The sequence below is a fragment of the Colossoma macropomum genome, unplaced genomic scaffold (genome assembly GCF_904425465.1).
Source record: "Colossoma macropomum unplaced genomic scaffold, Colossoma_macropomum, whole genome shotgun sequence".
NCBI classification, from domain to species: Eukaryota; Metazoa; Chordata; class Actinopteri; order Characiformes; family Serrasalmidae; genus Colossoma; species Colossoma macropomum.
This window is the reverse complement of record NW_023494798.1, coordinates 15,557,508-15,824,778: the sequence shown is the minus strand read 5'-3', so window position 1 is coordinate 15,824,778 and position 267,271 is coordinate 15,557,508. Positions and strand designations below refer to the sequence as shown.

At 38.7% G+C, this 267,271-nt stretch overlaps 3 protein-coding genes across 4 annotated transcripts in view; 2 read left to right on the top strand and 1 right to left on the bottom strand.

Annotated features, from left to right (window-relative positions):
* Nucleotides 1–1,230, top strand: part of nts (neurotensin) — a 7,162-nt gene extending 5,932 nt beyond the window's left edge. For both annotated transcript variants that reach the window (XM_036585287.1, XM_036585288.1), the window contains exon 4: nt 797–1,230. In XM_036585287.1, the coding sequence (XP_036441180.1) occupies nt 797–940 (144 nt within the window). In that variant the 3' untranslated portion in view covers nt 941–1,230. The remainder of the gene's footprint in view (nt 1–796) is intronic.
* Nucleotides 1,231–24,127: 22,897 nt separating this feature from the next.
* mgat4c (mgat4 family member C) lies at nt 24,128–186,862 on the bottom strand. The gene is given in 7 exon segments (XM_036585672.1): nt 24,128–24,600; nt 24,602–25,536; nt 26,663–26,810; nt 30,989–31,140; nt 111,225–111,320; nt 127,352–127,428; nt 186,618–186,862. Coding segments are annotated over 4 exon segments (1,434 nt in total). The 5' UTR covers nt 31,118–31,140; nt 111,225–111,320; nt 127,352–127,428; nt 186,618–186,862; the 3' UTR covers nt 24,128–24,378.
* eps8b (epidermal growth factor receptor pathway substrate 8b) lies at nt 60,480–68,407 on the top strand. Its single transcript, XM_036585673.1, has 7 exons — nt 60,480–60,547; nt 62,717–62,810; nt 64,048–64,182; nt 64,365–64,455; nt 66,141–66,318; nt 68,019–68,151; nt 68,302–68,407. Exons 1-7 carry the CDS (start codon nt 60,537–60,539, stop codon nt 68,377–68,379), a joined length of 720 nt encoding a protein of 239 aa, XP_036441566.1. The 5' UTR covers nt 60,480–60,536; the 3' UTR covers nt 68,380–68,407.
* Nucleotides 186,863–267,271: the final 80,409 nt, after the last annotated feature.

Genomic DNA, 267,271 nt, shown 5'->3' with positions numbered 1-267,271 from the left:
TCATGACCTCATTCCTATGTAGTATGATTCATCATATCATATAATTTAAAAGATAAAATGTTTATTTTCTTGTAATATTGGATCAAAATGTAATGAATTTTGCCACCTCTAAATGTTTTTGGCTATGTCACCATGCACCAGTCAGTGGGGAAAAATAATAATATCATGTTTGACCCCCCTTATCATTGAGTGAAATGCTCAGCTCAGAAACTCCCCCTAATTTCACTCAGAAGTACAGAATGAAAATACAATATAATTTCCTATTCATGTTGACTTTAATGCATGTTAATGTATTTGAGTAATACTGACTCATTCCTATTGGTCTACTCCTCATGAAATGATCACACAATGTAAAGGACGGCTGGCATTCTCAAAAAAATATATTTTTGATATATCATTTTATATATCATATCTCATTTTCATATTTTCCAATATCTTAAAATTTTTGACCTAAATACACACGTACACACTGATCCTTCCCACTCTGGTGATGTACTCTTTACAGACATTTTAACAGCATCGCACACCAGGCAGGACAGACCCCCGCTAATTCTAACCCGAATCCTCAGCCTGTTCAATAAGTACACACTCTGCCACGCGCACAGCCCACTCAAGAGCTCTTCAGAGCAGCTCTGAGCTGATGAGCAATCAGAACATGCCACACTGCATTAACTGCATCCACCTTTACACACCTGCCTTGTTACCACACACACCAAGCACTCGCACATCTCACTGACGTTTATGAAGGAGAAGGCTGTTATTTCACTCTTCCTTTCCACTCTGTGTCTTCTTTCAGCTCCACTTTGATGAAGAATACCTCGAACTGGACCAGAACAGCGAGAACCCCCTGAAAAGAAAATCTCCATACATTCTAAAGAGGCAGCTGCACACCAACAAAGCAAGAAGACCATATATTCTGAAACGAAGCTCATTTTACTGATCCCTGTATCCACCACCAAAAAAGACGGTTTACATTCTGTGAATATGTGGCGATTTTCTCAGTAGATCTAGATCTGAACAGTAATGGGTCATTTCTGTTTTCTTTTGGTTTGCTTTAGCACTTTGTCCCTCCACATATCTGTCCCATGTTATCTTTTGCCGAGGGACAGTCCATGTAAATAAAATCAGCAAGCAAATACTGTATGTTTCTTTGAAAGATTATTATATTTGTCCAATGTATATTTATTTTTCTTCTGATGGAATTAAATGACACATCTTTCAACTATTTAAGACATGCACATCATTATTTGGAAGTAATCGTTTTATATATTATAATAATTCTGTTCTCACATTTTTTTCTTGAGGGTCACAGATAATGAAACCCATTCTAAACTTTAGTTAGTGTGTACCGATGGATTATTTCTTATCTGTGTAATAAAGTTTAGTGGTGAGGTCCGCTCAGGCACCAGAAGACTGTTTACTACTTAACACAGCGCATTAAGATAATTTAAGCTTCTTTAAGACCAAAAACATCTGCAAGCTCTGGAGTGGAGCATCCTAACACTCAATATTTATACTCCAGAAATGCTTGCAAGTCCAAGATGCAACACAATATTCTTAAAGAGCATGAAATATTAATATGAATGTCAAATAATATGAAAGATTAATCTGATTTTTGACTCAGAGTAAGTTGCCAAATGCCTCAGGTTGATTAATGTACACACTTAAAAAAGATGGTTCTTCAATGGTTCTTTAGTGAAGAAAATGGTTCCATATGGAACCATGAAGACTCATAGAACCCTTTGCATGATTAAAGGGTTCTTTGCATGATGAAAGTTTTCTTCAGATTGATGGAGAATACATTTTATATGGTTCTATAAAGAACGTTTTTGAAAAAAAATTGCATCAAAAAGGGTTCTTCTATTGTTACAGGCTTGACATCAACCTGTAGAACAATTTCACCAAGCAAAGAACTCATTAATCATGCAAAGGGTTCTCTGAGTGTTCATGGTCCTATATAGAACCATCTTCTTTACTAAAGAACCCTTGAAGAGTGACTAAAGATGCCAAAATTCTGAGCTTTTGTAAAAAATAAAAACACTGATAGGTTCTTTAGGGAAGCAGAAGTATAGGAAGGTCCATTAAATGTCAAAAAGGTGTTTTGTACTCTCATTATGTGAAGGTTCTATACCAATTAAAGATATTTTCAAGAAGCTTTTATACAAATAAGCAAAGCAAGCAAGCAAAGTTTATTTATATAGCGCTTTTTACAATAGGTGTTGTCACAAAGCAGCTTTACAGAAAAATTAGCATTAAAGAAAGAAATCTGGGTCCAAACCCCCATGAGCAAGCCAGTGGCGACAGTGGCAAGGAAAAACTCCCTAAGAGCAAGAGGAAGAAACCTTGCGAGGAACCAAGACTCAGAAAGGGAACCCATCCTCCTCTGGTTGACATCGGATAGCAAAACATTGTTAGTATAAGGTATTGTAGTACACAACGGGGAAAACAGGTGGAGCAATGGTTAAATTGATTAGTTTAGTTTAAGCAGCAGCATCATTGGGAGGGTCAGTTCGTGAGGGTGAGGTTTGCACAGCGTTGTTCAGCATGAAGCTTGGTGGTGGTCAAGCCGGTCTAGAGGGCTGGCGAGCAGTGGGCACCAGGAGGCAACAGCATCAGACGCACAGGATGGGCAGCTGTTCAACTCAGCAAAGAAAGGAAAAACACACAAAGAGTCAGTTCTGTAATGAGTGACTGATCACAGATTACAGTATAAACAGAGCAGCAGAGACTCCATCAGGTCTGGATCTGACAGGGAAAACTAATTACCAAAAGGCTTGACTATACAAGTAGGTTTTTAGCCTAGACTTAAACACTGAGGCTGTGTCTGAGTCCCAAACATTAAGGGAGGATATTTAACAGGAAGAATATTCCAAAGTTGGAGGGTTTTGTATGAGAAAGCTCTCCCCCCTGATGTAACTTTATTAATTCTAGGTACTAGTAGTAAGCCAGCAGCTTGTGATCTAAGTAGGCGTGATGGTTCATAGTGGGAGAGAAGTTCACTCAGGTACTGAGGGGTGAGTCCATTTAGAGCTTTATAGGTCAGTAATAGAATTATAATCAATGCGAAATTTAACTGGTAACCAGTGTAGGGTTGATAGAACTGGGCTGATATGGTCAGACTTTCTGGTTCTTGTGAGGACTCTGGCTGCAGTGTTCTGGACTAGTTGAAGCTTGTTAAGGCTTTTGCTGGGACATCCAGACAGCAGGGCAGTACAGTAATCTAGCCTTGAAGTAATAAATGCATGAACTAGCTTTTCTGCATCCTGTAGAGATAATGCATTTCTCAATTTAGCAATATTGTGGAGATGCAGGAAGGCTGTTCTAGTAATATTAGTTATATGTGCGTCGAAGGACAGATTTTTTTTACAGGTGAGCTTGATGCTACTGAGAAATTGTTAAGTTTAAGTGTAAAATTAGACAGTTTGCTTCTAGCTGCTTTTGGACCAAGAAGCAGAGCCTCTGTTTTATCTGAGTTAAGAAGGAGAAAGTTACATCCAGTCTTTTATGTCAAACCAAGAACTATTCAGTATTCATTTTAAATGAAGGTTAAACAACACTCACTCACTTTCCTCTTGATTACTAACCTTTATCAGACCTGCTTCTTCAGCTCTGTCAGTCTACTTCAGCTTCTTCTCTCCCTCTCCTTGCCTGTTTAGTAACATGTTATTTTTTATTAAACTCAGATATACAAGAACTCCAAGATCAATGAGTTCATTTTATTAGTTTGAACTGACAAAAATCTTCCCACTTGACTGGCCTTCAACAAAGCTGAAACCTCTTCATTTCCATCTACAGATTGAGGAATATAGACCTGCATTTCTATCAACACAACACTCAGCAGTAGCAATGACCTGTATTAATTAGTAAAAACATTATATAGCAGATATACAGTGGTGGATTTGAGCAACAGGAGCTCCTCCCCCAGTTCATGCCCTGCTATCACTGTATATTGCAAATTTAGAGACACAGTGGTACAGTTGAATAATGAGGAATAAATGAAAAATACTGTTAATGATTTAAACTAATAATGTACATTTGTTTTGAAGCTAAAGCGCCCTCAAACTGGCCTAGTGATGCCTGAAAAATGAAAACTGTCCCCATCAAATGAAACAGCTTTTATCTTTGAGCTCAGCTCTTGCTTCAAATCAGTTTCTGTTCATTCTTCCCCTGTGAGAAGATAACTCAGCACTGTGGGTCTGTGCGCCATCATCTAAGTCTCTCTCCCCATCACTCAGTGCGATGCTTACTAATTTGGGTGTTTGTTAGCTGATATATATCTATATACCATCTCCTGATGCTGAAAAATGAATTAATTGTACTTAACTGCCATTTTGGCTTGAAATTAAAAAAATAAAGGGTGGTCTCTGACTTTTGTCAAGTAATATGTCACATATAGTGGTTTCATTGATTCACAACTGATTTTAGAATGAGTCTTGAGTCTTCCTGATTTAAATACTCCTTAGTTGAGGCTCCTAAAAGGCACTCTAACTTAAAGCAGCGATTACTGTCAGAATAATTAGTAAGTGCAGAATATCAATTTTGTTGACTGACAAAAGAAAATCTCATTTAGGACTGAATTTCAATCCACATCATATGAAGCTTTTCACTGTAATTATAACATCTCTAAATGTGACACAGATCATTAGCTATTTACACTGATAATCAAAAGCTATCAATATGTTTGATGATCAGTAATCGGACACACTCTGCCGACTGTTTGTGCCGAACATCCTCTAATTACTGTAATGGGTCAGATAGAGCACTCTTTTCATTTCTTTAATGAACTACTGCTAACTGCACATAGCAATGTGAATTAGAATGGAGAAGAAAAACACCTAAAATATAATTAATTCACTCATCAGACCACAGGCATTTAAAAGTATAGGCCTATAACAAGATTAACATCAAATGCACATTCATCCTTAACTTTGATTCAGCAAACAAAGCATTTCTGAAACACATCTAAGAAATAAAGTTTGTTTGCTCTTGCAGGCCAGGAGATGGCAATAGAGAAACACAAGAGGAGGAGAACTAGAACAGTACTGTAAGATGTGGACTCCCACACAGAGATGATACGGCTCTTTTTCACACAGTTTAATTTTGCAAGATGGATGCAACCATAATAGTAGGTGTAGCTTATATGAATATCTACACACAGTACACTGTTAGAAATAAAGGTGCCAGAAAGGGCTGTTTGTGTGATGCCATAGAAGAACCACTTTGGTTTTCTCAGATCCTTTCGATGGTTCTTTGAGGACCATTTTTGTAAACAAAACATGTGAAAACCATTTTAAAGTTCAGAACCTTTACACTGAGGGAAAGTTCTTTAAACCCTTTAGTGGTTCTTCACAATCAAATTTATTTTTTCAAAAATGGTTCTTTAAAGAACCAAAATTGGTTCTTCTACAGCACCATTCAAAGAACCCTTTTCTTTAAAGATTGCAACAAAGACTACATGTACACTGTCCCAGCTAACACCAAACAAATCTTCTAGTTTTTATTTTTATTATGATGTATTTATATTTAGAACTGCCACCACTGATTATCAGAACTGAATACTTTACTGGAAAAATGTTATCATTATATTTCCAGTCAAAACAGCCATTAAGCACAATTTGTTCAATTTTTAGCATCAGGGAAAAAGCAGAAAACAAAGTAATTACAAGCCTCAACAAATACATATTTTTTCAGTGTTTATTGTGTCCACTCTTTGTCTTTGTTACAGCTTCCATTCTTTTCAGAAGACTTACTTTCAGTGTTTCAAAGAAATCTGCAGGGATATTTTTCCACACCTCCAAAGTTCAGTCCTAGACATTTGATGCATTTTCTGCTTCTCACAATCCAAATAATCTAAAACACATTGAGTGATGTTGAGGTCTGGACTCTGGGGTGGTCAGCCCATTGTTCTGAGAACACCAGCAACTTCTTTGTTTTTTAAAAAATTGTCGTATTTCCTTTTCTCAGTAACAGCTTCTTGACAGCTACACCACCTTTCAGCCTCACAGGGTTGTCCTCTCACAGTGGACAGGTGGACAGGACCACATGGATTTTTTCAGATCTGAAACAAGAGTGGAACTCAAAGATAAGCATGTCTTGCACGATTGTTAGAAGTCCTATTTTCTCAGTATCTTCCTTTTTGCAACTCCTGTTTTTTCTCTTATTTTCCTTTGGCTTCCTTTTTTTATTATGGAAGTAAATTATCTTGTATCTAATTTCCTCAGAAATGTCTCCTGAAAAAAAAAGATGAATTTAATGGCTGTTTGATGTGGACTGGAGATTAAATAAATGAAGGATGATCTCTGAGTTTTGTACAGCACAGTGTATAGAAACACTTTGTAGCCCAAAAAAAAAAAAAATCGCATCTGTTAGAGACCAGAAGGACATTTAAAATCTGCATTATGATTAAGCAAACTGCCAACTAAGCCCTGCCGATTCATTGAGAACAGAACATTTTATAAAGTGATTTTTTTTTACTTGAGCTTAATTGATGAATTGTGACAGCCTTACTTATCTTAAAAGTATTTGGGTTTAGCCATGTTCCTGGCTGCTTAGACTGTTCATTCTATCAGTGAGGCTTAGTTAATGTAACATTTCCCAGTTTTTTCTCAGTAATGGCTCCTATTTTGCACTTGCAAAAAGTTTTTTTTTCCCCTTCATATTATGTCTCATTAAATTTACATTACTCTCCCTTCAGACTATAATTTTCTCAGTTGCTCTCCTGCAAGAGTCCTCGCATGGCTCACATATAATAAAAATATAATATATTATATTTATATTATATAATTTAATAAAAAAAGTCAACTGTTTCCCATGAAAAAGGACATGGACGAGTGCCAGGGAAATGTAGTCCTCCCCAGCATCATCTGTTGTGTCCATGCTAGCGCTCCATAATTGTTTTGGCCACGATCCAGTGCTGAGACCTCTCTTTAATTTAGCTCAAATTTTCGGATGCCGCTACAGATTGACAGTTTAAGTTAGGTACTAAATGAAAGTCATCGCCTTCATCTTGGGCAGGGCAGTGTATCTTCCAGCAGCCGGTCAGATCAAGATAATTGCTTGTGAAGGAATGAGATTAGTTCTCTTTGTAAGAAATCTGATTGTATGAATTGGATGATGGTATAACAAGCGTGACCTTGTCCTATGACAGCACAGTAAATAATTAGGGCCTGTGTATGGGCAGCAGTGGCCGACCAGAGAGGGGAGGGAGGCGATGAAGTGACATCCGCTCACAGGATAGTGATCTAATCCAACCTACTGTCTGCTCTCAATGAAGCAAATTACACAGACCTTCCCCACAGCAAAGATATGCACTCTTGTAGCACAAATGTCTTTCTCTCTCTCTCTCTTTCTCTCTCTTTCTCACACACACAACCTACAGTGTAACTGTAAGGAAGCAGACACCTCTTTATGCTAATCACAGACTGGTTAGACATCTCTTTATCCTAATCACACATTGCTCACTCTCCTGTAGACAGATATCCTCCCAGGTGAGTTAACTGCATGAGATAAACAAAACACACGCTTTACGGACACGCAGATGCACGTCTAAATAATCATGCAAAAATTCATTCATCAGCTCTGAACACCTGACGCACATCTGCCACAGTGCCATGTGAATTACACATTTACAGAGACGTCCTGTACAAATATAATGCCTTAAGTGTGGAGTGTTTAGAGTTTCAATGAGCAAAATCATCGCACAAGCAGATAGACACATGGTTGTATCAGTAAACAGCTAGTTTGTATTGCTACAGCAGGAACATCAAATGTACCTTACAGTCGCATGCAAAAGTTTGAATAGGCCTGGTCAAATTGCAAGTTTTGTTGATTTTCTGAGGGAAAATAAGTTAAAACATCTTCTACAGTGAAGAAGCTTGAATATGGTATTTTTCTGCATGTTATGCAAAATTTTTAGTTTAACATACTTGAAACAAATAAAATATAAAATATACAATGCCCCCCCCCATACGTGTATTAAAATGTACAGAAATGTGCCCATATAGGGGTGCAGTCTCACTTCCTGCTCTAAAAAAACGTAGGGCGGCATTTTTTGAAGACAGTTTTTGATTTGAAGCATTAAACTCATGATAAATCAAAATCATTCACTTTCAATTTAAAACAAATCAAGTTCTCTTAAAAACAACCTTAAAAGATACAAAACAAAGTGTAGGTATTATTTTCAGAAGTTAAAATTTAGGAGTTAGGATTTCGGGTGGCCACCTCCCAATAGAAAGCACCCTATAAATTTGATGTACTACTTTCATTTGTAGTAATCATACCAACCTTAAACTTTTGTTATATGTAAACTTGATTTGATTGGCTGGCCAATTTAGACGAGTTGAAGTGTTTGTGTAATTTTCCCTAAATTATCCCAAATAGCTCAAAATGAAACATCATTGCATTCTGAGGTATAAAAAGCTATGCTGCTCTACATTACATGGAAAATAAAATATTAAAGGAATAGTTTGGCAAAAAATCTAACTTTCACAACATTCCACCTGCCCCAAATGTAGTTTGGAGTCCAAATTTTGCTCTTTTAGTTTAGAACTGGAGCAGTAAGGCTAACATTGCTAACAGATTGAACTGAATATATCAATAATATTGAACTGAATGGTCATATTTTTGTAAAAATGCATCACATTTTTAACCCACTCAAGCCACTGCAGGCAGCCACTATAGACAACATGGTCTGCATTCACAAACCACCTCTAGAGTGCAATTGTGATGACCTTAGTGAAGATCTAGATGTGGGTTGAGGGAAGTTTTGGGATGTATTTTTACAGAAACCATTTGAGCAGTTTGGGAGACTATTGAGTTCTAGTGTTTGTTAGCAACATTAGTCTCATAGCTCCAGTTCTAACCTAAAGGAGTAAAATTTGGGCTCCAAACATCCTCAGTATGTTATGTCTAAAATACAAGCCAGGTTCATGTGCTGCCTTTCATCTAAAAAGCAAAGAAATATTCACACCACACTCAACAGCATGGAAGCTGTAGACAGCATGTAATCAGGGCAGCTGGAAACTGGAAAGAGAATAATTTCAGAAATGTCTGACCCTGCCTCTCTTCTTCTCCACAGCCTTCCCAGCGGCTGTCCCTGGAAAGAGAAAGGCTGGAGGAGAGGAGGAGAGGGCTAATATGGGTACCAGCTCTGAGCCAGGCCGTTACAGGAGCTGCTGAAGACGATGGGTTTAATTGTCACTTGGGAGAGGAGGAGAGAGGCGGCCGCAGCGGAGGGGCCTTAAACGAGTTGATTGTGTCTTTTTGCAAGCCATAATTGAAATGACTCCCCCCTTCCTGCGCACACACACACACCCCATCGCTTTCCCCCTCCATTCTCACAGTTTTCTGTGCGCTTCCTGCATGTCTCAAGGCCAGGGTTGCTTTGTTCTCCACGCTACTGCCACTCTCTCTCTCTGTCTTTCTCCAGCGCTCTTGGCGACGAGGCGCTTTTAAAGAAGAGCCCAGGGAGAGGAGTTATCTCCACTCTTCACACAGGGAAAATCCCGCCATTAATCTTTAATTAAGGCCAATGTTACAATGGAGAGAGGAGCGCTGCAGTAGTTTCAGAGGGAAAGAGTGAGAGAGAGAGAGAGGTCCAAGGCTTGATGTGACATCAGAAAACTCAGATACAGACTGCTACAGTGCAGGAGAGCAATAGAATGAGCTACTGTTTTCTCTTAAAACCACACTTATCTAGCTCAACATCATCTACCCAGCACTACCAGTGTGGTAAGACATTAAAGTGATAGCCAAAAATCAAATTTACTCCATTTTCCCCTGACATCAAATATAATCAATCATCCAAGAATTATTTAGTGTCCAAAGTTTGCTTCTTTAGTTTGTTTCATTGCATTGGAGTAATAAGTATGATGTAAGACTGAACAATTAATTTTTATATTGAAATCACAAGATGCAATTTTAATTATAGCCTAAATTGTTCAAAGTTGTCTTGAAAAATTTAAACCCCAGACTGCCAGACTGCTCACAAACAGGGAGTCTGGCATAATACATTCAGCATTCAAGCCTTAAGCTTGAAAAAATGGATGTGCTCGTCTCCTTGGAGACAAAATGTCTGAAGCTGAATTTATAGAAAATAATCACATTTAACATTATTGCATTGCAATTGCAATATTGCTCAAAAAAAAAGTGTCATTAGATATTTCCCAGAAATTCCCTAGGCTAATGTAGCTAACAAGCACTAGAATCTTATAGCCTCCAGTTAGCATTATGCAAGCTTTATTCCTAAATTATCACACACTTGTCCTAAACCATGTGGAGCTGTTAAACAATCTGAAATACCCTTACCTAATCTGTTTTCTGAGACTGTATGATTTACTGTTACCTATGAAATGGACAAAATGCAGTGCGCAGCTAAGAGCAGTAGGAGCAGCCAGCTTGAGGCCTGGATTTTCTCTGTGCTTTTGTTTCATTTTTATAGATAAGAAAGCCTGTTTGAGTTTGCTTAAATAGGCCTTCTCATTCTAGCCTAAAACTAGCATGTAATATGTTTTCTGTGGTAGTGCAGGACTGTATCCCTCAGGCTCAGTGATTTCACAGAAGTCACATTTCATATCGTTTTCATGCTTCCATTCATCAATGTGCTCTCACTACAGCTCCCAGCATACATTATGCAAATACATCATACAACCTTTGGGGATCCCTGTGGTGTCAGCCAATCCTGCCTGTTAGCTACCAAGCTATTATCTAATAAATACAACCAAGCTAGCATTATTGTAATTCCTACCTCAAAGACAATTATAAGAAAACAGTGATTTTATCTGTGTAATATCTATATTAGGCAGAAAGTGGATGTCAAAACCATTTTTTACTCTTAGATACTGTGATAACTTTAGGTTTTAGTTTGTTGTCATTCCTAGCAATGTTAGCTCTCTGATAAAAAAAGCCCACTCCCCAGAAATTCTCCCCAAAGCAGCTGTAGTTTTTCAAAAGCTCCTTCCACTTTTAATATACATCATCAGAAGGGTATTCTCTAGCCTTTAAAATGGAAAATCTCACTCTAGAGACGGCACTAATGAAGGATGAGAATACAAATGTTTACAACTGATGTAGCAATAGTAACATTTTTCATTTTGACTGGAATGTCCCTTTAACCCCTTAAAATCACAAGGTTATTACATTCTAAGGCTTATTATTCTGTAACTACAGGGACTTCAATGCAAACTGGCTGAGCTGTTCATATGTTATAGAAGTGTCTAAACTTTAGGCCTGCTGGCAGGCCTTGGCCATTTAAGGGGTTACAAACCTTATGTGGATGCAAAATGCTAATTAGTGGAGTATTAGCATCCATTACTTGTTAGCTACATTAGCCTTAATGCAGAAATAGAAACAAACTTTGGTAACACTTTTATATAACATTGATATAACCATAATGATATGCCAGAAACATGCTATGGAAGGTGTCATATGCTGTCATATTTTGCCATGACAGATTTCATTCAGTGATAAAGGGGCATTGTACTGGTAATGACAACATGACATTGTTATATTACTTGACATAATCTGTCATGGCAACTCACAACAGTTTATGACATCTCTCATGACATGCTTATGGCACGTAACGATGTTGCAGGGTTCAATTAAAGTGTTACCCAGACTTTGTACCTCAAACATCTTGGTTGACTGAGCACATTTGGGGCAAGTGCAAAACTATAGATTCAATTGTAGGCTGAATCATTGCTTCAGGCTAGTTGAAAGGCATGGTACATGGGCTTACACTGCAGAAACTGTACTGCACTGTCAGTGTCAGAATGTGATCGATATGTAGGAAATGTTGGATGAGATCAGAGACCGTCTGCCTTATGCATGTCATATTGTTTATGCACGCTCCACATGCTCTCGCTGAGAACAAATGAACAAACAGCTTGCTCGCATGCTTACTGAATGCAAATCTCCAAATCTTTCAGGCTGTTATGTCTGAAAATATTAATGATTAAAAAAAATAACACATAAGCCTCCCATCTCCAGTTCATCCATTCAGGCTGAATGTGGCATACTACAGAGATTATTTTGTCTTTAGCTGATTCCAGAAATTATGTTCTGTGGTTACCTGTCCAATTTCTTTTTCTTAATCATACTGTTTTTGCATGCGTACAAACAAAAAGCTCCATTGCTATTTATTTCTTTTTTTTACTTTTGTCATATTAAGCAAGTCTGCAATTATAATACTGTTCTATAGTCCTGTCTGTGTTATCTTTCTTCAGTGCGCAGGACAGACAGACGTGCAGGAAGTGGAGGATTCAGCATTCTGGAGTAATGAGGACCCATCCGCTTTAGGGAGCCGTCCCATTGAGAGCGAGTGTCATCAGACAGTAGTTAATGCTTATGAAACTTTAATGCTTTACTGATGAAAGCTGCGGTGTGGGGATGGTGCGGCGCACTCTGAGGGGAGAGACAGGATAAATGGGACTAATTATCAGATGAAGGTGGATCCGGCTGTAGTGCCTGCAGCGTGATGTGTGACAGCAGCCGAGGAGAGGCAGATGTAGGTCTTTACCTAGCGTGCTGCAGTGATGGGGGATTAACCCAGCCCTGCTCTGGGGAGAGTGGCCACAGCCGGCCACGAGCCACCACAGCACCTGCAGCGCTACCGATAAAAACCTGCTTATCAGCTTCACAATCTGTGCTAAATGCTAAATAACTGCCATGAGACATTCTTTATACCCTTCATACAGTAATGATCACATGCCTGGCCTGGCCTTGATGCTCTTTGTTCTCATTTGTTTCTGTTCTTATATGAAATGTCTCTTTCCTGCTGTTCAGTTTTCTACTTGGACACTATCACACATTATGCTAAATAATGCATCACTGGAGAATCAATTTTCAATCAACTCAGAGTTAATGATATTAGCATGCACAAGAATCAGACTATCCTGTAAATATGCTGTACCTTCTGATTGGGAACACTTTATTTCCACAGTTCGACCCCGAGCTCCCAGTTTATTGGTTACCTTCTACCTACAAACCTACCTACCTTGTCTCTATATAGAGGTGCATATAGGTCCACTTTGCATGTTTACAATTACTAACTGTAGCCCATCTGTTACTATGGAAAATAGAAAACATTGTCAGCAACTGTCCACTGTGTCCGTCAATGGAAAGCAGTGGAGAACTGTGAGTATTAGTGCTAGGCCTTCAGTAGAGTTCACAAATGTCTAAACTTCAAAACACGTCAAAAATCAGGAAAAAACACCTCTATGGCAAAAATTTCTGCTTGTACCCCTATGATATTCGAGCAGTATGTTAGCACCAAGCTAACAACAATTCACATTCACAATATTTTTATCACAACATTTCACATCTTATTTGATGCTTGTAAAAGACACGTTACTGTATATTTTACCTTGTATGTAGCATTTTTATATGACTGCTTCAGTGGCTGCCAACACTGTTCCATCACTGAAACCTGGTGAGACTATCAATGGTATTCACAGTCAGTGACGCATCAGCGATGATTTTTTTCCCACAAAATTGGTCCCAGCCATTGGAAATCAAGGTGTGATTGATTGATTCCTCTGTCAGTGCCTTATTATGTTAGAGCTTAATCTAACACATAAGGCCTTCAGACCAGCTCCTGAAGTCCCGACTAATGGGAAAGCCCTTCTGGCTGTATCTACACAGATACCACATTGCAAAAGAATTCTATTGATTCTATTAAATAAAAATGAACTAAGATTACAGACATTTATTTTTTATTTCACGGAAATCATCTGGAAGTCCCTAAGAGTTCCCCTCTGGTGGAAAGCACCCACTTGAAGACCACAGCTGACCAGGAATTATTTGGATTGACCTCGGTCAGGACAGCATCGACACCAACATGGTAGCATTACTGGGGTTTTTCATACACCTCTGTGTCACTGCTGTGTTAAGAATAGTCCATCAGCCCAAAGCATCAAGTATTTTGAACCAGAAGAGTATTTATAAACTCAGTTACTGTCAGCATTGGCAAGAAGACTTGTCGAAGTGAATGTCATTGTAGTAACATTAGAATAAAATATTTTCTCGATTTACAACATCGTTGTGAAGCATCAGTCATCAATCAGTGGAACCTAAGACAGAGGCCTAGTTAAAAATATTAGATATCAGTCTATTAAAAAAGGTTTTGAGGTCCTCAAACTAAAAATGTTCATACATGTTTTCATGTATATATGGGAAAAGATGTATAGCTATTGTTCTTCAACAGCACACCAGAAAGGTAGATCAACAAAGTATTTGTGTCTAATAAAGTGGACAGTAAGTGTTTACAGTGTTCAGAAACGAACACTGCAGTATCTGATACACCTATACCAGCGCAACACACACTGATATGCCACTAGCATGTTGGTGTCACTGCTGAGAATGATCCACAACCCAAATATCATCTTGTTAGAGGTGGTTATTAGTGGTCCCTGTCCATTAATAATATAGAGCATGGCTGATAAATTGTGTAGCAACAGATGGACTACAGTCAGTAATTGTAAGCCTAAAGTACACTTATATGGTCAGATGTGGTCATTATTGATGACGGTTTTGGCAGTTTCTGGTGAACTCTGCTCCTGAACAGCCATTGTGACATGGCTGTACATTGTGTTAGCTGTTTGAACAGCACTGATATAGTCCTTAGTCTGTGCTGCTGTCTGTTTGCTAGTGAGACACCCCACCCTCATACACATCAGCACACAGATCACACCCCTGTCAACACCGGTGCTGGGGAAACGCGCGAGCGTCTAATCGCAGAGGGACCTTAGATCAGCGGCCGTCAGACAGTCGCCAGCTTATTACAAGCCATTCATCACCCACATCTCTGTTTTGAGCCGCTCGCCTCCTCAGGGAGATGCTTTTCTACAGCCTGCTGTTTACCCATCAATCTGCCTGCGCTTTTCTTCTCCTCTCTTCATCAGGTCTTATCCCGCCATCCATATTACTGAGCTTTCAGCCCATTCGGAGGCTTTCTTTTATGAAAAGGGACCAATAAGTGGCCCGCTGTGAGTTTAGGGCCTTGTTCAGAAAATGCTAAAATGCAATACCATCAGTGGGCTGATTTTTTCACTGAGCTAAAATATTAGTGAATATGGGACCGCTTTTATAGTCTTAACATCAGAGACTAATGGGCTCCAGCTGTGTCCTGTAAACACTCCAGCTAGTCAATGTACTTACAGCTAATAAACAAGCAGAAAATCTTCAAAATATTAGAAGATGAAAGATAGGACTTCAGGGCCTGATTTTAGCAGGCAAACAAACTTTTCTGACACCAATTTCTGATGTGTGTTAATGTTTAGAAAGCTTTAAAAACATATTGAAGCCTGTTAATCATATTTTAATTTATTTCCTTTTGCAGTGAAACCCATTTAGAGATGGTGCAGCACCATAAGTCCAATGTTATTCACAGAAAGTGATTTACTGAAAGCATGGCTCTCAAGTTACAGATAGGAATAGTAGGACAACAATCAGATTCATGCTATACTCTTGAAAATAGTTTCCTAAGTGGTTATTGTCTATGTTCAATGTTTTTTTAAACAATACTGGAGTATTTATGAACAGCTTATGTCAGTATTTGTAGGATGAAAAAACATGTATTATGAAGTAAATTGTATTAAATTGACATAAGAGCCCTTATACTAAAGTGGTGGATATTTGTTCTATTTATGATACAGTTATGAAGTATTATTAACAAATAATGAAACTTTTAAGGAAGTTAAAGCTGCACTACGTAAGATATTTTGCTAAAATTGAAAGAAGTAGCATTACTGAGTCTGGAGAAAAGCAAACATGCTAAAACATGGTGTCTCTGTGCTGGAGTCACCCTAAAATCATCATTTTAAAGTCAGAGGTGTCACGTTTGGCTTGATGTTTAGGTCTCTAATGCAAAATCAACATTATACTGATGAAGGTATGATGACAATAATAGATAATTCACTTACATCTTCGGAAGACGCGTCCTTCTCCAATTTTTGACTCCTATTTTCAACATACTTGCAATGATCAGATTCATCCATTCAGTGAAGGGGTCCAAAGCATGACATTACCACCAGAGAGGTTTCCAAAACGTACATAGTGTGGTTTGAAGAACACCATATATCAGTTCTGTTAAAAAAAAAAATTGCTATTGTCCTCAAACTGACATGATACCTACCATACATATTTTCCTGTATGTATATATCAGTGGTGTATTATGATTCTGCTGTGCGTTCTGATTGTGTTTTGATCTCCTCATACAATGGCTGCTGGAATCCTTCAAATCAGGCTATGTTGGAGGAAATGTGCCCTATGCTTGACAAGTTTAGTCTGACAGTGATGCCTAAAGGTTTAATAAGCTCTCTAAGACATTCATGTTCCGGAGGCTAAGTTTACCTTCAGTTTAGCTTTAGCTTTAAAAGAAATTTATATGGAACATGCTGACACCTTCACAACACAGTAGGCCTATTAGCGAGAAATGGCATGTATATTTTCACTGTAGTGCTGGAGGGTTTAATCATTTTGGACCATGGAGTCTTCTAAATGGAACGGTGTTCTTATGAGCTGCAGTGAACTTTTCAGAGTGAAAGAACAATCGATTGTTTCCCAATCCTTATTATCTGTTCCCTAGTCCTCTCAGCGTATTAACATCCATAATGATTATTCGGAGGTGTGAGGCAGTGAGACAGAGACATTGGCAGTGTGGCTGATCAGTGGGGAATAGGCATGGGGATGCAAACTCCACCTCAGGTTCCCTCTTCATCTGATTGTGCGCTCCACTCCTCTATTTACGCAGCGCTGCTGCCATGGTAACACAGAATCGATTGGGCGGTGTTCCATGCATGGCTTCATCCAGGAGTTATTACGGAGTATTGGTTTTTTGTGGACCATTCTGACACCTCTTAAAATGCACATTAGCTATGGTTTCCACATATCACGCCTGCCATATGGACTCACCTCTGCGTTAGTTCCACTCCACTTTGAAGGGCAGCATAGCCACAGCTTCAGCTCCTGCTGAGAAAAGGAGTGCACCGTCTCAGATAAAACCGCATTCACACACAGCTGCTTTGCCTAATGAATGGATGGGTTATGCTAAGTTACACCAGTGAAGATATGCAAAAGTTGCTTTTCGCACTCTTATGAGTGGTAACAGCTAATCAATATTATGGATTGCACCAATAAAGTGCAATCATACACAAGGCACACACAGTTCAATTGCTTCAATACAGGTAGGATATAGTCCGGGACAAATATGTTGGCACAGTAATTTTCTTCATATTATAGTAACTGAAAGTAACTGAAACAAGGCAAATTTGGCCTTCTCTTAATTGCTAGTCTGAACTAGATTAATAAAAGCATTTATGTGGTATATTTGGTAAATCTTGCTTGGAGAGAATAAACAGCCCCATTTCTTACTATAGAGAATCCATGCTGCACATTCTTAGCTGAGTAACAGTAATTTATTCTTAACAAATGTTTGCTGCAACTCAGAATTACTTCCTGGGTGCCAGTAAATTTGCTCATGTCTCTTACTGAATTACTAACAAAAAAGCAACTGTTTTGCTTTTTCTTAAAAGTGTTGGGCCCAACAAAAGCCTTGATTATTTCTGTTGTTTTCTGAGGATACAATATGTGGTCCAATAAAATTGAGAGACTGTGCTTTACGTCAATCAGCATCATGAGGAAAGACATTGATTCAAGCAACTTTGTGTCTCAGAACTGTAACATTTTTGGTTATTTTTCCACTAATGTCAGGAATATTCTGGCCACGTCATTAGCATTGTAGCTACACTGCATGGTCAAAAGTATGTGGCCAACCATTTGCAGGAGAATGGGTTGTACTGAAGAGCCAAAGAACTTTCAGTGTGACACTGACATAGGATGCCATCTTTCCAAACAGCTGTCCCAGTCGGGCACGGTAAAGGCGTTTTATAGTGAACACATTTAGGAGCAACAGTTCAGCTGTGAAGCAGTAGACCACAACAAGCTCACAAAATGAGACCCTCAAGCGCTAATGTGAGTACTGTCTGTTCTCAATTGCAACCCTCACTTCTGAATTCCAAACTGCTGGTCTTTGTGAGCTTAATTATGGGTTTGGCAGATACCAGGAGAATGTCACCTGCCTGGACATGTAGATCCAATTGTAAAGTTTGGCGAATGAGAATTAATTGTCTGGGGCTGTTTATCATGGTTTAGACTGGGCCTCTTGATAATGTTAATGCTACAGAACCCAATTCTACAACTTTCTGGCAACAGTTTGAGGAAGACCCTTTCCTCTTTCAGCATGACAAAACAAGATCCATAAGGACATGGTTAGCTTGTTTGGTGTGGAGGAACTTAACTGGCGCCATCAAACACCTTTGGGATGAACTGGAATGTCCACTGTAAGCCAGGCCTTTTCTCCCAACATTAGTTCCTGACCTATCTGATACTCTTGTGGGTGAATGAAGGCAAATCCCTGTAGCCATGTTCCAATATCTAGTGGAAAACCTTCCCAGAAAAGTGGATTAAAAGTTATAGCAGTAAACAGGGAAAAAATCCATAATAACATGGTTTTGGAAAGAAATGTTTAACAAGCACATATGGTTGTGATGTTTGGGTGTCCACAAACTTTTGACAATGTAGTGTATGTGTAATAAGGCTAGATTTAACAATGCCTGTTCAGACAGAGGCATAACAGAATCAAATATGCAACCCAAACAGAAACTTGTGAAGACCCCTCTGATATGCAGTAACAGTTCCAACCCAACATGTAATTTTAGAAAACTACATTAGACTGATATCAGTGCCTCACGCATTATCCAACTATCTATCAGCTCAGCATCATGTGTGTCACTGTGTGTGTTAAGCTATGTGTTCAGTGGAGCATATGACATGATGGTTATCATAATCTTTCATGATTCTATCGCTTTTAAATATTACATTCCATCTTCTCAGTCTTCGTTGTGCTTCACTTATTCTGCAACTGTAAATGGTGCCATTTCCTGCAAACCACATGTCCAAATGTGCTCTAAGAGGCCTTCAAGCTTTGGTAGAATTCTTCCTTTAACCTCTAGGGTGCTAAAAAGTAGCAATTATTGGAGTGACTGGTATTTCTTTTTGGCCAATGCCTTTATTTTTGTGCTTTAAAAAGCTTACAAGTGGTTTATTTGCAGTGGGAAATCCAAGGTGATTTCCCTTCACAATTACCACTCATTACCATTCTACACTGCAGACTTAAGAGGATTTGACAATTTCAGCCAACCTTTTCAAAAGGCACTGAAAGAACATATCCTCTCTCAGTAGGCTATGGGCTCCAAAATCCCTGCCCTTCTGCAAGGCCATTAACCTCCAGGTGTGCTGTGCCCTGACACCTGTCTCCCCTGTCCCATCTTCACACATATGTGATGGAGGTAATTTTGGGTAAATTGTGGTTAAACCCTAAAGCTGAAGAGCTCTAGGAAGCAAAAGGAGGCCCCAATGCTGTCAGCCTGTTTAGAATAATGTGATCACTGCAAACAAGATTCTGGTAATAGTTTGGACACATTTACATACACTTAACCTGGGAAAAAGCTATGTCTGTCAGTAGAAAAGATCTCTTTCTAAATGCATGAATTATTTTTATTGTGTTTTATGAAATTATACATTCTTCTCTAACTGCATGTTTATGTAAATGTGCAGATGTAGAAATACCAAAGATACCAGATTAACAGAATACATGTGCATTATTAAGCTAAAATCCAGGTGTCTTTATGACAGTGACAATTATTTAATAAAATCATCATGCTTGTATTTAACCTCAGCATGTATTATAGCCGTAACTGTATTTTGTTAAGTTTTGGTCTAAGCAAAAGAGTTAAAACGCCCATCTGAAAATTGTCCAATCAGGTTTTTTTTGCTATGGTGTCTAGGTGGATACAACCAAGCTAGCCCTCCCATTGGATAAGCCTTCAGAAGCTAAAGGCCTTGCCTGTCAGATTAACCAAAAACCTAATTAGGAATTGACAGTGGAATCAGCCAATCACATTTTGATTTAGACTCGGAGGGACTCTTTGCAAGAGGGAAAAAAAGTCTCTCTGGGCCTTCGGAAAGTCTTAGACACACTAATGCCTGTGAACACGAGTGCTGGCCTGATCAAGTTTCAGTCAAATGTAAGATATCAGTTCCATGCAGGACTCTTTAATGAAGGAGTCATAGTTTGACTGTAATGACATAAAATATATGTTAATGTTACAAGCTTAAAATAAAGTATATGAAATGTTTTTGACAAGCTTCACATGCCCATTTTTTTCCTACAACAGGCAAAAAAGTGAATGTGCATCACTGTTAGCTTAGTGCTAACATACTATTAGAAATCTCATAAAGATGCAGGTAAAAATTAGCATTAGTGTAAAAGTGTTTTCCCATTTTTTGATGTTTCGTCATTTGTAGTCTGAACTTAAGGCCTAGCTCTAATAGCCATAGATCGGTACTGCTATGTGATATGTCTTAAAATGATTAGATTTGAGCCTTATGTACATCTCAAATGGCCTAGGTATGACCAATCCGGACAGTCTCTGCCATTGCCATTGTTCAGGATGGCCATTTATGTTTAACAGCTAAACTGTCAACATGTATGTGTGAATCCTGTTTTTAGGATGCTGCTCAAATTTATTAGGCTAATTTTTTAGTTAAAAAAAGACTGAAGAGGTTTTTGCAGTTTTGACGATGATTTTAACAGTTTTTGGAGAGTGGGAGAGAAAATATGAGGAGTCAGAAAGGACTGTTAGGCATTACATTAGATTTTCAGCATTAGCTAATAACTGCCACTTCTCTAAATTGTATTCTATAATTATGTTTATTCTGTATCGAATGTTGCAAACTGAGACAATACACTGTTTCAGGAAAATCTACCCCAAAGAGCCAGCACAGTAAATTCATTATGTATGTATTAAAATGGCACAAAGCATATGAATATAAGGATGAATAATGTATGAGAGGAATTCAGCTTTGGGCTAAGTAGTGATGTGAGCCAATAACATCTGTGATTGCTTCAAAAGTCTAAACCTACTTTATATATCACACTAGTTAATGTTAATTTGGCAGTGATGAAGGGGTTTCTAATAGGATGGCCTGTCTGGAACTTGTAAAGGCTCATATCAAAACAAAAGGAGGTCTAGAAGTGTACAGTACCAGAAAAAGAGTCAGATAAAGATATTTTCTGTTACACACCAACTCACACATGTTACTGATAATCAGCCCTCACCTTATTAGGTCATGTTGCAGGTTCCGCTATTATGAATTGTGTGTGTTTTTGTTTGGTTTTGTTAAAGCGCTGCTGTCAGAACAACACCTCACATCTCCAAAAGGGTCACTTTACAGGAGAAGGAAAAAACCTCTTAACTTTTAATTGAAGTTAATATACAGCTTTTGAAATTGACTGAGTTTAAGAGATTAAGGTTATGTTTATGGTTGGGTTTCGGGTTAGCAAATTCTCATAGGGAAATAAAACATAAACCATATTTGTAACACGTGGAATACACAGTACTGTGTGACCGTTCTAGGAACACTGTTCTGTGTTTTTGCCAATGAAAATATTATATAACATTAAATAAAAATAAATATATCGCTGCTGTTGGAGCAAAACCTTGTATCTCCATTTTTGTTGTTTTTCAGTTTTTGACATAATTTGAAAAAGCCTGTTTCCCTTTACATGATGTGCAAATCTCATGATGAATGGACTGAAGGAAATGACCCAAAATGACTTGGAAAAAATTCTGGTTCCATTGACGTACATTAAAAATAAAGGATTAGGGCCAGGGTTAGGGTTAGGTTTTGGGTAAGGTTGGGTAAGGTAGGTTTTGCATAATGGAAGTAACACATTAACAACACATCTACTTAATGTAAGTAATGTATCAACAGTACATCTTCAAGATATTATCCTCAATGTATTCAGATGCTTCACTACTGATACTACACTGATATGTTGTTGATGTGTTACTGATAATCTGTTAAGAGTTTATTAACCATCTACAAAGGACCACTCCACATAAAGTGTTACCAAGTTATCATTTTGGTTTGTTCCGACAGCAGTGATACATGTACAGTAAAATTTAACAAGATTTCTTCTGCTTTTTTAAAAAATAAGTTAATAATGTGTTCAGAAGAATATAGTTAGAAAAACTAAAATGGAAAAAATGGATTCATTAAATTCCATGACAGCAACTGATTCAATTTAATGAAGAACTAATTAGCTGAAGCAGGTATTGGGTTCCAACTGTAAATATTGGACTTCCTCAAAATGAGCTTTGGAATCTAATGTTATACAGTGTTGTACTGGTTAGTGTTCAGCAATGACCTATCAAATTAAAATAAATGAAAACAGCTATAGGTTAACCCTGTTTTTCTCTGATTTGTATGAAAATGTATTTATATCAAACCAATGCTTACTGCACAGATAAATGGTTTTTTGCATTATTTTCTCAGATATGCTAAGACTTTGGCGCAGCACTGTATATGATTAGACATACATACAGTACAAAATCAAACCTCCGTGTTTGTCTGTTCATGTGTTTTTTGGTCTCAAAACGTTGTACAGTACCAAAAGATAATGTACACACAAAAGAGCAAACAGGAGTTTTTTTTCCCAGATCAAATGGCATTCATTGTTTTGTTTCAACACTTGATTCAATCTGTATTTAGGTACAATATACAAGGCAAACAGTTCTAATGGTACATGTAAAAAAATATATGTCATTTTACAATATACATACAGTACCATGTGACAAACGATGCGGTGAGAGAATACAACATAAATGTACATCATAAGACATTCTCTTCACTTAAAGACCTATGCAGCACACTGACTGAGATGTAAGCTGTCGTAAAGGTAGTGTTTGTACCTAGTATATCAAATTACAAACCAAGTACAGTACAATGCCGCTCGAGTTTAAAGCAGACGGTTTGGAAACAAGTAATCAAACCTAAAAAAAACAAATTACAGGCTTACTGACAATGCGATATTTCTTCCCTGCTTCATGCACTGCTGAGTGATGTGTTTTTATGTGTTACATTATGAAGCCGACCAAAACCTTCCAGTAATCGCAAATTTCAATTTGAAGCCCAACCCGGCAATGCCTCTGGTGTCTGTCTGAAAAAAGGACCTGTGCTTTGCTTCTGAGAAGAAAAAAAAAAAGAGATATTTATAAAAACACTTTTTGTGATAATAACATGCCACGCACTTACACTGAAGAAGCATTCATCCAGAGAAAAAACACCTTCACCTCACATGATCAGGAAATGAGCCATTTGATTCTCACACCTGGGTAACGACGTGGGTGGGGAGACTTACCCCTACCATGCTTACACTACAGCACGCCTAGTTTTCAGTGGAACAGCAATACGTAAATAGAAATGTAAACAATTATCTTGTTATTGCATTGTTAATTTGTCATATCTTTCTTTTTCCATATAGGGATGGCTAATTTGACTGATTATAGCAGACATCAGGCGAGTGAAGCACTGAAGTAGCTCCATCTGGGTGTTAGATAAGAGAGTGCTCTACACTAGGGTGGCTGGTGCTGGTGTAACTTTGGACAGAGAGAGAGAGAGAGAGAGAGCCAAACAAAATCCAATTTACTTGGGTAAAATTGTGCTGAGGCAAAAGAGGGGCAAAAAGAAAGAGAGGAAGGGAGAACAGGTCCACCTCATTCGTCACTGTACCGTTCAATCACGACCCTTCAGAAGATGGGTGAATAGAAACACTGTGTTGTGGTCCATGCCTCTGAAGGAACACACTGACAAATTACACACTGCAATCTCAAAACACTAGTCTAAAGGTGACCCTCCAGGCCCAAGGTTGATTGAATAAATGACATTTCTTCAACCACTCAAGAGGGAGACAATATGAAGTGCTGTCGACTAAATTCATGCCACAATACATTGTATATTCAATGCTATATTGACCATGTGCTTGCTGACAGGAAGGTATGATAAGGAAATGGTTCAGAAAGAGCGTGTAACAAATGAATACATCAAATAACTCCACTTTGATGTTTACAATTTGTAAAGCAGCAGCTTCGGCATATAATGAGCATGTAACTGGACTTCCCAAGGCTATGGTGGAAAATTCCACTGCCAAGCAATAAAACCTGGAGAGTTAAGCTGCTGAGGTTTTCAGCTGAAGAGATATGGAGTAACAACCTGAAGGAAAAAAAAAAACTTGAAAATGTTCTCATTCATGAAGAGTTGCGGTCTAAGTCATCAGAAAAATATGAATCTTAAAGTTCAGTATGTACTTCCTATATATACTTAAAGTCTGAAGCAAAACGAAAGAGTTCTTGGATATAAAAAATGAATAAATAATCTAATAAATAGAAAACTAAATAAATAGATAAATAAACAAAGCAAACTGGACAATTGATTGTTGTGCCTTCATGTGATGATTATTGTAACGATCCACAGCAGTCCTTACTGACTTGGAGGCTGTGTAGTCCACAGGCTGATACTTCTGATGATCAGCCATTCCTTCTGGCTTGCTGTGACCACAATGCGAACACATTCGATATCAAAAGATATCTTATGATCCACATCATGAACCTCAATGTTCCCATTTTTAAACTCTCCTAGTGTGATGTAGGAGGAGCACTGCCTCCCTTTCTTCGTTCCTACCAGTTTCTCGCCAACTTCCAAACGCTCCATGATGCAAAATATCATTCTGTCGATCATCTGTTCCAGTGGTGATCTTAATTTTACTGATTTTCGTGGCCTTGTTGAACACTATGACGTAGAAGTCTCCAGTGGAAGGAGCCTTTCCCCAGAAGTATTCATCCACACTACTGTAAGCTTTGGCAGCGTCGTAGCTCTCAAACACGTTTATGTTCGTATACAGGGTGGCAGGTGGGTTGTCTGGGATATCAAGCGAGTCCTCCTCAAAGTCGTCATCCTTCAGTTTATTCTCAGCCCCCTTGTACGAGGAGTAGTAGCCCATGTGCTGGAAAAGGGACGGCTTGAAACGGATCACGTCCTTCTGAGCCAGAAGGCCTCGGAAATGAATCAGGAGCCAATCGCAAGGCATCTCCTGGTAGAACATGAGGAGGAAGTGTGCAAGCCTGGGAAGATCTCGAGAGTGGTAAAGCTTCCCGATGTAGCCCAGCTTGGAGAACTCCAATGTTACCCAATACGAGCCTTCTCTGGATGTGACCACCTTCTTCAAGGCAGTGAGGAAGTTCCGTGAGCACCGTACGTCATCCTCCAGCATCATGTAGAAGTCGGAGAGGTTGGTGCAAAAGTTCAGGAGGAAAGCGTAGTCTACATTCTGCTTGGAGCGGAACCGAACCCGGTCCTCAGGGTCGTTGTAGTTCCTCTTCAGACCATCAAGAGACGGGTAATACTCCTCAGGAGCGTGGATGACCAGTAGACGCCCTGCAATGATATGATGCCCAAATTTCCTGGAGATCTCCTGAACCAGACTTTCACACCAAGCTAGGTCAAAGTCTGCCAGGTGGACCACTACTACAATCTCTTTGAGTTCCTCATAGCTGGACTGGTCAAAAATGGATTTTATGGTCTCCAAAAGGTAATTTCCTCGTTTTCTTTTCACTGATGACAATCCAATAGTTAGATACTCTGTAATAACAAAAAAAGACAGTAAATAAACACTTCATTTAAACACACCCATCAAACCATTTTGCTGCACTCTTAAATGTTTTTACTAAATTCCCTTTTGTTAATTCAGTTTCTGGTTATTTGTTTTTCAGCATCAGGGAAAAAAGCAGAGATACATATAACAGAAATTACACAAAAAGCTCCAACAGTAAGTTTAAGATCAATCCTATCAGGGTTTAACTATGCACCCTACAGCTACTTTTGCGAACCTTACAGATACTTCAACTTTCCATCCTTCCAAATCTTTCAAACCAAAGAGTGACTGCTGTGCCCTATCAACAAAAGCTGTTTCCAAAGGAGTCACTGCCATTATGTTCCCCTTTAAAGAAACGCTAACATCCACACAAGCAGCTGCCCAAACACACCTAAGCTGCCTTGCTAATTTCTCTCTCATGGGCAACCAAGTTATCTGGAGTCATGAGCCTAAATTAGAGACAGCAGTATGCAAGCTGATGAAGCAATGAAAGACTCTTCAAACTATAGCTATAATAATATAACAAGCATGATGGAGGGTCAGTGCAAATTTGGGGATGTATAACAACATCTGGACTTGGTAATGTTTTTGACTGAAGACAGCATAAATGCTCTTAAGAGCAAACAACTTTTAATACCCTCATAGAAAATATTTGATTTTTGAGAAGAAATAAATTCTCTAGCAAGATAATGACCACAATCCAGACCTCAACATCACTGAATGTGTTTGAGATTACTTGGAATGTGAGAAGCAGAAAACTTCTAAGACTGAACTTTTGGGGGTGTGGAAAAACATCCCTGCTGCAGATTTCTTTGAAAAACTGAAGCATGTCCCCTGAAAAAAAATGGAAGGTGTAATAAAAGCAAAGTGGACACACTAAATACATACATATATTTACATTTACAGCATTTAGCAGACGCTCTTATCCAGAGCGACATATATATATATATATATATATATATATATATATATATATATATATATATATGTTGAGTGGTTGAAGTGTAATTTCCAGTTAAATGTGAGTTTTCTGCATTTTTCCAGAAACTGAAAAATGAACTCTTGCACTTTGAATGTTACATCTTAAAAAAAAAATAATAATAATAATAATACTTTTTCGAGGCAAAGGTGTTCCAGCTAGGTAGCGATAGGTCACATTAATGGTTCCAGAGAAATTAGTGATGTCTTTGAAGGTGTGAACATATCTCTCAGAATTTAGCGGGTGCATTGAGGTCTCCCTCAACTGCCGTTTGTCCTCCTCCTGAAACAGACAAGCACATTGACATATATACATATTAATACATGTGCATGGTATATTATTCTATAATACATTACAGTAAAGAGCTCATTTAAATATTCCAAGCACTGTGTCACCTGATGTAATGGGGTAAATATGCATACTGGACTCATCTCTTCAGCACAACGATCAAATAGGAAAGAAGGTGAAAAAACTAGTGCAAGTCTAGAATAAGGAGACTGAGGCCTTTGTCTTTTTCTCCTGTTATGGGGTTTTCTCTAGACAAACCCAACATACTCTTGAGGGCTTTGTGAGCTTGATAAATAGTTGTTTTTAACTACAACATGAATTCTTAAACAGCAGGCTGCTCCTGGTGACGTATGCAACAGACTGTTCTGTTACTCATGTTTACACATGATAACTTAGCAGATTATGGATTCTGTTTTAGATTCTGCTTGTTTATTTGCAATGGTGTGTGTTCATGTTCACTTTTACATAACCAGACTATGGAGGAAACGGAAAGATTATGATCCCTAATAACATAAAGCTATGAAATGTAGCCCAGGCAATTGCGAGCTGCAACATTTAAATCAGCTGGACACCTATGCAAGATCAATTAGCTCTATAAAAGATCTGCAGGCTAAAAGGAAACATACTGTAATATGTTCAATGTACACAAGTAATTAGTGTGTGTATACTAAATTATAATGGCTTAGAAAACTAAGAAACCCAGTTTGTCAAAAACTGTACACCATTAAATAATTCAAAGGACAAATACACATGACATGTTATGATCACAAAGTTTTGATCATAAACTTGCCTTCATAAATACCAAATGAGCCTCTTGCATTTGGACTGCATCATGAAATTTTAAATATGGTACATTTGGAGCTCTGATAATTAGACGTGGGCAACACATAAACAAAATCAATGCATGTAATTACAATAACTTTTTGTCAGGCCTTAGAAATGTGGGGACAACTTTAAACACTTCATAATTCATGCATGAGCATTGAATTACATATTTACAAAGCAATACTTCAGTATTTATGAACAGCATACAATGGCAAGAAACTGAGACAGGAAAACATTCTTAGCTTTTAAAATAAGTTAATGCAAAGAGTTTTTATTCCATGCAGTATTGTAGCATTTCTATTGGTCCATTCATCATAACATTTTTGGACAGCGACTATATGAACCTGTTAGGATTACCCAGATTTTTCTGTAAGTAATTTGTTGTAAAATGTATACTGTTCTTTATCTAAATGACAAGTATAGACAAACACAATGTGCTTAAGCTAATAACACTTAATAATAATCTCTCCTGTCTTTATTATGCACACCAGTAAAAAGTAAAGAAAAAGTAAGAGAATCTTTGGATGTACTAACTGGTTGGACCTCCTTTGGCAGCAATAACCTCAAGCAAGTGCTTCCAGTAGCTGTGGACAAGACCTGCACAATGTTTAAGAGGAATACTGGACCATTCTCCCTCACAAAACTACTTCAGGTCAGTCATATTATTCAGATGTCTGGTGTGAACAGCTCTCTTGAGAGCATTGCAGAGCATCCTGGGCTCTGATTGGGCCACTCTAAAAGATTTTTTGAAGCCATTCTGTGGTAGAATTACTTTGATGTGTAAGGTCATTGTCCTGCTGCATCACCCAGCTTCTGCTGAGCTTCAGATGGTGGACAGCCTCTCTGAAAATGATCCTGTAGGATTCCTTGATAAACTCTGGAATTTATTTTTCCCTTTGACCAACTGCCATCATTCAGAGGTAGCAAAGCAGTCCCAAATCATGATGCTCCCTCCACCATGCTTCATCGTTAGGATTTTCATGTTGGTATACAGTTACATAGTTTCATTAGTCCACAGAACATTTTCCTTATAGTGTTTTGGAGCGTCAAGGTGATCTTTGGTAAAACCTCCAGTGTGCAGCGATGTCTTGTTTTTGGAAAGCATCAGCGTCCTCCATGCCTATTCAATGTTGAACAGAGATGTTAATCAGTTCCAGTGATTCCTTCAAGCCTTTAGGTGTTACTCTAGGGTTGTGTGGGAGCCTGTTCTAGGGACAGTAGACACAGTACTAAGGTATCCCCATTTATAGACAATTTGTCTGTAGACTGATGAACACCTAAACTCATTATGATTACTTTGCCTTTCCAGCTTTATCTCTCTCTTAGGTCTCCTGAGATCTCTTTTTTGTGTGGCAAGATTCGCAGCAGATGTGTCTTGTAAATAGCAAATTCAAAAAAGTGTTTTTTAGAAGTCAAAGTAGCTTTAGCCCACACCTCTAATCTCATTTTATTGTTTGGATTCCATGTTTGCTAACTCCTGACTCCAATTAGCTTTTGTTAAAGTCATTAGCCTAGGGCAGGGGTTGGCAACACAAATGTTAAGAAAAAAAACATTTTGTCCTTTTAACAAAAATCGAACCACCTTAGGAGTCACATTTTATGTTGATTTTACCATCTTGGCTGTAAATATGTCTCAGTGTGTGCTAATGTGCTAGTATAGACTAAAAAATATAATATAAACAAAAACACAAACTTCTTTGCTCTGCTTTAAGCTTTAGCTCAGCTATAGCTGCTTTTCTCGCATCTCCGGCAGGAAACTTTTCCGCAAAAGTAGAATAGTTTCTTGTAAAATTTCTCTCATTGTTCGACTTTTTACGAGGCTGAAGTCAGCTTCTCATTCTCCAGCTTATCATTTAGGTGGAAAATTCGAATGAGAAGCTGACTTCAGCCTCATGACTCTTTAGTGTTTGACAGTTTCTTGTTGCAGATTAAATGTATTAGGAAACCAGCTGGAGTGCTTATAAATGCAAGTCCACTCATCTGCAAATTATTCATGTTCGTCTTAAATCTTTTAAATCTTTTCGTTAGCTACTAGCTAGGCGAGACTGTTGTCTGCATTGCTGTGTGACCAGCAGTCTGTGCACCAACCTTCAGGGTTAAAGGTTAGTGAATTAGCAGTTATAGATTAACTCCAGCGTTTAAGACCATTTATTGTTAAAACTGTGCTAGAATGATCAGCAGAGCTTTATTTTACTACGAAGGAGGATTATTTCATTTTTACCTACAAATCTAATTCTGCTGTGGAACCGCAACAGGGCAGTAATAGAGCCGCATGTCGCTGACCCCTGGCCTAGGGGGTTACATATTTTTTCAACCTACAATGTGAATATTTGAATAATGCATTCAATATGGACAAGAACGATACATTATTTTTCTGATATTAGTTTAAACAGGTTGTGTCTGTTCTTTACTGTAACTTAGATGAAGACCAGACATAAACACAGATAATTCCAAAGGGCTCAAATATTTTTTCATGCCAGTGTATGTCAGTATTCGCAAGATAACAAGCATTATTTTATAACAGACATCAGTTTGCAAACTGTACATACCAGTGCTATGAATGAATTGGTAAGCATTTACTATTTAAAACACGCTTATTAAAAAACAAAAAACAAACAAACAAAAAAATAAATAAATTAATGAGAAAAAGCAGGCAGTATGTCCAAACATTGTAAGAGAAACAATGGTAACAACTGACTTGAATCTTGCTACATAACACTGACATAACTACGCCATAAACATGTCATAGCAGATGTCACAATGTTATGTAATAATGTTATGAGTTGTCATGACAGATTTTATTGAATCCCATGAATAATGACATAAGCTGTTCATAAATACTGAAGTACTGCTTTTTAAATATGTTATTCAATGCTTATGCAACTGTTATGAACTCTCTATGTATGCAGATAAATGAGGAAATTTGCTGACTGCATTACAGAAATCATATGCAAGCATAGCTGTCAGCTGGAGGGTCTGGACAGTCTTCCTAAAATTCTACTACACATCAATGTGCCTCTGAACACAACACGGATATATTCAGCCTGAGCCAGATCAGTCGATTTTCACACTGCACATTTGTGGTGAATAAAAACATCTTCAAGTCTTTCAGCTCAAACTATTTTGCTGTAGGTTACTGAATCCACCATAATTACACTTGCTTGCCTCAGTCATTTGATAGAACGATCTGATGAACAAGGTTCAGGTTTGTATGGCCCTACTAGAGTTCAATATAATGGCTACGCAGCGGCTGTGAAGGTTATAAATGTCTTCTTTTCAGCTGTGCTCTTCATAGATGTGAACTGTAAATGAACCTACGTTTTTTTAAAAAAGATAAGAGTACTCACCAGTACATAACCATCCTCCATGTAGAGGTTCATGAAGAGGAGGAAGGTGATAAGAACCACCAGAAAAGGGATGGTGGAACGCTTCCGAAAACATCTCATTTTATCCAGGTACTTCAACAGAAGCCTCATGATGGGGACGCTACTGCTCAAATCTGTCAGAGGAACAACACAGAGACAAAGCCACATCAGTACTGAATCGCATCACTGTGGTACTGCTGTTCAACAAAAGAACCTTCAAGATCACCAATTTTAAGACTAAGAAAACACTGCAGATTAGACTGAATGAAAGAGATTTGCCAAATATTCTTTGCACTGGAATAAAACTTCCAACTGCACAACAATGATTAGCTCTGTAAAATCAGGTTCTCAGCTAGAGAATATGGCACCGGTCCAGGAACAGTACTGCCCAGTACTGTGTCAGACTAGAAAGTCCAATGGTCTTAGATGAGAAAGCCTAAGACAGTGCTGGGAAAAGGAGCAGCAAATGCCTTTATGAGATGAGGCTTAGCTCTTTGATGCAGAACGCTTGCACAATCATATCGTCAGAGAATTATCCCCAGGCTCAAACAGCATCTTTACAGAAAACAGAGCAGCATCTATTCATTCGTATGTCAAGACATTGACCAAAAAGTGAGTCAGAACAAAGCAGCTACGTCCAAAGCCTCTGTGTTCAGTAATTAACCTGACACCAACCTCAATGTCACATTTAGTGATGGACCAAAACCATGAATGAATGGCATCTACTTGTTGGATGACATATACAATTTTAGATGCTTAAGAAAACCTATTTTTGTTTTTTTACTATTTCATAATTTAGAAAAAGAACCACGTTTAATAAATAAGAACCATATTTAACAACTAAAGTAAACTTAAAATATTTTTATTGTGCAAAATAATTTAAAAAATTAACTGGACAATATACAGATAAGCCTTGTCGTGCATATGTAAGCAAAAAGGTGATAAATGTTGTACATTTAATTTCTTTTAATGATTTGTCTTATACCTACATCCTATAAACTCATACTTACATCTACAGCTGTCGCTGCTGGAGTTCAGTAAATATTAGTCATTCATGTTGTCAGTAGCAGCTACTGAGCAGCAGATTTGCGGCTTGATATGAAGCCAGGCCCTAGACTACATCACTGTCTGATGCAGCTGACCGGCAGAGGTGCACTGCAAGCGGAGCTAGTGGACACGCTACCCTGGTTAGTGGGCTATGCTAAAGGTTAAATCTAGGCTAAAGGCCATCATTACCAGAAGAAACCAGCGGCTTTTCTTATCTCTCTGATGCCCCCTGCCCCTTGATAACAACTTGGACAATTACCTCACACTGTAACTGACTACACAGCAAAGGAGATGAGGGATTACTTAAAGAAGGCTGATTAGCCATTAAGCTAAAGGGCTACCATTAGCGTGTTCTGCACTGTATGTACATTGCATTGTCTGGCTTATTTGAGGGATAGCTGTGAAACTAATACCTTGGGAAGAATTCCAACCAGTATATCACCCACTACTACTGGCTCCCCACGAAATGCTGGTGTTATAGGTTTTGCTATGAGCATTTTTACTACTGCTTGTCATCCCACATACTGCTGTGCATGCAGTATTGTGCCTGCATCAGAAATTCATGGTATCGCTATTCTCTATTGCTGATACTGACACCATGTATGGTAGTGATATCAGTGCAAACTTAGTCACATTCAGTTTATTAGTGATAGGCATTCCAGCTCTTATCAGCCCAGTTCACCAATAAGAGCAAACTCTGTTAGTTCGCAAATGGCTCCTCATTTAATTTAATTTAATAAGTCAAAAATCCTAAGAACTAGTGAGGCACACTTGGAAACACAGCTAAAATTCATATGAAATCTGACTAGAACAAAACCAGAGGCAAACTAAGAAACGTCTGTGGATAACGAGGGGGCATATGTTCCAAGGAAATCCAGGTGGGGGTCAGCTACAGAGCCATAACATCTACTCATTTGTTTTGTCTAGTAGGTCTAACTTACCCAATGTTCATCTGAGAGTGCCGACTCGTTTGCGAACAACACATCACTGCAGTACATTACTAACCTCAGATGAAGATGCTAAGGCATTAGCAAGCTCAATACTGCATATCTCTCAATCTCTTATTAAAGACCATGTGCAGATTGCACACCCCAAAAAAGAAAACCATTTCAATCCATCTAGGCAATGTAGAAATGGAAAAATAGCACTATGAACCAAGATAGGATATAGAGCCCGCTTACTCCCCCAGCACCATGTGGCCATTTCGATCTCAGCAGACTTCATCAGGAGAAGAGTGGACGCAACAGTTATCATCTTTGTGCTGGAAAAAAAAGCCCAAAGAGCTCTGTTATGTGCATCAAGCAAACGCAGGCCATTCTTTTCAGCCTCAAATTACACTGAGTAAGCCAGGAATAGAGATAAAATGAGTGTTTTTGAAGACCCTCGTGTAAGCATCAGCATGGTCTTTTCTACGACTTCTGCTAACCACCAGGGATCACTAATGGAATACAAAATACCTGCATGCTAGATTTCGTGGCCAGATATGTATCGATCTGGCTGACCGCCAGTCTGCTTCATCAGGGAACAGGGCAGTCAATTGCTGCCTGAACTAACAGCAGTTAACACATTCAGACCAAATATCTGAGTTTTTCAACACCTCTATAAACATCTAAAATTACTGACTGCCAAGCACAAAAACAAATCAGCATTTTTTGCAAATATGTTTGCTCAAATGTCATCAATATAGCTGAAAATTCTCACACACTTAGATATCTGTCCAGGCTGTAAGGCTTTAGCCCATTGGAAGCAGCAGTTTATGATTAGCAATCCACTTGCTAATTAACAAACAGGTGCAATGGCCATATTTTTTATGATGTTACTATGCTGCGTTTTGATCTTATTATACAGTTTTGCAAGGGTGGTGTGAGTGTGGCATTAAATATTCATAAGGTTCTTGGTGTAAGACTGCATGAGGCGAGACATTATGTCATCTGCTACCAAAGCAAACGCATGCTGGGTAGAATAACTGTCGTTATGGGATGACACACAATACACCCGATGTGAAAACAATGCCCTCTAATCGTGTATAATTGATCTAATCCAATGATTTAAAGTCTAAGTAATAACTAAATAAATATTTATTTATAAATGTATTAAGTTTATTAATATTAAACTTGATTTGATTGTAAATAAACATACAAACTAAAATTTAAAGCCAAATAAAACAGTAAAAACAGTAAAGAGACAAGATATTTCATGTTTTACCTGATCAACTTAACTGTTTGGAATGTGAGGTCCAGAGTGTATTCAAAAAAGTTGGGACAGCAGCAAAGTAAGACTATGAAAGTTGTGAAATGTTCAAAAAAAAAGATTTTGAACAAGTGATGCACTCATGCTTGGGTATCATAGGAACATCCAGGAAAAGCCTAGTCCTTCATGAGCAAAGATGGGTCAAGGCTTGCCACTTTGCCAAAAAATACATCGGCGAATACCCAAACAGTTTAAAAACGATGTTCTTCAGTGAGCGATTGCAAGGATTTTAGGCATCTCACTCTCTATGGTGCATAATATAAAAGATTCAGGGGATCCAGAGAAATCTCTGTGCATAAAGGGAAAGGCCAAAAACACAACTGAATGCCCATGATCCCTCTGATCCCACTGCATTACAAATCAGTATGCTTCTGTGATGAATATCACCACAGGGGCTTGTGAATACTTTGACAAACAATTCTCAATAAACACTGTTTGTCTCTGCATCCACAAATGCAAATTAAGACTTATTATACACAGCAGAAGCCATATGTCAACAATGTCTAGAAAAGCTGCTGACTTATCTGGGCTTGAGCTCATCTGAAATGGACTGATGCACAGTGGAATGAGTCAGCCTTTCAGACTGTTTATGGAAATAATGGAAAAAAAGACCATCCAGACTTTTACCAGCGTACAATTCAAAAGCCTGTCATGGTATCAGGGTGTATTAGTGCCCGTGTAATGGGTATTTTGCACCTCTGTGACGGCACCACTAATGCTTATATATATGTTAGGGGTGGGAATCTCTAGGCACCTCACGATTTGATTCGATTATGATTCAGAGGGCTGCGATGCGATTATAAAATGATTATCTTTTTTTCTATACGTGATTTCTATTTTCCTACTGTCTGAGGACTTGGTAGTTTTAAAGCAAAGTATTTGTAATGATCCATAATGCATTTACGTCCAATATCTTTTATTAATAAAACAAATGGAAGTGATGTGGCAGGTGAACTGGAAGGCTCTCATTATTTGCATTTATAAGCAGTGCAGTTGGGTTTCCTGGTACGTTAAATCTGCAAGGAGAGACTGTTGCGAAGATGAAGTCGCTTCTCTTTCTAATTTTCCTCTTCCACCTTAAATGGTGCCACTTTTACATTCGGCGCCTCAGTCAGAATTTAAGGTGGAATGGAAAGTTCATCAAGAAGCTGGCGAGTGAAAAGCGACTTCAGCCTCGTAAAACAGCCGAAAGCTCAGAGACATTTTACAAGAAACTATTCAACTTTTGAGGAAAAGTTTTCCGGCGGAGTTGGAAGGAAAGCGGCTGTAGCTGAAGCTTAAAGCAGAGCAAAGTAAATCTGTGCTCTCGTTTATATTTTTTAGTCTATACTAGTACATTATCACATACTGAGACATACTGGACAGTAAATGTTGCGGCTCCCAAGGTGGTTTGATTTATGTTAAAGGACAAAATGGCTCTTCTTAACATTTGTGTTGTGACTTCTGATCTAACCTGGCTTTTAATGCAGAGGCTGTGGGTCGGATTTCTCGCTCATCCAGTTGTGTTTTTGTTATGTGCCACAGACTGTCCGGGTGCTGCACTTACCCACTTCCAAGTTCCGCCCTTTGCGTTCCGTCAACATTATGTTATAAATTAAATATTTAGAAAACTGATTTTTGACATTTGTGAATCGATTCAGAATCGTCCACGTCCGCATCGCAATGCATCTAAGAATCGATATATATATATATATATATATATATATATATATATATATATATATATATACACATTTTGCGACAACATACGCTGACATCTAGACAACATCTTTTTCAGAGATGTCCATACTTATTTGTACATGAGGCAAAGCCACATTCTGCACGTTACAACAGCATAGCTGTGTAATTAGAGAGTGCGGACACTAAAGTGGCCTGCCTAGAGTCCAGAACTGTCTCTCAATTAATGGCATTAAGAAGCGCAAAATGTGACGATGAAGGCCCCGTACAGTTGTACACTTGAAGATTCCCTTTTTTAAAAGAGATCAGTTAGTGTCTTTATACACTTTAGTGTCCCCAAATGATTATTAGGTGTTGTGAAAAGGAAAGTAACACAGTTCTGATTTCCTTTGCACTTGTACTTAAGCAAAAATGCTGAAATCATAAAGAATAGACTGAAAATGACAGCTGCACTGATACCTACAGTGCTAACCCTTTAACAAGACACAGCGCTTAGTGACTGAAGAGCATGGAGACATTCTCATGTACTATGCTCCTGAGCTTTTCTCGGCTCTCCCTGCACCAATTGAGCAATTGTTAATAAATAGAGAAAAATATAATCTACCCCAGAGAAAAATCACTTTGCCAGACCAGTGGAGGTTTACTGTACAATTACACAAGTGGATGGTTTTTAAATTTTCTAGTTCATGCTGTTTTGCGTTTGACGCAGCACTGAGTTTATGTCATGATAATGCAGATTAATGTAAGTTTGACTCTTTTTAGCGTTCCAGGCTGGTAGGGGGGCACTGGGCTTCACGGGGGGAGGTCACAGCTGGGGAAGCTGCTTCACACTTTGCTGCTGATGCAGTGAGAGGAACTGGGGCAAGACTCCACACACACTGCCGAAGGTGCCTGCTCACACAATAGGACCACATACACATCACAGGCCCAGTAACACAGTGCAACAAACTACTGAATTACACACAGATCCATCATACAGCAGCGTGAGCCTGAAAGAGAGCACCTCAGATTCTCTGACCATGCAGTGCTGGGGATAATGTGGTTCAAAGCAACATAATGTGATTACTTTTTCCTGTAATGAATTAGTATAATGCATTACAGTTTAAATTCCTGTATATTAATTGTGCATTTGATGCATTTAAACTATATTAAACAATACTGGGATATAAAATTCCTGTGCCTGTCCTACGTGCGACAGCTGACCGTGTGACTGTGCATATGACTAGAACAGAGCTGAAAGCGGTGTAAACACGGCAAGCAATCTGTTTAATCATGCAAACCCAAAACTGGTGGATAAAAATCTCTGTGCTAAATAAGAGAGAACCCAACCCTTACCCAAACAGGCCAGCCTCAATTTTTATTCAGAAACAGATCTGTAAGTTATACAGTTTATTCTTAAGGAATTTGGTTTGAGGCTGTTTTTGAACAGTTTCTACTGACTACTTTCTGAGTTTTCAAAGAGCAGTAGTCGTGCATCATTTTCATCAAAAATAACTGGCCGTATGTTCAGAGGCAGGGATAGCGACAAGCCTTTCAAATGATGTTCATTGTGAATGTCTGTTTCTAAGTACTAAACGCACTATTGGGTTTTTTCTTGTACTTTCCAGTTGGTACAGATTTGTTTGTGTATCAGAGGGTATAGCAGAAGTACAGTAATGAGTAGTAATGAGTCATTTGAGTAATTTTGAGTAACTACCCCAAAACTGATAAGCAAAGCACAAACATTACATCTATACTCGTGCAACTGTGTAAGTTAGAGACGCTTTGCAGGCAGATAATAATGTGAAGAAATGGAGGCTGATTAACTGATTCGAAAAAAAATCAATTGTAATCAATGTGATTGCTTGGCATTTTGCAAGATGATAAAACATTTTAAATTCTCCCATTTATGTGCTTCAGCCACATAATGTTTTCACTTACTGGCCTCTTTATTAGGAACATCATTCTAATACAGAGGAAGGATCTTCCATTTACCCTCAGAACATCCAGAAATCTTCATGGCATAAATTCAACAAGGTGTTGGAAACATTCCTTAGAAATTCTGGTCTATGTTGACATGACTGCATCACATAATCGCAGCAGATTTGTCAGCTGCACATTCATATTCATATATCTCCTGTTCTACCAAATCCTGACATCATGCTCATGGAATCAGTCAGAGTTGATGTGTCCTTTGTGACAAGGTGCATTATAATGCTGGATGAACCATTTGATCGGCACTAGGGCCCAATGTGTGTCCCATGTGTGCCCAATGTATGTCAAAATATTCCCCACACCATTACACCACCCCCAGCTTGAACTGTATCCATGGATCCATGGATTCCTGTTGTTCCATCTTCATTTCGCCATAGAAATCAAGCCAGGCAGGGTTTTTAAACTGTCTCCTTTGGTAAGCTTGTGCCTTCCTGTACTTGGCTAACAGTGAAGCCCAATGTGTCTTCTGCTATTGTAGTCCATCCCCCTCAAAGTTCAGCATGCTTTCAAAGATGGTTTTCTGGTCACCACTGTTGTAAAGAGTGATCATTTGAGTTTCTGTAGCCTTCCTGTCAGCTACAACAAGTCTAGCCATTGTCCTCTGACCTCTCTCATCACAAAGTTGTTTCCACCCACAGAACTGCTGCTCACTGTATGTGTTTGTTTTTCACACCATTCAGTGTAAACTCTAGAGACTGCAGTGAGTGAAAAATTTCAGCCTTTTCTGAAAAATTCAAACCACCCCTTCTGGCACCAACAACCATGTTAAAGTCATTTAGATCACACTTTTCTGCATTCTGATATTTGATATGAACATTAACTGAAACTCTTGACCCGTGTCTGCATGATTTTGTGGATTGCGCTGCTGCCACATGATTGGCTGACTGGATAATTGCATGACTAAACAGGTTTATAGGTGTTCCTTATAAAGGCTTTCTAGTTCATCTTTTTCCAGTGCAAAAATGAGCTATGCAATGATTCGTTTTGTTGCGTTAAGTATTTTTTATGGATTAGGCTGTTTTAAAAACGCATCACTTGATTAACTGTATATTCATCAAAGTACAGTCCAAGAAGAAATTACAACTGGACTTCAATGGAATGAAAGACACCCCTTAAACTTGTCCTGAAAGAAAAATCTTTTTAAGAACGCATTTCCAAATACCTTAGAAAATGCTCAGTCCCCTGGCTACGCTTTCCCACCTGCTTAGATCTCCTTGTTAAATGTCCAAACACATTAGACATGCCCTCTGGCTGACTGCAAAATGTCTATTAGAAATGTATTAAGCTGAGCTGATATCACCCTCTTTATCCTTCACAGGTAGAGCTGAACTCTACTTGACTGGTTTGCGTCACATACACAAAAGCGATCATTTTGACCAATCAGATTGTATAAACACAATTTCCCTCCAATTTTGTTTTTCAGCAAGAAAAGCCCAGATGTGGTACTTTTAGCTAATGCTAATCGTAGATTCTTTCTGACACAGGCCAAATTCAGCAAGAGAGCCACAATTACAGGCAGTTTGCCAGCAGCCAAAGATTTCCCTTCTGAAGAGGTTTGATCTGAGGCTGTGCTGATGGGAATGACCCACGTCATTTCTGACATCCTACTGCTCTACAAATCCTCACCCATAGAGACAACACTGCAGTAACAAATGAAGCAGCTCCATTAGAGAACAGAGCAACTAATCCGGACAGAGTTCCTGACTGAAATCCTGATAGTCTCCTTATATATTGGCTAATCTGTGCATTATATTGTGTTTGCTGATGTGCTGAGGCAAGGAACACGAGAAGCCAGCACAAATGTACTGTAGCTACATTTTTATAACAGAAAATCACTGTAGTACTAAGGAAGTTTACCTACTGCAAAAAGAAACTACATTTCATGTGGTTGCACAGATTAGAATGAATCATTAATCTGTGCTATCTACTGGCCCACTCTCCATCGCTTCCCTGTAAGTAAGTACTGTATGTCTCCTTTAGGACCTGAACAATATGTTGTTTGGCAGGTAATATTAACCGATATTAAGGTTACATGGTTTTTGCAGTATTGCTCAAAACATGCACCAATAAATAATAAACAATAAATCATCAATATGTCTTAGGGTCTTGTTTTATACTGTAATGAACAGACAATTATATTTGACTATTCACAGTAGACATCTGAAAATCATATCAGTCAGTCAAGACCAGTTGAACATCATACAGAGAAGTTTATAGGTATGTAGGACAGTTCTGGTAGTGTAGGATGAAGACTATAATTAGCCTGACACTGTGTCGATGCATCTGCACATGTTCTTGTGTGATTAATATTTAAAATTATTTTAGGACTAGCTAGAGTACAGTAGTCCAGCTAGAGTATTTAGTTAAAGGAGCATAGGCAGTTAAAGTAGGCTACCCTTAATCAACTGTGCTCTTTAAAAGTAATATTAAAAATTAATGTTAATAAACACAATAGAGAGATTTTAATCTTTTTCTCAATAACAGACAAAACATTCACACTGATGACAAAAGCTTATTAACAGTATAATCAGCAGTGGAAGACTAGTAAAAAACCACTATGTTCAATGATTATGTCTGAAAATGCCTGGAAAATGCAAGTGCTCAAAATCTGACATTAAATAACATTAACAGATTACACATTATTAAAGATGACATCCATTATATAAATGTAGGTGTGCACCCCCATTTATTTCTATTGTTTCTTCAATGACTCGTCTGGAACCAGGCCTTAATGTGTCTTCATGATCTGCTCTAATAAGAAAAATATTACAACAAAACACAATATTCACAAGATTCTTAACAGGGTTCGAACTGGGTTGTGGGGTCCCAGACCACCCCTAAGAGTAAAAGGACACACATAAATGAGATAAAATTGAGTTGTGTGTTATTTTCACTTTTTATTTTTTTTTAACACATTTGACTCCTCCCTTTGGATCAACTGTACACTCACCGCACCTGAATTTGTACTGTAACTGTAAGTGTAATGCACAGCACACACGTTTCTTAGGTTTAAAACTGGAGAAGACGATCTAAACAATTTTTAATATAAATTTAATATAAATTTAATCATTTATATTGATTCAGATATTAAGTTAAAACTCTTCTGCCTAGCAACTTCACAACCTCACAAACATATATTGTGAAAATATAATATATAAATATATAATATATGAACCATTTTACAGAATTAATTAAAAAATAAAATTTTAAAAAAGTTAAGCATTCAGACAATATATATTTACAAGAATTATGATCCAATTAAACCCAATGCATTGGTTGAGAAAGTAACAGCATAAATATATACAAAATCATCATTTATGGAGTTCTTTAAATTGGGATCTGTCCTAAATTTCAACTTTTTTCAATTTTTTTTTTGGTACTTTTTTGTTTAAATTGCCTTTTGATTTATTTTAAAGTTGAAAGAATTAGATGTATCTTGAGTTTAATTTTTAAATAAAAAATATTCATAAAATGCTGTACCAGAATTTCAAGACTACCGATAAACAAAGAGCTTTATGCAATAGGCAGAGCCTTATTTTAGCCACATCCCTGTATTATAGGGCAGAAAATGAGACTGCATCCCTGTCCCTCATGGCCACATGGTCAGCAGTTAGATCTAATTATTTTAAAACATGTCTCGAAATTTGAAAATCAGTGTGTAACCTTAAAAATTGTCACTACTGAAACAAATATCTTCTGCAATTAAACTTGTTTTAATGAAATTATGATTTTATGTGTACAACTGCTCAAAGCTGTGTTTGCTAGTCATTTGCTGGCAAGCATTTTTAAGTTCTGCTCAAAATTAGCTAAAATTCTCAGTCACTACTGAAATATTTGGTAAAGTTTTGAATGTTCAGTCATTTGGTACAGAGCAAAATTAATTTAGTCTTAAGTCAGTTAAAAGTTCAAAATGTGTTTTCTGACTTTGAACCAATTCAGTACAATGATCCATACAGGTCACCTCATAGCCAGACTTTCCATGACCTCTGTCACAATTCGAACCCTGATTGATACTAAAAATGCTGCACGCAGCAGTAACACCGGAATGGTCACTTGAGACAAACTAACAGTCACAGGGTCACTTTAGCCAGCAAACCATTTCACATTTGTCTTCACAGCCTCTAAAAACACTCACAGTTACTATAGCTTCTCCCTCATTGCAGGAATCATTACAATTTGAGAAACGTAGCCCCCAAAGAAGAAAAGTTCTTGTCAAGGAACTTCTCAAGGATATTACCCAAACTTTCAGATAACACAGCAATCTTGTCCCACACATTTGCTCTCAAATCTAAACAGCTTTATGAAATCCTGTGTCAGCCAGAAAAATTTTGTATTAATTGGGACGCACAGGCCCACCTTGCCTTAATGCGCAAACCTGGATAGAGGAAGAAGAAAAAAAGCCATTCTGACTGAGAAAGAAACAGATTAATAAAGCTGGCAGTAGAAAGCAATTCTCCAACATTTGATCTTGTTATCTGTTTTACATTATTTCCCCTGGGTGTGCTGCACCTCGCTGATACACAGCTCTGCACAAATAATCAATTAAGCCTGCAGATTCTCCAGCGTTCTGCACTCGCTTTGTGTCACAGCTTCAGCCACTTAAATAGGTTTTTCTTCTCAACAAAAGGGCTGAAAAATGGAAGAAAAAACACTACAGGCTACAAACGATAAGAGAGTTGCAGCACAGTTTTGCATCCATTCTGCAGAACAAGATGAAGTTTGTTAATTAAAAATAATGTTAATCAATTTGTGGAATTTTGTGTTGTTCATAAAAATCTGCCTCACAGTTTTTACAGAGAATGAACATTACTGCATGTATAAAACACACCGTCTGGGGCAGGATGCAGAGAGGAAGTGAAAGTGGTCTTTCTGTTCTTCCTGTTCATTGTGGGAGCAACTAAAAGGTTGTAATTTGTGATTAATGTAATAGAGCGCGCTCGTATAAAGGCGCTGATTGATCATTTGCAGTTGCCTGAGGTACTGACTAACAATACCATTAATTATTAATGGTGTAAAATGGTTAAATGGAACAGCAATTAAAAGAAGTAATTGTGCTTCTCTGCATCCTCCTGTTAACCCTTAAACATCGTCAGTCTGCTGCATGTGCATCTCTACAAAGGCTTGAACTTCATTAGTTTTGGTTGCAGTAACAAGTCATCATTTATTCATTCAGCAGATGTTGGGGCTGCACAATATACCGTTTGTTTATTGTTATCACAATATTGGCTTTTGCAATACTGATATTACAGAAGGCTGCAATATACAATTAATCCCTTTAACCTCTTAATCACTGCAATTTCAACTACACAAGGCTTATTATTCAGTAATTACATGGAAAACAATGCAAACTGGCTGAGTTATTATTAAGGTATAGCAGTGAAGAATGCATGTCTGGAAGATTCCACTGAGTTTAAGAGGTTAATAAATCAGCAAAATATCATTGGGTGCTGTTAGCAACCTGAACAACATTAGACATCCCAGGTGAGTTTTTGCCTGTCATCTCGAGGGGCATCTCAGTGAAACAGTCTGAAATCTCTATACACTTTTCAAAAATGTTCCTGTATTTACTTGTGTGTGGATATGTATATTCACATTTCCGTCCACTTGTCAGATTAAAGGGCTCATATTACGGAAAACTTTTTTCTGGACTTTTTTAAAACTTCATGTAGTACATTAACCGTAACATTTCCACCTCTTGCCGTCCAAATCGCTGATCGTTCATCACCTGTGAGCATTTCAGAACTTGAACTGACCTTTGTTTGCACAAGTCAGATGCATTCCCTCTAAAATAAAAAAAATATTTTTTTAATCCCTTTGTCCGTGCAGTCAGTCAGTTTGAGGAAAACTGTATTTGGTCTTTGTGATTACTGTCTATTTGCGGCAAAAATTGCCGCCATTATTCCATTTCTAGTAGGAAATATTAAAAGAACCAAAAAAGGAGTGTACTGTTTCACAGTTGAGATAAAGTGTGTATTATGCTGCTCAATCAGAGCCGGTTTATGAAGAGCCTGGACGTACAGGTGCCTTTTTGAACTCGTAGAACTCGAGTTACTATTGGTAATCGCCACATTGCTTCACTACTTATTTGCATAAATCTAAACTCCACCCACCTCTGCCACATTGCTGACTCCACCCACTTCACGTCACCAACATTCACACTGCCTTCTGTCATTAGATTTTGTCAGCTCTCATTGAAAATAAATGACCTCCAGCCACCTTGTCGCATCGCTGCCAGTGTGAACCCAAGGTCAGGGATATAGAGAGGTTGGAAAATTGTTTCGTATGAATAAATAGTGTTTTTGGTATGTAAAATCTCATGTTATAAGTAAAGCTCAGTGGAAAAAATAAAACACATAAAGAAATATGTAAGATATGACCCTTCAAATTCAAGCACTAAACTAGTTTTCTTTGAAGTATGTATAAAAGAACAAAATGCTATGCATCAAGTATAAAAAAAACTATTTTGAGAAATATGTGAAGAGTCTACAGACAAATGAATTTTTTGGCTATATTTTACACCCTAAGAGCACTTAAGACAGAACACACTGCTAAACATAACGACTCAGGAAATGTCCACTGATCAGTGTTAATTTCTGTTCAACATGTTTCAATATTTTTTTCTTTATTAAGATAAATGCACGTTTTGAATTCTTAATCAATTCATTGCTACCTGCCATCATGGTTTGTAGCTACTGCCAGGCAAAAATGGAAACACTTTCAGTCGTCTGACTCTATTCGGTTTGCACTGTAATTTCATGTACACTCAAGCCAAAGCAAATTTTATTTAATATTTACTTATTTTCTTTATTATCCAATATTCATAAAAATATGTGGATGGAAACCTAGCTTGTGTATGTCCCCAAAACTGTGTGACTGCCATTCATGTGTGCTTGTGCTTGTTCTGAGGTGCTGAAACAGCATCTCCTGACAAGGGCTTATGGGTTTTACTCATTGTCATATTCTCAGACACAAGAATGCTCTCCAGAGCCTCTGGAGAGACACACAGCTCAAGCACGGTGCCTCCACTCAAACACATGTAAACACTGTCGACAACTACCGCTGATGCTGTCAAGCGCACATACACGCTCACACACAAGCGTATTCTCTGTCTAATCTAGACAATGGAATCAAACCCCAGGCATGATTCAAGCCTACAGCACTTGGTCACAGTAATACCTGTCTGCTCTGACTAGTGGAGTTGGTGTAGTATAAGGCATGTATGCCTTCTGTAATGGTTCATTACCTATATGTCACAGCATGAGTTCACCACAGAGACATTGTGACACGGTGCATAGAGGAATCCCAAAGGTAACACTGATAAAGAGCTACATGACACCTTCATAGGCACTATATTTCATGTAGGTAATGACATGACATTGCGTTCGCTTTGGTGGCCTAAAAACATCACTAAGACATTTTGAGTGTCACCTCTATAGTCATTATGTCAGTGACAGAAAGAGGACCAACAAACCTCACTCAAGTAGAATCGGTGTTACTGTAGAAAAAATTGACTTCAGTGGAGGTAAAGCAACCCCCTCCAAAAATCTACTGCATTATGAATTAAGGACTTATTATTATTAATTAATAGGAACCAAATCTGGGCTCACTATGAATAAACTACAGATGGTGCAATACAATTTTTGTTTTTCTGATAACAACACTAAAATATTGTTCATTCATCGAAAATAAATAAACAAATAAAGATTTCTTGTGCGGTCCCACAAGGTTCAAATTTTAGTTACTTCTAAGTAATGTTATTAGTAGTTATGATATCAATTTTCATTTCTCTGCTGATGACATGTAATTATACATGTCCACTGCTTTGGAAAATCACTACTAAAATTGGTACTAAAATTCAGTGAAAGCTGCTTTGTGAGAAGCTGGGCTCTTTTGCTTCATACATCAAGCCTGAAGTACGAAACCTGGGTGTAATCTTAGACTGTTTTATCCCGACTGCAAACACAGTTACTAAAGTAGCTTTTTATCATTTGAAAAATGTCGCTAAAGTTCAGCCTATTCTATCTTGGAGCGAAGCAGAGAAACTTGTTCATGCATTTGTTACAAGCAGAATTGATTATCTCAGTGCTCTTTTTACTGGGCTTCCAAAGAAAATAATCCATCCTCTAGAACTTGAAACGCAGCAGCACAGATTCTAACAAAAAAGAGCTCATATCAGTCCTTTTAGAAACTGCACTGACTGCCTGTATCTTTAGGATAGATTTTCAAGTTCCTAGTTCTTAAAGCTCTAAATAAAGCTCTAAAAGCACCTGCGTACCTCACAGAAAGACTTTTTATGTTCCAACATGTGATCTTAGATATGCAGATACTGGCCTTCTGCAAGTATCTTCCATAAAATACAGAAAACGTGGAGATGCCTTTTGCGGTTACTATATTTCTAAACTCAATTCCAGCTTTTATTAGACAGTCAAGCTCAGCACACACTTTTAAGATTTCTAATCCCGGGGACACAGAAAGTACGGGTCAGAACTGCAACTGCTAAAAACAACAGAAAAATAATGAAAGAACAGAGCTTTGTATTTTAATATTTTAAGCACAGCAAAGACCAGCGTGTGCTTTTTGTAGGGTGGAGTTTGTATTTTGATTTTATTTCATTTATATTTGTTCAGATTTGCAGTAGCTGTGCACTGTTTCAGTTAGTGCCACATTTTAGAGAGAGGTGAACCACCTGTGCACCAACTCTGGGGACACAAGCAGGAGTTTAAGGCTATTTCTGTGCCTCAAAATGGTCTAATATTGTTTCAGTCATAGTAATAATCTCCCGCTAGATGTGCGTGTGTAACTTGGCTATAAACAAACAGTTTCTGCAAATAAGCAATCTGATTGGCCTGTGTTTACCTTATTTGCATAAAGTTTGTCTTGCAAGAGAGAGCAGAGACAGCAGAGTGTGCATCAGTGGTTGCTGTGCTGGGTATGTGTGCATATCACTCACCACAGCAATACAAACCTATGTTTCATGTAAATTATTTAAAAATCTAAAGGGAAAAAAGGCACAATGTCACGGTATATGTGACCTACATGATGCAAAAACTTCAGCACCCCAACTTCTCGCAAACACCTTCTCACATCCCTGTCTGATCCAGCACTTTCTGCTGATGTCGGCCTGAGATTGACACCCATACTGGATACGGTCTGATAGACTGAGCCATGGTCAACTGTTCTAAAATGTTTAAATTACGCACTGCACACGTCAACTGAAATCACCCTTCTTTCTCTCTTTTGTTGCTATGTCCATCAAACTCAGCTCAGGCTACCTGGTAGAATCTGTAAAACTTGTTTTAATAGACTAAAATGTTCAATAGTACAAAGAAAAATGTAGAAGAACACAAAAACAGATTTTAAAACATTTTTGATTCAAAAATAAACTGGCTTAACAAGATGTTCAGTGGAGACATACATATTTGAGAACCGACAAAATATGCATGCAGGCCAATTTAAAGCGAACAAAAGACTGGATTCTGGAAACACTGTTTACTTTAATCAAGCCAGAAAAAGGTTTAGGATAAGGTTTTAGTGGAGGGAGCTGCCCCTTCAGATGAGCCAATGCTAAAGAGCAATGTTAGATGCTGAGGAGGACCAGCCATCTTTTACATGGGGTCTTTCAGCAAAAAGTAATGAAAGAATACAATACAAAGAATGGCATGTATATGAGTGCATTAATATTTATCTTCACACAAAATGATTTGATCACAAAAAAAGCACTGACAGTCCAATTTAATCTGATTTATTAATTAACTGTCAACTGCTAACATGATTGGTATGTTGCTTGGCAACCACAGCCTACTGATAATGAACTTTATTTGGTGAAAGAACTGCATATTGTAAAGATTTCTAATGACATTAAATTATTTATTAAACATTGGTTTATTTTTTCATATTGTCTGTTTTCATTGTGTTATGAAAGCAATAAACCATTCCAGGCTGTGCACTAAAGTGATTTTGCTCTGCTTTTTGTTGTTCCAGCCCCCTCACCCACTTTTATCACTGTAAGTCATGGCCACTTATGGCTTTCATAGACTCTTATACACATATATGAACATGAATAGCTATAAATAGCCATTCAAATTAAGTTCTATGACTCAGCGAGTACCAGTATGAGTGTTTATTTCATTGTGTCTCTCGATCACGGTCTATTTTCAGCTCCAGACCTGAAAGGGCTCTGAGTGGAAGTCCACCTGATGTTGCTGGGTTTTGATGTATGAGCAGCTCCAGTTTGCTGTCAGAGATGTGGGCGCTGTCCAGCCTGAAGCAGGCAGCAGCTGTGCAGGTGGCTGAGCATCAGGTGGAGGCTGCTGCTGTGAAGCACTGCCTTGATGCTGGCTACAAAGCGAGCTTGAAGATGCTCTACAAATGCCTTTCTTAACACAGCAAGAAAGCAGCCGCGAGTGGCCAAATGGGCCTGGACTGAAGGGAGATACTGAACAGCAGCAGCCTAAAAGCTTGAAAGTCTTGAGAAAGCATCTTTTGAGGGGAATTCTGTATATTTCTCTTCAACTTTCTTCAGAGAAAAAAATCTGTAATTCTGTAATATCACACTGACAATACTTGAAAAACAAAGCTTTTAGTCTACTGTAATGAGTCCTGATATATAAAAGAGCAAACGCAGCTCATTAAAATGAAAAGAAAAGCTTTTTAGGCAAAAGAGAAAAAGCAGCAGCCAGAAAGTCTTGACAGAGGTCTATTTCACTCCAAGCCTTTTAAGTCAAAAGCTTTTAAGGGACACATTTTCCAAATAGTAGTTTCTTACTCATCTTATTCACATGTTAATGCCCCATTTGCAGCATATTTGACTAATTCTGAAATGATGCATTACCAGTATTTGAAAAGTCAAGCTATTAGTCCAGCACAGCAATGCCTATTGATAATAAATGAGCAACTGCTGCTTTTTAAAATGACATGGTCTCTTCAAAACAGCCTTTGGAAGCGAGCATAGTAGTGATCTTCCAAAACTGCTGTGCTGAGTGGCTCTCTGTCACTTCCGTGTGGTCGAGAGCAGTGGCTCTACCTTTAAGGGCAGGAGGAGACATGAAAGGCTTTGAAATTCTATCATTGGTGTGCGTAATGAGGATGAGAGGCGTAAGGAATGATTCATGTGCGAGTGAGCCTCTCGCAGGCCCTTCGCACCGGTTAGCACTTTGACCCAGATTACAGCGCCGGCCCCGCCTCTCCGGGGAGGTTTGGAGTCATACAGCCCCTTCTATTCTGCAGTGAAGCGCACACACTAGGGCTGCACAAAACTGCAGACTGTCCTTGAGCTGGAAATCCATTCACTGAACAATGTTTTAAGAGGTCGTCGGAGTTCACCATGTGGGCGATCGTTAATGCCAAATTGTTTGACTGAAAGAATAAGGAGGTCTTTTGGTCCTGAAGCAAACTGGGGATGCCACCAATTTTTCAAAATTACCAACTTACCAACTCAGATTTCTTTATAGTGGCAGTGATAGGAACCTACACATGTCTACTGAGTGTATATAGGTAATGTTGATGAGGTCTACATAGTGGTAAATTTGGGAACTATTTTGGCCTATAACACTCTGTATATACCTCTCTAGCATTAATGTACTTTAGCAACCTGCTACTGGCTGGTGCTGGCTTTGAGAAGACTCTGGAGGAGGGACTATACAGATGACCACATGCAATTTGTGTTGTTTACTGTTGTGGTTTGTTAGTTTAAGTCAGGGTTGTCCAATCTTATCTGCAAAGGGCTGCAGGTTTTTACGCCAAACAAGCTGAAGCACACCTGATTCTACTTGTTTAATCAGTTGGTCTTAGTCTTATATTTATATTTCACCAAGTGACCTCCTGCTTTGCTGGAGAAAAAACCTGCAGCCACACCGCCCCTCTGCAAAAGAAGTGACCTCCCTGCTATTCCAATGGTCTGTATGTGCCTTTCTGCTGGTGTGTTGAATAAAGAGCACTTACCCGCAGCAGAAACATGGCCTCCACTCTGTCTAGCTCGATGGCGACGCTAAAATACTTTAAAAATACATTCACTTCAAAACTTTTTCTTAAAACTATCTCAGGCATCAGGCAGTGTATTCATAATAATTTCACGTAATAACTTTCTGTGAGGTAACTTTTAGAGGCATTAAACACAAACAGGTCTGGTTACTATCACCACCACTGTGAACAATTTCGACTCGGTCAGTTTCTCTACAATGCACCTGCCCCATTAAACCACTCTGAGTTTAACTATGCAGAAATTTTGGAAAAAATGCTGAAATTCCCCTTTAATGAATAGATCTTGAGATGGTTGTGAATGTTTTTTACTGGGGTGCTTTTCTACTGATATTCATGTGATAAATGATGAATGAATGATCTGTCTGTTTTGTATCTGTATTGTTTTTGTAGATGTTATATATTCTTTGTTATGTCCAGTGGGTGGTGGCGTATTTTTCCTCCATCATTTGTTAATTGCTATTGTGACATTAGCCTGACATTAGCTGATTTTGCACTAGGCTACAATATGCAAACACGTGTCTAAACAGTGACAAATTTTTTTACTATGTGCTGTGAGGATCCGTACCAATCACAGCCAATCAGGGTGCTTTTATAAATCAATGTATTCACATATTTCAACAAAAACAAATTATTTTGTTGCATGACAATCCTTAACCATCACAACTGATTCAGGCATGCATTTTTTATATATTACAAATCTTCATTGCAATATCTAGCAATATAATAACAATACGAGTAAATTATCTACATGATGCGGCCCTAACTACGTATGAGGCCTGCTGATTCTTTCTTCTTTCTTCCTGTTATACACTTCTTCTCTTTAGCTCATGCATAAATGCATATATGGCCAGCTAATTCATTTCTCCTGCTAGTTCATGGGTATGAACTCTAAAGCTTCTCCACATACATGAGAGATTGTGTGTGTATGTGCTTTTGTGCACAGCACACAGTGTAATATCACACCACTCTCCATTCAACAGGCTGCTGATAACACCATTCAATATTAACAGTAGCACATTCGCATGTGTTTCCCTGACGCTTTCTTTTCTCTCTCTCTCTCTCTCTCTCTCTCTCTCTCTCTCTCTCTCTCTCTCTCTCTCTGTCCTCAGCCAGACAGCACGCGCACACACACACTACCACCTATAGTGGAGTTTCAATGGGTGCCATGCACTACACAGACAAGCCACTAGAGTAGATAACAAAATATAATTTTACGCTGAAGAAAGGTTAGGAGCTAGCCATTTTTTATCGATTTGCTCTTTGAAAATATGGACAGCAGCTAATGTGCTACTCCTCATTCCACTGCTCTGTGTAGGTGAAATGGATCATTTTCAAGAGCCAGTCAGAATGTGACTTATGTGTAATCAGCAAACAGGCCATAACTAGCTAGCATTTAACTACACTCTTAAATATAAAGTTTGGTAAATGGTTCTTGGCGTGGATATACCGTTTAAAGAAAAATCTTTAATTGGTATTAGGGATCATACAATTACCAATTCTGAAAAATACATACATCAGGAAAAAGTTATTGATAATCTTATACACACACACACACACACATATATATATATATATATATATATATATATATATATATATATAGCACTACTGTGTCTGATCCACTCAGACCAGCACAACACACTCTAACACACCACACCATGTCAGTGTTACTGCAGTGCCATCACCCAAATAGTACCTGCTCTGTGAGGGTACATGAGGGTCCTGACCACTGAAGAACAGGGTAAAAAGGGGGCTAACAAAGTATGCAAACAGATGGACTACAGTCTGTTGTAGAACTACAAAGTGCACCTATATAGTAAGTGGAGCTCATAAAATGGATACACATAAAAATACACATAAAATCAAAGGTACTTTACAGTTACATATTTACAGACAAAAATTAAAAAGTATGTTTTAAAAATGTTACACATTAATACTAACACTGTCTTTAACACCTGACCTTACGGTTGCTCTTGTAGTTTGTTCACTCATTTTAATGCTTGGAGTGTCGAGCTGTTAGCGGAATGGGCTTTTACCCAGTGTCTGTATCTTTGAGTCACACTAGCGAAAAGTAAAATTAGAACTTTGTCTCTGTTACTTTAGAATGATACATTTATTTTCCTGTGCTTCTTCTTCCTGCATTCATATAATGAAAAGCAAGCTCCGCTATATCCAGCTCCAACCACAGCCCACATCACTGCCCAAAATCCTTCTGACCCTCTTTACGTCACTTTCTGAAGGCCACATGCCGTTTCCCTAAAAGCTCTGGGAAAAAAAGCCAAGGTGACTGACGGGTCGCACGTTCCGAAATGAGAAAATGGCTGCGGGGCGAGCGTCCGGTGGCAGATAACATGAGAAAGCACTATCTTCCCTCAACACATTTAGCGTGAAGAGTCCAGTGCTGCAGTAGCAGTCTCAACAAAGCATCTCTTTTCCTCTCTCTCTCTCTGAAATGAAGACTTATGGACAGCTTCCATTTCCCTCGTCCACAATTGATATGCACACGCAAAATGGAAGTAGAAATGAAGTTTCCACAGGGACACCACGACAATGCAATCAGGCTTAAACGTCCTGCATTTCAGCTTTACTGTCATTTGTTTGGAAAAGGATTTAACAAACCAAATTTATCAACTTTTTAATTAAGGCAGGGTGATAAAGCAAATATATTACAATATGTGAAGACATGTTCATAGTACATGATGTGTATAGAGATATTTAATTCCTCTGAAGTTTGTGAACAAAATACACCTGCAAAACAGTAATTTCACATTTAAAAAAGTGCTAGGCAAAAACTATGGGTGCAACAATTTCTCCTTCATTAAACATTTGGAAAAAGAAAACAAGTGGTAAAAATAATAGGCTGACATCCAATCAGCTCATGCTACTATGATGTGCATTGAGATACACAAAATAAAATAATTCTCAGCAATGCAGTGACACTGAGGTGGTGGTGGGGTGTTAGTGTGTGTTGCAATGATATGAGTGGATCAGACACAAAAGCGCTGTCAGAGTTTTTGAGTGGACACAGTGTTTAAAAACTTTAGCAGCACCGCTGTGTTTGATCCACTCGTATCAGCACAACACACACTAACATACCACCACCACGTCAGTGTCACTGCAGTGCTGAGAATGACCCACCACTCAAATAATACCTGCTCTGTGATGGCAAATAAAGTATGCAGAAAAACAGATGGACTACAGTCTGTAATTATAGAACTACAAAGTGCACCAAAATGGTAAGCAGAGCTGATAAAATGGACAAAAAGTGTAAAAAGGAAGTGTTTCTAATAAAGTGCTCGGTAAGTATATATATATACACCGATCAGGTAAAACATGACCACCTCCTTGTTTCTACGCTCAGTGTCCATTTTATCAGCTCCACTTACTATAGAGGTGCACTTTGTAGTTCTACAGTTACAGACTGTTGTCCATCTGTTTCTCTGCGTACTTTTTTAGCCCCCTTTTACCCTGTTCTTCAGTGGTCAGGACCCCCATGTACCCTCACAGGGCAGGTACTATTTGGGTGGTGGATCATTCTCAGCACCACAGTAACACTGACGTGGTGGTGGTGTGTTAGTGTGTGTTGTGCTGGTACAAGTGGATCAGACACAGCAGTGCTGCTGGAGTTTTTAAACACTGTGTCCACTCACTGTCCACTCTATTAGAAACTCTTACCTTGTCAGTCCACCTTGTAGATGTAAAGTCAGAGACGATAGCTCATTCGCTGCTGCACAGTTTGTGTTGGTCATCCTCTAGTCCTTCAGCCGTGGTCACAGCACTGCTGTGTCTGATCCACTCAGACCAGCGCAACACACACTAACACACCACCACCACATCAGTGTTACTGCGGTGCTGAGAATGATCATATTATCCATTCCAAACCTTAATAACGTAATAATGTCTCACAGAAATTGGAGGGAACAAGTTGCACTGCCAATAGACAAGAGACATACAACAGACATCTCTCTGCAAGCTTCAGATCAGAACAGAGCAAATAATTAGACATAAGAGCGAATAAGATGCACTCACCCAACCTTATTAGCTGAGGAACTAGCTCCATGTCTGTGTGTGTTCTGGGCAAACACTGGGCTAGCACATTGTGATCCAGGTAATCCTGGAGAAAAGCCTCGCATCGGCCTTATTTCAGCTCCTCTCAGTTCAGAAACACAGCGGCCAGCTTTCAAATCCCAAAAGCATTCATGATGAATATTTAATGAGGGTTAACATATGGCTTGAGTAATCTATTTCTCCTTTATTACATATACAATATCATCCACTCCCAATGCATTAATCACCCTGAGTGTCTGTTACTCGAAAAACAAGACCATTCTGGAGGATCATTTCCATGTGTCGCTTACTTTTTTGAGTCATTAGCATCTGATGAATTGAATCTCTGCATTGCCAGAGGATACGACTAGATGTAGGTCCAGATTCATCACATTAATTAATTATGAACTGCTCTGAGATTGCCATCCACCCCCCTTCCTACTCCTCCCCACCTCCCTATTAAGTTAATGACGCTTAATCGTGAGCAAGGTTCGCACTGCACTTCACATTAGCGTTAACCAGTAGTACACGGTTTCATTAATAGCTATCTTTTACATTCAAAACTGCACAATGGATGCTCTAAAGTACATGGAAATCGGAAATTGTGAAGCAGACATGACTTTTCCTAGAGCTGATCAGCGCCATTTAGAATAGTTAATGAGAAAATGTTTGAGAACAAAATTATCAGATCTTCAGCAATATTATTGTCCTCGGTCCTGAAGAGAAATGGGGTTTTTTCTCCTTTAGTAAAGCCCGCTTAGAGTGATACTCTGACGGAATTAAATGAGGCTGTAGCCCATTTGTAAAGCAATCAGTGCTTAATTAATGAGCGCTATTCTGTTCACTGACATTTATGCTTGTAGCTATGTGGAATAACTTTCTGCCTTCTACGCAATCATTCTTCCGGCTTCCAATTCCCGTAACGCGCTTTGAAAATGAATAGCAGCATATCGTAAAACTCCATCAACAGTCATTACTCTAGAATACACAAATAATTATAAGTGCGTGCGGAAGAGGAGAACGTGCTGTCAGTGACTGCTGGCTGAGTTCTCGCGTGTTGAACGGCTCACATCCAAAAAAGCATTTAGGGGTAGATCTGCTGCTGCTTATTCCTCAGGCTGCCTGTCTATCCGTTTGCCTTTGAAATGCCTCAGCAAGCCTCAGGTTAAACAAAACATCAAAACTTTTTTGTGTTGCTGTTGTTGTTTATAACAAAGTGAAAACTTTGCATGAAGTTTTCGACTACAGGAAATCTTAAAACTGACATCTTTCAGATGTTATTCTGTTATTCTAAAGCAATCATTTGGTGCTCAGCCCCTGACGTCTCCCCAGCTCTAATAGGAAAAGAGCAGAACAACAGCTTAAGTGCCTGCAACAACACAAAAATCAAAATCAGGTACCAGCACAAACTCCAGTGCGTTTATTATTGATGGCTGCAGAGAGGATTTGGAAGGTGGATTTAAAATTATTTTGTGCTGTGTTGATCTATATTTAGACCTACTCACACACCTAAACCACTAACTCCTCCCCCATAAACCTCTACTGGCTTTCTCTCTCATTCCAAAGTGTGTAACAATTCGCAAAATTATTACAGTTATTAATTTTTAATAAATTATTTTAAAAGAATTCGGGTTGATACAGTACAGTGTTGTTTTGATTGAATACATCTGTAAATACAGTAAAAATAAGGAATGAAAATGTGCATTATGTTAAGATGTTTCTGTTTTCAGTTTATTGGAGCACTCAATTTTTTAAAAGTGCAATATTTAAGTCTTTAGAATGGTATAGTGGAGCTCTGCTTAATCCACTCACATTTCTTAGAGGCATATAAACACTAAATGAAAGTAGTGTTTGAGTAGTTTGAGCATGATGGCCTACTTTAGATGTTTATCTTAGGTGATCAAGATTAAGATTAAGTGACCCTTATTAGTCCCACAACAGGGAAATTTCACCTCTGTGTTTAGCCCTTCCGTGCACATACACACTGCCCAGGGAGTAGTTGGGGGTTAGGTGCCTTGCTCAACGGCACTTCAGTCACATACTGTCGGTTCAGGGGATCAAACCGGCGACCTTCCGGTCACAGGGCTGGTTCCCTAACCTCCAACCCATGACTGCCCCTCAAGTGAAGTAAAATGCTTCAATAAAAAGTGCTGAGATGTGAATATCAGTATCAGAAAAAAAGATGCATCATGCCATCACTATTGATTGTGTAAATAATGTGAAATAGTAATTCTGGGTATTTCATTTACAGATATACACATGCCTGATGGTCTAAACTCCATTAGTCTTAAGAGCAGCTTATGGAGTGTATCTTGGCTGAGCAGTTTTGCATCCCTAGTTGCACATCCAACCCCTTTGAAAATAAAATATCAATAACAAGCCAAAGGGAAAAAAAAATAATAACTGAACACATTCAGTGATGTTGAGGCCAATTATTATTAATTATTATTAGTATTATGATGAAGTGGCCAATTATTTATTTACTGTTTCTGCAGTACACAAAACTGTATATTTATTGTTATATGTTGTCAAAATGTTGCAAAAAAAGTAACCAGAAAGTAAAATATATTGTAATAGATTTTTAATAGATTTCAATATATAATTCTGTGTGGGTCACTAATGAGGGGTGTAAAGTCCTACATTGATTCTGAATATTGATTGTTCTGTATTGATTCTGAATCAGCTAGAAGCAGAGGGAGGTTCATGTATTCAAGACTCTGCAGTCTAGTTCCACCTTTGGCTTATTTCCCGACTACGTCCTAGCTTCTGGAAAATGAATATGCATCACTACTGCAGTGAATCCATTTGCAAGACAGAATGATAATGAAGAGAAAGCGCTCTTAAAAAACGCAATTAATCTTATGTAAAATGTCTGCTCAATGCCTCTAATTAGATGCCATTTTAATAACTGGGTATGTTGTACAACAAAGCTGTTTGGTACACCATTGTTCATTTGTTTGATGACACGCAAGTAAGAATGAACAGATTTTGTTTACTGGAATATAACTAGTCAGTATTCTATCTGTATAGAAAACTTGCCTTTAGAATTGCCTACCTATTCATTTGCGCCATAAAACTAGTAAACAGACTTCTTTTACAGAAGATGCCTCAAATTTACATTTGAACAAACAAAACAGCCTATGATTATACGCTGAGGCTAAGGTCAAGCTGTGCAACCAAACTTTGATTGTTAAGTACATCAATGGATTTTGTAACCATGAATCAGCAAGAGAGAAGCCCTCAAAATCTCAGTGGAGGTATTTTAAAATCCATATTGTAGAACTGGTTTAATATTCAGATTTTTGCATGTCATGTTTATAAACATAGTTTTTTTTTGTCATAAAATTTGTATTTTGGCAGGAAAGGGGTCTCTCTTCTGTTGTAATTATTATGCATGCACTTGCCAGCTCTCCAGGAGGAACTGGTAGGAAGTCTCATTAAAATAAGAGAGTATGATAGGCCCATCGTATTTAGGACAGGCCAGTTGGGATTTCGCCCTTATACTGAAGGGTGCGTCTACAGCTATAATCACCAAAAACTTTGGCACTATTGGCACGCCAATTCAAAACTCACTAACTAAAATACTTTCACTAATTAAATCAGAATTCAACTGAATCTTTCATCTTTTTCCTTCAAAGGAATGGCCTAATGAAGATCTACTTAACTCAGTTTCCCCACTTTCCCCAAAACATAGTCTACTAGACAAAACATGCCTGAAGTTTGCTTCTTTGGTTTTGCAGTAGAGCTACAGGGCTCATAAAACTTATGTCTGTGTTGCTATTCTGGGTTTCACAGACTTCCATTACTTCTTAGCTACATTGGCCTCATAGCTCCAGTGCAAAATGAAGAAACAAACATCAGAACATGATTTTTTCAGTGAATTGCTCCTTTATGGCATGTCTCTCCATATGTCTGGCATACCAAGTGTGGAGCATTAGCAAGAAAATGACACACCGTCTGAGTGAGCCAGTGGGTAGAGTCTAATGCTACAGGTCAAAACGGGATCTCACAGACATGCAGTAAAAGACATTTATGGCTAATAACACCTGCCAATGTCATTATTAACCTGTATGGGTCAATGACTAGGTCAGTGAATGAGAGACATTTGACAGCCCACTGGGACCTCTGCGTAGCCTGTCTATACCGGCTGTATACATGACTGGTTTCAAGTTAACCTGAATGAATGTCATATTAGAGCAATTAGGCTGCCTATAAATAGTGCGAAACTATGTGCACTGTCAGTCAAATGTTTAAGGACACGGTGCTTTCTTTTTAAATTACCTGAGTAATGATTTGATTTCATGAAACATTTTTTGCATAAAGAACCTACAAAGTTGTAAATATTAAACGGCTATTTAGTATTACAGTAGTGTGTAAAAGTTAAAGACCACCCTTCCTTTATTTCATTTATTTCATTTCCAGTCAAAAAATGTTTCTGTACATCCTTCCATTGTGAGAAGACCAATCAATGCTATGAGTCTGAAAGGATATGTCGGTGCCTCAGAACAATGGACTGACCACCCCAGAGTCCAGACCTCAGCATCACTGAATGTGTTTGGGATTATTTGGATTGTGAGAAGCACAAAATGCGACCAACTTCTAAGACTGAACTTTGGAAGCGTGAAAAATACCCCTGCAGATTTCTTAAAAAACTGAAAGCAAGTCTCCCAAAAAGAATGGAAGCTGTAATATAACCCCAATTCCAAAAAGGCTGGGATGCTGTGTAAAATGTAAATAAAAACAGAATGTAATGATTTGCAAATCTCATAATCCCATATTTTATTCACAATAGAACATAGAACACATATCAGATGTTGAAAGTGAGACATTTTACCATTTCATGAAAAACATTAACTTGTTTAGAACTTGATGGCAGCAACACATCTCAAAAAAGTTGGGACAGGGGCAACAAAAGGCTGGAAAAGTAAGTGGAACTGAAAAAAAACAGCTGGAGGAGCAATATGACACTAACTCACATGACTGGGTATAAAAAGAGCATTTTAGAGAGGCAGAGTCTCTCAGAAGCAAAGATGGACAGAGGTTCACCAATCTGCGAAAAACTGCATCTAAAAATTGTGGAACAATTTCAGAAAAATTTTTCTCAACGTAAAATTGCGACGACTTTGGATATCCCACCATCTACAGAACACAATATCATCAAAAGATTCAAAGAATCTGGAGAAACCCCTGTACACAAGGGACAAGGCCGACGGTTACTATTGGATGCCTGTGATCTTCAGGCCTTCAGATGGCACTGCATTGAAAACAGGCATGATTCTCTACTGGAAATCATTGCATGGGCTCAGGAACACTTCCAGAAATCATGTGCAATCCACAAATGCAAGTTAAAGCTGTATCATGCAAAGAAGAATGTCCCAAGGCCCTGTCCCAACTTTGTTGAGATGTGTTGTTGCCATCAAGTTCTAAATGAGTTCATGCTTTTCATGAAATAGTAAAAATGTCTCACTTTCAACATCTGATATGTGTTCTATGTTCTATTGTGAATAATATATGGGTCTATGACATTTGCAAATCATTGCATTCTGTTTGTATTTACATTTACATTAATAATGGAAAAATGAATATTGTATTGGGTTGTTAAGGCTTCTGTGTAATTCTGTTATGTTTTCTGCTTACATTGAGAAATCAGTCTTTTGCACAGAACTGTACATATTTAACAAAATAACATTAAGTTTCATTCTTCCTTGGTATGAAGAGCAGGTTTTGCCTAAATAATGATTTGACAGTTTTCTTTTCCTAACTATTGTTAAAAGTGCATAGTGAAAATCCTTTGGCCCAAAGGTGGTTAAAACAGCTGACCGGCTTTAGAGTTGATAGTGCTGGTGGGAGCTTACATCATAACAAGGAGATCAAAAGTACTATTCACAAGTTAGTACTTTTGTCAGTTGTTTTTTCAGTTTTGCAGTTTTTGCAAAGAAAAATGTTAAGATCTTAAGAGTCTCCTATTTAATCTGTTAACCTAGTGCAAACTGGCAAAAAAAAAGCTCATTTTGAACAGCTATGTGACCCCAAATTCTATATTCATATACATAAACACTCAATATGCTAACCTTCTCCAAGGCGTTCCAGAAAGGACATCTTCGCAAGAGAATGCCACACGCTGACTGATGCTGACTAGGAGCTATTATGAGACAGCTAAAATATTTGAGCATCTGGAGCATGTAAACAAAACTGCAATTGCAGGCGAAAACAAATCTGCTTGTAGTGGAACGGCGTGCTGCTTTCCTGCGTTCATAGCGTTGATTTATTTATGGGGTGAGAAAGAGAGGGCCCTAGCAGAGGCTGGACACCGGACTGCAGAGCTTATCCTCTTCCCCCGCTGCCGGACAAGAAAGAGGGGAGGAGGTGCTCACATTAAAGATGCATGGGGACCAGTGCGTGGAGTTTAAAGTTCTCCACGTTTTATGCAGGCCTGCTAAAATATTCATGACCTACACTGCGTGCGCAAGCTGCAGCACATCGAGTTAATCTCTTTCCACAGAGACAGAGGGTGCAGAGCTCACAGCAAAACAAGCACAGCCTCTTCTGATAAAGGATGCTCGAGTCGTAAGTTGTTTGTTATAATACTTGGAAATCCACTCTCTCATGTAGCATACTTGTACTTTTTTCTTAGAACATTACAATGTCGATTTACAATGCATTACATGCTACTACTGCTGCAACAGAATATGATTTGTAGGCACATGTCTCATTTGTGATAGACTTTAACTTTAGTCTGATGTTTTATTGGGAATCCACAGCTCAAGTTTTTTGTAGTTTCCAGTAAAAAAGTTGAACTTAAAAAGTTAGGAAAACAAAATTAGTCTCACTTTATTTTGAGCCAAATACAAACACTTCAGAATGGCTCTCTACAGAATAACCATATTTGCACAGTTGTGTCAAAGTGAATTTAACCAAACGTCTTATTAGGATTTGAGGATTTGAGTTCCCTAAAGAACTTTTCAATGTATGGTTCTTTAAAAGCACATTTTTTCGTGGATGAAATGTGCTTTTTAAACTTTAAAGAACTACACCAAAAGATTTTTCCGAGAACATCCAAGCCAAGAGCAGTTTAAGAACTTTTATTCTGAATAATGTGAATCTCTTTTTTGCTACTGGTTTTCTAAAAAATATATGAACTTAAAAATTTAAGTGCACAAAGTGAGTCTCACTTTATTTTGAGCCAAAATAACAATTAGAATTGCATTCTATAGAATAACCGTACTTGTAGAGTTTTGTCAAGATGACTTTAAGCAGATGTTTTGATTCCATGCTCTTCGGTTTCCTAAAGAACCTTGAAGTGGATGGTTCTCAATTTGTAAATGAGCTGGGTGAGTATTAAAAGCCTTTTTAAAGTTTAAAGAACTAAAGATTCTTCATTAATTAAAGAAGTTACTTTCCTAGAACTTACATCCAAGCCAAGAGCCGTTGAGGTACCTTTATTTTGAAGAGTGCATATCTCAGTTTCCAGTAAAAGACATAAGCATTAAGTTCAGTAAACAAAGTTAGCCCCATTTTATACAATTTGGAACAATATTCTATAGAATCATCATATTTGTAGAGTTCTGTCAATGTGAATTTAACCAGATGTTATTTTTGGGTTCTACACACCGGTTTCCTAAAGAACCTTTAAGTGGATGGTTCTTTTAAGAAACACTCTTTGGTAAATTAGATTTGCCTTTTTAAATTTTAAAGAACTAAGGGTTTTACACTAATTAAAGATTTTTCCTGGGACTGTATGTCAAAGTCAATAATCGTTTACAAACTTTTATTTTGTAGAGGGCAAAATTCAATTTATCACCTATAAAAGATATTACCTTAAAAAGTTAAGTAAACAATTAAAGTTAGTCTCACTTTATTTTGAGCCAAACACTCACTTAAGACCCTAAAGAACATCCATTTCAGTGGAAGGTTCTCATTTCTTGTAAACAAGATGTACGAGTGTGAAGAACCTTTTTTAAGTGTTTAAAAACCCAAAGATTCTAGAACCCTAGGTCAAAGCCAAGAGCCACAGATGAACCTTTAATTTGAAGACTATGTACCTCATATTTGTTGTAATTTCCATTAAAAGATATGAGCATAAAAAAGGTTGTGTAAACAATGTTAGTCCCATTTTTTATTTATATACACCTTGGAATATATTCTATAGAATTATCATATTTGTAGAGTTTTGTCAAAGTAAATTTAGTCTGTGAATCATTTTAATGAGTTGTTTATCCATGGCTGGCTGCTCGCTTTCTGGGTCGTTTTGTCTGAGACTGACAACACTAAGCACCTGCCCTATTTGGCAGCGGAAAATAGACACACACACACACACGCACACACACAAACAGAACACACACACACACACACACAAACAGAACGCACAAACAGAACACACACACACACATACTCAATGATCAGAAGCAGCTGTTTAACCAGAGGGACTTAGTCTTCAGTTATACCTTCGTTTACATTTTTGGCACATTTTTAGGTCGTGAAACTCACTGAGCAAGCTACAGCTTAAACTGCAGGGAAGATCCACTCTGGTGGAAGTACGCAGAGGTGTTCTAACAGCACAACTCTAGGCAAACTACCCAAAATAATGCAGTGCGTGCTGACTGCGCAGCTGTGGTTAGCTGCTGCAGAACTGATTCAGGCTGTAATCACAAGCACTGCTAAAAGCAAAGCTTTTCCTTATCTGACACTTCTGTTTGAGCGTCCTCCAGCACGTCACGCTGTTTTCCCACTGCGCAGGTCTAACAGCGACGCCAAATATGCCAAGATCCGCTATGACTTTGTGGCCCGAAACGCCAACGAGCTGACAGTCCAGAAGGGTGAGGTGTTGCAGGTATGGCTGAGCGTGGGAGAGGAGGAGAGAAGGAGAGGAGCAGTGTGTGGGCCAAAAGGCTGAGGATCTAGTGTGGGAAACAGGAGTAACAGAACATCTGAGGTCAATCTGCGGTCAGGGTATTGAATGTTCTGTGGGTTGGTGTACTGATCATGAAGGAGCACAGTACTGAAGAAACACTGTAGACTGTCAAAAAACACTAAAATGTTAAAAACAACACAACTGAATCTTAATTAATAGAAATGGCACTGATCCAATACTCAGTACTGGTATCAGGCTGATTCCAGCAGAAAATGCTGGACGGATGATCAAAGGAAAAAAACAACAAATGTGGGCTAATTCTGTCACAAATCTAGCCTTAAATACCACAGAACTGCCTGCAGCACAACACAATGTGAAGTCACATCTTAATAATGGTAGCCACATGTAGCCTAATGCCTACATAGGAAAGAGTAACTTGTTCTGTAAGTAATACAGTGCTGTGCAAAGGACAGAGACCTCCTTTCATTTATTTAATTTTGAGCATCAAGGGAAAATCAGGAAGAAAGCAGAAAACATGTATTTAACAGAAAATTACACAGAGGCCTCCATAATTAAATAGAATTTGATTTTTTCAGTGTTTAGTGTGTCCACTCTTTACCTTCATTACAGCTTTCATTCAGAAGACTTGCTTACAGTTTTTTTAAAAATATGCAGGGATATTTTTGCACACCTTCAAAGTTCAGTCTTAGAAGTTGGTTGCATTTTTACATTCTAACAATCCAAGTAATCGCACACATTCAGTGATATTGCGGTCTGGACTCTGGGGTGGTCAGTCCATTGTTCTGAGAATACCAGCAGCTTCTTTGTGATACTGCAGTGCATTCATCAAGACTGATCAGGATTGCATAAAAATTTTATTTGTGGTTTTTTTTATAGTCATAGTATTATAGTTTGTTATAGTTTGTTATACTTTTTTTGTTAAGGTTTACTTTAAATATTGTTATTGTATTTTAAGGTTATGTTTACAATGTTGTTAAGTGTCGCTGGACTGCATTATTGGTCCTCTGCACCTCTGAGTCTGAGTGCACGTTGCTGCTCTGTGTCACTGTAACATGAAAATAGACAGAGCAGCGCTGAGTCCGAGCTGTGCTGTGGGCTGAGCTGTGCTGCAGGCATGCTGCTGTGCCAGTGTGTTTGACCATGTGTGTGTGAGCTGTGTGTGTGAGTAAGTGGGCGTGCGTGCTGTGGCCTCCAGGTGCTGGAAAGTGAAAAGCAGTGGTGGCTGCTGAGGAACCGCAGCGGTCAGCTGGGCTATGTGCCCTGCAACGTGCTGGAGGAGGTCAAAGCGGGAGAGCCGCAGTATAACCGTGCTGCGCTCTTCAACAGCCAGGTACACTCATTCACCCTAAACCTCGCACATCCTTCTCTCTCCCTCTCTCCTCCAGCACTCTCATTCATTATTAACACTTTGCAAATACAAAGCCACCTCTGTGTGGCAGGTATATAGTCTTTCTTTCTCTCTTTATTTCTCTCTCTCTCTCTCTCTCTCGCTCACACTCTTTCTCTCTGCAGGCAGCGAATCCATACAAAGCTAGCTCTCCCCCTGCTTCGGTAAATCATGGAGAGAGTGTGGAGATGAACAAATCCTCGTGGGACAAAGACAGTGCGTAACTCCTCTTATCTGTGCTGCGTAGAGGTTGTGAGATAGAGGAAGGAGTGTGAGTGAGTGCAGGTGGAGAAACACAGTGAAGTGGTAAAAGCACATGGCGGGAGAGTGCTGCTATATACATAGCTTGCATCCCATTCCAAGAGCTCATCACTCTGCTCTATTGCAATCTGAAGCACTATCTCTGTTTCTCCATCTTCTCTCCGTCTTGCGCTCATTCTGTGTCGTCCTTGTCTCTGTGTCAATTTAAATCAACTGACCTATCATTGCTTGTTTTAGATGGATGGATGGATGGATGGATGGATGGACTTTATTGATCCTCAAGAAGAAATTTGGGTGTACTGCCGCAGGGTTAGACAAGCTTTACAGAACACTGTCAAACATCATATTTTAACCCTCTATTGCACGCATTAAGAGAGCAAAAACATGTATGATTCACTTTTCTTGCATAAAATGAGCCTACATATTAAATGCTTTATACAATTTTAAAAAGAAAAGCAACAAAATACGCAAAATGATTCTAAATTAAAAAAAAAAAGTTCTAGGTAGAGAACTATCTGGTGAGGTAAAGCGTATCATCCACAAGCTGCACAATGCCGAAACCAGGTTCAACAGGCTTAAAAACTCCCACCAGGAGACAGGAGTGTGACCAAATACAAACATTTTTGGTTTCTTCAAACGTTTCCGTTCATTACTAACACTTTCCTAATCTTTAAATATTTATCTTTAATTGCAGAATGAGGAAAAATGGGCTTGCTACCCTCAAGCAACTTTGTGCAAAAGAGGGTTAATGATAAGTTGAAGCACATAACTCATGTAGATGATTCAAACTGGATCACTACAGTGTTTGTTTGGAGTCACTAAATAAAAAGCTACCATGCTGGACTATGTTGTTGTAGCCAACTGAAACTAGACTTAAAAAAAGTGTGCTACAGTTTCTTAATAGGTTGAATGAAACTTTTACCAATGTTCCTTAAAGCTGTCCAACTTAGTGACAGTTTCTACAGAACACCACATTTGTGGGCAGAGGATAGATACATCAATTGGGTAAGCTTTACTGGCATAACCATGCTTAGTTACAGTACTGCCAAAGCAACACTGAAATAATGAGAACTAATGCTGAGAGATTTAAAAGTAAGGTTAAAACTAATGCAGAATTACAAAATTTAAAACTATTATGTATGTTTGTGGAATAATTGTGATAAGGAATTAAGAATGTGTAGCTCACTTTGCAATTTAAAAAAATGTTTAAAAATAAGGTGGTAAGCACTTATAAAACTGAGGAATGATCATTATTATGTATGAAATGTTCTGAAATATTGATTGATTTTCTTTCTGTTTGGATATTACTCTGTATTGTTTAAATGCAGGATTGTGTATGATTTATAAAGGGTAGTCAAAATAAGCTATAGCTTCAGACTACACCTTTTCGGTCAGTACTGGTTTTTGTATTGATTATTATGTCTTATTATGTATATTTTATACCTATATTTTTATTTTTGTATTGCCTATAATTATTTTTATGGGTGTAAACACCTTAATAAACCGAAATAAACTTATTAATTACAAAACTATCATAAGACATATGAACAGCAATTTCGAAAAATCAAAATGGAGCAAGAAAAGAAAAATAACAAAATAACATAAAAGTATTTTACAAACTTTTTTCTAACGCTTGTCAGACCGTACCCAGCAGAAGGAGATGAATGATGAGCTTCTGAAGAGAATTACAGACAGCAGAGCTCAGACTCCTGCTCGCAATTTCCGGGTGGAACATTCTGTCAGAACGGCTCCCATCACCTACCAGTCTCAGCCCTACGAGGTCCATGCCTGGCTCAATGCCAAGGGCTTCTCCAGGCCGTGAGTGTGCTTTCTTGTGCACTTGAGCATGTGTATCTGTATGAATGTAGCGTGCGGAGGTAAAGTATTACAGGCTAAGCTAGCAAAACATTCAAGAGTCTGAGAACAGATGGGTTAAAAATCTACCCAATTGTAAAAAAGTAACCAATTTTTCACTTACTCATTTATAACTGATCAGCAAAGACTCATTTGGAGTCTGAAAATTGCTTATTTAGTATTGCAATGGAGCTATGAGGCAGATGTAGCTAACTAATACGAGAAGCAAAGCTACTAGCTTAGCATTAAACTGCATACCTAAATCATCATACACATGCATCAAACTTGTGCTAAGTTGTTAAGTAACCTCAAACAGACCTTATTTTGTCTGTTTTTTACAGATAACAATGTCAAACCATGTAATCAAGTCTATTTGAGATTACTAACTCACAATGATTTGTGATGCACACTGCTAACTGTTGTACAGAGTCATCAAATTGCCCTGCTGTTTGTATTCAGAATGTAACAATCAATTTGAGGTTGTACAATATAACTGGCCATGTCACACACATTTTCAGTTATATCAGTGCTACAAATGATGAAATGACAGTAAATGACAGAAATATTATTTTTACGAGCATATTCCCAAAATGAACACCAAAGTCTGTAGTGTAAATGACATCGCTAACACACACCACACGAAGCAACACCAACACTGTGCCATGGGTTTTGTAATTCAGTTGTATTTCAATCTTATAAAAATATTGTCATACTCATAGCTGCATGTATGAATGCAAAATAGCTGTTTCATTAATGTTCCAGCTTTAAGTAATTCTTAATCCTTTAATTTTTAAAATGTCCCTGTGGCAAATTCCCTAGCGATTTAAAACTGTTTTGAAAGCAGCCAGCAGATGGCGCAGGTCTGCACTTTCCCCTCTAATGAGCTTCCATTATTTGTTAGCTGTATTAATCTTGTAGCTAAAATACAAAACTACAACACCAAACGTCTTGCATCTTAGCCGACTGATTATATACGGGTAAAGGGTTATTCTCGTGAACTTGACAAATACTGGGTCCCAACTTGGAAAAAAATTTAATAACTAAAATTTAATGTTTTCTCTTTTACTTGGCTATAAAAACAATGAGGCATGGTTGAATAATCAAAAATGAACCTGAATTATTTTATTGAGTTTAAACGGATTTTTAGTAACATTTTTCAAGATAAATGACCAAATTCTCATTGCTGCAACATATTAAGTTTTTAAAGTTATAGTTTTTCATAACTTTTCTTTTTATAATCTGATAATCTGTATGTGGCTGTCAGACTAAGCATTTTGAAGCTGTTTATTTAAACATATGTATTTTGCAGAATATATTGTTTTGCAGTTTTATCTCATAATGTAACACATTTTCAGCCACTCAAGTTTTTCTTTTTATTGTGCCACGTGGCGTTTTGTTGTTTTGGCTCATATCCTTACAGTTTACAGTAAAGAGATTAAGACGGTTAAAAGAAATCCAAACTCATTTTGTATTTATTTTTAAAAAAAGTGATAAATATCTATGATATGAGGCAGTTTTCATGAAAATGGCCCTAAAGTAAATAGTTTAAATTAGATTTTTGCCAAACTATTGCTTTAACACGATCCTTCCATTGTTTAATTCCTGGAGCTATTTAAGTGAAAAAGCTCTTTGAGAACAGAGTGTTATTGTTTCCGCTGCTTCAGGGTGGTGGACTGTCTGGGTATTCTGACTGGAGCACAGCTCTTCTCTCTGAGTAAGGACGAACTTAAGGCAGTGAGTGGTGACGAGGGCTCTCGGGTCTTTAGCCAGATCAGCGTGCAGAAGGCCCAGATAGAGGTCAGTCACTCAGAGGGCCACAAGGACATCAGCTACATTGTTAAAGCTTAATTAACAACACAAATGCTCATGAGAACGCGCATTACAAACGCATGCCTAATCACCGCAGATGCGCTTGGTAAACTTCTCTCTATATTCATTCTCTCTCAGAGCAACAGTGGCGACTCTGAGCTGGAGGAAATCATGAGGCGACGGCAGCAGGAGGTGGACGCTTCTACTTGGGACTGATTGCCTTCAATCTGCCTGTCAATCAAAACCCAGTTCCATCCTGTCCTTTCAGCTTCACTGCTCACCTAACACACCCCTACATTCAGCACAGTGAGAATGAATAACTCAGTGAATGCTGTCACCAGACTCTGTAATATGCCACATCTAATGCTAGCAGTTCAACTGGGCAGCATGGAATGGATTTTAAAGTTTGTTTATGCTAATACTGCATTATTTATTCATATATGTTTGCACTGAATGCGTTCAGAAGATGAAGAGGAGGATTATATGTATATAATGAAGTGTCTATTTACTTTTGTGGCTCTTCCTCCACACTTCTTCTATGAAAATGTGTGGGAATGTTCACGGATGCTCAAAATATCTCTGATATACTGTACCGTATATGACTATCTGGTGCATTATCAGTGTGAAAATACGGGTGCTTGTATGAAACACAATAAAGATTTAAGCAGAATCACTCTCTTCTGCTGGAGTGTGATGATAAACATTTTCAGGTTTGGCCATATAAAATCGAAACAATGTATATGTTGATGTTCTTTTTATGCAGATAAAGTAAAATCAGATCTCATCTGGCCACACTGCAGATCTATTTTAGTGAAAAGTGTAAACAGAATCAGGCCAAAGTTATCCAGATACGATCCGGACATGAAACACATGTTAATGCAAGGTGTAAACAGAGAGTCAGCAATGTCCTACTTAATCTGATAATGAGTTACAGGGAAAGATATTGTACTTGATTATATTCATTTAAAATATCCAACTTAATTTCACTATGAGGCCTGCAGAAAGAGGTTAAAAAGGGAGGATATATCAATGTTTTAATATTGACATTGAAAAAAAAAATGGTTCCGCTGAATCAATATTGCTGATCGGCACAAACTTGGTTGAATCAGTCTGTAAGTATGAAGTTACGACAGCTGCAAGCATGAGTGTGTCAGCTGCCATACATTTGACAAGAGTTCTAAGGGTTTTACCCATTAGGGTCCAAGCACCAAAAGTTAAAAATGTTTCAAAACCTATATAAAGCAGTGCAATGTAAAGACGTCTTGTTTGCTGGAAAACACATGACATTACCTCTTTGATACTCACCTTGAAGCACTGTAAAAGCACAGCAGTGTTGCAAATGTTTCAAAATATTTAGGCCTGATCCCATTTCACCCCTTTCACATAGCCCTTACCCCTCCATTTTGCACGTTCATGTCTAGGGCTAGGGTGTCCCGATTTTTGTTGAGATTGAAGGATTGGGCGAAGTGTTAGGGCTACATGGCCCTCCAAAAGGAGGTTTTTCAGAGGCACACTGCAAACGGAGTCTTACGAGAAAAAAAAGAAAAACTGGCAAGGTGCTGCACAAGCGACCAAAGAGACCCACAAATGTGAGTATTTTCTCAGTTAAAAAATTACGATAACCATTGTATTATCTTAGTTTAATGTTGTTTCAATGTATTATGGTCCTTTCTTTATAACAAGCATGAAAAAATCGCTAGTAGAATGCTGATGCCCTGGCTGCTAGCTAAATTTCCCGTTCCACCTTAAATGGTGCAGCAGTTACATTTTACTGACTTAGACAAAGAATTAGGGGTGGGCGATAATAAATAATTGTCACACCCCCCCCCTTTGAAGGCATATGATGCCCTAAATGTAACTTAAGACCACCACCTCTGCTATCACTGCAGACTGGCAGGGTCGCCTACAGAGCACCGCTAGTAGCCTGTTAGTGAAGTAATGTTCTTCTTCATTTGAGGGTTGTCCCATTTTGTAGAGGAAGATTTCAATCACTACCCCTTGTAACTCAGTTCCAAGGGGCAGGGTAACTCTCAAAAACAAGGGGTAGGGGTAAAAATAAGAAATGTATTGTGACACAGTTAACATTTCAAAACAGAACTTCATATGTTCTTTTTTCAATTTTTCAATATTATACTGAAACTGTTACAGCTTTAGTCTTTTGCATTGCACTGTGGGTTATAACTGGGGACTCATGTTGACTGGAAATAATATGGAGAGTTCAGGCCGAGTTCTAAAAGGACAATTAATGTGATGAAAAAAAAGGCCACTTTCAGCAGATGATGGTGAGTCGGCCTGTGCGTCAGCAGCAAGTTACATAAGCTCAGTGCATCTTCAATCATGATCTGTGTCAGAGAGATGACTAGGTTGCCACGGCCATCATCGCGCAGTTGTTCTTTACAGTCCAGGACGAGGAACCTGCCACTCACCCTCTTTAAGCCATAAAGATGGCATTCAAACCTTACAAAAATCTCCAGACTGGATGTCTTTAGTTCTGACTGACAGCTTCCTCGCTTCCTCTCACAGTGGACATGGAACTGTGGCTTTCACTTTGTCATGTTGCTTTAGTTCTCGCCTAGATGGTGAACGCATCAGTGCGTATTGTCCCGTGTTCAGAATGAGCCAGAGTGATCTCCGCTGCTTCTTTTGTGTGCCCTGTCACCAGGGCTCTCGACCAGAGGAGCCAGAGGAAGTGGTCACATATTGTCACTGCGATTCATGGCAGGAAGCCATGCTTAATGATGGGATTTTCCACAGAGAACATCAAAGCAAGGATAAATATTCAGTTCAGCGGAGTCCGCTGCACAACAGTGAATGTAATGCACATGCAGTGAGCCTGATATTTGGAGGTGCAACAATTCTATATGGTTTGCTTGAAAGGATTGAGCTAATCCACAGACGCAAATACAGTCAGAATATCTCATGCATACACATATACCCAGTCAGTGGAGCTCAAAGAATATAACAATGAAGGGCAAAACACTATCAAAGCAACATAAATATAAAATAGCAAAATATTTTCTGGATTAAGAAACACTGTACACTGTCATGATGTGAGGTCAGGCGTACGGCCCATATGCATTATAGTATGTGTAATATCCAAAAAGAATTTTCAAAGCCGAACCCTCTCAGCCTCAGACCCTCCACCCATAGAGCTGCACGAACTGTCTGATGCCTATCAGAGATTTTCACAAGTGCTTCATGTGAATCTGATTCAAGTCTACATAAAGTAATACATTACAGTAATGTAATTACTTTTACAGTGCAAAAATCAATCTTGTTATGTCAGTACAGTTACTGACTTACTAAGAACTGCATTATTTTACTTTTTTGAGCTTAATAGCAGCTCAATATAGATTCACAACATTTCACACTGTAAGGGCCTGTTTACACCTTGCATTAATATGCATTTTTGGTGATCGGATCACGTTCTCATTTCACTCGACTGCATGAAATCTGGATGTAAACATCCCCAGGACACACTGTGTTCAGATTATGCTCGAATATCACAAGCATAAAGCAACATTAATAATAAAAAATAATAAAAGAATAAAATATTTTCAGCATTAACAAACCCGCATATTTTGACAGTGTCGTGATGTGAGGTTAAGCATATGGCCCATATAAATTATAGCATGTGTAACTACCAATATGCAAAAGCTGTCTGATCCTCGAGTCTACACAAAGTTGTGCATTACAATAATGTAATTACTTTTTCTTTTTAACAAAGCAGTGTAACACATTACAGCTTCAATTCTTGTGATGGCATTACAGTTACTAACTTAGTAAGAATTAAGTTGCTTTTTTGAGTAACTACCCCTAATTGCTCACTAGCAGTTCAATACAGATTCTCTGCAGTTTCCAAGTCATTAGTATAAAAAAATATTTTAGTCTTGTTATTAGCTTTTGCGGTATAAGGTTTTGCATTGTATAAAAGTGCTCCCCACTAAAACCTGTCAGATTTGACATGGAGTCGACTTGGAGTTGAAATCAGGCTAAAACTCATGTAGTGTAGGCCCAGCTTAAGCTGCAAAACGTACCAGAATCTGAAAACAGGCAGAAGTCTGCAATGCCATTTCCATTTCTTTTTGGTTACTGAGGTTAAGTCTCCTTAAACATAACCTCAGTCTTAAACTCAGTAATCTGAAAGAGATTCTTTTAGTCTTTTGTAAAAAGACACGTTACAGAGTCAGAACCATTGTTGGTCCTAACATTGTAGGTAAGCCCAGTTGTCTGATTTTCTTATAAAGCCAGAACATTTGTGAAAATTTATGAAAACACAGCCGTTTAGTATGACCAAGGTAATTACTCTACTCTCTCTCTATTAAGAACATCCCTCACATTTATACTACCAAATGACAGTGATCTAAGACCTAAGTAAAAATGGAACAGATTTAAAATGGTCAATAATAAATCATTTAGGCTCATTCCAAAAGGCTGGCCAATTAGTGAAAAGGTATTAGTGTGCATATGAGATATGGACGATGATAAATGAAAGCTCTTCTCTGTCATGAACCTAATCAAGTTAAAATTTTAAAGAGTAATATTCAAAAATATGTTTAACAATTCTAGCAACACTGTTAGCATGTGTTTGTTTCTGCCACAGTGAGCTAACAAACTGGGGAAAGAAAATCTAAAAGAAAATACCCTTAGTTTGACATTTTACTGTGACAAAGTAAACCGTCGTAACTTGAGATCTGGCATTTTGGAGAACCATCACGGGGGATAGCTGCTGCTGTGTGTATGTGTCTGTGCACGCATACAGCAAAGTTTTTCTTCCTGGACGGACAACTAAATCTGCGTATCACTCACACTTGCTGTCTTCTCTGCAGGAGAGCGACACTGGCAGACTTCTGCTCAGCTCTGTCTGGGCCTCACTCGGTGGGGAGGCACTTAAAATAGAAGACAATAACACGCATGGGGGCACCTCCAGGGGGGAGAATGATCGGCTCTGACGGAGGCCGACGCCCCCGATAACACGCCTCCACCTCCTCCAGCCCCCGCTTTTAAATGCGAGTGTCAGTTTGCACAGCACATCCTATTCATGAGCGGAAATGAAATATTAACGCTTAATCAATAATCTATTCAAAAGCACATGTAACACACACACTCCCCGAGCATCTCCCGGGGTGTGGATTAGCACAACACAATAAAGCTGAATTTAAGCCTGAGATACGGCAAAGTAATGTGCCACTTAGAGCAGAGAGGATAAAACGCATGCATAAGCAGAAAGTGAGCTGACAATATCAACCGGAATTATTGCTGAAATTCCCTTTTCTCTCGCCTCGTGTTTGTTCGTAAGGATTACAGGGCATTCAGTCGTTTGAAACACACTCTGAAATATTTCAGCAATTTTTTATCCAGCGTGAACAGAGGAGGGGGGGAAAAGAACCTCAGATTCGGAGCGAAATTAAAGTACTGAGTCATGTATGATTTAGATTCAGTCTGCAAAGTCTGCTAGCTGAAAGGTGAAAAGAGGCATGTTATCATCCTTTTTATTCCTCAAATGACATTTTTTCTCCCCCCTCATAGACATTTGAGATGTGCTTGCTAATCGCTATTAACTAGAAGAGTGCCCTTTTCTTTTGGCCTGACCTCGCTGGCATTAATAGATCTGATTAGATCAAATGTCATTCCACACTTAGGTAATTGAATTATTTTGCTGTGTTCTCTCCGACATCTGTAGTCATTCATTTTCTTTCTCTCCTTTGTAAATCACCCAAGACTTCAATTTAGATTTGCATCTCCCAGCTTTGGGCAGAGACATTGATCCACTTAGCTCTCTTAGCATTCAAGAGTGCATCGCCGCTCACACATCCACACACACAGATTGATTCAGAGTGTGGAAAGCCTCCTTATGTGTAATCTGTAAAAAATAAACAGTCAGCATGCATACAGTATTGTCCATACATGAAGACAAGACATTCAGAATGCAGGAAGATGGTCAATGGCCGATTTGCTCCAGGCTAATATATAAGGATAGCCATTTAATCCAACTGAGAGGAGACAGATCAACTTAATGCACCCTGTCACATCCTCTCCATCTCAAGACAAGTCAGTTCAATGTAAAAAGCCCCAAAGCAAGTGCAATTCATCTGCTTTAGAGCCTATCAAGGGGCTGCTAGTAGTTTCTCCACAGTGTTCTATTACTTTTGGTCCAGGTGTGACCAGTACACTGTGGGCTGGGGTTACACGAATAAAACAGAGGCTGCCATGTTTCGCCGCCATGTTTCTACAGTAGCCCAGAACTCACAAACCAAACACTGGCTCTAGAGCCCATGTGTCAAACACATGTCCCACAGGACAAATCAAGCCTGTGGCACCATCCTATTTGGCCCCCAAAATTATTTTCATTTTCTATAAATGTTAGCCCATTTCACCATGAGCTGCACTACCGTTCCCAGCATGCACTGCAATGTAATGTAGTGTGTCCCCCCCACATTACATTGCAGAATTGAGTTTCAGTGTTAATTTGTTATTTTTCTTTCTTGTGTTAAAATTCAACATATAGTGATAACACCAAATACATAATTATTTTACATATTATTACATATTGTTGTGCATTTTAACAAATCGTATAGTATAGTAGTTTCCTTGTGGGTATGTATGCATATCACATAGAATACAGCTCTGCTTCTGATAATCTTCTCATTATCATGCAGAGGAGTTTCTCTCCATGGAAATCACTAATGACTTTTTGAGGGAAAAGAATCATAAACATGCTGAGGTTATTTTTTTCGGATTCACAAATACCATCGTGATTTCTATGCAGGATAAATGAAATCAGATTTCAGCTATTGTTTAATATCATTCCTTTTGTGCCGGGACATCATTTCAGCTGAAAAGTGCTATCAACCAGGCGTTGCCAATTCAATCTTGATCTGTTCCATCAACAGATTAGAATGAGAAGCATCATGTGCAAAAACAACTACTGTACTTCAATCTCTCAGAGCAAAACTGAGCTGACCTGAGGAATGCATGAAATAGCATGAGGCCCGTCGAAGCTCAGATCCACACACCAACCCAAGCAGGGCCAGTTGAGTGGCTGTTGTAATTCTCAGAGACATTGTCCCACAATCCTCAGCTTTCCAGGCACAAATCCTGCTCATCTGCTACAGGGAATCCTACGCTACAATCCTCCACTTCTTCAGCTAACACACACACTGAGAACATTCCAGCAAGTTCTACTGCATACAGCAAAACTTCCAAACAGACATGAGAGGAAAAAACTTGCTACTAAGTTGAGGGTTCTCAGTTTCACCTTAACTAACACCAAAAAGATACTTTTAGGATCCATCCTGATTCTGACGAGACCAGAAAAATAGGATTAGACCCTTCATCTCCGCTACATGGATGATGATGTATGTAATACAAAACTCTTCTTCTATATGGAACATTTTATTTCTTCCTTAGCTTCCAGCACTTCTCAGGAAAGCTCCTTAAAAAGGCACTGAGGACACATTTTTAGATAAAAGTGACTATTTCTAAATAAGTAAACCCAAATACTTGTGAAGACGTTTCAAAAGTTTCAGTTATGGGTGCTCAAACAAAATCGGCCACCAATCCTTCTCCTTTAAAGTTATCATTTTGGAGATACATATATCTATAACATAAAAAGTTTAGATTTTCATTTTGTCTCACAGATTACCTTTCTGGACAAGAAAACACAAGAAGGGGAATGTAAGTCACTATCAGTTGTGTTTAAGATTAAAGATCAAACATGAAGTGTTTTATTCTGGCCAACGTGCACATGCCATGACATGTTTAAACACGTTTAAGAGGCCATTGTCGAATCCTTAGAACAAACTGTCAGCCAGCTCAGTCAGATTGGGTTAAAGAGCAATCAAATAATGTTATTGCTGTTACTGCCTTTGTCGCTTTGCAAAAAAAAATAAAAAATTTTAGTTTATGAAAACTGGTTAGACTATACATTGGCTGATTTGGCTGTACAGAAATCAGAATTGACCATAAAAATTTACGATCGGTGCACAGCTAGTTTTAACTGGTTTTGGTCCGTGCAAGCACAACGCAAGCTGCACATCATTCAGAATTATACTAAGCAGGCTAAGGCTGACTCTCTCTCCCACTCTCTCTCTCTCAACCTGTACAGAGTGGGAGATGATGAGAAGTTGGACTGTGTTCACCATGTGCAGATGGTGGTCCATAATGAGTTTCTGGCCAAACAGGACATGGCAAATCCAAACAGCTCAGAGATTCATTCTCTAAGCAACCCAGCTAGCCAGATCATAAAGATGGTGAGTGGGAGCACTCAGCACTCAGTACCAGCATGGAGGAAATTTGCATTTTCACAAAAGCAGTGACTGTGTAAATATTACACATGCAAGAGCTTCACCTCCACCTAGAGCAAACCAAAATGTTTATGCTTCTGATGTGAACATGAGGAACAAATGAATTGTTTTCCTATGACATCTATTGTGTGTTTTGCTTTCATGGAGTTCAAAAGTCTCAGTGTAAACCACTACTGGTCGACTGCGAGTCTAATGATTTTTTATTTCATGCTGTATGTCATTCTCCTCTCCGTCAGGATTTATTGTTCTCTCTTTAAATCCAAATCAAGTCTCTCAATTTGTTCTGGGGAGATTTATTAAAAATGAATGGGCATGAATTATACAGCCAGTTCTTTGTGTCATAAGGCAGGCATTCGTGACAAATGTTCTTGTCTCTCCTGAGTGTGTGATAATTATGACAAACTGACAAAATATCATAACTCACACCACCTCCTCAAATCTCTGCACTAATGCAGTAAGCGATGAAATGTCATCGTGAACCATCGCGGTTGCTGGCAGACACAACAGCGATTGTTCATTAGTCTGATAAAATATCCCTACTTTGAGGCAGCATTAAACTGATTTGGTGGAAAGTACAAAATGGACCTCACATGCCTCATCGCACTGTCATCTTGGCATTACTTACCTAAAATATGATGCGGAATTTAACATCGTTGTGTCTTACCAATGTGTGTTCTCATCTGATTTTATGTAGAAGTCAAACGAAAGATGAGGTTTATTAGCTTCTCTGCTCTTTCTGCTTTATTATTCTGCTGTACCGATGGAGTGCGGAGCAGGATGTGGGGGGCATTTTTCATTTAACGCTCCTATCACCTCCGATGCTAATAGCAAACAAGGAAAGAGGAGGAAATTAAAAGTCACATCAATATGTGAAAGAAGCGTTCCACACAAAATGCATTTCTGCCAACCTTTCAATTAATTCTCTGCTACAGTGCAGAATACATGGCCATACGCTCCTGCAGTTTCTTTGTATTGCTGAAGCATGGGGTAAAGGACTAGTGTGCCACATGTCTTAGACTCTGGTACCATGCAGCTTTAATATTTTCAACTGTAACAGTACAGCTTAACATGGTGATGTATGTGCCGGGTTTTGTTTATTGAATCTCTCCAGAAGTCCAGATCATTAACAAAAGGCAAATCACTGGCTGGAGGCGTACACACAGGGTGATCTATGTTCTCACACAACAAAAAAAGACCTAAGAAAAAATGGTTATATGTACTTTGCACACAAGCATCAACATAAATGCCCTCTAGAAACATTCCAAAGTAACAAGAAACAGGTGAAAGCAATGAACATAAAAAAGCCTGATCCTGTTGTCTCATTAGCAGGAGAGAGAGCATGTCGTAATAGCCTGATAACGTGACGTACGAACAGTGCAAAACACGCTAACGATAGCTTCTTTGGCCAAGTTACTGAGTCAGGACTATTTTGGTCACGTTTCAAATCAACATGGAAACATAGCAGATCATCGATCACCTCCTGCTGACAACTCCGTTGCATCTGAAATGGTCTACTTGAGAAGCCGCCTGACTCTGTCAGTTGCGCGCAACAAGCAGTGGATCAGCAGGCTTATTTGAGTGTTCATGGTTCTATATAGGATCATTTTCTTTACTAAAGATCCCTTGAAGAACCATCTTTTTTAAGTGTGTACAGCAGCTTAGCTCCGCTCATTCATGTTGAAGCAAATTTTCAGGTGTTTTTTGAATGATGCGCAATACAAGACAGCCAATCAGAACAGTGCTCATTTATATTGGTCTTTAAGGCACAGTGGAAAAACAAATTCTAAGGAATAAAGAGAGATAAGAAATGGGTCATGAAAAAAATGGTTCATAAAACCACACCGACGTTATATGTGGACCATAAAAGAAAAATAAAATACAACAAAAATGTAGGATATGGAGCCTTTAAAAAGAACAGGACAGGTTCCTGATGTCAGATGAGTGGCATCACTGTTTGCAACTGTGCATTTCATGACTTCCATCTGTCAAAAACGAATCTGATCGAACTGTGATCTACTGTAGTAAAGTGCCAAAATAAGGACTACTAAAAACAGCAAACTAAGTAAATGAACTGACTTAATTAAGCCATAAAGACAGAAACAGAAAGGCTATTTGTTTTAATCACATTTTCATGATATGAGTGCTGAGACCTCTATGTAATTATTCTCCCATTGGAGAAATACTGCTAAATGTCAAGTAGCTGCGATTTATCGACCAGCAACAGTATGATGAGCAGCAAATGAGCTGAGACCTTTTCAACTTTATGCAAACAGTAAGACTGAATCCAGGAAATTCCTCAGACCAATCATAGATACAGGTTGTTCCTACCAGAAATTTGTGTCCAACTACCACATGAACTTACAACTACAGTTCTGCACATACAGTTGCTATTTTTTAAGTTTTCTTGTCAGAAGCTGGACATCATACATGCCTATATGTGACAAAGAAGAGTGGCCTTGGACACATAAGAAACAAACTTAGGGCAACATCAGCAACTTGTTGCTTCCTAACATGAATGTACAATAAGACAGAGTCAGCACAGGAGTGAAATGAACCTAGGGTGGGCCAGAGCCAGGGTAAGTCAAGAAAAAAGCAAAAATATACAGTCACACCTTTTTGTTGCTAGACAGACACCGCACTGTGATTGTAGACCAATCAATGAATATACATGCTGCTATGCTTCAGCTAATATATTTGGTTTATCACTGCCTCGTAAAATACGAAAAAGCTTTTCGCATGTGTGAAAACACTGAGTTCTCGAGGCTGCAAAAAAGGTATATGTGTATATATATATATATATATATATATATATATATATATATATACACACATATATATACACACACACACACACACACACACACACACACATATATATATATATATATATATATATATATATATATATATATATATATATATAAATACACACACACACCAGAAAGTGCTGTAAAAATCTCTAAGTGAGGCTTCAAGGTGTAGAGCGGAGACGGTATGCACATCCTTTATTCATCCCAACAGCAGGCACATCCATCAATGCAGCACTATTTTTTTCCCTTTTTCATTACAGTTGATGAGAGGAAGAACACAAAACACATTTGGGCCTTCTGCGCTCCATAAAGAATATAATCAATTCTCTATTATTGCATTCGGGAGGCTTGAGGGCTGTCAGGCTGCAGGAAAATGATATTGCTGGAGACTAGCCGAAGACAAATTTATGTGCGCAGCATTTGTGATGGCAAATGGGATTGGGCACCGTCCAGTTTGTGTGAGTCACATTACTGATGATGGATGACCTCTCGGAGATATGTCAACAATGACCCCAGGTACATCACATGTCACTTTTGATGGCCCTCGCATGACAACGTGCAACGGTGATGGCCAGGGACACATATATTCCTCTTACAAGATTACAGATATCAAACAATATGCCCCATCGAATTCCCTTCGGATCTAACTGAGCGCGCATTAAACACAGTTGCCCAGGCATGTTATAAATCTTTCTGACACGTTTATACTCATTTTACAGCCACAACAACCACAATAAAGAATGGCAGCATGGCAGCATCTGAGGCGGTATTTGAGCAGGCCTGCGGATGTTGGTTTGATGATGGTCTCCATGGTGCCCTGCGAGATGCCACCATTAATGAAAGCCAGCTCAGCCACCGGAGCCTGAAACATCAAAAGCTACTGGAGCTCCCACTTCATGTTGGAAAATAATCAACCACTGTCTAGGGACGCGTTCACACTCTTTTCAATAATTCATCACATCCAGCTTTATAATAAATGACAGCTACTCCATTCTCCCTCATCTCCCTCTGATTTTCCGGCAATTTCCTTTTTTTTCCATTTGGGAAGCTACGCGATGGCTCACTGCAAGGAAATCAATACACCAGAAAACAAGGAATGCTGACAATTTTATTGCACGGATAAGCTAATCTAGGACTGAGGGTCCATTCTATTAAACTAGAATATGACTCCTCCAGGGCCCAACTTCTGTCATCAGACCCTAAACAGTAATTGGTTTATCAAAGGTTAATAGCTCAATAGATACCAGGCAGTTGGAGTTTAATTGTGCAATTAAATGCTCACACCAGAGCCCTGGGTTTGGGTAATGGATGTTACCATTTGAATGAAAATATTATTTGGTGGCTGCAGGAATGATAACGCTGCTGAACACCGTGACTACAATGCCCTCACGCTCACTGGCTTCGGCACGAGAAACAATGAGCCGAGGTTCATGCATACACACTTACTGAAAAGAATAATTATATTTGACCAAGGTCTATTAATCTAAATTCAGTTTAAATGACTCATCGTTCACTATGCCAGTCTTTTCTCCACTGTTTGCCTTTTGTGAAAGAAGCTCTGTCTGGTACCAGAGAGAACCGCACTAACAGTCAATGCAATAAAGCACGAATGACAGAAGTACATTAGTTATAAAATGATGCACGAAATGTCAAAAGGAAACAAACAAAAAAAATCACAAAATATACCTTTATGAAAGGGTACTTGAAATGGTTCTCATACAGATAAAACACATAAGGACTAGGTATTTGTGGTAACTCAGAACTACCTGTGTTTGAATAAGGCATGTGTAGCTTGGAATGAAAATATCATCACTGTCCAAAAAAAAACAAGTATCTCCAAAATGGTGACTTTACGGGGAAGGATAAAAACCTTCTTTATAAGCAATTTTGAAGCTTTTCTATTGGTCCATTCATCATGAAACTTTCATGCAATGTAAAGGTCAACTGCTGTGCTCAAATGATATAGAAAACTAAAAACTGCAAATACAGGAGATACTTGGTTTTTTTTGTTGTTTTTTTTTTCCAAGTGCTATTTTGTAATCTTTAAATAACTATGACAGTGACACAGAATCACAAAGAATTTTAGAACATCAGGACACAAGTAGTTGTGTCTCTCCTTATAAGTGAAATGACGACATCAATGTGAAATTACGGTATTTACACCAATCAGGTATAACATGATGACCACCTCCTTGTTTCTACGCTCATTGTCCATTTTATCAGCTCCACTTACTATATAGATGCACTTTGTAGTTCTACAGTTACAGACTGTAGTCCATCTGTTTCCTTGCATACTTTGTTAGCCCCCTTTTACCCTGTTCTTCAGTGGTCAGGACCCCCATGGACCCTCACAGAGCAGGTACTATTTGGGTGGTGGATCATTCTCAGCACCGCAGTAACACTGACGTGGTGGTGGTGTGTTAGTGTGTGTTAGTGTGTGTTGTGCTGGTCTGAGTGGATCAGACACAGCAGTGCTGCTGGAGTTTTTAAACACTTCACTGTCACTGCTGGACTGAGAATAGTCCACCAACCAAAAATATCCAGCCAACAGCATCCTGTGACCACGGCTGAAGGACTAGAGGATGACCAACACAAACTGTGCAGCAGCAGATGAGCTATCGTCTCTGACTTTACATCTACAAGGTGGACTGACAAGGTAGGAGTGTCTAATAGAGTGGACACTGTGTGGACACAGTGTTTAAAACTCCAACAGCACTGCTGTGTCTGATCCACTCGTACCAGCACAACACACTCTAACACACCACCACATCAGTGTTACTGCGGTGCTGAGAATGATCCACCACCCAAATAGTACCTGCTCTGTGAGGGTCCATGGGGGTCCTGACCACTGAAGAACAGGGTAAAAGGGGGCTAACAAAGTATGCAAGGAAACAGATGGACTACAGTCTGTAACTGTAGAACTACAAAGTGCTCCTATACAGTAAGTGGAGCTGATAAAATGGGCAATGAGCATAGAAACAAGCAGGTGGTCATAATGTTATGCCTGACCAGTGTATACTAATATTTAAAACCAAAACATGTTCCATGTATGTTCGAGGTTATCTTCCTACAGGCCAACTAATAGTTTGTTAAATCACACAAGATAAAAATACCTCTTATATTAGGTGCACATAATAAATGATAAAGCTTATTCAAACACTGTTTCACTTAAGGTGGAGACTCAAATAGCAAAATATCAGGGCTCCTAACCAGTTCAGCGAAAAAAAACTAAAACAAAACCAAAAAACGTAATCATCCTTAGCTGTTGCACAACAGAAACGTTCATTTAAATCTGCTTTGAAATCTGAAGGAGATTTTCTCTCACCACTGTGGAGGTTAACATAACTCGTTGCTGGTTGGAAGAACGTTTCTCAGTGTGAAACACCTTTGCGCTCACTGCTATGGAGGTCAGGTCATTACCGGCTGAAAGAAAGTTTCTCAGCACGAAGGAGATTTTCACTCGCCGCTACAGTGGTCAACTAAGCTCATCGCAGGCTGAGACAAAGTTTCATAGTCTGAAGTATCTTCTCACTCGCCGCTTATGGAGGTCAGCTTAATGGCTGGGAGAAAGTTTCTCAATCTGAAGGAGATTTTCACTCACCGCTACAGAGTTAGCTTATTGCTGGATGAGAGAAAGTTTCTTAGTCTAAAGGACATTTTCACTCGCAGTTAGAGAGTTAGCATTACAGAGAAATCTAACACTTATTTCCAAATCAGTAGGATTGATCAAATGAATAAAACACTGCTGGTTCAGTGTCGGCCATAACAGGAATTTGACATAGCGTATTACTTATGCCTTCACAAACTTTCAAACCTCTTAGGATGAGTGGCTAGCGTGCTTGCATTTTCATAGTATGATTTTATGCATGCTATGCAGCATTTTGAGAGCTGACTGTAAACGGCTCAAGATGGCAGCTAACTACATTAGCATCTCCAGCCTTTTTGGCCACTATTATAATTCCAAGATGAATTGAGCTTGGTATAAAAGTTATTCTCAGGTTATTTAGACAGGTGAAAAAGCCTGTTTGTAGTCATAACAACTGCTAGTATATTACATAAAAACTGACGATCATTGCAAGCACAACTAATGGGTCTAACAGTTTCCCAGTCTTACTTGTTAATTATATTTGATCTAAGTTCAGTCTGTAAAAGGAAAGTAAATATCAGCTTTATTATTTTGTTCTAAGTGAGGCTGAAACGCAGGAACAGGTAATATTTGTTCTGCTCGGATGGAATCAATTTGTTTTCATTGCATTTCTGAGTCCTGGTTAAAATGCTTATCCTATTAAGTACTGTAAGCTTTTTTTAATACTCGAGCTACAATATGTCCTTAAATACACATGGCTTTCAGAAAGGTGTGAAACATATTCCGAGGGGTGTGAAACTCCACAGGCACCCGCAAAGGTCTCTGTTGCACTGATGTGATTGTATTCATTTGAGATTAAGATATTAATTTGGTTCACATGATGAAACAGACCTCTTGTTTATCTCTCTCATATTTCACCAGCGGCTCCTGTAATGATCATTAGGTCATCTACAGCATAATCATCTCACATAATTGACCTTGAATTGTTGCTTCAAAACAAACATTCTTATCCATGCTCCATTTATAAGAACATCCATCCCAGTAATTAATCCCAGAGGAGAATTTAGTATGAGGGATTGAACAGTACATTTGATTTGCTCTCCTGCAGTGTGAATATCTGAAGTCTATTGTTAGCCAAATGATAATCAGTAATTCGTCTTTACCATGTGTGGTACTGATCTGAGAATGTGGATCTGAGAAAGATATGTTCTTTACTTTGTTCCACTGCAGGACTATTCTTTAAAGAATGTAATCTAATGCTATTATAACATGAGCTGGTGCTCGTGAAGGGTTTTTTATGGAGCTCAGTTCTGCTTGTTGGCAAAACTGGTCACTGGTCAACTCTGCTATCCACTTCTGATACAAACATGGAATTTTAATACAAAACACCCGGATCAAAAGAACTCCATTTCCAGGAAATGGTGCCCCGTGTGAGGAACCAGCTGTGTTTACTGTGGCAGTGGAGGTGCAGTAAAACGCTTGACAGAGTGTCACAACTAACTGGTGCCACTCCGCCACTGCTGCCACAATCTAATCCTGACCATCGTCAGCACAAAAGAGGTACAAGCGCTTTCCATCTCCTGTGAGCGCGGCGCCTGTCAATCTGCCTATTCAAAGGTCTCCATCTCCCTGGGAGAGCCCATTTCTTTCTCTCAGCACTCACCCCTGCCTATAAGTGTCACTTTAGTTTAGATTTCACCACACACTCGGAACCTCACAAAAGAGCTCCCGCCGAGGGTTCAGCCGGACTGAGGGAACCTGCTGTTTCATTAGCACTCCAGGGAAGACGTGTTTTTAAAAGAGGCTTTACGTCAAACCACAGGTCCCTTCAATCTCATCGGAGCAGTGCTGAGATGATTGCTTGAGCAGATCGAACGAGACTCCAGCAGACCGAGTCTGCCGATTTATGCCAGGGTTGAAAATGTTAATTGACAGATTGGCAATCTGCAGATGTCATATACACAATAAGAGCACTCTTCTTTAAAAGCAGAGTTTATTGTTTTCACACTTTTTGAAGCACAACAAACATAACAAATGATCGCTGAGGAAACAGCCTTGAATTTTAGGTGAAGTAACATCACCTGGATATAAATACAGTGCTGTGAAAAATATATAGAAGAACTTTTTGGAGGACAGGGGAGCAAGACAACAATCCAAAACACAAGAGCAAGTCCACCTTTGAATGGCTCAGAAGAAACAAAATTAAGGTTTTGGAGTAGCCTAGTCAAAGTCCTGACCGCTCGAGATGCTGTAGCAGGACCTTAAACAGGCAGTTCTCTGATCTCTAAAACAACAACTTTTACTTCATTCTCCTTAATAGACTGTATAGTAGGGGGCAAAATTCACCTGGTATACTGGCTGAAATTCATCTTTAGATATGAGTTTACCATTTACGAGTCATTACCGTTATACTGGTAAATGCAACATACATACAATGCAAGACACGTTGATTCCCTCACCTCCCAAGTTGCAGTCTGAGTTAATTTAGTCCTGTTTGTTGTCAAAGGAGTAGACATCCAAAAGTAATGAGTTAAAGCAGGAAAAAGAGTGGAAAAAAGCCGGTCTTTTGGGGTTAGCGGTAAACCAATAGTCTAGCATGGAGACTAGCCAGCTTTCCATGCACACCACCTATGATGCCCCTCACTCGGCCACCTGCTTCAGGCTATGACGCAGTCTTGGGTCTTGTCCTCGCTACAAGCCGAGCATTAGCTCCTCGGTTAATACTGACAGCATTGATGGCTTGTAATATGTGTAATAATTACCAAATTTCAGCAGAGTCTGGTGGTTGTAGATAAAAGCTCAAACGTTAGAGATGCACATATGAGATGAATGACTTTTCAAATTTGGATGTAAAATAGGATTAAGCACAGTTTTTTGCTTGGATTAGAGAAGCCCCTGTGTGCTTATATGTACTCGCCTTTATCTCATTAGGGTTAGAAAGTCATACAGTGCATTTTTGTTTTTACTATTTTATCCACTAAAAATATAGATAATATAGATTATAGATATAATTTACTTCTTAAATATAACTAAAAAATGAAGGGACATCTCAGAATAATACAACTTCATTATTCTACAATAATAGGTTTGCTTAAGCATCCAAAATGGCTTTATTTGAAAAAATATACATAAATCACTATACCTTGATAATTACTGGAACCTTTAGAAATCATAATTACATCGTGATAAATTTCGGCTCCACTGCCTACAGGTGTATTGTAAATCCAAGAAACGTAGCAAGCTAGCAAAGTATATGTGTTAGCTGAAGCCAACGCTTCTCACTATGGGGGCTTGTTTGAGAGATTGACTCTCTGGATCGACGTATCTGCTAAGAAAGCAATAGGAGCCATTGCTCCCAAACAGATACCACTCAATTCCAAGTTCACCTCTCAATTTCAAATTCCTTGTCACCAGTCATCCTGGCAGAATCCAGGTATCTGGTATTGAGACTACTGTGAAAGCCATTGGAATAACATCTAAAGCACTTTTGGGAAATATACCACTTTTTAACCACACAATTGATCTGAATTGTTATACCACCCTGCATTACCTAATTTGGCTCTCGTTTGTTGTAGATATCCACTGTATGGGATGACGGGTTGCCATTTGAGGGAAACATCCTTTGCTAGCTGGAAATTGCAGACGGGGTGAAATTCAATATATTGCTGAGTACAGAATAGATGGATCTGAATCTCACCAACTATAGCCCTGTGTGAGAAAGAAACAATAGATCCAGCAGACACACGCACACGCACACTTTCCCCACCACTGCGGCATTACACATTCATTTCTGACTCCCCCACTTCACACAGCCTCACATTTATTTTTAGGCTTCTGCCTGAGAAGGATATGAACTGTATTATGCCTGAAAATTATGGTACATCTGGTGGTAAAGCCTATTCATCAGTACTGTTAATACCTGCATCATCACATTACTGCAATATCTTTTTTCAGATTATTACTTTCAGTGTTGAGCTGCACAATATATTGCTTGTTAATTGTTATCTGATATTGTAATATCAGAGCAGTCAAAAATAGAAGAACAGCTTCAGATAATTACTCCTGCACTCTCTTTGTAGGAGAAGTAATGTATTTAGATTGTATCAACAATAGGAAGAAATGGCAGAAATAAACGCAGTGTGTCTCAGGAAAAGGTCCTGCCAAGGGTGCTTGAATGTTGAGATTCAGGAAGACTACCAATTGTTTTAATGAAAGGCCTGCACTTGCTTCCTTTAGTGCCCCTGGATCCTGTTGGCCATGCGTCACTGTTAAGAGCGTCAACAAATTTCACCACAAAATGCTAAGCATTGTGCCTCAGACTCTGACTGTGTCAGCACCTTACTGGCTGGTGCGTCACAGTCTAATGGGCAGAGAGGAATCCTCCTGGTAAGAATGTGCCCAGCTGCATTTCCATAAACAATAAAACACTCTTGATACTTTCAATTCTTTATTTAAATAGGCCAACACTATGACGACACTGTATTCTTTCTGTAGTCGAATCGATCTGTGCAAGCTAATCTGACCTAGATGAGCAGAATATGTGACGTTTGAAAAGTTTTGTAGTTACAAAAAAGGCTGAATTTGAAAATGACATATCACATATACACAGACTGTTCTGGAAATACACATAGACTGTCTAAGCACATACACCCAGAATGCATATCTTCCTCCACAGGCCATCAGACTACTCAACTCCCTCTACCAATACACAACAATCTGGCCTATCAAGACTGTTGAACTCCTGAACATACATAGACTGTCTGAACACACTTATTAGAACTCATATCTTCTATCTTAAAAATGCATCTATTTTCTGAGCAATATTTTCAATGTTCTCATCACTTGAGCACTTTATCACTATTCACCAGTGTCAAGTTTATTTCTTGTTACACTGTGCAATAATACCAGCAATGAGAACAACATGCAATATTTTACTTGTGTCACAAACTATCAATTTGAACAAGAAAACACATGAATAGCAATATGTCAGACTTCTGCCATGCGTTACCATTACTCTGAGAACAACAGTAAGCACTTATTGATCTGAATTCTATTTTCAATGGGCTTGCACACTCACTTGCACAAAAAAAAACAAAAAAAACAGTGTATCAAACAACAAGAAATGCAGCCTTGGACATATTTCACACCGTGACAGACAGCACACAGAAAGCTCTGATTCTACACGCTAAACACTGATTTTACTGCTACCAATGGGGATGTGTATGTGATATAATTCCTCTGGTGGCAGATTCAAACCAGCAGCTTGCTTTTATTAGACCTGTTAGTGGGCTTGTCGGGTTCATGTGGTGAAACTGCCACAATTTGAATTTTTTCTGTGTTTCTATCATTGACATTGTTTTTGCCATAGGTACTGAGCTTCGTGCTACTGCATATGGTATTGGCGTCAAACTCAAAATCCTGGTATCGTGACAACCCTCCTTACAACCAGCACATGGCACAGCTGAGATTCAAGCCCTCCACTTCTAAGCAGTGAGCCCGTTTACCAGGTGCACCCTCAAGGGCCTGCCAAAAGCGCCTAAGCAGTTATAGCTCTGACTCAGTAATAGAGAAGCAACCCTTTAGGATCAGAGTAATTTAACATAGCTCTCTATGGGCAGCTAACGCATTTGCCATGGTGCTTGTAGGGATTCACTTGATTGCGTTTTGCTGACTCGGCTGTAAGCAGGCCATCTCCCATGTTCTATTCTCCGCTACTCCTTCTTTAACTGCTACTGCCATTGACTAGTTTTGGCAGCCTAATTCTTTTTCTTCCTCTCACTGCTATCAAGACAGTAGCGGCCTAAGTTTAAGTGTGTATGTTCTAAATGCATAAATGCATGCGACCGTTCTCTCAGGCAATGTTTTAGAATCAGGTCACAGGTTATATATACCTACATACAGCCGTATTATATGTGCTCTCTCAGTGCCATGAAAAGAGGACGTTTTGGGTGAATTACAAGCATTTTTCTAAGTTCCCAAGTCTTTCCTGCTATTAATAACCGTCTTCCTCGCACCTCCAGAAGCAAAACAGACCTATGCAAAAGGCACTTTTAAGTAAATGAAATATGATGAAGTGCGAATCCTGCCTTTCTGCTTAAAACGCCATAAGGGAGACCGAATTATCGCAGAGAGACTCAAATGCATAACAAGCTGAATAACAAATACTACTTAAATAGTCTGCTGAAGACATGACTTAGAAGTACAAAGGCACTTTGTATGCAGTCTAGCACAGGTTTTGCTGGAAAAGAAAAGCCACAATGAGGGTGTGTAAAAATAGTAGTAGGCAGGCATAAACAGAACCCGTTTTTTTTTTCAGTGAAGAGAGGACACACGCACTAATGCAAGGCTTGGATCAGTGGTTTCTTCTCTGCAGACAAACTCTTTATTATAAGGCGCAGGCTCCCTAGGAGTGGCTGTACGTTATCAGCACTCATCAAAGGCACTGTCAAGAAAATGTAAAACTGGGACTTGCAGGGGCTGTCTGAGATGCTCCCCACATTCAAATGAGACAGCCTTATTAATACTTCAAAAGCCAGGCAGCTTCCCTTTTTTCCCCAGACTAATTTTGGCACATTTAAGGACGATAAAAGCTCTGTCAACCTCAAACACACATGCAAATGAATTCAAAGTCCACTTCCGTACGAGCTACTCTTAGCAGCGTTTAGACCTGCAGAATGTGAAGTTGCTTGTCAGTTGACGTAAGTACAAGACAGCCTATTTTAAGCAAAGGAGATCTCAAAATATGATGCCAATAAAGCACATCAAAAGTGATAAGTATGGCATAAAACATAGACAAAGCAAGTGTTTGACATGAACAGGCATTTAGCAAACATCATGAACATTTTATACAAAATAATATACTATTAAGATGGAGGGGTTTAAGCACTGGCCCTATCATCAGGAGACAGTGAGCTCCCTGGCAATGCCACAGCCATCCGTAGCCAGGAGTCCAAGGGAGCATAACTGGCCTTGCACTCTCTGGATGGGTAGGACGGCCCTCCCTCTCCCCCCCCAGTACTCAGTGTAATGCTAGCCAATAAAGGCCTTTGTGAGCTGACAGAACAGAATTGCCACTGATGATGTGTTAGCAGTAAGAGTGTAACAGTGCACCGTTGCATTGTGTTATCATGATGTAAAACTGTCACAGTGTGCATTATGGAGATTTAACAATGCATCATAGACAATGGACATTCTATGAATTATTCTGTTTAATGCAATTAGATGGGATAATCAGGTTAGACATCAAAGTTTGCTAACACTCAGCATCATGCAACAACTCACTCCAGCATTCCTCCTGCTGTCCAGCTCTAGTGTAGTAAGTTGTGTGACAGTTTTTCTTCAGATTTGGCTCAAAACACCATACAAATACCATATTGTGAACTCAGTATTGTGAATTCACCTGAATCATGGGCTAAGAGTATCGTCCCAGACATAGTTAATGGCAGATCGAAAAGATGTGGAGGCTGGCTTCACATGTCTCGGAGAAAGAATGTGTTAGTCTTCACCTTCCCTGCTTGGTAGCGTCATGTGATAAAGGGAGCTGGCCATGACTAAACTGGGGGTGAAAATCAGTAGAGGCCCTATGAGATGATATTATTATGACACTTAAGCCACAAAACAATTTTTATATCATTTTTAAAGATTACTGACATTGTACTGATATAAACAATTAACAATAGTCATATTATATATTGTCATTTAAAAACTATGCTTCCAAACAAAACTTTGTCTGTTTTATATAACAATGTTTGTGCTGTTATTTCACATTTCACATCAGTCTTTCATACTGAATAAAAACAAAATTGTGAAGCAGACAAAGAAATGTTCAAATCTTTTCCCACAAATGTACAAAATTTACCAAAAAAAAGAAAAAGACTTTTCAGTGAAAACTTTTGGACTGAAAAAATAATGTATTTTTTACATACTATTAGTCTAATAACTGCCTTAATAATAAAAAAAAAAAATCCTGGGGCACCATTTATCCCTTTAGTTTGGTTTCAATAGACACAATTAAATATGCTTAAAGAAGCTCCACATAATGTAAAAGTTCTACACCAATTGCAGTATTTTTTCCCTAGAACTGAATGTCCAAGCTACGAGCCATTTAGGAATCATCATTTTTAAAACCCATCTCATCATCCATTAGGAACATTAGCACTGATAAGGCTGAGAGATTGCCACACAGGAGCATGAAGACTCTGTCAAAAAAGATCTGCAATGACATTTATGATAAACATCCACTGTTATTATATACTATTAGTCTAGTAATTTGCTTAAAAATTAAATACAAGCTACCGGGCCATCAATTACTCTCTTTACTCTTTTTTTCATTCAAAATAGCGCAATACTCAGAGGAGTAGCCTAAGTCCATATTCAGATTAAAGTACTGATACTTGGGTAAAATCATGAAACTTGAGTAGAAGTACAAAAGTATTCAGTCAAAAAACTACTGAATAACTTACAGAACTGCAGTGGAACTTGTCAGGGAATTGAGCGTCTGTCAGTACAGGAACTAAAGCTTGTCAGGCTCTATTCTTCTCTTTTTAGGATTTATTTGGTCTAAAATAAGATGCTAAGGCATTAACATCACAGACATCAGCAACCTCAAAGTCAAAGTATTATAATAAAAAAATGTTCAAGAGAATACAAATCCATCAATGTTTTATTTAAGTACATGGATTGAGTTTAAAGAAGCTCCACATAATGTAAAGGTTCTACACAAATTAAAGTTTTTTTCCTGAATGTCCAAGCTAAGAGCCATTTAGGAACCACCATTTTTAAAGAGAGCTGAACCCATCTAATCATCCATTACGAACATTAGCATTGATAAGGCCGAGAGACTGCCACACAGGCGTATGAAGACTCTGTCAGAAAAGATCTGAAATGGCATTTATGAGAAACGGCCATGTTAGAAAGCCAGAGGCCTATGTCAGTTTTGCCCATCTGAACCACATTAACCTGCCAGGATTAGAAAGCAAACACGGGAAATGTCATGTGTGCGTCTCCGCTGCGCTGAGTACAGCTCTGAGATTTGCTCTTGCCTTCACTCTCATTTTCAAAACTATCTGTCATATTAAGACGTGTGTCCTATTAATTTAAATGGAAATGGGCCGTACAGCTGAGGCCTGGGCAAGGGTGGGAGGAGAAAAAAGGAGAAGTGAAAGCGGGTTGGCTTTTAAGGAAGTGACAAAAATGAAAAAATAAGGTGATTAAATTGGAAGAATCTCTTGTTGATACATATGTAAATGGAATTTTCAAGCTGTTTACCATCCATGAAGGACAGAGCGAGTGCGTGTGAAAACGCTGCTGCATATTCATAGTACAGTAGCACTGCTCTCCAGCCTCAAACACTCTTGGGGAAAGAAACAGAGAGAGGTCAAATGAATATGGAGAGCAGCCTGCAGTTGCAACCTCCTTCTGAGAAACTGAAATAAAAAAGAAAAAAAGAAACACTCCTGTCTTCTCCATCCCCCTGCAGGCCACACTGCTGGCTTCAGCGTGAAGCGCTTGTATTACATTGAAACATAGGCGAACACATTTTTTATCCTTTTTTTTTTCATATTCACTCAGCTGCAGCACTGTGGATTTTATGTGGGACATCAAAGCATTCATTATCTTAATTACACGTACTTCAGAATCTATTAGCAGCGGCCACTTTGCACATCTAAGACAGATCCGACGGTGTTTGCGATAAACAGATTTTTAATGCAAAGTTTGGGATTTATAACTGACATATTGATAGATTTCAGCGATGTCGGGATGCGTATCTTATTAGAATTCTCCTCATGGTGTCTCAGGCTGATGCCTAATGAGCAGCTTTTGTTCCATCTCTCTGTAAAATTGAAGAGCTGAAATCTCAAACATAACGTTGCTATTTCTGTCCAACAAGTAATGATGACAATCCATTATCTTTGATGGTCAACAACAACAACAACAAGAACAACAACAACAAAGAGAAAAGCTTTTACAAACCATTAAACCTTGATGAACTCGCCAATTCATGGCTGGGGCTGTAATATCAACATGTTCAATAAATTATTTAGCTTTATGGTTCTCACTCTGGACCTCTATAATGCGCTCTTAGGCCTGTTTCAGAAATACTACCAATATGTGATGTGAGCGATGTGGCAATGTGACTGCTACAGGCTGCATGTGTTGGCCATTCACACAGTGGTGATTGCTTTAAGAGTACATGGGGAGCACGGCTTCCTGTAAAATTTCATCACAAGATGGCACTGAAGGTGCCTGTGTTGCTCATAACTCATTCTGCAATTTAGTAATTATAGCGATTACAAAGTATGAAATATTTACTCTATCACTGTAGTCTGCTGCCACGTCAACATAAGCTGCGACAGTATATGATAGAGAGTATAGTCCACATCAGTGGTTCTCAACTTTTCCCACCTGTTTATAACTAGAAAGCATAACAATTGTTTCTTTTTCTTAGAATTGTTTCTTTTTCTTTAATTTCTCAAGCGCTGACATTGAAAACTTGAGAATTAGGGCCTGAATAATACTTTAAAAGACATGATTGTCCATTGTCCAAAGCATGGCCACTACGCTGAGGGTTTTTAACTTGTGTGGCACTATTTAAAAAAAAAAAAAAGAAATTGTGTGCAGAAAGTCATTTTCTTGCATTGTAAATCTATTGTGAGAAAATTTTTAGCATATAATCCGACCTGCAACATAACTGAATTTACACAGAGTTTGCAAATTCACAATCGTTCAATCACAGATTGTTCAATTTCAGAAACCAAACCAGACTCTGTGAACATGTAAGCCACTGGAAGCACATCCCATAAACCTTACTAAAGCCAGTGTTCTAACGATTTGTCCTACCCATCAAGCGTTCCTACCATACATGCGCACATCATTAATATAACATTCTGACTTAGTTGTTCTAACATTTTATTCTTTTTTTATTGTGCAGCTAATGTTCAGTTAATGTTATCACTGAACCTCTGATAAGGCGATATAGGTTGTTTAAATATCCTATCTGTAGTTTTAATGCTGGTGGCATTTTCTGAATAAAGTTATGCTATCAAAACATTCAACCTGTAGTTTTATCAAGAGTGCTAAATGTAAATATGGACTTATGCTGCCTTAAATATGCACATCAGGACATTTTGACAAGGCAGCAGAATTCCAGGCTTCAGTGCGAGTTAATGGAGATTCAAATACAGTCTGTTTTAGTGGAGCAAAGATTAATGCTTATTAGACAAAAAGCCTTTATAACATTATTTTGGGTACCGCCTGGACGCTGGGCTTCACTAGGAGGATATGAGACTACCAGGAATGCTTTTTGCACATGAAAATCATCTCAATATTTCTGGACTGTAGGCTTTCACAAATGTAATTTTTTGAATGTAACAATTGGTGGAGCTCTCAAAAGCATGGGATCTCGTAAAGTGCCTGTGTGACACTGGCTCAAACTAAAATAGTCTGCCGTTACGTGCTCAGCGATAGGAGCAGGAGAGTCCTTTGAAAACTAGCATTGTCATGCTGGTTCCATAAAACTCAAAAGGCTTTTACAGTCTTTTACAGTTGCCATCTGGAAAGCATTGTGAATAAACTGTAAATACAAACTCTGGGTTTGATCTTTTTCCTGTACTTGGTAAGTTTGAAGGAGTAGGAAACTGAGAATGTGAAAAAACAAGAAAGTCAGTGCTAGAATGATGAACAGAAGCATAGACCCCATAACATCAAGAATGAAAAATGAAGAATGAAGAATTATAATAAACGAATATCTAGAAATCTTGGTGTGTCACAAGTGGTAGTCAAATCTCATGTTCTACAGACATCACTTTTCCAAATATGTGTAGTTGTGAAAAGATGTTAACACATTCTCTACAGAGAACACACTTAAATGACCTTTTTCTGCTAATTTTTGATTTTTGTCCACAATTTCTGTTTATTTGCTGAGATTAATATGAAGTAAAAAACTATATATATATATATATATATATATATATATATATATATATATATGTATATATATATATATATATATATATATATATATATATATATATATATATGGTCTGGGTACATTGATTTACATTAATTATACATATATATTAGGGGTGGGAATCTCTAGGCACCTCACGATTCGATTCGATTACAATTCAGAGGGCTGCGATGCGATTATAAAATGATTATCGATGCATCTCGATGCATCTTTTTTTTTCTATACAGCATTTCTATTTTCTCACTGTGTGAGTTCAAGTTTCAAATTCAAGTTTCAAGTTTATTTGTTATTTGCACAACATGTCAGGACATTTATGCATTGAAATGCTTGTGGTGAGGCTCAGATAATCACTCTACAGAAAGAAAATAAGTAAAAATAAAAATACAAGAAAAACCAACTGAAATATATTAAATATACACAAAATATACATAGAATATACACAGAATATAGAGACAATATACATTTTAAAGTGACTAAGTAACTCAGTGTTATTGTTATTTAAAGTGACTTGGTACTTTTAAACCAAAGTATTTGTAATGATCAATAATGAATTTACTTCCAATATCTTTTTTAATAAAACAAATGGAAGTGATGTGGCAAGTGAACTAGAAGGCTCTCATTCCCTGCTCTTGTTTAGAGCACATGAAATGCTGCTGCTACTCATCTGCGATAAAATGCGCTGTTACGGTGAAATAAGATCCTGTGGTAATGGATGTCCACGCAGCACATGTTACAGCTATTCTACCCGTTTTCTTTAGTGATTTTATAACTTCAGTTTTGGTCTCGTTGTAGAGACGGGGGGAATCACTGTGTCAGTAAAATATCTTCAAGACGGGACGTATGCAACAGAAAAGCGAAACGAAAGCCCTGTTTCTCAACGACTGAGAATTGCCGTGCAGGTCACCTAGCAACGATGCGTTATTCGCATTTATACGCACCGCAGTTGGTTTCCTGGTACGTTAAATCTGCAATGAGAGACTGTCACACACTAAAAAGTTGCGAAGATGAAGTCGCTTCTCTTTCGAATTTTCCCGTTCCACCTTAAATGGTGTCACATTTACATTTGGCGCCTCATTCAGAATTTAAGGTGGAACGGGAAAATGAGAAGCGACTTCAGCCTCGTAAAACAGTCGAACACTAAGAGACATTTTACAATAAGCTGCTCTAGTTTTGAATAAAAGTTTCCTGAGGGAGAGGGGAGGAAAGCAGCTAAAGCTTAAAGCAGAGCAAAGTAAGTGCGCTCTCGTTTATATTGTTTAGCCTATACTAGGACATTATCACATACTGAGACATACTGGACATAAAATGTTTTTTTGGACAAAATGGCTTTTCTTAACATTTGTGTTGTGACTCCTGATCTAACCTGGCTTTAATGCAGAGGGAGCCGGTCGGATTTCTCACTCATCCAGCTGTGTTTTTGTTATGTGCCGCCACAGACTGTCCGGGCGCTGCACTTACCCACTTCCAGTTCCGCCTTTTGCGTTCCGTCAACATTACGTTATAAATTAAATATTTAGAAAATCGATTTTTGACATTTGTTAATCGATTCAGAATCGTTCACATCCGCATCGCGATGCATCTAAGAATCAATTATTTCCCGCACCCCTAATATGTGTATATATATATATATATATATATATATATATATATATATATATATATATAATTAATTTAAATCAATGTACCCAGACCTTTTAGTTTTGTGCCATTTCTTTTCTAAAATGTTTTACAAAAATGTTTAACTAGTATTTCATTTCATTTCATTTTATAACTACCATGAATAGTAGATCTTGTTTTTATTTGGTTTTCTGTTTAGTTTTCTTTGGTTTTAATAGTTTATTTGATGCATATTCTCTATATTTTTCTAAGTAATTTCAGACCTGGTTCTACTGAAATTTTGACAAAGTTTGGTACAGGGCAACTGCTGAGTTCAAAAATAAAAGTTGACAAAAATGAAGGTACAAGTTTTTTGGACAGTGATGATTTATTCTTGACACAAATGTTCTACACTGCTCATTATGTTAAATAAAAACTGAGACTTGTATTAAAAATAAACCTTACTTCATCTTAGCTTCTTTATGATTGGTTAAATTTAAAGTGACGATCCAGTCAATCAAGTTGGTGACACAAATACACATTCTGCATTTGACGCATTTTGCTGCTATTACTGTATTGCTTGTCTGCCATTATTAGATGTGGACCAACATAAAAATGTGCAGTGAACTGACTACAGTTCACCTGTAATCAAACTTAGACCAGTGATTTTCAGCAGTCCATCGTGCAGCTGTTTGGTGCACAACAGAGTGAGGAGTGGGTGGAGTGCTCACACCTGTCAGAACGAACTATACTAAAGAAAAAGTTCAAAACAAGCACAAACAGGGTAGGTGTGAAAGCACCCTTAAAAATAAAAGTTGCTGTCTTGGACATACAGTTCTAGAAACTAGAAAAACTTTTAATTGCCATGAAACCTTTATATTATACAGATAATCTTTAAGCTTCATTTAAAAGTCAAAATGGTTCTTTTATGGTTCTTTAGGCAGCCAAAAGTCGTTGGCAGAGGTATTCAAAACTTATGAAGGTCCAGTTCTTGCTTACAAAAGTCTGGATAAACAAACATAAGTGCACTGCAACAAGAGGTGAGGTGAGAGGTGAGAACTATTTCTGAAAGAAAAAAGTCACCAAAAAGAAAAAAACACAAAAAACACCAAAAAAGGTTCTTCTATTGTTGCAAGGTTGACATTACAACAATAGAAAACCCCCTTTTGGTGCCATTTTCATATACAACACATTCTCCATCAATCTGAAGAACCATTTCACCATGCAAAGAACCCTGAAATGATTCTTTAAAGAACTCACGGTTCTAAATAGAACCATTGCCTTTACTAAAAAACACTTTACGTGTCTAGGTCATTTACATAAATGCATCTGGTTGGATAAACAGCAACACAGGACTCCTACGGAAGCCTCGCTGGTTAATGTTCAGGTATGGAAATAAATACTGTGGTCTGCCAGTTGACGGTCCCTGTTCTATGGCATCACTCCAGATAATCCTCTTTGATGCCTTTTTAAAGAATGCAATACAATACTTTGCCTGACACATTTTCAACAAGGCTCCAAAGACAACACAGAGCTAGTGACTAAAGCTAGGGGCTAAATCTATTTGTTCTATCAGTCAGAGAGTTCCAAAGTCTCAAAGCTTTCCCCTGAGAGCAGCACATTTAAACAATCAATCCCCCCAGACTAGCCCACAGAGAAATGCCACTGTGTTTTTCCACTCAGTGACTCTGGAGTCGCAGGCAGCGCCTGCACTTGGGTGGATAATCTGTTGGACCAGGCCTACAGGGGCAGGGGCAGCCAGCAGCACAGCAGGGTCGGGCACCAGGCCTGGTCAGTTCCCCTGCTCTGGAGGTCAACGTCCAGTCGCTGCCAGAGGACAGAAGAAAGACTGACTCACTGTGACTGAATGGGTCTGGCCAAGTCAGAATGAGCTTGTGCTGCCGAGGCTATGGTCACTGCCTGTGCCTCCTCTGCTGAGAGACGTCTCATAATATGTGTGCCTCGTGAGAGGAATTTGAATTGAAAATGTAAAAAAGGCCGATACGAGCAGGAGTGCATGAGCATGTATACTTGTAGGGAAGCACTAATCATATTAATCAATGCCTATTGTTCTCAATCTTCTGAGGAGGCATCACAATAGAGCGAAATCCATCCTAAGAACCAATCACAAATCAGAACCGTTCATTGTGCTGATTATACAGTCATCATATGTAGAGGGGTTATTTGTTAGATTGCCTTGTATAAAGGGCCCTCTCCTAAATCAAGCATGTCGTTAGCAGGTTTCCTGTTTCTCTCTGAAGTCCTTCATGGCTCTCCTTAAAAGAACCAGGCTGGTTGAAGGACTGGCAAAGTAAAGGAGTGAGTTCTTGGCCTCGTCCCTGAGCGAAACTACTCCACTGAAAATGATAATTGTATCCTCCTTACCCAGAGAGAAGTGTTTATTTTCATGACCTTTATTAGGTATTCGAGTTTCAATCCAGCACACAGCCACCCAGTGGATTGCAGTAATTACTTTTGCAGATAGAGGTGAAAGAGAGTGCAGAAGCATCAGAAAAGGGACCCACACTGGTCAGGTCTCCATATTCCCCAGCATGGAGATTTGAATGTCACTGTAATCTCTGAAGGTTAGTCCTCGCCGTCTGATGTTTCTTTTTTGGAACAATCTTCCGTGCAATTTGTTTTCCCTCCGTTACTCATCACCAGACCCAATTCTCTCTACTTAGTGCTATGACTGTACCACCATGTATACAAGAAGACAGCCATCGCGGTGCACCGAGCTACAACTCAAGCAGCATTGCTGAGAGCCTCAACATGCCCAGAGGAGGACACTAATTACTTGACTTCATCATGCAGCTGTGCAGCTGCCGTGACTGAAATCAGTGCGTTTCTCCACAAAGAAGACAGAGTGCAGTTTCCTCTCCAATGAAAACCTGGCTAGATAGATTCCCAAATGATGCATGACAATGGATGGCACATTGCACAGCTCTGAAGCTTTCGCACTTTCGATTTTTTTCCTTTTTTATTTCTAATAACTGGTTTAAGTTATGACAGTTATAAGGAAAATTTTAACTTGGTAAACTTTGCATTCTGTGTAGGTTCTTTAAACTTTAAAATGGTTCTTCACACTTGCTCAAAAATGTTTCGTTCAAGCTTGGCTGCCAGAACAACAGGCTTGAGCTAGGCTCTGATGTTCTTTGCAGATGTGAGCTAGCAAAGTCAGCTATCTGAGCAGAACTCAGTGAACCCCTCTGAGTCAAAACATTGACAGTGTTCATTAAAAATTTAAAAATAATAAAGGAAGTGTTGGCCCCACCATCAGGTAATCGCAATATCGATCCCTGGTCATGCTACCGCCATTTGTATCTGAGTCTAAGAGTGTACAATTGGCCTCACTCTGTCTGGGTAGATAAGATGGCCAGTCAGATATCCATTTTGGTGACGTTTGTTTGTTTTGTTTTGTTTTTTGTTGCTGCTCCACCATTCTATAGGCATGGCACCACCCCTGTTTTAAACAGCCATGCACTGAAAGGTTCTTTAAGGAACCAAAAGTGGTTCTTTCTATAGCATCACTTCTAGAACCCTTTATTTTTAAGAATGTGAGCCTAGTATAAAGATGAGGCAAGCGTATGTAATGCAAAGTAGGTTGAACTGGAGCAGTGACAGGTCAGAAATAGCAACCTTAACAGTGCAACAGTGAAAAAGCATTCAAACTCCAGTATAAATAAAATACAAACAGCATAAATAAATTACCTCACATTTGAGACAATCTCTAATGTTTCTTTAACAAAAGGTAAACACAGTCCAAAACCTAATGTCATTCTATCCACTACTGAGAGTGAGCATGTTGCCAGGATTTTGAATGTTGTCTATTGAGGCCTGCTGGCAAAAGTTCAATTCAGTTTCCTCTTCAGCACTAGTGCAAGCTGTTTTCCAGCCTTGCCGCAGAGGAGTAGGCCTGCTGTTTCTCTGCTCAGTAACTACTGTCAGTATATGACACTGGCCAAACTTGTGCTAACTCAGAGCTAGGAAATAAATAAACAATATGTTTTGGTCATGTGAGCACAAACACCAAGTGGAAAACCTGTCTGGTGGAGTTTGTTGCAGACAGACAGAGTAACTACTATGGGACACCTACATTTCATGTGGGGCTCTAATAAAAATCTATATAGTGAAGTAAAGCTAGTAAACATTTAGAAGGGTACTACTCATAATACTGATCAACTGTAATCCAGTAATCCTTTGTATGCCTTCGAGTGCATTAAAGAAAAAACAAAACACATACTTAAAGATTTATTACTTGTGCCTATGTGGTGGCTTTCAACCTTTTAAATAATGTAACTGTAATGATGTAACTGGTGCAGTATACTGTATATTATTTTTGGCCAATTTTTGTATGTTATCTTCTGTCATAGACATTACAACAGACAGCTCGCAGAGTTACCTCTAACCATCCATCTCCTACTTTAAAGGACCCATATCATGTAAAACCCTTTTTTTAAAAAAAAATAAAAGCATGTAGTTTGTAAACATTGTTAAAGTTTTAAAACCAGTGCACAACGGGAAACTATGCTGTGAGATTGCTTGTTTTGAATTTCTTGTTTTTGTGATGTCACAAAAACCAACATGTTTACATATACACACAAACAGCCCACAGCAGGTTAGCTATAGCAGTTAAGTGTCTCACTCCCAACTGCTTTTTAAATGTGGCACAATGCAGGGGAGCCAATCAGAACAGACCTCATTTACACATATCAGTCTTAAAACAACAGTAACAAAAACAGCTGTTTAATTTTAAGGGATAAAGAGTGGTTGGAAAATGGTAATGTAAAACTGAATTATGGCTATTTTCAGTACTTAAACCAACTGATATAAGCAGTTAAATTCAGTTCACTTCAACATAGAGCAGTCTCTCTTTCCCATCTAGAAACTGTCAACAACTGAATTTACTGAACTGAAAAAGTCAGCACTATTAATACTGTAGCTTCAGTTCTAGATACAATTTGCACTATGACTTCTACCGAGCACATTTCAGCCATAGTAGGTGATGTTATGAACCACCAGATGAAGGCTGGAATGGTAGAATTGAGCCCCTCCTTATCATAACTCAAGGGTGATTTGATTTGTTAAGAGGCTGAAAATGGGAAGGCTGATTTGCACTGGTTTAGATTGTGCCTAGATGATGCTATCTCCTGGAAACACGATACGCATCATAAGTAATTGTTATGCTTATGATATTTTAAGTTTCAAAAACTTAATATGGAGCCTGCATACCCAACACAACAGCACAGAGACCCCAAATCTATACACCAAACCAGCCTTGGGGTAAAAAAAAAAAATACAGAAGTCTCTCTCTCTCTCTCTCTCAACCGAGTGCATGGAAGAATCCTGAGAGCGTAGCCCCTTATTCCCTCACGTCTCAAAGCATAAGTGTGTCTCATTGTCACATTTCTTTCTCTCTTTCCGCCTTTTATTTTTTCAGGAATGCTAGTACCATTTCAAAGCCTGACTGCCTTGAGAGAGCCTCTAGGCCCCCATCTCTCTTTCTCTCCCTCACTCTTGCTCTCTCTCTTCTTAAAGCCAAAACCCAATGTGAGCATCTCAGGGAAGCTGCCTCTGCGTCAGCTCCTCAACCCAAGTGAAAAAAAAAAACAAGAAGCTCCGGTGAATTCTACAGTGCAGTGTGCCAATGAGATCTTTTGATCAGGTGTCAGGTGATGACAGATGATCTGCATTAATCTCTCCCCCTCTCTACTCCCCCCGCCACTCTCTCTGCCTGCTGAGCACGGGGGATGCAAGCGTAGCTCATCAGTTCGCAAAGCAATGGCGGCACCAAAAGGGATTGCTTTGTTTCACTTCTTATTTTCTCTCCTGCTGGCTCCACACTGCTGCACTCCACGAGGAACCCCGCGTTACATCAGCAGAGGCAAATCAGACTCTGAATCAGGCTGAAAAACAGTGAAGGGAATGAGGTCAGATGGTCCTCATAACGTTGCACACATGGAAGGGTCTACAGTAGGTGGGGGGCCTTAAAAAGCCTCAAAAACCCAAACTACGACACACTGTCACCTTGTCTTCTAAATGCGGGCCTTAAAAAGCCAAACTACAAAACACTGTCACCATGTTTTCTGGTTGTGGGCCTTAAAAAGCATTAAAAACCCGAACTACAAAACACTGTCACCACGTTTTCTGATTACTGGCCGTAAAAAGCCTTTAAAAGCCAAACTACCAAATACTGATACTACGTCTTCTGGTTGCAGGCCTTAAAAAGCCTTAAAAAAACAAACTACAAAACAATGTCACCACGTTTTCTGATTACTGGCCTTAAAAAGTCTTAAAAACCCAAACTACAAAACTATGTCACCATGTTTTCTGATTACTGGCCTTAAAAAGCCTTAAAAACACAAACTACAAAACACTGTCACCACATTTTCTGATGTTCTGACTTTAGGTCTTCATAATTATTTTCAGCATAGAAAGCTGCAAAGCGAACCTGCTTATCAACTTCTGTTCCAGTTTTAATTGTGATAAGAAAGATATCCCGCTGTTTTGCAAATTAACTGAGAAATACGGAGCGCCTCAAACATGCTGTTGAGTTTTAGCCATTGTTTTTTTGGCCTTTGTTTCGTGTCACCTTTAAATGAGTAGCAAAGCTGTCAGGGAGATAGAGTGCACGGGCGTAATTGCAAACAGATAGTCAAACGTGTAGAATGAGACCGCTCTATTCAGGCTTTTTTCCTCTGAGTAATAATGTGTGTATGTTTGTTGCATTAAGCTCAAGTAATCGCTTCCATCAACGTTCCTGCAAGAAAAGCACAGCGACACTGACTAATCTAATTCGTCATTGACGGATTTCACAATAGTGTGACAATAGTTGTCATTCGAGGCACAAACACATACAAACACACGTACGCTTTCAAAGGTAACCTTGGCCAAACCCCTGGGACTCTAATGACGCACATCACTGTGGAGAGACGGAGCGAGTCTGCGCGTCCTCGCTTACTGCTTGAGGGAGGCGACACCTTTGCAGACACTAAGGTTAGGCATTTTAACCACTCTTACTATTGTAATATCAACAATTTTAAAGTCTTCAAATATCTCCATGGGAAAATATTTCATTATGTCTCAACAGTGCTCAGAGCTGCTAAAATGAGAGATGATTCATTCCGTACTGTTCAGCTGATTTGGTGATTTAAAATACTACTAATTAAGCTCCAAAACTCAGACTCGCACATAATACTTGCATGTTTGAAAGACTTTCACACATAGCTCCCCTTAGATTCTGCTTAACACATGACACATCACCTTGTTTCCCAACATTCTGTGCATTTCCAGCTTTAGTTCAATCTTACTATTAGCTGCAGCCATTGTGAAAGAAAAATGCATTTAAGTGTACTTCACAGAAGTGCATTTAAAATGAAATGAACATACTTTTAATGTTTACCCAGTAAACATACTTTAGTACATACTAAATGTATTGTTTTGCAACAACTTTTGACAACTTAAATTGTGATTAAGCTATGATTAAATATCTATGCATTTAGTTGTACTTTTGTGTTTTTTGAACAACTTAAGTTGCACTTTAAGTAGGTTTAAGTACATAATTTGACAACTATTGTTACACTTATTATATTAATATATTATAAATATACTGCTGGCTGTACTTCAGGGATACTTATTGAGTTATACTGCAACTAAAATGCACTTAAATGCATTTTAAATTATATGTCAATATTACTACATACATTCAAATATATTCAACAAATACGACATGCATTTAAGTGTACTTTTCTAAAACATAAATAAGTATACACTTAACATTAGGAATAATTAAGCACAACCTATATGTGCTTAAAATATATTTAACTAATGCTCTGTTCTAAATTGGAATAACATGTTGCAATGACGTTACTTGATGTTAAACTAACTGTAAAGAGAAATTCTACTACACAGGAAATATATTTCAATGGTGTACCAATACCCATATTTGATTGATAGCTAGTTTGAGTTATATTGCAAGTAAACTGCATGCTTTAAAAGTCATTGTTTTTAAATATACTTCTAAATAATGCACTTAAGTTGATGACAGTTAGTTATATTTTTGTGTGCTTCAGTATCCTAAAGCGTCAAAAAACAAAAAACAGAATAGTATATTTTAAGAGTATTTCCATACATACATCATCTAAACCGCTTATCCTTCTGGGTTGCGGTGGGGTGCTGGAGCCTATCCCAGCTGTCATTGGGCGGAAGGCAGGATACACCCTGGACAGGTCACCAGTCCATCGCAGGGCAGACAGACAGACATACACATTCACACACACTCACACCTAGGGGCAATTTTTGCATGTCCAATCAGCCTGACTGCATGTTTTGGACTGTGGGAGGAAACCCACGCAGACACGGGGAGAACATGCAAACTCCACACAGAAATGACCCTGGTCACCCGGCCGGGAATTGAACCCAGGCCATTCTTGCTGTGAGGCGACAGCGCTACCCACTGCGCCAGCGTGCCGCCCGAGCATTTCCATTAAATACAAAAAGTGAAAAAACATTTATTCTCCATACTTCAAGTACACTACTGGTGCATTTGAACATGCTTCTTTTTGGAAAGGAAGTAAATGCCTAATAATATCTGTCAAGTTCGACACAACTCAAGTAAAGAGGCTTTTATTATAGAAAACTTAACCTAAGAACTTGAACTACTTGAACTTGTATAACAACTAAGCCAACCAGCTAGTATAACAGCTAATCCAGCAGAAGCTTTAGTAGGTAAAAGGAATTAAAGGAGTGTGATCTGTAACATACTAAAAATTAAAGTTAGAATAGCCGACAATGAGAAATTGGCTAAACTGGATATTGTATTATCTAAACTTGCTATCCACACTACATGCTAACCAACTATTTTGCCTCTTTCCTTTATATACTTTTACAGCATGTGGAACTTCATTCTTTTAGAAGGCTTCTCTATAATAAAAGGCCTATTATTTGAAGCCGTTTCAAACCTGATGCCACTGCTAGCTCTCAGTGGGTGAGTTGCAAGAGATTTAAGGGCGAGTCCAAGTCGCAAGTCAGGTCAACATGTGACTCAAGTGCGACATAAGTAAGTCTCATCTCTGTTCAAATGGCCATCCTGTAAGTAACACTATGGTGAGTTCAGACATATTTGACTAACTATGCCCATTCACAGCAGACACAAACCTAGCTTTCACACTGCCCCCATCGAGCCTGTGAGCCGTCACTTTAGCAGAAGCATGCCTCTGCCCTCTCTGTCCCCTGCCTCTAATGCCCAGGTGTGAGGGCTGTCGAGAGAAGAGCCACCTGGGCAGGGCCCATCACATTGAATAAGAGCAGCACTCCTGCCTGGACAAGCCAAAGTGGCCCACAGCTCTGGCATTATGCTGATTTCGCCGCACCCTCCCAGCCGCGGCTAACAGCTGCTGATGAACGAGGAGTGACGGCTTGCGATGGTGCTTCTCCATTAGAAAAACATAACCAGCTGTTATTTCTAAAGGGGACGGCAGGGCTTATTACTGTGATTTCCAGCGGGAGCGGCTCCCTGTTCTGCTGATTATTTTGCGTGGCAGCGCTGCTGCAGGGGAGGTGCGAGTTCTTGTGTCTCTGACAGATAACTGCATTTTCCTTTCATCAAGGTCTGAGCGGGAAGGACAAAATATTTATTCTTCATGTTGACTGAAAATCGTTATTGCGGGCGAAATATGAAAGAGGCCTGTGTGTATTTTCACGCCGCCAGGAGTGAATGCATTGCCACGGCTCATGCTCGCTGGTGAATCCTTCACGAGATTTTGCGAGGCACTGTTTGTGTTCTCTAGAGTAAATGGTTGTATTGCGCTGTAAGATCTGCAATATCACTCTCCTTAGAGGGATCAGGACTGTGACAAAAAGAGGAATCGATTTTATACTATAAACACTATATATCTTACACAATAACATAGAATAATTTTTATTATAGTGGAGCTGTTGAGCTGTTACCATTGAGGGAAAGGGGCAGGGGAGGCAGGGCTACCATGCCATTGTGAGCTGGGGTTGAGCGCTTTGATCAAGAGGACAATAGCACTGACGAGGGAAATACAACACAAACCCTGCCAGGCTCTGTCCACAAGTCAGTATCACATGAAACCCCACACAGGATTTGATTCAGCAGTTCTCACTGTGGAATCCGTCTCCATATACAGTGAGATCCATAAATATTTGAGTTGATAAAGTTACTGAAATCTTTACTGTCTACCACAGCATACTGGAGTTGAAATTAAATAATTAACATGAGCTCAAAGTGCTTGCTTTCAGCTTTAATTTGAGGGTATTTATCCAAATTGAGGGGAGGAATCACAACAATTTTCATTTTGGACAGATGAGATGAAGATCAATTTGTACCAGAATGATGAGAAGAGAAGAGTATGGAGAAACGAGGAAACCGCTCATGATTCAATACCACCTCATCTGTGAAGCATGGTGAAGGTAGTGTTATGGAATGGGTACATATGGCTGTCAATGTAACTGGTTCAGCTGTATGCATCGATGATGTGACTGCTGACAAAAACAGCAACATGCTTCACTGGATAGTGCTTCACTTCACAGATGGACAGTGATATGAAGCATACTGCAAAAGCAACCCAAGACTTTTTTAAGGCAAGCAAGTGGAATATTCTGCAAACACCTGACCTCAATCTAATCAAGCATGCATTTCACTTCTTGCAGGCAAAACTAAAGGTGAAATGCCCCAAGAAAAAGAAGGAACTGAAGACAGCTCAACAAAGGCCTGGCAGAGCATCACTAGGGAACTAGCCCAGTGTCTGGTGATGTCTATGGGCTCCAGACTTCAGACAGTCATTGACTTTGCAAGCAAGTATTAAAAATGACAATTTATGATTATGCTAGACTGTCCAACAACTTTTGAGCTCCGAAAATGAAGGACTATGAATACAAACAAATGGCTGTAATTCCTACGCCATTCAACCAATTAGGAAGTAAAAACCCTCAAATTAAAGCATGCACTTTCAGCTCAAATTCATATTCAAAAAAGTAGTAGCTTTTGCATTACAGATAGAGCCATTAAAGTATCACAATATCAGGTTCAGCTCAGCTTTTTAAATATTTGCTAGATTAACTTGAGTGGAATTTTATTCAAGCCAGCATGTAAAGCATTTCGCCGGCCATCTTGACAGATTCTCTTTACACTCTTCAGAATCTGACCAAATGGGCTGCAGGTCAAATATTATTTTATGGACTTTATCTACTGTATTCATTTTCTGTTTTTATACATACTTAAGTCGAAACTTATCAACAGTAACTGGTGCTCAGCAGAATAATATAGTTATTGTGAAATACCAACATGGTTAGAACGCTTCTCAACCAATCAGACCATGCCGTCAGAACTACTGTATAAAAGAAAATTAACTTTTACAATCTGCTGTGGACAGCCCTAGTAAGGGACAACCATCACTGACAACATATTCCATCTGCCAGTCAGTTCTGCGTGAACGCGCCTGTGGTGTTTCTAACAATATACATTTTCACGAAGTTGACGAGAGCTGGGTTGCTTCACAAACAGCAGGAGCGCCGGCGACAAACGTCGGTTCCACTCACTCTCACAAAGTCGAGGCGGATCATTCAGACGGGCACACATCTGCCTCAATACTCCCAGCTCATGTAAAAATTTTACCCCCGCTTCCTGAGCTCCGTCTGATTGGGGAATCGGAGCACATGGCTGTGCGTGATAGCGTCCTGCGCTAGGAACAGCTGTTTGGATGAATCTTTAATGCTCGCTCACATCAGTGTTTTCCCTCTGCCACTGTACAGCTGTACCTCCACTCTGCGCATCATCCATCAGGCCTGCCCTCTTCCCTATTCATTAGAGCATGTGTGACCACCACCAGGCCACTGACGGCTACAATGTCATTACAGGGGAGATGATGGAGCAAAAGAGAATGGTCATTTGAAGTCGGTGCATTGGACCATGTGATTAACATCAATCATTTATTCTGCAATTAAAGCTGCTGAAGTCATAAAGTCTGACCTTCTGCCTATGAATGGTGCGCTGCCCAGCAGTCCTTGAGCATGAAAGGGGGATGCCAGATGACAGGCATTGGCTAGTTGGTGGCATTATAAAAATAATTGCTATATTTTTATAGCCAAGTAGAGCAGAATGACAATACATAGCTGAAAAATATATGTTCCTGGGTTTATATGTATACTTGAACAAAGTGAAAAGCAAAATTGGTTGAAAATGTTTAGAAAAGAATAATTTCTTTTTTTTTATTAATATCATTCACTCCTTAGTCTGTGCGTTCCATAAATAAAAAAGTAAGTTGCAAAAATTGCCCATTTAGAAATCCCTGTTTCTGTGATGTCACAGAAACCAATACATTTACATACTATCACCATCAGAACAAAATTTTGCATCTACATTTTTGCACTTTTCATTTTTTGGCATCATTTAAAAACACTACATGCCCTTTAAATTGAATTAAAATTCCATGACAAATGGATCAACAGAACTGGCCCAAAATAACTTTACATAAAATCACTTTACATTGACTTCCATTAAAAGTTACGAATGGTTTTCCTCATCCTGTATAGTTACCATTTTGGACATGCAAAGTTTTTGTCAGACAGCGACAATTTATCCTCCACCTGTTCAGCCTACAGAAGTTTAGCTCCACCCATTCACACTGAAGTTCTAAGCAGTGTTTCAGCCAATCAGAACAGAGGTCAAACACACTCAGTCTTAAAAGCACAGTAACAAAAACAGCCTGTGTAATTCTAAGGGATAAAGAGAGGTTAGAACGTGGTCATGTAAAAACAAACACCACACCAACATCATAGCTGGACCTCATGTGAAAAAATAAAATACAAATAACTACAGGATATGGCCCCTTTAATACATGAATTTTTGCATTGGTATTACCCACCTCTGTTGAAGGTATGAATACAATAGAAGAGCAAAAATAAGAGATTATTTTAAAAAATGTGCAAATGGCAAGGATGCTGAATTTACAGCAAAGAGCATTTTAAGTGTAAAAGCAAACTGTGAGTATGCATCACAACATCATTTTTGAACAGAAAAAAACAGCATTAACAGGATTATTTGCTCCCTCCCAATCCCCTTGAAAATACAGACTATATCAACAGAGGTGTGATTAAGGTCTTACTGAGTCTACTGAACAGCTTGCTGCTCCTTCCAACCAGTGTGCATTTAGATAAAGCACCCTGTTTTGGAGTAATCCAGTGTTTTTAGAGCAGGAGATGCTAAATCTTAAACCTCTACTTATAGAGGAGTTTCAAAAAGCCATGGACAGGCATGCCTCTGCATACCTTTCGTTTTTTTTCCTTCTCTTTTTGCATATTTTTGGGTCAAACATGTGGCCGTACTATAGGGTTCAAAAAGCATCTGAGACTTTCTACAGGGTTCAATAAGTATCTGAGATTTTGTACACAGCATAGCCTCTATGCTACCTTTTAGCACAACTGCAGCTCCACATTTAAAGCTGACTCACTCAAATAACAGACGGAAGTCATTATGACTTATAAGAAAGCAAGAAAATAGGCAGGTTCAGAATCTCAGTAGGGTTCTGCATGGAGAAAAGCTCATCATGGTTTATATTTGTATATTTACATTATATTTATATTCACCTTCTGTTTTTCATCACATCTATAAGGGTGAGTAATATGGCAAACAATCATCACAGTACTTAAGGACATTTTTCCAATACACAATATGTATCACAATTAGGGCTGTCACAATCATGAATTTTGCAGATTAATTGTCACATCAATAATTGTGATTAATGACTAAATTGTCCTCTTTTCATTATGTGCATTTATTAAAGTACAAGACAAAAGAGGCCAAATTGGCTTATTAGCCATCTTGCTTCCTAGCTATGTTTACTAGATGGCTAACACTGGTAGTGCTGTCAAGTTGGTACACTACACTGTTGAGTGTGCACACATCTCACATACAGAGAATCATGTGTAGTCATGCAAAGCTTATATTTAAAAAAAACCTCTCATTTTGATAGCATGTATGCTAAAAACATTAGAATTAGCTACACAGCTAACAAATAAACCAACATTACATGCATTAAACATATAAGAACTACACCCAAGATGTGTCTCAGTGAATGCATTTACACATTTATTTGTCTCAACCCACTAATATATTACTATTATTAATAATATTTTTGTTAAGTCTAACATGGAAAATGATAGTAGTCAGCTTAAATAATTGTGATGATCTCAAATTATTGTGATAATCTCAAACATATGCGATTAGGTGTAATAACTGTAACAGGCCTAATTATGTTTTTCTTACGTTTATGAGGAACAATGCCACATTTTATAATAGTTATGAAAAACGAATGATACGCATAATGTGTTTTATCAATATTTCTGAAAAGGAACTTTTTAAGAAGGAAAAATGAAAAAAAACTAATAAAATAAGATTATTACAATCAGCTACTTATTACTATGCAGTTTATACTGTTACTAATGTTACTGTTACTGGCTGTTGTTGTTTATAGGCTTTCTTTTTATGATGCCTGCAGTTGTTCTGTGTTATAAAAGTACTGATGATACCCATGATTTACTCCAAAAACCAGACTGTGATGTAATTTATCACTATAATGCAAGCACATCATTTTATTGCCCACCCCCTTACAATTCTATTAAATAAATTAAGTTACATTTAAGATTCATGGAGGCTGGATCTATAAACAAAACAGGAAACTCAGCTGCACCTTTAGGTGCCACATTCATTCCTCAACCTGCACAACAAAGCAAACTGGACTATGAGTAGAGAAATAAGAGAGAGCAGTCTTTACCTGTTTGCAGGGCTCAGATGTGTTTGCAGAAGAGTGCGTGAAGGCTGCAGGAGATGACATGCAGTGCACCCAGAAACAACGGATCATCTGTTACCTCTGAAAGAAAAGGGGAGGAGGAGGGGAGGATTGTTCATTTACACGCACACTCAGGCGCAGAAGTCAAAGCTACAGGAGAAAACGAGCAGGCATGTGAGGAAAGAGCTGCGCACTGTGTGCGTGTCTGCATGTTAGTGTTCGAATCGGCCAAAACAATTGAAAATTCCATTTGCTATTATTTCCACATTGGAGAAGGAAAGAGTGAAAGCCCTAGGGACGTATTTATGTGTGTGTGCTTAGAGGGTTATGGGGACTCTTGCTGGAGATGTCCAGGAATTCTCTGTGCATGGACAGCAGTGTGGCGAGCGATCCCTCAGCACACACAGAGGAGGCGTAATTGGCTCTCGATGAAAGGCCATAACCATACATCACACAGCCAGTGAAGTGCCCTGCCCACAGCCAACTGAACCACTGCTGTCTCTGCCTTTATGGTCCTTAGAGACGCACACAAATACACGCTAGGACTGCACGATATGGACATGAAATGTAAGAGGTTTGTTAAAATTGTTGGATATGGCGATGACGATATGAGAAGCAATATGTTACGATTAAAATTGTGCATCTTATCCTGGGTGCATAATAAATGTAGACTCTTTTTTGCTAGACAATTATACAGAAATCTCGCCTACACTTACAAAAACAGCAATTACTATTGTGCAAAGTGCTAAATGAAAATAATAAAATATTAATAGCTGCAACCATATTTTTTGTACCCTGTAAAGTTGTTAGAAAAACAGTCTGCTTTTTTATCCTGTTTTTGAGCTGAAAGATATGAGGGGAAAAAATACCAGGTTAGCGATGTAAGCTGAGTTAATGTACCATTAGCATTTGTCTGTTTAGCTAAAATACTGACTGTCTTTGTCGAGCCCCATGTCTTCTACTATTTCTTTCTGTGGGCTTATTGTGGCTTTAGTTTAACATAATAACATAACGTAATTGCAAAATGCTGATTGGTGTGCTGAGAAACTGCACAGTGTTTGGAGTTGGTGAGCACTGGAGTGCATTTATCACTGGAGTGAATGTTGTGTGTACCTTCAAAATAATAGTTTTAAATGTTTGGACACTGCGATGCCACACGGTGTATATTCTGTGCTATGGCCTTTATGGTGATGCGGGTTTGTTGTGGAATTAGCCACTACTACTTCACATACAACACTCTGAGTGAGAACAAACACATGTTTATAGGTTAGTTAAGGATAGAGTAGCTTTGAAATGTATATAGCAGAGTGGTTTAGAGAGGTCGAGTTTTAAGACCAGAAGGAGAGATGTCCCAGAAACAGCCAAAGAGGAGACAATCTGAAGAACCAAGACTGAAAAAGAAGTTCTTAGGACAGGCTGAAGAGTCATGTTAACATCAGTGAGGCATTTCAACAGTGGGGAGACCTTTGAGAGTCAACAGTGAGACGTTTGAGCAGTGGAGAGACTTCTGAAAGCTGACAAAGCTGACGTTGGCTTTCTATTCACATTTTCTCATTCCACCTTAAGTTGTGCAGCAGTTTCTCAGCTATGTAGCCTATGTAGGCGGACTGGGAAAATCTGAGCAAGAAGCTGAGGCACTGAATGTATATAACTGTTGCACCATTTAAGGTGGACTGGTAAAATCTGAACAAGAAGCTAGCGACAAAGAAGCTGACTTTAGCTTCATCAAGAGTTAAAATGCATGAAAAGGGATGAAGAGGCTGCTCTGTTTCTGCTTGACAGGTGGGTTAGATTAACTTATTTTTGCTGCTTCTCAGAACCAGTAGGTCAGTATTGTTTTGTTCCGTTTGGTAACATTTGTGATAGCAATTATACTGACAGTTTGCTAACCCACAACCTAGCAAACGTTAGTTACATTACTTACGGTGTGGTTGGTTGCTCTAACGTTCTATCATGGTATTTGTCCGTATGATGTTTGCAAAGGCTTTTATGGCCACGAAGACCTAAAAAAAACAAGTTTGCCAGCACAGTGACTATCACCTTAGCAAAGTACCTTCATGAATTTGGAGGCGGAGCTTCTGAAGGAGCACTGAAGAAAAAGGTGCATTTGTTTTGCTGTTGAGTACAAATATTAACCATCATTCTTCAGAATCATATACTACGCCTTTAACTGAATGTTCATCAAGGACACACATATTGTGATGATAATAAAAATAAAATTCATCACACAGACCTATTACACACCCACTCATGTATGCATACACAGCACATACACACAGCCAGAAATTCACATTAACATGAAACACACGCACTTTGTTTGCCCAGGTGAAGACTGTTCATATTTTTAATCATCAACCTGCCCAGGGACAGCAGATGAAAATGGGCCATTTGGCTTAATCTGGCATCTGGCAAATTTACATTATAAAACAGTGATTAATTGATTGTGTATTGTACCTGTTAAATAAACAAATAATGCAAAATAAAGCACTGAAACCACACATACACTCACACAGACACATACACTTACACGCACAGAAATAGCTGATTGACACCTCTCTGGATGTGAATTCACACTGCCTGCACAGCAGACAGGTCTTCCCGTCATTATCTTACCACTCAGAGCACAGACGTGGAAAAACCACACAATAAGCACAGCCTCGTTCCTCCACTGTATGGGTCTGCTATACCAGTCTTCTATTTCTGTATGCATCCATGCAGTTTTCCTCTGGAAAGCTATACATGTTATTCAAATGCAAAAACTCATACAGACAGTCGTTTTAGGGCTGTAAACTTGATTATCATTAAAAAAAATCATGGGTTGGGTTGCTGGGGGCGGGTGCTGGAGCCTATCCCAGCTGTCATTGGGAGGAAGGCAGTATACACCCTGGACAGGTCGCCAGTCCATTGCAGGGCAGACACATAAACATATACATTCACACTGTGGGAGGAAACCCACACAAACACAGGGAGAACATGCAAACTCCACACAGATAGGACCCTGGTCAGCTGGCCGGGAATCGAACCTAGGACCATTTTGCTGTGAGGCAACAGCCCTACCCACTGCACCACCATGCTGATTACTTGTTGATTAGCCTGATGATAAATTCTCTCAGCTCTCTTACAGTAGAGCTGTCAGGACTACATGAAACCGATCTACTGCTGAACACTGTCGTGAGTATATTTAAAAGGAACTTGGTGTATGTCACAGCACCGCTAGAGGCTCCATGCTGTGGCACAGCAACCATGTAAAACTATATGGACGAATCACAGGCAAAGGGAGGTCTTGGAACAAACAACACTGTGATTAGGGGTTCTGTTCAGCAAGCGGCGCACACCGCATACGCACTTAGTCAACTGCGTCATTTTGGCCAAAAAATAAACTTTTGTTTAGGACTGGGCAATATGACAACATATATGGATCGTGATAAATAAATGTGTAAACATACAACACAATATGCTTTTCTAAATGTATCATGTATATCGTTAGTACTTGTGACTGAATAACTTCATATAAAGTTATAAAAAGACCAAAATTAGTCTGGTTTAACTGGATTTAGTGCAATACAGTAGGCCAAATATTAAATAAAAATCATTGTATTCAGTTTCTGATAGTATTTTTAAAATGCAACATTACTGCTCCTTTTTTCTCAATTGCAGCTGATCAGATCACCCACCTCTAGTTTTGCTTCAAAATGTTATTTCTGTTTTAAGTAAATTGCCTGCCTAAGAATCAGAGCCAGATGGATACTAACACATATCCATTTATAAGCACTTTTTGTAACAGTTTCTTTTTAAAGACTTGTTTAGTGTATATTTTTAAAAAGAATGATTTTAGAATGTATTCAAAGTTTGTTATTGTTTATTTGAGTACATTTTTGTTGATTGACCTTTCAAAAAACTAGATTAATCTTCAAAATAATCAGTAGATTACTCAATTACTTGTCTCAGCCTTAGAAGCTCTCCACACAGAGATACACGGACTGTCTGACAAAGATTGATCACCACAACAGAATTTTGCCAGTTACATTCTCCTCACCTATCCGTGCCTCAATACTGGCTTTAACCAGTGCAATGGGGAACAAACATCTCCACGCAGTGAACCTTCTGGAGCAAGATATAGTTGCCAGAATGAAAAGCGTTGAAGCGTTTTCGTTAAAGCATCCAGTAGCTACTAAATGAGACATCCTCATGTGTTAACTGATGCATATCACTTTATTTCATGCAGGTCTGTTTTTGTTGTAGTGCCAAATTTGAAAACCCCTGCCCCTACCCATCATGCAAACACAAAGGTCTGGTCATTTTGCATGCCAATCAAATAGGCTTTGCCTGTCTAAACAGGAAGTTCCTGGCAAGACAGAAGAAACCCTGGCTTTGGAGGCTTCACAAATATTAATATAAACATTGTAACAGTTTTAAACCATTTGTATGCTTTTTTTGGAGACCTTGCCATTGAATCCAACCCCCAAGGACCTTTCTCAGATACAAATTTAAATCTGGTCAAGGTAAACCTCAAACACATATATGATTCTGCTATCAAACCAGTTCCCTCAAAGTATGAGAACTGCATCAGATAAGTGATGACAGGACTGGCTATAATTTATCTAATTCACGTCTTGGAAAGCCTGACCTTGATAGGAGCAGACAATGTGTGCCTGACCCTGTTTCTCTGCCTCAAGATAGAGAGAGAAAAGAGAGAAAGTCCTCCATCTGGATCTTCGCAGGGGAAGTAGAGTTGCCGCTCATTATTCTGCCCAAGCACTCGAGGCCACAGGAAATAGCTCTCTTCATTTTTCTTGTCAAAATGTGGCTACATTAATGGTGTGTTCTCAGTCAGTGGCGAGATACAAGGCTGGCTTTGGCCTGCTCCAAGCATGAACAGAGTCACGATAAGCAGAAGAGACCCTTTCTAATGACTGTTACCCCCTCCTTGCCTTTCTCCACTCACTTCAGGCCACCTGAACAGTTACTGCTCAGCTGAAAGGCCTGCAGGCCAGTAGGCTTATTCTACTCGTGTTTACACGGTGTAGCCTCTAGAATACAGTGTGCTCTTGCCCTTTTAAAAGCCAGAAAATGCAGTCTTGAGAGAAATGTTCAGCTCCAGTGAAATAAAATACTGTTTTCTCCTTCTTTTGAAGGGGTTTTGCTGGGGGTCTAGTAATACACGTTTTCAGGTTTGATGCGATTTTTGATTATGAGGTCATGATTTGATTCTCGATAACAAAATAAGCCCCGGATTTTATAATTTTCAGAATTCATAAGCGACATAAGCCCAGTCTTTTGTGTCCGTGTGCATAGCTGCATAGCATAAACCCCTCCCCCTTTAATTCCTATTCAAAACTGACAGGTTTACAGATGCCCGGCTTTGATCATCAACTATGGTTTCTACAAAAATGGCAAATGACAGAACCTCGAAAGAGACTGAGGGGCATATCTGCTATAGGGTTTATCATTTTTATATGACATTTGATTTTTCGAGTACTGTGTGGTACTAATAAAATTCAATATTATACTATTTTATAAATATATCATGGTATCTTGCTATTGATGATTTATAAGTGTGCATTAATAAGGTGTACCTATACTTTCTGACAGAGCACTGCTTCCTAAATGCCAGGGCTGTCCTAAGTGGTGCAGTATGATATGGCCTGTCAGAAAGGTGCTCTACCTCCTCACCCAATCAGAGAACAAACATAAGTTAATGCCATATATAACTTAATCAATTATATTCTTGTCTTAAAATGACATTTTAAGTATGTTGTTAATAAAATATAGTGTAATGTTACAAAACATACTCATAAAAACTTAAACATTGAAACCTATGTACTTTCTTTATTTGTATATTGTATTTTTTGCCCACAACAAAACACTGTAATTTAAGCCCCTGAGACAAAAATCGGGGTCTGGGCACTCCTGCTCCATGTTAAAAGAAAGCCTTCCAAACCTGACAGAGCTTATTTTGATTAGACTGTTTTGTTGTTTTTTTCTCTTGAAAGAATAAACTATACAGAATTCACATTTACAGGAAGGACATCTATTGTTTATTTAGTTGTATGTTTTTAAAATGTTCTTTCAAAACAAGATGAAGCACCTAACAAACAGCATACACAAAACTAAAGCAAAGCAGGGACAACAGGGACAGGTTATTTCATGGAACAGAACATTCCATTGGATATAATGCTCAATATTGATCAACGCCTTTAAAACTGAAAATTAAAAAAAATAAAATCATGGTATGTCAGTATCACAGTGTACCAGTACAGATGATATCCAGTCATATGCCAAAGTCTGAATGTGTGTTTCAAATGGTCAAATGATTGTTTGAGCTACTAAGTTGAAAATAACTTAAGGGAACAAACTTAAACGTAGCATTTTTCTGCAGATTTAGTGCACGATTTCTTTTTATTTTCTGAGTTTAACATGTTGTTTAATATGCGTTTCACAACTTTTGCACAGCCCACTTTTTTCACAGTATGTTTATTTTTACTGCAAAATTTTAAATAAACAATAATTGTGCATTAACATGTGTGGAACTGTGTTTTGTGTAACAGCAGCGTTAACTTATTATCTCTAAGAAAACCATCAAAACGTAATTCGACCAGGGGTGCCAAAACTTTCACACACACTTAGCACTACCTTAATTTTTTACCTCTAAATATCCTCTGAAATGTTTTATCATAGCCAGTTGAGGCTAGTAGTTTGAGTGGGATCAGGTGGCCGACCAGCAGAGCTGAAATAGCCATGTATTAACGCTGAGCAAAGCCATCTCATAAACTGATCTGTTTGCTGCAATCTCCTGTTTGCTGTTTGTCTCCTACTTATAAAGAAATTCATGGAGCTAATAAGCAGAGCAGCTGGGGCTCCTCAGTCCTGTTCTGTGTGCTGAAACAGCACAAGACATGATATCATGAAGGACCACACTATATCACCAATATTATGGGATTCTCTTGTGAATGAGACAGAGCATGCTGCCCAAGAGCATAAGACATGCCCTAAAACCCCAGCTGTGTTATGTAACTCTATTGAACTACACATTATTAGATTATACTTCTACAGCAGGGTGGAGGTATGACTCACATATAGGGGTTGTGGAGTGTAGAGGGTCCTAATGCATGGCTGTAGGGCTGACGTGATAACTCAAAGTCAATTACTCCATTAAAAAGTATACTGAATAAAATTTATCCTCCAATTTATGAATTGGCAGTTAAACTTGCATGATAATGCATATTTAACATTCTCTTCCTGGTCTCTCTCACAGTAAAAAACACATCCATGCCACACAGTGTTTTATACATATTGTTTAAAGAAGTCATGATGAATAAATACATAAATAGTTTATGATGGAAACTAAGCTGCAGCAACAACCTATTTAGAATTTGTTGTTTTTCTGATGTCACAAAATGCACAATGTATTTGCACTTTAATGCCTATTGAGCCTCCAGCAGTTCAGCCCATCCATTCATATTATTAATTACAGTTAAGTGTAATAAAGACTGCTTTATTTTATGCAATATGCAATATGCAATACAGCACAGCCAATCAGAACAGGTTCATTTACACATATATCAGTCTTAAAGGCACAGAGAGTGTAAACCAAAGAGACATAGAGAGATTGGAAAATGGTTATATAAAAACTATTTATGACTGTTTTTGCAACAAAAAACACACAAATGTCACAGGTAGAGCTTAGGGAAAAAATTTAAAGCAAAGAAATGTGGAAATCAGACCATTCAATGCTTCCTAGTTTGTATATGAGAAGCTAAGCCCATTTTTATCACTTTAACTAAAATCTCTGACCTCTTAATTAATTATTAGAATAATCATCAGATTACTTGATTGCTAATGTAACTGACAGTGACAGCCCTACGTGGCTGATATCATGGTGTGGTGCAATTTTGCTGAAATTCTCCAGTGCCTTCTCATCATGCACACAGATTCAAAATTACAATAATTGCAATGACAGAGCAACGGGTCGCCTGCTTCTTTCACAACCAAAGCCAGGACTGACGCAAGCAAGTTCAGAGCTGCAGCCACTTGTTAGAGAAGATCCTGTCACTGTGTCTGTCATCCATAGCCTCAGCACACATCGCGTGCTCCACGGCATCTGACACCAAGCATTTCCATCTGCGCAAACGTACAGCCATCCAGCCCCTTCACCCCATTCACAAGTCTAGTCTGTCATTTATCTATACCATTGAAATGGAGTTATTCAAATGCATCATTAATTACATAGCGAGTTATATAGAGAGTTAATTTTCACTGGATTTACATTCTGTATTGACAAGTTAGTGTCTGCAAATCTAACATTCTTGCAGTTATTTTCATGTAATTTTGGGAGATCATAATGATGTATTTTGAATGTGGGAGGAACTTTTGAAAAACTATTTGCTTTTTAAAACTAGGGTGCTTTGGGGTGGATTTTCTGGGGGTGGCATGTTGGCATGCTGAATACCTTATTGCAGTCATATAACTGTGGTATGTCTTCAAATCCTCCTTACAGTGAAGAAAACTGTTCACTTAAATGTCAGAAATTACATCAGCTATAAGCCAAGATAACAAGGTAGGGTACCATTTTAGAATAAGACAACCCTGATAAAGCATTTACGAATTGTTTAAAATTAGTCTGTTAATGCTTACAACTTATTAACTATTATAAACACTTTAAATCATTAACATAGCAGTTATAACACATTAATAAAAAGGGAAAAAGTAGCTGTTCTAGTATTTAGTATCTGACGAATATGAATATGTGATGAAGCTGACAGGTTTAATGCTGACCTATGAAGAAGACAAAGTAAGATCAGTAAATATCAAAATCTGAGGTTTAACAGTATAAATGAATGTAATTTCATTGTTAAGCAAGCAACAGTCACTCCTGCCCTTTTTATTTATGTGTTCTAACTGCCTAATAATGATTATAAGATATTTATGGCCTAATTATAAACCATTAATAAACTCATTTTAAACCATGGGGTAGTCGTATTTTAAAGTGGTACCCAAGGAAGTTATCTGGCCATCTAAATACCTTAACTCAGTTTGGCTTCTTTTCTCTGGTTGAAAAGTTAAAAAACTTCTCTTTGTCATCCAATTTGTTTTGAATAAAGATAGAATCATAATTTCCTTCATGATTTTGTTAGACGACTGAGGTAAACGTCACAGTAACGCCAGTTTGGATGTATTTATTAGTCTATAGATCAGCGATTCCTGATGTATTAGCGTAATGCATGCTGAGTATTGCAGTAACACAACATTGGTGAAAGAAAACATGAAAATAATATAAAATTCTGAATGCTATCAAACTGCCAAGGCTGAGAGACACTATGCTGAGCTAAAGAATGCTGCATAGCATGACAGACAACATATTAAATGCTAGTTTTAGGCCAGAATGTCCCTTTAATGTAAAATTACACCATGCTTTTCATTATCGCCAGCAATAACCATGACTAAGTGTAAAAACACCCACGCCCCTGCGGAACTGGAATTCGCTGTGTGCAACCCTCCCCAGCCTGACCCTGCAAAGAGTAAGTGCATGCTGGCTTATATTATGAAAGGAAAAGAACACAGCATATGTTGCCTTTAATAGAACTGAAGTAGAAATAGTCTTTTGAGGAAGCGCCTGGCAGGGTTAACACTGGCCAGCGCTGTGAGAAACGGGGTCAGCGAGCTGATTCCTGAGAGGCACAGATAACCCTGTGCTCTGTGGTCAGAGGTCCTCATCTAAACTGCGTATTCTTATTGCACTCTGCTCCACACACACACACCAAGCTGAGAACAAGAGGTGAACAGTGCGAGAGAGAAGCAATCAGTACTGCAAACACACAGGAACTACCAGCAACTAAGACTGCTACTGTCTATCATAATACTAATGTAGTAATCTATTGATAATATTGACCATTAACCTAGGAATGAGAGTTTTTTAAATCCTAAGAATAAAAATGGACTAAATACTTTATTAGAAAAAAGATCAACAAGCCCTTCAGAAAGACTTTAAATAAAACAGTGGAAAATGCATATAAATACATGTCTACATTTCTTACTGTAAGACAGACCATTAAGATCATTTTCAATATGCATTATCATCATGTAAGCTGCCAAGTAATCACTGCCAATCACTGAGAATGTAAATTTGTATCTATTTTTTAATCGAATAATGGAGTTTAATCAAGTAGTTGTGACAGCTCTGCAAGCTAAATACATACAGTGCACTTTTTAAAGGTGCCACAAATGGTTCTTTAAGTAATGTCAGAGAAGTCCCCTAAAGAACCATTTTTGTAAACGAGGTGTGAGTGTGAAGAACCTATTGAAAGCATAAAGAACCTTCACATAACCCAAAGGGTCTTTAACAAGGTTCATGCTACAGCATCAGAAAAAAAAGGAAAAAAATATATCAAATAGAAAATTATACAGAACCGTTAACAACTGAATATAATAATAATTTTAGTATTTAGTGTGTCGACCCTTAGCTTTGTTACATCTTCCATTCATTTTGGGAGACTTGCTTTCAGTTTTTCAAAGAAATCTGCGGCAATATTTTGCCACACCTCCAAAGTTGAGTCTTAGAAGTTGGTTACATTTTCTGCTTCTCACAGTCCAAGTAATCCCCAGCACATTCAGTGAAGTTGAGGTCTGGACTCTGGGGTGGACAGTTCATTGTTCTGAGAACACCAGCAGCTTCTTTGTTTAAATTGCAAATGTTCTTTTTTGTCTGTTTCCTTTTCTCAGTAAAAGCTTCTTGACAGCCTTTTCAAAGAGGACGGATGAACAAAAACATCTGGGTACCTAAAAGCTTTAAGTACTGTTTATCTGATGATGACAGTATTGGTGGTCTATCAGGTCTTGCACAATCATTAGAAGCCCCATTTTATTTTTATTTTTAAATATTTTTTTGAACTCCCACTTTGGAAACTCCTGTTTTTTGTCTGTTTTGACTAAAAATCAAGTCAATTTCAGGTGGTCTCTGACCTTTGCACAGTACTGTAACACCATGGACAAACAATGTGCAGTACTGCTGTGTTGACTATAGCATGTTATTTATTACCATAGTATTTTATTCAGATGAATGTTCATTTCTTCCCCCTGAGGGCAGGCAGACTCTGAGAGGGGCGTAATGCTGCTTAGCTCTGTGATAGAGATTCATGGAGCTGTCCATGGTGCTAGTCTATACAGTACACTATGTCACTATGGTTGAAAAATATACGCATACAAAAAGCTGTACTGTGCCTTATGTAAGTCGGTATGAGATGAAAGCTTGGCAGAACAAATGAAAGATTAGACGTATTTTAAAAGCCATTTACTCACTGAAATTTAAAGCGGATTCAAGGAATACATGGAGACTGTAATTACTGCAAAACTTTAGATTAAAGAAAAAAAAGACAAAAAAAGAGAACAAACACCTTCCTCCATTCCTTGCCAACAAGAACCGACCAGCTTCAACAGCAAACGTATGTGTTTTAATAGGAGAACGATCCTGACCTAATTAACTCTCTTTGTTTAATAAAACTCTACCGAGTTTCGTTTACACATGCATCTTCCCCCCAATCTGTTTTTTACACTGCTGACTGATCACAGTTTTAATTAGCTGAGGACCCTGCTGCAGGGGAGACTTGTAAATCCATATTGATATTTGCAGAGTGTGTGGTGAGGGCAACATCTTCACATCTACCCCTGACTGTGGAGCACGAGGGTTCGAGCCACAAATAACACATTTGCAACTACTGCTAGCTCCTTGTTTACGTGCCCCCTGAGGCGATTCTTTATCTGTTTTTTATCTGAAACAGGGAATTAACTATAAACTCAACAAAAATATCAACACTGTTATTGCATTAATTACTGTATTTGTGAAATACATTAAATCCAGGTAAATCAAGGCACTAAGATGATGTAGATGGAAGATTTGACAGTAGGAGGGCAGTTGGAATATTTAATCTCTAGTCTGCTCTGGTTCAAAAAAACTACTTTATGGGAAAAAAAAATACAAGTTCATAATTAAACAACTTCAGTGCTCACAAACTTTTCCCGTCATTAACTTTAGTGCTTTAGCCTCTGCAGTGATAAATATGAAAATTGTCTGTAAAACAATGCAAGTGATTATACATTGATGTGCCAAAAGTCATGGGACAGGAACTAGTATCGTATAGGACCCCATCTAGCCTGGCGAAGGGCAGCAACCCAATGTGGCATCGATTCCACAAGTGGACAGAAGTCGTCTGGAGGGATGTTGAGCCATGCCATCTGGATAGCCTACCACAGCTCTGTGGTATTTGTAGGTGCAGGATGTCGAGTGTGAAGGGCCCTCCACCACATCCCATAAATGCTTGTTGGGGCTTATGTGGAGGCCACACCATTCATCAGAACTCTCCAGAATGCTCCTAGAACCAATTCTGGACAACTTGGGCATGATGCATTACTCTGCTGGAATATCCCATCATTGTGGGGGTACATGAAGTCCATGAAGGGCTGCAAATTGTCACCAAGCAGTGAAATGTAGCGATCACCAGTCTTCATGGGGTCTGCGCCACATACAAACCCTACCATCAGCCCAAAACAATTGGTACCATGACTCATCGGACCACGCTACATGTTACCAGCCCTCTAGAGTCCAGTTAGCAACCTCATGAGCCCAGGTGAAGCACTGTGTCCGGAGTCATGGTGTTAACAGAAGCACTCTGGTGGGTCTTCTGCTGTGTCCCACTGAAGCTAAAGAACGCTGTACTGACCTGCAGGATAAGCGTGTGGGGCCTCCGCCATTGAATGTGAATGTAATTTCTGCCAGAGTTGGCTGTCTGTTTAAATGGATAATTCTAGCCACAGGCTGCTGGTCCCGATCATTAAGCACCCTTGGACGGCCACTGCGCTGTACGCTGTGGGTGGTAATGCCTTCTATGACGTATTCCCAGTGCACACGTGACACTGTGGATCGAGGAACGTTAAATGCCCACACAACTTCAGAAATAGAATGTTCCATCCATCTGGCACCCACTATCATGCCTCGTTCCAGTGAGTTTGTAATTACTTTCAAATTTAGTTAGTTAATTTTGTATTCATGTAAAAGGTAACACTGAAGGGATAGCTTGGGTTGCTCTTGTATGTTCAAGCTAACGTTAGCATTCATCATTGTTATTTCTAACCCATTTAGTTTCATTTAGCTGCAGCAACATAGGCTAGCTCAGTAGCATAACATTACAAACTGGAAACTAAGCATTATGTAGGAAGTGTCCTACAATTAGGTTAAATGTGTTTTTAATCAACATTCTGTAAAGCGTGTCCAATCTCACAGACACTATGAAAGAACACATTTGTGGGCGGAGCATGAATAAATTAATTTCATAATAATACATTATGAACTACTTGTTTATAGTAACAATGATTGTATTGTATGATCTATCAGTATACATTTTCTTTCTGTACACGTCTAATTTCAATTGATGTGTTCCAAAGAGGAGAATGTAGACAAAGATTTATGGATCACAGTGGATGATTGTGGTTATGAAACTACTGCAGTGTGCATTAGTGGTCTAAATAGGGAACAGCATCTCAATACGCCAGAACCTTCCACTGCTCAGCATCGAGTTCAATAAATCCATGATGATACCAGTGCATTCACACTGTAGGTGACAACAGCACTGTATTATGGGGCATGACTCATAGTTTAAGCATGAGGGTTGAACAAAAAAACCCTAATTATTTCTTTATTTCTATCTTTTTAAAAAGACTATTTCTTTATGGCTGCCAACTTTCCTGGTTGGCAACTTTTCCGGCAGACTGGAACACTGAAGCTAATGAAAATGTTTTCCTCCACATTACAGTGTCTTCAGGAACCAGCCTCTTTAAATCTGAGCCATTTTCATCTGTTCTAATGAAGCACAGCAAATGGGTGTTTCACATATGCTTACATTAGACTGAGTCTGGACTCAGTGATCATGACAATAAAAAGCCGGAACGCTCTTTTAACTGGCAAAATATGGCAAATATCACTGTTACTCAAATGAGGTTCCTACAGAAACCACTGTTTGACTCCCAACCTTTATTTGACTCCTCTCCCTCCTTTTCATTTTCTCTCTCTCTCTCTCTCTGTGTGTGTGTGATAGATGCGTGTGTGAGGATGTGAGTTTCTCTCAGTGTGTGTGTGACAGCCCTCTCTTCACCACTGAGGAGACTGAAAGAACTTCCTGAAACTGTCAGACACACACATACACCTTTCTCTTTCTCAAATGTTCACACAAACCTTTTCTATTTCTGCCTCTCTCTCTCTCTCATTCTCTCTCTCTCTCTCTCTTGTACTAAGCCTGCAAGTTTTTGGTATTTGTATTTTGAATATCTATATAATTGCAATGTTGTGCAAAATCAGTGACCAGCCTTCATTTATTTAATTTCCAGTCAAAACTGCCATTAAGTGCAAGTTATTCATTTTCTGATTAGACATAAAATAATAAACTTGCATATGGGGAAAGTAAAAGGAAAATAAGACCTTAGAGAACAACAATACTTTCACTATCAGGTAAACATCACTTAAAGCTTATGTCTACTAGAGAGAGGAGAAAATCAAGCATCACTCTTGCTTTAGATCTGAAAAAATCCACAGGAGTTTCTGTCCATCCTTCCACTGTGAGAAGACAACACAACACTGTGGGTCTGAAAGGATGTGTAGCTGTCAAGAAGATTACTGACAAAAAGGAACGAAGAAAATTTGCAGGTCAAACAGTAAGCTGTTGCTGTTCTCAGAAGAGTCAGAGTCCAGACCTTAAAATCACTGAATGTGTTTGGGATTATTTGGACTGTGAGAAGCGGAAAATGTGACCATGAACTTTGGAGGTGTGGAAAAAAATCCCTGCAGATTTCTTGGAAGAACTGAAAGTAAGCCTTCTGAAAAGAATGGAAGCTGTAATAAAGGCAAAATGTAGACACAATAAATACTGAAAAAATATTGTATTTAGTTGTTGAGGCTTTTTTTCTGACACTGAAAAATGTATAACTTGCTATTTTTACTGTAAATGAAATAAATGAAGAGTGGTCTCAGACTTTTGCACATTACTGCATTTTATATCCTTTTAAGTATTTATACATTTCTCGCTATATTTTATTTTATTGTTCAGCATTAGTTTGTTAGCTCCTTTATGTGTTTTATGTAATTACTGTGCTGCACTGACTTTTTGACTGTTTTTGTGTTATTTTAGTTGCTTATTATTTTATTTCACTGACTTCCTATTTTATTGAATGGCCTTTTATTTTTCTGTATTCTTGATTACAATTCTATCTGTTCTACAATATGTTCGGTCAGCATTTGCTGTTTTTACTGTAAATGTGCTAAATAGACTTGACTAACACACACACAGATACACAGGCAGTTATATTTTGCCATTTATATCATAAATCAGAAAGACCTAAAAAGATACGAAATGAAACCAGCAAAGTAATTTCATTCATTGGCTGCCGTGGTCACTACAAATGCAGCGACTAATGAATTGAAAATGCTTGATTTCCTCATTTGTCAGAGCAAATAAAGATTTCAACAAATTACCACAGCTATACAAACACTAAGTACTGTGTCATTTAGCTCAAGACATGTGACAGCAATACAGTGACTAATATCCATCAAGTGTGATGAAGTATTATTGTGATGGTGTGCAGGTGCATCAGGCTGGATGCACAGACCACAGAGCACAGAGTACATTGTGGGAAGATTTCATGATGAATGGACCAACAGAAATGCTCCAAACCTGCTTGGAATAAGATTAAAAGTAAAGTATGTTTTGCCTTCTCCTGTAAAGTTGCCTTTTTTTTTGGACAGGGATGATTTGTTAAGGCAACATTAACCTCAAAGTCAATCATGCAGCCGTCACAATGAATTAAAGAACATGACTGTAAAGGTCTGTAAAATAAATAATAAATATTGGGTGACCCAGAAGGAAAAGGGGTGAGGATCTAAGCCTTCGTTGTGGGAGTGTCTTGTTTCTTTTTTACGCTTCTGTTAATCAACAGCCTCCCACAGAGACTAAAAGTATAGCGGGTCGATACAGTTTTAAGACATGCAGCCAATAAGCATGCACCACAAAGAGCAGGACAGATAATAAGAGGGGAAAGTCAATACGACTGTAAATACATCCAGCTGCACTTACTTATATTGCTTATCCTATGGGCCATTATTGGTTGAGGCTTTCTCCACAGATCAAACTGCCATGCATTTTCACTGTGGCTGTGGGCAGAAGAAAAGAGAAAAAAACAGAGAAGAAGAAAAACACTGTGGTTAAAATTTACACTGTGAAGAGCCACAAAGAGAGAAAGGGAGGTAGTAAGGGGAGGAGAAGTGAGAGACAAAGATATAGAGAGTGAAAAGGAAAGAGAGAAAGAGAGAGAGAGAGAGTGAGCGAGCTTGCGCAAGGTTGAACCAAGTCATGAAGACAGCCCAGGAGCTGAGAGAGAGACAGAGAACGAGAGAAGGAGAGAAGCCATTGATTTTCCACAGAAGTGCCAGTTCATCATTCTGAGAGACACTTGCGATCGATTCTTCCTTTCGTTTGTTTGTGATTTTGTTAGTTCAAAGCCGGTCGCTATGATAAATCCCTCTTCATGCCACACGTCTGTGAGATGAGGAATGACCAGATCAAAGGATAAGAGCAGATGACCTCATTTTCAAAGGATTTTTATTTTGACTGGGTCGATGTTTAGCCTCAGGCCGACTTAAATGGAAAAGTCACGCTCTTAACGCTGCGCAAAAAATAAAGTACGCAGCGCCCAGCCAAGTGTGACTATGCACGGCCGTCCTCGCCGTTAAGATCAATTTAAGTGGGAGGGAACATCAACTTCCTTTTCTTACTCGAAACCAAAGTGGAACATCTACCTGTTCTGAAAAACCCATCACCCCCTGGGTGAGAAAGCAGAGATTCTGTTGCTTTCAACCAGCCACTTTCATCTCACGCCATCCCTTTAATCATTTCCCAGCATCCTTTGAGGCTGGTGAAGAGTCAGAGAGGGGACCGTGCTCTGGAAACCTCCTCCTTTTCTTCAGCTTCTTCTCCTGCAAAAGCGAGCGAGGGAGAGAGACGAGCTCGTGACCTCGGCCTACCTCTTCAGCTGCTAAAAAAAGAGCCTCCAGTCATCTCGCGTCGAAACTAATGCAGCTTCAAAAGCATGTGCCCTGTTCGGGGCGGGGAGAGAAAAACGCTGCCGGCTGATTGTTACCGCTAATCTCCCTTTGGTTATCTGTCTGAGAGCAACATGCCTGCTGCTCTGTGATTAGTGCGTGTTCACAGGAATCAAACTATACACTGATTTCTGAACTGTAGGTGAACAATGCATGGAGAGCTTTCACCCAAAACCGTGCTGAACATAGCTAGGTTGGACATGAATCGTGCGCTTTGGCATTCTGTTCTGAAAAGCAGTGTCAGGAGGTTAGAGTGTGTACAGTGGGTACAGGTTTAGGGAAGCACTGCGGTTTGGGGGATGCGCGCACATAATGCAGCATTTAAAACTAAAAAAGGATGTATTGATCAGAACTGCAGCGACCTTAAATCTGACTGTGCAAGTTCCCACAAGAGGCTTTCTCACAAAATATAAGAAATATTCTGACAAAAAATCGAATTTACACCCGTCTCAGCATAACCCGAATGCTGAGACAAGTTTGGTGTCCAAAGTTTGCTTCAGATCTGTCCATTTTTATAGATATCAATGTCATACAATGTCATATGGTTAGGGGATACAAGGTTAGTGATGATTTAGGTATGCAGTTTGGACATTGCTTATCTTTCCCCGAGGTCCACTTATAACATGTTGGTTTGTGTACCAAAGTCATAATTCATTATTACGCGACCATTTTCAAACACCTCTTTACCCCCCCCCAGCCTATTTCTAGCCTCAATCCTAGTTCACCTCTGCCACACACCACTGTATCATTGACCTGATCTGTAAGAAATCAACTTTACCTTTTAAAATAGAACATTTCATAGATCTTTAAAAAAATACTTTGGCCAAAACATTAGCAAATACCACAAAAAAACTGAATACTGCAAAACAACATTAACCTGCCAGTTAGGCCTACATCCTCTCATCCAAGTCAGGCAGGACATGTGTTTGGTCAGGTAGGCTGCTCTATCAATTGTATGGTAAAGGTATTACTTTTTAGCTACACTAGCCTTGAGGGTAAAGTATTTCAAAGAAGGTATATGCTGTAGTACCAATATTATTGTTTAGTGCTGCAACAAACGACTAATTTGATAGTCGAATAATATATCGATTACTGAAACGAATAACCGATTATTCAGATTATGAATAACTACATTACCAAACTCTCATGTAGCTATCGACTTTTAAATTTAGCTTGAGGTTGTATTATGCATTTGCTAACTAACAATGAAGATAAAGATGAATAACATTCAAGAATTCACTGTGCAAAGTAGCAGCAATAAAATATAACAAAACTAAATCAGTTTTCCTTTAATCAAGTACCTAAAAAAAACTAAATTCAAATTTTAAACAGTGCAGTCTGTGCTTCGTGCATTCTGCTGTCTGTCTACACTCTGTTGCAACTAAATTCTACAGTCACAGGTCTTTATTGAAATGAAGGAAAGTCAGCATCTCTGCGTGCTGTTGTGAGAGGCTGGCTCTCCTCTGAGAGCAGATACACCCTGCTGCAGGGAAGATGTGCTCTGATGGAGTGGACGGGAAGGCGGCAAACGTTTGTGGCAAACTTCTCTACAAACAGTTAACAGTTAAATATGAACGATTTTGTGTAAACATTTCATTTCAGCAGTAACCCTTTATCCAGCTGCCCTATATGTTCACGGAGATCTACCTCCTAAAACTGTTTGTGAGTGGTGGCCAATGTTAGCAGAAAACAGAAAACTGTTTGCAAACGCTCTCCTGTGTTCGCTGAATTTGTATGGTATGCGATTTGGGATGGGGCGTATCTTACCGAGATGAATCTTCTTCATTCAGTGAGCCGCCGAGTTTCTTCTTCAGATGCTCCAACATGGAGGATGTGCTCCCGTGCCAGCTAAGATCGGCTTTACAAATATCACAACTACAGCCTTCTTTATGATTTTAGCGTGAAATGCTCCCACACATCGCACTTTTGTCAATTCTCCAGTAAGCGGTAATGTCAAAACATTCCCAGTGAGCACAAGAAAGAGGTGTAATGACATCATTAATCAACTATTAAAATAGTTGCCAATTAATTTGGTCATTGATTTTAGTTGACTAAATCAAATAATTGTTGCACCCCTATTATTGTTGAACACACAGAAAGTTCTATAATGTCAAAAAACTCTCTAAGCTAACTGGCTAAAATGTTTGGGGAAGTAGCCAACCCTAACCTTACCTACAGACATTATACATGAGCAGGAGACTCTTCACTTACTGAAATATGAACAGGACAGCTCATAACACTGTATTATGGTAAGCCTCTCCCTTCAATAAAAAGAGCTAATAACCTTCTTGGTAAAAGGCTTAAAGCCCCCAGAACAACCTGGAATTGCATTATTTGAGCCAAATATGCCATTTTTGTCTTAACTGTGATCTTAAATATATTTTTCAATGTCTGCTTGGTTTTCAGTTTCAGGTTTACAGGTCCCCATTCGAGTAGATGGGAGCCGGGTCTTGTACAACTGGAAACAACTGCCTGAGGGCATTGCTAATATAGCTGCTGAATGGATAGCCTTTCCTCTAAGGACTTTGCCTTTACCCGTTTTATTTTGAAGGCTCAATTTACCTGCTTACATGACTGTGGCAGTAGCTAACGCTAACCCTTTATATTTTGAAGAACATTTTTTCACTCTCTAATGTGTTCAGAAAACTGCACCCCTTAACCTTAACCTCTACCATTTGCTTTGCAGGAGTAATTTACATCCACAAAAGCAAGGTCTTCCACCCAGGCCGTGGCTAATCCACTCAGCCTGGAGCTTCACATCATCAGTCTGCTGGGCTGCAGCTACATGCTACTGACTTTATCCAACAAGCAACGCTCAACAGAGCTTGCCTGCATCCAATAACCAACACTTGCCTGTGCCTTCCTCTGCCTCTCCCCAGGTCTTTAAAACACTATTAATGCCTAATGGGCTTCCTCATTAGCTGCCCTCCCAAACATGCTCTGGCCATTATGAGCCCCATTTGCTGTTGGGTCTCATGCCTGCACGCACAGTGTGCATCGTCTGTCTATTTCCTATTTGCCCTGCATGGAGTCAAATGCTAATGCAAGCAACAAATCCAAATCTAGATGAATGTCTGTTTTTTCCCCTTTAAGCAGGGCTGTTTCAACACAGCTGCATATTATATATATATATATATATATATATATATATATATATATATATATATATATATATATATATATATATACATAAGCATGATGTTTCACGGTGTATGAGTTGGCCCAGTAAAGCATTTTACACCTCCTCACTGTGTAGCACACTTAAACACCATGAAATGTGTATGAGAACAAGCAGCACATAGAAGCAAGGGATGAATGGGACTGCACACTGAAAACGCTGTTCCAAGACAAAGCTGCCATAAAAAGACACTAAAGGCCTTATCAGAAAACACCGTGTGTGATGTGCTTTGAATAATTCACAACAGCTGGTTGCATCAATGTCCTCTGAAATGTCCAGATTCTATGCAATGAAATTATCAGTAGCTAGAACCATTTCAATGAGATGGCCAGGTTAGACCCAGTGATTTTATTAGGAGGGCAAACTGTTAGGACAAAAGGTGTGCGGGTACATTATGAGATGACCTAACCTACTATAGCATTCACAGGAACTGTACTGACCTCTGACGAAATCGAGCCTGCATCATCAAACATACTCGGCCATAAAAAGTGTTCAGTATGTGATAAACAATAGATGTTACTGTACGATAATACATGTTATTAGTTACTAATTTCTGATAATTACCCCATCTTACCATCATACAGCCTAAAACATATAATACAGCTCACAGAGCAGCACTGCTTAAGTGTACTGGGCGAGTTGCAGGCAATTGCAGTCGGGGGAGGTCTCAGAACAAACAATGCAGCAATTAGGACCAATCACACTCAGGGGGAAGTCTCACAACAAACAATGCAGTGACTGGGAGTTTTGTAAGGCAAGCAGTGTACACTTCACTGGACAACTCGAACCAAAAAGATGTCATTTTGCCTCAAAAAGTCATTTTCGTTTGAATCCGAAACATCAACAAATCAGAGATTTTCATTTAAAGCTTAATCTTCAATATATTTCAAACGAAAAACACTCCCTGACTGTGACCGCCCCTTGACCTACATTGGTCCTAATTACTTCATCATATGTCCTGAGACCTCCCCACCGACTGGGATTGGTTCAGAGTGAGAAAACTGTTCACCAAGTTCTTTTTAAAGGGGAATTCCAAAATTTTCAAAATTCCTGCTTAATTCAATCATTCAGATGTAAATGTAGTCGTTCAGAGTGATTTGATTCACTGTACAGAAATTTTATTTACTATTCAAACCACTACTGCACTGACACATCCTCTGAGTTTTTCTATGTAATGTTGATGATATTAAAATAGAGGTAAATCTGAAACAAATACGGTTTCCTTGAGGATTATTTTGCCTAATTATGCCCTGTATGCACCTCTCCACCTTGGATTTGCAAAGGCCAAAATCTTTTTCTCTTCTCATAAAACATTCAGTGGAATTCCTATTTAAGTACACCACAGCGTGTTCAGTGGTAGTTCGAGTTCATTTAGTTCTTTTGTCGTTTTAAGTATACTGCCAGCTGTAACATCTCAATATCGGCAGACTTCATAAGCTAACCAATATATTGATCAGACCCTAATTTATACGAAATTTGCCTTTTTACAGAAACAGAGAACATTCTATATTTAACATGCACACCAATAGCATACTATTAGGAATCCTATTCATTCCCTGTAGATAAAGGGTAATGTATCTATAAAGGCAGGAGAGAAGGCTGGCTGAGAAGGACAGAGCTGTGAACCTAACTATTATGTCTTTAAGGAACAAACACAAAAGGATAAATTAGCCATTATCCCTAAGATGGGGGCAGAGGTCATCAGCTTACATTAAGGGCAAGATAGACCTAACGAGGCTTATACACACCCCTATATAAGTGAGACTGTGGCTGAGATAGGTACGACCAAGCGCTGAGTATGACAGTAGCTAAAGCTGCTCACACACAGACTGGCTAACGCTGGTCAATTGCTCTGAGCCATTTAATGACCTTTCCCATAAGCCTCCTTCCCAGAGAAAATAGCAGGCAATTAACATAGCGAGTGGATTACAAGATTGCAATGACTTGTGGATTAATGTGTTCACTTATTCTTAACATCTCCCAGCCACTCTGAATGGAGCTGTCTTCAGCACGCAGCCTTCTCTCCACCAGCTGAAGTGAATGCAGTGGAAAATTGCTGGGTGGTAAAATTGCTAATCATAAAGCTAACTATTAGAGCAGATGAGCCTCTTCCTGGAAGAGCTGTGATTTGGGAGGAGTGAGGATCAATCTCTAATTGACAAACATGTGGATGTGAATGGGGATCTACTGTTAACATATTTATCACTGCAGTTATTTTTAAAATGAAGAAGAGAGGCGCTCCCCTCTTTCACACACACACACACACACACACACACACACACACACACACACACACACTCACTCACTGAGCACTTCATTAGCTTCACCTACCTCATATCTACATTTATTGCCTGTTTTGTCAGCTCCACTTTCCATATAGCTGCCCTTTGTAGTTCTACAATTACAGACTGTAGTCAATCTGTTTCTCTGCATACTTTGTTAGCCCCCTTTTACCCTGTTCTTCAATGGTCAGGACCCCCACAGGACCACCACAGAACAGGTATTATTTGGGTGGTGGATCATCCTCAGCACTGCAGTGACACTGATGTGGTGGTGGTGTGTTAGTGTGTGCTGTGCTGTTATGAGTGGATCAGACTGCTGGAGTTCTTAAACACTGTGTCCACTCACTGTCCACTCTATTAGACACTCCTACCTTGCTGGTCCACCTTGTAGATGTAAAGCCAGAGACTCATCTGTTGCTGCACCGTTTGTGTTAGTCATCCTCTAGTCCTTCATCAGTGGTCACAGGACGCTGCCCACAGGATGCTGTTGGCTGGATATTTTTGGTTGGTGGATTTTGGTTGGTGGACACTGGGGTGTTTAAAAACTCCAGCAGCACTGCTGTGTCTAATCCACTCATATCAGCACAACACACACTAACACACCACCACCACATCTGTGTCACTGGGGTGCTGAGAATGATCCACCCCCCAAATTATAACTGCTCTGTGGAAGTCTTGTGGAGGTCTTGAACATTGATAAATGGGGTAAAGCATGGCAAAATATGCAGAGTATGCAGAGAAACAGATGGTCTACAGTCTGTAATTGCACAACTACAATGTGCGTCTATACGGCAAGTGGAGCTGATAAATTTTTCATTGAGTGTAGATGCAAGGTGTACCTAATAAAGTGACCACTGAGTGTACACACACCAGGGCTAGGCAATATGACAATATATTATTGTGATAAATTATATCAAAATATGTCTTTCTCAGTATGCATCACTACTTTCAGAGAACACAACATCTGTGTGCAATTGACAGATTTAGACCAATTATAGGGAACCTGCGAACAATAAATACAGTAACCGCATAAACTACATAGTGCCAAGTAACTGTCTGGATTCCTGTTTTGGTCCATTATACCATTATTGTATTTCATGCCATTTTACTGAATGTTAGCAGGCCTGTTCTCTTATTTGGGTAACTGTGTGGACAATAACGTTAAACGAGGTTGGGTGGGTTGGGGTTATTTCATACTGTAATTTTTAAATGGTCCCTTACACTAAAACAGACACCAAAGAATAGCATATGAGTTCAGTCCCATTCTTTCCAAATACAAGACCAAAATAAAGCACAGCTCAGTTGTGGGTAAAGTACATTGTCATCTTTAATTTGACCCCAAAACTGTAATCGAGCAAGAAAGAACAGAACTGCAAATGTCACACAAACTTTACTGTCTGAGATTGTTTGTGGCCGCTTAGCTTAGCCGTTTGCCTTATTGATGCCTAATTGTTACTTTTTTTCAATAGTTTATTTTTGCAAACTGAATTAAAAAAGAAGCATAGTTTTCATAGCCTTTTCGTTAAAATAAAAGAAATGTAAAATACTACAGTTCTACAGGTTTGCAAGTACTTTGTGTCTGGTCTGAGTTTGCAAACTTCAGAAAAATGAAATATTGTGATATTTACATATATACATACATGTATCATGTCTTCAATATCTTGTGATATTTACATATATACATACATGTATCAAGTCTTCAATATCTTGTGATATTTACATATATACATACATGTATCATGTCTTCAAATTGTGATGTATTTTCTCCCACCCAGACCACCCAGCAACAAAAAAAACAAAACCAAAAAAACCTATAACATTGAAACAAAAATACAAATTTAAAAAAGTAATAAGAATTTCTCATTTTCAAAACAGTAGCTTTGAGCTGGTTAGAACTACAGAAGTCCGTAGAGGCCATGTGCTGTTGCTATAATTTTCTGGATTGTTATGTTGAGATCACAAGATTACAATTTTGTTATCTGAAGACCACAAGATAGTTAACTTGTTATCTCAGGATAATAGTCCAGAAAATTATAACTACCTTGTGGCCTCTCCAGACTTCCATAAAGAACATAGGTTTAGTTCCAGATTTTTCCTCAGTTCCCCCAACAATCACAAAGATCTGTTCAATTCCACCGTCAGTGCTACTGTTTAACTGAAAAAAATACACTGATTAGCCAAATCTGGTGTGGTTAAAGGACAAGTTCTTTTAGGTCAACACAGTGAACGACACAAAATCACTACTTTTTTATTATATTATTGTTTTGCATTTCTTTTTTTATTCTTGATTTTCTGAGCAAAGAAATGCTTACTGCCCAGATAAATACCTTTTTAAATAGAATTTTGGTGCTCCAGTGGGCCTAAAACTTTTGCACACTACTGTACATACTCTCACACACACACACAGACATCCCCACACAGCAAACACAGCTCCTCTTGGGTGTGTGGGTGGTGTCCTCAATCAGTCATGACACCAGTGTTGGGTCAGCAGAGGGGAAAGAGTGAGACTGAAAGGTTCTGGCTGGCAGTTAGCCTCTGCCTGCTCCTCTGGGACACTGGCTGGCGTTTCATGCTTTCGCTCATGTCTCACATCTCTCTGCCTGTTATGCAGCTATCAGCTTTTTGACATTGCTCAATTATGCCCTGCTCTGAGGTCTTCATAAAGAGTCCAGGCAATTAGCACTTTCAGAATAACTGCAGCAATGATAAGAAAGAAGTAGTCAGCAGTTGTGAAAGAAAAATGGATGTAATTCTCCTTTTAAAAATGCATTTAATATGAAAAGTACATACTTTTATCATTTACCCTTTAAACATACTTTAATACACACTAAATGTATTACTTTGGAACAACTTAATTGTATTTATGTCATGTTGAAATAGATCTTCTTGCTTACAAGTGTCTTTCTGCTCTTTCTGGAACAACTTATGTTGCAATGATGTGAACTTAAGCAATTTAACCCCTTTACAATCTAGGATTATTTCATACAAACGCTTATTAATCAGTAACTACAGAGACTTCAATGCAAACTAACGGAGCTATTCTTAGGTTATAGAAGTGTGCAATAAAACTTTGGCTTGTCATGGGGTTAAAACACAAATTCTACTACCCTTGATGTTTTAAGTGTATCCACTTGGGTGATCGCAGGTTAGTTTGTTATATTAAAATGCAAATAAAGTATACTAAAGCATATTTTAAAAGTCATTGCTTTCAAATGTACATAATACACTTAAGTTGATAACAAGTAAATATACTTTTGTTTAAGCATGCTTCAGTATGTTAAAGAAAAAAAAACATTTATACAAGTGTATTTTCTAACAGTATCCTAAAGTACAATTTAAAAAGTGCTACTTTAAAAATAAACTAGAAAATGAAAAAATGTACCCTCCCATGCAAAAAAAGCCCAACATGGCAAAACAAAGCTTTTAACGGCCTTGACAATTTCACTGGTCTTAACAACAAGCGTCAATATTGTTCCACTCTGTGTTGATGGCTTCAAACAGTTCATGAGTAGTTGAAAAACATTTTCAAGCTAGTTTGTTTTCAATGTGAGACCAAATATTCTCAATAGGGTTTAAAATCTGGACTTTGTCCAGGACAAAACATGACGGCCTTTGTTCTCAAGCCACTTGTTGGTGGTCTTTGCAGTGTGGGCAGGAGCACTGTCTTGTTGAAAACAACTTTAGAACTCCTCTTTAGAAAACGTTTCAAGTGTGGGAAGCAAGCCTTTCTGCAATATTCTCCCAAACTCCAAAGCATTCATTGACTTTTCACAGTGAAGCGGCTCAGCAGTGCAGCAGCTGAAAAGGCTCCCCACACCATGACATTTCTTCCTCCATGCTTAATCATGCTAGGGATGCAGTGACTGTTGCATTTCTCGCCGGGTCTTTGAAGACACCTCTCTGTAGCACCACCTTACAAGTCAAATCATGATTCATCACTCCACACAACTCTGCTGAAGCACTCCGAATCAAGCTTTCCATATTCGGCCAGAAACTTCACTCTGTCCTTGATGTTGTCTTTGCTCAGACAGCAGTGGTTGTTTTAGCACATCTTCCAAACACAAAACCCGCATAAGACAACCTTCTGGTAATTGCTGTTCTTGTTTTCTGAGTCTTGAATTCTTCTCACAGTTTTAGCAGCCATTTTTTCCTTTCTTTGAGAACTGCAGATTTCAGATGGTCTTCCTTCCTCTGTGTTGAGGCTTTAGGCTTTCCAGATTCTTTCTTTCTGCCAACATGTCCTGTTAGTTTAGAGCATTTGTCTATTCTCTTAATAGCTGATATAGACATGGGGTCTTTCTCTGCCTTTAATTGGCCTGGCAAGACTAGCTATGTGATTACCGACAGCAGCCCCTGCATGATATTTTGCTTTTTTGGTGCAGATTTTCTCACTACTTTATTTAGGGACTCACAACATTGTATATTATAGATCTCTTCCCGCTCTATCACTCTTGGTTATATTTATGAGCTTATTACGCAGACTTCATCAGGTGGGCCAGATCACCAAAAAACTTTGTACATCCAGTGTACCATCCAGTTTTTCCCCCAAACTATTCACTGTAGCAAACGTTGACTAGCAAATGGTGGCAGAGAAGATCTAGGGAGTGTATTTGTTTAATTCTTGTTAATTTAGCACAAAGAAGTGTACTTTTAGTTTTCTCCATATACTACTGAGTACACAACTGACATACTTAAGTATGCTTCTTTTTCACAAGGGGGTCTAAAATGAACATATCAATGAAATTCTGTATTAATGTGGCAAGTTATTAAAAATCTGTGTTGTTCATGAAATCATTTTTGACTGTTATGCTGCTTGGCAATCATAGCCTACTGTTAACAAACTATATTGTTTAGAGGAAGAGTTAATTATTGTGGTTTTTATTATTAATAATTATTTACTTACATCAGATTTTGTTTCCATTTTATAAAAGCAATAAGCCTCCAGGGGCTGTGCCTTAAAGTAGGTGGTGTTGTTATGCATGGTGCAGTGTTCTGATGCTTCTATATAACAGCTTTGCAAAGTAAAAAAAGGAAAGCAAAGCAAAGAAGCTTCAGTGATTCAAATGTCATTTTTTAAAATTCTAATGTCTTCCAACAAAAAGTAATTCCAACAAACAACCACTGTTGTCACCTCACTGTTGCTTTTAAGACGTTCAGATTGCGCAGCCTATGGCACAGATTTTAGTGCATTTTGTCACTTAACGTGGCCAAGAACCACCTACTTTAACAGGAAAGGGCCGTTTGACTGACATAAAAATATAACCAACCACAAACTATTGTTTTGTTTTTTCCCAACTTTTCATAATCTGTATGCAGTTGTCAGATTAAGCATTTTAAAGCTAATTATTTAAACATAGACAGATTACAAAATATAAAATTTCACAATTGTATTTCATTAACATAACAGAATAACCTTTTTTTCTTTTGGTTCACTTGCTTAGGGATTACCAGGAAATCATTAAAGTACATAGATTCTACAGTTGAAAGTAATACAAACTCTTACAAACTGAAATATAACTTTTAAAAACATGATGCTGTGAACTGGTGTACATGTGGGCGGAATACCTGATTTTTTTTGGACATAATAAAAGTGAATAACGAAGATTAAAAAAAAGTTTGCTTTTGCTGTTTAGATTCTGTTTTAATTGTTCCTCCAAGCACATCTGTGCGATCACAGAGTTGTTTTAATGATATTTCTGAAGTTCAAAACAATACCAAAACCATCAAACTGTGGTGAAATTTGAGATTTGAATCTTCTGAAGAATGATAATTGAATCACACCGTACCACATAAAGCATCATTTATGCTGTAAATCTCACTGCAATGCTGCGGCACCTGCACTCACTGCTCACCACTCTACATGCGCGTGTTATGGCATTTGAGTTCCTCCCCCACCTAAAACGGAAGTGCGCAGGTAGCTGTGAGTCAGCCATCTTGATCAGGCTCACTCATATCCCCCGCTCTCTTATAAACAGCATCCTGCTCTCCTGCTATCTCCTGTTGCAAAGACTTCATCACGGCTGGCCCATCACTCCTCCAGCGCTGCCACTGCAGCTGCCGCACTGCTCCTGATATGATCTTTAATCCAGCGCAGGCCACCGTACTCTCTACATCTCACACAGCATGGCTCAGAGGAGGCTCTATCTCCACACCTTCATCATCATCACCCAGGCCCAGCACTGCACTCTGATCATGACTTCAGCTCCACCTTGGAGCGTGGGAGCGCACATGAACCACCAGATACATGCAGCACGTGTGTGCAGATTAAACTAGCAGAAGTTCTGCAGATGTGACTCAGTCCAAGAATTTATTGGTAGGCCTTTGATATCGGCCAATATTGCTGATGCACAGTTTTATTAGTATTGGCAAATTTATTGCGGATAATAAGTGGATAATTAGCAATATTTATGATCTCCAAAAGCCAATATGAGAGTCTCTCTATTCAACTATTTAACACACAACACTACCATAGATAGTATTACAAAAACATATCAATTTGTATCCAAACCTACCCCTTACCATTAGAATAATACGTGCAAAAAAATCTTATTTTGTATGAAGAAAACTAGTGAAACAAAACAAAAAGGAAAATAATATAATAATAATAATAATAATAATAATAATAATATTATAAGTAATATACAGAAAATAAAGCCAAAGAGTTATGGGTAGCTCAACCCTGAATGTTACCATTTATTTATGTATTGATTGGTTGAAGACTTTGAGTTTCTGCTGTTTATTTATATAGTTAAAAACTATTGGGGTATAAAAGTAAAATATAAATTACAAACATAAAGTTATATATAAACTCCAGAATTACTGGCGTGTATAAGCTAAAATCGTAATATTAAATCAACCACACAATTACATGATTACTACTCCACGTATCAACAATCTGATTGGTCGCCGTGCAGTTAATTGGCATAGAGTTCGTCTAGAATGAGAAAGCAGGGAGATGATGTGCGTCAGTGATTTTATGCGTCAATTTTCAGCACCCCAACCTAAAACACCTTCCCACGTTCATGCACACCACATGTTTCCAATTGGGTTCAAATAATCACAAAACCTTCCCGCAACCATTTCTGTGTGGATTTTGATGTGTGTTTGGGGTCATTATCTTGTTGAAAGGTCCAGCCGTGGCCAAGTTTCAGCCTTATGGCAGAGGCAGACAGATTTTGGGCTAAAATCTCCTCCTGTTTAGTGGAATTTATTATGCCATTGATTTTAACAAAAGCCCCTGGACCATTAACAGCTAAAGTACCTCAAACGGAGAGAAACACCCGTAAACGAAGAGCAATTTCTCCAAACACTTTTGAAGAACATTTGAATCATTTTATGTGTTATTTATTCCATGTTATAGTCTTTGCCCAATTTTAGAGGGGTACCAATAATTCTGGAGTTGATTGTATATCAGTCAATATTACAGGTAATATTATGTTAATTACTCTTAAAATTAGCACTGATACCAGCCACAAAACGTCTATATTGGTCAAGCCCTACAAAACCTACTGCTAACAGAGTAAAAGACTGATATGATTTTGTGACTGATACAGATACCGATTTTAAGAAGCTAAGAATTTTGAAAACTAATAATATAAAGCAATAAAATTTGATACATTTAAAAATTAAACAGACTCCACTAGTTTTAGTTAAACAGAGCTACACCATACTTTACTAAGTGATATAGAAATAATCAGATATTAACCGTCACATTTTGAACCTCAAATAAGAGGTCTTAAATGATATAAACGTTTTAGCACAGGGGGTGGAGCTTCCCAGAATTCTTAGTGGTTTTGTAGGTTTCTCTGAAATAGTACTTATTTTTACTTATTTTTCCATCAGCTCTCTTCATATACAGCCTGTTTGGTATGATGCATAAAACCAGCCACTAAATATTGATGCTTCAATATTTTTCAATATTTATTTTTCCAGGGATGTTTCCCATGTATACCTCACTGTTGGACAATATTATCAACCAACTAATTGCTCAGGATAGACAACAAATTGCAACCAACAGTTAATTCAAGCTCCTGCTGTTTGCCAGAGAAACCAACACTTGATAGTTGTGCAGTCATAATTACCCTTTACAGCACCATATCTGTGCATTACAGTAATGCAATGTTTTGTTCTTTCTGTGCTCATCTAGGAAACACTGCTACTGCATTTCTGTTCTCTTAACAGCATCAAAAAAGACAAAACTTAAAAAGCCTGTAATGACCTTGTAACAGTTATTTCCCTGTGTGTATGCAAATCGCCAAAGTAAGATGCCAACACAACAAATATCGACTTTATGCCAGATATGGCTGTAATATTCACCCTTTATATGAAATGCTAAACGACTGATATGCTAACTAAGTCTCTGTGGTGGGTTGTAGGTTATAGCGAACATGCCGACTGCCAAACACATGTCAAAGCTCATTCATTTAATCCACAGTCCAGTGGTGTTCTGCAACAGGTCCACAGTGAGAAGGAAACTGCTGCACTGCTGAATACGCGAGGGTAGAGGACAGGAGCAAGTGATTCGAGAAGGTAGTGGAGGCAGCCTCAAACACATAAAAAATGCTCTTTGAAAATCAATAAGGTCTCAGTGGTGCACAGAGCACAAAACAGCATCACCATCACCTTAAATTTATTCATTCAATCTTCTAAGTAACTTTTCCTACGACCTAATGCACTTGGACTTTGTTTCCAGCCCCAAGCAACACAGGCTATAAGATATTCCGATTTCCTCTCTCTTCAAAACTAGTTCTCCTCAAGCAGCTGGGAGAGAAATGCAGCTTTGGCAAAACTGGCTCTGACTGGACTGAATCTGAGGTACGGAGCACAGGCTGCATGGGCTAAATGAAACACACACACACACACACACACATACTCACAGCTTAGTGGCCAGCTCAGCTCATCAGTTTGTGACGTGCCATGTGCACCTGTGTGAGGTGGTGAGTGGGCCACTGCGCACGGCTACTCCATCACACACAACCAGCAGAGCACACAGCAGATGCTACACAGAATCACAATTACGGTCCAGTTCACTCCAGTTCAGCACAATGCTCCTGCCACATGCATCTCTCTCTCACACACACAGTGTCCCACCATATGTAATTACCTACATGTAGTAAGAAGTTTCTAAGCCTAACTCTATACCTAAACCATAAACAAATCGCTGTTGTCGGATCAAAACCTTGTATCTCCGTTTTTGACGCTTTTCAGTTTTTGGCATAATTTGAAAATTCATGATGAATGGACCAAAAGAAATGATCCAAAATGACTTGTAAAAAAGTCTGGTTCCATTGACTTGCATTAAAAGTAAACTATGTTTTTCCTTCTCCTGTAAAGTTATCATTTTGGAGATGGGTCATTCTACAGAAATGTCCTCTTTTCTATCTCTCCATAGGTGTCACTGGTGTTACCAACCCTCACTGGTGTTACACATAAGAAAGGTAACATCAGAGACATATTTAATGAAAAATGCATTTGACAAAATGGCTGCTACAGAGCATCAAATCACATGTTGTGAATCATGGAATATCCACTAAAATATGTCATTTAATCCATTTGTATTCTTTTTTTCCACAACTACCTAAGAATAAAGTAGGTCATACCAGTGACTTCAACTAAAAGCTTCATATGAAATCATGAGCTAAATGAGAAAATTTCTGGAAAGACACAGTGGACTTCCCATGTGCTTTTTTCATAGATCCTCAGAAAATAGGTAAAAGGAAGTTAAGTGATGTGATCAGTGTGATTTTTTTTCAAAAGAAGAGATTTTTTGTTATGCAGTAACACCAGTCTGGACTCCTGGGGACAACAACTTTCATTATATATTTTATAATATTTATTTGGCATTTGTTTTCTTTACGTCCTTTAATTTATATATTCGATAGTCATGTATAGATTATTGTAGTTAAAATTGCAGAAAAATGTGTTTTCTTCTTCAAAATATGGCGCTCGCCCTTTACACATGACTGTGGGGACAAGAACTTCTGTGGTGCTTGGAATTCTATATGATAGATTTAAAAATCAATATTTTTAAATTGATGGCTCAAAAAGGAATAATTGTTAAAATGACATTGTTTTATTTTAAAGAATAAATACATTGTAACCCTAACATGTTTTTGAAGTGTAATATATCTGTAAACGCTAAAGACACAAAAATGGACGTTTCTGTAGAATGACCCAGATACGAGGTTTTGTTCTGACAACAGTGAAATACTCTAATCTGTATCAGCCATTACAAACATCAATTTCTATTTTCCCTGTACTTACAACAAAAAACCCACTGACTGTAAATGCACTCATAAGACTGTGTTCAGACAGCGGAGTGTATGCTGCAAAAAATCTGCACCTAAACCGCGAGGAATTCACAACTTTTTCAAAGCACACAAGGAGCAGAGCTGATGTAATGCTCAAATTCATGTATGAAAGCACATTTTGACCAGTAGAGAAAAAAAGTCAGGTTTCAAGTTCAAACTGTGACAAAATACTTTACGAAGTCAACATACATTTATTACTCATTTAGAAAGTATATTATTATTACATTATTATTTTGAGAAAATAAGATGTCTTGATATAAATTCAAGACATTTGAGATAATCTGTGACTTTGACTTTCTGGTTTGGAAAATGTTCATTTTCAGCTGGTGAAGTGGATGAGCCTCTGTGCCAAAACTGTGTGATATTGAACAAAAAGTCCTTCTTCAATTTCACCAAACACAGATCATTTAGGAATTGATGTATGATTTTGAGTGTAAATTGCTACATACAGTGCATCAAATAAGGGTTACAGCACACACAGAGTGGGCAAGAATTACAAAGTACTAAGCATCTTTAACAAAGCAGATTACAGTATGACAAAGTTAGCAATTATTTGTAAAAGAAAACTGTTTAATAGTTATTTAGGCAAAATCTGCTATTTTGCAATGATGCAAAATGGTAGTAAATCCGCCTGTAAATTTTTCTTCCAAGTGGAAAATGATTTCATGCAATCCCAGCATTTCAAATGTGATTGAAGTAGTCTTCTTTCGTGTAAACATAGGCATGTTATTACGCTTCAAGTCTATTTTCTGCTGTTTAATGTGAACATTGTGTCACCAGAAATATGCACAAAACAAACTCCAGCAACGTTGTTCACTAGCGAGTCACAACTAGTCGTCATAGAAACATTCTGCTTTATCCGCAGCCATGCCGGACGCTGCATCTGTTCAGGTTGTATGTCATTGAAAATGCAAAAATGTTTCACTTTTACTTTAAAGCATCTGATAGCCAAATTTATCAGGGAGGTCAATCAAACTGGATGATAATCAATATTAAATACAATATAAAGGGTAATTTAAAAAAATGCAAAAACCAAAACATATCTGTCCAGAATGTCACATTATGCACATAGTAAAAATGTAATTTAGTAATTTAGTAAACGTAGTACTAATTGACAGTCTATCATATCTTACCTAAACTATGTGGATGAGATCAGATCGGTATTGGTCAAGGTACTTGCATCAGTTTGTAGAGCAAAAGACTGAAACAGGATATCCCTAGTTTGCATTAATGAACTGTATGCTACAGATGCAGCTGACAGAGACTAGGCTGTACTGCTTTAACCCTAGCGAGCAAAAACACAGCTTTTGTTAAAAGCATTTAACTAATCAGAAGCATTCTGTTAATCCTAAAAAAGGTAGATCACCTGTTCTCTTTGTTTTTCCAACCAAGTCATGACATACGTAAGAAAACACACTTAAGGTCGGCATGATCCATTTTTTCCACTCCAGGTCCTTCGTGGCTGATGGTGACACTTGGCCATTTTGTACAGAAAACAATCATTCCATTTGTTGCTGAGGACATTTTCCTGGTAGTGACTGAATTGGCTTTATATGGGGGTATGTGCACTGTGCAAGCAGGTAGACAATTCATACTGGATGGAATCAGACAATGCTTCTGACTCACTGGAAATGAGTGAAAAAGCACAAGGGTGATTTAGCTGATGGAGCTCCCCAAGCTGCAGCTGAGGCCAGAGTGCTATAACTGCACATTCAAGTGTACACACCTACCGCCGGGCATCCACTAAACATGTCACCGCTCATCTAACTAATTACCTTCATTAGCCGTGAACACGGCTACACTCCTGCCTGGCTAACCGAACGCAGCTGTCAACCTCCATTTGGGTATAGAGGGAAAGAACACAATGGTGGTTTGCACACAGTTCTTGAGTTATGCCTAGCTGAAATGTACCATACCATACTGAAATGTACCAGGGAACATAACAATATGACACAGTCATCCAGATAAATTATTTACGATAAGCCTTTCTGAGCATATTGTGGGCACCGTCAGCACCTCCACAATACAGCATTTTTCAGGAAACAGAGGTCGAGGAGAAGTTCCCAAGTGGCACAGCTGTCTAAAATTTGACTCTACACAGTTAGAAATAAAGGTTCTGTGCAGGTATATTTTTCATTCATCTAGGTAGAGCTGGGTGATATGGCTAAAAATGTTATCATGATAAACAAAATTCATATCGTTCGATATCGATACATATTGCGATAAATGTCAAATCATTATTTCTTTCAAGTTTGAAGGCTGATTTTTGATCCTAGGTGGTTAATTGCTGTTTTAAACTATCCTTTATGGTCAGAACATGACAAACACTCACCAAACAGGGGAACAATTCACAAATCTGCCATGGGAGAGTGGGAGAAAGTGTCTGGTGAGCTGTTTTTACCAGCTGGAAAAGCACGGCCGCAATTTTTGTAATGTTCATAATTTAAGAAAGAAAACTGATTATTTTTAGCTGTCTGGTGACGAAACGCTAGACTATCCCATTACAAATGATTTACGCCTAACTAAAACGCCTAGCTGAAATGTACCATATGCTAAACATGGTACATGCTAAACGACTGGATTTCTCTATAGTAATCTGAGGGGTGAAACGCAATATATCAACACCAGACAAACAGAGTCCTTCTTTTAGGTATGTTTAAACTGGTGCTTTTGTGTCGTGTTTGATCTACAGTATCATTAATTCGCTGTGTTGTGCGATTGACGGAGCGCTGCTTCAAGTTAGCCAGCTGCTAAAAACAGCTAGCCCTGTAAGCTAGCGCTCTCCCGCTTTCCAGTGCCTCACAGCTTCCTCAGTTTACTTTCGTTTAAATCAGGGCTGTAACGAACATGAACTCACTTCTTTCTTTCACTTTCGTTGCTTGGGAATGCACTAATGCTAAAATATGACCAACGCCACTGATCTCGTTACTCACACTTGGTCACAGTAGAACGGATCGCCGGTCGCTCCACTCAAACAGGGAACACATAACTCCACATTTCAGACTCATTTTGGCGACTCATTTTACTCGTGGCCCCCTCCCTCTCTAATCATCGAAAAACTCGGAAGTGCGCCCTCTCCTGGCGACAGCAGAGTAGTGTCGCTTCCCTTGCAGTAGAAAACGCCACCACGACTGTCGCTAGAACGTGGAAGTGTGTGAATGGTGTATTATATCGAAAATTTATCGAACATTTCTTATAGTTCTATGGAGGAAAGCGACACTTTTCATTTTACACTTTTCGTTTTATCGCCCAGACCTACATCTAGGTAAAAGCAGTGTAAATGTTCCCTCAAAGGTACAACAGTGGTTTTAAGGTGAACCTTAAGTTAGTTTATCCCAGGTGAAAAGTACATATTTGTATCTTTTCATAATCTAATGTTTTAAAACAGAACAAGAAAAAATAGGAAGCCTGGAGACGAGACGGGGTGTGTGGAGTCAATACAACTTAGAAAGTATAATTTCAGTGGATTATAGTACAATTATGTTCCCTGACTAAAGGTACTACGATGTACCCCTGAGGGTACCACCCCAGTGACAAGAGGGGTACTGCCCCAGTGATACTTTCATACCTTTTTTTTTGAGAATGTATGGCCAGGAGATCACAAGTTAGAATACTAACTTAGCTAGAATACTTGATAACATCGTGTGATGGGGGAGATTTAGCTAACAGGTAAAATTGGACATTACTAAAATTGGGGAAAAAATTAGTCACGGTCATCAGGCTTTCTGTGAAGTAACTTCACCATTTACTTCACCACTTATTCGCAGTAAACACAAAGCAGGAATTAAACCACAGAGTGCTAATTTTTGGTGTTTTGCTGACTCGGCAGCTGTGGCCGTCAGACTGAAGGCTCGACAATCTCTGTAAGCTACAAGAATTTGCATGTTGTTCATCTGATCAGTTGCTTTGAAACTCTTCATTCATTTTATTGTTTTACTGTTACCATTTTATATTGTTTATTTATATTGTAGTGATGATGTAGTTCTACTTTATTCAGGCTTTTCATTAAGTTGCGAGGTTTCTCTTCATGCATGCTTTGTCCCGCTCCCGCCTGCAGTGAGTCTGCTCCCGCGCACAAAACACGCTGCAAGGTATTGTGGTGGATCCGTGGGCCCAGTGGCGATCCTGCGGGAGTGCAGACCTCTACTCTGTAGAGCCTTGCCTACCTATTGTACCAGATTCACACCATCACACCAAAGTTGATATGCTAATCTCTCAAGGCTGACGCTAGCTTCTTATTTGAATTTCCGTCCACCTTGAACAGAGCAGCAGTTACATGCTAGCAAATGTAACCTCTACAACATTTAAGACGGAACAGGAAAGGAGAATAAGTAGCTAATTTCAGCTTTAGCTAATCTCTATCCACTGTACAAGACTCAGTTACAATAAGCAAAACAGAACTGTACCATTTGAGGTGGGGGCCACTGGTTTGACCCCCAAATTAATACTGATATACACTTGGATGTAACAAGTTCTTCTAAGCATCTCTATTATCCATTCCAGCATTGCTAATAAGTCACTTTGTCCACTTTAAGCTTGCACTTTACCAGCTGTATTCAATAAACAAAAAAGAGAACTAAATTGTTAATTGCAATTTTTTATATGCCAAATTTTTTATATCTAGCTATGTCAGCAAAGACTTCATGATTGTGACAGGCCTAGTGTCATCAGAAAATTGAAATATTGTGATGTGTATAATAGAAAAAAGTATTGTGATATTATATTTTCTAAGAAACCCTAACAGGGATCTTCAAAGATAACAGCCGATGTGTCTGATTGGAGCTTTATGATCCAGTGTGGTTTAGTGCTGAAGCACTTAACGTGGGATAGCGTGCAGGTATGTGTGTCGGGAGGGAGTACGTGTGCTTACTTCTGCTGAGGGTTACAGTAAAGGAGAGCTAAATGCGAACAACTCACTCAGCAACTTTAATGCTGGCGCCGCGAACAAAGGGGTCAGAGCTAACTGGAGACTCTGTTCACCACATCAATATTCCACTCCTCCTCCGAGGTGATAAAACACTGTCTACTTTCCAAAAAAAAAAGACACAGCAAAGTGAATTCACAGTGTTACTCCTGAAACACAGCGGTCTTTACCCAATCTGTGTGGAAAGTGAGAACTCCCCGCCTCGTTGTGCTGTTTGTTCGGAATTCACTGATGTCAGCGAGAGTTTGTCTCCACTAATGCACCATCTGTTTCTTAAGAAGAGCCTCATTAAAATGGAAGAGATAAATAAAAATGTCTTTTGTCCTCTCGAATGAACCCGTGTGTAACTGGTCATGCTGGGTGCCAGGGGAGCGTGTGCAGCAGGCTCTTTGTGCTCCCCACTCCATTAGGTTTTCACTATGACCACGGAAACCTGATCTGCTCTAATTAGCTTAGTGCAGCAAAACAGATTTAACCTGCCCGCTATGACAACAAGGGAAATGAAATTAGACTACAAAACGATGTTTTTTTCCATATAGAATGCTCTACAATTAGATACGTTACATGCAGCACTATGTTTGGAATAATGAGGCAAACTGAGACCAGGATGAAATTTAAAAAGGTAATAAAAAGGTAAAATATGCTTCTCTTTTGAAGTCACACGTACAAAGCCCTCCTGAAGGCATTTCATGCATATATGACAGCATATTTCCCTCAGGACACTTAAAAGAATGGAAAATCATTTTGCAATGAGTTCCACAAATCCATCAATAGCCTGACCCCTGATGCAGAGATGCAATGCAATTAGCTGCCTTATGGATTCATTTCCTTTTTCCATATGAAGTCGATACCTCTGACCTCCTGTAACCTTGTAACCTGTAAAGAAAGAACCATGAGAGCAATATTACCAGTGAGAGCGCCTGCAGAACGAATCGATCCAAACCATCCTTTTTAGGGTAATTTAATCTGGCCTCACTGATCTCTCATAAATGAATCATAATTTGTATAAACAATGAAGAGTTTCATTCCAAAATGCTGTGTAACCATTTATAGCAATTTTGAATATAATGTTTTTGAAAAGAATATCAGCTGACTTATAATATTAGACACATTTTTATTTCTCTAATAAAATGGTATTAATCATAACATAGCATTGATTTTTCTTGTATGTGTAAAGCCCACTCCCAACAGCATACATCACAAAAAGAGAACCCTTCACTTACAGTCATATGCTAAAATTTGGCCGCCCCTGATGTGCAGAAAATGTACATGTTTAAGTTTGTTGTCTGTATGAAACGTGTTAACTTATTGTCACTTTGAAAATCAACAAAACATGTAATTTGACTGGGGGGTGTTCAAGCTTTTACATAAGACTGTATTCTTACAGCATGTTCTCCCCGTGTCTGTGTGGGTTTCCTCCAGGTGCTCCAGGTTCCTCCCACAGTCCAAAGACATGCAGTCAGGCCATTTGGACACACTAAATTGCCCCTAGGTGTGAGTGTGTGTGTGTGTGAACGTATATGTATGTGTGTCTGCCCTGTGATGGACTGGTGACCTGTCCAGGGTGTTTCCTGCCTTCTGCCCAGTGACCGCTGGGATAGGCTCCAGCATCCCCCATGACCCAGAAGAATAAGCAGCTTAAATAATGTGTGTGTGTGTGTTATGTGTGTGTGTGTGTGTGTGTGTGTGTGTGTGTGTGTGTGTGTTAGGCAGTTAGGCTCATAGATTTTCAGTAACCTACTCAGTAGGTTATGTCACAGGAGTTTGACTAACCAAATTTACAGCAAGGCACAGGGCACAGAAGTTCCAGTCGCTGAATGACTCTTCTTATAATTAACTTAGTTAAAATGGAATTCCACTAATTTCAAAATTTCTGCCTAATTAAATGAATAAGACATAAGCAATGTCATTTAGAGTTGTTTGATGTGAAACACTCCGTTCTGGAGAAATATAGGAACCAGACGTCTGAAGATTTTAATAGCTCTCAAAGCTCCCTCACAGAAACTTATTCCACAAAATGGATATGAATATGCTGCCTGGTGACTGAGATATTGGACCTCATTCACCAATATCTATTTTCCTTAAATTTGTTCTTGAAAGGTCGTAAAAAAAAGTCATGACGTGTTCTTAAACCGCAGAACTGTTCACACCTTTGTGCTCTCAACTGTGTGCAGATTCTGTTCTTTCCTAAGAACAAATCCCAAATAAGAAAACACTGTTGAATGTCAGAATCTTTGTGAAAACTGCTTAGGTGGGTTTTAAGCAGAAATTTCTTCTCAGGAACAGTTGGGGAATGATCATTTTACAATATTTGTGAGACACAGTTTTGGCCTAAATACATGCCATGTGGGACATTATTAGGAAAAACAGTCCCCACAGAAAACACAGAAAAATAAAACCATGCCATAAACATTTCATGGCAGATGTCATGTGCTGTCAGGACTGATTAGTCTAGTAATACAACAGTGTCATGTTATCACTACCATTAACTGTCATGACAGATGTCATAATGTTTGATGTCATGACAGCTAAATAGACACAGCAAAGATTAGCTTGGTAAACTGTCAAGGCATCAAACATATAGCATCTGTCATGACAATTAACAGTAATGGTAACACGACACTGTTATATTACTGAACAAAACGCCATGACAACTCATGACATCTTTCAACTAAACTAGAGCCATCCTGTTGCAGTCAACCTAGTGATGTTATCAGCTACCATTCTACCTTAATGCATCTGTAGGTGGCTGTACTTCTCATTTTGCCACTTTAAACAGCTGCTTATTGATGCATCATATATCTTTTCAAGTATTCCTCAGCTCTTCAACTCACATAAGCCACTTCCATCATGGGCAATTTATTTACCACCCTATTGGGACTTTTAGTGCTGGAGCTGCGGTGGTGTTTAGAGAGGCATTTGATGCAGCTCAGATTAACAGTGTGTAATCTTATCTCCCTCTGCAACTGCTGAGCTCAGTTGAAGGTCAGTATAAAGACAACAAGGGGTTTTTGTAGCACGTTCAAATGATATATGTAAAAAATACTTAGGTGAAAACAGGCACTATTGAAAACTGTTGGGTGATCAGCACTATGCAGCATGGTGCGGTTTGGGAACATTTAGAGGTTTACTAACAGAAAACTAACAGAACTAGAGAAGACACTTGCCCTCTCCCCCACCGTGTTTCATGACCTTGCATTTTAGCAATGCAATCAATGCGAGTTATCCTCCTGGTAAGCTGAATATTTACAGCTCTTCACATTTAACTCTGCTTTTCTTGGCCAGCTTTGGGTGCTCTTATGGGAAGAGCCTGTGCTACACTGCAGCACTGAAAACACTACAGGCTGTGTAAGAGAGAGCAAGAGAGGCTTAACCTAAACCCCCAGAGGCACCAGTAAAGTCAGCCTCTGCATGCTAGACAAGTCTGACAACCCGCTATACCTATGCTTTTTACTTGCCCCACACTTTTCCACTTTTCCACTTTTTCTTTTTTGCTTCTCTCTCCTCTATTTCGTTACTGGCATTTACAGTTGCAGCTGAAAAGTGGCCTTTCCACAGTCATGATGCAGCCATAACAGTGAACAGCGTACTCTAAAATGGGCACTAATTGCCTATAATTAGAGTGGTGTTTAATTGTTGGAAATTATTATGAACTTGCATTTCACCACTGGTAATTATCAGTAATAGATTAGCAAAAAATGAGTTTCAAATGAGCAACTTTAAAACCATATTTTAGGTCTTTTTCCCAATTTAGTAATAACCAGTTCAGAATGCTGTAGATCCCTATCCTATCAATAAAACTATCAAAAAAACTGTCACTCATCTTCTCAAACTACAGCAGTGAACACAACTTTTTAAAAGTAGAACTTCATGACTTGTCGCATGTTTAGCACAGTGCTGGGTGATACAGCATCCATACCAGTATACCATGATTACTGACTTACCACATGATACTGCTTTTAGTGAGTTTTATTGATATATGTGATATGATAATGATTATTTTATACATTAAAAGTTGGTCTGTGAATCCTCTCGCAATAGGGAAAAGGAACCTACCTTCTCTTCTCTATGGGAACATGGCCAAACGCATCAACTCTGCACTGCTAAAAGGCACAATTATCGGACCCACCATTCGGGGGGGAGGTTGTGTCATACATAACCTGAGGGTGAGCTGAAGCTGTCTGTACATTTCTACATCCATTCATGAGAATTCTTCAATGTAATTCAAGCAACAATGCGCTTTTCCACTGACGACTGCTCTCCCCAAGAGGCGGGCAATATGGTGATGTTTTATCATTATTGCGATAAATTTTATTATCGTGATACACAATATGTTTTTCTGAATAGTACTTAAAGAATACTGAACTACATAGGAACGTCTCCTTCCTTCAACGCCTCTTATGTAAAGTATTATTCCACAGACACATTTTAACTTCATTGTTCTCTTCATCTATACTATTTTTCTGTCTGTTTTATAGCCTGTTAGTCTTCAGCAGGCTTCATTTCTGGTTATTCTGAAGACTAAGAGAGTTTCCATCTCTCTCTGATGACCCTCGTCATTCTGACCTTTGAGAGCTCACTGCATCCCATGTGACCTGCTATGCCTGCAATTATCCCCCCTAATTACAGCATGTCTGCCACTGCAATGACTCCTCACAGAATCACTCTCTCACTCCACTGTGTGAAGAGAGAGAGAGAGAGAGAGACAGAGAGTAGGGAAATGGGGCACCGACAGAGAGAAAAAACGCACTGCTTTGTCGACCCCTCAATGCGACCCACTCCCAGAGGAAAGCAATTTACCGCATGGTTGCATCCAGAACAGTATATCTGAATCACAAAATAACCTTAGATAAATTACAGACAGCTACTTTCTGAGCTCCTTATCTGAAGTCTGCCAATCGGTAGGCGCACCTTGGTGGAGACACTGAACCACATAGCAGGGGGCCCACGGAGCGCTGTCACTAAGCAACGGTGGCCAGATTGGACACGTAGAGAATAGGCGGGAGGGAGGAAGTCAAAGCGCATTCCAACAGAGTGCTGCCTGAAGACGCAACGCATTGAACGGCCCCTTCCACACAACTGGAGATGTGGCTCTGACTGAGGCCCTCTGTGCAGGAACTGAACGCACTGTCACTTTCAACAAATGGGAACACTTCAAACCTCAAAGAGAATTTTGTGAACAGTTTTAGTTCTAAAACAAAATGATCGTACTGTAGAGCTTAGCCAGTCTTTGACCATGTTCTACTGGTTTCACTAACTGCTACATAAAGCCGAGCAGACAAGCAAAACCTTAGCATAATCTGAATGCTGTACCTGCTATGTGCACAGATGTATAGCAAGAAACAGGGCTGAATCTAATGGGTGGCCTCTGTGGTGCTTTCCACCCCACCCACCACCACAATGCTGCAGCCCCTAAAATATAGCACAAAACTGTTTCAAAACGTCTCAAAATGGACAAAAGCTAAAAAGAAAAAGGGAGAAGCATCTACTGTGCAAAAGCCACTTTCCCTTCTTGGAACACACACTGCACAGAGCTGTCATTGGAGGAGAGTAAGAAACAGTAGCCTTTTCTGTATAAAAAAAACAGAGCAGCTACTCCTTACTGAACTGAATCTGAATAAGAATAACAATGCTTTGTTCAGAGCAAAAAGCTATACATATTACCACATGGTTGCACCCAATACATATTGGATGCTGCTGTTTTGCTTTTGTTTGTTTGTTCAGTGGTCAGCAGGTTGCATGGACAGTTTACTCTCTGTACTAAATAGATCAAATAAATATTGACATGTGAATGCAATTTATCTTAAGCCCTATTTGAGGATTAGTTTTACCAAAAGAGAACAGGTAATGTAAGCTGTGCATGATTTGACTGGCCAATTTATACAGGATAAAGGATCTTTGTACTTTCCCCAATTAGCCGGGATTGAAATTTATCGCATGTATGTTGACCTCAGCATCATGCAACAGGCGCCACACTTCCAAACATTAATACTTTGTGAAGCTAAATGTTAAATAATAGTGCCAAAGAAAACACACCACTGGATGAGAGAGGAGACTTTACATCTCTTTGCAGTGTGAGGTGATGCACATTATCAACGGCGATTCCGAATGACGGTGCATTATCATAGCATATGGGAGGAAATATACACCGAATTGTGCTGGATTTCAGTAGTCTTGTCATGAACCTGAGGATTAAGGAACTCGAACCAAGCTCTAGTTTAGTTGTTAGCCTTTAGTTGTGTTCAGGTTGCAAATTAAGATTAAAAAATGGAGGTGCTGTTTTTTATTATCCTGTTTTATTATAACATTACTGTAAGGTCAATTTGAACAGGACTACTATTACTGAGGGAACTCTGAGTTCAGTGAATTATGAAAGGTAATTTGCTCCGGAATCATTCTTTAGTAGACTTGTAAAAACTACATTGCAGATTCGTACAGAATTAAAATCACCGATCTCGCTAGTAATCACTCAAGTTACTGCACCTCCCCAGGTAAAACTAATTCAGGTGAATAGGGCTTTAGACATACACAGTACATGGTACACAGTACTTAGACATGCACAGGACAAAAGTACCCCCCAAACCTGGGCGCCACTTATGCCACTCTGCCGAAACTCCCTGCAAGCCCTAGTAAATCTGTCTAGGTCCACCACTGAGACTGAGCAAAAAAAGATTCTGTGACGGCACAACAACAGTTGTAACATTGGAATGGGAGCTATTAAGAGCAGAGCCCTCTCAAAACATACAAAATATGACCACCTGTTCCAGTATTAACTGTACAACAGTAACAATCTGTCGACACCATTGTTCAACACCATTTCAAGGGGGCTGTATGGGCATATAAATAAGATTTGTGCTACATTATTGGAAGAGAAAACGGTGATGCCCCACAGCTCTCTCTCAAGATCACGGTAATTTATCAGCTATCTGTGAGACAACTCTGTTATGAAAACCAGAGGATAGACCTCTGCACTGAAAAGTATCAAGAGGAATCCTGTTTATATTTTTAAGCAACTTTTCCAACAAGTGATCCTCACTAAATCTCTGCTTATCCCAAACAGTGCAACATGCCAAAAAGAGGTCTCAAGTCTCTATTTGTTGTTTGCGCAAGAGACTAGGCGTCATCTGTTTACCCCTTTTCCACTGCTATGCTTTGGTGAGCTCCCAGAAACATGGAAGAATTCAATTACATGGTGACTGAGGTCCTGACATTGCCTCACGTTTGTTTCAATCATCCCACTGCCAGATATTAAGAGGCTGAGAGGAAGCAGGGCAGCCAGAGTGGGGCACCATGGGTGGAGAGGGCAATGAGGCATGCGGTGGCTCCAACAGGGCCAATGGTGCTACACCTAAGAGATGATACTGATGGTTGAGTGAGAGACAAGCAGCATGCTTGTTACCCTGAGTAGATAAACAAGTGATGTGTATCTTTAAAGCAGGCGGCTTTCTGTGGTCAGCTTCAAGACATCACAAGACTTACCCAAGTCTCACTGCTGGGTAAGCACAAGGTCAGTAAACTGGATTGTATGTAAATTTCATGATGAATGGACTAAAAGAAATGACCCAAAATAACTTGGAAAAAAGTCCACTGACTTACATTAAAAGTAAAGTAGGTTTTTTCCACACACACACATACATACACACACAATTCATATATTTTATATATTTCATATATATATTCCCAAACTGTGATCACTGTCTGTTCAATGGCTGACCTACTAAAACATATTCTGTTAAATGAAGGCATGATGAATATTTATAAAATCTAAAAAAAAATGTGAAAAGCAACAGAAACCCTCCAGGCACTCCCGGACTCCATGCAATTCTTTTTGAAAAGAATCCAATGTTCTGTGTGGTGCGGTAGCAAGCCACTGGCTTAGAAAAAAAAATATCAGAGAGTTTAAAAATGGACATTTTCATGTCATGTGCTGGTTTAAGAGAAAAGCAATGCTAAATTGCCATTATTTATGAAAAAGATATCTGAATTACAGGACTGCTAAATTTAAACATCAGAAAATTAACACAGATGAACAAAAATAATTTACAAAACATTCCATTTCCAAAAGAAGCAGTGCAGAGCACAGTGCATATTTCTGCCTGGAAACAAGTCAAGCTCATGAAAGATATGTCATGGGATGCAGATATGGAAGATGCCCTTCCTCTTTTCCTGGGAGAAGACCTTTGATCAGCCTGGTGAGACTTCAGGACGTTATCTTGTTCTGCACAGGCTGTGAGGCACTCTACTTCTGGTAGTCTGAGCAGCTCCTTGATAAATGGGTGATTAGTAGCTTAGGTGAACACAGCTGGTTGTCAGAATGGAACCTCTTGCTAGCACTGATTCACCAGCTTGGGCTGTCCTACTCCCTGCTGCCTGAGATGCATCAATACTGATGGTTCCTCCTGGCTCTTCCAATGATACCAGCCCTGCTAAATAGACTCTTGGAACATGACATCAGTAGGATGAATTCCCTAGCTCCCATGATGTTGACACCTTATCTGGAGCTGCAACAGACATGCTTTTTAGACTTTTTCCCCAATGCAAAGCCACATGGAGGCCCTTCACTCCAATCTGCACTGCCCAAGTGTGGAGTCCAGACACATAGTTACATACCCTGGTTAAGTCTGTTAAGATTACAGCATGCCAAAGCTCCACCAGTTCCTACGCCATTTAAGATGTTTGTAGGCTCAATTAATTAATTTCTGGTTGTATCTGGTTGGTTATTTGCAAGAAAAGTTCCTCATGACACTGCCCTAAATTAACTCCTTACATTTAAAGAAGGCTTATTTTTTATCATTGCTTATGATCATAGGCAGTTCCTTCTAACTGCCAGCCAAAGTCAGGGGTACCAGATCAAGTTCTGTACTTCATCCTCCCACAAGCCTCGAGGCTATTCACCAGGTGTGAGCAGGTTGCACTGTTCCCACTGAGATAAAAAGGTATGAAAATTCTTCTCTGTCTAGGTAATTTGGCCATATGTGTACACACAAGGAGTGAGACCACAATGGACAGCTCTCCTAGAGCATTAGTCATGTTTGGGGTGGACTATGAATCAGCAGTAGGGTAACTTTATGCTGACTGATTATTCCGCTCAGTCAATTTATGACTAGACTCATATTCCATAATGGCAATATTATTGCAACTGAGACATCTCCTTTCCTATATCAGTTTGGGCAGCCACTGGACAATTCTTGCTGTACAGGAGTCCTCAGTAACTCACATCTGGACCACATAGTTATGAACATACCTGGTAACAACTGCACATCAATGCCATGAACAAGATGGCCTTATCCCCTTTCTGGGACAACTCTGGGGTTGATTTATTTGCACAGGAAAGTGGTCATGACTGGCACATCTATGTGAGGCTCAATGGCAGATTAGCAGCCTAACATTTCAATCAGATGCAGCTACACACTGCTCACCTGACACTGATATTCAGTCTCCAAGGTGGCATAACTTGGATGAGCTCATTCCCACATGGGTGCTTCCCTGCCCACATCCTCGCTGCCGAGCTGCTCACCTACCTGGTCAAAGAAACCAGTTGACTTGACTCACTGCCAAGGCAGAGGTAGACGACTGGTTCAAATGATTCAAGACGGATACAACAGTTGCCACATCAGTGGAACTGTTTCTCAGTGCAAACTCCATGCAGACCTTACTTACACTCCCTCGTGAATCCGCATGCCTGCAGGCGCAACCAAATGGCCAGACCAGTTGCTTTATCTCCGTATTCTGCTTCTCTTGACTAGTGACTCCATAATAGATGTTCGGACCATTGGACCTGTTGTTACTTCTAATTAGGGCTCAATATAACACATATCACTAATGAGGAAGCTCCCTGTTTCAGGCGCCAGTCAGAGTGTGGCACCCACATTCATAATCGCCATTTATAATGATTGTGATGTCACAGCTGACGGCTCTGAGCTGGCAGGTTATCGGCCATGTGAGAACTCATTGGTGTGCAGCTAACAGGTGCTGTCTGGTGCAGTACTCAGTCCCTGTAGTGCTACAGCTCTTATAGGATCTGCTGGATAAAGGTCATTCCCCCATCCATGCCTAAAGTTCACACGACTGTTCAGTTTATGACAAGTGTGGGGATTATACCTCAGTGCACATATGATTGCTGGCACATGGTGCTTTCACCCCCATGATTACACAGACATTTGCTGTGGGATTTGTCTGTGGTAAGCACACCCTGGATTTCACTGAACACTGATACCTGCTGCTTATTACCGCAGTTAAACCTGTAAGAAAGTTATATCCAGTGTCACACTATGACCAGTATGGAAGTTCTCTCCAAGGTCTTATTCTCACAATGTATAAATCAGTGTATGGAGTTGACTTTCTATACTGACGAGCAAGATGCTCAGTGCTTTCTCTTATGCTCAGTTCTGGTTTTGAGCTATTATGTAGGCTTGACTACTGACATTTGTCAGTCAGACCTGTTGTTTGTCTACTTTAGTGGCAGAAAGAACGGGAGTTCTTCGTTGAACAGCAGTTTTTGCTCTGGGTGGCGGTGGAAATGTCATTACCTCACAGTAGCTGGAGCTTAGTTTTGTTCTGGGCAGTTCTTCAAGATGTTTCAGTGGTTGATGTCTGTGCTGCAGGTACTGGGTTATCATCCAGCCCATTTTCCCAGTTCCTTATACAGTGAGCTCAGCAGTTTTATTTGAGGTAATTTGCATTTTTTGCTGCTTAGTTGGTTTTCCATCATCCAGCACGTATTCATCGTTCACTACGTAGAAATGAAATAGGACACTAGTTGCAATGCAACTTCAATCTATCATTTGGTGTCTGCAAGAAGATTGTTGGCAGCCATCATTTGGTGTGATCCAAATTCAGTTACAAAGCACCACAAGTGTGTTAATGTATAGCTTGCATTTTGGCAATTTGCATTTCTGCATTTGTTTGGCTGGAAACTAAAATACTGCCAAACTGGCATGCTGGCACGCATCTTCAGGACAACCTCATCCATTTTACTCTCTACCACCTTTCTTTGCTTCATTCGCATTTACCCCAGCATTTTTTGCCAGACTGAAAATCTGTCATTATCTTTCCAAGTGGTGTTTAAAGTATGTATGTGTGTAGTTAATTAGTTGGTCATGTTCTGTTTGTATAGCCTATAATTAAGTGCAATCATGTACATTTTTGTACTAACCATAGATTGAAATGATTATACAAAGGCGAAATAAAAATCCTACGGTATATGAAAGAGAACAAAAGAATAATAATTTGCATAATTATTCTGATATTCAATACAAAGAGATATCAATTATCAGCCCAAGGCCAGCCAGTCTGTGTATGTAAGTAATGTAAGCTGGGATAAAGCAAAACGTGGGCTGTCTGGGGGGCCCTGAGGACTGGTTTGAGAACCACTGCATTACACAACTGATTTGTGGTCTCATTAGGTAAATGTACATAGAAAGTATAGACCACACGCATTTACCAAGATGAACGGTGTTTCATGAATACATTCAATCTGTGAATCCTGGTTTGACATGAAGATTTCGCAGTCACTATGTTTATATTGTAGACAGTAAACACATGTCCAGTAATGCTGTTATGAACATACAATCCTGCGAATACATGTCTATCAGAGGGTTTACACCAGGGGTGCCTAGCATAGTTTGGTGATTTACCAACTCAAATACACCTGATTACACTTTTCTGTTAATTGACAGGTTTAATGTGTGTTTGAGTAGGGAAGCCTTCAAAATCTGCTGCATACCGGACCTCTAGGACTGGAGTTGTGCACCCCTGGTTTACCCTATATCAAAAATAGCTCAGTGCACTGCCACTGCACTTAATACGTTAATAAATTGCAAATTCAAGGAATATAACACAGGGCTCCCTCTCTTCCTCTCAGTTATTCCGGCTAAGGAAACTGGAGTCTCCACAAATGCAACATTAAGGATGAATCAAAACCTTGAAAAATGATGAAGGCAGAAATGATTCTGCACTTTTTCTTTACAGCAATCACAAAATGCATATTATTTTCACACACTTCAAAGCAATAGGTCGACATAGATAGTTTTCAATACCACGGCTACATTTTGAAGATATCTTCATTGACATTCAAGATGTAATCACTGAACACTTGCATTCTGGACTTGTCTGGACTCTTAGCATGCCTAGTCTGGGATGTCATTTATCTTTGGCTGGTTAAATTTAAGGTTAGAGAGGAGAGGACTGAATAGAGACCTCTCAACAGAGTACTAGCAATGTCAGGCATTCATGTGGACCTCAGCTTAAAAAGAACATCTCAGTCCAAAGTCAAAGTCATGGAGAATGAAACATTTTTTGCATGGTAAATTACAAAGAAAAAACAGATTCTGGATACTCTCTTTGGTACATAGTTTTAGCACATGAACTTCATTTTTAGAGAAATCAATTCAGTCTACCATTCTGCAAATGATGTTATTACTGATGGAGTTAACAGAGGGATTACAACAATCCTTGGCTTTAATGCAAAATGCATCAGACTCCTATGTGTAATTAATGATAATGCTATTACAGTTCTGATGCGAGACCTCCACATCTACCTTAAAAACTGAGCTGATAACATGACAAATGACAAAGAAGAAACTCTGGTAAATGTCAGGTTATAACTTCAGCACAGAGGCCCTACACTGTCAGGAGGAGCTGAAAAAAGGGTGAACTGACTGACAGCAGAATGTATCAAAACAATAATTTATTCAGCACAAGCTACAGAGGGTTAGTGATATCTGCCATATTACAGAAGCAATAACAGACCCAGTTAATGTATTCACTCTCAGGCACTGCCTGGGGACAGTGTTTTCATGTCACCAGCCAAGAGCTGTTGGTGCCACTGTGATTCTGTGCATGAGCAGTTTGTCTAGAGTGGAGAGAGACAGAGACAGGCGAGCTGCGTGGGGCTTTGAAATGTGCATATTCCCTGGTCCAATATCTATCAATATAGCTCTCTGCAGCTTGATGAAGTGTTAAACCATGCAGCACTTGTGTGGACGCTGCATTCTCATGCCGTTCTGCAACAGTCACAACATATTTCTTTACCCCCCTGAGGCTCCACTCTTCTGGATGATTGAACAGCCGTTTGTCCAAGAGGGGACCAGATCATTTAACTGCCGTTCCCTCGGGGGCCACGTGGGAATGTGTCCCCCTAACGTATACACAGCCTTTTCTTCAGCGGTTTATTTAAGTGGCAGCATCACATAGACTTCAGAGTAGGTAAATTGATGATTAACAAATGTTACTTAAATCTAGTCCTAGAGGGTCATAACACTGGACAGCTTAGTAGAGGTTTCATCCATTAATTTTGTATTAATAGGAGAAAATGGCTTAATTCCAGAGCTGTAGCGCTGGCAACTTTTCAACACCACCAAAAGAAACTCAAAAAGGGGGTGGGGGTTGGGGTGGTGGAAGATTAATTTAGTATTTTAATAATGTTAAATTCCTCATATTTGCCATAGGCTAACATAATGAAACTTTGTTTGTTCAATGTGCTTCACTAAACATCAGCAGAACAACATAATTACAGTAGAATTTATAATAAAAGCAATGCTGCATAATGTCAAAGTGGAACATTTCTACACTGATTTTGTTCAAAGTCAGAATTCAAAACATATTTCAGACTTTTAACCTACTTGCACTTTCAAAATCCTTTTGCTTTGAGTGACTCTATACCTTAATTATGTTTATTTTATTAAAACAAATGACTGAACATTTCATTTAGTCACTAACAAACCAATTATAACACTACTAAACAATTTTAGCTCATTTTGAGTAGAACTCAAAAAAGCTAGCCAGCACATGACTAGTAAACACAGCTTTGAACAGCTGTACACACAGAAATTCATATTTTGTATTAAAACACAAAACGCTTATGTAATTCAATAAACTGTGTTTTAGTACTGACAGATCTTAATGTTACACACTGATTCTTAGACTTTGGGACACATTTACAAAACAATGAGATCTAACTGCTCAGGGGTGCATTCTCACTTCCTGCTCTAAAATGCAGGGGTGTGGCTAAAATAAGGCTTCACCTATGGATTAAAACTATGTTTCAGTAGTGACATGAAAATGTGGGACAGCATTTTTTTAAGAACTTTTTTAGAACTATGATACATTTAAATATTCTGACCACAGAAAGATTTTAAAAATGCATGTATTACTTTCACAAGTTGAAATTTAGGGGTTAGGGTTTAGGACAGCCACCTCTCAACACTAAGTACTCATCTATGTGATTTTGCATGTGTTTAGTTTCATACAATCTCCAGTAATGTCTTTGATTTAAATAGATCATAACATAATCCTTTTAAATATCTAAGGTCTGAATACCTAGCTGTTCTTTTTATTTATTTATTTATTCATTTATTTATTTTACTGTGGGTCCTCAGTTTGAACTAATTCAGTAGAATGGTCCATATCACAATGAATACAACATTAAGTTATTTGCAGTTCAGTAACAGTACGTAGTTCTTTTAACTATGTTAATGTTTGGTTACCATTTCCAAAATTCTCCATGTGGCAGCCCTGTATATTGTATATTTTACCCAATACCTGATTTGGCCAATCAATACTTCATTAAAATATATCAAGTGTGCTGTTGATGGATTTCTACGCAGTGGCTGGAGGCAATGAGGAGAAATGTGGAAATTTTTAAGCACAAAATAAAAAAAATAAATAAACCCCACTATATTTTTTTTCCAGACAGTCTGTACCTGTACACTGTGTCCTACTGCACTGTGCAATATTTGGAAAGCATCCAAAAGAGTTTGCTTCTTCCGTCACTGTATGCCTGTCCCTGTCTGTCTGTCTCACCACTACCACCTCCCTCAGTTAATCTTCCCAGCCAGAGATGGGTGCAGACTTCAGCCTGCTATCTCTTCATATCCCACCACACAGCGCCTGGCAGCCTACATACAGACTCCACATCCACACCAGCCTTTCATGCATTCACTGCATGGCTGCATTTCAACCATACCCTCCCATTCTTCTGCTTCCCTTCCATCTATTGTCTCATACTGCCATGGCATGTAACTGCTTCCTCCTGCTCCTTCGCCTTCAGATTTCACAACCACACAATATATAGCTGTTGAAAACGCTGTAAAAAAATATCCAGTTTTGTGCCCAATCCAGATCACACATATTGCATATCTGGTATCAAAAATGGTATTAGCAGATGCTGTTTACTAGTGCTGGCCAGAATAGCATTTTGCAAGCTTTGAATACTTATGGTTTCCAGAGGAGAACTCAAATACTACCTGTAAAATCATGAATGTATATATTTCATAATTAATAATTTAATAAAACATTAAATCATTTAAGTGTGTTTATTCTTTTTTTTAATTAAAAGTCCATTTTTTTTTATTTGTAACAAATAGTTTTACACATACATCCCTTTTTATGATGGATGTCCAAAGATGCCTAGAGACAGATGTTGTATCACAAAAGGAGACTGACTGAATCTCTGAATGGATAGCCAAGTTCATATTCCACTGCTAACTTTGTGGTCCAAGTTCAACTGAATTGCGAGTGAAGTTATCCTTATAGGTGAAAATAAATCTTGCCAGGATTGTGGACTTTGTTTTATACTAAATTCATACATATTTATGGCTGTTTATTTCTTATAGGAATCAGCTAAACTGTTTATCTCTCTGCTATCTATCTGTCTGATAGACTGAATACATAACAAGGAAATACCAACATAAATGACTACTCAAATAAGGGCCAGCCACTCTAATTACATATCTGAAGTTAGCCATTTTTGAGTTATATGTTTTCATATGTATCATCAAAGTTAAAAGTATCAGGCATCTTGCAATCCCTGTGTTGACCCAGCCTGCAGAACCATTAATGTAACACTCTGAAATGCCTTCAAATTTTAATCATCCATGTCATCAATAGTTAATGCAGACTCTCCCCACGCTGCTCTGCAAAAGGGAGCCTCGTGAGGATTCTGTGATGTACCTTTTGTACTCATCGCTTAAATATACAGAGAAAGGCGAAGGACATGTTGCGTTGTCAGAGCAGATGATTGCTGTGCCTGCCACTGAGGAATCTCTGTATTGTCTGTCACTTACCAGACTTCTTAGATGACAGCTCCGAGCTTGATTTCTCTCCCGAGGATATGGAAATAGCTTAGCAGACAGGCTAAGATCTAGCTAAGATGTCCTCATTTTGAGTAATTTGTTTGTGAAACATCATACAGTGGTTTTAAATGCCAGCCTTTCATGCTTGCGTGCTGATATCTCATTACTTGATGGGGTATGAGCACAAAGTTATTCCCCAAAACCACATACTGAAGATGACCAGTTGGAGATCTACGGGAACCAGTTAGAATGAAGGAATATGGCGAAACTGGACAGCTATAGCAAAAAGATATAGACATGATATTTTTACATGCAATGTTTTTTTAAGCCAATGTCTTCAAAATACTGTAATAACAATCAATTAAATCAAAGAAATGAATGATATATAGTTTACAGGTTTACAGGCTCCCTACATTGAGTCTTTTTTATGTCCTACAGTTGCTCAGTTCTGGAAGTACTGATGATTCTCATGATATATCCACAGCAAATCTTGATGCAATTTATCACAGTAACATATCGTCATATTGCCCGTCCCTACATGGATCAACAAAATCTGATTATCTATTCTTAATCCAGGATCCACTCTAAAAAGATACAAGCAAGCCTCATACTTACCGCAGTGTACTATAGTTAGTAATGGTTCATGCAGAGAAGATCATTTTATTTGTTTGGGAACACGGCTGTGAATCTCAGCCAGAGTGTGAAAACAGAGCATAAGAACTTTAGAGATGCTGGGAGCGATAATGAGTTATATTTTAAGAACATGACTTGGCCATGAATATTTAACAAGCACCACTCCACCACCAAAAATAAGGCTGTTATTCATTTAATAGCCAGTGAAGAAGGGTGATATCACTCACCTTCACCAAACTGCCACATTCAATACAGTATACACAACAGTCATCTACAAACTAACATGTCACTGTGCACATGCACACATGAGGATACACCACACATGATCACAAGCTTTCAATCAAATTAGCAATGTAGATGAATATGTGGCTTACTGAGGAAACACATTTGCTCTGTTTTGATCTCAAATACTCATACCACATATTCACACCCAAATACAAATATTCTTTTCCTCATCAGTCGAGCATAAGGAGATGGAAATTACACTGGAATGAGACGCACACACATTATACTGAGTTTATTTTGTTTGGTAGATTTGTCATCTGCACTGTACAGTGTATCATATCTCAAACGTATCACGCAGAGATGAATAGCAATAATCTACATTCATTATATTTTACACAATGACTGTCTTGGCATCTTCCATGCTGGGCTCGAATCAATTAGCAGGGAATTATAAACATTTTTAAATTCTCATTACAGGATACGGCAGAACAAACTGCGAAGGGAAGACTCAATAAATCAAGTAGAAACATGATCTATGCTACAATTATTCACAAATCAGTCCTTAACTCTAAAAAAAAATAGCATGTGTTAATTACTACTGAGTGTGACATGCAATACAGACCTGTGATTAGGCCTGTCACAATTATTACATAATCACCTGATCATTATTTGAGCTGACTGTAATTATTTTCCGCAACTGTTAGTAATAAACACAATGAGAGTTGGGTGCGTTTTCATCCATTGGGTTGAGGCACACACATGTAAATTAAAGAAAGCAGAATAAGAGTTCACTGAGTCATGTCACTGGTCTTTTGACTTTCTGAGGACAGCAGTGAGTAATGATTGCTTCTTTTAGCTTGAGCTGTGTCTGTCATCTGCTGGATTAGGTGGTACCAATGTTTCCCACAGGTTTGAAAAATACCTGTGCTGTGGTATTCAAATGTAGCATCACTGTCAGAACAAAACCCCTTACCTCCAAAAAAGGTAAACTTGTAAGTTAATGGAACAAGATCTTATTCTAGGCCATTTTGGATCATTTCTATTGGTCCATTCATTCTGAAATTTTGACACACTGTAAAGTGCAACTGATATTTTAAAATAATTTTTTAAAAATGAAAAGTACAGAAATGTAGATACAAAGTTTTGTTTTTGATAGTGCTGCGATATGGACATCCATAATATGTCCAAAAGTTGGTGGACAGTCCTTCATATTAGCAAATTCAGCTGCAGGTGCATCCACTGCTGACACAAGAGTTCAAATACACAGCTTGTATAATCTCCACAGAAAAGCACTGACCAATAGAACGGGACACTCTAGAGCAGCCCCACATGAGCCTAAGGTTACCATACCCAATGCCAAGCATGATCTTGAGGAGTACAAAGCCACCAGCAGTCGGCTGGAGTGATGGAACACCAACCAATACCTTTGGAGCTGGAGTGGCGTTTGTGATCCAGGATTAATCATCCAATATCAGGACCTGTTCTTGTGGCCGAATGCAATCAAATCCTCATGGCAATGTTCCAACATCTAGTATAAAGCCTTCTCAGGGGAGTAGTGGCTTTTACTGCAGCAAAAAAGGAAAAAAAAACTCTTTTTTAATACACTGGATGAATAGGTGTCCACAAACTTTTGGTTAAGTACATATGGAATATGTACTTAATTCGGTATTCGACCAAACAACCAAATAAACAGAAGCAGCAGATACTGTTACTCATGTTATGTGAAGTGTGCTCCTCTTTATTCACAATAATATAAATTAATTAGGAAATCGTTAAAATGGGACAAGTATAGTCTCTGTGTGGGAACCCTGAGCTACGAAGGATCAAAAGCTAGGAAGCAAAAAAGCTAAACAGTAGATTTAGATGCTTAAGGCTAACAGTTTAATAGTTGCATATCATGAATTCCATGAACAAAAAGTGAATTATTAATTGCAATCATTCATATGGCAATAAATGGCCAGCTAAAATTTCATGAGCCTACTCATGACGAAGGTAACCCTACAACTCTTTTCATGACCCTATAAAGCCAAGCCACTCTCTGCCTTCTACAGACACTGCAATGTAGATTAAGATTCATTTGAGTTTGTTCATTTGCACTTCATCTATTATTAAAGATGTACATAAACATTTACTATTCATGAGTGGAATTGAAAGTGAGTACGTTTAAATGAAGCTCTGAATACTGCAGTGAGTGCAATCACAATATGCTTTAGGCAAGCATTTTACAAATCTGTTCCCTTTTTTCTCCATTAATCTCCGTTATTTAATGGACTGAGCATCCAGACAGCCCCAGTAAACATCAAAAACCAAAGACTAATTTAGAGAACACAATAAGTTGGATTCATATCCAAAACAAGCCGGTTTAGTGCAACAAGGAAAGACGGGGGGGAAGAGCGCAATTCTGCAGGGAAATAAAACAGTTCTGCCAGTATTTGCTTTGTTATACAGCAGTTATGACTCAAATTAATTACATATTCTACTTTTTTAAATAAATATTGTGCATGCTTTGTGTGGTAAATAAATGACTCAAAGAGGGATTTTCAGTTCACACACCTGAATGCAGTTGCTATGGCTGCAGAGGACCCAGGGCTGTCATTTTTTAGTAATGTGATGCTTTTCTCAGCCAGAAAAAAAAAGCAGAAGTCCTCTAGAACTAGCCAGGACTGAGGTTTATGTAACATTCCAATCTTATACAAACTCCTGCAATGTCTAAATGCTATCAGGGCTTTAGCTTTGGCATCAAAATAACTGGCAAACATATGGGCCTCGTGTGACTGCAGTGAATTTGAAGAGGAAAGCTTTCAGTAATGCAACCCTATGAAACTGGCAGTTAATAAAGGACACATTGTGCCTTTTATTGAGAGCATTACCTTTTCCCCCTCCTCCCCTCCACTTCCTGTGGCGACGGCTGCCTCCCATGAAGCCGTAATGTATGAGATTTGTCAGTGTCAATTTTATAGCTAATCTCTCTGGCCCACCTCAGCCCTCCCATCTACCGCCCATTAATTCTGTACAGCCTTATACACCACATAGAGAGACAGAGAGAGAGACTGAGACCAATATAGGGACACAAAGAGAGAGAGAGAGACTGAGACAACTAGAGAGGGAGAGAGAGAGAGAGAGAGAGAGAAAGACTAATACATAGATAGAGAGAGACTAAACCAATAGAGAGAAAGAGAGACTGAGACCAATATAGAAACACACAGAGAGATTGAAACAACTAGAGAGAGACACAGACAGAGAGAGAGACAGACCGAGAGAGAGAGAGAGAGAGAGAGAGAGAGAGAGAGAGAGAGAGAGAGAGAGAGAGAGAGACTGAGACCAAAAGAGAGAGAGGGAGACTAAGACCAATAGAGAGACAGAGAGACTGAGACCAATAGAGAGAAAGAGAGAGAGAGAGAGAAAAGAGAGAGAGACAGCAATAGAGAGACATAGAGAGAGAGGAAGAGATTATTGTGATTTCCAGAAGTCACATATGCAATGTTTCCAATACGGTGAACCTCGGCCAACATTTCATACATTACTATTAATGTTAAAACTCCACACTGTTTCTCAAACACTCCATGTGTTACAGTTTACAATATACTGTCAGTCAAGATCCTGTTAAAAATGGCTAAGCTGAACAAAAACGTTTCAGAAATGGATCAACATTTGAATTCTGGTCCGATGCTGATATCACATTTTGTGTACGTCTGTCGTTTACTAAATGTACTAATTAGATCCACACAGATTAATATTACAGAAAAATAATTAATCGTAATTAATTGCATTTGTCAAGTTTTTTTTTCCCATTTTAAAAGCAGTGCATTTTGTTGCATTTGTTTGCTCTGAGTTGACAAAATAAGCTTCATCAGAATGTATTTATTACCTTTAATAATTCAAAAACTTTATTATTTTCATTGTGTGAAAGCAGTTTACATCAACCTGAGCATTAAGATTACGTAATTTCCACAGAGTGAATGTACTTTCCAAATTTCATCATCAGCATCCAATGAGAACAACAGAGACTGTATGTTCCAACCAATTTCTGTATACAGAGGGGTCTAAAAGTCTAAAACCAATACTCGAAATGTTTCTATTTTTAATTATTTTATAATTTAATGCTAATGATTTCATTAAAAATTATATTACCATCTTAACAATTTGTGTAAAATCTAGACTTTTTTTTAATTTTCACATGAATTTCAGAATTTCTTAGTATTTGGTATGTCCCCCTTTAGCTTTAATGACAGCACGCACTTGAACTGACATGGACTCCAAAAGTTTGTGCAAAAGCCTCTAATGAATCATTGAAAGGGGTAAGCCAAAAAAATCTGACCTTTGTGTACAAAGGCCTTAACATGGTTAACACCACAAATTTGCATAATTTGAACAGTGACTTTGAGATAGCGTCTTAAATATTTTCCCCTCATTTTATTTGTCAAAACTTTTCTTTGTTCTAAATTTTTCAACATTCTAAAAAACTTTCTTTATTTCCAGGTTTAAATGAAAAAAGCCCAGATTTTGAATGTGGTCACTGATGTTTGGACCTCACTGTCTATCAGTCAAATCTGCAAATCCTCCCCTGTAGCCTCCTGCTCTCATATCACTATGTCAAGTCTTCTTACAAGGGGAATTTGTAGCTTTCCACTTTGCTATTGTTTTTATAAGTGTCCGTCCTGCGAGCACTGTCCAGCGTAGTCTGCTGAATTACTCATATTGCTGGTATCAGCAGAGTGGGTTTCTTATAAATGATACTTCAGACTCAGTGATACTTAACTGATAAGCAAATTCACGATACAGCAGTAGCTGGGATAAACTTTTGTTTTATCAAGAAAGCCATCAATGAAACTTGCTATTTTAAGCTGTATCTGAACAAGAGGGTCTACAGTCACAGAGTCAGTCACAGCAACATACAGCATGTGTGCAGCAGGGCTTCAAGATGGAACTACTGATGGTAAGAAGAGTTAAACTAGTTTAAAAATGTTAACAGGGTTAAAATGAGTGCTCATTTATCCTATTAACACATGAAGAACTTGGTAACTTTGATTTAACTAAGGTATCTTATGCAATAACATGAGTAAAATGCAGTCATTTTAGCATAACAGCACAGCGTCACCTAAACATCTCTCTGTTCCATAACACAATAGATGCATCATTAAACATTCATTTAAATTATCTGCCAAATCTATTCATTGGTCTGAAGCTGATTCATTCTCTTTAAACCATACCAATATGCATACCAATATGATTCCAATCTCATTGATCATGCCTAAAATATACGCTTTTAATCTTATTGTTTTCCGATGGCCATCAGTACAATATCTACACCTGCAGAAATAGAAGCCTATCTCCTGATATTTTACCTAACTATGCTGTCGACCAGGCGTGAATCCTGAAACCCCACCAACCCCAAACAGATCAATACACAAAAATGCTACTTTTTTTTGCCACAAACGGCCACAAAACAAGGATCAATATGTAGCCAGTATAATATTCCACTGCTGAGAACTGTGTGTGTGCTGAGAATTAAACCAGCCAGTTGTTACAGCACCTAGTCAGGCATACTGTACTCAGTACAATCAGATAAAATCCATGTCTATTGACCTGTAAGCTTGCCAGTGAACGCAAAGCATTACAAATACATGATTTAACAATTTCCATCTTGTTTATCTCTCTTACATAAACACACACACACAGATTGTGAACCCACACACGGACACACAAACACATGGACATATGGAGATATGTACACACACACACACACACACACACACTGCAGTGTTTCTGATAACAAAGCAGACAGAGCACGGCTGAGGCAGCAGTGAGGTGGGAGCTACACCGGATTTAACAACAAAGTATATCAGATAAATTCAGCATCTGAATATGAGACTCTGACACATTAACAGCCACAGTAAATCTGAACAGATGTCAAGATAAATATTATACTGACAACATTTTGAATGTCCTGTAAAACAGCAACGGAAAATTAGTGCTGGACAATATATCACGTGTAAATCATTATCATGATGTTGGCCCATGCAGTAGTGACAGTGCAGAAGACTGAAATATAGGCAACTTATGATTCAGTTTGATGAAGTCATGGTGCTAAGATGCAATTATAAAATAATTCCTGATGCATCTTGATTTTGGCTTCTATAGCCTACAAGTTCATTTTTAAATCATAATGTGGGATACAGACATATGATTAATGATTTAATTAAACTCTATAAATAATATAATAACATATAATAACTCAACATTCTTTTGAAAACTGTCGCTCTGACTTTTACATATGCCCCTGAGTTCCAAAGCCACGTCTGCATGCTTTTCATATTAAAAAACACAATGTTTTCCATCATTTTAGTGGAATTGCTTTGGAATTCAGCTACAGATTCCAGGGGGAAACCTTTGCATTAGCCTGTCTGCAGGTAACATCTGCTGAACTGGTTGTTAAAAAACGTTTTCCCACCCCTACGAACCAATCAAAATGTGTTTTTACAGTGTGCTGTGCACATCTTGACAAATCACAGTTTCAGATAAGGGCTCCTATGGGTTTTTCTCTGAACCATTATATATAACGTAGACCAATCTTTAACCATATCACGGTATTTATGCAGTGTGTTTTTAATATACTGCAAGACGTATCACAATCGCAATATTTGAGAGAACGATAAAGACCCATATATTTTCTGCATGATAAGACAGTCATTTCTCTTCAACACACATAAGTTATTTTATTAGATAGATGACATGGTGTGTAGCATTTGTAGCTTTGTTACATTACTAAGCATTAAGCTGTAGGAAATCACACAGCTGCACTGTATGGTGGTTTCTTGTGAACTCTGTGAACCTGACTGACAATTATGTATTCCGAACCCACCAATAAACACATAACAACACCAGAGGGTGAAGCTTATATGCTTTTTAGTAGCCACTGAACTGTACCTAATCCACTAGTAAACAACCAGAGTCAGTGGGGACCAGTAACATTTACATGTTCAGCATTCAGTAGCCACGCACGCTCTTTTCATACAGCAGTTAAATTAACATTCCACTCTGAAAGGTCATTGCTCCTCTCGCTCTCTGCACTGTTTCCACTTTCCAACAAGTCAAATATCAACCACTATTCATGAGCCATCTGAGGATTCCCCACACTGTGAAGAGAGAACACATCACTATAGGTGTTTTCAGTGTGGAACATACACATTTGGTTGGTGCTCATTAGTACATAATGGAGAAAAGGGGGCAGTGGCATACAGCGTGTACCTAAACATGAGACCTTGATTAAGATGGATTTGCAAATCTATGAATTGGAATGAGGTAGAAGTTACCCTGCTAAATATTTGCATTACTGTAGAAGGTCAAAGAACATACTGTTAGAGATACAGCAGGGTAAGCATAATCCACTGAGCAGGCAACAACATCAAACACTGACAATTCTCCTCATTCCTCAGGAATATGGAAAAAAGTTTTTTTGAGACAAATATGAAGAATGTAAATGGAAATCGCCTTGATTTTGTTTATTTCATTTCATTACTCAAGTTAATTAACATTAATTCTGTGTATCCCATTATGAAATACATCAGCAGCTGAATATTACTAATAAAACCAACTTGTGTTTGCCCAAAGGACGACAAGCTGCTGCTAGGCTTAACAATTTCAGTTCTGTAACAAGATGTTTAAATAATTGGGTTGTATTTGACCTGCAGAATATGATTTAGCTGTTCTAATGAGGAACCAAGTCCTCTGGAACGTAAAGCTAGCTGCAGTCCAGACAATGCAGTTAATACTATGACTTTTATTGCCAAATGTGGAGTTTTTACTCCTGAACCCAGATAGTAAAGGACCCATATCAGCTGCAACTCCAATTACCTTGTTCGATGTAGGATGTAGTACATAAACACGGTCAACATCTCTCACAACATGTGTGTGTGTGTGTGTGTGTGTGTGTGTATATATATATGTATATATATATATATATATATATATATATATATATATATATATATATATATATATGACATATTTATATATACGCATTTTCAGTGAAGGAATGTTTCAGCCTGGACTGCTTCTTTGAATAATAAGGCACAATACATGGCAGCCAATTAGAACAGAGATACGTTTACACAAGACAGTAACAGACAGTGAAAAAAACAGCCTGTTTAATTCTACCAGAGAGGTCATGGAAAAATAACCTGTGTGGTACATAAAACCACCTAAATGTCATAAGTGGGCATCAAGGAAAAACAAAATGCAAGAAAAATGTAGGATATGGCCCCTTCGACATCATCAATACTTTACATTACAAGAACTGAAAATGTTATCTATTTTGAGTCATAATTCAGCAAGTGAATTCATAAGAATTTGCCAATCTGATGCACGTGTCCAACTGCATTGCTGTATTTAAAAGGTGAATGAGAGGCTCTTTGCTGTCTGAGCTATATCACCCGAGACTGGAGACTAGACTAGGCATGACACACTCCAGGGAATAGCACACATTCAGCCTGCACCTTCTGCCTGCTGTCCAATTAAGAGAAAAGATCTCCTGCGCTATTCCTCCTCTTCTCTAAAACCCCTATTTCTATTTTCCACTACAGTAACATAGAACTGAAACGTTCCACATTCTGAAAAGCAGTCGAATTTTGATGCCTGTCGTTCTCCCTTTTTCATTTGTTAATTCGTTTGTGCTGTGTTAACTGCGACCTAAGGGAGAATGTTGCTCTCAGTGAGTGGAATAGAGATGTGTGACACGCTCAGGTGATTCTGCAGCGAGCGGAGAAAAGCTGACCTGGCCTGACCCACTTCGCTCTGATTTATGGTTCTGGCTTGCCCTGCAGACAATGCTTTGCTCTGAGGGTCATCAATCTCCAACCCCCCAATAACAGCTATTAGCTGTATTCTGTTCCCCTCCCCGGACCACCACGGTTAGAGCAGCCGACTGGCTGGGTACAGCCCCCGGACCACCCTGCATCCAATGACACATATTCTACACTAAAACAGTTACCCAACCAATGCAGCACAAACATCAGTCATCCTGATACAAATCATAAGTGCTTTTCTCACCCAGCCAACTAAGTCTAATATGTATACACAAACTCTCAGATTTACTTGGTGGTGTCCTAATAGTTCACTATATTCTGTGAATTATACTGTACTGTCTTATTTTCAGTTAAATTTTACTCTTATTGTTCAGTCTCGGTTTTTATCTCTTTGTGTTTTAATGAATTTTATTGCCTTTTACTAAAGACACACTTTCATTTCCTTTGTATGTGATGTTTTTATTCACTTTGTAATGTGTCTTGTGAACCTAAAAACATCTTCAATACAGTGGTAGACATTACCTACTGCCCAGTGCTCCAGGCCACTAAATTTTACAGTTTTGCCATCAAAAATGCAGAACTTGGTCACCTGCTTTGGAGATTTTTATTTGCATTCTCTTTCTCTTTTAACAAGTCCATTTGGTTGGACATGGAACTAACTGCACCAATTTGGATGAATTTTTAACTGTAACCACCGAGATAGCTAATGTGATGGTGTGCGGTGGTGCAGTGGTCCCCCCTGCCGAGCTGGTCCGCATGGCACCATAGCTGCTGGTACCATAGATTGGCTGAAGTTTGCTAATATCACTCTACTTCCTAAATAAGAAGTTGTAAAATAAGCTGACATTACACTGAGAGGCTACCATTTCAGTACATAATGACAACAACAACCTAGACTAGATGCCGTCAGGGCGGGCCAGCTCGGCACGGGGGACCACCACCATCGCCACAACAGCAATGTTCTTATTAACGTGATGTTTTTAAAATGCATTTCCTTTTTCGAGGGAGCAAAGCAGATTGTTTTTTGGCACTCAAGTAGGCTTGTTAATTGTTAATTGTCTATATGATAAACATATTTCTCCTATTCTAGCCAGAAATTCTTCATTTTGGCCACAAGATTCACTGGCTTGGAGTGGCCAGTGCACATTTTTATATCTGTCTACTGGCTCTACACATAACATTTATTATTATTAGACATTGACCCTAACCAAGACAGAGAGAAAGGCTGAGAGAGAAGGTGGAGAGTGAGTAAAAGACCAGAGTTTAGAAAGAGTTACAGAAAAATACATGGATTTTCTTTGAAGAAAAAAAGCTTGGCAGAATCCTACCTATACTATTATACACAACATAGCAGATTTCTACATAGCAGTGTGCAAGCATGCAAGCATGAAAGAAAAACTGACACAGAGAGAGGAGAGAGAGAGAGGGAGAGAGAGAGCACAGACACTCTTACCAGTCTGTGCGCTGTGTCCTCCTCTGCGTGTGCGTGCTTATGCTTGAAGCTCCTCACCTGCCTAAATGATCACCATGATTCACACAGGAGAGATAATTGCCTCTCAAAAAGTGCAGTAAACATTCATCATAATGGCCATCAGCTCCTGAAGCAACACAGCCCTCCTTCTTTCTTTCTCCCTTTCTCTGAGCCCTCTCTCTCAGCTTCTCACCAAAGTGTCTCCAACTCCTCCTGCAAACCTTGCTCCTTATTGGTTTTCATTTTTCTTTCCCTGCCACTTCGCAGCTTTTCTTAAAGGCACAGTCCTCTGATGTTTTGAAATGAAGCCCGACATCCTGACACGAGGTCCAGACACAACTAATCACAATGACCGGTCGCAAGACAGGTATCAAAAATTCACAAGATCAATTCCAGAGGCGCCAAATGAAAATGTGTGTACCAGAGGGGTGGAGGTGGTGAGAAGTCAATTAGGCAGACTGGCTGAGTGACATCAACCCACACAATGCTTATTTCTGGTCTGCTCCAACATTTAGGCCAGCAGCCAAATTGACATGTCAAGCTCCTAAAAGCATGAAATAACAGAGAAAGAGAGAGAGAGAGAGAGAGAGGAAGCGAGACAGAGAAACAGAAAGAGAGCATGGCTGCGCTTGAGATATAAATACACTGAAAAAACACAGTAACACTATTCAACTCAAAACCTGAGACAATGAGACAACGAATGAGCTAAAAAATGAACTGGCGCGGCCCACTTCATGAGACGACACTCAATTACTTTCATTCCTTTCTGTCTGAATGAAGGAGGCATAGAAGAAAGCAGGAGAATCCTTGTCCTTGTTAGGTTGTCTTAACATTGGCACAAACGCCATTACAGGTAGAGATCACTCTGCTGCTCATCTGTCATGTCAACAGCGAAGATGATCATGTGTTTTATTTCCTCGGCATCTGAGTCTGCTGCAGAGCCGCAATCTAAACAGCTGGCGCAGGAGGGGAGGCTGCTTAATAAGTAAGCACTTCCGATACCCCCCCTACCAAACCCCGCCACACGCACACCCCTCCCTGACAAACACACAGTTTTGCCTTTGTTCTTCCTTTCACTCTGATTGATGCATATTTCATGGAGAACTTTTTGCGTGCCTCCTTTTGAGCTGGAGAAACTGCTCAGAGCTGACAGGCTGCCTATTAGCTACTAGACATCGCAGTCTCCATAGTCCTTTTCCCACTCAGCTGGAGCACATCTCCACATTCCCTGCACATCAACTTGTTTTTATTACATTAATGAAACGTCGGTAATGCGTCTGTCTGAAAACTAAGGTCTTCATTTTTTATTCTTTTAACCTAAATAACACCTTCAGTAATTCATCTCTGTCGACTAGTAACAATCTGGAAGCTTCTGAAGGTTAGCTTCGGTTGGTCTCATAAGAGGGTCACGATCCCGGTTGAGCGCGTGCTGATTTTCTCCTGCTGCCTGATTCCTAAAGGCATAGATGTGAGAATGCAGGAGAGTTTGAATAGAGAGAGCTCATCTGAGCATGCTCCCTGTATTTCTTTCATGTAACTGCCAACACCCAAAGCCCCTGAAGGCTGGAGAGTGTAATGCATGGAATTAATGTGCAGCGTAATGGGCTAGCTTTTGTAGTCCGAATACATGAGATCCCTCTTAAAGCAAACAAAAGTACCATGCAGGCTGCATTAAGGAGACTGCTACTAAGTGAGAAATATTTGTAAAATATATGTGAACTGTTCGGATGTCATTTTATATTAGTAATCACAATCTATTATTTTGATGAGTAATCGAGCAATCTTTGTTGTTAAAGGCCTAAGAATAAAAATAGAATTAACTGACAAATAACAAACCATGCAAGGCCTTGTTAAGATTTCAAAATACTGGAAAAAAGGGATTTATGAAAATATATGAGGCAAATTTGAACACTACATGAAAAAAACTGCATATAAATGAAGGTCTACATCAGGCTCTGTCTGTATTACCATCATACAGATTAGGGGTGCGGGAAAAACTCGATTCTTAGATGCATCGCGATGCGGACGTGAACGAATCGATTCATTCAACGTCAAAAATCGATTTTCTAAATATTTAATTTATAACGTAATGTTGACGGAACGCAAAAGGCTGAACTGGAAGTGGGTAAGTGCAGCGCCCGCACAGTCTGTGGCGGCACATAACAAAAACACTACTGGAGGAGCGAGAAATCCGACCAGCTCCCTCTGCATTAAAAGCCAGGTTAGATCAGGAGTCACAACACAAATGTTAATAAGAGCCATTTTGCCTTTCAACGAAGTCAAACCACCTTGGGAGCCACAACATTTAATGCCCAGCTTGTCTCAGTGTGTGCTAATGTCGTAGTATGGGCTAAAAATATAAACGAGAGCGCAGATTTACTTCGCTCTGCTTTAAGCTTTAGCCGATTTCCTTCCATCTCCGCCAGAACACTTTTCTTCCAAACTAGAAGAGTTTCTTGTAAAATGTCTCAGCGTCCGGCTGTTTTACGAGGCTGAAGTCGCTTCTCATTCGCCAGCTTCTCGTTCTAATTTTCCCGTTCCACCTTAAATTCTGCCTTAGGCGCCGAATGTAACTGCTGCACCATTTAAGGTGGAACGGGAAAATACGAAAGAGAAGCGAGTTCATTTTCGCAACTTTTTAGAGAAAGACAGTCTCTCAGCAGATTTAACCAACCGCGCTGCTTATAAATGCGAATAAGTCCTCCAAATGTTCGACTTAATCTGTTTTTTTCGTTCGCTGCTGGCGAGGCCAGACCTCGGGGCTATGTGACCTGCTGTCTGTTGTCTGTTCTCAGTCGTTGAGAACCAGGGCTTTCGCGTTATGCTGCACACTTTGGAGCCGAGATTCAGCGTCCAGTCTCGAAAATACCCCCCCACTCTCTACAACGAGACCAAAAGGGTGGCTGTAACGTACTGCGTGGACACCCATTGCCTCTGGATCTAATTTCAGGGCAACAGCGCATTTTATCGCAGATGAGTGGCAGCAGCGTCTCTGAATGAGAGCCTTCTAGTTCACTTGCCACATCACTTCCATTTGATTTATTAATAAAAGATATTTTAGATAATTAAAGCAAAGTATTTGTAATGATCCATAATGCATTTACATTATGGATCGTTACAAATACTTTGCTTTAAAACTACCAAGTCCTCAGACAGTAGGAAGATAGAAATCATGTATAGAGAAAAAAGATGCATCGAGATGCATCGATAATCGTTTTATAATCGCATCGCAGCCCTCTGAATCGTAATCAAATCGAATCGTGAGGTGCCTAAAGATTCCCACCCCTAATACAAATTCTCAACTATCATAGCTGATTCATCAAAAAGGTACATTTTCATCAATCATTTTAATTGAGTAATGGGGTTTGATCATGATAGCCCAACAGTAACAGGAAAAATGTCTGACAAGAACAATATCATTCATGATATGAGGAATGAGAAATGGAAACCTGGACCTGCCGACAGGTCCTTGGCATTTAAAAGGTTAAAAGCATGTTAGAAAATGTGCAAAGCATGTTACTTAAGATTACAATGCTATACACAGAAAGGCAATCCCAGTGAAAAGTCACAGTCTGTGCATATAAATTGAGTCATATGGAAAAAGGTCTTACTAGTCAACAAATAACAAAAGCCTTTTTTTCCTCTATCAATGAATATACCTCACTTAGTCATCTAGAAATGTCCTTGATGTTTAAGCATGCACATGTGCAACAGTACATTCATAAACTCATATTCAAATGACCTCCATCTGTATCAGCAACCGGAATAACACTGGCTGCACATTTATGTGTGGTGTTATCTGTGAAAAAAAGCAATTGTATCTTCCAATTTAATTGTCGTTTTGGAACTTGTTTGTGAAAGATTATACATTGGCACTGCTACCAGATGGATTTAGGTGAAAGATGATTCACTGGATTGCATTATTATGTGCTTCTGTGGCATCTTGCTGCAAAGTGGAGAGTGCAGTGTTTCCTCTGTTTCAAGATGGTCAGTGTTTACAAAGAACCACTGCCATAAAACAGCCTGCAGGGATGTGAAAATACCTTGCAATACAGGCTCAAAAGTTACAAGTTTCAAAGCTTTTAGGGTAGATAGCAAAATGTACAATGACCAAGGCTACAACTACTCAAGCCTAGGTACTTTGAAGGTTTTCAAAAGGCAGCTTACAAAGTGGAGATAGATTACACAGCAGCACAGTAGGGGGAACTATAATGGTGGAGTCACTGTGTAACAACTGCAATACTTGTCTTTCCTCTATATTCGGAATAACATGGATACATACATACATATCTGTCCTACATAATGACACAGCTCATGATTTTAATTTTTAGAGGGGGTGGAAATCAGGTATAAGCCTGCACATGTAGTGTTTAATAGGGTCTTAAATGCTGATATTGTTATACTGGTCAAGCATATTTTAATATGTCGTGAGTCCTGCAAGGATAAAACTTGCACAAATACTAACAAACAACACAACAATTAATTAAGCACAAACTTCAAGCACATTATCTGATGATGAAGAGGTAGATTTTAGCATTAACAAGATAAACCAGAACAAAATGTTGCTATCAATTATATAAACTTGCACTGTTCCTACTAGCTAGCTATCACAATACAATATAATGTCCTGATACATGAAGACATTTTCATGACATTTTCACACAGCATGGATCACAATATTCAGTTTTTCTGAGATTTGATAAATTGAGAATAGCCAGAATGGACCAGCAGTATCACACTTAAAATTAATACTAAAAACTATGAACACAATGATTTTTATTTAGATATTTACATACCATGTTGCATTAAATTAAATTAAAATTGACTAAGTATGCTCTTTTTGTAACGAAACATGCAGTCAGTCAGTGTTCTTTATGTACTCATGATGTCCAGGTTTAGACAGATAGACAGATACATAGATAGATGTTAAGTATAAGTTAATTGAGTTAAATTAAAATAAAAAATAAATACAAATAAGTAACAATTTGAGCATTCAAATGAAAAAGTATACTGAATCCAAAGAACAATACGAGACTAATGAAATCTGGTGCTTTAATTGCCAATATTTCATTAACCATGACTCAGCTCTATGACTGTATATAGGCCAGCTGAATCAGAAAGAATAGCCTAAATGAATGTCTAAACAAAGCCCCTGAATCATACAAGCTTAATATTCATCTCAACTATTGAAATGTAAAATGTTTTACGAACCACACTAATCACTGAGATGGTTATTTGTTCTTAGGGTAATGTCATTAAAGGTCTAAGGTTAATGGGTATAAAACACCATAGAGAGGAACTGCCTCACAGAAAAGATCAGCATGACTGTGCAAAGCATGAAATATCAACCTAACCCAAGGTCCACACTATGCTAAAACATAAGTGCACTTACTCTATTAAAACAAACGTCATTAGCACATAAGCTTAATTAATTGCTCCCCTTGGAGTCATTCTGTTTCTGGAAACATGATCAATATGAACATTAGTGTGATTATGCCCTATTTTTTAAAAGGCTAAGTATAAACGTATCACATCTCCATGAACGACACTTAGAGACCTCCTCCAACCTCAAGAGCGCGAGAGCCGTTCTGGTGTAGCTAATCACGCAACTAAAACTGCCATACCACTTCATTTTAAATAGAGCTTAGCTTATCCCAGTGAGACACAGTGGAGATTACTTAGATCAAGTATGAACTTTGGTCTTATAGATGAGATGGTGATACAGTGAGTAGAAACATTTCTAGGCCTTATATTAGTCATTCATTTCCCCGTTAAAAAAAGCTGTTTATGCAATTGTATAATGTCGCTGTTTCTGAAAAATATTATTTGCTCAGGCTGACAGATGGTCCATATCACTCCTACCTTCCTCTCCCTCATGACTGCACAGTGAGTCCTGCTCTTCCTCTCGCCATCTCAGCTCACATTCATCAAAACCACCCTGCCAAAAATCGCGCCTCTTTAAACTGCTTCCTCATGCAGAGAAAATTCAATTCACCTACGTTAAGAGCCCTCTGGAAGAGGTAATTTTGCCTTTCACAGAGAGGAAGACAGACACAATTAGTGCTTTCACAAGCATCACACCAGCAGTGCTACAGCAGAACTCCCACGCAACCAGGCAACACCTTGCCCTTGTTAAATCACACCCTTGAATAGAGTGAAGGAAAAATGCTTAAGCAGAGTGCAAGTTTAGACTTCACAAAGTAATAATAACCTGCATCTGTGATATGTATAGGTTAATAGCAACCTAACAGCTCCTCAGGCTGAGCCTTCTTAGCAAAGGAGCGAGAAATCAGCAGCAAAGGCTTTGCCAGCGTTAAGGGCTGTGCTGATATGGAAGAGAAAAGGGGCTTCTGTTGGCTCACCTTGGCCACCTGCTCCACTTATTGATAGGCGCCTTAATCCCCCAGAGCAATCAGTCTGACATCCCTATGTCAAAGCACTTCTATACTAGATTAAAATAGGACAGCTAATTACCATTTTCCTCGGCACAAATGGGTTTGTGTGTTGAGATGCGAGCTTTCTGTGCGTGTAATTGTCTGTCGAATAATGCAGCCCTGCGCTTTCCATGTCAGACACCGCTCACTCACACAAGAAAAGACACTCATAAGGAGATAAGTAGGAAGCTCGAGCAAAGTCATTCACGAAACAGCAGAGCTGAGAGCCTGTACAGGTTCTACTTATTGTAATAGAAAAGCAGATTTATTAAACTAGCCTTATGTGTCTAACTGGAAAAGTGAATAATGCAGTCACAAATGTGATACCCTTGAAAAGGCACACAGTAGAGTTAATGCTGTCCTTCTAGAGTTGAGCAATTTGACGATATGTCATGATTTTTGTAGATAAATTACGTCACAACCCATTTTTCTATCTAGTATATCATGGGATTTTAAGTACTTCTAGAACACTAAACATCTTCATGTCTCATAAAAGAAAGATTTAGATCAATTACAGTAAGCCTGTAAAAGACTGGTGATAATCCCTGCATGAAATGCACAGTCTTTTTTCCAGTTGTTTGATTTTTCCTCTGGTTCCATCATATTAAAGGCAACCTGAAATCAAACTTTTTTGCTTTGTTAGTTCATGTCCAGTGTTTTTCAAAGTTTGTATATAACTGGCAATGCCAATATCTGTACATCAACTAAAATGTAGAAGTTAGATTAGCATTACAGAGAAATGTAACTTTTATTTTTAGAGGGTTGCAAATGCAGTAAAATGAATGAAAAGCAAATAAAATTATGATTTTTTAAAGGCAAATACCTGACAATATTGATATGATTCTATGATCATGCATCCCTATTAATTATATAATTTAAAGACAAAATTCTTGTTCTTCTGTGAAAATTTAATGAATTTTGCCCACCTCTAAAACAAATCCTTATATTTGATTACATCATCGTGTACTAGTGGGAGGGGAAAAATAATATTAACCAATAATATCATGCTTTATCTCCCTCACCAATCATCTAGTGAACATGCTGAGGTAGCTCAGAGACCCTCCCTAATACCACGTTTCACTCAGAAATACATCACAGCAGGAAAATGTATTGATTTCCAATTCATGTTGAGTTTATTTTTGCAAATATTTCATTCAAATTTAAACTCAACAAAAATGACTGCACAGCTTTTCACAGGCTTTTTTTTAGTATGCAGCACTGCCGTTTTGATGCGCAAAATATCATCATACATATTGTGCATTGTGAAAATACCGTCAAATATGATGCCTACCTTATCGGCCGACTTTAGGTCCTTCTCGTCCTATTTTCATGATTTAGGTTCACTTTCACAATTCCACTCCTGTAATACAAAGTATTCCAATAGCTCATCGGAATTTATTTCACATTTGCTAATTCGACATCCAAATTCCAGCCGTCTGGAACAGGGCAAGGACAAAAGCAAGGGTACGGCACATCCCCATTCACTTACAATGAAAGCTGCCCTCAGTGGATTTGATAGTCTTCAGTGCACCCTGGACAGAACAGAGCTGAGTGAAGCCTTATAATAAACCTGGAATATGGGCATGAATTCATCCCTCCACCAGCTCCTTTCCTCACTCAGTGCATGTAATATCTCCTTTCACAAAAGGGTTTCCCTGCATCTCAAATACTGCTCTCATTAGACGCATTCTTCCCTGAGCCACAGCTCCACGCTGAAGAATCAGATAGTTGATGCATTATACATGTAGGCCAGTTCCAAATCCGGACAGCTGAGAGCACCACTGATGCCTGCCATAGTAATGTCCTGACCACTGCTTACATTTTCTTAAGACAGTAATAAAAGATTAAGCTGAAGCCATGTCTTACAAAGTCACGCGTTCTTATTTTCACCGGGTTTGAGAGAACTGACATTTACAAACTCGCAATATCTAAATGTGCAAAAAAGACCCTCCTGACCTGATGTGATGAAACGTCGGAGACTTCTGGAGCTGTCAGGACAAGACAAATAACATGGCTTCAAAAATGCTGTTCAAATTTTCATTCCAGAAGGCTGTTATCACTAAAATGTATCTGAAAAAAAAATCATCTTTTTGGATATCAATAAACATCAAACAGGGTGCACAGGATTACTGCAATCATCATGTGCCTTTAGTCGAGCTTGCTTTGGTGATATTTCAGCTCTATTTCACTAATAATGCACATCACTCTGGCCTCATGTTTTCATGTTATTAGGCCTATGTGTTGTGATACTGGACCTTGCTTATTGCTCATGGGCACGGGACAACTGGACAAAGGAAAGAAAATGAAAGTTCAGCATCTGCTGACCTGACTATGAAGTCAGCAGCCTTAATGCACTGGTATAGATTTGAACCAACAATCTTGAGCTGTGAGTCTTTTGTCTTAGCCTACTAACCGACAATTACTTCATACAGTAAACCAGAACGCCATAGAAAAATGGTTTTCTTTATGGTGTCTTCAGATGTCAGTAACAGAGCAGCACCCAGAAAGTCCTTCTCAGATGTCTGTAAGATGGAAAATGTGTGTGCACAACATTTCTGTACAGGCTTCAGTAAATTAATACAGCCAGCTGCAGATATTTATTGCTACAGTAATATTTTGGCATAAATTATGTGAGAAAGGTCAACAGTTTGAAAGCACACACAGTAACATTTTCTGCATCCCTATGAAATTAATTTTCAGACATTTTACATTTTGACTAGTGAGCCCACAAGGGGTGGGCAAAATGGCAAAAATGAATACAGCAGTTTTATTCAGCATTTCACATACTGTGCTGCTCTAAATGCAAGAACAGGCCTAATGCTGTCTCTTTGTAATGAAACATGTAGCTGTTCAGTGTTCTTTAAATGCTGGCGATATCCATATGCTTATAAAAGGCACATCAAACATAATGTATCACTATAATGACAGACATCATCTTGCCCACCCTACTGAGTACCCCTAATATGAACTAGAAGAAACTAGAAGAATGAACATCCTTCCAATAGGATCAGTAGAAAACAACACTATGAATGATTTAATGCTGCTGTAAGTGACCACACGGGGAAGCAGTGCTGTTTCACTCGGAGACACCACAGTCACAGAGTTAATACTGTGCGAAACTACCTCTGAAAACTTTCAGCAATTTGAGTCTGAACTATGGTTTTAATTTGAAGCTCAACAACAACAGAGAAACACCTCATAAAGCACAATTCCTTGACCTGGAAAACAGCGTGCTGTGTTGAGTTTAATATGCCGTGTGATTACAGGAGCTCTGTTAGATTCTGTCAAACTTCTTCAGGCTAATCATGAAGTTCATACAGTTCACAGCATTTCTCCACACAACATACAGCAGTGCAGCCACAAAAAAAAACAGGTTTACAGGCACAACTCTGACAAACCTCTGTAATCTGTGGTTAAAAAATGAACATTTCAGACTAAAAGCTTCAAAGACGCGCCATAGAAAAGACAGTCCAGAATCTGATGCAAACCAAGCTAATTACTAACTGAACCATAATAAGCCTTCATTTAGCTTCAGGCGAAAGATGAGGCATGTATCCGCCAGTGTTTGCAGTTGTTTGTGTGGAGTTGAGTCACTACGATTTTGCCTGAGAATAGCCTACTCCGGGCTGAAAAACGGGCAAACAAATGAGAGAACAGACGAAAATAAATTTGAAGGGAAGACGCGTTAACAACTTTCAGCGTTGTCTTCGTTTGGCTGAAAGATGTGTGGAGAGAGGGAGGGAGAGAGAGATGTGGTAAAAGCGGAGGGCTGTTTCTAACGGCTCAAAGGTGGATATATCGCAGGTGCGAGTCCTCTGACGACGAACACCGAACAAGATTCAGGCTGTCTGTTATTTAATGTGGATAAAAATGAGCGCTGTGCTGAGAATAAAGTGTGTCTTCTTACCGTCAGGAGCACTCGGCGAGCTCTCAGGAGGAATCCAGACTGGCATCTTCAACTCCGCTGCTGGCACATTCTGACGGCTGTGAGAGGCAGACTGACTGACTGGCTGACTTACTGACTGTGTGGCAGCGAATGACCGTTTCAGCAGCGAACACAGACACACACGGTCCGTAAGAACAATCTCGCGGCGAAACGTTAGTCAGGTTAACAGCGACGCTCTGTTCTTCGGCGAAAACAACCCCTAACGATTCGAATCCCAACACTGCAGCCTCTATGAAGAAGATTTCGGGTTAGATAACATGTTACTATGATCGAGCGGTCGGCGGATCTCGGCTTCCGTGCCTTTCTCCTCTCAGACTCCCGCTGACTGCTGACTGAGGGAGAATACCGAGGAGCCTCCGCATGAGGCAAAGCTCAGGCAAGGTAAAGCAGTCACAACATTACGAGGCTGCTTATAAGGAAGGCTAATACGTCGACTATACAAAAACAAAGCCCTATCTACACACTTACAACCTGCCTACTTGGTAGGCTAACATATAAGCACACGAAGCGGCGGTTCTGGTCGAAATTAGCCTATTTGCATTATATCTTCATTTCTAATTAAGTAGAGTAGCATGCAAAAGAAAGCATAAACTGGCTAGTACTCTCAAAAGTGGCGAGTTAAAGGGGAATTCTACCAAATTTTCAAAAATTGTGAATAATTTAGTTCTTGTGGTGTAAACATAGTCAATCAGAGTGGTCCGATGTGGAATGGTTAATTGTAGTGAAATTTACAGACTCTGATTTCTTTACAGTGGTGGTGATAGGAACCAGGGGTCACTATGTCTACAACACAAACATCCGTTTTATTTATTATCCAAAACCACCAGTGAAGCTACACATCTTCTGTTTTTACATGTAATGTTGATAATGATAAAATAGTCATAAATGTGAAAAAATAAGCTTTCTTTGGACTATTTTGCCTTACAACACCCTGCATGTACCCCTCCACCATAAAGGGATTAAAACAAATTTTAAGCCAACATTTTTATCACAGAACTATCATAAAACACTGTCTCAGACATCAGTTTATATCTAACTTTTTCATGTAATAACTTTCTGTGAGGGAGCTTTTAGAGGTGGACGTCTGGTTCCTATCAACACCACCGTGAACAATTCTGACTCAGCAGGTTTCTCTAGAACAGAGCATTTCACACCAAACCACTCTGAATTACCTCGTTTACATCTCAACCATTTAATTATGTAGAATTTTAAAAAATGTAACATCTTAAAGGGGAATTCAACTGATTTTCAGCATTCTTGCATAGCCCATTCAGATGTAAACAGTCAATGAGAGTGGTTTGACACAAAATGGTACATTTTAAAAAAACTTACCGACTCAGATGTCTTTACAGTTGTGATGACATAATCCACCCTTCAGGGGTCATGATGTCTACAATACAAATATAGCCATTTTATTTACTATCCAAGCAACCCATTTGTCTTCTGAGTTTTTTACATATACTGTTGATGATGGTAACTCAGAACACATAAGTTTTTTTTTGGGTACTGTTTTGCCTTAAAACCTACCTCTCCACCATGAGTGTGCTTTAAAAAGTGCTTTAGGCCAGAGACTTAACGTAAACTATCGTGAAACAATGCCACAGGCATCAGGCAGCACACTCAACACTGTTTCATGTAGTACCTTCCTGTGAGATACTTGGCAGTGATATTAAACACATTGGACATCTGGGGCCGTTTTACAGAAACTTCTTAAGTCTGAACTCTTATCTGTTTAGTCACCATGACAATGTCAGTTAGTACCGAATTTAGGACAGAACAACAGTTTTTAAATTTGAAAAAAAGAGAAGAAAGCACTGAACGTGTTTCTGTTTATTAGGCAGAATAACATTAGCGCCAGTTAAAGCGTTTGGGAAAGCACTATAAAGTCACAATATCCAAGTTCATTGCACTTTACTTTTTTGCATCAGTAACAATAGCCAGCTGTCTGGCTAACTAACTTGATTGTTTTGATTACATATTTACATTTCAGCTGTGCACGTATGGTCGGTTAGGTAACAGACATGACAGTTGATTGTTAACTTCAATCGAGTAGGTTAAGATTGCCTAACTTTTAGATAAGATGCTGTAAGATAAGATTCTTAAATTAAGATAAGATTTGCTTCTGTAATATGAATTTGTGAAAAATCCTATCTTGACCTGTCAGATCTTAACTTAAGACAAAAAGATAGGAAGTTTCTGTAATAGAGCCCCAGGTTCTTTTCACCGCTGCTGTGAACAATTCTGATTCGGTAAGTTTCTCTAGAACAGCACATTTCACTGTGTTTGCTAAATTTCTCTGATTTCCTTTGTTTACATCTTAATGATTTACTCCTACAGAATTTTTAAAGAATCATTTGATCTAGACCTGCATGTTCTGTTTCATCAGTGTTTTATCATCAAAGATTCCATCATCTTGATCTGTGGATGTCCAAAGAGAATTCTGGGATAGCAATTATAAAGACGCCTGAGAATTTTTTTCTGCTCCCAGTTTGGCACCTCTCTTACTGATGTTCCGTTAAATCCAGAAGCAGAAGCAAACCTCAGCTCAGCACTAAGCTCAAGAGTATAAACTGGAGTTTGGTTGATCTCTGTGATTTCAACAAACCTACTTCTGTGCCGAGGGTTGTGTGTTTGTTCTGTTCCCATAAGAGGAACAAAAAAGAAAAAAAAAAGCCTTCTGGCCTCCTTATTCCTTCTGTATCAGTAGCCTGGCTAGGTATGCAGCTGTATTATAGGCCTGTAATACAGCAAAATATGGCAGATTTTATTTTACCTGCAAGGCATCCTGATCATCGCATTGCTCACCAAGGATGCACAAGCATTGGGTTATTGTTCTTGATCTGTGAGCCACAAAATTTGAGAGGTTGTACAGCGTTTTGCCACCCATGGAAATTACCTTGGATCTTCTCTGGATGTAGCCGCTTCCAACTGTGCTTCAGGAGTCATTTCAAAGTATTCGTATTCTTTAATATTCTGCGTAATTTATTTTTCTTAGGCCCTCCTATTGTGATATCAGCTACAGTAATGAAGGACCATAAAGCCAAGAGCAACTGTTGAGTGAGATGTTTATTGGTTAAAAGACAACCATTTCCTCTCTCAAACCTCTCATCAAGGCAACCAAGTATTTACACTTCCATCTAATTCCCATCAATACCTGCTTCATTCAATTATCAGGTGTGCTGCTGATGGAATTTAGATGAAGTTATGTTATACCTGAAGTTTGGGGGGAGGAACATGCCTGAAACCCCTCCTTCTTCCAATCTAATGCTCTATAAATTCACATCCTCACCTTCCATTCCTGTGACAACGTATTCACAATCCCCACCGCCACCCCATGTCCTTCCTCAGTCCTGCATCAGTCCTGCTACAGCTAAGAAAGGGGAGGGGAGTCCAGCCCAAGTTCTCAGAGTTCTCCCAACTCTCTCAATCAGTCTTCTCATACTATCAATATGCTTTGCTATAACGCTTGAAATTTAGCTCTGGGGGCCTCTCATTTCTCTTCATCATCTTTGAGATGTTTCTACACCGTGATTAGAGTCCACCTGTGGTAAATTCAGTTGACTGGACATGATTTGGAAAGACACACAGCTGTCTAAATAAGGTCTCACAGCTGACAATGCATATCAGAGCAAAAACCAAGCCATGAGGAGGAAAGAACTGCCTGTAGAGCTCAGAGACAGGATTGTGTGGAGGCGTAGATCTGGAGAAAGCTACACAAATTTTCTGCTGCACTGAAAGTTCCCAAGAGCATAGTGGCATCCATAATTCTTAAATGGAAGAAGTTTGGAACAACCAGAACTCTTCCTAGAGCCGGCCTGACGTGAACCCAATAGAACATCACTGGAGAGACCTGAAAATGGCTGTCCACCAACTGTCCCCATCCAACCTGACAGAGCTTGAGAGGATCTGCAGAGAAGAATGGCAGAAAATCCCCAAATCTAGGTGTGCAAACCTTGTTGCGTCATACCCAAGAAGACTGGAGGCTGTAATCCCTGCCAAAGGTGCTTCAACTAAATACTGAGTAAAGGATCTGAATACTTATGTCAATGCAATATTTTATTTTTTCCTTTTCAATAAATTTGCAAAAATGTCTAAAATTCTGTTTTCACTTTGTCATTATGGGATATTGAGTGCAGAATGAAGGGGAAAAACCTTTATTTTAGCACAAGGCCGCAACATAACATAATGTAAAAAAGGGTCTGAAGACTTTCCGAATGCCTTGTATGTAAATACATCTGTTTTTGTGACATCATGAAAGCAAAGAATTCACAAGAGCTGTTTTTGCAGGGAGTGAAATATATGTTTTGAAACCTGTGTAAAAGAATTGTGTTTACATACTACATCAAACCCATTCAATAAAAAATGAGGAAAATTCAGTTTTACATGATACGGGCATTTATGTTTTTAAAAACAAAAAACTAGCATACTTCCAAAATGAATAACAGTTTTTTTAAATCTGTCTCAAGCTATTGCACAGTGATGTATGTCTTCCCCCTATTTGGCTACACAAAGAATAAAGAGAACATTACACTGCTTCAGTAATTGAATGTGTGTATGGCACATCATCCTGCCACATCATACAGCTACCGAGCTGTTGATGAGTTCAACAGACCGTCCAAAAATAGCCAGGCAGCCCCTCGGCCCCTGCAGAGAGCATCAGTCAGTTTAGTTCAAGGGCCCATACTTTCTCTGTAACTACCTTTTCAATAACAACATGACATCTGTGTGTCTGACATGGTTGTTTTAGTTTGAGCAAGCCGATCTGTTTCTTCTTCTTTTACTTTATGAGATATAAATATATATAAATATCTCTTTAAATGAAAGTTTCTCTTCAAAAACTTCTTTCCAGCAAGTTGTAGCTACACTTTCCTTCGATGTAGAAGCCCTTCAAGATATTTTTGTTTGTTTATGTATTTGATGTTATCTTTGCCTGTTTGATATTTGTCCTGAGAGCTCAGAGAAAACTATTTGAACTTTCCGTTCTTGGAACACATTTTACATCGTGTTATGTACTCTCTTGTGAGAGCATGTTCAAAGGGTGCTAGTCCCATGGGTGTCCCTTTGTGTGTGCGCTTTGCAGTAATCACTAAGGACCACTAAGGAAACTAAGGACCACAAAGTGGAGGATTATGGAACAAAGTTAAGAATGCAAAATAAACTCGATGAAGATGTTAATTAATGGCCTGCCTTATGTCTGCTGTAGCAATATTAAGATGTTTCTTATTTCTTAACTGATGTTTTTCCTGTTTCTTCAGTAACTGAAAAGCAGCCTCTATTTTTAACTGCTTACTTTCATTTATAAAGTACATAAACTTCCAGAGAGCACAGAGTAAAATATTAAACATGTTTGTATGATACTAAAGCTTAGTGTCATATTAAGTTTGGATGAAAAAAAACAAGATAGAAATCTGAGAACTACTTAAAAACACTGATCAGACGTATCTGAGAACCTAATATTCTGTGCATGTGCGTGTTGGATTGACATCCCTTTGTCCAACACTCCCAGCTGCTATCCTGAAGCTAAACTAAATACAATGGTGCAATGAGAAATGAGGGAAATGGGCTCTACATATGCAGGTGGTGTTGTAGGCCGCTGTGTCCGCTCAATGAAAACATAACAAAACAGAGGTCGTTTTTGAAAACAAAGAGAGGTCGTAGAGGATCAGTTTTTTTTAAAGCTGTCTGGGCAGGACAAGCCACATCAGCCTTGTGATTGGTTAGGGTAATGTTTACATAAGCACTACCCAAGATTAAGACTGCCCAGTTTACATGGAAAGGGGAGAATTTTGGTGAAATACATCGGCCACATATTGGACGCTGAAGCATTACTCGTAGGACATGCCTTGCACTTAATTAGATCTAACCTAACTAGAAAGACAACAGGGTTTTAGGCTCCCTGGTGCTTTAAAATCACATATTTTAAGTATTCTACTTCTGTTCTAGCTGATAAAGAGGTAACTCACTAAGTTTGTAAAACGTTAGGGATGCCTACCTTATAGGTGAACATAAGTTACAACCAATTGAGAGCTCTTTAAGCGTGTTCTGTTTGTACACAGAAGTTAGTTGATTGACTATGGCGGTCATGCCAGTCTCCATGCTGATGTCTTTTATGGATTCTTTTATGTGAACAACTCATTTCAAATCACAAAGGAGGACTTAACATGATTACTAGTGTCGCTAATGCACGCATTGAGCACAAATATTATTAGGTAAATCTCCCGTGTCCTTTCTGTTTAATTTGTAATGGCACCACAGAGACTGTTATCTAGAACAGTTGCTTGTTAAGTGAATGTTAAATGCAAAGGGAGACAACAGGTTTATTTATTTAAGAGGGACAGTGCTGAATTTCCCTCATAGCCTTCTCATCATGTTATGCTTGACACTAATACAGTGCAAATGCACAGCATCATGTGCTTTAACTTTAGACATTCATATGTACATATCTTTAGATGTATATATGCATGCTTACACATTACATCCCACTAATTCCTGAAAAAAGACCAGTGGAGACTCATAAGGCAACAGTGTATTTTTATGGCTACCAGTTAGGCTTCTAAGTATACTTCTAAAGTCGACACAAAGGATGCGCACGGGTACTCAAGTACTTAGTTACCTGTTTGAGGTGCCAGTATTTGACTACTAAAATCACTATTCTGGTATCTGTTTCATTTCTTCACAGGAAGATGGAGAAACTATACAGGCTAACGATTTGGAAACGTCAATTTAATGTTTTAACAGGACTGTAAAATCTGACAAATAGTTTATAGAGCATGGATTGTCTTTTACAAGCTTCAAATGTCCGTGTCTAGAAAGGCAGGACCTTTTATGTGATTTGCTGTTAGCTTAGTGTTAACATACTACTAGAATCCCATAGGGGTGCTAGCAGAAAAAAGTAAGGCTATACTAATTTTTACGAAGTTTTTTTTCTCTTTTTGTTGTTTATTTTTCCGTCCGTGATGTTACCTGAATATCTGCTCATTAGCTCTTACAGGCCGGGTTTCCATTCAAACGTTTCAGAAATTATGAAACTATGTTTTACTAAATTTCGCCAGGAAAAAAGGGGATTAAGTTGTACTTACAATTACATTTACTTTTACAGCATTTAACAGACGCTCTTATCCTAAACGACTTACAGAAGTATTCTCTCAGAGAATGGTTAAATAGGTTAAAGTAAAAGCTACTCCTGAGCTCATATATTGCTAGAAACAAAAATCTATGTTGATACCTAGAGAAAAAGAAACATAGTTAGAAACAATGTAAGTGCAGTACAATATGTTTCAGTATATTTCAATATATTGAAATATATGCTTTCATCCACTACAGGAATGTGGAGAAATTTTAGGTGACGTAGGTACCATGTTTAGGGGCTGCATCGAAACGAGTAAGATAGAGAGATTTAACTCACTTGTGCTTTAAGTAGTATTATCTTTACAGTCATTTGCCCCCTTTTTATGACTGTGTTTTTCCAGCTCAGAGATGGGCAGGACAAGCATGGCCCACCTAATGAGGGCTCAAATCTCTGTGCCATCCCAACAATGTCCACCTTGCATCTGGGAATGCAAACACACCAGACAATTGTGCAGAAGCATTTTTCAAACAAGCTTCGGGTTAGGCCTTTCAGAGTAAAACATTCTTTTTGTGATATATATATATATATTTTTTTTTAATTTCAGGCTTTTTCCATTGTTTTTTTTTTTTCTGCACATTTTCAAAATTTGCCAAAAACTCGTGGATGGAATACCCCCTACAGATGCTTGAACAGCAAATTTAGCCAGAATGCACGTCCCTACTAGACATCCCTGATGTTTAGTATATTCTCAGTCTCTATTCTGGGCTCAACTGTGTTAGATATGTAAGTAAGTTTGAAATATAACCTAAATTTTGCAGGAAGCAGAAGCTTGTACTAAAACTTGGTGGCGCAGGTGGATGCGCACTTTCTTCATTGCTCTTTGTTTGCTTTTTACTGTGTGTTTGTGCGTGTTTGTGTCCTTGAGCACCTTGTAAGGTGCCTATAAATAAAATGGATTATTATTATTAGTTGCAGGTGGTTCTTTTTTGTGCAGATCAGGCAGAAAAAAAAGATTTTGGGGTATGTGAGTTGAAGCATGACCAAAGGAAAAACACATAAATCATTTATATTTTTGCAAAAGAAAAAATGTTTTATAAATGTCCTTGTTGCTTTCAGGTCATTCTTTTTCCTTTTTAGATCAGTTGTGCTGAATATGTGACTGATTCCCAAAAGCGTGGATCAATGTGGTTTCATAAATCTTCCTATCTGCCACTGGTTTTGCCTCTTTTGTTGTAATTTTTAAGATGCAAGCTGGAAAACATTTGACAGGTAGCAGCTGGAGAAGACATGAGTAAAAGGTATCTTGAATGTTGGTTATGTTGCTTTTTTCTCTGATATTTTCATGTTTTAACTAGTGATAACACAGCACTAGTCATGCTGTAATTTGAAATAGACAGCACTGTGTGACGTTGCCAACCAACACAACAAAAAGGTTGATACTGTGATGCATGTATGTAGGGCTCTGCTTACTGCTGTTTATAGTTCAAGTATATGGATAGGCCATTTTGTGGGCGTGTGTAGTTTGCACTCTGTGTTCACTGAAAGGAGAAAGTGTTATATTCAGAGCAGCTATTTTGTCATTGTTGTGAAACCTGTTAGAAAAATTATTCAGTTCAGAGAAGCTAAACTTGGCTGGTCTGGTGAAACATTCCATGCCTAAGTTTTGCAACATTTCTACAGTGAATGTAAAAGATCAACACAGTCACACGATCAGTGAAAAAGACAGACATTTCAAGTAACAAGCAGTGATTTTGTAAAGCTGCCTTTGAGTAAACTGCTGATAATCGTGTGCTCATTTGGATAATGTGGATCAGAATCTTACTTGGAAGAAATTAGAACCCTTTTTAAAATAAACTGACACGCTGGTCCGTCATTTTTGTGCAAAATCCTTCATCAATCTGAGAGCAGTATAATAGACAGTCAATTAGACCACCAGTAGACAGGACTATGCACTGTAATTGCAAACAGTCAGTGGGGAACCCTAATGACTTTGGGAGGAATTTTTTTTTTTTCATTTAATAAAGTCATCATAATTGTCACCAGAATTACCACAAAAAATTGCCATTTTTTGTAGTAATACTCTTATTTCATGGTTAAGATTTTCTTGAAAACGAAAAGATTCAATTCTTCAGTACATGCCACAAAACAAGACTTTCCATTGGTTAGGACTTTGGGAGCTGAACTGAAGGCCTAACATGTCAGTTTAACCACTAATATTATTAGCAACCGACAGTGGAATCACCAGTCACATTGTAGTTAACAATAGATGGGACCAATTTTATAAGAAAGAAACGTCACTTTAGGCCTTCTGGAAGTCCTGGATACATCACTGACTGGGAGTTTGAGTGGTAGCCTGATCTATGCATTTCATTTGTTGGAAATGGAAAACAGCAGCAGCTCTATACCAGCGCTCTTATAATATATGTTTATATGTACAAACTTTAAATCAAACATAGAATGTCTTTTACAAGCGTCAGATGTCCATGTTTAAAATCCAAAGGCCAAAAAATGTCAATGTGAATCGCTTAGCATACAACTTGGATGCTAGCAGAAATTAGCATTATCATACAGGTGTTTTTGACATTTATGGCTGAACTGAAGGCCTAACTCTGGTAGTCATAATTTACCACTGCAAATAGTTCACAGATCAGACATATTACACATGTACATCACTGTGACACGCAGGGCTAATATTTAGCACAACATATAAAGAAAACTCTGCAATTCCTTACATATGACAAAGTATATGATTCTGGGTTTTAGTCAGTATATCTGTATTTTTATTCAGTTCCATTTTAATCATTCACATTCAGTTCCTAATTTCACCTTGGGTTTAATTGCAGTCTGTTGTGTTGCAGCACCTTGACTGCTTTGCTGTTGCTCACACTTCTCATTTTCAAGCTTTAATTTAGACCAAATGTGTCACAAGAGAGAAAAAGAAAAATAGCTAATCAACGTCAGTCCTTATACTGACAGATGCTGAGTGTAATAAGAAGTTGCACTGCAGTTCTGTTGTAACTCAGTATTTCAGTTACTATTTAATTTCTTTTTGAGTTACTATATCTTTGAAGTAATACTACCTTTACTTGAGAATATTCTGCTGAACTCTGGAAGATACAGTTAAGCAATAGCAGACTCATTCAGTGAGAGCAATTTAACTAGCCTTTATCATTACACTCTTAATCATTACAGAGTGTGGGTGGGGGCCCTCAGGTCGGTTGGGTGGTGAGTCAGGTCAGACAGTCAGAAGACTGTGGAGGAAGTCTCAGGTTTAGATGGGAGATCACACATGTATCCTTGTCAGAGCAGTCTGTCTGAAACAAGCACCAGTCAGAGTTTAGAATTAAAAAATCACAACTCAAAAGCTGATGATGGTCGCCAGCAGTGACCATCACCTTGTGTTGTGCAAGCTACAGCTGAAGCTGAAGAGAACAAAGAAGAGGAGCGAACAACTTTTTGATTCGGGCAGACTGAAAGACCCAGCAGTGAAGACCCAATTTGTTCTGTAACTGACCAACAGGTTTCAACTCCTGCAAGACACACCAGTAGATGACATCAACGCCCTGTCTGACAGTGTACAGAAGACATTCCTTGACACCAGCAAAGATGTACTGGGTTACAGAAAGAGAGAAAAGAAAGAGTGGATGATGGTAGGGAGCGAGGAGGAGAAGGCAGCAGCAACAGAGATTCACAGAGAGGAGAATGTGGCGGTAAAAAGGAGCCTCCGCAAAGACAAGAGAGACTATGCCGACAACTTAGCAAAAGAGGCACAGTCAGCAGCTGAAAGAGGCGACACCAGAACAGTGTACAAGGTCACCAGGACCCTCACTGGTAGATTTACCCGCAAGACGACGGTAGTGAAAGACAAGAATGGAAGAGTACTGATGAAAGAAAAAGAACAACTCAAAAGATGGGCAGAGCACTTTAAGGAGACAACGAACAGACAGACCCAGAAAAAGAAGCAGAGATAGAAGACACAGGTTTACACATAGAAATGAAACATGGGCGAATCACCCAGCAAGAGATCAGACAGACAGACAAAGGGAAATAGGGCACCTGGTGAAGACAGAATCACTGCAGACATGCTGAAGGCAAACTCCTCTACAAGTGCTAAGGCACTAGAAGAACTTTTCAACAAAGTGTGGGTGGAAAATAGAGTCCCAGAAACATGGAAGAAAGGAATCATTGTAAAGCTACCGTTTGACAGCATCCACCAGCCCTTGGAGCATATGGATTTCCAACAACAGTTATCAACATCCTGAGAGACATGTACGCCAACAACCGGTGCTGTGTGTGACATGATGGCAAGTGGTTCCTTGTGAAGACAGGAGTCAGACGGGGCTGTGTAATCTCGCCCTTCCTCTTCCTCATCGCCATCGACTGGGTGATGAGAAAAGCCACTGGAGACAAGCCAAAGGGGATTGTATGGGGACTGACTGCCCGACTCGAAGACGCAGACTTTGTGGACAACATTGCCCTGCTTTCCCACTCCCAGAAAGACGTCCAAGAGAAGACAGACAGGGTCAACTAGACAGCAAGAAGTGTGGGGCTCAAGATCCACCCTGACAAGACCAAGGTGATGAAACTGAAGAGCAAGAACGCAACCAAAACCAACATACATGGAGAGGAGCTGGAAGAAGTGCAGGACTTCAAATACCTTGTCAGTTACATCTCAGCCGACAGCAACATCGAAAAGGAGATCTCCACCAGAATTGGTCTTGCAGCACAAACCTTCAACAGTCTGCAAAACATCTGGAAATCATCAGTCTTGCAGATGGACACCAAACTGAAAATCTACAAATCAAATGTCCGCTCAGTTTTCCTATATGCCTCGGAAACGTGGGAGAACCAACAAGATGATGGAGAGCTGACTCAGAGGCTTCCAAGGGTGCTGCCTATGTAGAATCCTCAGAATCCACTGGGAACATCGTGTCACCAACAAGGAAATAAGCAGATGCACAGGCATCAACAACACATGGAGAAGAACGGTGGAGAAGGAGATGGCAGCAGAAGGCAAGACCTGGGAGGAGATCCACCAGCTCGCCCAAGACTGTAGAAGATGTAATGGCACCTTATATATATATATATATATATATATATATAAGTAAAAGTAAAAGCATCTTTTTCCGACACAGCTCGAGTAGAAGAACAAAAGCAGCAACTCAAACGACTACTGAGTAATTTACAGAACTGCCCCAGAGTTTCTTAGTAAATCCAGCATCTATTAGCACAGAAATTGAAGTCTGCTAGGCTCTATTCTTCTCTGCACTCTCTATTTTTTTATTCACGCTTTGTCTGAATTAAAATCACGAACCTCAGAAGTCGAAGGAGTGACCCATCACAAAGCAACACATATGCTGTCATCACTGTAGTACAATTAAATAAAACATTAGTTATAAATACTGAGTAAAAAGTAGATTACTTTTCAGACACTCTGGTCACATTACTTGTTTGGTTGATTTTCTTAGTAGAAATAAGTTAATACTTATTAATTCTCTACAGGGTAACAACTTAAATATGCCACATTTTTGCAAACATTAGTGCACAAATTGAAAAGTGCACAGCTCTGTAGAGGATGTGTTAACTTATTTTCACTTAGAATATCAACAAAACATGACTGTATATTTAATACATACTTTAGGTAATGGTATTGGCATTTGAAGGACAAATCCATCAAAAATTTACTTGAGTACTTGGAACAGAGTAAATGTAACTAGTTACATTAGTTACTCAGTCCACTCCGATGACCCTTTTTATTCTTTTCTATTGTATGATATATGCTCTATACGTAACAACACACTGGAACAGAGTAAACATAGACATGACCATGTGGCAGTTGGTCTATTGTGTTTCAAAAGAGAAAATAGTTCACAGAAAATAACACATATTACACTCTTAACCTACATCACTGCAATGCAGCAGGCTAATATTTAGCATGCCTAATGAAAAAATCTCTGCAAACATTTCAATGCTATAACATACATAATATAGCTCTGAATGTCATGCACACTATAAAACCCAAATGTGAAATTCATTAATTAGATCGAAAAAAGAAAGTGTAAAGCATTGCTGACAGGTGTATTAAAGTAAAGAAATCAAATCTTATAGACAATTAAAATTTTTTTTAAGGTCATGATTTAGTGGAGTTTCAATGTACCAGAGATTTAATATGCTTCCCAGCATTAGTGGTTTTGTTGGTTCATGTTAATATGCTCTTATTTTTATTAGCTTTCAGTTGTTTTCAAATAATGTTAATTATGTATTGTAGCATGTTGTCTTGTTGTATGTAAATGAGAGGTTGTGTTGAATCAAATTATTTGTTATGAAGTAGTCTATTAAGTAATATTCTTTGACAGCACTACATGAACATTGTATCGTAAGCTGAGTGTTTGTAGCGAATACAGAAGTTTATATGTATGGAGTGAGCAAATCAGGTGTCACAATATTTAAGCAGTTATAATTACTTTAAAGGTGTAGTTACATTGACAATGACACTGAATCATGGAAATAAACATTTACAGTTCCATTACCTGAAACTACCTGTTGCTGTCCTCCATAATTTGAGTATTATGTAAATAAACACATCTGTGCAAACAGCCATTAAACTGTCAGTTTTACAAACAGGTGAACTGTGATTTTCTAAACTTAAAAATATCAAAGACACTGATTACCTTGATTATTTTAAACTCTGCTAACTTACGCATTACTTACATTTACTGCATTTGATACCACATGTAGTTACTGACCTATAATTGGTCTCTTTCTATTAGTTCATTCATATTAAAACATTAACACAATGTAAAGTGCAGCAGGTGCTTTCAAATAATAAAATAAAAACAATAAAATTGAAACTACAAGGTTTTGTCCCCACAGCGCCGAAATGCAGTTCTCAAAAACAGATGGATCACACCTTCATAGTGCATACAATTACTGCATAAATACCATTACATTTCACAGCATGCTACAATGTGAGGGTAAAGTGTCTTTTGGAGTGTTATTATGTCTAAGGCCAATCACTATGGCTTGTGGTCTATGTAGTTTCATCCTAAACTCCTTTGCTTTGCTGTGCTAGAGGACTCCTCAGTCAACTCAGCTGCACTCTTAAAAATGGTTCTATGTAGAACTATAAACACTCAAAGAACCCCTTGCATGATTAAAATGTTCCATCTTCAGATGGCAGATTGCAGAGTGTTGTAGATGGTTCTTCTTTACTAAAGAACCCTTGAAGAACCATCTTTTCTAAGCACATCTTGATGTTGCTGATGGAAGAGGAAATGCATTTGTCAGATAAAAGCGTAATAAAGACATTTTGGCACTCTTCATGAACCACGAAGGTGAAAGTTTGCGGCAGGGATTTACTTTGAGAAGCCGTGGTGCTGGCTGAGCTCCTGCACAGATTACAAGCTCATCTTTTTCTAAATTTATTTTTGCAAATTGTGTTGTGCACAATAGTAGCTAGTAGCAGCTACAGCTGTAGGCTACAGAAAGGAGAAAATAAGCTCCACAGTGCACAGAACAATCAGTGGAGAGAATGCTATTTCAGTCCAGTGTATCCATCAAGGCCATAGAATTAAAAATCTATTTGAGCGCACCATATTATGAGGGTGCTAAAATATCCTCCAATTATTTCATGGACCCAGAATTACCCTGATGCTGATGAGGAAAGCAGTTCTTTGGTAATTAAAAGCACAGCGCTAACAGGACCCTCTGCCTCATTACTGTACCTCCTGCACACACACATCGCCCAGCACGGGGAGCAAGTGTCAACCATGTGGGGTCAAAGGTTACACTCAGAATCATGGGTATGGATAATTGCACCTATTTAAGCATGGCCTTCAAATTACAGGATGAGGTAAAAAGGAAATTCTTCTACACCAACACAAGGTTTGTGTGAAATACTGCTCTGAAATCAGCCCGAACAAAGGTGATTTGATTACAGGCAGCAAATATTAGTTTGACCTTGAATTCTTCAGTTCTCTGTACATAGCTATGGTTCAGAGACATTATAAAGGAGGAGACTGGGCCACTGGTCACAACATGGCATCTGTTCATGGAGAAAGTCCCGCTCTTTAATAAATTAAGCCAATCAGCTTGCTGTTTAAACTGCTCCCCCACGTTATAGAGGTATGCACATATGCAGTAGCCAGAACGAGCGATATTTGAGCCAAACTGTTCTTGTTCTTGTTTTGATCAGATTTTGACAGTGATTTCAAATATGCTTCTGAAATGATAATTTGGCTTCTAGTTTTGGATTTATATCTTTCTCCCCATCCCCAGAGTCTGGTCTTGTATGAGTGGAAATAACTGGCTAGAGACGTCAACTAGACGGCAAGATGACAGACTGTCCTACAAATGGCATTCGAGTTGTATACATGATGTAGACACATTTGTATGGCCTACAAGTGATTGCTCTTTCTTACTCTTTTTAGATATTATACTAATAGGTTTGTCAGCAGCTGTTCAGTAAGAGAATGGGCCACAAGAGTCTACACAAGACTAGAGTCTGTACACACATCCAGAAATTTCTGAGATGCAGCTCAGGAGAGACCCCTCTATCCAAGAGGAATAAAAATGTAACCCGTTACTAAATTTAACCATGCACAGAGGTTGAAAAGTCCTTTCAGCTCCATACCCACAACCTTGTCAGAAGAAAGGAAGCAGAAAAAATAGATTCCTGGGGGAAATTGATGAATGCAGAGCTTAAAACTACTGAGGAGTTGTAGCAGTGGCCTTCAAGATTCAATATGTGATTGTGACTTGAATTGAAACAACAATGCAATCATAGCTCTGATGCTAAATTGAGATAGTGTCACCTGATTTCTAACTTAAATGACTTTTACTAAAGCATAAATAGCTACCCAGATAGCAGATTTCCCTACACAAACACAAGAAATAACTTCTATTGGTCCACCTTCCATTTGCTTATCAGGTCTTGGGTGAATGGCTTGTTAGAAAGCCATAAAGCTGCAAAAACCTGCTTGTGCCAGACAGTGGAGCTGCAAAGTGCACACAAAACTAATTCTTTATTGATTGCTCAGTGCTTAGCAAAATAATTTGCGTTTATATTGACAGATGTTGCTTTTCGTTGTTTTGCATTAACAATGTTCTAATGGAGGTACTAAGGGTATCCTGGTTTTTGAACGTATGCACAAATTAGAGTGTATGAGAGGAGCAGAGCAGCAGTAATTCCCACTCAAGTCACGCCGCTTTGACTCCACCCTGATGTTCTATTTCCCATTCCCTGCTTGCTTGCTTGCTGCTGACACAAGAGGGAAAATCACTCTGGGTTTTCTATTTCCCACTTCATTCTTACAGCAATGCATTTATTTTATATATCTTTAATGTCTGGATAAGACACTTTGCACTTTATACTTTTTCAGTAGGTTTGAAATGATTGTCCAAAATCAGAAAACACATCCTTTTAAAGCAATCGACTCATGCTGCCTCATACCATTCATGCAGAAAAATGGACAACACAGAACTAATTGTGTGTAACATCTATAGAACCTACAACAGAACTTCATGAGATGGGATGGAATGGAATCGGAGCAATACTGGTGCGACAGAGAATGCTCCAACTTTCTAAAAAAGCTGTTCCTTGATTGGAACTGTGCCAGTCCTCTCCCACTCTGCACTCCGCACCACTTACATACCCTAGTACATGTACGGGTATGTTATGACCCGGCCTGCTTCGACTCACGGCATAAATAAAAATCACCCACATTGAACAATAACATATTTTATTTTCATTAAATATGTTCAGATATCAAAATTACTTGGTAAGAGAAGAAAGAGAAAAGTAAAATGAACCTGCAGAGGAGAGAAAAATAACCAAACAAAGTTTATGAAAACTAATTTATCTACCAAAGAAAATAAAATACAACAACTAACCCAACTCCTTAACTAAAACCAACCAGGAGAAAACCAAGTTAAATAAGTTAAAGAACCTTCCTCCCCAGCAAGCAGGTTTATATACAAAAGGTACTGAGTAGCTCAGCATTCACAAGATACTTCAGTAAATGCTCAATGAATGAACTTGATCAAGTGAACTATATGTCTAAACATAGATACAACAAAAGAGCTCATACAGAGACATCTACACAACTTTCAGGCTGTAAGGTTTTTCCTTAGACTGGTCAGGAAGCCAAGGGCTGGTTTCTCAAAGCATTTAGGAAAGTCATAACCCACAAGGACTACTGTATCTTTATAGCCTCGGTCATAGCTGGTCGGTCCAGTAATTCTCAAAACAGTCCAGGAGTAATTTTATCACATCACCGGTCTTATCTGTGAATGTGACTAGTAAAAAATTAGGCCCACCTCAGAATAGAATAGCAGGATAAAACCAGAATACATTTATCTTTCAACAACATCATGAAGAGAACACTCCCACCTGAAAAGCAATTAAAACTCAGGACTTACATTTAGCCTACACTAACACTGGCTTTATTTACTTAATAGCTTTTTTTTATTCTAATAATATTTTACTTTTTAAAGAGTTCAGTTAAAGAAGCCCTTATACAAAACTTGTTCAATAGACTTGTCGGTTCATTGTGATTTACTTGGTAATTCTTACCATTTTTTTTATATGCAGTAACATTCAGGCATTTGCGTTATGCACATATACATATATAAAACATTTTAGAGCACTTTTAAAGTCCAATTATAGGACTTTCTAACAGTGCCTTGTGTACATTCATGATGTCTGTGAGCACAAACCACTTCACTCAGCCAATGCACTGATCAGCTTACCAATCAATCATCACTCAGTTGCAGTAACACCAGTGTCCTACAGCCAAGCAATCGGCACTCAGTAGCAGTAATACCTGCATCCTACAGCCAAGCAATCGGCACTGAGTAGCGGTGAGGCTAACATCCTACAGCCAAGCAATTGGCACTCAGTAGCAGTAATGCTAGTATCCTACAACCAACCAATCGGCACTCAGTAGCAGTGATACTAGCACCCTGTTAATGCTAGTTTTCTGTAGAATGCGTTTTTGTACTAATAGAGATATACTGGTGGGTTGTCCATTTAAATGGAATATATACTTCCGCCTTCCAAAATTAAAGAAAACCGCGCACAAATGTCGCAATCCTGCACCACTGACAAACCTATTAATATAAAATCTAAGTAGAGTAAGAAAAAAAGTGATCAGTTGTAGGCCATACAAATGTGTCTACATCATGTATACATTGTGAATTCCAGTGGTGTAAAATGACGTCACACAAAGGTGTGTAATTCTTCTTGTTCGTGGGTGCTTTCTCGTGTTTTGCAGTCATGTTTTTGATATAATGGGAGAAACAGGAAGTGGCCAGCTCTGGTCTGTCAGTGGTAGAGAGCAAAACAGCTTACATGCCACCATCTCTTTCAGGTTTAACCTTGGAGTTACACTACAACTTCCTTTAGGATGTCCTGTTCTTTTTAGAATAAGGCACGGTGAAGGTCGCTAGCTGGTTACAGAGCAGTCCTAGGTTAAGAGGGCCATACAACCATTACTACAGAACCTCAGTTGTAGTAACTTCCAGTAAGCTTTGAGAATCCGACCCCATGAACTCAATGGAAACTCAAAGCACTGTCCTTTCTCCACGTCCTTTTTTAAAGACTGCTTTCCATGATGGTGAGCAGTCCGGCGCATCTCACCTCCCATAACTAATCTGCACCCAACATATGGGAAGAAGACAACACAAAGTACACAAAGCAAAAAAAATACCTCACATTTGACTCTTAACGCCATAACAGTGTATAATGGATTTTGTATTCAGCAGACGTGCTTCAATCAGCACGCACTCAATAATAATACAGACAGTATACAATACAATATGCTTGAAGCTTTGTAGACTCTTTCATGCACTGTATACGTGTTCACTATAGTCTATATGGATATTAAAAACCATGAGAAAACAGTAGGGCAAAAAAAGCCGTGTCCTAGCTAGGCCTGTGCTAGTGCACGGACTTGTTCAGCTTGTGCAGTGCCTTTCTGCCTCAGAGAGAGGTGTTGATCTGACTCATAGACTCTCAGTAATATCCATTCCACAGCTTAACACGTCTCAGAGACTAGATGCATTGCTGTGCTTTCTTAGGGATCATGTTGGTGTCTGTTCATGTCAAGCTATTTGATACGTATGGTCTAAACACTGAGGAGCTGTTAACAATCTTCCCCTCACATCAGCTGATACGACTGCGGTTATTTTAGGCCACAATAAGGTGTTTTATTTTATTGACAATTACAGCGAAGTTGTTTGCCTGAAACTAACTTGATAATTTAACATTAATGAACCACATTGACAACCTTCATCTCTATATAAAGATTCATTGCTGCTGTTCATCAGTCCTGTTATTGTGCTATTGGTAGAGAATTGTTGCTTTTTTTGCCTTCAGCTGTGCAGTCATGCATAAAATGAGAATACAGTCTAGAGCTGAGACAGCAGTCTTGTAGGGCAAAAGTGTTCAAGGGAACGTGGCTCTGAGATTCTGTTACCTTTAGAATACCTGTCAGAAGCTCTAAGAGCCAAGTGATTAACTGTAGTTCTTTGAATTTTATGTCAAGTTTGACTCCATCACCTACTACCAGTTAGCTGAGTAGATATTTTTGAAATAGGTTCACTAACTTTGCAATCATATTTGATCTGTAAATGAAGGGGTGTCACTGGACAGTGGCTGTCCAAAAATGTCCAAGTCTTTCAGTAGCAGTATGACTTCAGGAAGCATAATTTAAAATTCTGACTTTATTCCTAAATATAGGTTATGTTGTATGCAGTTGGTTATGTTGAGTTGCATTGATTAATGCAACATTTTCTGAAGAAATTAAACATCTCTTTCCATTCATGTGCATCAAAATTTGTTTATAAAGTTCATCAATTCTGTTGGGCGATGATCATGTGATTGAAAAACACCACACTTCATAGCAATGTCTTTGGGCGGTTGTTTACAGTCATACATATACCAAGCTATCTACTCTTTTTATTTCACAAGCACACAGCGTGCAAGAAGGGGTTCCTAATTACCTCTTTACCAAAAAGGCAAATTGCTGTTCTTATTTAAGGGTTGGACTTGATGTAGTTGCCATGTTGAGCATTATGAGCTATCCTGTATCATTTTAACCAGTGAACTGTCTCCTCCTCCTTTATAATATCTCTGGCTACAGCAGACAGCCAGTACAATTCGGACTTTGTTCATGCTTGTTGGTTCTTGTGTCATCTGAGTTGCACTGTTTAACCTCATATTTCTTAGAGAAATGCTACAATACTACGTTTAATTCTTTTGCATAAGGCCAGAAACATATTTTACGCAAGTACACAAACGCAAACACTTCTAGCAATGCAAATATGTTTTCATGCCCTTTGTTGCATTCTGTGGCATGTCACTTTATAATGCAATGCAGGCGCAAACTGTATTCTGAGCATTGCAGCTTGGGGAGCTATAGCGACAGTCAAATCTGGACAAGCTGTTTTGTATTGCCAGAGTGCTTTCATTCAGTTAACTGTCATGACTAGACTGGACTAGCAGTTCAATGAGACTCTGGCAGAACTCCCATAAACATACACTGATGAACCAAACAATTATGACCACACAGAGATGAAGTTATCATGTTGATTATCTTCTAAAAACAGTGTGTCAAAGTCTGGGATGCTCCCGATCAGCAGCCATGATTACCTACTGATAGTGGTTCAAGGAGGAACAAACTCATCGATACATAATAAAGACTATCTTGTCTGGTCCGAACTGACAGGAGGGCTACTGCAGCACAAGGCACAGAAGTTTTTAATGATGGTTGCAGGAGGAATGTGTCACAACACACAGTACATCACACCCTGCTGCATATAGGGCTGCATGGCTACAGACCGTTCAGAGTCCCAGTGCTAACCTCTGTCCTCTGTTGAAAGTGCCCACAATGGGCAAAGAGGTGTCAGAAATGGACCTTGGAGCAATGGAAGAAGGCCACCTCCTCTGATGAATCCCATTTTCTTTTACATCATGTGAATAGCTGTGTACATGTGCCCCGTTTACCTGGAGATGTGATGGCACCAGAATGCACTGTGGTAATAAGACAAGCTGGTGGAGGGAGTGTGATGCTCTAAGTAATGGTCTGCTGGGAAACCCTGGGTTTGGGCATTCATGTGGACATCAATTTGGCATGTACCACCTACCTTTAAATCATTGTGGAACTAGAAGACCCCTTCATGGCAATGTTATTGCCCAATGGCAGTGGCCTCCTTCAGCAGGATAATGCACCCTGTCACACTGCACACATTGTTCAGGAGTGGTTTGAGGAACATGATGAACATGTCAAGATGTTGCCTTGGACTCCAAATCACCTAGATCTCAATCTGATCGAGCATCTATGGGATGTGCAGGAACAAGTCCAATTTGCGGACTTCAAGGATCTGCCACAAACGGCTTGGTACCAGATACAACAGAGCACCTTCAGAGGTCTTGTAGAATAAAGGCCATGGCAGGTTGGAGCTGTTTTGGCAGCATGTGGAGAGCCAACAACATATTAGGAAGGCAGTCATAATGTTTTGGTGTATGTGATACAATATCACCTTTTTATTCTAATATAACAAGTAAGACAACACACAGTACTCTGCTGTTGACATGTTGTCATTTATATTCATGTACTTGGGTTGAGTGTGTTTCTGACCTAAGACCCTGCAATGCTTCCACATAGGAAGAGTTTCATTATGTATATCTCAATCAAACAAACTAGTTCAAACTCAGAGTCAACACATTTTGAACTTGTTACTGCTTTAAGTGATCCCAATGACTGATAATAACAATCATGACAATTTAAGCATGTTGAGCAGAACTCAAAAATACTAGCCAGTACATGACTAACAAACATAGCTTTGAACAGTTGCACACACACACAATCTTCTTTGTTCTTTGTTAAAACAAAACGTTTACTTAATTGCAGTAAATATATGTAAATATGTGTTTCTGTAGTGAGAATTCTTAATGTTACACACTGATTTTCCGACTTTGGGACACATTTACTTCAAAACAATGAGATCTAACTCATGTGCCCATGAGGGACAGAGATGTAGTCTCACTTCCTGCTCTAAAATGCAGGGGCTTGGCTAAAAGAAGGCTCTGCCGATGAATTAACTCTTTGGTTTTTGGTAGCAACATGACAACATCTGACAGCATTTTTTTTTGTTTTGTTTTGTTTTTCATTAAATTCATGATACATCTAAAATGTTCAACTTCACTTTAAATCAAAACGTAACATTGAAAACATTTGAAAAATTAAAAACCACAAAAAAATGTAAGTTACTCTCACAAGTTTTTTTTCACAAAGTTCACAAATTTAGCGGTTAAGGTTTGGGACAGCCACCTCCCAATATAGAGTACCGTATGAATGATTATTTTGTATACTTAGCTATATGTAGCTAATTATTATCTCTATGAATGCACTGGGTATAAATAGATCGTAACATAATCCTTGTAAATATGTAAGGTCTGGATACTGAATTGTTTTTTTAAATAGTTTTCTTTACCATGGGACTGCACGGTACAAAGTTGGTAGAATGGTCCACATATATATATATATGCACAGATACATATCTTGCATAAAAAAGTAACAAAAGAAAAAGAAAACCTGTGGACAAGAAAGTTTATTTGTATGTCTCAGTCCTCAGCAGGTAGCTCAGCAAAGATCCTGACAACCTGAGCTGAAACGTCAAGTTTCAGTGATGCTCTGTTCTTTTTTCTTGCTCTGAGAAATGTGGATCTTTTTCTACAGGAGACACAGAGTCAGAGCACTGTGAAATCATCACAACATTGTTTCAGTGAAACTTTCTACCATCCTCGGATGATTTGAGTGGTGCAATGCCTTCAGAAAACTAAGGCCAGATCAGAATCAGTAGAACACTTTTTACAAAATGGGAATTTTATAAAAGTTAAATATATTGCATGAGCCTTGCTTACTTTTTATACTTCAGCATAGATGCATCACTCGATACAATGCCATGAATGCAATGAATACCATGTTGGCATAAGCCACAGTGTAGCAGTGTAGCAGTGTAGGTGCCGTATTACATTAAAGGTTAGACTATTTTTACCTTTTGCTATAAATTTATCAGGTTTTACAAGGTTTTGCTGTGACAGCGACACAGTGAAAGCAGAGCTGTTCTAAACCCCAGTTCAGTTACACTATGGCTACAATTATGACATCAAAGTCTGAAAGTATGATTCATATAGCTTGCTACAGAGGACATATGCCACTGGAGGGCACTTTTATTTGTGGCAACAGGATTTGACATGTGACTGTGAATGATTCTCAACACCCATCACGCTATATAGAAACACTGCTGGAAGGGAGGATATCACGTTACACTGCTCACGTGTAATTAGTTTAAATGCTAACAACATGGCATATGTGACACTAAAGGACATGCAATAATAAAGCGTTTTCAGATTAATGGAACTCATTCAAAATGCGGATAAATAATGCAGATTCATATTCACTCATACTAATAGAGCAGCAGTGGAGCTTAAATTAGTAATGCTGCCAAAATCAAGGAAAGGGGGCCATGGAAGTCAACGTTTCAGTGGCTTTACCAGGGAAACTGTGTTCTAATTACAGTTATAAAAGAATAAGAGCACCTTTTAAGTGCTGTTATTTCTAATCGGAGAACATTCTCTTAAAATGTCAGTGAATACAAAACAGATTCCCCCCCAGGGTTTAATTGGTAGGGTTGTTATGTAGGCATACGATGTCTCATCTTGTGAACAACTGTCATACATTTATAGACACTAAAAGCTGTTCAAAGGAGGATTTTCATCTCTTTGTACAGCATTATTGGTCACTTTTCCTCTAGCAGCATTGGTCACCATAAAACTATTCCCTGATGTAATGTTAAATAGGAAATGGCGTAATACTTAGAATCATTTTAGAGTGTACCACATAAAAAAAAACCTCTGAAGACCATTCAGAGCCACAGAGTTTGTCTGACCACTTTTAAGGACAGTTTTCAAATCATGCTTTGAATGTTGCGTGATAAAGATAGAACTTTCTGGACCCAGAGAGGCTTCGGTCAAAATCACAAAGCCTGTTAAATCCAGTGACAGAGGGAGATCAATATGCACTTAAAGGGTTTATGCTTGTCCTTTGAGGTTGACGTGCTGTCTGAACGTATTTGCATTGCATTGTGGTGAGATGTGCATGCCAAGTCAGGGCTAACACTCACTTGTCATTATGTGGATCAGACTCGACCCTGAATTTAAACGTCTGATCAGAGCAGATAAGACAAGCTGAGAGTTTTTTTCTTCATTAATGTATTCTTTGGAGAGCTTTGCTCATGGAACATAGACTAAGGAAGGTGCATCACAAAGAAAATGTGTGAAATCAATAATATAATGATTATATAAATGATGTAAAGATATCATGATATGGACTATGATGAGAACTTACTTGTTCATCCTCTGCCACAAATACATTATTTTGTAGCAACTGTTGTGAGATCAGACAAGCTTTACAAACCATTGACAAAAATCTTATTCAGCTTAATCAGACATAGCACACTAGTTTTTTATTAACATTATGTCAGACATAAATTTCAAATAAAATGATTTTAAATGTGTGTGAAAGTTAACATTGTTTGGATAGATATGTTTTTGGTTATCAAGGAAATGTTGGCAATGTTGGCAAATTTGTTACTGTAGTTTCGAACCTGCCTGGGTTCAATTAGCTACAACAGCACAGTCCAGTCATTAGCACAGCATTTCAAACTAGAAAATCTGTGTTATGTAGCTAAGATCACTGCAGTTTCTTATTAGGTTGAATGAGATTTTTTTGCAAAATTCTGTAAATTAGGGGTGGAAAATACTTGAGTAATTGTACTTTGTTAGTGCCCTAACTATTATTTTGGATGTTTTGTGCTGGATTGGATTGTTATTTAAATTGAGTACTTGTACTGTTACTCAGTTATAGTTCCTATAAGAACACTTTTTACTCCTTACATTTTCATTTAAAACTTCAAAATTCTTGTTACAAATTTCAAAGACCAGGAGATTTATATTTGTCTTTTTCTCTTGATAGTCAGTTGAGCTCCTGTGTATTTACATTTAATGCTTTTGTCAAGATATCCAACCAAATTCGTATTAGTGAAAAATGAAGCTACCCAAAATTATGCAAATTTGTCTTGAGCACCAGTACCACCCATTATTCGTCACACTATACACCACCAGACAAAGAAAACTTTTAAATTTGTACATTTCACTTTCATATTCTTGAGTATGTTTAAATATCACTACTTTCAGTACAGTGTGTCTCCAAAAAATTGACATCATTTCATAGTCTAATAACATAGCCAGTTCTCCCTCAAATGATCTCAAATTTTAACAAAATGTGTAAAAACTAACCAAGTTTAATTTTTAATGATTAATGAATGATTCAGGTTGATGAATGGCATTCACTAGAAATGAAAATGCATTTTGTGTGTTAGAATATGCTCAAACACAGTCAAACAAGAGTGTGCAAAAATGCACCAACTGGAAAGCAGATTTGGACATGGCACAAAAAATTCAAAGAGGAAGGCTGTCTGTGCAGGGCAAAGGGATCTGGACGAGTATCGGAAGATGTTACATTTGTGAAGCTTTGTGAAATCGGTTATAAAATCTACATCCCTCTGAATTTCTTGGTCGAATTTTGATAAATAAATCTGGTATTGTTCAACATGAAGCCTATTTAATTTTGTTTGCCTAGGACACGTAGTTACTCAGATATTCACATCTCAAATTATGTACATTTTTCGGGACACGGTATAGTTTTGCCTCCATACTTTCACTTTGAACTGCCCATATTCTACTTTTTCTTGTAATTTTTTTTTTAGAACATGTGGTTTTTGTACTTTATCGTAATTTTGTCGTAAAATTTGTCGTAATTTATTTTCTCTTTATCCCTTAAAATCAAACAGGCTGTTTTTTTGTTATTGTGCCTTTGAGAACGAGCTCTCTTCTGAATGGCTGCCCTGTACTCTGCCTCTAAAGGTGGCACAACAAGTTTAACAGGCAATTGCTTTTTCACATTGGTGACACGGGCATTGCAAAATAATTTTTCTTCAATAAATGAAATATTATTTTGAAAAATGTTTTGTGTTTCCTCATATTCCTCTTGTCTTATATTACATTTTGAATGAGGATATGAAACCATGTGACAAATAAGCAAAAGTAGAGGAAATCAGGAGGGGGCAAATACTTTTCACAGCCCTGTATGGATCATTGTGAGATTATTTTGTGATCACTCAATTAGTAACACTTATATTGACCAGAAGACTGAATACACACTATATGTGCTCTTTGCTGATAAGTGTGTCACACTGCATTATTTACAATTCCTTCATATTTTTTTCTCTGTCCATGAACTCTCTCTCCAGTTTGATGGTGAGACGATGTTTTGTCCCCTGCTGACACACCATGCCCATCTGCGCATTACACTAATGCACACCCTGCAAGAAAGGAATGCAAATCAAATGAAGTAATTAGCTTAATTGTTGGGAATCTACAGTACGCTGTCATTGGGTTCCCACTGTATTAGACTAATTATTTCTGTTTTTATCTAATCAGATGATTGGCGTGCTGAAGTAAAGAGCACATCCCTAATTGTTGCGTTTCTCTCACAGTACTGGTGTTCAAACTATTTGAGAGTTTGAATGTGTTCGAGGTCAGGAGCATATCTGTTTAACTGACGGTATGGGGCTCATTCAGTTGTGCCAACATGCATGGAGAGAGTATAGTAAATGTTCTCGTCCATTGTTACAAAGGAGATTTATGCATAGTTTCAAGGTCTTTTCCATCTTCTTCCAAATTTCAAAGTAGGTTAAGAATATCAAAGAAGAAACTCCTCCGCTTCTTTAGATTTTGCACTTGACAGGCACGCTGAAATTCAAAAAGACGCATATCATCGCTGCATCCTAAGAGAAATAACCTGAAACACTGAAGGGTTTTTTTTTTCACTTTCCCTCCTTTTTTTGAAGTGAGGTGTTTTGAACTTGAAAGGAAGAGGCAGAGTTGGATGTGCTGGGCGTATAGTTCACCTGCTGGAACACTGAAAGACTTGGGAGAGTCACAGAGACACAGAAAATGGTTTTCTTCTGTGACGGGGATTTTTTTTGGCCATGTCCCTCTCATCCTTTGAAAGAAGAAGTAGGCATTCAAATTGATTATGCCCATGCCCCCCGGCCCTCAGCAGCTCATCCAACTTGCTTCTACGCAGCAGATGTGAGCCCACCATTGAGAGGGAGTCTGAGAATGGTGCTGTTTGCCTGATATGGAGTAAGTCCAAGTGAGTTGAACTGATACACAGTCTGTGTCCAATTATTACAGAATGAACTGCACATTTTGCCCTGAACTGGAACAATCTGGCACTACGGTTTCACATGCACACAAAATTCCAACTGCATATTATTGTTCTAACAATGTTAGAGGTTGAAAGTTATTACTGTCAAATTGAAACACTATTCAGATGTAATTACACAGTGAGTTATGCATGGAAATACATTTATGTTCCATTTATATACTGTATCGACATCTTTGAGGCTGCACTTCCAAATGTTTCTGTTTGTTACCATGACAAAAATGTGAAGGTTATTGAGGGTGGTCTCTTCAAAACAAGACTGTATACACAACAACGTCCTTCCACAGGGTTTGTACAGGGTCCTGGAAAACCTGGAAAATTATGGAAAATAAATGTGCCAAAATCTAGTATTAAAATGTACTTATAAAGGAATAAAACCTGAAAAAACTGCTTAAAAGTCATGGAAAATGTTATCGTTTACTTCTTTAATCACTTTTACTTCATGATGTAAACACACAAACTTTGAGAGTGGCCTAAGGCTGTGTTCAGGCGGCGGAACATATACCGCCCAAAAATGGCATTATATCCTATAGCAGGATGCGGATTTCACGGGCTCTGCTCGTTCCGCCACGGAACACGATTTTTCCCGCCTTGGATCTTCATGATTTAAGTTGAAAAATGTTCAACTTCAGTGGAAAAGCTTTCTGTATGAGGTGCTTATGTATCAAGCTTCCCGCCCATAACAGGGCCCATGAAGATCCGCTGCACTTCTTTTTCACTTTGCAAAAGTTGTCACAGGCGGATTCCTTTCATTTCAAACTTTTTGTGAATACACTCTGCCCTCGGAATGCAGCTCTAGTTGATTTTTCACAGGATCAATGACCCCCCCATGTTGTGCTTTCTCATTTGTGGCATCAACAGCTTGTGTATCATGTGGCTAGCTTTAGACTGGATGGTCTTTTAGCTAATAACTTTGACTAAATATCAGTCACAGTTATCAGTTAATCAGGCAATGGCTGGGAAATTACAAATATAAGGACTGGCTTCAACAACAATGCAAATAAGCATGTGGTGGCGTGTCATTATTGCATGAACTGAAGAAATTTGACAGTGGAAATATTGGTGAGTTGAAATGTCCTTTGGATAAGATAAAAAAGCAATCAACAATTCTGTTAAGAATTGTTTCTTAAGAATTGTTTCTGACCATTTTCAAGAGCACTGCAGCTGACAACCATACCAGAGAACTGTTCAACTTCACGAACCAGTAGTTAGCCACCAGTAGTTGTGCAGTGAGTGTTGAGAGCTCATGTGTGCTCATGGGTACTACTAGCATTTCAACACTACAATCAATCTCAGTAAGTGTCGTTAATGCACATTAATATGTGATGTTAACTGTTGGCATTATGTTAAATGTTAAATGTGATGTTCTACCATTAATTATTGTTTAGTATATTAAGTAATTCTGTTCAGTAAGCCAAAAGAGGCAACTCTACATAACAAGCAACATAAGCAGCTGCTTAGGGCCCCACTACAACCAGAGCCCCCCTAACAACTTTTGAGTTACTGTACTATCATGTCTCAAATAGGCATGTATGCATTTGGAGCCAAAAAATGATACAAAAAAACAAAAGAAAAAAAAAATGTTTTAAGAAAGAGGTAAGTTTTGGGATTTTTTGCTGTTAGCATTCTACCTTTTTTGGCTTTGTAAGAAGTAGTACAAGAAGTGCTGGATCTGGGGTCTGTATAACAAAACAAGGTTAACTTAGACAGGCTTTCTCACTGAGTTTCAGCTTCACAAAACCTAACAAGGTTTAGATACTCAGACTGTGATTAATCTAGGTTTAGATAATCAGACTGTGATTAATCCAGGTTTAGATACTCAGACTGGGTTACTTGACACTTGACACTCGAGAGCGTGACATGAATGACAGTGAAAAAAATGCATCACTGTCTTCACTGCCACCAGGGTTGGTAGCATTTGATGGGTAAGCAAGAAATACTAGCGAGGCAGACCCCTAGATAAAGAATGCTGAGAGGGTAAATCTATAATTTAAAATATTACTTATTAGAACTCCAAACAAGCATTCAATTGTCAGTAATACACAGTTAGCCAGATATATTTTTTTACAATTAGGACAGCTTTGTTATCAGTCATCACATAATTCTACAGTACGTCAGCTAGTAAGATGGTGGGCACCCAAAACAGTCCTGCTTAGGCCCCTCAAAAGGCCTGAGAACAGGGTGGAAATGTAATGGAATACAAGTATTGGGAATATATATTCAGAATACAGAAATTCAGTATCTGTATACAGTTACCTTTTACATTTTTAGTAGAATGCTTTTAGAATACTCCCACTAAATATAAAAAATAAATACCATCTTTGAACAGCATCAATACTTGTTTAGAAACTATTTTAGAATCAGTGCATGGCGTGTTGCAAATATGCTTGTTAGAAGAACACTACAAAGGACAAGCATTTTCTCTCTTTACAAACACTGATGTTCCTGCAAAAGCCTGAGTAGACTGATATAACATTGTGATGATCACTAATTAATCTGTGTTACTGAGCGCTGCTAAAGCCTGAGTAGACTGATAAATCAACGTGATCACTAATTAATATCAGTGTTACTGAGCTCTGCTAAAGCCTGAGTAGACTGATAAATCAATGAGTGATCACTAATTAATCTCAGTGTTACTGAGCTCTGCTAAAGCCTGAGTAGACTGATAAATCTATGTGATGATCAGTTATTAATCTCAGTGTTGCTGAGCTCTTTTGAGGGATGATCAAACAAATAATCTCTTCAGTAGTGGACATGCTTGCAAGTGATAAATGTAGCATCTGTGTTGTGCTGGACCTCTGCTTGGGGGATTGTGGGTGCAGCAGTAGACCGAAGCAGAAAGAGAAAAATGAAAGTTAAGAATTTCCTGAAATTCATTTAAATGATAAGTGAATTTTTAATGAAACGTATGTCAAGAAAATAGAATAATTCCATGAGTAACAGTGAGGAACAGTGTAAATTAATGAAAAAAAAAGATTTCCAATGTGTCTTTTCTCAAGATTTATTCTAAATGGATTCTAAATGTATTCTGAATGTGTTTATGTATTGTAACAGAATACATTACTGAATACATTTAGGACAGTGTATTCAGTGTTCAGAAAAATCTACTTTTTCAAAGTATTTTGCCCAACCCTGCCTGAGAATATGACCTGATTACTACCAGCTAGATAGACAAACAATTTGAAATCAGATGCACCTGATCAGCAAATATCTTAGAGAAACCTGTCTTATTTAAACCTCAGACATCTGGTCTGGTTTGCTTTTTGTTATTGGAGTGTGTGGTATCATCATACCTAGATCAAAAGGGCCTTTGAGGCCTTCAGAAAGAAGGTTGTAGATGTCTGTGAGTCTGGCAAGGGGTTTAAGAGTGTTTCCAAAATATTAGAAATCAGTCTTTCCACTGTCTGGAACATCATCTACAAGTAGAAAAGAAGCCAGGCCGCCCCAGCAAATTTAACCCAAGAGTACACTGTAAAATGCTAAAAGAAGTCTTTAAGAACCCCACATTTTCATTACAGGATCTGTAGGTAGCTTTTGCCACTGTGGATGTCAAAGTGAATGCATTTACCATTAGAACGAGACTGCACAAATTTGACCTACATGGGAGGTGTGCCAGGAGGAAGCATTTTCTGCCTAAAAAGAACATCAGGACAAGACTAAAGTTTGCTTATGAATATCTAGACAAGAACCAGGACTTCTGATACAGTGTGCTATGGACAAGTGAGTCAAAGATAGAATTGCTTGGCCACAGTACCAGAAGCCCTGTTTGGCAAAAAATAAGGACTGTATTTGATCAGAAGACTTTAGCAGTCAAAGAATGTACTATGAATTCTCTTTTACACCAGAGAGTGCTTGAGGAGAACGTGAGGTTATCAGCCAAAAACTGAAAAAATTGAAGCTGAAGAAGAGGACCTTCTGACAGGATAAAGATCCCAAACATACCCAAAGATCCCACAAGTAAATATACTAAGCATGAGTCAAGAGGAAGAAACGGAGGGTTATGGAATGGCCTAGTCAAAGCCCAGATCTGAATCCCATTGAAATGCTGTGGGGGATTTGAACGGGCTGTGCATGCAAGAAGCCCATCAAACGTTGCACAGCGGAAAGAATTCTGCATGAACGAGTGGGCAAAAATGTCTCCTGGTAGATGCCAGAAACTGGTAGACAATTATAAGAAACGCCTACACAAAGTTGTTTCTTTCAAAATGGGCAGTACCAGTTACTGAAGCCAGGAGTGTTCTTACTTTTTCAACAGAAAAAATGACATCTCAGTTAATTTACTTTTAAATAAATTAATGTAAAGTCACATTTCCTTTTCACATTTTCTCACATTGTTTTTTGTTCGATTAAGTAATATTCATCTATACATACTGTGTAGCTGATGATCAAATACTGATATTCCCATATATATATATCAAGAAAACTGAAATGTTTCATTGGGTGTCCTTTAATTTTCACATGACTATAGATAGATCTTTCATGACACTGACCAATTAAAAGTGATAGTGTTAGCTGGTCATAATATTAGATGGAAAAAAAACCTGTCAGTAGCTCACATACTGTGGCATCACATTTGAAAGCCTCGTCCTAACTACAGCAATGAAACAATGAAATGAGCTGTCTGGCTAGCATGTACTATTTAACTGTTTATGTGTACCATTACCGAATGGCTAAAGCTAGCTAACATGACAAAATAGACAGACGTTACATTTCACAGCAGCATTGCATTTTTTTGGGGGGATTTTTACTTGTCAATTCCTCCCCTAGCTAGGTGTCCCCCAATCATATGATGCCACCAAGCTGGGAGGGTGAAGACTCGCACATGCTTCCTTCGAGACATGACAAGCCAATCACCACATCTTTCTGAACTGCCACTACTGCTGCTAATTCAGCATCACTGGACAGCTCAACATCCTTGGAGGAGAATGCTAATGCAAATTCTGTATAGGAACATTCTACTCACCCAGAGAGCAGGTCCATTTATGGTGTCTTGGACTCTGGCCATGGATGGTTATTTTAGTGCCTGGGGGAAAAAATACTGGACTCTGTAAAACAGCAATATACAAAGTAAAAAAATATGTTGCCTGAATGTTTGTTAGTCACAAGCTCAAAATGTCAGCTGCAACTCCACCGTTAGCTTGGCGCTAACACAGTACTGCAAAAAGACGCTAATAGAAATTTTGTTAATGGTTATAACATTTTGATGCAATTGTTAATATTACTTGGCCACATTTTAGCAAGGCTTTAGATCCAATTTCAGCAAACATTTCAAAACATAGCACTTTTTACTGTCAGTTGTAATCAGCATCTGCATTTCCTGCGAGTCCTGAGGACTCTTCAGTCAAGTGTTGGAGTTTTACTACACCATGTGTGATAAAACAGTGTGGCCAGAGCCGCCGGCCGCTATAATCCAGCGTGCCGGCAGAGCTCAGCCGAGAGGAACTAGAGTGAAGTGGATGTCAACTGTACTCTCAAATGATGGATGGCACTCACCTAAGATGATGGATGACATTCAACTCTTTTGTTTCCCTCCATGCTAAGTGGGTTACTGAAACAACAGGCTGGCTCCAGCAGCTCCTGAGTGTGTTCTGACCACGCGAGCCGTAACCTTGAAGGGTCGACAGCTAAGATGGAATCCGTTCACGACGTGGCACCCGTCAACACTCCCTCAGAAATTTCACTCTTGTTCTTTTTTTTCTCCCCACCAACATGAAAAAGCCTCCTCTCTCTCTGATGAATAACAGCATTATCTTTTGTTTCGTCTTCTCGGCGCTGAATCAAAATAAACAGAGCTAATTAAACACGTAGAAAGCAATTAAAAATCCTCTATCAGCTGTGGACAGATTTGAGGGATTTGTGAGACATGCTTTATGCAGAAACCTTGTTTAATGTTCAAAGGTCTTTTGAGTTTTTTTTTCCAAATACGTTTCCGGTACAGAATTAAGCACAAGAACTCTTTCATTCTTGCCTACTTTCTTGTGTATCAGACAGTGGTATGCTTAAACATTATAATAGCATTATCTTGCCTCTCAGGGACTCGATGACCCCAGGCTTAAACACTGATAGTGTGTCCAATTTAGGGGTGTAAAAATGCATTGATTAATCATGATGCAATGCTCTGAATAGGGAAATTAAACTGCACTGTAATGTTAGAATCAGTTATAATAATATTAAAAGTCTGAAGTCTGAAGTATGCTCTGAAGTCTGAAGGTTATTTTAATACATAAAAATCCCTAAATTCCTCCACCACCACTCCCCTGAATAAACCTTGGTGGATTGTTTCTATTTGCTGTATTCCACTCCAGTCACATTTGAGTATTCACTGAGTTTTTTTTTATACCAAAATAGTCAGGACCAATGAATCATTTCCCAAAGAAGTGCAACTGAATCAGACAATAATCAGGTCAGAAATTTCCACCCCTTGTCCAAGTGCATCTCAAGACGAATAAAATATGTGAAATAACTATTGGAACTCAATGACTTTCAATATGGTGCTGTCCTTTCCAACTTCAGTTCCAACTTCCAAAATTCTGGAGTTTAAAGCTACCTTTGGAAGCAATGCTAGCACAAGAACTTCATCATGGATTAGGTTTTCATGGACAAGCAAGCCCAAGATCACCATGAGCAAACAAGTTCTCTGGAGTGATGAATCATCCTGCACCATCTAGCAGTGCCCAAATGCCCACAGCTATCTGTAAAGTTTGGTTTAGATGGAATAATAGCCTTTTTATCATGGTTTGGCCCCCTTAGGTCCAGTGAAGGGGAATCTAAATGCTACAGGATACAGTGACATTATGGAGAACTGTCTGCTTCCAACTTTGTGGCAACAGTTTGAGAAAGAGTTTTTCCTGTCTCAGCATGACAGCACCTCCAAGCACAAAGCAGCGTCCATAAAGAAAAAGTTTGCTGCTTTTGGTGTGGAAGTACTAAACTGGTCTGCAGACAGCTCTGACCTCAGCACAATCAAAAACATTTGGTATGAACTGCAACACTGACTGATGCATCACCAACATCAGTGCTCAGTCTTGCTAATGCTGATGTGGCTGAATGGAAATGAATCCCTGCAGCCATGTTCCAAAATCTAGCGGAATGCCTTCCCAGAGGAGTGGAAGCTGTTATAGAAGCAGAGGAGGACTAACTGCGTATTATATGTAAGCACATATGAATGTAAAGGTCACGTGTCCACATACTTTGGGCCATGTTGTGTACATTATGTAAATAGCTCTACAGTTGCTCTGCAATCTGCCTATAAAGGCACACATTTTTACAGACACTCTAAGTGCCTAGTAAAGTACCTAGTAAATCAAATTGAAACCCACAGAAAGCATCACTTCATCAAAAGTGTGTTTTCCTTTGTACAATGAATAGTGCAGTTTATCATGGCTTGTTTTACACCAGCAATGTGTTCTTGTTTTCTCCGAACTCCAGCAAACTCTGCACTCACAGAGCAAGAGAAACTCTGTGAGTGCGGCCCTGCAGTACTAAGTGTACAGCCATGAATTGTTCAAAACCTGTGGAGAGAGTGGAATCAAATCATCCTGAAAGAAGAATAAGATTGTTTGTTGTAGCCGCAGCAGTGCTTGTAGTAGTAGATGTTGCTCAGACAGTGCGTGTGTTCTCACTGTGAAGCGGCTAAGCACTTTCCTCTCCAAACATGGCCAGCTTTAAATGGCTCTATCCCAGCTGTGTCGGGGGAGCTCCAGCAGAAACAGTGGAGTGTACAGTATTGCCGGTGCACTACAACAACTATGTTGTGCTCACCCGCAGCAGTAGGTTGTTATTTTTTTTAATCCAGCGCTACAATGATTTCTCTCGACATTCTGCGTCAAAACCTGATTTATGTCACACTGTGCAGTTCGGAAGTCTTTCGAGTAGTTTTTTGCAACACACCCCGCTGTGACCGACCTTAACCGCCCTCCAGCAAACACGGCTCAGACCCGCCTCCGAACATAAAGACTAAATGACAAACTCACATCCTGTGGAGCAGAGGCCAATAAGGCAGAAGGCAAAGTGAATGAAACTGCCATCGCGTTAAATGATGAGACAAACATATTTTATGCTGAGGAGGTTTCTTTGACCGGCAAGAGGAGGTGCACAGCAGCACAGAGAGAAGTTTGTGATCAATGAGTATATTTAAATTTTACAAGATGGCAGCCAGAGAGCTCATTGTTTGTGTTATAATACTGGATATTCAAGTTTTTCTTTTATCTTTTTTGTATGATATTTTAAGTCATTTCGGCCTGATTGATTGTTACTCTTCAAGGAAAACATGTCCCGTTTAGTTTGGGATCTCTGGATGTTACATCTGTGTCAGATGTAATTGGATTCCATAGATCTCTAACTCTGGACTGCTTGAGGCGTAGGCCTATCTGGAATTCACCTGCTGGAGTACAGCACTTAGAGGGGGTAGATCAGCATTCTACGCATCCTCTAAGTCCTAGGAATAGTAGCCCATTTCACCATAAGCTGCACTACAGTTCCCATCATGCAATGATCTATGGGATAGCACAGAAAGAAAAAGCCAGATGTCTAGTTCTAGTGAATGGGCAGTTTTAAAAACTACTGTATATTGGGGACATTTAAAGAGGTTTAACAGTTATGATATGATAAATTATCTGTTATAATTAGTTATAATGTAATAATGTTATAGTGTTATAATGTTATAGTATTAATGATATAAAGCAAAAACAAAATAAAAAACATAGCTGGCCCACAGATTTGTTGAGATTTTTTAATATGGTTATAACACATCATATTTCATAAATTCATGGTTCATAAATTATTTTAAAGGTTGAACCCAGTGTGTTTATGCAGAAGGCCACAAATCTGATTTTCTATTTGTTTTCTATTTTTATAAATGGCTTCCTCCATAGCACAGGTGGTACAAGAGCTTCAGACTCAAACTGCTCTGCTTAGTTAATATAGTCCATATAAATAAATTAATAAAGTCCATCGTCTTTTCAAAAGCTCGATTACAGTTGCTTTCAGCATTTTTACATCCGATGGTAAATCCATTGAAAGGGCAACCACATACACGTATCTGGGTATTTGGTATGTGGTATATTTCATTTAATGTAGATATTGGGAATCTATTAGGGAACCTCAAAGTGAAGACTTTTATTTTAGAAATACATGCTTGTTTTACTGAAAGCAAAAATACGTACTGCAGTCTTACTTACTGCAAAGAAAAAACTTGTGGAAGTTACTTTACTGCCTGTGATTGATTACCATGCATCAATATATTTTATCACAAATACAAAGTCTCTTACTCACCATTGCATTCTTTATGACTTAGTGGGCTGGACATCACTGACCACTCACAGACAACAGCACTGGTATATTTGTGTTTGTAAAGCAATACTGGGTAAACTTCCAGCTTACCTCTGCACCCTTTTTTGTTTCATCTTGGGTAGTTACCAGCTATGCTCTTCCAGATGGTTGCTTTTGAATGTACCCTGGGTTTTAACAGATCTGGGGAATACTGCTTTTTCTTATTAGGCACCTTAGACATGGAATAATCTGCAGAAAGATCGAAGAATAGATACGCTTATAATTCATTCAAAAATTTAATGCATCATAAAGAATGTGGTGAATGAGACGTGGTTGTTTTTCTTGAGAGGCCTTTGAGTTTAATGAGCTGTTTTGTACTCTATGTTATATATTCATATTTTATGTTGTATTTTAAAAAGTTGTGATTTTGTGCAGCTGCTATTTTGGCCAGGTCTCTCTTGTAAAAGAGATTTTTTTATCTCAATGGGTCTTCATGGTTAAATAAAGGAAAATAAAAAAAAATTGTAAACTGTACAAAAAGTATGATTTTGGCAATACTCTTCAATCATGCAAAGGGTTCTTTTAGTGTTAATGGTTCTGTATAGAACCATTTTATTTACTAAAGAACCCTTGATGAACGATCATTTTTAAGAGTGTAGGCTTATTTGCAAACTGAGTCAAAAGCATATTACCAAGAATTTACACCATGCCAAGAAATGTCCAGTAAAACTTACTATCCATAACTTCACTCTTTTGAGATTTAAGTGTTGATGTTTTATTGTGAAAAACTGCTCTCAGTTCCAGTGTTGGGAAATATGAGGTTTGTAGTTCATACTACCGTTAGGAGTTTTGCACCTTAATTATAAACATTGCCAGAACTGAATCTGCTAAAAAGAAGTAGCATTCAGGAGTCTACAGTTATTATTATGATCTAAAACCTAAAAAAAGTTCAGTAAAGGTAAATTCACTTCCAGTTTGCATCATGCTAATCATGCTTAGCTGTTGGCTAACACGTTGCTAATCACATTAGCCCTTTTTGGGGACGCTGTAATGTCAGGTTGCAATATTCTTTTAAGGGTTTTCCTAGGCTGTTCTTTATTCATTACACAGCTTACCCAGTGCTAGCATAAAACTGAAGAGCCACATAAAATTGGCAGATAGTCTAATCTCCCAGTGAGCACACTCCACCACCATTCCAGAGAAATATGTTACATTATTTGCTTATGACTGAATTGAGTCCCAGGCTTGATATTTATTTTTTATCAAAGTCTTTCTTGCAGCGGCCCCACAAAGACCTGACGGCGGTGCTGGCACAATGGCTAATGTGATAAAAGTGCCGCAGAGGGGGCTGTCTTTTGGACTCGGCCAGGCTCCGAGAGCAACGGGGCTGAACTAACACGAGCTGGTAGATAGAACGCAAACACCTGACACATCAGTTAACGCGCCTCTCAGTAGGACCCTGCTCCAAACCTGCCACAGCCAATCACATCTCATACTGGCTGACCCCCAGCGCTGGCTCCTCCACTCCTATCATCTATCATTTACCAGCCTCGTCTCACAAGCTGCCCCTCTGCAGGGGCCACGCCAAGCACACCAGGCCTAAAAGGAGACAGTGAGGGAATATGCAAGAAACTACTCATGCTGAAACTTTTATGTGCTGTGTATGAATGTACTGTTATACTTAATTTAACTGTGTGTACACATATGCAAGATGGCTGCCCTGCTCCTGCATACCAGGAGCATATGCATTCATTTGTAGAGTTGGTTGTGCACATCCATTTCACGAAGTTCAAGGATTCCATTGTTGACGAAGAGCGTTTTGGCTTACCTAAACCCACCAGTTGATATTGCTTTTAAACCATGAGATTCACAAATTTACAGATGAAGATGTGAATGCTGCTCACATAGACTACATAGTTTTAAAGGGCCCATATCACTGAAAAGAGATCTTCCTACTTTTTAAAGAAGAAAAGTCACATGATATGTAAACATTGTTAAAGTTCAATGTCACGTATTCGGCGAGCTCTAACAAGGAACTGGACTTCATCTCCCAGAATACTCCGGGAGATCACATGACGGAGCAACTTCCCTCCGACTCAGATTCAGACACGGACACAATTGCCCACAATACAGTTGGGACTCATGTGACTTCTGACTCCCGCTCGCGCACCTATCAGCGCTCTACATCACCGGAATACTAACTGGCGTCACCTGTGTTTTTATTCACATGACTAGTCAGTATACTTTAAAAGCCCGGGCTTTAGATAGACTCTTTGCGAAGTATTGTATCTTTCTGATCTACTGAGCGTTTGTTTATGATTGCCTGTTTTTTCCGTGTATTGACCTCTACTTTAATATTTTCGACTTTGCCTTTTGCCTGATCCCTTTTGTACCTTAGCCTGTATAGACTGAACTGTGTCTGTGTTCTGCTGCAACGTCACATTCAAAAACTATTACATTTCCTGTCTGTACAGTACATATATAGAAAACACTGCATATTTAGCCCAGTCATTACATTTGTGATGTAACAAAAACCAAAGCATAATATGTATAATAAATTATTAAATAGACTTTATCCCCATGCAGCAGTTTAGCTCTGCCCACTGATGCTGATGTTGTGAGGAGTGTTTCAGCACAGACTGCTTTCTGAGTAAGTCAAAATACAGGGCAGCCAAACAGAACACAGAGAATTTTTTGTCCAATCACAACAGACATCAATTTTAACATATTTTCTTAGCCTTTCCCATCGCTTCTTTTTTTGATAAATCCTGCCAAGGTTGTTTACCTCTTCACTTTTCACTCTTTTCAACACAATTTTTAATTGGCTAGGGTGCCTTACTTTTTCATGTACGTGTATAATATAATTTTTCCAGTATTTAGTGTCCACATTTTGCCTTCATTACAGCCTCCATTCTTTTCAGAAGGCTTCCTTTCAGTTTTTCAAAGATAATCTGGGATATTTTTCCACACCTCCAAAGTTCAGTCTTAGAAGTTGGTTTCATTTTTTTTTTCTATGATTCAATATATTCCAAACACATTTGATAATGTCGAGGTCTGGAATCTGGGATGGTCAGTCTATTGTTCTGAGAACAGCTTCTTTGTTTGATTTCTTAATTTTCTTCTGTTTTGTCTATGTCCTTTTCTCAGGAACAGCTTCTTGACAGCTGCACATTCTTTCAGAAGGATAGACAGAAACATTTTTTTCAGATCTGAAACGTCTCTTTCAAAGATTAGAGTTTTAAGTGTTGTTTTATTATCTTTTGACTTTCTTCTTTCTTATGCAAGTAGGTTATTTCATATCTAATCTCCTCACAAATATCACCTGAAAAGTGAATAACTTATTATGTATTTAATGGCTTGACTGTAAATGAAATAAATTAAAGGTGTTGAATTTTGCACAGTGCTGTATTTCAGCCTTAAAGAACAAAAGCTGCCTGTTTAGTGTTTAGGGAGAAAGAGAGTTTAGAAACTGCTTTTGACAGATAAACTGACACAAAAACAGTTAGTGGACACAAAGGGGGAACAATAGGGGGAAAAAAAAAGAAATATGTAGCATAGTGGCCTTTTAAAATACAGTATAAAGCAGCCTAGACATTGCTGAAGAGTCCATGAACAAAAGCTAGAAATGACTTGAAAACAAGTTGGAAAACTTTGCAGTTTTCAAAAATGTAACAGTAGCACCTTTCCTCCCTATTGATATGCAGGACATGCAGACCTAATGTGTATTGAGGTCTAGACCTCCTGATGGCTCATTTGCCTTGCCCTATACTCCGATTTGGGCTAAGAGTGAACCAGCAGCAAATCAGCATCTTAATTAAACTGGTATTTAATTAAAAGAGCCAAGGTGTTTACATTATCTCTCTCTCCCTCAGATAGTGTGGAAAAGCAATTTAAAAGAGGACGGATGTTGGTGTGTAGTTAAATAGTTGAATGCAAATCACTGCCCAATTCTCTCTAGTGGTGTGCTCTATTGGATGACATTATGGGATATTGGGCTTGATTGGATTGATTTTGCTGTAGGAGCTCTCAGCCATTTATGAAGGCTCTAGCCTCAGAGAGTGAGCAGGCAGTGTACTGAGCTCTACAACATGTGCAATTGTAAGAAATTGTATCAAATGACATCATTTAAAGCAGAACATGAACTATAGCACTGATTAAGTAAATGGGAACATATTTATTCATCATACATCTCTCTTCCAAGTAGGTTATGATGAGATTAAATTATTGGAAGAACATTCACTTTTTCCTGTGTGTTACCAAAATATCTTGAACAAGAATTATTCCGGCTTTCCAAGAAACCATTTGTACTCTTTTCTCACTGCTGACTTCTGTAATCAGACTTTTTCTTTAAATTGAAATGAAGTCAGGGATTCTCTCTAATAGGCAATATGGAGCTCTGATGGGAAAGCTTAGGTCTGATAATGCCTTATCTTTAGCCAATTTAATTTAAGTCCAGAGACAAAGTAGCTCAGCTCAGAAAGCTTAGCAAATACTCCCCTTATTACAAGAAAGACGGACAATCAATGAAAAAAATTGTATCGTTTGAGGTTTAGTACAAAACCTGGTAATAGGAATGTTTTTTCAGTAAGTTAGCATTGATAACAACAGCTCTAATCTCCAAAGAAATGCACTAGGACATTTATTTTTTTTATTATAAGCACCTACTGAGTCTTACTTCTAGTCAGACACTCTGGTTAGATGTTCAAGCTTTTATGTGCTTCAACTTGCCAAGAGTTTCCACTTGAAATATCCATTTTGCTCCTCTACAGTGAGCAGAGCGAGGTGAGTGGTTGCGCATATGCACTGCAACTCAGCAACAGAGGCTGAGGAGCATGGGGCAGGGCTTTCTGTCTGGCTCAGTACATACAGAAAAATGGTGGAGAATGACAGTCAGGCAGTGCTGCCAGAACACCACCACGGTGCATTACGCATGGCTCAGGGTCAACCGCCTGATGTTCTACATCATATCATCATGAGTGGATGCAATCAGCCCTGCGAAAGGGCACAAGCATCAACTCATTGAAGCAGGACGTCACAATTAGAGCGGCGCAGCCCATCCTAAAAATGCAACCCAGGGAGCTGTAATTATCGTCATCGGCCGACTGCGTCTTGTGAGAGTTTGTGTGTCTGTCCCATGTGTTGGGGTTACATCTGAGTGTGTGTGGGTGAAAGCTTCTTGTGCAAGTTAATGTGTGTCATAGACATTTACCTCTGCCCTTCACAGTTCATTTCCTTCCCCATCTGTTTCTCATCCCCAGTCTCCGCGCTGAGGACTGATTATTTTCCATAACAAAGTGAGAGACACTCTTAATGCACACTCCCGCGTCTCCACTGAGAATCATTATCCGAACCCCCACGATAATCTGAAAGGTCAGACAGATTCCTCTAGACTGACAGACCACTCCAGCAGGTCACTAAATCGTAAAGATTAATCTCGCTATTCTTTTGTCAACCACAGAGGCCTCTTTTGTGGAGAACAAAAATGGGAACACATTAGAGCATCTCCCTCTCCTCCTCCACACAGATTCGACTTGGAAGACTTTCTGTTGTACCAGCAATGGAATCGCTCAAAGTCAAAATCGCAAACTTTGAACTGCAAGACTTCCATGTTACATTTTCAGCAGCCACATTTGCCACAACCACAACATTATGTTATGTATTTTATTGATCCTACAAGTGAAATTTGCTGGCTATGCCTAGTCAGCAGAGCAGTACTGCACTGGGGCAGCGGGGGTTAACAACCAGTTGAAAAGCAGTTATACCCAGCTAGGCTATTAGCCATGCATGTACAGAGCATGCACTCAGACCTCTACATGCTCCGACCACACATGCCTTTTTTCGTACCAGTTGCTTCAAGATTGAACAAACTTTACAGAATGTTGACAAAAATTCAGACATTCAGCCTAAGGAATTTAGTGGATGCCTGTAAAGGCACTTATATGACATAATACCCATACAGTTAATTTTCAAAATGCTCTGTTATCTTCATCACTACTTTTCAAAACTGCTGCAGCAATTTCAGCAGCTGTAAGCTGTCTACACACCATTTCACATGAATCTCCAACATCAACTGAATGAAGAATGATAGGTTTTTGGCATGACAGGTAAGTCCAAACAGTTTACTGGTCAGTTTCACACAAAATGTGAACAAACACACAAATTCACCAATTACACACGGTCAGAGGCAGATGTTGTGTATCTCATAACTCCGGCCATGAGTCACATTCAATCAATAGTGATTAGATGGAATGGACAGGACAGACTCTATAGATTCAGGATATGTTTGAACATTATTTCTATTTGTATTATTGCAAAGAAAGAGAAACATACATAGAAACATTGGATTTGATGCACTTGTGAGTTTGTGGAACCCAGAGGGTTAGAATGCTATGCTACTGACCTAAACCATGTTGTTGTAGCTATTTCAAACCAGACAGGCTGGAAATAACATCTAAGCTTGATTACACAACAACAAAAACTACATTTTATTGATCTTTAACAGTGTTACCCTTCACATGCATACAAAATAAATATATGATATAATATTTAAAATTAATATCATATTTTTTTGTGTTTTTTGGCAAGAACTGAGTTGTGTTCTGGGCTGAATGGAAGCTTAGCCAATGTTCTATGATTGTTGTCCTAACTTGCAACAGTTGCTATGAAAGAACACATTTGTAAGAGTATCATAAATAGGTCAATTGACCTCTAGCTAAGCCACGCACCCCGCCCTGCTGTTGTTACATTTGACAAGCTTTCAACATATAATTTTCATGATTAATGATAAATGTATAATTATATGCATTTTGAGGCAAAAATCGAAACCTATTGGGTCTTGTTAAATATTTCCAGTAATAGCTAAGCTAGCTATCAAACAGTCATCAGGCATTACAGAATGCTACAACATTATTGCCTGTTAGAATGTGAGGGTGTTCTACTTATGGCTTCATAGTTATTAAATTTTAATTATTAATTTCAATAATTTCATTGTTTTAGATACATATGATCCAATACACACAAAGACTTGGTTAGCCACACTTGCTAGTAAACTAACTTTTGTGACCAAAAACCAATAACAAAGAACACTTGCAAGTTACTTAGCCACATAGGCCTACCCTGGAGCGGTCATACATGTTCAGTGTGATTTTTTGAGAGGTTAAATTGGTAATGCCGTTTTCCTCACTGTTAACTCTAAAGCAATTCTTCTCTTCTTTTCGTTGTTCTTTAGGTTAGGAAATGGGTAAAATCTTTCACTCGACTCCAAACTTGTGATATCCACTGCTTGATTTAGAAGTACCTCAAGCACAATGCTTCAGCATACTACAAAAGTTCCAAAAGACTGTGAGAGGTGCCCATGCCAAGTAACAGTTGCTAAGCTATGATTGGATATTGGTATTTAGGGAAGGAGTTAAGGGAGGAGTGAAGACAAGACTGTAAAAGGGGAAAGAAATCAGAGAACTCAGGCTGGAGTTCTGCATGGCTTAGACGTAGAAGTCACGAAGAAAAGGGGGAGACAGGGAGGTGGCAGGACACAAAAACTTGGAACATGAAAGGGCAGTGGTGAACAGGGAATACACTGTTTAGCAGGGAAGAGTAAAAAGTTTTCTTTGTTTTGCGTCTTTGAACAAAGCTGTTTGGTAAGAATATCAGTTGTATTCAGAAGGGGATAACTTGTTTCCAGACAGCAGAAGGAATGCATTCTGACCTCTGTATGACTCCTTTTAAGGCTGTTTACTCCTTGTCAAAAAAATAGCAACATCCACCAATGTTGGCAATAAATGCATCCACTACAAGTCTGTGTCTGTTTAATGGAATATTTAGTCTTGACTACATAGACTATATGGCCAAAAGTATGTGGACACCTGACATTCACCCCTATATGAGCTTGTTGGACATCCCATTCCAATACCATGGGCATTAATGTGGAATCCAGAATCACAATCACTTTATTTTGCCAAGCATGTAACAGTTCTGCAGGTGAAGAACATGTAATCAATCTGACGTAGATGTTTTCTTAGAACCTTTCTCAAGAACAAATTTAAGCAAAAACCTAGGAAGATATTGGTGAATGAGGCCCAATAACTGTTACATACAGAATATTGCAGTGTGTAAAATTACACTTGCCCCGATTTGTGACCATAACAGCCTACACTTTTCTGGGAAGGCTTTTTCCACAAGGTTTTAAATTGTGTCTTGAGAATTTTCTCCCATCTAGTCATAAAAGCATGTGGGAGGTCAGACACTGATGTTGGACGAGAAGGCCTGGTTCGCAATTGACGTTCCAATTCATCCTAAAGGTTCTCTGTGAGGTTGAGTTCAGCCCTCTGTGCAGGCCACTGGAGTTTCTCCACACTAATCTTGTTAAACTATGTCTTTATGGACCTCTAAAATGTCTTTGTATGCTGTTGCATTAACATTACTCTTCACTGGAACTAAGGGGCCGAGCTCAAACTCTGAAAAACAGCCCCAGACCATTCTTGCTCCACCAAACTTTACTGTTGCCACTAAGCTTTCCAGTAGGTAGTGTTTCCCTGGCATCTGACAAACCCAGATTCGTCCATCAGACTGCCATGATTAATCACTCCAGTGAACACATTACAACCGGCCCAGTGTCCAGTGTTGGTGTGCTTTACACTACTCCAGCTCGACGCCTGACAATGCTCATAGTAAGTGTAGTATTTAGAGTAAACTTATTATATGTAAACCACAATTCCAAAAAAGTTGTAACAACATTAAAACAGAAAACAGTGATTTGTAAATCCACTTTGACATGTATTTACACTAAAAAAGCCTTCACAAAACATCTTGAAAAAGGGATGCAAGCCTTCATGACAGTAAAAAGTAGCATCCAGCAGTGTACTTTATGAGCAAAGATGAGTTGAGGTACAACATTTCTCAGCAAGTGATTGTAAGGATTTGAGGTATTTCACTCCCTTCTGCGCATCATATCATCAAACGATTCAGAAAATCCAGAAAGTCTCTGTGCTTGCAAGGGTCAGGTGGAAAACCACACCTGAATGCTTGAGATGGCACTGCATAGAAAAACTGACAGGCTTCTGTGACAGATATCACCACATGGGGCTCGGGAACACTTTGACAAACTGCTGTCAGTCAACACTGTTCATCACCACAGCTACAAATGCAAGTTAAGATTGTACTAGTCACAGCAGAAGCCAAACATCAACACTGCCCAGAAATGCCTCTGCCTTCTCTGGGCTTGAGCTCAGTTGAAATGGACTGATGCACAGTGGAAATATGTATTGCAGTCTGACAAGTCAGCCTTTCAGATTGCAATAATGAACATTTTAGTCTCTGGGCCATCCAGACTGTTACCAGTGTAAAGTTCAAAAGCCAGAGTCTGTCATGGTATGGGGTGTGTTAGCACCCATGGCATGGCTAACTTGCAAATGTGTAAAGGCACCATTAACGCTAAAAGATATGTACATATTTTGTGGCAACATACTCTGCCTTCTAGACAACGCCTTTGTCAGGGACATCCATGTTTATTTCAGCTTGACAATAGCAACACACATTCTGCACGTTACAACAGCGTGACTGTGTAATCAGGGAGTGCAATCCAGACCGGTCCCACATAGAAAACATGACACATTATGAAGTGCATAATATGACAATGAAAGCCCTGTAAGGTTGCAGAGCTGAAGAATGGCAAAAAAGTCCACTTTCAAAACCAGATCTTTTGGTGTTTTCAGTCCCCAAATGATAATTAGGTGTTGTTAAAGAGAAAGGTGATGCAACACAGTGGTAAACATGCTCCTGTCCCAATTGGAATATGTTACAGGTATCACAGTTGGAATGAGCAATATTTACAAAATAACAATGTTTTTGTACTGTTTTCAGTTTAATACAGGTCAAACAGAATTAATTAGAACTAATTAGAATTAATTAGAACTAATCACTGCGTTCTGTTTTTATTAGCTTTTCACACACTGGCCCAGCTTTTGTGCTAGTGAGCTTTGTAGGTACTCAAATTTAAATTTAGATGTATTTGCATAAAACTCACTAACGCCTCATTGCCAGTGGCTTCTGCCTTACAGATAACTGCATGGATTTACTTTGCCAAGAAGAAATAAGCCAACATTTCCAAATAAGGATGCGCTGATTGCCAATCTACATACTCAAAAACAGCTGCAAATGAGGAAAAGTAAAAGGCAAAAAGTAATAGTTATGGGAAGATCTTGCAATTATCACAGCTTCAAAAACATGTAACTGTCATAAATAAAATTGTTTTTAAAAAAACACTTTTGATGGCAGCATTGCTAAAACTACATTTTCCCTTCAAGGAAGTGCATGCATTATAATGTGTTCACACCTGGACATGGCTGAATAGGTCTTGATGAAATATGAAATCACTCATTAAATTAAATAAAATTAAAAAAACGGCTGGCAAACTTAAATTGGAAATCTTTTTAAATTCAAGGAAAAGCAGGCTGCTCCCCAGAGAGATGTGTATCTCCAGGCTAAACAGGCAACACTACTGCAAGCAAGCATAGCATCTTTCTCTTTTTCTCTCTCGCTGTATAATTCTATGTTTTACGGCTGTTTTTGTTTGCTTGAATTACTTCATGGGTTTTCATTTTGATGTTCCCCCCTTTATACAGTATGTCATCAAAGCAGGCTGTAATTTTCTGCAAGAGAGGGCCATTCAACAGATCCTTAGGGCCTGGAATGGAAATTTGCATTGATAATTGCCTTTTTTTTTCTTTCAGCTACATATTTCCATCTCTGATTTACTTATTGTGAACTCGAGGTTGAATTTGTGACACCTGCTTTCAGTTTACAGTAAGATAAAGATAAAACATTACATCAAGCAGCTTTAACTGTGAGGGTGGTACAACTGTTTTGAGTTAATGAAACACGTAGACTAATTTTACACTGCTTAATAGTTGTATAAGGTCATGTTTGGACACTTAATTTCTGTAGTCACAATACATTGTATCTCTGAAAAGGTAACTTCATAGCAGCACATTCATGTGAAAATTAATTTTCCAGTCATTTTCTATTGGTCCATTCAACATGAGATATGACAGTGTAAATATAACAACTCAATATTAAAATAATAAGCTGTGAGGGCAGCTGGACTGGACATTTGTTGTGAATGTCGACTGTGTTCTGGTGCTCACTTTCCATACGTGTTAATGAAGATTTAATCTGATGTGAAGATGAACACAAAGAGCGATGGAGACCTTAGACGAGGAGGCGAGTGGCCATCTGAAATGATGATGAGAAGATTAGCCCGAATTCTCAATTATTTAGGATTCTAGCCTCATCTAATTTCACATTGATTTCTCTGCTTTCTGGACTAAGGAGATAAAAGGCTGAGATACACCATTAGGGTGCCATTTCATTGTGTTCAAAGGAAACCATTCTGTTCCCCTCCAAGCAACTCCCCATTATAACAAACCACTTAAATGGATTAAATAGTAGAACCTCAAACATTTCAAACATCATAAGGTCCACAAATCCAGTGGGCTCGTGAAGCACAAAGTCAGTTCAGCAGCAGGTTTGGAATGCTTAGGTTGGGCCATGTATTATACTACAGGGAGTCAGCAAGCGAAACGACTGGCAAGTGTTTTTTATGAGCGAGTTCCTCAAGGTTCTCCAAGAATATCTGTCTAAGTACGGCTCCTCTGGGATTGAATTAGCCTTTTGATCTGCTAATCAATTTGGAAAGAGGGGGAGTAATATATTTCTACTTTCCGCCTTGAAGCAAATAAATCACTTCAGTTGCTGGCAATTGGACGTCTTTGAGAACATTAATTTGCGTTGCTGTTCATTAGTTATGTAGGCCAAAAGCTGCTCTTTGAATTCCTGCTCTGTGAGATGTTTGCTCTGGCCCTGGACAGGTTTGCTGTACCTCTACCACAAATGGACAGGTGTCAACTCTGCGAATGTCTGATGCTGAGAGATGTTTCTAAGGTGTTTACTTTTGATTGGACAGTGGCAGGGAAACTCTGAATTATGATCTGGTTGAGATAAAACTCTGAGGAATTTTAAAGTTGAGAGAAAATGATTCTGACAGAGTCAGATATGGATAGATCTTCTTTGTCATTTTTTCTCTCTATCTGCTTAATCATTCATAGATACCTGCAAATGAAGCAAGACCACAAAAACTGACTTTTAAGGTAACTTAATAACTTATCAACTTATTACCTGAGCATAATTTCAGCAAAACTATACTTTGATTAAATTTTATCAAATTTTATCAAATGCCACAAAGATGTCTCATTCTTTACAGTGAGATATTGCTCTTCTATCATTATTGTATTGTAGTATTCTGTAATGTTGCTTTGTGACAATGGCAGTTGTGGAAAGTGCTATATATATATATATATATATATATATATATATATATATATATATATATATACACATCTTGACTCCTCCTGAGCTTCAATGGCACAATGCAGAAGTGTAGATTCATTTTTTTTATCTTGCCAAATAATTAAAACTTTTTAAAAAGCTGTGATTTAGCTAACATTAATGAGTTAGCTAGCTAGCTAATGTACTGTAGTTGGCTAGCTAGTGTTAACTTGTTTTGCTAGGATTCAGGAGTAACCAATGATATGATAATGGATAGGGAGACAGTTCACTTGTTGGAAAAAATGAATGAGATTACTCATAACACTCAACATAGGGTCTGTATACTGGAATGTCTCACCCTTGAATAAAAAGAGTTAACTGGCCTGATAGTAAAGGCGTTAGCAGGAAAAGTCTCTCCTTGTTGTAGAGATATGCGCATGCATAGTGGTCAGAACAACCTGAAACAACGTGTTTTTTGTGTGTTTTTTTAGCTAAGTGCTAGAAACTGTACGCGCTGCATTGCTGGCTCCAAGGCTGGTGTAAGAACAACGGCGTTGGCTACAGGAGCAACTGTAGTGTTTTCTGGGAGCGACCGGCATTCTACCACAGGGGTCTGTTATCTTATCCGGGAATATCGAGAAAGTACTACACCAGGCCTGACTGGACTTAAATGTAGTAGACAACGGACGGGTAAGTAGAATCATCAGGAGACAGGTAAGTGCCTTTAATGATATAGACAATGTCCCCTTAACTGCTACCATTCCTCTCTGTTTCTGCTGTCTCAACTCTAAAGCTAGATGTGGAGGGAGATTTTTCTCCAAAAACGTCATTAGAGTCATCAAACCCCGTGTAATTAAAAAATCAAAGAAAAACGTGCGCAGTCATAACCCTGATAATTTAATTTGCATAGACCTTAAAAAGACCAGTCCCCCCCAAACACATAGTGTAACTAGCAGAGAATTAAACCTTGCTCCACTCAATGTAAGGTCACTAAATAACAAAACCCTGCTGATTTGAGATCTTATCAAGGAGCATAAGCTGGATTTTATATTTCTGTCGGAAACATGGCTCAGTGATAATGGCACAGCAACTTTACTTGAAGCTGCTCCTGAAAACTACAGATTTATGCCTACAGTAAGACAGGGCAGACAAGGAGGAGGAGTGGCCTGCATTTATAATAGTGTCTTTATCTGAAAAAGTACCTCTATTGGTGAATTCATGTCTTTTGAGTATGTTGCAATCAACCTTTTTAATGATACACCTGTGTTAATAATTGTAATATACAGACTTCCGAAGCATTAGACTTCTAGAGACATTTGATTTGAAGCAGCACGTGGGCAGCTCTACCCACAAGCTAGGTCACATTTTGGATCTGGTCATCACTAAAGGTTTAAAAACAAAGGTGTCCAAAATCTCGGATGTTTTCTTGTCAGATCACTTCTCTATTTTCTTTCAAATCAATTTAGAAGTAAAGAAGAAAGTACCTGAAAGTTACTTTAAAACATGTTATATAGACTCAGAAACAGTTGAAAAGTTATAAGTTAAAGTTAAACTGCTTATAATAGTTCAGCGAATACAGATATGACTCCATCCTGTAATGATCTAGTCTCTGATCTAAGTGCTAGATTACGGAAAGGCCTTGACCTTCATGCCCCAATAAAAAGGAAGAAAAGCTCGCGCACTCTTAAAAATCCATGGATGAATGCGGAAATACGCCAGCTTAAGAGAAATTGTCGTAAATCAGAGCGCTTATGGAGGGAAACTAAACTGCAGGTACACCATGATATTCTCAAAGAGCGGATCTCAGTCTATAATAATGCTATGAAAATATCCAGACAGTCATATCTCTCTAGTGTAATCTATAGACACAAAAATCATACCAAAATCCTTTTTTCCACTACAGACCGACTATTTAACCCTAACTTCTCTGCTAGTGCATTTAATGATGATTTATCTTCTAATATCTGTGAAGTGTTCGCAATTCATTTCCAAAATAAAATAGACCTGATACGACAGGGTGTAGCTCAGCAGACGCAAACAAGCTCCTATAATGTTCCTGATAGGTCACCTACATCAGTAATGACATCTTTCTCTGTTATCAACTATGAGGAGCTCACAACTATTTTAAACAAACTAAGTTCATCCACATGTGATCTTGACCCTGTTCCTACTTCATTCCTTAAGATGGTTTTTGATTGTGTTCACAATGATGTTTTAACTGCCATACTAAATAATTTTAGACCAATTTCAAACCTACCTTTTCTAAGTAAAGTCTTAGAAAAAGTTGCTTTCAAGCAACTAAATTCGTATCTAATATCAAACAATTTATATGAGAAATTTCAGTCAGGTTTTCGTTCTAACCATAGTACAGAGACAGCATTGATTCGCGTTATGAATGACCCCAGGCTCAGCGCTGATGCACAAAATCCTTCTATTTTGGTTTTATTAGATCTTAGTGCAGCCTTTCATACCATTGACCACAAGATTTTACTCCAGCGTCTTGAATACTGGGTCGGCCTCTCAGGCACAGTTTTAGAATGGTTTAAATCATATTTAAGTAATAGGCAGTTCATGGTTTCACTTGGAAATCATTCATCAAAATGATTTGCCGTTTCTTGTGGAGTCCCCCAAGGTTCAGTCTTAGGGCCTTTGCTTTTCTCTTTGCACATGCTACCTCTAGGTGATGTTATTAGGAAACATAGTATAAATTTTCATAGCTATGCTGACGACACCCAGTTGTACATTTCTATTCCTTCTGAAGATCAAGACTCTGTAGACAGACTAACCAGCTGTGTGTCAGATATTTCTCAGTGGATGTCGCAAAATTTTCTACAATTAAATCATGAAAAAACTGAATTACTGATCGTTGGTACAGAAACTCTGAGAAAAATGATTTTTGAGAAACTTCGTTCTTTAGCTTCATCTACCAAACCTGAAGTACGAAACCTGGGTGTGATCTTAGACTCTGAGCTCTGTTTTACCCCACATGTAAACACGGTCACTAAAGTAGCTTTTTATCATTTAAGAGATATCGCTAAAGTTCGGCCTTTTCTATCTCAGAGCGACGCAGAGAAACTTGTTCATGCATTTGTTACAAGCAGAGTTGACTACTGTAATGCTCTTCTTGCTGGACTTCCTAAGAAAACATCCCTTACAACTTGTACAAAATGCAGCAGTGCGCATCACATCACTCCCATTTTGAAAGAACTAAACTGGCTGCCTGTATCATTCAGGATAGATTTCAAGGTTCTGCTACTAGTCTTTAAAGCTCAGAATAACCTAGCACCTGCTTACATCACAGAGTGTCTGTCCGTTTATGTTCCAGCACGCAATCTAAGACCTGCAGATAGTGGCCTTCTACAGATACCCTCTGTAAAATACAGAAAACAAAGAGAGGCCTCTTTCACTTATTATGCTTCTAAACTGTGGAATTAAATTCCACCTTTTGTTAGACAGTCAAGCTCAGTGCTTTTAAGAAGCACCTAAAAATGTATCTCTTTAAATTAGCATTTAACTAAAACTGAATGTCTCGTGGTGTTTATCCATCCATCCATCCATCCATCCATCATCTAAACCGCTTATCCTTCTGGGTCGCGGTGGGGTGCTGGAGCCTATCCCAGCTGTCATTGGGCGGAAGGCAGGATACACCCTGGACAGGTCGCCAGTGTGGTGTTTATCTTGTAATTTAATCTTCTTCATTTTCTTCTAATTCTAATTAAGTACTAATGATCTTTTCTATAACTATGTTTTATCACCTGTCTGTAAAGCACTTTGAGCTGCCACCGGCATGAAAAGTGCTATATAAATAAAATTATTATTATTATATTATTATTGTTATATGAATTGTGCAGATTTACCAGTGATTTTAAATACGTTTTTGAAACATTAATGTAGCTTTTAGCTGGGTGTTATGGGTCTCTCCTAAAGAGATAGAGGCCTGGTCTTAGTTGACTGGCCAGGGGCATTGCCAATACTGTGCTGAACATGTCTCAAAACACTAAAGGTGAACAGGGTCATTTTTTAAACAATAGATATCACAATGAATATTCACCAGTTGACTACTAATATTTTTAATAGAATTTTTGTGTCGGACGTTTTGCAAAAAATTACATTTAGATATGCAACTGAATTCTTAAACATGCATAAACATACATATTTTTGAAAATCTAAAATCTATTCTTTGGATGATGTCAGAACGTAAATGTATTCTTCATGGTGAAGACACACTTCTGGGAAAGAGCTTTACAAAACAGATTGTTGAAATGAAATGATGTGGTTGTGCAAAGTGTGGGCAGAGATACGGCATCATTATTGTTGTTAACTTCTAGAAATACAGTTATATGTCAGTGGACATAAATTGATTAAATAATGTAAAGTTTTGACATTTTATGGTTACTGTTTCAGACATGTTCTAGATGCAATTCATTCAAAAATCTGAATAATGATTGACGGGACCAAAATTGTCATTTCTACTATTACTAATTAGTGTAATGCAGTGGTTTTGTGGGCTGTGACCCCCCAGTGGGCTGTAATAGTACTGCTCGGGGGCCATTGACGGTCTCTTTTTTGTTGTTTATTTATTTTAAAACTGAAAAACCTCACTACAATATCTAGACATGTAATTAACCCAATCAATCATTTTGAAGATGACACATAATTACTTGCAAAAATAAAACCTCAAAAATGCCTAAATATTTAGGTCAAGCTCAGTGATTGGTCTGACCATTGTAACCAACATAGCCAGCTAGATATGTTTATGTTTTCAGTGCAAGTGGATGCGAAATGTTTTGCTTTTGGAAAGTATGGAATTCATGCATTATGGATAAATGACTACAAAACTTGTGAGCCGTAATAGCTTTTGTGGTTGGTTGCGTGAGCCATGAGCTTCAAACAGTTGGTAAACCCTGGTGTGGCAAAACACAATACACCCCACACAAATACACTTTACCACATTTCTGGCTACTATCAGGTAACATTCATGTAGTTTTCTCTATGTTGCATCTCTGCAAACTCATATGTGTTACCATGTGAAGCTCAACCTCCTAATTAGCATTTAATTACATATCGAGAGCTCTTAACCCGGGGGTTGGTAACCCCCTTGAGGGTCACAACTTAGTCCCAGGGGGGGTCACAGGAGTGGTGCTTCAAGACGAAGTGCTAGGCTAAATGAGTAGACTACCTATTTGATTATTCTTCTGTAGTCTTTTTTAATGTGTGTTCTGTTGTGTGTTTGGGGAAGGAGGTCTGGACGGGGCAAGTTGGCAAAGAGGGGGCCACAAAATATTTGTGACCTCAAAAAGGGTTGCATTGTGAAAAAGGAACCACTAGCATAAATGGCTAAACGCTAATTAAACAGACTAGGCTGATGATAAATATAACATAGAATTAGAACTCTGTGTTATTCTAATTTAGAATGAACATCGCTCAATACATAGTTCTATTTATACAGTTAGTTCCAGCCACCCAAGCCGATTGGTTGAAAAGCGTTCTAACCATGCTGTTATTTTGCCATAACATCACAGGTTTTTCACAAACACTGCATCACTCCGCTGAGACGCCGTTGCTAAGCAACGACTTTGACAGCTGTAGGAGACGCTCAAGCCATTTGAACGTTTTTACTTCTTACTTTGTGCACAAACAGAAAATGGATACTTTTAAGATCACATTTGACCTACAGCCGATTTGGTCAGACTCTGAAGATGAGACTACAATAAATTCCCAAACTGTCAGTTGATCTGTGTAAGGAGCTGAGGAACAAACTGCTGGCTGTGCAGCGAGTGAGCGGAGCTCGTTACTCTGACGTAGCAACAAGCTGCTTGTAAAGGAACTACAATTTGGCGGAAGGAATTGCTAACATTAAAACATATTAAATGCCACGTTCACGGCCCAGTTTATTAATTTATTACTTTATTTATTTAACTGTTTTATAAAAGCAATAGAACACTCGAGGTCGTGTGTTATCACTATAACATCACGGCTGTGATCATCTACAGCACTCGCCTTCGACCAAATCACAGCCGTGATGTTATTTCGTGATAACATACTCCCTCTCGTGTTCTACTGCTTAAACAATAGTTTCACAGCCTTCAGGATCCCGACCAAAAAAACAGGCTGTGCAGTCTCCACCAGAAAAATTGTAAAGCTCCAAACCTAAAAACATATAGTGCTCTGCACTGATATATGCGGGCAAATAGTATTCTCATAAAAGCAGGTGTGAATGTTAATAATCTATGTCTTCAGGGTACCTGCACATGTCAGGTTATCTTTTACAGCCTACAGCGTTTTTTCGTAAGCAGAAATATGTGCATAGGTCTGCTGCAACCCATATAAATCATGACCTAAGGCATTCAGCCATTTGCATACAGGTAATGGAATATTCAAATGTGCCAGAGCACTTGTAGATGGAGCAGGTGAGTCAATAATGATGACACAAAGCCCTGAGAGGAACCGAGGTGATTAATGGGGAATGAATATGAGACTTGGGGAACCTTACACACCGCACTGGCCAGGAAAGTGGGTCAGACTCACAGGTTAACACTCCGCCAGAGCCGCAGAACACACAACTCTTCTGCCTTTGTGTTCCTAAAGTGAGAAACATGAAGTGGCAGTGAGATCAAGGGGAGCAATCCAACATTTTGTCTGTGCTTTGGGAGACAAGAGATCATCACCTTGTTCTCGTTTCTCACAGTGCTGAGTTCTGATTCACCTTTAGAGAGCGTTCGTTTTGTGCATGGACTTTCAGAACTTCAAGGCAACTTTTTGTAAGTATTATGAAGTGAATCTTTGCAGCACCAGAGGCAGTTCTGTGAGTGAGAGACCTTTTCAGTTTATGGATGTTACAGTCAAGGTTGGGAGTTCAAAATAAGCCATACACCATTAAATATATATATATATATAGTGGTGTGAAAAAGTGTTTGCCCCCTTCCTGATTTCTTATTCTTTTGCATGTTTGTCACACTTAAATGTTTCAGATCACCAAACAAATTTAAATATTAGACAAAGATAACACAAGTAAACACAAAATGCAGTTTATAAATGAAGATCTTTATTATTAAGGGAAAAAAAATCCAAACCTACAGGGCCCTGTGTGAAAAAGTGATTGCCCCTAAACCTAATAACTGGTTGGGCCACCCTTAGCAGCAACAACTGCAATCAAGCATTTGCGATAACTGGCAATGAGTCTTTTACAGTGTTGTGGAGGAATTGTGGCTCATTCATCTTTGCAGAATTGTTGTAATTCAGCCACATTGGAGGGTTTCTGAGCATGAACCGCCTTTTTAAGATCATGCCACAGCATCTCAATCAGATTCAGGTCAGGACTTTGACTAGGCCACTCCAAAGTCTTAATTTTGTTTTTCTTAAGCCATTCAGAGATGGACTTGCTGGTGTGTTTTGGATCATTGTCCTGCTGCAGAACCCACGTGCGCTTCAGCTTGAGGTCACAAACAGATGGTCGGACATTCTCCTTCAGAATTTTTTGGTAGACAGCAGAATTCATGGTTCCATTTACCACAGTAAGTCTCCCAGGTCCTGAAGCAGCAAAACAGCCCCAGACCATCACACTGCCACCACTATATTTTACTGTAGGTATGATGTTCCTTTTCTGAAATGCTGTGTTACTGCTATGCCAGATGTAATGGGACATACACCTTCTAAAAAGTTCAACTTTTGTCTCATCAGTCCACAGAGTATTCTCCCAAAAGTCTTGAGGATCATCAAGATGTTTTCTGGCAAAACTGAGACGAGCCTTTATGTTCTTTTTGCTCAGCAGTGGTTTTCATCTTGGAACTCTGCCATGCAGGCCATTTTTGCCCAGTCTCTTTCTTATGGTGGAGTCATGAACACTGACCTTAACTGAGGCAAGTGAGGCCTGCAGTTCTTTGGATGTTGTTGTGGGGTCTTTTGTGACCTCTTGGATGAGTTGTTGCTGCGCTCTTGGGGTAATTTTGGTCGGCCGGCCACTCCTGGGAAGGTTCACCACTGTTCCATGTTTTCGCCGGTTGTGGATAATGGCTCTCACTGTGGTTCGCTGGAGTCCCAAAGCTGTAGAAATGGCTTTATAACCTTTTCCAGACTGATAGATCTCAATTACTTTGTTTTTCATTTGTTCCTGAATTTCTTTGGATCGCTGCATGACGTCTAGCTTTTGAGGATCTTTTGGTCTACTTCACTTTGTCAGGCAGATCCTATTTCAGTGATTTCTTGATTGAGAACAGGTGTGGCAGTAATCAGGCCTGGGTGTGGCTGGGGAAATTGAACTCAGCTTTCTAAAGATGTGATAAACCAGAGTTAATTTATGTTTTCACACAGGGCCCTGTAAGTTCGGATTTCTTTTTCCCTTAAAAATAAAGATCTTCATTTATAAACTGCATTTTGTGTTTACTTGTGTTATCTTTGTCTAATATTTAAATTTGTTTGGTGATCTGAAACATTTAAGTGTGACAAACATGCAAAAGAAAAGAATAAGAAATCAGGAAGGGGCAAATACTTTTTCACACCACTGTATATATATATATATATATATATATATATATATATATATATATATATACACATATATAAATAATGTATGTGTGTGTGTGTGTGTGTGTGTGTGTGTGTGTCGTCTGTTTGTGTGTCTCGACTGGATACTTCATTAAGTACATTCTCTTTTGTCCATGTACTTTGTAGTTCTACAGTTACAGACTGTAGTCCATCTGCTTCTCTGCATACTTTGTTAGCCCCCTTTCACCCTGTTCTTCAATGATCAGGACCCCCACAGGACCACCACAGACCAGGTACTATTTGGGTGGTGGATCATTCTCAGCACTGCAGTGACACTGATGTGGTGGTGGTGTATTAGTATGTGTTGTGCTGGTACGAGTGGATCAGACACAGCAGTGCTGCTGGAGTTTTTAAACTGTGTCCACTCACTGTCCACTCTATTAGACACTCCTACCTTTTGGTAAAGTCAGAGGCAGTAGCTCATTTGTTGCTGCACAGTTTGTGTTGGTTATTCTCTAGTCTTTCATCAGGGGGACAGGATGCTGTTGTCTGGATATTTTTGGTTGGTGGACTATTCTCAGTCCAGCAGTGACAGTGAGGTGTTTAAAAACTCCAGTAGCACTGCTGTGTCTGATCCACTCATAACAGCCTAACATGCCACCACTATGTCAGTGTCACTGCAGTGCTGAGAATGACCCACCACCCAAACAACACCTGCTCTGTGGTGGTCCTGACCATTGGTCTTGACCATTAATAACACACACATACACACACACACATTTTCTAAGCTGCTTATCCTTCCGGGGAGAGCTGGAGCCTATCCCAGCGGTCAATGGGCGGAAGGCAGGATACACCCTGGACAGGTCCATGAATACTACTACTACTACTAATAATAATAATAATTAAAAAAAATAATAATAATAATAACAATAACAATAATACATACATGCACTGTGGGAGGAAACCGGAGTACCCGGGGGAAACCCACACAGACACGTGGAGAACATGCAAACTCCACACAGAAACGACCCTGGTCACCCGGCCGGGAATCGAACCCAGGCCCTTCTTGCTGTGAGGCGACAGCGCTACCCACTACCCTTTTTTAATAATAATAATAAATAGATAGATAAATAAATAAAATCTTTATTTATAGAGCACCTCAGTGTTCATACTTGTGTGGTCATACATGTGGCACCTCAAAGTGCTTCACAGACAGGTGATAATGTTTAACAGTAAATGAAGAAACTATGCATATTAATGGAAAAATCATGTAAGACAGATCAAATTAAAAAGATAAGAACTACAGAGATGTAGAATTTTAATTAACTGAGATGCGTTATGGAAGATATTTGCAGAAGGTCAGTATCTGCAGATCTGAGATCACATGCTGGAACATAAACAGACAGACATTCTGTGATGCAAGTAGGTGATTTAAGGCCATTTAAAGCCTTGAAAACTAGTAGCTGAACTTACTATCCTGCAGATGCAGGTAGCTTGTGCAGTTTTTTTGAAAACGGAGCGAAATGATCTCTAGAAACAGCCAAACTTTAACAATATTTCAAAGGACAAAAACTACTTTAGTGACTGAATTTACATGAGGGACAAAACAGAGCTCAGAGTCAAAGATCACCCAAGGTTTTGTACTTAACAAGGATCTGTATTTAAGTTTTTTCAATGATTATCAGAAGGAATGGAAATATATAAATGTGTGCATCAGCATAGCTATGAAATTTGATGTTATGTTTCTTAATGCCATCACCTAGAAGTAACATATACAAAGAGGAAAACAAAGGCCCTAAAACTGAACCTTGTGGGACTCCACACTATGAGGCTGAAGTTGGCTTCCTATTTGCCAACTTCTTGTTAGAATTTTCCCATTCCAACTTAAATGGTGCAGCTGCTACATTCTGGTGTCCTTGAGGCTAACAAATATCATTGGACTAATACATAATATAGCTACAGAAGCAGCTAGCTACTTTGGCTACATAATTCAGGAAAATAACAAATTCCCCCATAAAAAAAAACAATGATTACCTGTCAAACACAAACCTTGGCATCACTTTCTAGGCCTTTCAGCTCCCTCAGGTTTCAGTACTGTTGGAAAGCCACACCAGTTTGGTTTCACTCTGGTTTGGCCTCTTGCTTTATAACCTCTTTTTGTTAGAAACTTTTTCTAATTCTGTCTTTCTTCTCTTTCTTTCTTTAGCAGAGCAAGTTGCTGTAGCTAGCTGTGTAACTTGCTCTGCCATTCTTGTGAAACTAACTTGCTGTGTGTGTGTGTGTGTGTGTGTGTGTGTGTGTGTGTAGAGCCATATGACGGACATATGACGCTAAGTGCAGAGCGCACACATGTGGGTAGGTCGTGAGGTAAGTAGGGAAACAGGCAGGTAGGCCACCAATTATTTCATTCGGCCCGAATGATTGGACGGGGTTTTTACAGTCCTGCGGCCTCCACAGATAACTTTTTTCTCATTCTTGTCAGAGCATTTGATTTATTGATTGCTACTGGGACGCATAAATATGTCAAGAAATATAACAAAAATGTTTCTAAAATAAATCACCTGCTCTGCCTTTAACAATAGTTCAGACATCATTTTGAACATATAAACTCTCTTAAGGAGTGAAGCAGGAACAGGGTCAAGATCACATATGGACAAACTTAGTTTGTTTATAACCATTGTAAGCTCCTGATGATTGAGAACAGAGGAAGATGTCATTACTGATGTATCTGGTTATAGGAGGTTGTTTCAGTAGGCTGAGCTATGCTCTGTCTTATCAAGGTTATTTTATTTTGAAAATGGACTGCAAACTCTTTGCAAATTTTAGAGGACAAATCACCACGTAGCACAATAGCAGGGTTACTTGTTCAGTCTATAGTGGAAAAAAGGACTTTGGTATTATCTTTGTGTTCATTAATTACACTCTAGAGATATGACTGTCTGGATATTTTCATAGCATTATTACACATTTTCAAATAATTTTCCGGCACTTTCTTCCTTATTTCTGTACTGACTTGAAAAAACATACATGATGATCTGATATGAAAACATCAGAGATTAGGTACATGTTTGTGTTTAAACCTTTAGTGACCGAGCTTGTGGTTCGAGCTGCCCATATCCACTTCAAATCACATGTCACTAAAAGTCTAATAAATTCGATTGCATTACTGTCTGATGGATTATATTCAATATGTAAGTTAAAGTCCCCACAGTGAAAAACTTTATCATAGCTTGTGGACACAATTCATGTTAAGTCTCCCAAATAAATACTATTTTGCTTTGAGGGTCTATGTATAATACAATTTATAACACAGAAGTGTCACTGAAAAATTTGATTTCAACATACTTAAGAGACAAAAATTTACCAACAGGGAAATTTTTGCAGTTAAAGTCACTATTATACATATATGGCACTCCTCCTCACCTGCCCTGTCTTACTATATGTATAAATATGTATTTTTCAGGAGCAGCTTCAAGAAAAAGTTGCTGTGCCATTTTCACTAAGCCACATTTCTGATGGAAATGTCTAATCAAGCGTTTGTTCTTTAATAAGATCTTGAATCAGAAGTGTTCATTTAGTCACCTTACATTGAGTAAAGCAAGGTTTAACTTAATGCTCACTGCACTACATGTTTAGAGGGGACTGGTCTTTTGTAAGGGTACAAGCATCAAATTACTAGCATTTTGACCACACATCTTTCTGTGATTTTCTAATTGTCCAGGGTTTGATGACTCTAGTTGCATTATTGGAACAAATCTTCTGAAATCTTTTTTGTGTATTATCTTTCTCAGTATTGTGGGATTTGTTTGTACTGTGCTTAATGACCAGTTTAGACATCTTTCTTCCTTCAACTTAGTATTACATCAGCAGAGAAGGAGAGGAATGGTAGAAATTGAGGAAGCATTGTCTAGATCACTTACCTGTCTGCTGTCGACACTACTTACCCATCCATTGTTTACCAGGGTCCTCTCAGGCCTGGTGTAGTACCTTATCTATGTTTGTGGAGAGGATGATGGACCCACGGTGGCTTGAGTATAATCCATCCATGCATTAGAAGGTCGTTCACTCCTAGAAAGCAATCCAGTTGCTCACATAGCCAACATCGTTGTTATTGCACCAGCTTTGGAGCCAACAGTGGAGCACACAGAGCCTGCTTTTCCTCTCCTGTAGGTGGGCAAAGGTCCTGAGATGATAATCAGAGTAAAAGGAAGCTAACAAAGTGTGCAGAGAAACAGATGGAGTCTGTAATTGTAGAACTACAAAATGCACCTATTGGTAAGTGGATCTGATAAAATAGACAATAAGTGTAGAAACAAGGTGATGCGTTACGTTGTGTGTGAATTTCATGATGAATGGATTAAAGAAAATGGCCAAAAATACTTGGCAAAACATCTGTTTCCATTTACTTACATTAAAAGTAAAGTATGTTTTTTCTTTCTCCTGTATTATCATTTTGGAGTTAATAATGAGGTTTTGTTGTGTATATATATATATATATATATATATATATATATATATATATATACACTAAGACACTTTATTTCATTTTTTCCTTTAATTTGTCTCCTGTCTGTAAATAATATTCAAAGACATATTATTATATTTCCATGTATTGTTTACTGCTGTTTTTCTGTAACAAAATAGATGTGTATTTTGTTACTTCCCAGCTCTGCTTATAGTGCTGGAAAAATAAATGGAAACCTTTTTTTCAAATAAATATCTTTCGCTGTATTACATCCTCAGTGGATGGCCCAACAAGCTAACCAGCTGACTGGTTTGATCTGGTTTTGATCTTTTAAGAATTTATGAAGTAAAAAAGGATCAAGGTAGAACCACCGTCCAAATTTGGCTGTGTTTTCTTGATGTCAGGTAGGAAAAAAAATCAAGTAATGGCTCTATGTGGCATTAATGGGTTTTCAAACCCTGACCCCAAACTGTCATCACAGTTGTGGGACAGTTCTCCAACAGCAGAGTACAACAGAAGTACAGGGGCAATAAAACCTACAAAGATGTGGTTTTGAGGGATTATCATTGTGCTACTGCCACTGCTTGAACAAGTCGCTCTGCAGAATTCCTCACACAATTATTTCAGGATTATCATTCCAAGGTTCATCAGAGCCTGAGGCAAAAGAGCCTGAGGAACCATTCAGGAGGCAAAGAGCTTTTTATGTTTAAGCACAACCATAAACAACCTTTCAGCAACCTTTTGTTTAGGAGTGTGGTATTTTAAATGCTTGACATGTTTGAAGCTACACTGCAAGTTTTAAACTTCTGACTATTTGTTTGGGCCTGTACATTTGAGTATCTACAGCTAAAGTACTTACCTGCTTCACTGAACTGACACCTTGTTGTGTATACACTTCAAAACATCGGATTCACTGGCACTGATGCTATTAGCATGTTTGGCAGATAGCAAAAAGAATGGGCCAGTCACATAACAGTAGCTTCCCCAGACAAAACCTGGAGCCATTTATCTGCTACATTTAAAAGGCCAGAAAACGAACAGGCCAGACCTAAGCAGCTTATATGCACTATTGGCTGTCTTGATTAGACAGGAATTAATTTTCACTGGGCAGTAGGTCTCGGCAGAACATCTTAGCGGTCTTCTACTTTAAGACTGTCGAGGATCTCCAGACGGCAATTTAGCGCTTTAGCTCCTGTAGCCTTGCCGCTTCAGATATTACTGGAGCTGGTCGCTGGAGGCAGCAGCATTAAAGAGCAGCTCCTCCAGAGTGTCTCATTGGCCGCCGGTGCGGTAGCATGCAGATGAGGCCAGATGGCAGGAGGCCCCTGCTGAGGCCTTGTCAGGTGAGCACTGGAATCCTCAATGAGGGAGGGTGAAGAGACGCTGGAAAGAGAGGGAGACAGGTACTGCCTCCACTCAACTCAGCCGACCTGACAGCTAGCGAAGAGAAAAAAAGAGAAAAGCTTGCTTGCGGGGAGGATGTGAGGCCCCTGGACGCCGCAGCGTGTCTCTCTCTATTTGGTCTCGCAGCAGAACTAACAGGGGATGACTGGAGGAGCTGTGCAGCAGGGCCCTCACCACACACTTGTGAAGAAGGAAATCAAAAGCTGGATGTAGAACGCTTGCAGAAATGCCTGAGATTTACAGGCTACAGATAGAGATTTAATACCTTTACCTTTATGGAGGAATTGTTAGAATGTAACCTATTTATGGTATCAAATATAGATAGCCAGTCAGTTCTACTGCAATATATTCCCAAGTTATATCTGAAAGTTTAATACTCTACAACACCCTCCTAAAGCCACACTCTACCAATTTAATGCCCTAAAATGCATCCCTTTGGTTACTTGTGCTAGGTGCTTCTATGCAGTGACCTACATGTGAGACACAATATTGTGGTGGTTGTCACTTGTTCCATGTTGCAGAAGGGTCTTCAGAGGTGTGGTATGCAAAGCTCCACTACATGATCCAACCCTCACACCCCCTTCCTAACACAACCCCTCCCCCTTGAAAGAGACATTTGTTGCTGTTATTGTTGCTTTTGCTGTTTGTCATAGTGTGTTATTGTGTCAGGGTAAGGGTTAGAGTGGGTTAGGTGGCTACCATGGAGTGAAGATACATCGCTAAAAGTGGCCTTTCCTATTATTCCAGCTGTATTTCAGTAGCTTTTTCTGCTTTGCTCAATAAAAAGAGCTTTTCTTTTCTAAGCAGAAATAATGGCCTTCCATGGTCCTTATCCGCTAAGAAGCCACAATATGTAAGGCCTCACAGGTCTCCCAGTGATGTTACAGCCACCCGTGGCTGGGACTCCAAGAGAGCATAATTGGTCTCACAGTTTCTGGGTGGGTAGGATGGCCCTCCTTCTACCATCACTCAGCACGATACTAGCCAATGTGGGCACCTGTTAGCTAACCTAACACTATTGGCAGTTCTCCTCCAAGTGCACTGAAGCTGACCAATTATGTTGCGTTAGCAGCAGTCTGGAAGGATGCAGTGGCTCAGAGGAAGCATGTGGTAGCTTTCACACTCCCAGCTTGGTGATATTGTATGATGGGGAGAGCAAGAAACAAAGAAAGCTTTACAGGGTCAACAAGCAGGACTTCATCACTGTCCTTTTTTCAAAGAAACAGATTGAACACTTTTATTTCAGGCCTAGTAACCAGGTATAGTTTGTGCCATGGCACACAGAGATTCACATGCATGTGATAAAATGGTATATGCTTGAGGATGCTGCTTGTGAGCAATACATGAAGAAAAGCTGTGGAGTGCTAAGTGATGAGTTTAACAATGAGCACTTACAGAACATTTGCATTGTACCTTAAATTGTTGAGAGCAGCTTGATTGGCAGCATGATAACATATCATTATCCTCTCCACCCCCTTCAAGTTGGCAGTTTACTGTTTATTCTTTGTACTCCAAGCCATTTGAAGCAGGCATTCTATATGTTCCTTGGTGAGTTGAAAGAGGACAGCATCTTCATTTGCATCTTTGTACCATTCTTTCCTGGATTTTTTTCTGCCTTAAGCTCAAATCTGTAGACATACTTTTCAACTCAATCAAACCTTACAGCTAAAAAGTGATTTTTTCTTATCATATTAAATTCAGTCTTTTGTTCATATGGCAATACCATTTATATTCCTACCAAAATAATAGAAACTTTTATTTTAATTTTAAATAAAAGTATTAAAGTTACATGTAATTCAAAAGGGTAGTGTTAGATGTTCATCCACTCAGCCATAACTATTCAAAATAGTGTCACTTTATGCCAATCAGAACGAGTTCTGAGGGAAAATAATATTAAAAGAAACCAACATGAATGGATTAATATATATTTACAGAATAAGAATGATTACCTTGGATATACTGTACATTCCCACCAGCTGTTTGCTATAGCCTATGGCTAGTTGAATGTGGGAAAGAAGAGCAAATGTAGTCAGTTTTAATGTATAACCGACTCTGAACATGTGGGCCAGGGCACTAGAGTGGCGTCCCCTGCTACAGATTTAGGCAGGGAATTTTCATTATTCAGGATTATTTTAACCAAAGGTGACTGCCCTTACATCTACTGGCCCTGCAATTAATCGAAAAGATTTCAAAGGGCACTGAGGTAGATCCCCTGATACAGCCATCCACTTTATCTTAGCCAGCAGAGAAACTCTGCAGCGCAGACAATGATTTAGTGTCTGGGCTTAGAGAAAAGGTCATAGCTCTCCGTATCACTGCAGCGGACCCCCCTGAAAATACTCGCAGCCTCAGCTCCAGGCCCATCTTCATGAACTATCTCCAAACAGGAGTGATGATCTTGGATCAGCTTTCCCTTGTGGATACTGATCTTTCTGAAAAAAAGAAACTGTTCCAGAAACAGCAATACTGCTTCAAAATGACGTACCAATACAAGCTCAGACCAACCAGACCGTCATGACTCATGTGGGCCCTCCATATTTCATTTTGTCTACAGAAGCAGGGTTTGTTTAAACCAGCTGTACCACTTTCAGCCTCTCAATTTTACAGCTCTGAAGCAATAAAATTTGGACATATACTATAGAACTCCAGGATCTGATAGCCTGATGTGTTGAATATTTTATACTGCACTTTTGCTGCAACACAGCAGAGGCTTGCTCTTTCTTGCTCCCCTTGATATTTTACCTGGTTCCTGTCGTAGAGATAACAGCTGAGTCATGGCCTTTGTCAAGGATCATTTTAAATCACAGTGCTATTGTCGTTTTTAGTGCAGACAGAATGTAGCTGGCATGAATCATATCTGAATAGTGATAAGTGGGGCTGCTCTGTGGCTCCTGAAAGCCCAGCTCAGGTCTCTGGTAGTGACAGAAGTCTGTGTGTTTTTATTTCACTTCTATGATCAGGAGTGTTGGCAGTTTGCTCATATCAGACATAGTGAGGATGACAACCACACATCTGTCCCCCAGCTATGCCCAGGTGCAAAAAAAACAATATATAAATAATGAACAGAAGGAATTTTGGTGCAATGAGAAACTTTGCAGATCTCTTGTTTTAATCTGTTAAAAGTTGTGTACCATGGAATAACGTGGTTTATATCTCAATGGTTGAATTATGTAAAATGTTTTGAAAAATCAGTGGAATTCCCATTTAAGAAGGGTTGCTTAAAATTCATGGTTGTGTGAATGTCATCTCCAGTTTCAGACCATCTCTTTAACATGCAAGAAGGGACATTTGTTAGAGGGCTACTTTAGTATCGTCATCGGCATTCATCATGCAGACCCTATAAGACTCCCTCAAGGCAAAGGCTGCACACCAGAAGCAACAGCAGGATGCATCAAGTGCTCTAATCAAACTCCTCTCATCCATTCAAAAGTGCTCTGGAGAATGTTTCACCCTGTTTGAAAAGGAATCAATTAGGTGTTTTGCTATGGCTTTGAAATTGAATTGATATGTTAGGCCTCTTATGAACAAACGTAAGTGGGGCTGGGAATACAACTGGGGACAGCAAAGAAAACTGGATTGTCCACTTTGAATGGAGGGGACAGTAAATCAAGGACTGTATTGTTACCACTTAATAGGTGCCAAAGATACACGCAGATAAAATAATCCATAAGCAAGTGCTTGATTTAAAAAAAAAACATGAACAATGTTCTTGTTCAAATTTGTTTTCAAGTGAATTGAAGTGCAACAGCACCTGAATAATATTAAAAAGTTAATTAGCTCTGCTGCAACAGCTCACCCAGTTCAGTTATCACCACTAGAGAGCAAACATTTGCTTTTTAATTTGTTTGTTGATCTGTTTGCTAGGATTTTTAAAGGCTGTTTGTACACAGCAGGAGAAGAGTAATACTTCTTAGTATCGAGCCTGAACTGAAACAGCAGCCACAAAGCAATGTTCTGACTCTTCCAAAATATAGATCCTTTCAAGACTTATTTGAGAGAGAAGTAGAAGACCGTACAAGACGTGAAATGAGTGTCCAGTCAGCATTGATGTGTGGAGAGTGGTCAAATCTTCCCAGGTGGCTATCGTCTCTGAACTTGAGCAAAACGGTTCTCAGAATAAAACAGTGTTTCCAGCCATTTAGCGGTCAGCTGAATCAATACTGGGGTTTCAGAGAGAGAGAGCTGGGGAACCAACCAATAAGAGAATGTCTATTTTAGCATGCAAGGCCATTTAGTTTGTTTAGATTGCTGCTGTATGTTATCCTGAGTTTGCCAGTGATTCATAGACTCTTGACACTGCAATAGGAAAAATAAAACATTTATGTTCATTTATCATGGGTCTGTATCTCTGACATTCAGGCACACTGACCACCAAAATTAGGATCTGTATCAAGAATAAGAAACATGACTAGCTCCCTAATTTTAATGAATCATGGAATTGCACAGTATATTTAGCCTTTTTGATGGCAACCACAGTATTCAGAGTGACAGTGTCCGCAGTGTCTTTGTTCTCCATGGTGAATTTGCCCATATTAATATGTGTGCATGTTTTCATCCACTTGTCTGCAAGGAACTGTTAGCTGTCTCTTCATTGCCCTGTCAAAGATCGCACCAGCAGGCTTTAAACTGGGCCTCGGTGCCGTATGCTTCAAGCACTGTCTGAGGCCTCATTACATGCTCTAGTTCACTGACTCTGAAAGCTCCCAGTCAATCGATGGGCTTCCTCTGAATAAGAAGCAGCACTCAAAGGATGGCTTTTAGTGGGACTCTATGTTTTCAAGTTTCCCAAAGTGAGGTAAATAAGTAGCAGTGGAGTGACTAATCAGTAAACTGCATATATCCCATTCTGCATGCACACAACATTTGCCCCATTTACCGGTAGTGTACACTCAAAATGTGTTTTCTTACAAAGGTACTGCAGAGGCGGAACAGATATGGAGCCCACTTCAGGCCTACATTACATATACCAACAGAATGCATCACTGCTGTCAGAAAAGCACATCATATCTCCTAAATGGTAACTTTTCTGAGGAAGAAAAATATTGTTACCCTTTAATGAAAGTCAAGGTGATTTTCCAAATAATTTCAGAGCATTTCTATTGGTCTATTCTTCATGAGTTTTTACTCAAGGTAAAAGACAGTTGGTGGTTTCAAATGACTGTCATTGGTGGTTTCAAATGATGTGGAAAAATATGAGGGGAAAAAAGTTAAGAGGTTTTATAATCTGAAAGTGGTTATATAAAATAGTTGTTTGTTTGCTTTGCTTTTCTCAGTATTCCCAGGTTGACCAATGCCATAATAAGAACTGCAAGCTATCCTGTACATAAGTGAAATTTCAAAGTGAACTGAAGTGCATTTTTGCAAGTAGCATAACTAGCAGCAGCGCAGGTGGGGCAATTACACTGGGGCCAGTTTCAGACAGGACTTTATTGGACCCTTTAACCAACTGTTGGATGCAAATTTGATTTGACAAATGGAGGACGAACACTGAGAGGCTATAGCTTACATACAGCAATTCAAATGTAAAACTAAGTAAAGCAAAGCATGCATACAATTAGTTATTATATTGATTTCTAATGTTCTATATTTAATTATTAAACAGGAATAATAGCATACATATTCAGTAAACAGAGTGAATTGTATTGCCTATTACTTTTTTATTGTCTCACAATTCTTAGCCTAATTTGCATAAACATTTTAGAAAAATACTAAGTAATGATAAAAGTTGTGATGATGCAACAGGATTCAGACGCTTGCGGATAAAAAATGTACACCAGGCTTTATTCGAGGGCGACAAAGAAGAGGTCAAAAAACATGCGTGGGTCGTAACCAGAAAGCAGTACAAGATCACCGAAGTGATCATAACCAAAGGAAACAAATCCAAGGGAGTGATCCGATATCGTAGTCAAAAAAAACAGGCCAAACAATCAAAACACGTATCCAAAAACAGTCAGCAAAAGTACTAGAAGGGACAGGCAAAAATCAAGGTCAGAGAAACAAAACGTAGGTCATAACAGGTCGTAGCAAACAGAATAATAGAAATGCTCAGCAAGTTCTAGAAGAAACAGTACCTCGCAACGACTAAGACTAAAGCCCGGGCTTATAAGCTATACTAAGTGGGTCATATGACAATAAACACAAGTGAATGTATTTAGTATTCCAGTGAATGTGAGCGCTGATAGGTGCGTGCACAACCATCCAAAGTCATATGATCTCCCGAGGGGTTGTGGGCAATGGAGTCCCTTCTTGATTCTGCGTCAGAGGAAAGTTGCTCAGTCACATGATCTACTAAGGTATTGTGGGAAATGTAGTCTGAGTCCTCCTGAGGCGTGACAAAAGTCAGCAAATGATCATAGTCAATACTGAATTTAACTAATTCTACAATCTACAATCTATTTTCACTTTAATCAGAGTTTTAAAATCTATGGGAAGAACTGTCAGCTATATAATTATTTACATGTAATTATGTACTTTTTTGACAGCCACCCATTACCCCCAAAATTACCTTGCATAATTTTAAAAAATGCAAGGGACATGTCTCCCCAATTCCCTCTGAATTTGCACCAGTGATTGGACCCCTACTATCACAACTTTTCAGTAGCTACTGTTATCTTTATAATTAAGTGCCATCAAGAGGATTCTGAATCCTGGTGATCATATGGATAGTGTTTCTCCAGAATATCCTGCCTTCTGTTTGAGTGTTTATAGGTTTCTGAATGGCTTGGTCATGATTCCTCTGATTGTGTCCATCCATCTTGCTGCTGGTCATCCTCTACCTCCAAATGTGCCAAACATAATTGTCTTTCACAGTGAATTGGCTCTTCTCAAAACGTTCAAGATATTATGGTTAAACTGTTTATCTGAGCAGTGAGTGACAGGTGAGGCTTGATTCGGTCAAGGATCCATTTGCATTCTGTACCATCCAAGGTACTCTTAAAAGTCTTCACTAGCACCAAATTCAAAGGCATCAAAACTTTTCCTGTCCTGCTTTTTTTGTCCGGCTTACATCCATATACAACCACAGAAATCACCATAATAACCTGGACAATATAAATGTTTTTTTTGTAGAGGTGATCCATTACATTTGAAATTCTTTCAAAGAGTCATTAAAACACACGCTGACTTCTTTATTGAGTTCCTTGGCTTTTTCAAATATCCAGCACACATCAGAAATTATACCTCTTGTTCGTCTGTAGCTACAATAACCTAATATACTTCATCCATTAACCCACACTACAGCAGCAACTTGGTTGATACATAGGAAATAAAGTTACATTTAATTTTTTTTTCAACTGAAGGTAATTTTCATTGTTTTTTTTTTGTGCTGGGGCCTGTAAGATCCTAGTTACACTGCTCATTCTCATTATTTGCTTTTGTCCTCTCTAGTTCTTGTCTTACCTTAATCTACCAATAAAATTCCTCTCCTCCAGCAGATGTAGCTGACAGAGAATGTGTAGTGACCTTTGGAGAAAGCCTGACTCCCTAATGATCTCCTCATCACTCACACAGGAGAGAAACATTTCTATTCCTGAGCCAAGCGAGATAACAAGGCTGTGACTGGCGTCAGAGTGCAATACCTGTGGCTGAAATGTTGCGATTTTCTCTCTCAATCTTGCAGCGAGTCTATGGCCTCTGATTTTCTGAACAGCAGGCTGGGGCACCCTGATGGTTTTGACCTTTCCTGCACTTGATTGCTATGATACTCTGTAGGTGCAGGGTATACAGGCCACTCTAGAACATAGTTTTGTAGCTTTTATCTGCAACAACACTGTAAACATTGTTTGTGAATCTGAAATGGGAAGATTCACACTTTGAGATTATTTGGATTCTGTAGATCTTTGTTACCAGCACGGTTGGGTGCACTGTGTGGGTTTTAAGCTGAGTTCTCTAATGATCAAAACCCCAAGAACATTATGTGCTCTGTAATACAGAAATGTACTTCATCTAGTGCTTTACAACAGACACTGGGAATTCCTAAGGCAGAATCAAATTACATCTCCTGCCCAGCTTATTTTCCACCCACTATAGGTCAATAAGGAGGAAATACCGAGGTTTACATTTCCAAACCTGCAGGTACATGTGTCTATTATTGTCTGTAGTGTGTGCTGGCCTCTGAGAGAGAGGCTTGAAACAAGAGACCCAAATCTCAGATCTCAGCATTGACTTACTGTGCTGACTCACGGAGGATTCTTTTCATCTATCAGCTCATTTCTGTGAGCTGTAAACCTCAGTGCTAGCAGAGGTAAAGGAGCAGACAGAAGCACTCCAGAACACTTAATCCTAAAAAGTAGGAGTACTACTTTGCTTTAAAGTTGTTATTTAATGTGAAAATTATATGTGTGTATATTTCCTCCTTTCTAAAATATATCTGCAGTAAATGTCAGTATACATGATCTCTTAGCAATCTAATTTCTTCCTACAGCAGTGATATATATATATATATCGTCGCTGTCCAGTGAAAACCATGTATCTCCACTTTTGTCGATTTTTAGTTTTCTACATTGTGTAAAAATTTCATGATGAATGGACCAATAGAAATGCTCTAAAATCACTTGGAATTAAATCTCTTTACATTGACTTACATTGAAAGGTAAGAGAGTTTTTGTCTTCTTCTGTAAAGTTATTTTTTTGGAGATACTTGTTTTCCTTTGTACAGCAATGATATATATATATATATATATATATATATATATATATATATATATCACATATCACAAAATATATGAGCAATACATATCCACGTTTGATATATTTACACAGAAAATCCAAAAAAAAACTGAATCAAGAAAAATATGTGTATCTATATTTCCTCCTATCTAAATGGAAACAAAAAATGTGCATCTACACATTATTTTCTCATTAATAGGCAATATATGTCAGTATGTATGATGTCATAGCACTCAAATTCTGAATGATGAAAAATACATGTACATATTCTCATATCCACAATGCACAGCATTTATCAATATATGTGAGATTTTGGCACCAGTGTTTGAATTGCACGCTGGGTAATGGAGGGAGGTCTCTTCAATCTACAGATTTGGTCTATTAGTTCATTATACATTCATTATTATTCGTTATCCTATTTAATCTAAAAATAGTATTAATTGCCATTACATTATGATCTTAGAGCAACTTTGCATTATTACTTTTGGAAGCAAATGATGGTGACGTTATTTTTTGTCTCTTGTTCTCTAAAGTCATCACCTAAATTCAATTAACTATAAACCAAACAAAATAGGCACTGTCAGAACAAAAGGTACACCATTCATCAAGATAAAAACAATATGAATGTACCTTTGAAAGTACAACAGCAGTTTAAAGGTCCAACTATGTACCGTCAACATGCTTTTTCGGCCACGACTTTTTTATCTTTTAATAGCAATGCTCTAATACAAAACAATCAAATAAAAAGCCTGGAGTGAAGGGTGTGTTGAGTCAATACAACTTAAAAAAAAAAAGAATTGCAATTGAATTATGGTACAATTATGTTCCCTAACTAAAAGTACTGAAGGCATGCTCTAGAGGGTACCACCCTAGTGACAAGAGGGGTACCACCCCAGTGATTATTTAGAACCTTTTTATTCTGAGAGTGCACCTCAAGACGTGTGTTCACTACTACATTGTACACTGTGCAGTGTGCATTTTTATTATTAGATGAAACTCAGTACCAGTGAACCAATGAACATCAACAAACAAATCATGGAAAGGATCAATTACATCCTCCACTGGCAGATTTGATTTATACATGTAGGGATGGTTTATTCTGTTTGAATGTGTTGATGTTTAATAAAGACAGAAAATGAGTTCAGTTTAAATTACCTCAAATGGGGGCATCGCACTCAGCTGGTCTCAAGAACAATCTCTCATTACACTTTACCCTGAGACCGAGGCCGAGGCAAAATGATGTCGAGACAGAGATTGTAAATTTATGCTCTTGAGACTGGACTCAAGTACTACAACACCACGCACAGCCTCACATTGTAATGTGCTGCTTTGTGTTTTTGAGTGTATTTGAAATGTACAGCACAGTTAAGGGTGAGGGTGGTCCAAATTTTTAGCTCTGGAAAACAAACTGCATTTCTACTGATCACAGAATGAGCACATTCGGGTATGTTTAGTCTGCTGGGTGCACAGAAACTGTTTAACAATACAGCAATGTCCCTTTTAGATAGATTCTCTTATGTGCATTCTTACACTGATCAGCTCACACCTCACAAGATGAGTCCACTTGAAATTATCAAACACATAGAACTGAAAATCCCTTCAGAGATCTATATTGGAAACCTTGATAGTAAAAAAAGAAAAATAAATAAATGAATAAAACAATGCAGTATAATACAGTACAATACAACACTGCCCCATAGCATAATATATAAAATCAACTGTCATATTCATTCAGATAGAATACACTGCACGGTGTACAATGTAATAGTGAACACATGTCTTGACCTACATGTGCTTACACAAGCGAATGCAGACCCCCACACATACACACACACACAGGCTTTTGTTCAGAAATGAATTTCAAAGGCAAAAAGCAAAGCTTAACAATACAACTGAACAAACAATCCCACTCCAACCAGCACACCCACACAATCACAAGCATGAGAAAATTTATATCTCTCTACCTTTGTGAAGACAAAACCACAGGACAGAAACAAATGAGCTCTACACATGGCTTTATTTTACCATATTACTACATTATTACAATGTAAAAAAGTGGAGAATGATGCAAACTAATTTGAAGTGTTTTTAAGATTTAGACTGATGAAATACTGCTTTTGTACAGAGCCCCACTGTTGACATCCTGTATAAATAAAAATATGTGTGGCCATGACTTAGTAAGGCATGGAAACAAGATAATGAAGTCGTGGCCACGACTTAGTAAGGCATGGGAATGATATCTTAATGCGTGGCCATGACTTAATAAGGCATGGGAATGAGATCTTAATGTGTGGCTGTGATTTAGTAATGCATAGGAATGAGATCCTAATGCATGGCCATGACTTAGTAGGGTGTAGGAACGAGATCCTAAGAGATAATTAAGGTGTGGCCACGACTTAATAAGGCATGATCTTGTTCCCACGCCTTACTAAGTCGTGGCCACGCCTTAATTATCTCATTCCTACGCCTTATTAAGTCGTGGCCACACATCAGGATCCTGTTTCCATGCGTTAATAAGGTGTGGTCACGCATTATTTTTATTTATGTGGGATTTCACCAGCAGGGCTCCACACTTTTGTTCATCTGTAGTACAAGGTGATTCAAAAAGATTCATCCAATTTCAAAGCGCCATATTTTTACAACAGTGAGGCGCCTAGGAACCAATCACATACCAATTGAAAGAGGGGGATCACAGAGTTTCTGACCAGAAGATGGCTCCCTTCAGTCTGTGAGGAGATGGTGACCCCTGAGCTGAAAGCGTTTTGCGTTCTCCACTTTAATAAGAGTGAATCCATAACTGTGCAACGTGATTTTCATCGGCAGTGAATCTCCAACAGCTCAGAGCGTTCTTCCTTGGTTCCACAACCCTGGATGAGCCGTAAGGACAGTGACACCCGACATGCTGAATTCAGTATGGGATAAATTTGACTATGGTGTTGATGTTGTCCTTACAGCTGGAGGAGGTCATATTGAGCACTTGTAAATTTACATAATAAACTTCATGCTCACTTAAACCATTTACAATTTACTGCATTGTTCTGTAATGATTTACAAGTGAAATAAATCATTTTGAAATCAGATGAATCTTTTTGAATCACCCTGTATTATTTTACTTTGCTTGAATCAAGTTATTCATTTGACCAGTTAAACTTCTTGTTACTATATAAGGTACTCTTATGTTGAACTGACTAAACTAGGGGTGCTCAGTCCTGGCTCTGGAGATCTACCCCCCCCTGCAGAGTTCAGATCCAACACACCAGGATCTAATATTCAGATGCCCCTGAAGGCCTTCATTACCTAAATCAGGTTTGGTAGGATAGGGTTGGAGCTAAACTCTGCAGGGTGGTAGATCTCCGGGATCAGGACTGAGCACCCTGGACTAAACATTATTTACATAGTACTTATTGTTTCAGCTAGAAGAGCATCAGTGACAGTGATAAAGTGTTCCTGTGCAGTTTGTCCATCTAATGAATTTGTGCAATGGCTCAGACAGCAAGCATCAAACAAGTGCATGATTCTCCATCTATACTTTCCACCCAGTAAGAATCTTATACTTTTCCTCTTTTCACTAAAACATTTCCCTTCAGTTTTCCATGTGTTGAAAACAATGATATTAAAAACTGTAGCCAGTAAGGAAAAGAGAAACTAGATGGGAACATTAAACCTTTTGTAGTTGTCAGCTCCATAGTTTCATGTGTTTGGAAGCAATTCCCTCGCAGCTGAATTCATAAAATAACAGGCTTATTTTTCCTCAAGGTTACTCTGCAGATGATCGATTTACTGAAGTGCATTGTCGTTTTTATGCTTCAGTTGCCTTTTATTTTGGTGGGCTCAGAACAGGTCCCCTGTTGATGTGTAGATGGTGGGATGAGTCTTAGAATTTAACCTACAGTATCCTTCAGGTGAAGAGACTGGAGATTTGTTCAAGTGGTTCATTTTCTTCACTTCTAGAATTGGGTAGTGACAGAACACACACTGTTAGAAATAAAGGTTCTGTGCAGGTACATTTTTCATTCATCAAGGTACAAACAATGTAAATGTACCCTCAAAGGAACAACAGTGGTTTTAAGGTCCATTTGTGAACCTTAAATAAGTTTTTTCAGGCAAAAAGTACATATTTGTATTATTTTTATAACCTAATGTTTTAAAACAGAACAATAAAATAAAAAGCCTGAAGATGAGACAGGTTGTGGAGTACGTACAATAAGGTACATAGTTGGACCTTAAAACCATTGCTGTACCTTTTGATAGTACATTTGCATTGTTTGTACCTTGCTGAATGAGAAATGTACCTGTACCTTTTGCCAAAATGTGTTGTTTTTCATAATAAATATGTTGCATGAATCATGCAGATTTGAAGAGTTGTTAACTTTGGGAGGAAGAAGGGTAAGCAGTTCTCCTGCCAGAAGACATTTCTGGAGAATCCCACCTCCCAATAGCAGTTCACTATGTTTTATTCAGACAATCTATAAAAACTTTAGTGAGTATTTTATTTTGATTGGCATCCCGAGGACGTTTGATTTACGCATTTACTCTGCTTTTACAAAACTCAGGATTCTATAGCAGCAAAGTGATCTTATCTGTGAGCTCTTTTATTCTCGTACATAATAATCTACAGTATGAATAACTACTAATCAGACTTTGAAGAATGTACAGTCCTGTGAGCTAGTTAGTTGAAAATTAGTCAGCTTAATTTTCTCATGTATGAGAAATAGTTTTGAAATGATGGGTGCAAAATAATATGTATAAATTATCATTATTTGTGACAATCAACTCAGTTTTTGTTTTAAACGAATGCCTCTGTAAACTCATATTATATGTTGATTTGTGTGGTTTGCTGTAACCACTGAGAGCTGAGGGAGTGTCTACAAATGAAGGTCTGCAAAGTCCAAGCATGACGCACCAAATATGAAACCTTATGAACCAGTACAGGCCTTTTAGCAGACAGACAACAAATGATGGTCTATCAGAGTTTTTAGAATGAGCTGTATTTATTTATTGTTGATGTGGGTTCTTAAAAGATTTATCTTTTGACTTTGGTATAAAAAGCAACAGAAATTTGACAAAAAGGCAAAATCCTAGGAGAGCCTTATAGTTCTAAGCTATCTTGTATTTGCATGTTGAACTCTAAACTGGATCATAATTAATTCACGTAATCTATCACTCTGTATCGTGAAACAGTGCAGTTTTGGTGTTTGCCTGGAATTTTTTTAATAATTTTTCTCCTGTCTTTATTTAATAACATAACTTTAAAAAGAAAAGTGATCCATAAGTTAACCCAAAAGGTAATCAGTAACCTTCCTAACCCTGTTTATTTCACAACACATTTCAGAGCAGGAGGTGAGACTACATCCCTGTTCCTCATGGACACATGGTGAGCAGTTAGATCCCGTTGTTTTAAAGTAAATGTGTCCCAAAGTCTAAAAATCAGTGTGTATTACTGTCACTACCAAAACACACATTTTCTGTAATTAAGAAAACTTTGTGTTTTAACCCCTTGAAATCCCAGGCTTATTACCTACTATATAATAACTACAGGCGCTTATGATATTCTTAGGTTATAGAAGGGTGTAATACAACTTTGTGCTCGCTGATGGACCCTGGTTATTTTAGGGGTTCATAAAAAAATGTTCATATGTGTACAACTGCTCAAAGTTGTGTTTGCTAATCATGTGCTGGCTAGCAGTTTTGAGTTATGCTTAAAATCAGCTAAAATTGCCACTCAAAGCAAAATGTCTGTTAAAAGTCCAAAATGTGTTTTCAGCTCTGACTTTGTATCAGTTAAAAAGAGTGATCCATATATTGTAAAAAAAAACAGAAAAGGTCAGGGATTGATTCAAAACGTTTGTCAGATTTGAAATATTTGCTGTGAAAAAAATCCATTTGTTCTACTCTCTACTTTGCTTAATTTTAACCTCTTAATCCCTTAGACCCTAAGGGTCTGTATGTGGGTTCACACTTCAGTTCTTTAGTAACTTCGAGTTTCATAACCATATAACATTCACACTAGCATTTAAGGGTTGAAGTGATTTAGGAATAATGATTTAATAAGCATTGAATAATGCATGACATGCTTTAATATGCATTTAATAATAATAGTCATTGAATAACAAGTCCAAACATTTAGAATTAAATATTAACATAGGATTCAATGGGCCAGGACCTGCCTGCAGGTCCAGGTTTCCATTTCTCATTTAAACTGCATAGTTTTCCATGTAAAAAAAATTCTGAATGGAGACTTGTTTCTGAAAGGAAAGTGTAGTCCATGACTAGGCTTAATCCCTGCCCAGAAAATTGGCCCTAAGGGTTTAAACGAAGAAATTATTCAATTTGAATGTCAAACCAGTTAAAGTGTTCCCAACAAAGTGGTTCTAACTGTCATGTCTAGCACAGATTGTGCCTTTGCCACAGTTATTGTGCTATTTCAAGAATTCTTTAACTGTTTTTATCATTGCTGTATGCACATTTTACATCAGATTAAACCCAAGATGAACTCTGCAAATATGTATTTTTCATTTTTGGTATTTGCATAGCAGCACCATATCAGCCTGCTGTGATCTCATCTGATAAGCACATGAAGATTACAGAAAAGAGTCCATTTACTATGGTTCAAAACTTTCTTGTACTCTCTGCACTATTGATGATGCAGCTCTTTAGATTTCCTGGCAGAGAGAGAGAGATAGAGAGAGAGAGATGGGGGTGGGGTTATTCTATGTTAAATCGAAATCACAACGCTTTTCACTCAAGGCCAGACTGTTCCAGCATGTAGTGAAAAGATTTTGGTTGGCTTTTTCTGCCATGTATTAAAATCAATTTGCTAATTGACACATTTATGGAAAATATACTAAGAAAGAAAATACCTGGTCTCTCTCTATAGTTAGATTGACTTGGATAAGCATTTTGTACTAGTGAAAGTGATCAACAGTTGAGCGCACTTGATTTTGACTGCTAGCACATTATAAACAAAGCTCCTTATAACAGCTGTGGTAATAAAAGATTAATTTCACACGTCAGATTAATTGGTGCCTTGAAGCTACACTTGAAACCATCAGCTATACTAGCTCTCAGCTCCTTACTAGACCAACAAACTGGACAGGTGTAGTCCCCAGGCCTGGTATGGAAACATTCAATGGGAATAGAGCCACAGGTTATGAGACTACATGGCTGGCAGATGAAAAAACACCTCAGAAGATACATGAGAATTCTCCACCAGACTAGAGGTCCTCTCATGCGATTACATGAAGGTGAAATTGGAGAGAAAAGCACAAGTTTTAAAAAACAACAAGCCTTCAGTATAGAGACATGACTGACAGCATATGACAGTGTAGTCATAATTTTGAGTGTCCCACCTAGAAAGATCTGCCTAAGGCCTCTCTCACACATGGCTGTCTCACTTTAACTGATGCAATTCACTCAGAATATGGACAAAGAAAAAGAAACCACATCTGTGACACTACCACTAGAATAAGAATAAGCCCATGGTTGAGTTGATAGACTTGTGCAATGTTGCACTTAACAACACGCTGATGTAAAAACATGTCAGCGTTTAGTTGGATCCCTGCAAACTGTGTACTTACATCATCGTCAGCAAGCACTCATATATTCATTAGACAGAAAATGGCTTCTTGTCTTGCCTTCAGCAGAGATTTTGAAAAATGCATGACTCTCATTGGCTCTGAGCTACAGCACCGTCTACTGGACAAAAGTTCCATTAGACTGCTTAAAAAAATAAATAAATAAAAATAAAAAACAGCACTTAAATGCATTTTGGTTGCTACCAGTTCTATTCATTGTCATTTTGAAGCTGAAAATGGTTTGGCAGATGGAGAAGTCTGAAACTTTGCAAAACATTCTTTGCAATTACACCCACAGCCTTGAAAGGCATCAGCACAGACTCATGCCGGCTAGATGACGAATGCACTCATAACATCAGCTGTCAAAGACAGAAACACACTTTTATGTCATCTCAAAGCCTGTTTTCCAAGCAAAGAGTGGGCAGGATAAAAAAAACACTGCTGTCTGAAGGAAACTCTCATCTTGGCTTGATATATTGTTGCTATTATTTCAAAACCATTTTTCATGCTTTAATTTTTATTTTTCTGTGTCATTTCAGCACAGCTGCTGCCTTTTACATTGTGTGAACAAGTAATGAATGGACTAATGGACATGCTCCAAAATTTTGTTACAATGTCTTACATTGAAAGTTATGAAGGTTTTTGTCTTCTATGAAGTTAATTTTGATCCACTTTTCATTTATGAATAGCAACAATATACTTCATTTATACTTTCATTTATGAATAGCGACCATGAACTGTATGGACTAGAGAATGAATGATATGTTTTGAAACATTAACAATCCTTACATCTGTGGTGAGCTGTGACTATTAGGGCTAAGGCTTCAGTTCAGGCTGTGTCAAATGCCAAAACTTCAAGAAATAACTAGAAAAAACCCACCTCTATGATAATGCTCATTTCATATGGGATTTCTGTGTAAAAGACATTCTATATTGTTATTAAAAGCTTTTTACTATATATCTAAAGCTGTTTAAAGATTTGTACAAAAAAAAACAACCAAAAAAAA

Excerpts from the sequence above, each read along its gene's own strand:
- eps8b (XM_036585673.1), top strand. Across the intron at positions 64,183-64,364 it reads CTGCGCTCTTCAACAGCCAG|GCAGCGAATCCATACAAAGC; the intron begins GTACACTCATTC and ends TTCTCTCTGCAG. Across the intron at positions 66,319-68,018 it reads GCCAAGGGCTTCTCCAGGCC|GGTGGTGGACTGTCTGGGTA; the intron begins GTGAGTGTGCTT and ends CCGCTGCTTCAG.